Source organism: Astyanax mexicanus, chromosome 12 (assembly GCF_023375975.1).
Source record: "Astyanax mexicanus isolate ESR-SI-001 chromosome 12, AstMex3_surface, whole genome shotgun sequence".
Lineage (NCBI taxonomy): Eukaryota > Metazoa > Chordata > Actinopteri > Characiformes > Acestrorhamphidae > Astyanax > Astyanax mexicanus.
Window position 1 is genome coordinate 21,949,264 of NC_064419.1, and position 245,782 is coordinate 22,195,045.

Here is a 245,782-nt window from a genome sequence, read left to right on the forward strand (position 1 = left end):
GCAGTATTATAGTGTCACTGACCAATATTTTTATTATAGTGTGCAATCCAGAAGTAGAAGGACATGAAAAGAAAACAAATAACAGAAACATAAATAAAATAAAAATGCTTACATTGCATACAACTCTTAATTCCTCTTACAGCTCACACTGCAGAGTTTTAAATAACCATTCTAACCCTTATTCTTCCCTCCCCTCTCTGCTCTCTCACAAGTGTTGAGATGCCCGGCCAGCCTGCCTGGATCTGTTCATCTGTGGTTCCAGCAGAATTATTACACAACCTTTCTAACTCCCTCTTTTTTCTCTTTCTTTATTTTCTGTTTTCTCTAGCTATCTCTTTTACATGTATTGATGCTGTTCTCGATGTTGCTCAGCCTGGTATCAACCCGAGTAGGCTGGGTTCCTCTGACTGAGTCTTGGTTCCTTCCAAGGTTTCTTCTTCTTAAAGGGAGTTTTTCGGCGTGAACCTGTTTTTTCTCTGTAAAGCTGCTTTGTGACAACTTTTGGTATAAAAAGCGCTATATAAATTAAATTGAATTAAATTCAATTTAATCACATTGAATGTATTTAGTGAGTTCTTATCATTTAAACATACAGTATCACAGTTTATATTTTTCTGCCTTATCATTATACAGTATTTTTTTCATATTTTTTCATATTGTATGTTTTCAAATCAAGATTTTAACGGTCTAAAAACATTAGCTTAGGGCACACTCATAGCTCTATTACAAACTTAATTAAACCGGGAGTGCTTGTTTTATGGTATCACTTAAGAAACCATTTTAAGCACCCAGTGCAAAACTAGGGCAGGTTTTTAGAAGCATAGACAGCGGAGATGAAGAGAATCTTTATACAAGTCTGGGTGGGCATTTTTTAAAAAAACCCTTGCTGATAAGAAAACCTGTTTTCCCTGCAGATCACTGTCAGGACTTGTGTTTCACCTTACACCTCACCATAAATGTAGTCCATCAACATATTTATCTGGTGTTTGTTATCAAATGTTCCTTTTGTTTCTTTAGTTCTGTACCATAGCTGCAGCTTCTAGCCCTATGCTTTTGGTCTCTTTTATAGGTGTATATCATACATTATACACCTAGGCACATCACAACAACATTTACAAAGCAAACAAAAAGATAACAACGCAACTACATTAAGACTATGCAGCAAACAAAAATATGACAACACAACTACATTAAGAAAAGACAGCATTTTAGAAACGCTGCAATTAGGAAAGCAAATACAGGTGCTGGTCAACGAATTAGAATAATTTGAAATAGTGCAATCATGAAATTCTTTGAATGCATTTTTTGAGCAGAAAGCAAATCAGGTGTTCACCGCACCTGTCCTACTCGTTAGACTAATCACAGAACTCGTTACCTGGAAAACAATTTGCTCAGCTGAGCTTTCCAAAAGGCCCATTTAGGCCATTTAACTGTGACACTGTTGTTTTATTGAATTAGAATAATGGAGAAACCGTTTCGTTGAATTAGAATAATTTTTATTATAATTACAATCATCACTTTCTCAGTATTTTGTGGCTGCCCCCTTGGCTTGTATGACTGCCTGAAGTCTCCGCGGCATCGATTTGACCAGCTTGTCGCAAGTTTCCGCACTCACAGCTTCCCAGGCAGTGGCGATGTACTGCTTCAGTTGGTCCAGCGTAGTAGGCTTTCTGTCGCGAATTTTCCGCTTGACGATGGCCCAAAGGTTTTCAATGACATTGAGGTCAGGCGAGTTGGCCGGCCATGCCAAAACTTCAAGCTGTTTTTTAGTGAACCAATCTTTGGTCGACTTTGCCGCATGAGCCGGTGCAAGATCCTGTTGAAATATGAAGTCTTCTTCGCCGAACTGTTCCTCAACAGTCGGAATCAGGAACGTTTCCAGAACATCTTGATATACGGCAGCATTGACAGTCTTCTTGAGGAAGCAGAGTTTCCCTACACCTCGAGCGGACATGCATCCCCAGACCATAACGCTCTGGGGAAACTTGACGGATCTTTTCACGCACTCGTGGTTGTAGGTTTCGCCACCACGACGCCAGACACGAGGACCTTGGTCACCGAAGGAGATGCAGAAGTGTGATTCGTCACTGAAGACCACTTTCTGCCAGTCTTCAGCAGTCCACTCGCCGTGTTCTTTGGCCCACTTCCGCCGTTTCTCCATTTGTTTCTTGTTCAGCATCGGTTTTACTGCTGGAACGCGAGATTTGAAGCCGAGTTCGCGCAGACAACGGTAAGTGGTTGATCTGGAGACGTCAGCGCCGGTTTGCTTGTTCCACAAGTCGGTGAGCTCGGAAGTGGACTTGAACCGGTTGCTGACTGCGATCTTTCTCAGCTGCTTGTTGTCGCGAGCAGAAGTTTTTCGGACGCCGGAACAGTTGGTGCGCTTGCTGCAGTTTTTCTTGAGAGCTTTGCAGACGGAAGACTGGCTGATGCCGAGCTGCTCAGCAATTTTAGTTTGGGTCAAGCCTTGTTGGCGAAGGGCTTGAATTTGAGCCACTATTCCGGTTGAGAGGTCGCACTGCTTACCCATGATTGATTTTACAACTTAGAAATTCTACTCAACCCTGACTTTATACTACACAGTAAACACTCTTCACAGAAAACAAAAATTCGAGCATTTATTCTAATTCAATGAAACGGTTTCTCCATTATTCTAATTCAATAAAACAACAGTGTCACAGTTAAATGGCCTAAATGGGCCTTTTGGAAAGCTCAGCTGAGCAAATTTTTTTCCAGGTAACGAGTTCTGTGATTAGTCTAACGAGTAGGACAGGTGCGGTGAACACCTGATTTGCTTTCTGCACAAAAAATGCATTCAAAGAATTTCATGATAGCACTATTTCAAATTATTCTAATTCGTTGACCAGCACCTGTACATTTGTTACACTGGAAATGCTCCCGGCCGCTAGAGGGTGCTGTTAGCTGTTAACGTTGTACCAAAAGCCCGCGCCAAAAGCTTGCTTTGCTGGCTGAGCCTAGAGAGGTGAGCGGAGAACGGAAGTTTGTTCACAAGTGTACTGAAAAACCTCCACAGCCCACACCGAAACGCTTACCATTGACAGTTACCATGAACAAATGTCTATTCTCCATTCAGCCAGCACAGCAAAGCAAGCAACAGCTAAACAGCGCCCTCTAGTGGCCGGAAGCTTTTCCGGCGTGGCAAATGTATTTGCTTTCCCTTAATGCAGCGTGTCTGAAACGCTGAGTTTTCTTAATGTAGATCCATTGTCATCTTTTTGTTTGCTGTTTTTTTTATGTAGTTTCATTGTCATCTTTGTGTTTGCTGCGTTTTCTTAATGTAGTTGCGTTGTCATCTTTTAGTTTGCTTTGTAAATGTAGTTGTGATGTGCCTTTCTGGGCCACCGTATGTCAGAAGTTAACATCACAACATCTGTTTAAAAAGCTAATGATGAAAGAGAATGGCATATAGGCAGGATAATGATTCTATGATAATGAGGATAATGATGATGGAAATGAAACAGTATATTTGACAAAAATATTTAACGCGTGTCACCAGGGCCTGGGACATTTACACACCCACATACCATACTGCGAACAAAAGCCAGCACCTCTGAAGCTAATTATCCTGCATGTCTGAGTCACAGAACCTGTCCTAAAGCCAGCACATTACGTTACAGCACGTTATTCATTTGAAAAGTCCAGACCTGTGTTTATGTTTAAAATGAAACTGAACCATCCAAACACACAAAGACATGTCATCCTGTCTGAACATGAGATGTATGAAGTAATAGAGATCTAGACTTGTGTAAAAGTACAGGTGCTCTCTCAAAAAAGTGACTTGTTGAAGTTGAAGTGTTATTTGAGCACCACATTTAACTGGAAGTTAAAATATTCAGTACTTTTTGTACTTAAGTATTGCTTAAGTAGTTTATTCTACAATGTTTTACTCCAGTACTGAAAGTAAAAGTACAGTAGTGTGTTACGTATTTTTTTTACAGAAAGCAGTGGAAAGTTCTCAAATAAAGGCAGAATGAAAGCAGCATGGCCTTCTTAGACCTCAGTGTGATCTCTTGATTCACTCAAGAGCATCAAACCTGGTGACAGTGCAGAGCATCTACCGCTCTGGCTATAGTGATAATGTAGGTTTGGAATTATTCTTAACATTTTAATAACTGTAATGAGTAACGATTCAGCATATAAACAATGCATTAGAGTAAAAGTATTAAACTTATTTAAAATATGTAGTAAAGTAAAACTTGGCTGTCCAATGAAAAACAAGTATTTCCGTAACAGCAACTTTACAGGAGAGAAAAAATACCTTCTACAATTTCATTTAAAGTATCTTATAAAAAGAGTTTATTTCAGCATTATCAAAATGCTAATATTCCCAATATATCCACATTTTGTCTTCTTACAACCACAAACTTAAATGTATTTTTAAGTTTTAAGTGATAGACAAACACAAAGTATTGAATTAGTATGAAGTAGAACGAAAATGATACATGGTTTTCAATTTTTCTATCAAATAAAAATCTAAAAATGTGTGCCGTGCAAAAATATTCATCCCCCTTTACTCTAAAACCCCTAAACAAAATCCATTGCAATCAACTGTCTTCAGAAGTCACTTAATTAGTTAATAGAGTCCCGCAGCTGTGTAATTTAGTCTCAGTATAAATACAGCTGTTCTGTATCAACCTCAGTGGTTTGTTAGAGAACACTAGTGAACAAACAACGTCATTGTAAGGGCTGGTGGACGACTGAGGCGTCCTCCGGGGCATCGGAGGGCGTGCCAGGCCAGCGCCGAGGGTTAATTGGCTAATTACCAACACCTGCTATGAACACCTTAAAAGCAACGCCAACCAGCCACTCTGCGCTGGACCTTTGAAGCTCGTGAGAGCGAATCTATGCCCGATTTTTCTCTGAGCTCCGGCTCTCATTTCCCTTCTTTCCTATCCACGGCAAGTGCCGTTTTTCCCTCTCGAGTTTGGTGTGGCTGTGTCGAGCTGTGAGCTCCACCGCTCTCCTCTCGTTCTCTGAGTCTTTGTTTGTGTGTGTGTGTTTGTGTGTGTGTGGCAGCCCGCGAGCCACGCGGTGTGCTCAACTTTTCTCTTTCCCTCGCTTAGTTAATCCTCACCTCGCGCCATAAGAGGTAGCCGGCACTTACCGGCGGTCTTTGTTTTGATTCACTTCTCTTCTCTCTCGGCGTGACTTTTGTTTTCCACCCGTTTTCATTATCCGCCCGTTTTTCGTTGCTCCGCCCCTTTCGGCGGAGGCTCTAAGGGCGAATAAAGCGGCCGCGTCCCAATCCGCTCGCTGGTGGCGCTATAAACAAGGAAGTTCAGTTTTTCACAATTTTCTCAATAACTCAAAAACCATAAGACCTACATTCAAAATTCTTTTTTTGATGGATTCCTTGGGTCAATACCAACAACTTTCCAATTTGGACCATGCACTTCCGTCTATATAGATTTTTTGCTAATTTGCATAATATGCAAAACCTACTTTTGCAAACTAGTCCTAGGAATGTTGACCAATCCTGGCATGTTTGGTATCAAAACACTCGTGAGAGCATGCGCTTCAATATTCATTAAGAAAAAGTTGAAATATGTAAACAATATGGCCGCCATATGCAAATTAGTCCTTCCGGATATATGCCCCATTCACTTCAAGAGGTAAATTTGGAGCACTGTTTCTCAGCAACCGTGCAACCTAGCAAGTTGAAACTTTGCATGCAGAATCTATCATACAGCCTCTAAAGGATGTTCAAAGGGCAACTTAATCAATCAACACGGCTGAACACCATCAGCCAATCAGCATTCAGCAGACATTTTGGCAGGCTGAATGTTGCCCAATCTGGATGATATTTGGCAGTTATGTTCAGGTGGAGACACTGTAGTGACCTGCAAAGTGCTGAAACAATCCGCCCACTGGGGGGCGCTGTTCCAAAAAAACGAGTATATGTCAATCATGCTGTACTATTTTGACATCTAATTGTTTTTGCCATATTTAGTACAGTGGCTCTGACAAATTTCTCAATACAACTATGTTTAAAAAGTGCTTTGTTCATTCATAATTGCTAATTGTTTGACAATAGCTATATTGAAACTACTCTCTGGATATTTGGCCTATCACCTCCATTTCAGTCTTGCTGCACACTGTAGAGTCTCTAGGTAAATGTTCATTAAAAACATTTGTGAAAATTTCACATACAATACTCTCCAGGCATCAAGCAATCTGTGCGTCCTTGGAATTTCTAACCTAAATTGCTGTAACTCTGCAGTATTTGCTGTAATCTCACAATGTTAAAGACCTCTGTACAATATCACTCTGATGAAGCGCCATTTAATACAGAACTAGATTAAGAATAACTTGACATTACATGTCATATCAGAACATTCACTCCTTTGTGCCTCTGCTCAACATTAATAACAGGTGAAAGACTTTTGATCATTTCTAAATGTGACAGAATGTCTCCAATTGTGTTAGACCTTCTTACACATCACCATCCTATGCTCTAGTAGGCACCATTGTGCTAGTTGGTGCTTGATGAAGCGCCATTTAATTCAGAACTAGATTTATAATAACTTCGTAATTACATGTCACATCAGAACATTCACTCCTTTGTGTTAATTTAAACTTGTTTGGTCAAACATTTCAGCTTGTTCTGCAAAGGTTCAAAGGTCAATCTGAATACCACTTTGTGAACATTCTGGTTGAAGCCACCTGATCAATACCAATAACATGTAGACACCTTTTGACTAGTTCTAACTCACTTAATGAATATCCTACAAAGTTCACTAGATTTACATGTGAATTTAAGCACTGATCAGGTTGAAAGGCCTCTGCTCAACATTAATAACAGGTGAAAAACTTGATAATTTCTAAATGTGACAGGGCATCTCCAATCATATTAGACCTTCTTACACATCACCATTCAATGCTCCAGTAGGCACCATTGTGCAAGTTGGTGCTTGAACCCGATGATTGCCGCTTGCGGCTATATTTATTATTATTATTATTATTATTATTATTATTATTATTATTATTATTATTATTATTATTATTTTCCTTTTTTCTTGGGTTTACCTGCTTTGAGATCCACTGCTCTGCACTTGGGTTCTAAAACCTTCTGGACTGGAGAGCTACTGCCCCCACCCCATTACAATCATGAAGACCGAGTGGAGAAGTTTAAGGCAGGGTTAGGTCATAAAACATATCCCAACCTTTAAGCATCCCAAAGGGCACTGTACGATCCATCATCCAAAAATAGAAAAAGTATTTTACACCTGCAAACCTACCAAGTCATGACCCTCCACCCAAACTGACAGATCAAGCACTGGTCAGAGAAGCAGCCAAGAGGCCCATGGTCACTCTGGAGGAGCTGCAGAAATTCACAGCTCAGGTGAGAGAATCTGTCGACAACTATAAATCGTGCACTCCACAAATCTGGCCTTTATGGAAGAGTGGCACAAAGAAAGACACTGTTGAACGAAAGACGTAAGAAGTGCTGTTTGTAGAGCAAACATGTAGAAGAAAGTTCTATGGTCAGATTAGTCCGAAGTTGAACTTTTTGACCTAAATACAGCGTGCTTTGTGTCACAGAAATGTAACACTTCTCATCCTCCTGAACACATCATTCCCAGTGTGAAACATGGTGGTGGCAGCATCATACTGTAGAGATGCTTTTCTTCAGCAGGGACAGAGAAGCTGGTCAGAGTTGATGAAAGATGGATGGGGCTAATTACAGAGCAATTCTGGAAGAAAACCTGGTGGAGGCTGAAAAAGACTTGAGACTAGGAAGGTGATTCAAGACAATGACTAAACATACTGAGCTACAGTGGAATGGTTTTAAATAAAAGATCAAAGAATATTCATGTGTTAGAATGGCCCAGTCAAAGTCCACAAAAAGTTCACAGCATCTCTCAATCAAACCTGGCTGAGCCTGAGCTGTTTTATAAAGAAGAATGGACAAAGATCTCAGTCTCTAGATGCACAAAGCTGGTAGAGATATACCATAAAAACTTGCAGCTGTAACTGCAGTGAAAGGTGGCTCTATGAAGTATTGATGTAGGGGGGATGAATACTTTTGCACGTCATACTTTTCAGATTTTAATTTGATTACATTTATTTTAAATCTATGTATCATTTTCGCTCCACACAATTGTGTGCTATTTTGTGTTGGTCCATCACTTAAAATATCAATAAAATACATTTAAGTTTGTGGTTGTAAGGTGACAAAATGTAAAAAAAAAAAAAAAAAAAAAAAAAAAAAGATCAAGAGGTATGAATACTTTTGCAAGCCACTGTAAAGTAAAGCAGTAACACTAACCCAGTCTATGAGCTTTCTGTAGCTGGGGCACGTACACTAAACATTTACAGGAAACCAGACATTTCCTTGGAAGCAGTTGATATCTGGAGGTAAGGAAACAGGTATGGCTTTACTTGTCTATCTAGTAACTCTGTCTAGGCGGGATGTAGATGGATTCAGCACCAGCCCTTTACTGTTCAAAATTACTAATAACAGGAATTTGACACAGCAGGGATGGTTAAAGTTCGTGTCCAGGCATGTTTGAACCCTCAGCGTGAGAAAATAGAGAACACAGAGATATTTTGCTGTATTATCTCACCTTTATTCCTCAGTTTCCCTGTGGAGAAAATATTTCATAATCTTCTTAAATGTAAACTGAAACTTACTGGCTTATAATCGTCTGTGAACAAAGCAAAACACACAGAATGCCAAGCCTGTGACTTGGGAATTTCTGTCTTCCGTACTTTCCTAACTGCATTTAGCCCAACCCCTTTTCCTTTCTCATTGTCTGAAGTTTGTTCTTGTTTTCGGTTCAGACTCAGGGAAACACCAGGACTGGAGACTGGGGAGTTCTTTCCTTTCATAAACAGTTCACTAAAAAACAGCTGTACTGAGCTACAGTGTCCTATCTGTAGGGTGAAGAAAGAGGAACCATGAGTGAGTATAATAATACTTTATTTGCTGATCTGATCATAACACAGGCTGATGAACTTTCCACAGATGGTGTAAACCTAAAAAAAAAATGACCTGCTTCTAGTTGAAAGATGATGACGCTGAATAATCACTGCATATTTCAGTGTCTTTCTGTAATCTGACTCATATCCACTTTTACTGTTGGTGTTATTATTCAAACTGGAGATCACAAGTTTATTTTAAATGCTAAGATTCTGCAGGGTGTGCTAACATAGCTAAGCAAAGGCTTGTTATTGATGTCTTTATACTTTCAACCCTGATGAATCTTTTAGGAATCGATACTAGAGATGTGGTACATTATTTAATACACAATAATATCTTCTAAGTTATAAGGTATTTGAAACAAACAAACAAAAAATATTCTGTCTGTTTTTATTAGTTGTGCTATTTACTGTGACACTTTGAGAGTATTTTTTGTATTTTTTTTCTGCACAAAATCATACTCTTGGTAAGTTATTGTCATTTATAAGACGGACAAACTTTAAATTTGTTTTGTTTCTAGTGAATGTTTGAGATTATAATACTTCTTAAATTGATTGTTTTTTTTTTTTGTAGTGTATATTTTTCGAATTAATTATATATTTTCAGTGTTTTGTTATATCACCCAGATTATTATGACAAAATACCCTGCAATACCCTGACATATTGCAATATCATTTGCTTTATATAAAAAAAAATCATTATAAAAAAATCAGCAGTAAGTTTTTTTTATTTGACACAAATATCAAGTGCATTCAGAAATCTGGTTAGTGAAATTTACACGAGAAAGGAAATTAACATCTAATTTGATTAAACAGATTTTTTGATAAACATTTTAACAAGCAAAGCATCCCTCTATACTCTAATAATTTTGCATCAAATTATAGCACGGTTTTGCTTTAAAGGGTCAAACTGAAACCCAGGCTGAACTATTACACTATTAACCCCCTTCCTCTTTCATTTCTAGAGAAGCACGGTCGTGTTTGTGGCAGTCGCTGCCTGGGGCCGATGACTTTCCATCCAGAGGTCAAAGGGCAGCTTGTTTCCATTTGCCAGGGAGCACATCTTGCCATGAGAGATATCTCCTGCTTCAAGCACGGCCTGGTGTTCCTCAGTCGTCCAGTTAAGATCAAGGAGAGAATTTCAATATGCATCGAAAGCACAGTCCCATCATGGGATGGAGCGCTCCGTGTGGGTTTCACCAACCACTGTCCCAATGCCAACCTGATCCCACCAATGGCCATCCCAGACCTGAGAGAGACCCCCGGATACTGCGCAGTGCCTGTCCCTGAGGAGACGTGCCAAACCGGAGCACACGTGGAGTTCTGGATGAACCATGCGGGCTATGTGATGATTCAGGGAGCTGACGGGAAGACATTTTACATGAAGGTTAAAGGACAAGTGAAACTAAACGAGCCACTGTATGTTTTCCTAGATATGTATGGGAGCACCAGTGCAGTGCGGCTTCTGGGTAATTCATGCCTATTAATTCTTACCTTGTTTTTTCTGTATTCAGAACATTTTCTTTTTGTTTTTTGTAAATTCATTTATTTACTTACCTTTCAATACTGAAAGAAAATATAAATATACAAATTTATGTATTTCAGGTTCAAGGAAAGGGACTCGGACATCATGCCCTGATTCTCCAAAAGATCTAGAGCAGTTCTCTAGCAGTGAAACCAAAGGAAAAGAGCAAGGACAGATGAAGAGCTTCTTTAACTTCAACAAGAATGTACATTCAGGTGAGAATGATACTTCTGGTACTGATGGTACTTTGGTACTTATGACCACACTTATACTGTACTTGTGCCTGGCCTCCAATGGGGAACGAAACAAAGTGAATTTAATTCATAACTGTGACAAAGTAGATTGTTTTGTGTATCTGTAAGTGCTTGGCAATATAGCCCTAAACTAGCATCCTAACATTTCAGAAACATTTCAGTATTTTTGCTACAACTATATTCTAATGTTATGAAAAAAATGTTTTATTTCATATAAATATAATTGTTTAAAATGCACCAGGAACAAAAATAATCTATGAACTTTTTCCTATTTTCTAAACAACAGTAACTTACCAAGAGTCTGATTGTGTATGTATATGTATGTACAATGTTATAATAATAATATAACAAATTAAATAATGTAATATAAAAGCAGTATAATGTAGCAAATACTAAAGTGCAGAATATTTAGTGCATGCATATGGACTGTAAACATAAACTCTTAAATAATAATCAGTTCTTAGTAATCAGTGCTGTTCTGAAGTATTTATGTTTTGGGTGACGATATATTATGATTGTTTTAATCAAATAATATATTTACTATATTAATACTATTAACAACAGTGGGATCTAATGACAGATTTGCTATTTAGCATTCAAAGTTTAAACACAACACAAAGTGAATCACACTCTGATACATATAATTTGAACATGTAAATTATGAATTAAAAATTGATATTGTGTTTTGGAAAATTTAAAAACATTGCGAAAACCCAAAAAAATGTGATACAATACAATACTGATATTTCCTTACACCTCTAACATTGAGACAATATTGTAAAGGAAAACTCCTTAGAAAAGCTGTGCTTAAACCAAGTTTGTATTTAAATTAAACTTTAAATTAATTTTTAATTAAATTTTTAAATTCTTAAACCAAAACGTTGCTTGTTAGCAAAAAGTCATCATTTATAGCCACATGGTATCTCCTAAATAAAATTGTTGGCCTTTAGTGTTTTGTGTTTTACAATTTTAAGTAAATGAATCAGTGTCAGACTGATTAATGATAATCTATTAAATGACTAGTGCACTAAGAGTGATACTATTGAGTTGATTAAGCAATAAATATGTTTCAAAAACAATAATAGGAAATTAGAGTAATAATAAATCATAGTACTTCTACTTTCCAGACTTGAGTACATTTGAAGGCAAATACGTTACTTCTTTTACACAAGTTATGCTCTAAAGAAATACTTAGGAATAATAAAGTATAAATTCTTCTTTTACTGTAGTAATATCTTACCTTGGCTGTCTCTACTTTATTAACTCAAGTACATGTTTTTTGTACTTCGTCCACCACCGGACAAATATCTTCTTAAATGCAGAATTAACCAGTGAAGAGTGAAAGGTAACAATCTGTAACTGTACAGCTATTCAATAACCTATAAATGAGATGCATGATAAAGCTGAATAAGCTGAACAGCCAGTAAGTTGAAGATCAAGCTAACTGTAATACAAGCATAATTCATGGTTCTAGAGGTTCTCAATGCCATTAACTTCCACTTTTAAGTAGTTTGTCAGCTCTAACATGTCTGATTCAACGGATCATGTTATTTTTTGAGTGTAATCAGAGCGAGTTCAATTGAAAGCAGTTTCTTAAAAGCCTACCTGCAATACAAGTTTTACTGGAACCTCTGGCTTAGGCTATTAATGTGACCTCTGGCTTAGGCTATCAAAATGCTGATTAGCAACATTTTGACATGTTTGTTTAAATCCTCATCTAATACTAGTTATTATAGTGTTAAGTTATTTGTAGTCATTTTCAGCTGGTACATTTCTTATTTAAACCAATGGAAGGACCAATGACACTGCTCAATTGCTGATGTTCAATCAGATACCTGCATGGGTTTGCCAGTAACATATTGGCAGCTGTTCAAATACGTCCTGTGTTTTTGCCAATCTATCTCTGGTATTCTTGTCATTTGATATGTAGATAATAGAAGATCTTCCAGAGAAGCATCAACATGGGAAACGAGTCTTTCTCCATCCAGTCCAGGCACTCCAGTACCATTTATGCAAACACCAGACCAAACACAGAACAGACGGCCTTCATCCAGCAAAGATCTAAACAGAAACCATCAGCCCTCAATGGTAACAATTACTGCGCATGCTGTATTTTTAATAACAAATGAGCTGTTGTCTTGATATTCATAGAGTGTCGAACCCTAAAGGGCAATAGTTTGTGAAGTATTGCTATGTTCAGTTGAGTCTATTAGTTGAGTCATGTTTTCACCTACATGTTGTCACCTATAGGAGGAGATGGATGTCACATCTTTGCTGAGAGAGTTCCAACAGCAGTACCTCAGCCTCAGTCTGGTCCATGTGGTCATCTGTAGGAAAACACTACTCAAGAGTGCAATTGACACGCTATCCAACAGCAACTTTACCTGGACTAAAACCCCTCTGATCGAGTTTGTTGGCGAATCAGCTTTGGACCACGGTGGGCCAAGAAGAGAGTTCTTTAGGTATTATATATTTACTCTAGAAAGTGACAAAATTGTGCCTAGTGGGGTCCATGCACTTTTTGCAGAGTGATTACCCACTTATTTATTAATGAATGCAAAACCAAACACACAAATAAAAAAATGCAAAAAATGTATGACGTATATCTTACATTCAATTTTTGAGTTTTATAGTACAAATCAAACCTTCAGGTTAATTCTTAAAGGCATAATTTACAGTAGCACCACATCCCATGGACACTCAAGGCACAATATCAACTTTTTTTACCTAGAGACACAGCTTCATAATTTATTGGAAGAAGGGGCACCATACTGGGCACTCGATTACTTTTCCCACTTAATAAGGTCAGCCTATAGGACACCTTGGGCCCTATCGTACACCATGTGCAAGGCACATCACAATGCTCAATTCACCCTGTTAGAGGTTAAGAAAAAATCTACACTGATGGGTGTGGTGGTCTGGAAATGAGGTGTATTCAGGTAAATTTTTGTTGTGTTTCTATTTTGGTGGTGGAAAACACAGGAGCTCCACTGATTGAAATGAGCCTAGACAACAGTCGATTGACAGATCCAATTCCTATAAGTGCAGCCAGTGCGTTTACTCCCCTGCTAGTTGAACACACACACACACGTACACACTGCAGGGCACCCTCTGCTAAGCACACTGATTGGTTTATTTCATGTTACACCTAAAACACACCCATGATTAATTCAGATAATTAATATACGCCTTTTGAGTGTTTCGAGCCGTGTAAGGTGTATTTTTTTGCGCCCTCACAATAGCAAAGACACGCCCTAAAATTGGGGCCCTTGTCTCTTTTTTGACACTCTAGAAGGAACATTAGCAATGCTTTTTCAATCATGGGGGCCACAAGGAGGGTGACTATCCACCAGTGGTTTGTAATGTGTTCATATCAGTAAAGCGTGCTACAGCTAATTTAAGATGTTCCTCATCATGTTGATACAAAAAGTGTCCAAAAATCTAACCACAGCATACTTATCAAAAACAAATTGCAGATGATTTTCATGTTCAGAGGACTCATCTAAAACTTTTTTTCTCCCTACTAAATTCATTTCAGACTCCTGATGATCGAGGTACAGAGCAGCCTGGGAGTCTTTGAGGGCAAACCCGGAAATTTGTTCTTCACCTACGACCAGAGCGCCTTGCAGCAGCACAAATATGAGAAGGCTGGGAAACTTGTAGCTTGGTCTTTAGTTCATGGTGGACCAGGACTTAAAGCTCTAGACCCTTGTCTTTACCAGCTGATGTGTGGCCAAGAGATCCAACTGACAGACTTTGACTGGCGCCTCATTCCAGACGGGGATGTCCAAGAAAAAGTTAAAAAAGTAAGTATCTGCACTGATGATATATTTGTTGGCCTGCTTATTTTCCTGTTTATGTGCCCAACCATCTTCATGTGTTCTTATCTAACTTGAACTCCCAATTTTAAGATTTTGTCCTGTAGGAAAACTGCACACATTCATGAGCTTCAAAGGGAACTGGGAGACTGGATCTGTGAGTGTGGTTTTCCAGGAATTTATGGACCAAACCTTTCTGTTCAAGACATCCCAAACATTTACTCCTTTGTTGTGAGGCACTACATTTATCTCAGGTATGTGCAAGCCTCCCAAGTCAATTCTGACAAACAATTCTAATCTATCAGTAATATTGTATCTGTTTTATGAGCAATTTGTGGAGTTATCATTTCATAATTCTTCTCAGAGTGTCCAACATGATCAATCAGTTCATAAAGGGCCTGAACTCATATGGAAGACTGTGGGACAAAGTGAAGGAAAACTGGATTGAGTTCCTGCCTGTTTTTATCAACATGAAGGAACCAATGTCCAGACATGCATTCATGGCTCACTTCCAAATCAACTGGAGTAGGGACGGGACCAAAAAGAGGGAGGAAGAAGAGCAGACAGTGTACTACTGGGAGCAGGTCCTAAAGATGATTGAGGGTGAGTATTTGAATTTGGGGTGCAGAGAGAGTGTATGACAGAATATAAATGACCAATGTGAATGCCAGAGTATATTATTTATATTATAAAAAATAAAGTGCTAAAAAAACTAATACTAAACTAAACTCAGCAGACTTGCTTTAAACAAAAGACAAAATAATTTGACATGGTTTCAAAACTGTTACTGTTCATTCTTCAGTCCAGTCCATGCAGCAGAAAGAATAAAGCATAACGTAGAACTGTCAGTGAGGATATAGAATAGAATTACATATCGTCACAATCGATTTCTGCCAGACTCACAAATCTAGCCATAAGTCCCCGATCATGATAATTACCATTCACTGTACTGTACTGTCCACTGTGGAGGGTAATGCCTTCTATAATGATAGTGTGGATCCTGGTAAAATAGATGCCCACACAACTTCAGAAATGGAATGTCACATAAACCTAGAGTCCACCATCAGGCTTTGCTCCAGCTCACATAATTCACATCGCCTTTCTGTGAGCACGCTGGATAGTGTTTAACCTTATTCACAAGATAATAGCTCACAAGTTATACAGGCGTGGACTTTCCAAAGCCCTTCCATGAAGTAACACTTAACACTTGGATAATTTACATTGTACATGGATAATCCCATGACTTTTGGCATGGCAGTGTACATATAATGTCAGATTTTCATGCTCCAAATTGATTAAAAAAAGTTTAAATTGACTTACACTAAAAGTTAGGACAAGTTTTGTTCATTATCACATTAATCTACTTTTTTTTTTGAGATACAAGAATGGCATAAAGCTAAGAAATTGCAAATAAGCAATTTTAATAATGCATTACAACTTTTAATTAACTCACTTCCTGTTATCTGTATACTTCAACAAATACACTACAAATCACAAAGTATAATGGCCCTTTAATAATGTAAATGTTGTAAGTCTTGCATATAAAATAATCAATATTTTCTCAATTTCTCCACAGATAAAAAAACAGAACTACATTTCGAAGACCTCCTTGTTTTCATTACGGCAACAGATGAATTTCCAGCGTTGGGATTTTCCCCAAAACCAAGCATCAATTTCTACCAGCCTGAGGGACGTGGCTGTCGCCTCCCATACGCATCCACCTGCATGATGGGACTTTTTCTACCCAGAGGAGTCAAATGTCAGGCAGAACTCAACACGATACTGCTGAGAGCTGTCAGAGATTCTGCAGGGTTTGGGAAAACGTAGGACTGTGCTATGACCATTTTTGATGGCCTTGCTTTACTTAACTATTCTGTTATTACAGATGATGGTGAAAGAAGTGATCAAAAAGTGTACAATGTACATTTTATTAAGCACATTTACTGTAGTTTTAGGGTTTGCCTAAACTGTTTAATGAAGCTTGGATACTACAGTTTTTTAGAAGGATGCTGGGCAAGCATAATGAAGGCCAGGCAGAAAGGAAGAATTATTGAAGAAGAATCCCGAAGACAAAGAAGGATGCACAGTTTCACTGATATGAAGCACCAAAAACTATTGAGTACTAACAGCACCCTCTTGTGGATATTGGTAGAGCTGTTGTTTGATTATGTGCAATACTACATTACAATCCAAAATTGAAGAGTTTGCATAAAAGCAAATAAAAAGTGGAAGTAGATGAAATTCATAATTTATGAAAAGTGTCCTTTTCCTCTTGTGCAATTCCATCAATTGTGGGGGATTCCAGCAATTTTCCTTTTTTATTTGCTTAACTCAATTGAGGTAATGTAAACTAAGCCATTAGTTATAGTGGATTAATCTAAAAAAAACAACAACAACAGTAAACCCAACCCACATGTGTTTGTATATGTAAAGTGGTGTAACATTATGGTAACTATTGCATAAAATCCATGTGAAGTGTTTACCTTGATGATGTAAATGTTGTTAAGTTATAAAGTAAATGTAACAAAGTTTTTTTTTACAAATAATTTTTAAATAATGTAATATATATCTTTTTTTGTACTACATTTTTTATTTTTATACAGCACTAAAATGTTGATGTGGATATATGAAAGGCTGTAAGGTGGCCTCACTTTGTTTTAAAATAAAATACACAGATAAAATATAGAGATAAACCAGACTGACTGTGTTATTTCACATGACATAATTTGATTCACAGCAACTAATCAAAACGAATTCATTATATCTCATGTTAAGATAACCACATATACTTCTCCTAAGGAGCTGTAAATCCAGCTTTTATTTTTTTCAGGAATCTTAACATGTGACAAAGCAGTGTGAGATCAACTTCGGTAATAGAACGTCCACAAAATACCAGTAAACACTACAAACCTTTAGTGCGTCTTTCCTAATTTGCTTAGTTTGTTTAATCATATTATCTAAATGAATCACTTTCCTTATATTCTTCACAGGTGCGTTTGCACATTTCCCGACACAGTCCCACAGTTTTCCAGTAGGTACCTGAACTTAATGAAGTTCCTACACTGACCTGTTGTAAAATCCTTCACATGCTGTGTTTTTCCTATTTAAATGGAACTGACAGAGCAAGCAAATCAAAAACAGCAGCTGTAAAACATCAGTTTATTACGTACATGTGCGCTGTTCTTTTCCCTGTCAGTGTTAGTGAGTTTTAATGATAGTTTAACACATTGTTTGGTTACTTCACAATTCTTATTTCATAGCACTAATGTCGTCACTGTTACTGAAATATGGGAAATTGTCAAAATAAGGAAAATCCTTAGTTATTAGAGACTTCTGATTGGCAGCATGTCTAAAGTGTCTTTTTTTTATAAGATTGTTTTAAATCTATTAGATTGTTTAACTTACTTCTGAGTATAGCTGTCAAATTAAACTGTGACTGGAAGTGTAGCGCAGGGTCAAAGGACAAGCAAGCGAGGCGATTATTCAGTGTTAATTTTTTAGCACATTGTTTTTCCTGTGATTAATTAACCAAAATTAACACGTTAAAAACATTAACACTTATTAATCGCCTTCCTTGATGTCCTTTGACCTGGCAAGTGATACGGCTCATAACTAAAGACCAGAGTAACGTGCAGACATTATACAGAAATCATATCAAACAACTAATCAGTGATTAATTTATCTTGGAGAACAGTTAGCATTTGGCTTAACATGCGAGAAGCCTAATGCTGAGTTCAGCTGTTAGCCGCTAGCTGCATTCCAGTGTTCTGAGGTCAATTACTAAGGACTTAAGTAAACTAAAGCCATAATCCGCACATCATACCAAACAAAATTGTTAGGAATTATGGATAATCCGCAAATTTGGGCTTCATCATAAAAGTTCTCAAGAGCAGATTGTACTAATTAAAGAGATATAGTAAATTTGGACTTTACTAAGTAAACATTTGAGTAGTCTAGAATCTCCTAAAAATCACCTCTGGCATGTGTGATATCTTCTATAAATCATTTGTAATTTTTAAGTGAAAAAAGGTGCATCGATATATATAGATTTTTTTTGACTATGATTCTAAGAGATATACAGTATTTACATCTGTTTCTAACTTCTATTTATTATAAGATTTTTAGTCTGAAAGTGATGAATGGGATTATTTAGATGAATTAATCACAGACCATGTAATTCATTTTTTTCAGTCGCTTGACAGCACTACTTCAGAGTCATCTTATTGGCAATTCACAAAATAATGCACGGAAGAAAAATAACATAAATGTACTGCATGTGTAACAAGTGTAACAGAGTTTAAGTGCTTTTAATGGTGTTTAATTAAGATTTAAATTGATGTGATATTTGTGTGTAGTATGTGCTTTATACAGTAGGTTTTTGGCCTCATAAGAGATATTTTTTGTAAACCACCTTTACAGTGTAGCCAATAATATAAAACAATCCCAGAATGCCCTGTTGTTGCTTTTTAAAATAATCTCCCAATGAGACGTTAGACATAATAAGTGGACCTACCTGCTGTATGTTTGCTGTGCAAATATATGATTTGTGATAAGATTCTGTGTATCTGTGTATCCCTTTCACATGCTTATGAATCCCACCAGAACTCTGACTGGCCGACAGACAGGAGGGATTTTCCACAGCTCACTTGTACTTCAGCTACACACGTGGTGCTCAAATGGTGATAAATTATAAAACAAACTGGCCGTACTTGACAAACCGCTGCAGCAGGGGAGGAGGGTAAACACACATGTGACTAGTATTAGAGCTTACATTCAAACTCACGGGTGTTTTCCAGAAAGCAGGGCTAAAATCTAGTCCTCAGTTCACTCAGCTAACAGAAAAAAGACCAGGACTAGATTTGATCACCTTTTTTAGGAAGTCAGCTTGTGACATTTTTAAAAAATAAATTTCAGGGTTAAAACTTTATCAAAACACATTGTAACAAAATAAATTTCAAAATGTCCTCTGAATAAACACATTATTACAAATATGAAAAAGTAAAAAAAAAACTGGTTAAAAAAATAATCATTTTAAAAGTATACATTCTTTTTTCTTTTTTGTAGTTTTCTAGATTTTTTTCTTATATTGTTCAAGAATTCCCTGCCCATCCTGTCATCTTGGGATTAACACACCTTTGAGAAAGTAGCATTTGATATCAGTGACATTATAACCTTCACACTGTTTTATTCTCAAGGGACAAGACACTTGCTGTTTGTTCAGCAGTTAATAATATTAATTTCTTTAAATATTTCTCACATTGGCGCCATACCTAGGTGAGGTAAAAATTAGGCTGTCCACCTGTTGTGGTAAAATATCAAAATAAAATCTTTGAAACAGAAAAAAAGACACCATGAGCAACAACCAGGAATCAAATATACCAGAATATCAAATACCAACGTTCACTAAATTGTCCACCTAGCATGCCATGAGAGGGGACACATGTATGCAAATAAAAATAAAAAGGCTTACCCTGCTAAAAAGGGTCAACACCAGCTGGTCAACAGAGGTGTCAAGTAATAAAGAACAAATTTTTTATACTTCTCTACTAAAAATAGCCTAATTACTCCTATTTCATTTCAGCTTGTTGTTATTCTGGCTTGTCATTGTCTGACTGTGGCTGGATGAGAAGTATAAACATATACCATTCCCACACTTTATCGGTTTATACAATCCATCACACCTGCACATGACCTAAGAGAACTCAAGAGAAATGTCCCAACTAAGCTTTAACATATTAACATTGTACTAAAATGCATTATTGTTAAGCAGCATATATGCAACTAAAACAGCATCCCAATGTTTTTATTATTAACAATTTAATTTAACATTATAGTGATTATGGCTTGTAGAAAAACATGTTTTGGTTAGGGGGGTAGCACGCTACTTTTACAGAAGTATTTTTAACCCTAGTATATACACTTCTACCTGAATAAGAAATGTGAATACTTTTAACACCTTTGAAAGTCAACCTGAACAAATATTCTATGCTGGTAGCTCGTTAATTATTTGACCAGCATAGACTATGTTTTCTCTGGATTACCAGCTGGACTTTTTTAGCAAGGTAGGCAGCCTCATCTACACAACTATACTCAATGAAAGGAGAATATAGGCCAGGACTAGGTTTATTATATAATTTACTAGGAAATTTATAGTAAATATAGTATAGTAAATATAGTAAATTTTATTTTCCTATGTAAATTATACTGTTGTTTTTTTATTTATCTCACAGAAAGTTGTCAGAAGCCTAAAGGGAAGTCTGCCTTAATGTAAGAAGTTGGCACTGTGCTGTCCGTTGTGGAACAGGTCTTTAATAGCTTGCAGGGCTGATATTATATTTTACATACTTTCCTGGGAATTCGTTGGTAATGCTGTCTCCGTGTTTTCACTTTTCTCAGTGATTTTCCATTCTGTGTGTGTGGGCGTTATTTCCAACCCACCACCCGTATTCCGTCAGGTCCTGCCTCCCGAGTGCCAGGCGGGAAATAAAACACGTCCTGCTGACTGACGTAACACTGGAAGTATGAGTGTGAGTGTCACCTGACTTCTGTGTTCTTGCTTCTTAAAGATGTAACTTAAAAAAAAATACAAGATAAATGAATTTAGTAATTTATACAGCATACAGCTTATAACGTTTAGAGGCAGGAAGTGTAATGTACTGCATTTATCAGTCCGTTTTGGATGATTAAGTTTGAGGGGTTAAATCTATCTATCTATCTATCTATCTATCTATCTATCTATCTATCTATCTATCTATCTGTCTGTCTGTCTGTCTGTCTGTCTGTCTGTCTGTCTGTCTGACACTATCTAATTAACTCTCTGTATTTGTAGCAGTATATTATGGATGATTAACCCTGAGTGGTAAAGTCTAGTCTAATCAAATTATTTATGGTCTGTTTGTCTGTCTTCCTTGATGCGATTTGAATTGCCAGTAACACTAAACAATAATAAACCTTATGAACAACACATAGTACTTAGCAGAATAACTTACTGCATTTAAAATATAATAATTATCACAATAATTAACACAATCAGTCTTTCCAACAACATTGATTATCTACATTTCAGGAGTGGCATCTACATATTAAGAAATGAAAAATTGGGAAAAAGTAAGAATCTGGGTAGAAAGGCAGATCAGAGCATCCCGAAAACAGAAAAGTCTTGTTTTATTAGTTGAATCAGGTTTATTATGAGAAGAAAAAACAAGAGATAGCAAGGAACAACATGTTTGGAAATTACTGATTTAAGCCAAATTCCAATGCAGTAGAGTAATTATAATGTGGATAACAGGTCAAAGGAAGGATTTTTTACTGATTTTCTTGAGGAGTTATTTTTAGGTACATTTTCTTAGTGATTTTCCATCCTGTATATCTGATTTTAAAACCCACCCGTAGTAGGGCATGCCCCCACCACCTGCATGTTTACTTTTCAGGGGGGGAAACATGCAACAACCTGTTAAGTGATGTAATTCTGGAAGTTGGAAGTATGAGCGAGTCTCATGGATTTCCTTCCTTTGTAATATATTTGAAATATACCACAAGGCATTTGGGTACAATTGCCAAAAAATAAACAGATGAAAAAATTATGATTGATTTTATGATTTATGATTATGATTTTATTTTGATTATGATTTTTTTATATTAATTGATCTTTAAAAGACAATAAATCCTCTTACCCAAATTCTAACTGAAAAAAAAAACCAATCTAATATTTTTACTGAGATATATAACAAATTTAAATTAATGGCTGAATCTTTTCTTAGAAAGTCGAAAAATGTTTCAACATTAGAATTAATATCAGGTGAAGTAAATAACATTGGTTAACTTATTACAGAGGCAAAAGGTGGGAAATACATAGTAGGCAAGTGAACAGTTAGTTCTTGAAGTTGTGTTAGACACACACATACATGCAGTATAGCACAGTGGGCTGCTATAGGATGTGTATTAGTCATGTAATGTAATGTCACTAATGTAATGTGCTTTTTTGTAAGCAATGTTTCCTGAGGGTCAGGAAAGTTTGGGAATTCACAGGGATTCACCTTTCAAGAATCTGACAGCTTGCAATGAAATACAAGCTAGTTTCTTTTTCTTGATTTAAATAATCTTTTAAAGCACACATATTCTGAAAAGAAATTAAGAATCGAAGCTAATTTATTCAGTTTCTATTCATCATTAATCTTTATTTCAAATAATTATTTGAAACCATCAAAAATAATTGCAATATCCCAGCTAACAGAAAACGCTATAAGAATCTTTATGCTTTTTTTAAAAAAAAGGTTTCAGGATGGTTATGAAACTGTGTAAAATAATAACATTAGTAGAGCATTTTTCACATAATGTTCCCAGGCAGATGAATACTAACATTATGGACACATTACCAAAAGTAAAAATTAAAACATTTAGAGAAGTGAAGTTGCAGAAATGTTAGCAGAAAATAAAAAAGTTAAATAAAAACAATCTAATAACAAACAGCAAACTGAACAGATTGAACATTCTAAGAATGGTAAATATAACATTCAGAAAGCATTTTACTGACCAAAAACTGTTAGCTCATAACCTTGCGAGACCTGCAAATTCATTTTTAGAGACTTATAAATTAAGCATAGAAATTAAAAATGAATACAATACTTTTAGATAGATAGATATTATGTTAAAAATACAAACACATTTTAGATTTTTTAATGTACTGTTTCTTTTAATCACTATAATTGAATGATTTTAAACATATTAAAATATTAAAACCACTTTTTTGGGTTTCAGAAAGATATAGCACTCAATAATGAACATACATTAGCTGGTGGGTTGTACTGAGTGTCATTCATAAAGAGCTAAAATGAGACAACATTTTATAGTAACTGATAATAGAGCAGGTTAGAAAGTAGTCCTGACACTTTATGAATGACTCATAAAGGTCTTGTGTTTGACAAAGGTGTGGACGTCATGTTACTACAGAGAGGTATGGGTGACCTCATTGTGTGCAGTAGTGATTGCATCTCAGGGACTGGACGTAAAAAAAAGAGTAATAAACTTCAAAGCAGAGGCTTCACTCTGTATGTCAGTGTGTGTAGGTGTGTGAACTATATATCTGCACTTTTTACACAATTTAAAGCAGTAAAACCTGGAGTACATACAGTATATGTGTTGGGGGGTTAGATAATCACTCAACATCCGGACCTTACTAATGCTCTTGTTGCTGATTGCAATCCAATCCTAACTGCAATGCTTACAAATACTTTCCTGGAAAAAGGAAAGACAGTTACTTCAACATAAGCAGGGTAGAGGTGTTCTGTTCTTTTTGGAAGAAACAGTAAATTTATTTTTTTTCCATAGAGTGGATGACTGACGATATGTACAGTAGATCTATCAGTGAAATGCCTTGGTCTGGAAAATGTGTTGCACAATATGGAATGTGGAAAAAGTGATCAGGCATGAGTGTGCCAGTAGCAACAAACTTAACTTGGATTAAATATTATATGTTGAATCAACTCAAAGATTTAATCTAAAAGTGTAAATGACCAAAAATATTCACCTAATTCAGCTTCCTTAATTTTGCTTTGCTCAAAAACTCTTCTCACCTGCTAGCATGAGATTAGCATGACACATTAGGCATCAGACACTGTGTGTCTTTGTACTGTACTATTGGTATAGGAACCGGGGAGGTGGGCGTGTGATACCACAGGAAAAAATGAAATTGTTTAAAAAATAATAATAATAATAATAATAAAAAAATATATATATATATATTTTTTTTTATTTTTTTTTTTTATTGTATTAATAATGTCTGCTTTTATCAAGAAGACGGTGCGTATATGCTGCCGAGAGGGGGGTGCCGAATTCAGCACCCCCGCCAGGAGAAGCACCCCCTCTCGTGAGTCAACGTAGCTTAGAACAGTATCTTGGATATTTACATACCTTCATACATTAGGCACAGCATAAAGTTACCCTAAATCTTTATTCTATGAAAAAACCTGACATTCAAAATACACTATGCACACATAAACTTAGTGTGTGCTTTCTGATAAATCATGGGTGTTTTATCTCTGCCATAAAACAGCTCAACATTATCTCTCAAGATAAGTTTGTTTTGACTTAACCTTGCCTCATAATGAAAGTGAAACGTCTTTAAAACCTTGTCATTTTAGCCCAAGGTTAGCAGTGCACATGAAAACAACTCGAGGGGTTTAAAGAAACTTCTTTCTTAAACATGCCACAGCTGGTTTTGCACTGGGCATATTTATGTCATGTCAGTTTCTTGTCTTGGAGGGATGAAAGATTTGTTTGTACCTTTTTTTTATATTAAAAACATTTTAAAAATCATGTGACAGCATGCAAGTGTCGTTAATAATTGATTTAGTCAAAGTGAAACTCATGTTATCTACAGATCATAAGCTTTATAGTTTAATAACCGTTTGGCAAGAACATAATACAAAATAAATTCTGATAATCAAAGAATAAAATATGCCACACAATTCTAGCCCTTGATCGTAAGGTCCAAGGGTAAAACTACAAGTCAATAACAGTGTTAATAATCCAAAACTAAAAAAAATGATTATATAAAACATTGTCTACGGACATTAGCAGTTCATACACTGAAGGTTTCTGCACTGAAGTTTTCTAAAATACTAAAAAGCTGTATCTGTATCTACTTGAGTATATATAATTTTCCTACTTCCACGTTTATTTTACTACATATTTATATTAAGTTTAATACTTTTGCTTTGGTATATTGTTTATATGCTGCATTGTTACTCATTACAATTATAAAAAATGTTAGGAATCATTCCAAACCCACATTATCAATATAGCCAGAGTGGTAGATGCTCTACACTGTCAGCGGGTTTGATAAAGCTCCTCATCATTGTGTGAATCAAGCGATCGATGTGAACCTACAAGAAGTCCACGCTGCTCCCGATCTGTCTTTTACTCTGAGAATTTTCCACTGCTTTCTGTAATAATTACACTAAAACACAGTACTGAATAAACTGCTTGCAAAACATAAGTACTAAAAATGTTGAATATTTTAGTAATTCTACTCAAGTCACTTTTTATAGAGAACCAGGCGATGCAGAATATATAATACGATATGATGAAACCATAACAAAATATAATGTTAGAATATTTATTTGTTACACCATAAATAAAACACATTTTTATGGTATATTTGAATAGTAAATAGCAAATAGTGTATTTAAGTAAGTATTTCGCTGACTAAGTTAACTGTTCTGAATGATGTTGTATGAGAGCACAAAGGTAATCGAAGAAACCTTTTCCTGAAATTGACCACTGGGTTGCACTGGGTTCAGGTAATGTCAAGGTCTTGGCCAGAAAGGATGAAAACATTTAATTATAAAGTAGCAGTCAAAAGTTTAGACACACATTCTCATTCAATGTTTTTCTTAATTTCTTTATTTAATTTATTTTCTACATTTTAGGTAAAAAATAAAGATGTCAAAACAGTTAAGGGACACATATGGACTATGCAATAAACAAAAAAAAATGTTTGTTCTCCACAAATCCCCTGACCTAAACACAACTGAGATGATGATTTGCGATGAGCTGGAGCTTCACAGTGTGAACTATTGTTCAGCACCTTCAGGAAGCCCCTCTTTCAAGTCGCTGAAGAAATTGACTCTACCTCGTAAAGTCACTGGGAAAATACCAAGAATGTCCTCACAGCTAAATGTGGCAACTTAGAAGAATCTAATACATATAAAACTATATGTACAAAATATTCTGGTTTGTTTGTAATTTTTTTTTTTTTTTTTTTACAAAATTTTGTTTACAAAATACATCTGCATGTGTTCCTGTATAGCTTTAATGTCAATATTAAATTTACAAAGTAAAAAAAATAATAAAAAGAAGGAAAAGACATTGAATGAGAAGAGGCGTCACCAAACTGTTGACTTTATTGCTGTATATTTATTTTGTTACAAAAAAAACATCCCAATAATTTTTGCAAATTACAAGTGTAAAAAAACTATGACACAGTAATGCTGCCCACAGATCATAAGCTTTGAGATTTGATTTGTGGTTCCAGCAGACCAGACTGAGGTATGTCAGACCAATTTGGTGTGGTCCTCAAATGATCTAACGAATAGTCTTATTACTGTAAACCAGTAGCTGCACCTGTAATAGTTGGAGTTACAATAGCAGTAGTAAAGAGTTATTGTAAATTTAGTTTTGAGATTTTACTGCTATGTAATGGAGATATCGGCTACATCATTCATCCTTATATCATATCTATCTTATCTTCTTATCTGTCTTCTTATAACCAGGATCACAGGGAGTGGGGTGCCTTCCCGGAATGATTGGGTGAGTGAGCGCAAGGCAGGAACATCCCCTGTTCAGGTTCCCAGTCCATTACTGTATACCACTTACACCCATTCCCTCACATCCAGACAGGAATTTAGGCATGATTTTCTAAACATAGTAATTCTTTCGTTTCATACACAGGAGTGATAATGACCTACAAAAAAATTCATATATCATATGAAGAGTATATCGTTTATGCATTCAGTGTTAATGAGCTAGATGATGAATGTACGGCATCCAGATGTGTATAACTGTAATAACACATGGCCAGGCTGTGTATATCTAAACATGTGACAAATGTATGTTGGATATAAGAACATTGCACATATTGTAATGTATGTCATAGTATTATGTCATAATACTATCTACATATAGCCATGTACTGCATCAGATTTCTGTACTGCAAGTTACTGAATTTAAATGGAGACTCTGGAGAGAAGTGAAAGGAAATATTTGGTTTTGGAGTTTGTCTGAAAGTCCCTAACGGCTTAAAATAAAGAGGGAGGTCATAGAAAGGTTATGTGTGTAAGCATATTACAGAAAACAAATAGTGAGGATGGTATGGTCAGATATGAAAATGAAAGAGAAGAAAGAGGTAAACACAATTATCATGACTGGGATCTGAAATGGCTCCACAATAAGAGAAAATAAATGAAAAAATGTGTATGTGTTCTGCTTAATTTATAATTTAAGTGTAAATTCACTTGAACAATAAATATTGTAGCAATATAGGACATAATTTGTTTGCATACTGTTTGTGTCCCCCTACTATTAACTCACCATCAGTGTGTAGTCTTGCTCACTAGGGCTACTTTTTACCCCTTTGGGTATTCAGTTATGCTTTTTCTAATGGTTGACTGTCTGGCCACAATGTTGCAGGTCTTAAGAGCAAGTTACTATTTTCTTTACTGTGCTGTGTGACTTCATGCTGGCTGAAAACTGCAGCAAAGAAAGTCTGAACTGGATTGATTTTTTATTTAATGGGAAAAAATAATCTGTCAGAAAGGATGCAGGGCCATTTCATCCTCATTTAAAGAACAAAACATAATCTAATCTATTTTAAATGAATTCGCAAAAGTTTTAAGGTAATTTTAAAGGCTTAACCAAGTATATTGTCAGTCATCCCTTTTTGTTTGTTTTGTGTATTAAATAACTACCCAAAGTGAGGTTGTCTTTGTTGAAAATACTTCTAGTAAGTTCAAATTAGTAAAATGAACTCATTAATTTTTTTTTTTTAATTAACTCAAAATATTTACTGTGCAGTAGTAGTATTATTGAGTTTAATTAGTATAATTGGTAGTTCATATAGTAGTTGTAATGTAAATGAATGCAGTGGACATGTGTGACTACACATAAGGAAAGCTGTGTGATTTCTTGGAAATGCTTAAAGCTCTGGGCAGGGTCAGAGTCCTCTCATTAATGGCATTGCAGTTTAAGTGTGTATGTGTGTGTGTGTGTGTGTGTGTGTTTGGAGGGGGGTGGGTGAATGCTGTGGCTAAAGAGATATTTATGGGAGCGGTATAAACACACAGCCTTATGGGACAGTTTCACTTTCACTTTTTACAATTAAAACCCTGAAAGGTTTAGAAAACTTTATCCGTTGAATTTGTGAATTATTGTATTGTATGGGCCTGTCCTGATAATTACATAATTGACTTATTGTAAAATCTAGGAGCCTTAATTGTTTCTGTTTCGCTTTGTTTTATTTTAAGCAAGGACAGCTCGGACACACCTTAAATACAGTGGTCCTTCATTGGTTACATGTTTTTCTGTATTGTAGATTAATGCTAATATATCTTCCAAACTATAAAGAAAAACACATCATTTAGTAAACAAAATATTTTAATATTTATATTTCAGAATCTTCAGAATAGGCACTTATTACTTAGATGACAGATTTGCTTGTCTTGGCATTTTCCCAATCAGTTTTTGTGTGTCTTTGGAATCGTAAAGGCACAAAAAATACGCCTTGAGCTGCTCAAAATGCACGAAAGGCATGTACTAATTCTCCTAATTTATCATGGGTGTGTTTTGGGTGTAACATGGAATAAACCAATCAGTGTGCAAGTTGTCATGCCCTTTAAAATCCAGGTGAGCTGTGACTTTGGCACATTGATATCTTAACAGCGAGGCGCTTTGTGCGTCTCAGCATAGGCTTCTGACCCGCACGTTTATGCTGTGAAGGTACGACAGCAGCTCATTTAAGGCAACAGCAATGTTGTTTTATTATTCTGTATTCATCTGTAAAAGGTGGGTTTGTCCATGTGTGTATTTAATGAGCGGGGATGTGCACTTCAAAAGGGGGCAGTTTTGCATTGTTATGCTTTTATATTACAATTATATCATTGGCATAAAATGATCTTACAAATGGCAAAAATGTACTATATGTAAGACGTATATTTAATTTTCTTTATATTTATTTCTTATATCTGTTTGTGTTTATTGTGTTTCTGTTACTATGAGTGAATGTGCACCTTACTTTTTAACTCACATGTGATGTGACAATAAAATTATTTGATTTATGCGTTTTTTGAACACATGCTAGCTTTTCAAGCAATTTTAACAGACAAAGTAGAAGCCATCGTCTCTCAAACTACAGGGTTGTAAGTCTAAGGATTTTGAAGTAGTGCCTATTTTTTATTTGCTCCTTTATTTATATACGCAGTGATTGCACAACAGTGAGCAGCTCCCTCTTGGTTTTTATCTGCACAGAAGAAGATGGATAAAATGCTGATCATACCTAATGTTTGTACCTAGTGTTTATAGAGCCAAACCCAAAGTTAATGAGGGATCACAAGCCTGCAGCTTTATCAGTCTCACTGGACTAAATCTTTATCACAAGGTAAAAACAAGAAGATTGTACTTTTTATGATACAATACAGATACTTTTAGCTAGTTTATGTGTGTGTGTGTGTGTGTGTGTGCAGTTTATTTGTGGCTGTTCCACTGGTTGAGTGTGATTTACCTTCCTAATGTTGGGTTTAAGGGTGAATAAGGGTCTCCACCAGAGAGTGAGCTGCCAGTTAATGAGAGATCTACTTGTTTGTTGATCTTTCAATCCCCCTTTTTAAATAAGGTATTAAATATTACAGTTTACTACAGCATGATATGATTTTTTTTTACTGTAATTATAAATATTTTAAGACAGTATTTTTGAAAATAAAATTGTCTGCAAATGTCTCTTTAGTAGTAAAGCAGGAACATCTCAAAATAAATATACATTTACACTACTGTTTTGTTTTTACTGTGTTGTGTTCACATTGTAGTTAAGTGTTAAAATTTTGGTTAAAATGCAGCACAAAAGTGCTAAAATTGTTTATTGGAAGAACAAGAAAAATTTGAACCACATTAAATTACTTCAACATGCAAAGTTTAATATTTTATGAACATAAACAGGTTTAAAGCTGACAATGTAATGTGATCCTAAGCTCTTAAAGACTTTTAAAGGATATGTTATAATTAACTGTTTGACATATTTAGGAAAAATATATTTTTTTGTTTTTTGATGGTGAGTCAAAGAACATTACTTTAAAGTTTGAGGTTTAAAGTTTAAAGAGCATACACATAATATGTTCTAGAGCTGTCCAACCATCTGGGAGCCTTATATGACCATAGACAATAAAGATCATCCTGTATCCTGCAGTAATTTTTGTTTGGTGTTATAAACTGGAATTTCCCTCAATGGCTTTATAACCATGACTGTAAATTATACAGCTTGCAAAGCTAAAGGTGCCAGGTGTAATAATTCATCTTGGACAAAACGATTAATTTCCCCAAAACAGTTTCAGTGTAAAACTACAGTGTAACTACAGTGTCTGCACTAAATCTAAATCCAGAAACTCAGTAGAATTCTATAGAAAATGGAGCTTAAAAGTTATCTATAGAATAGTTTGACCAAGCTAACAAAGTTCAAATGCTCATATACTATGTTGGTCAAAAACTTACCCGAATGCTCCTTATTTACTCCGCACCCATGTTAAAATGAAATCGAGGCTGGGGGGTACACTCCTAAACCAAAAAATTCCAAGGTAGTGAGGGAGGCAACAGAAAATCTACCAGTTTTAATGGCAACACCTATGTGGAAAACTAACCTCACACACCTCCCTGAAGTAACGATGAAAGCAGTCAAAAAATGAGCTGAAAATAAGTGCACGATTCACTGGCCTGTTTTACTAAAAGGCTACTGGAATGAGAATTATGTGCACTACGTGGAAGGTAAGGTCATTTGTTTGCTGTGTTAAAAAATCGTGTGTTAGCTAGCTTGATAGCTAGCTAGTGACTATTTGTCTAACTACAGTCCTCCTTACAGGCTTCACTTAACTTAATCTGTCCAGGCAAATAATGGGCACAGCATCTTTCTTCTTCATTTACATTCCAGCCAGTCTCTTAAAGAAACACTCTTACCTTACTTTTGTGTCCACATTAATCTGTAATATTAAATCAGACATAAAATTAATGTTAACATGACTGTTAAATGCCAAATACAGTCCAGCTAAGCATGCAAGTGTCTTGTAAAACCAGATTGCCCTCTGTAGAGTAGCTAAGCACTTAGCTAAACAGGGTACTGCAAAGAGCTAATGTTATGGCTTGAGTAAAATTACCCCCCACACTTAACCAGTTTAGGGTTAATTAAGTCATAACCAGAAAGCAGGGTTTAGCTAGCTTGCTATCTCTCTGCTAACATTCATCTGGCTAGATTAGCTGGCTGGGTAATATTAATATGGCTAGACTTAGCTAGCTAGTCAAACGTCATATTGTCCTCATTCATGGCTCATTCCACAGCAGCTCTTCTGACTAATCCAAACATTTCCTCTTTTGCAACAGTGCCACATGCTTAGAAATGGAAATGTACAGAAAAAAATAAATGCTATACATTTTGATTATATTTGTATTAATAATGTTTTTGGTGAAGTTGAAATTTAGGCAGAAATACAGAAAACTGTTTAGAGAGTTTTTTCTATAATTTAAATCTGGTGTCTTTTTTCTAAATTGTATCAAACATCTTTTTACATTAACTCCCATTTGAAGAACTGTAAAAATTGCCTCTTTGGAGAAACAGAGTTTTCACATGACAATGAAGTAACAATAAGTCAGAATATATAATAATAATAATAATAATAATAATAATAATAATAATAATAATAAGAAGAAGAAGAAGAAGAAGAAGAAGAAGAATCATAATAATATCCTGTGATATTAGGTATTAATTGCATATAGTATTAGAAATACATGTTAATATTATTATGATATTCGGGTGCCTTTTATGTTCCTCACACTTATTTCAAAGATTTTCATTTAATGAAAATCACAAATTACATTTAAAAAACATAATGTAAAAGAACTAAGAAGAAATAAGAAATAACGTTGTTTTTTAATCACAGTTTTTATTTATCCTGGCATTTTCTTCTCCACCAGTCTTACACACTGCTTTTGGATAACTTTTTGCCACTTCTGGTGCAAACATTTAAGCAGTTCATCTTGGTGTTTGATAGCTTGTGATCATCGATCTTCCTCTTGAAAATATTACAAAATCCGGATATTTTTCCTGGAAATTCAAAAAAAAAAAAAAAAAGAAAAAGCAGTCACACTCAGCGCAGCAGCAGCAGCAGCAGCTGCACGCGGGTTTGGCTTCTTTTGAAAGTGGGTACTTTTCCAAGCTCAGCTCGAGGCCCCGCCCACTCTCGTTTCCGACCTATGATGAGTAATGTTTTGGGTTCAAACGAGAAGCACGTGTGCAGCGTCCTATAAAACACAGCAAACACTCCCCCTTACACACACACACATCACACACAGATTACACACAGTCACAGAGACACAGACAGTATAACTGCTGCTGGATCTGTTACTGCTCACATTACCTGACCTTAACCGCCTCTCTCTCTCACTGATCCAGAAGAGCATGGTGAAGATGGGACTGAACAGCGAGGGTAAGACTGTCTAAACTACTTCACAACTTCTTTACAACTGCTTTAGAAAAGCTTTAGACATACTAGATTAAGGTTATAGTGTAACTTATCATGCTGAAATACATAATAAAATACTTAAAATACTTTATACACTTACTCTTAGTAAGATTTATTTATAATAAGCAATCATATATTCTTAGAGTGAGTGAAGTAAGACTAATATCAACTAAAATCTCTGATTGTTTGGCTTAAATTTGGACACAATAATCAGAGTAACTTGCCTGGCAATCTTTTACTATTGTTTTAAGTTTGAATTAAAAAAAATAAGGCGAACATTCTAAGTGACATAAATTAAGATCATTATTCCTAAAATAAGAAAAATAATCTTACACTCGCATGCAATTAGTAACACAAAAAATTCTTATCAGAGAAAAAAATATTTGTATTAAATGAATAGTATATTATTATGATGCATTAAAATAACATTCTCTAAAATGCATAATAGTAGGGTCTAGTATACAGTAGAAAACTAGTATAATATTTTTTATGATATAATATTATTGTACAGTATAGCATAGCATAGTATAATGCAGTAGAATAGTACAAAAGTCCCATGCAATATTGTTAGAACATAAAAAAAACATTAAAGAATAGTTTATTATACTATTACTACTACACTTATGTCTCAATACAATATTACTCATTATTATTATTATTATTATTATTATTATTAATAATAATATTTTTTTCTTTAAAATTACTACAGTACAATATAGCATAATATTGCATAGTATACTATGGTGCAATGATATATATAGTAAAATATATTACTATATTACTAAAAACAATAGTGCTGTACAATTTTAGTATTATACACTGCAGTACACTAATATCTAATTATTATATTAGTATGGTATTACTATAAAATGTATGTTTAAAGCTATGTATTATAATACAATTATAGTATAATATCATACAACATTGCCATGATTATCTTATTATTATTAATACAGTTGTTTATAGTATTTATAATATAGTTATTACTATTGCTGTTAGGTATATTGTTATGGAAAATTACAACATTTTCTTTGTAGACTGTAAATACAGCTGTGAATGTGATTAATCTTAGACTGAAGAATGTGACGTAAGATAGTTATGACATTCCTCTGTAGGTTTCCAGATCCAGCTGGATGAATTACATTTACTGTGCATTACCAGACTGTACTGAGTCAGGAGATGACACATACTGTATTGTAACTCTTATTGCAAGTGCAAAGTAAAACTAAAGAGCAGAATTAAACCTCTGAAATACAACTTCTCATGTTTCAAAGACTTATTAACATTTATTAAACTGAAGCAGGTGGGTCAGTTGAAAATTAACACAGTGGAACTGCTCGAAATGGGATGCTCACAGTAGCACACGCTCTACTGGCAAATAAGCCACTCTCAGATAAAGAGAAGTAGATTTTCCTCAGAACTTACTAAGTTTTATAAACAGGATATCGATGTAGCTGTAAACAACTGTGCACTCAAACAGAGATGCAGTAGATCAAATAAATACAATAAAAAAGGAAAAAATATATGTTTATCTAAAATATAACAGTTTCTACTTGGTTATAGCTCTTATAGCCACGCACAAAACATAGAAGAGGACAGTTTTTTTTTGTTTATTTCCCTTTAAAATATATTACATTTCCAAATATTGCTACTGCAGATTTAGTATTCTCTAATATACTGTATTCTCTCAATTATCTCATAAAATCTCCATTCTACCAAAGAATAAACCATATTCTAAATTTAGTACAGTGGAAAATATTAAGGTAACATATAGTAGCCAGCTATTTTAGCCTAAAATGGCCAGATATAGGTTTACAGGCCTGTTTACCTCCCTGTTATTTAACCTCAGTGTGCTAATTATCCTTTAACTAAAATTTGAGAAGTTCTGCTCTGATATAGAATGTAGCACACAGCATGGCTTATCATTGTTTTTAGCATTGTTGCAGAAGCATTGTAATTTATTCAGACTACTGCGTAGTGCTGCTACTTTTGCCACTAGCTTGCTAGCTGCTGCTGGCAGGTGCTGCTGCAGGTGTATTATCCATGGAAGTCCTTATGAAATAAGCTGTATGCCACAAAAAAAATCTTAATTCAATTAACATAGTCAACATGTCTTTGGTTATTGGTTCTAATGTAATTCTAATGATAGCCAATGCAAATCTTGACTTAATTCTAATTCTACGTGTTGACACCAATGCTAGATGTTGACGCTAATGCTAGGTGTTAATGTGTTTTCCCCTCAGGCTCTCAGCTCAGCTGTGGCTGTGGAAGCAGCTGCCTGGGTCCAATGACTTTCCACTCAGAAGCCAAGGGCCAGCTAGTGACCCTCAGTGAAGATGGCCGACGTGCAACCAGAGACACCTCGTCCTTCCGTCACGGCCTGATCTTCAGCAGCAGACCGCTGAGGGTGCAGGAGAAAGTGTGCGTGCGTATTGAGCGCTGTGTGATGGGCTGGCACGGCGCTCTCAGGGTTGGCTTCACCAGCGTCGCACCAGGGTCCAGAGCCGTGCCCTCACTGGCCATTCCTGAGCTAACAGACTTTCCTGGGTACTGGGCCATTCCAGTGCCTGAGCAGCAGTGCCTGCCAGGATCAGAGGTCATTTTCTGGATCGGTCCCAGTGGATCCCTGCATGTCCAGACAGCCGATGGGCAGAGGCACAGGATGAAAACCAGAGTGGACAAACACAAGCCGATCTGGGCCATGATTGACGTTTATGGGCAGACCAACACAGTCCTGTTACTTGGTCAGTTTACAAGTGTTTTAAATTAAATTAAGGATTTAGGGATTTATCACATAATAATGTGTTACATTTTGGTCAATAAGTTAATGCAGTTTGTTAATGCCTATGTTATGATATGATAATTCATTTGAGCTAAACGATAAATGACAAATCTTCATAGCTACCAGTCTTTAAATGTGTCTTTAAAAAATAATTATTCTAAAGATTCCCATGCATTTTCAGTGTTCAGCAACTGACAGTTTTTCTTGGTCCTGTTTTTTTTAAGGTTCAATGAAGAAATGCTTTTTCAGCACCCGCCGGTCGTGCCCTGTGCCCACAGTCGAACCTACAGAGGAGACCTGTGGCTACAGCAATGTGCCCATTGAGATTCTGGAGAGGATGATGAACCAGAACAGCCTAGAAGAGCAAGAGAATCGAAAGAATGACAATCTTTCCTGCTGTCAGAGCAACAGAAAAAGCACAGGTAAGAGCCTAAACATTTGGATCGAAAATAGTGTTAAATTTTCATATTTCAGTTATCCTGTTGGTAAACCAGTTCATTACACTTTTGACCTTTTAAAGTTTAATGGCTGGTCATAACATAGTTTCATAGTATCATAGCATTCACTTAGAAAGACTTGAATGCCAAAGAACCACCTGAAATACTGAACAATGAACTTGGAGATTATCTATGCAGTAATGTTAGTCTGTTGGTTTTAAAGTTCTTCTGTCAGTTTTATTAGTTCTTCGTGTTTTTAATAATATTTCGTATGGGGTATCATAGCAGCGACCTAAGAATGGCTAGAGCAGTACCAGTTTTTCATTAGTTTTAATAAAGTAATTCTAGGTTAACAGTTTTTTTCTCTTTTTATCTTCAGGTTATGAAAGTATGGAGGAATGTGTCGTGTGTTACTCAGACATTGCGGATGTGATGCTGACCTGTGGACATCGGTGTGTGTGCTCTCACTGTGCCTGGAGGGTCCTCAGCGAGTTTGGAACATGTCCTCTGTGTCGGTATCGCTTGCGTCCAATCGACTCTGATGATTGCACATAGCTGAGAGTGAGGGAAATGGAGGACAGATTGAATGTATCATAAATGGTCTTTTATATTGACCAGAGCAAATAGTCCAGATTATGTTTCAATAAAACTTTTTTCTACATTGACTTTCAGTGTAAATTAGGAAAAGTTAATGTTTCTGCTGTAAAGTTGCTGTATTGGACATATGAGGGTTTGTTCATGATTGCACATAAAACTCTGTATTTCAGAACTATAGTTCTCTGCTTAATGCACTTTTAAACCTTTGCAGGAGAAACCACTACAAAAAAGGAAAAAAAGAATGTTAAAACGTACTAAGGCACTGCACTACTATATTTCAAATAAGCTTGTAAATGTTTTTTTCTGTCTGTTTTTTTGTACGTAATGTGTAATTATTATATATGTGTATTGTATATATTTATGTTTTAATGTACTAAAGCACTGAATGAACTTTAAGCTGTGTACTGTCATAATTTACAGTATTACCACACATTAACACTAGGTGTCAGTGGTTTGTCACCCGTCTGTAACAGCAGGTTTAATCCTGTTTGAGAGAAACTGTGACTAAAGCTCTGACGGGTTCAGAATCAGACATGCATACATCACAGATTCAGAGAAGAAATCAGAGAAGTTATGAAATGTTCTGACGTGCTGTATGAGATGTGCCCAGGATGGGTTTGTGAATAAGAATGATGTCACGGTCTTTCCCAACCTATAGTATATTACAGCCTACAGATTGATTTACTTTCTGTTTGTTTAGAGAACAAAACATCTTATTTTTTGACTAAATGTAGAACATTGGGACAAATTAGGTATTAAGAGAACACAATTCACATATACATACATATGTTTTAGAGGCATATTTTGTTTGGTTTTACTAAGCGTTACAGTTTTTTTCTAAGCACAATTATGAATGGGTTTTACTTGTCTCTAGAAAATTACATGTAAATGTGCACACAAAATAATTTAATTTCATTATTAAGAATAGCGTCTTGTACATTGACCTAATTGCAAAAGTAAGACGTAATTAAAAAAAATAATAATAACACTGAAAAATAGCATTTGTTACCTGTCCCCACTCTCTAACTATAAACTTTACTAAAAAATATAATGATTAAAATCCCATCCATGCTTTAGATTTTTTTTTCCATTTATTTATTATTTGTTCATTTTTAAAATACACATTTTGGGAAAATCACTAGAATGTCCTCATAGTCCTCATGCTATTAGCATAGCCACCATTTAGCTATTTCTCATGTTTTTGCTATGTCTATGCTAAAAACACATTCCTGTTACTTTCAGTCCTGTTACTCAAAACATAAAAAGTAACAGAAGTGAGTGCCAGTAACAGGACTGAGTGCTGTTACTGGAGACCTGTTACTGGAACTCACTTCAAATAATTGATATTTGAACATCAAATAATTGATGTTCAAATATCAATTATTTGAACATGCAGTCAACCATTTCTTTAAAATAAAGACTTTCTTGAGAGAAAATCAAAGTAATTAGTGGACTTCCTTTTTAAATGTCACATGATTTTTGGTAACAGGACTGAGAAAAATGTAACCATCTTCATCTTAAAAAAACTTGTAATAAATTAAGTAAAGCTGCCTGAGATTGACCAGTATCATGTACCAGTACCATGTTTTGAAAAGTTTGAAAGATTCAGTTGAGAAAAGAGAAAAATGAATGTGAATGAAGCTAAAAGGCTAAAAACACAAATGAAAAATAGTACCTAATTGCTTGGCCAAATTATTCCTTTAATTTATAAAGTAGAATATAAAAACTCAAAGAATAAATACCTATATATTTCAGTTTTATTTATTTATTTATTTATTTATTTTTGCAGTAAACAGATTTTAGGCAGTAAAGAAGTTACTGCTGCTCTGAGCTAACTGGTTGTGCTAATGCTGGAGTTACAGTCAGAACTCCTTTAAAATGTTTATAACTAAAGTTTAAAAGCTTAAAAAGTAGTTGTCCCATGCTGAAACATGTGGTATTGTTCTGTGTTGAGGAAATTGAAAAAAAATATCAAACATTTATAAACTCATTTATAAACTGATTTTGCGCAATTCCTCCATATGAAGCCATTCATTTTGGACTAATTCCGGAGCGCCCTCGCGCCCTCTGGTGGTCAAACAAACAAACCTGAAAGAGATTCTAAAGTAGGTTTTCTCTCTATTACAGATTCTCAGGATGGACAGGTATACTTGGACACATTTAGTAATAACGTATTATAATAATAATAGTAATAATAATAGAAACTGATATATAATAATAATTCAACTATTTTGTTTTATTTAAGCAATTAAACTAATGAATTAACTTAACCAGGCTGTACACGGTTAGGGCTCATCCTCAATTGGTAAGAGAAAGGTTTTTTATATAATTGAAAATTCGTGTTAATAAAAAAATGCATAGTTTTTATGCTTATTATTGAGTGTTATTGACTTTTTCACTTTAGTTATTTTTTGTTTTCAAATAAATGATGTGTTGCCATTTGAACTTGGCCCTGACGAATGAATGACCAGTTTCTGGCTCAGTGTTCATCTGAAAGTCATCTTACCTTTTTCACACAGTCATCATATATATCACCTGCCTTCCTGTGACACTAATATCCTCTCTCAAAACATATTTGTACATCCAGCATGAACAGAAAATTTATTTTTCTTACTATTGATTTTTATTGAAAGAGTCTGAAAGAGCTATAAAGCTATTATTATAAAGCTAATATATGTAGCCATGAGTCTAGAAATGCTCTACTGTTGTGGCTATTTTTTTTCCTTTTTACATTTTAAAATGTTATCTGTTTTGTGTCTTTTCAATAAATATTTTTTAAATAGCCATAACAACTGTCATAAAAACTATATGTTTTTATGTGTTTCCTGAAAGGCAAAATTTTAGGAAGGTGTTGATATGAAGACGCTGGAGAATGAAAACAGTGGAACAGAAGTTGAACAGCAGAGGGAAGCAGATCCAAGTTAATAAAGTAGTCTGACACCCGGAGACTGGAGTAAACTACTGGTAAACCCTTATAACGTTATTACTGTAAAATAAACGGACTTACTGATAACTACGAATGTTTTAAGATTAAATAAATCTGTATATTCACACTAAAGCTTCAGTTTTATATATGTGATTAGGAGGAGTGAGTTAGAGAAAGGGGGATGAGAGAAAGAGAGAGAGAGAGAGAGAGAGAGAGAGAGAGATGACCTTTAGTAGTTGATTACGCAGCTGAGCTGTTAAATATTTATTTTGGATGGCGAATGGAGAGAGACAGAGAAAGAGAGAGAGAGAGAGAGAGAGAGAGAGAGAGAGAGAGAGAGAGAGCATCAAGCCATCAAGATTCAAAATATAGCAAAGCAAAATATCAAAACAAGTATATGTGACAGAGAGAGAGAGAGAGAGAGAGAGAGAGAGAGAGAGAGAGAGAGAGAGAGAGAGAGAGAGAGAGAGAGAGAGAGAGACTAGTGTTGAGAGTTACATGACACAGTTTGGACTGCCCATTACCCAATGGAATAACCACCATAGACATTCAGCCAAACTTCAGTCATCTACACTGTGAGTATACAGAGTCTTTTTGGTGGCTGCTGTCATCCAATCATAAACCATTGTTTTCTATTAAATATAATTACATTTATATTCTGCCTACATTTTGGAAAACACTGACAAAATATGACATTATGGTCTGTTTTCCTCTAACCAGCCTTTGCCTCCAGCTTATAGTCGTTTTCTGTTTTTGAATAAATTATTTGTTGCCATTTGAACTTGGTCCTGATGGATGAATGGCCAGTTTCTGGCTCAGTGTTAATTTGAAAGTCATTTTACCTTTTCTCGCACATCATCATGCATCACTTGCCTTCCTGTGCCACTAAAATCTTCTAAAGTCTTTGTACATCCAGAATAAAAAACCCTTGTTCTTCACATAATAATAAGAAAAATTATGTGCTAGTTAAGACTTTCAGACTAATAAGGTCATTTGTTACGGCAACGTAGAGCTGCCAGCCATAGAAATATAATTTGACTCAGTAACATGTAATAACGTAAAAGGTTTCATATTATAACGTGATATTTATTACGTTATAACGTGATATCTATCACGTTATAACGTGATATCTATCACGTTATTTCGTGATACAAAACTATTATGTTATTTCATGATATGGTATTTTTACGTTATATTGTGAAATTATCATGTTATTTCGTGATAAGAAATTATCATGTTATTTCGAATTATGAAATGATCATGTTATTTTGTGATAAACATTTATCAAGTTGTTTCATGATATTTTAACGTTATAACGTGAAAACATCAATATGGTTTACTTTGATACACGGCCAAGCCAGCGCGCTTCCATTTCACTTCACGTCGCCTCCAGCTACAGTGCTCAACAACTGTAGAATTCCACCATGCCTTAAACCAAGCTTGAAATAGAACTGAATTAAGTCATGCAGACGAGCCATGTTCCTTCACTGAACCTGGTAAGTGTTGAAGTGCTGAATGGCCTAATATCATGATATAACATGATAAATGTTTAACATGAAATAACGTGATAGTTGCATATCTCAGAATAACGTGAAAGTTGCATATCATGAAATAACATGATAGTTCCTTATCTCGGAATAACGTGATAATTTCATATCACGAAATAACGTGATAATTTCTTGTTATAACGTGAAAATACCACATAATGAAATAACATGATAATTCCATATCATGAAATAACGTGATAAGTATCACATTATAACATGGTAAATTTCACGTTATAACATAAAACTTTTCACGTAATTACATGATACTGAGCCAAATATATATTAGGGCTTGGCAGCTCTGAGTTTCCGTAATTTGTAACAATATTCACAAAATATAGAATTTTTTAAACAAGTAATTTGTTTGCTTATTGCTTCTTCCAAATCTCAAAAACCCAAACTTTTTTTAGTGGTTCAAAACACATCATTACAGTTCTGCACTGATCTGTGGGATATGCTCATTGAATTTCTGCAAGAGTCTGTCTGTTTGTATGGACAGTTTAAGCCAGATGCTGCCATCACAATCATTACCAACCATTTCACTGTCAACGTATGCTGGTAATGTTCAGAAATGGAATGTCCCATCCATCTGGGACTCACTGTCAGTCCTCGCTTGAACTCTCTGAGCGTGCTGACCAGTGTTTAGCCTCATGATCAAGATAAAACCTCACAACTTTTACAGGTGTGGGCTTTCTCATGCCATCCCCTGAGGTAACGCTTAATGATCATTTTACTTACTTATTATCCCATGACTTGGATGGTCAGTGTGCTCAACATTTTTACAAGACAGCTTTACAAGATTTTAATCTAAGTCATTTTGGAATAGGTCTATTGGCCAATTATCATGATGAATTGTAGATTTAAATTATTTCAAGGAATAAAAAGGGAAAAATGGAGACACAAGGGTACAATACTGGTCAGTTTCTGTTGCATAAGTGAAAATTTTAATCTTTAAATGCTTAATGTAGCAATAAATTTGGCGGCATGGTGGCTTAGTGGTTAGCACGTTCGCCTCCCAGCACTGGGGTCTTGGGTTCAAGACCCTATCTGGGTGGAGTTTCCATGTTCTCCCCGTGTCTGCGTGGGTTTCTTCCGGGGACTCCGTTTTCCTCCAACAGGTAAATTAGATACTCTAAATTGCCCAGAAAAATGTTATACTCTAAATTGATTTGGTAAAATTGCATACTCTAAATTGCCCAGAAAATTGAATACTCTAAGTTGATCTGGTGTGTTAAGTGTGTGGTATGTATGTAAATGTATGTGTATGACAGTGACCAGATATGGATTGGCACTCTGTCCTGGGTAAAGGCTGTAGTGCCCAATGCTGTCCTCCAAGTGGATGGTCGTTTCTGGTTGAGAGTACGCTGTGCGCTATTGGCTGCCGCTCCTCACCGGTGTGTGGATGAGTATTAATGTGAAATGTGCTTGTGTGTAAAACGTGTTCATTGTAAAGCGTCCTTGGGTCTCTAGAAAGGTGTTATATAAGTTGAACATCATTCATAAATGTATCTATTTTGCTTTTAAGCTGCATTTAGATCAGATTCACTAGACTAGAATTATGTTAAACTATGATAGTCTTTAGATACACTGTTTTAAGTATTGTGGTAGATAATTGTGACTGAAGTTTAGTCAAATAAACCCTAACTACAAACTTTTTAGTTAGCTGGAGCGGAAACATCTTAACATGTATAAATATTTGAACATAGAATCCTTTTTTGAATCTTGTCATTGGTTTATTCTTCAGTTCATCTTTTATTACTGAAGCTCTAGTTCCCAGGCCCTCAGCAGTGCTGACTTGGCCTGTTTTGTTCAGCTGATGAGGTTCCTAGGCGAGGCCACGTTTACACAAGAACCCACGTTATGTAACCAACCTTTCCTGAGAAGGCTCTTCCTCCATCAGGTGCAAAGTACCTGTTAGCTGAGTGCTCTGTCCTGCTCTTATCTGCTGGAGTAGAGAAGGATGGGTCTCGTGTTGTTTACACAGAAGTGACTTCCATTCCTTCAAGCTTGCTCTCTCACATCACACTGTCAGAGTCTGTTATGCTGTTGAGTATTATGGCTGGATATTAACGTCTACCTCAATTACAAGTGCATTTAATCATTTATTTATTATCTTTTAGGTTCACATCTATTTTAAACTATTATGCTGTATTGTGGGATATTAGGTTCTGTTTTTCTTCCCTTGGTGTTTTGAAGCTGACACTGAAGTTGAGTTTAGTGGGAGAGCTTCATGCCTGGTTGAGTCACGTTAAGTACTCTTACAGGATTTCATTTTTAATGTCTGGGTTACCGCCAAACCCTCTCCCAGTTTTAGACACTAATTGCGAATGCAGTTTAAGATGAGGGCAGGTTGGCAGCTGATTAGCAGGGTTGTAGCTGTAATGGAAGCTCGTTGATGGAACATAAGGGGCCACTAAACCATGGTGCCAACCTGGAGCTGGACATGGCCATGGAAAATATGAGAGGTTGTGTGATCTTTTCCAGCTGCGTAAAATCACACAGACTTGAATAGTTTTCAAACACTATGCATGCATAGCAATATCACCACTCATTTTTAAAAGCCACAGCACATGTGATCAGGTCTAGTATAAGCCACTTTGCTCTTGGCAGCTCAGTTGAATGATTTAGCGTCAGACAAGTGAAGGTTTTGCAGTATTTGTAGAAGGTGCAAAGAAAAAATTATTATAACCTTGGAGAGCTGAATGTAGTTGAGAATTATGTTGTGAAGAAAAATGGGCCCCTTTACTTTGTCTTAAAAAATGTTTATTAGCATATAGTTGTAAAAATACTTTTACAAGTGTAGAAATAAGGGGTACAAAATAGCATATTATCATGGACATGAAATATAGAGAAGGAAATTAAGTTTAGGATTTCCTGTAGGAAATGCAGAATGGTTGTGCAGCCCGGTGATTAGAAGAAGTAATAAGAAAATGTTTTAAAAAATTACATTGAATGAAATTACAAAGGATGAGAAAAAAACAACAAATAAACGACTGCAGGTCAAAACAACAATGAATTTATTCTATGGCCAGGAGATATATCTGAGTGAGTATTGGTCGAGTGGTCAAGTACAGAAGAAGTATGCATGTTCTCCCTACCCATTCTTTTCAACAACATCAAAATCAGATTAATATAAAGATAAATATCATATAGAATAAAAATGTATAAACCAGATAATAACTCATGGTTATATGGTAATGCCAGACATCTGCACTATGCTAAATCCCTTGCTGACTGCTTTTATTAGCTTCATTCAGTGTGTGTTTGCATGCACGTGAGTAAATTCTCATAATTAGAAATACTTTTAAAAGAAAATTACAATTTTTGAGCAAGTAAAACAAAGCTATGCTATTACTATCATATACAAAATCAGAGAATGCTGCTTACATGACTACTTAAATAATCAGATAACTGCAGTAATCAGACTATCACCAGATTATTGAGTGCATGTAAACACACACAAATCTACAATGTTGATTTTACACTGGCAAATTTGCTGTGTAGGCATCTCAAGATTCAAGCCTACAGTTTAGCTCATAATTCACTGGGCACAGTGTCTCCATTCCTTGAATTTGAGATAGTTGGCCTATTTTGAAATGTTTATTTGAGGCAGATTTAACCATGAGAAAGTTTGAGGGTGTGTGCTTTTCAGAACGGCCTCTTCTTTATGGTGGATTAAACAATGTGGGTTTCAAACAGAGAGTGACTAAATCCCATTCCTTCGCTTTCTCTGAGATGAAAAATCTGGATGAGGTACTTTTTAGTGCCTAAACAAAAAATCTATTTCCCCCAGAGAAAAATAAATAAATCATTCAACTTTAACCTGGTATATGTCTGCTTGATTAGGGTTTACATTACTAATTGATGGGGTTTCAAAGCAACATTAAAAAAATAACAGCTTCAAAATTAATATGATGCTCCAGTGACTTGGAAACAGGAGAACAGCATTACTGCCATTGCTACTCTGCACTATGTATCTTTGGTGAAGCAGGCTGGATAATAATTGTGAAAACTTCACAATACTGCAATTTTCAGCTTTAATTAGTCTTTGAGAGTTGCAGAGCAAGCTGTGTCCACAGACAATGATTTCTGGAAGTGTTCCTGAGCCCATGCAGTGATTTTCCGTACAAATTTATGCACTGATGTCTGAGGACCCAACCATCACCAGCACCATGCATACAAAGTCTTTGCAATTTTTCTCAGAAGAACAATGTAGCTATTTTGAAATGTTTATTTGAGGCAGATTTATCCATGAGAAATTTTGAGGGTGTGTGATTTTCTGAGCAGCCTCTCCTGTACGGTGGCAAGGTCCACTCCCAGCATTGGATCAAACGCTGACTCTGGGTTTCAAACAGTGAGGGGAAATGGATTCATTTGTTCTCCTGATTCAGAAACACAGGAGGGCGTTGCCTCTGAGAACACTCGGGAGGTTCTATTATTTCCAGCTGTGTGTATGTGTCAATGTGTGTGACGGATGGAAACTATTACAGAGCCCCAACTCGTTAGGCACTGAGAGGTGTGTGTTTCTGGTGTGTGTGTGGAGCAGAATGCAACAGAGAGGACGAAATGGACTCACATACACACACATACACACATGCACACAGAAACACACGTTCAGGCTGAGTTACAGAATCAAAGCAGATTGGTAGACGCCCCCTACCCAAAACAGAACTCTCTCTCTCTCTCTCTCTTCTCTCACTCTCATTCTCCAGTTCTTTCTCCTCCCATTCAACAACAACTCCATCTTACAGTGAGTACCAGTTTCTTTCCTCTCAATTCACACTTACACAGATCTCACACTTAACACACTGTACATCTGACCTCACAGTCATTGTCTAATAGCTAACACAAGTCTCTACTAATGGCACAATCTCTGTATTCTGTGTTATAGTGGGTCTAGCAGTTTGTTTAGGCTGGTTTCTGGTGGTGTTTGCTGCTCTGTATTTACTGTTATGGTGGTTGAACGAGTTTATTTTGGTCAAACACACTTCTTGCTTCAAAGATCTATCCAACAACAATGATCTTTGAAAAGATCTAGCTTTAACACAGAGACTACAAAAGTTGTCGTTTTAAGAATATATTATGCCATATGTTGTTGTAAGGATAAAATAATAGCATAATAATACAATTACATTTTTTAAAGAGCAAAGAACATTTACATCGAGTTGAACTGATATTGAAAAAACAGACACTGAAATTAGAATTTGAACATATTTTTAAATAACTTAACTAAATACATTTTAATTTAATTTGAATAGCCAACACATCGGCTCAGTCACATTTTAGGCCTTGCTAAGTAATCACAACTGACATAATTTTAACACAATTGAAGTAATTTCCATATATTGTCTGATAACTAATTCATCTTTTAGTTATCATGACAGTCCTCAATTTCTGTCGATTATATAGCATTTTAAACCAAAAACTGGAAATTTTTATTCACTACTTAGTCTTATGTTAATCTGAGCTAAAGGAGTTGCCATGTGGGTCAGCCAAACCTCTTTCTGTACCAGTTTTCTCCAGTTTCCAAGAGTCTTTTGAAGGTGTAGGAAACAGTACTCTGGTGCTCTTTGACTTCATCTGTAATTCCTCTAAAGAAAACACTCTAAAGAAGAGTGCAGTAACACCATCTGTTCCAGCACTGCTTTACTACAGACAAAGGCTTTGTAAATTAATTTCCAAAGCTCAGTTTATTTCCATTGATACATGCTGCTAACCAATGAACAGTTTAATATGCTCACCTTGCCAAGTAAACACAACAGAAAGCTGAAAGAATGAGGTCAGCTGACTATCTGAATATACTGAATATAGACCAGGTTATTCCATCAAAGGATTTTTTCTTCCCTGATGGTACTGATATATTCCAATATGACAATGTCAGGATTTATGTGGCTGGGATTGTGAAAGAGTGATTCAGGGAGCATCAGATCATCATTTTCACACATGGAGTCCAGACCTTAACCTCATTGAGAATCTTTGGGATGTGCTGGAGAAGGCTTTGTGCAGTGGTCAGACTGAATGTTGCAAGATCTTGGTGAAAAATTAAAGCAACACCATATTGAAATAAATCTGTAACATTGCAGAAGCTTATTGAAACAATGCCACAGTGAATGCGTGCTGAAATCAAAGCTGAAGGCGGTCCAACGGAATATTAGAGTGTGTGACCTTTTTTTTGTGGTCAGGCAGTATATATATTGTTCAGAAACTTAGTTGTATTGTAATAATCATGGCAGGCCTAACTTTGCACCTATTGTATTGCATTTTAAACCAGGAACTGGAAGATTACACCCAGTACACTTGACTAAACTCTCTTTACCTTACTCTGAGCTTCTCCTCACTCTGTGACAGGAATGGTGACAGCTCCAGTTGTGGTGTTATGTTGTGAGAGGAGCTGGTTGCTAAGCCTGATTCTCTGGATTCCAAGCAAAACATATTTTAGTGTATTCGCTTGTTCACTGGAACACTAGTTCCATATGCTGAACAGAGCAGTGCTGTATGAATGCTATTGTTCTACTGACTGGTTGCATTGTGTGGAAGTCCAGAGTGAATGGAAGTGGTTTGTATGTGAAGCATCTCTGATATTTGCCTATATTACATATGACAGTAATTGCAGCTCCCAGTCTTGCTGCTTAGACACTCGAGCTTTGGTTTAAAAGATTAACTGTGGGTTTATTACTCAGTTATTAAACTTAATAAACTAAGTATGTAGTAATTTTTAATTTAATAACTTGGGACCATCTTGGGCAGGTTAAGTTCAAGAAAAGATTTAAGAGGTAATAAAAAATCTAAAGTTGAACATTTGAGCATGTGGTATTTTCTCAGCACAGAGTTTCATAAGACATTCTAGCAGCTCAGGCATTACACTGTTAAAAGTAAATATTTGTCAGGGTGGTTAACCAAATTCATTCTTACGTAACACAGGGCCGGGCCCATATTGTTTCTCCCACATGGGCAGAGCCTCACTGTCAATCACAGCAGAGTAGGACCCTGTTGTGGTGATCTCAGTGGGATTTCAGTGGTGATGTAATCCAATTGCATTTTTTTTAAATAACTTTTTGGTGTTTGGTGATAGGACTAAATTCCCTCCCTTAGCTTTCCCAAAGATGGGTATTCCGGATGAGGTACTTTTGATGCTAATTTTGATGGTACTTTTAGGTGCCTAAAAAATACATTTCTGCCACAATACAAATGATTCAACTTCAACCTGGTATTTGTCTGGTGTATTATTAATACTATGTAGCATTTTAATCTTACAATAACAGCTTCAAAATTAATTTGTTGCCCCACTGAGTGCTATTGCCACTCTGGGCTTGGCAGACTGCTAGCTGCACTATGTGTTCTCTGTGAACCATGCAAGATATTGCTTTCAAATATGTCCCTGATTCATTTCTGGAACATGTTGACATGTGGTTTCTTTTTTACATTGTAAAGCTTTATTCTTAATTAGTGGGCGGGATTTACAATGATTTCCAGTAAAGAAGCAATGCGTGTTTTTAATGCAGTGATGTCTGAGGGCCCAAAGATCACCAACACCAAACCAGCACCAAGTCTTCAAAGTTTTGCTTAGAGGAAAACGTTTCTGAAATTGTTCACAGATTCTAGACAGTTTTATTGCAGATTGGTTAACCCCCACACAGTTAGGCTTATGAGAGACTCCAACTCTCTGATTTTTTTTTTTAATACTTTAACATGTCAGTTAGTTGCTAATTGCACCTGTTTTTGTTTTGATAGTTCCACTTACTTTCCACTTCAGCCTTTTGTTGCATCTTTTCCAAATTATTATTTGCTAAAAATAAGGGTTAATAATTTTCATACAGTGGTAAAATGTCTCCCTTATAACATCTGTTATGTGTCCTATATTCTGTTGGGAATAAAATATGTATATATTAGATTTGCAAATCATTGCATTCTGTTTTTATTTACACTTACATATTTTATTCACAGCATCACAGCTTTTTTGGAATGAGGGTTGTATTTCAACAACAAAGATAAATCTTCCCAGGAGAAGAGTGAAGTGTGTGTGTGTGTGTGTGTGTGTGTGTGTGTTTATGATGACATCTCTCAGTCCAGTGCTGCTGGGACTGACAGGCAGGATGATGTGCTCCCAGCAGGAGACTGAGGCTGGATGATATCCAACTAACCCCTTTAGCATCGCTCTTCTCTCTTCTCTTTCACTCATCCCTCTCTCCTCTCCTTTACTTTAATCTGTTCCCCTGCTCTCCTTTCGTCATTATTTTCTCTCTCTTCTCCCACAGATTCAACTGACTGTCCTCTCTAAAATAACTCATTACTTTCTTCTCTTCTCTACTGAGCTCTTCTTTTTTCTTCACTGCTCTTCTCCTCACTCCTCCTTTGAGCTCTTCATTGTTTTACGTTGTTTCGTCTTTTACATGCACTTTTTTTCAAGCTTTTTTCTTCACTTCTCTTCTGAACTTTTGCTTTGAACCTATTTATTCTGTTTTCCTCTGAACTATTGTATACTCTAACTGTTCTGCTTCCCCTCTCTTTACTTCTATACTTGATTAGTTTTACTTTTCTTTTTAAATCTCAGAATCTCCTGAACTGTTCTTCATTCTATTTTTTTTTTCATATGAGCTCTTCTCCCATCCTTTTTTATTTCTCTTTTCTTTTTTCTATGGTCATTTTCTTTTTTGTACTTTTGTCTTTAAGTCTCTAAACTCTTTTCTTTAAATATTTTTTGTGCTGTTCTTTCTGAACTATTCACTATTTTTCCCCTCTTTTCTGTTGTTTTCTATTTTTTTTATAGTTTTTCTTATTTTTGCTCTGCGTCATTATTCTTTTCTCATCTGTGATCTTTTGTTCTATTCTCTTCTCTTCTGTTTTGAGGCCTTTACTGTCATTCTCTTCTCTTCTCTTCTCTTCTCTTCCATTATTCAATTCTCTTATTTCCTTCCCTCTGTTCAAGTAATGTCTGGGCAGTCTAACAAAAACAACCCACACGCACACACACACACACACACACACACACACACTGTGTCAGGGTACACCGCGCTAGCCTGGTTGCACTGTGTCCAGCCAAACCACTAAATTATTAAAAAGTTGCTGACTCCTACAGCCCTAGGCTGGAACCTAATGTAACACACACACACACACACAGATACACACAGAGATACACACACACAACTTAAATTCGTACACAGATGAATTGATAGGAGGGAGTCAATATGTAAACAAGAGGCTCTACACTGCATGTCAACACATCTGATTGCACACACAAAGTATGCATCTGCACAGACAGCAAACACTGCATGTACTGCGTGCGTGTGTGTGTGTGTGTGGGTGTGTGTGTGTGTCTGTGTGCACGTACATGAATGGAGAATAAAGCTGCAGGGCCACCTGAACTCTCAGTTGTGTAATGGTGTGTCTACATGCTGAATTGTGTGAGTTTTACCTGTGTGGGAAATCGGTGTGTTTCAGAGCCGTATCCTAGCAACCGCTGGCAGAAACTGTCCCGTCAGCTTCAAACCAAAGAATCCTGTTTACCTCATTACCCGGCCGGCTCTGTTTTCTTTTTTTCCTCATCAAATTCTTTGGGTAAACTGGAAAACCAGGTTTTAAATGAGCCATAGCTGTTTAAACCGTGCATAGATTGTTGGCATGCTTTTCTTCCTCAAAGCTGTTCATGCAAATTCCAAATTCCAACTTTGTAACAGGTCATTGCTCAGTATGCACGCTACATGACATTTATAATAATACAGTTTGTTCCGATTGCTAAAACATAATTTTGTAAACTAGGCTGGTTTTATCTAAATAATTAAATCACAAGTCACAAAACCACACACCCAAACTACAAAATATCCTCATATATCCTGCAAAATGAAGCACTGCAACCAAAAATAAATATAGTATTATAAAAATCCCTTCCATTTTTAGTAAGCTTCGCCAGTTCAAATTGTAGAAAATTCCTCAGATTGTTTGCATGCACAGAAATAGTTGCATATATACACTTATGCTGCTGTAATGTTTTTTTATTTTCACCAAACAAGTCAGTGCAACATATACATAGCTGATATATTTACATTAGAGGGAACAAAAATATGTTCACAAAAAAGAGTAAACTGAAAAAGAAAATTAAAGCGTGAATCATCTCAGGTTGGTTTCTTAAACACGACAATTCACGAGTTCACTGTACTCGAATGGCCTCCACAGTCTCCAGATCTCAATGCAATAGAGCAGCTTTGGGATGTGGTGGAACAGGAGATTCCCATCATGGATGTGCAGCTGATAAATCTGCAGCAACTGCGTGATGCTATCATGTCAATATGGACCAGAATCTCTGAGGAATGTTTCCAGTACCTTGTTGAATCTATGCCACAAAGGATTAAGGCAGTTCTAAAGGCAAAAGGAGGTCTAACCTAGTACTAGCAAGGTGTACCTAATAAAGTGGCCAGTAAGTGTATATTGTAATACATTTTTTTAAATCGGGACAATATTGCCTGACAACACCCTGCATATATATAGCTCCACCATTAACAGATTTTAAGATACAGTATGTTTTAGGCATACATAAATGTTTCAAAAAACCTTTTGTATGTCAATTACTGTAGCATCAGACAGTGTATTTGTGAGAATTTCCTGTGATAACTTTGATGTTATGTGAGATTTTAGATGGCATTCATCTCTTTAGACATTGTTTTCCCTTTAAAAGCATTGTGAACAGTTCTGTCTTGATAACTTGAGAACAGAACACCACTGACATCAAACCACTCGGAATGGCTTTGTTTACATTCTGAAACATCTGTGGATGCTTTAGATCAGATGGGAATATACATGCAGTGTCACGCAGCACGGCCAGAAGTATGTAGAAACCTAAACATGATTTTCTGCACTAACAACCTTTACTCCTCTGGTAAGGAATTCTATTAGATCACTACAGGCATTTGATGAATGCTGTGATTTATTTCTGATTCCATTAAGCCACAAATGAATCAGTGGGGTCAGGCACTTGGGCTGCATTAAATTGGAAAATGGCACTTGTAACTTATTTTCCCTGTAATATACATTGTAATATATAACAAAATAATTTTTACAAGATGTTTTTTTTGCAAATGTGAGAGGGGCCGTTGTGTTTTTTTGGTCAGCAGTGGTTTTTGCTTCGTAACTCTCCCATGGATACCATTTACAACCAGTATCTTTCTTATTATTAAATCATTAAACCTGACTTTGACTGAGGCAAGTGAGACCTGCAGTTCTTTAAATGTTGTTCAGGGTTCTTTTGTGATCTCCTGGATGAGTTGTCCATGCCCTTTTGGAATAATTGTGGTCAGCCCGCCACTGGGAGGATTCACCAGTGTTCCATGTTTTCTCCATTTGTGAATAATAGCTCTCACTGTGGATTGCTGCAGTCACCAAGCCTTAGAAGTGACTTTTTGTAACCTTTTCCAGACAGATAGATGATCAATGACTTTGTTTTGTCATCTGTTTTTGATTTTTTTCAGATTGTGGCATGATGTTGTGTTACTTTGTGAGATCTTTAAGCTGCTTCTTGTTGTCAGACAGGTTCTATTTAAGTGATTTCTTGATTCTACAGGTCTGGCAGTAATCAGGCCTGGTTGTGGACACTGGATTGTACTTCAGAACGCGTGTTCTGAATAAATTGACAAAATCAATTTATATACCTGTTTTACCTTGAGTGCATCTTAAAGGCTTGTCTAACAGTCGTCAATCTCTCACTAAGTGGTACATTACCCACAGATAGACTCTGAGAACCTTTTTATTGCGCACCCTCTAGAACAGAGGTCGGCAATAAAGTTTGGCTGTGGGCCAGATATTTTCCAAGCCATTACGTAGCGGGCCACAAAAAAAAATCCTTTTTAGGAAATGAAGTGTAGTTGGATGAAGTGCTACAGACTAGTGGCTCTCCAGCCCAGAGGGTTGTTGAACCCAATTACAGAACAGTTGATCTCAAAGCAGGTAAAAAATAAATAAATAAACCCTTGTCATCAGGGTGGTGGTCTAATACACTATCGCTGCCCTGGCTAGTGAATTGGGACACGGCCGTGAAAAAACACCCTTATAAGGAGCCCAAGAACGTGAGGAAACTAAAGTCACGCCGAGCGCAACAGAGAGGCAGGGGAGGATTGTAAACAAAAGCTCACCAGAGAAGCATTTTTTTTAATAGTTTATTATAGTTTAATCAACCTCACAGGCCAGATTCATTCTTGCCTATTCCCTACCCCTGCTCTAAAGGTTAGAACCAGGGTCTAATCAGACAACACCTGTAATCATTTACATATCAACCTGAGACATAAGTGCATGCCTGATTTTTATTTCAGTTAGAATACATGGTAGGTATTCTGCTTATAAATTAAAATATTGCTGCCTGCCTCCACACTCACTGTACTGTATGTTTATGGCACTCTTGTATCTGACACCAGTCTGAACCCTGTCCAGAAAATGAACCGCCAAGCCAAGTGAGAAGTTGCGCTGAAGTGAAATTCCAAAACGAACACAGGTCAATCTGGAGCTTGAGCTCACTTCCATGGCTCTCTTCCCACTTTCCTCTGGACTTGCTTGTTTGGATGGGAGTTAATTTCATGTATCTACGCCAGCAATGTTATCAAAGCTGCTTATCTACCGGCTGTGTACAGCCAACTTGGACGTGGTCCAGCTAGCCCTGTGGCTAAAGGCCAAGTGAAGCCTTTTCACAGTTTCGTTCTGAAATAAGGAGTGATCTCATTACAAGTTTACCTGAGCATTGATTTCCTCTTGCCTCTTTAACCATGTAAATACTTGGCCTTTACAGTAAATACTATGAATCATGCAGTAACTACTTTAAAACCTAACATGGAATGCAGTTATACTTTTATAGGGCTCAAAAACAACAAATAGAGTGTTGGAACAGAACGTGGGACCAAATACACTAACGGGACTAAAATGTTTCATTAAGCAGGATTTGTATTCCTTGCCTGTAAACACTTACATGAGGTTTCACGTCCAGCAAAAATCTTCAGCCCAAAGTTTCCTTTAAACCACAAGTTAAAACTAGCAAACAATCCAAAAGTGTCCAAAAGTAACAAAAGGTATGGAAGCCCATTCCCACCACCTGAAAAAAATTAAAATAATTGAGCACAACTGTTATCTCAATATTATTTTAAGATATTATCTCAATATTTTGAGATATTAAGTCATTATTAGTATTGCTATTATTAATACTGCTATTCCTTCAGTGAAGCCTACCATACATAACATACAGCATAGTCAGAGCCACTGCCACACTCTTCAATACACCAAAATAAAAGTCCAGTGCGTGTTATTAAATTAATATCTCTCTCCAAGATCGGGAGGCTTATTTTGATAATGTGTGATTCCTCTAAAGGCACCAATATTTCATGATTTGTGAATCCACATCTGAAGCAGTGCTCAATACTAGTATCTATTTTGCTTCTTTGCCTCACCTGCTTCTGTCTCTGTACAGTCTAATAGTATCTCAAAATAATGAGATAGTATCTCAAAATAATGACTTACTATCTCACAATATTAAGATATTATCTCAAAATAGTGACTTACGTTCCTAAAATAATGAGATAGCAATTTAATGCGCTGGATTATTATTTTTTATTTATTCATTTTTGTATGGGCTTCCATAGAAAAGTAACCATTTGGATATTTGAAAACTTAATTAGCTATTAAATGGTTACACAGTTTTCACATCTTTAGCTCTTCAGGAGCTATATATGTCAATAAGCTTAACAGGGGGTTGCCAGGTCCAGAGAAAACACATCTTCCTAAAGTTTGCCCAAATGTTGCCCAAAACTCACCCACTAGTAACAGGAACTAGTCCAAATCAATGCCAAAATAACCATTTGAAGAAGAAGGTTGTAAAGAATTTTTGGCTTGTGCTGGGTAAAATGGACTGTGTTGGTTTGAACTGAATATTTGCATAATGTCCACAAACTATATATTATATGAGAGAGAAAGAGCAATTAGAAAGGAACACACATGCATAGTGACAAGATTGGACTCCCAACATGCTTAGTTGACCAATGAGGTTTCTGTGTAAGTAAGGCTTTGCAGTTTGGTTAGATCCAGCGGGTAAAGAGCAAGACCCAGATAGAGTGCCAATAAATTTAAAAACACATTTCCAAACGACACTACAGTCTATCCCTGTTGTTTAGGGGTGAAATAATGAAAAGTGCTGCTCGCTGCTGTGTAACTATATTAACTGTGGTGGGTTAAATTCCTGCAAAAACATATTAGCTTTTAAAACTGGTTTATTCATTCATTAGTATTGGTTATGATAGATAAACTAGTTAGCTAGCTGTTAAGGAGCTACTGTACTCTGTATACTTCATTAAAATTATGTTATACAGTAAATACAGCTCTGGAAAAAATAAGAGACCACTTAAAATTCATGAGTTTCTTTGATTTTACCAAATTGAAAACCTCTGGAATATAATCAAGAGGAAGATGGATGATCACAAGCCATCAAACCAAACTGAACTGCTTGATTTTTTGCAGCAGAATGGCATAAAGTTATCCAAAAGCAGTGGGTAAGACTGGTGGAGGAGAGCATGTCAAGATGCATGAAATCTGTAATAAAAAAAACAGGGTTATTTCACTAAATATTGATTTCTGAACTCTTAAAACTTTATGAATATGAATGTGTTTTCTTTGCATTATTTGAGGTCTGAAAGCTTCAAATGACAGTTCCTTTGGAATTTGGGAGAAATGTTGTCTGTAGTTTATATAATAAAACAGCAATGTTAATTTCACTCAAACATATACCTATAAATAGCAAAATTAGACAAACTGATTCAGAAACTGAAGTGGTCTCTTAATTTTTTGCAGAGCTGTATATATTTACATTTTATATGCATTTTTTATTACTTACTTTAGCCAAACAAATACTCAATGGGCTTAATGCTACCTCCTTGAAATGAGTTTCTATTTAAGTGGTACTGTATGTCTGTATAGGTATAACAGTAATTCACATTTAACATCCATTAATCACCTTTAATGTCTATGTCTAAGTGCTGTGTATTGTACTGTATCTAAATTGTTGGGTGAGGTCGGACGTGTATAGTCACGCCATAGGCTGGATAAGACTAACGGACATGGAAGGGATTGGCGATTCATTGTACGAAGTTTTAACGAGCCGGTAACATGCAGTTCTTTCCGCCGGTGTGATGCCCTTACATGCAGAGAGTCCTAATCTCCAGCTCTATGCACGGCTTATGTAGGAGTACAGCGCTGACCGCAGTGTATAGTCCTACATGCAGCAGGGGATTTAGCAGAACAAGGCCGGTGTTTTGAGCCATAATAGAATCTTCAGAGATCTTCTGAATGAAGTCACTGTTTTGCTGAGTCACTTGGAGAAGCACTTGGGCCTGTTGTTTTCAGAGTCCCGGCTGAGAGAGAGGAAGAGAGGGAGAGAATGGAGGCAGAAGGTGGAGGTTAGGAGGGTGGAGGTAGGTTTGTGTTTGACTTCCCCTGCTTTTAACCTCTTGTTGTGAAATGTCACCTTATGAGCACAAAGGCCTCGCCGCCCTATTCAGAGTCTCTCCGGCGAAGTGGCGAGCTAGCCAGAGGTGTACGTAGTCGTTACCAGTGGCAACCCATGAACACGGGGAAGTCCTTCGCTGGGCAGTGAAGTGGGAGGGGTTAGAGTAGGAGCTACTCTATCAGTGGAGTGAATAGAGGATAATCAGACAGAGAGAGGGAGAGCTGGAGAGAGGGAGAGAGAGAGAGAGAGAGACTGTAAGTTGCCAGACAGTGAGATCAGAGAGAGAGAGAGAGAGAGAGAGAGACAGAAACAGAAAGCTTGAGCAAGTTAGACCTGCCGGCAGCTCTGAGACAGATAGCACCCTGGAGATTGTGTGTGTGTGTGAAAGAGAGAGAGAGAGAGAGAGAGAGAGAGAGAGAGAGAGAGAGATTGTCAGTGTGTTCTCCTAAGGATTTTGTGGCACTACCATCACTTACACAACACACGTTCTGGTGAGTCTAACTTTTAATTTTTACACACTTTTACACCAAGTTATACACTCCTGATTCACTAAATTCAGCAGTGATCTTCAGATCTTCACACAGGTTGAAATTTGTCTTGGCTTTTTATGGTGGTTTAATCAGCTAAAAAGTAAATGTTTATTGAGTTTTTTTATATAGCAAATGGCATGAGATTTGATTCAGTCTGAGGTTATTTGTATATTGCATACAGCACCAATTAAGTCAAGTTTTCCAGGTGACTCTCCCTCATGAAGATAGTGAGATTTAAATAGCAAGTGCAAACCTGTCCTCAAAGCTACATGTGGTGCTTATAGTATAAAACATATTCTAGTTTGTTTAACACTTAATAATTTAGCATGTGTTCCTGTATCCTGTTTAACTTTAAACTTTTCAATATTACATTTACAATGTAAAAAAATCATAAAAAGGAAGAAAACACATTGAATGAGAAGAGATGTGTCCAAACCTTTGACTGGTACTGTATATTATATTTTTGGTAATATTGCCCAGCCATTTACCAATGTAATAACTGTACACTCTTAAATATAACATGTTATATTTACACGTTATATACACTCCAATGTCTATGGCAGAGCAAGAGCAAAACATGATATTTTAAAATGTTTAAGAGCTTTTGTATTTTAGAACTATATATTTAACAGTATATTTTGATGTAAAAAGTCATTTATTGTATGTAAAAATAAGATTTAGGTTAATATGTGTTATAATAGAGTATAATATATGCTCTCCCATTGGGTAAGGAGGTTGGGTAAGGCAATTTTCCTAATGTGCCATATTCAGCATCCAAAAAGATAGATACGCCAAATGTCCCATGGCTTTTGCCCAATGTACCAAGAAGCTACATGCAGAATATGCAGGTGTGTATGTGAACATCAGTCTGCTTGTCTAATTGCATTGACGATTTCAGGTCAGAAGTCCCAGGTCATGACAATGACCCCATACTGTGCTATCCACTGTGGGTTGACAGCCTTCTATAATGTGGGACACAGTTGATCTGGCCCATATGTGTGGGCATTCCAAAGCCTTCCACTGAGATAACACTTTATGGTTCATTTATATACTTTTATCCTATGGGTTTTGTCCCCATATCAGCATATAAAAAACAGTTTTGGTTACCTGAAGATCTTACTAATGGATGTTTTTTTTTACATAAGATGTCTGAGTGTGAAGAACCTTATCATAATGTCAAGGTTCTGTTCAAACTAATGTTTTTACTAGAACTGTTTGACCAAGCGAAGAAACCTGTCTGTTACCTTTAGTTTAAACGTGATTTGAGAATTAAACAGTGCAATAAATGTGTCATAAAATATCATAAAGTTCCTCAGGTTGGAAACGTCATTAGATGATCCACTAAATCTGTTTAAAATGACTTTACCCACAATATTTAGTCCATTGTTATTTTGCAGCCTTACCGTGCTCTATTCTTGTTTTGTTTTTTTTAAGTAATCTTTGCACATGTCTTTCACATTGTGTTGGAAAGCCCTCAGCAGCCCTATTCTGAGTGTAAAATGTGTGACTGAGTGTTTTAGGGAAGTAAGTGTGGTCCCTCTCCACACTTGGTTGCTGAAGGAAGAACTGTCTGCTTGGAGAGGTCAGAGTTTAATCTCATTGCATATTTCCTGCCTTTTAAATGTCTGCCTTACCTCCGGTGGGTAGGTAAATGCAGCCAGTGGATGCCGGTGTCAAGACCATTAGAATGTACAAGGCAGACGAAGGAATGAGAGGGGCGTGTGTGTGTGTGTGTGTGTGTGTGTGTGTGTGTGTGTGTATGTGTGTGTATGAATGAGACCAGAGGGCCTCATCTCTCACCTCAAACTCAGCACCATTAGAAAGATTTCAGCAGCACATGCTGATCCCTCTGAGAATCTGTGGGACCTGGTGTTCTCACGAAGGATGTGTGTGTAAATGTGTATTTGTGTGTGTGTGTTTGTGTGTGTGTGTGTTACAAAAATATCAGTAATAATTGTTCTCGTAAAATCAACTCATAAAGTTGTGGCAGTATGTGCTAAGTATATTTGGATCTTTGTTTGGAAAGAGTGTGTGTGTGTGTGTGAAGATTCTTTTGCACTGATAAAGAGAGGTAGAGCTTCACAGTAAACATAATCAAGACTGGAGATGCAGCAGGGTAGAGCTTTACAGGGAAAATAACAGGGCTGGAGATACAGAGAGGTAGAGTGAGGTAGAGCTTCACAGTGAACAAAACAGGGATAGACATACAGCGAGCTAGAGTGAGGTAGAGCTTCACAGTGAACAAAACAGGGCTGGAGATACAGTGAGCTAGAGTGAGGTAGAGCTTCACAGTGAACAAAACAGGGCTGGAGATACAGCTAGCTAAAGTGAGGTAGTGCTTCTCAGTGAACATAACAAGGCTCTAAATACAGCAAGGCATAGGGTGGTAGAGGTTTACAGTGAACATAACCGGACTCAAGATAGAGCGAGGTAGAGCTTCATACTGAACAAAACAGGGCTGGAGATACAGCAAGCTAGAGTGATGTAGAGCTTCACAGTGAATACAACAAGACTGAAGATAAAGCGAGGTAGAGCTTCACAGTGAACAAAACAGGACTGGAGATACAGCAAGCTAGAGTGAGGTAGAGCTTCACAGTGAACATAACAAGACTGAAGATAAAGCGAGGTAGAGCTTTACAGTGAACAAAACAGGACTGGAGATATGGTGAAGTAGAGCTTCACAGTGAACAAAACAGGGCTGGAAATACAGTGAGGTAGAGTGAGGTAGAGCTTCACAGTGAACATAACAGTGCTGGAGATACAGCGAGCTAGAGTGAGGTAGAGCTTCACAGTGAATAAAACAGGACTGGAAATTCAGCGAGGTAGAGTGAGGTAGAGCTTCACAGTAAACAAAACAGGGCTGGAGATACAGCAAGCTAGAGTGAGGTAGAGCTTCACTATCAACATAACAGGGCTGGAAATAGATAGGTAGACAGACGTACAGATTGTACAGCTCTACTCTCAATTCTAAGACACTTTTAAGCGCCTCCTTTATCTTTAGCAGGTGTAGAATTATACACTATGTAATACAAGCAAACTGAACAATGGCAGGCAGGTGTTTCAAAAAGCCAGAAATGTAGGAGTAGCTCCTTTTTAGTCACCTTCACATGATCCCCGCCTGTTAAAGAAAGGCGCTTGGCTCCTAACTATCAAACGGTATGCGGCGTCTGTCTCTTCCTCCCAGAGCAGAACAGAGAACCATACAAGGAGCTGAGATGGGCCTGTCTCTGATTAATGTGTGTATCCTTTAATAACGTCTGATTGTAAGCAGGCGCAGGGCCTTGTATGGTCTCGGCCTGTGTTGCTGCTGCTTGTCTGGGCCGAAGTAAAAAGGGGAGGTGTGTGAATGCATGTGTGTAAAGTGAGGAAAAGAAAGCAAGAAGAGGATTATAGTGTTTTGAAAAGAAAGGGAGTGTCTGGAAGTGAGAGAAAGAGAAGAGTGAGAAGATGGAGCAGATGATTTGAGGAAATATGTGGGGAATCACAACCGTTTTTTCTTTTCTTGGTGCAGTTGTGGGTCAAGTGTTTTGGACCACACACTATGAAACAAGCCCTGTTAATTTTACATCATAAAATACCACTTTAATGGAACTTTAAATAGCTTTGTGAATGGATTTATTCCCTTTGAAGAAGCAAAACAACATCGTGATAATATTGTTTATTATATTTTATGTGGTAATTTAACTGGCAAATAAATACAAGTATGAAAAGGTTTCATTGAATTCTATAATACAATAAAGAATGAATACATATCGCTCCTAATTACAAGTGATAATTACATCATTTTAGTTGGTACACTCCCCAAAATTATGTATTTTAAAATGCAATTAACAGTTAACATTCCATGTTAGCAATAAACTGTTTAAGCACTAAATTAGCGCAGTCTACACAAACACACACCATTTTTGCTTTTCCCTCTTCATTCCTTTCCTTTCCCGCATGGCATCAGTTCTCCATCACTCCTCCCTTCTTCTGTCTTTCTCACTTCAGCTGACCTAATCTAACCAGCTAAAATACAAACAATCAGCATTTTCTAACTGTTAGCTTGCTAGCTAATATTTGAAGTAGTAGCTTACAGCCAGTGTTATCTGGAATAACCATAGCTAATAAGCCAGATAATCATAACTCTAACCCTTATATACTAATAACTCATAATTATGTTACTTATAATTAAATATTTTAAATAGTATTTTTAGGTCAGATATTTATTTAACAAGCTAATCTGCATCTAGCTCATATAGGCTAGTTTATCTGCTACACGTTTTTTGGTAAGAGACCTTAATAATAAACATACAGGCCACTGACCACTGTATGAGTGGGATTTCTCTAATGCAAATCGTGGAGCCCATTTCTATACAGATTAAGTCCCGCCCTTCAACAAAAAGCGACCAATCAGCTTGCTGCTTTTGTAAAAACGACATGGAGAGTCAGTGTGATGTTGGGTAAAAATCATGTTTTTTGTGCTTTTTTTGAGCTAAACATTACAAACTATTCACAAGGTTTTTATTAGATCTTTATCAGGGATATAAAACATGTTGTTCAAATGGCTTGAATATATCAAATAGTCCTGGATATATAGAGCTATTTGGAGTGCATTAGTATCATGTCCTTCTGGACCATTGACTTCTGTTACAAATCTGATAAAATTCTTCTATTTTATCTCAGTTATGATATGGGTGTGCCATTTCATATCGTATGCAATTATAAGATTTATTTTTTATTTTGTTGCAGTAGTGTATTCTTTAAATATATTTTTATTTCAGTGTTCTGTCATATCGCCAAGAGTTCTGTTGAAAAATCGTAAAAAAAAAAAACATAAAATATTGTGATATTGTTTTAGGGCCATATCACCCACCCCTAACATGCATGCAAAGTGAATTTAAAAGCAATTTCAACTAAATGTATAAAAGTTACTACAACACAATGAAATATCAAAAATGCACAAAATAAATAATGCCAAAAAAATTATATTTCACTTCTCTACAAATCTCTGCATTCAGAGTACATTAGTAAGAAACTCTACTAACTCACTTTGTCTCTTCCCAATATAAAAGACGAGTACAAAATCAGATGAGCATTAATTATTTTCTATTTTTTATTTATTATGTATTTTTCTGGACTGGAAAAACTCTGGATGGTCAGATTGTGACAAACTGATTTTCAAAGTCTACTTTGAACATTCTGAAATGCTGTTTCCAAAGCTTGTCGGAAAAATTGGGTATGGGTGTACACCAGGTGTTTGGAGGACATCATCAGGGTGGCACAGACAGTTCAGAACTTGTAAGGCAGGCCACCACTTGACCTGCCTGATGATAGCCATAAGAAAATACATGAATGGCTGTGAATCTTAAGTGTGTTCACATAACTGTAGTGATAAAAGTTTTAGAGAATGTCTTTCTGCTAAAATGTCATAATTAACATAATTAACTATTGTGGTCTCTGTCTATTTGTAGATTCTCTTTCTTTTCTTCTGTCTCTGTCAGTCTCTCCACACAGATACATGCATAGTCTGATTTGAATACACTGCAAAGAAATGCAGGAAATAGCCAAGGTTTCTCTTGTCCTTCATTTGCCAAGCAAATCGGACAAAATTTGAGAGTTCCTGATATTGTCTCACAGACAGATGGTGTGAATAAGTTAATTTACAGTAAAAAGTACCTTTCACTGCTTTAAGATTTATATATAATAGCTTTGTATACAAATATACAGTATATTTTCTCTCTGTATAACTCTGGTTTGCCCTTTTGTATTTCTGTACTGACTGTAAACTAAAGAAATGAGTAATCATGGGCGTTACACATTAATATGTGTTGCAAAAACATGCTTTCTTCCTTTTAAGGTGCAGTTTTAAAACTGAAGTTTATGTCTACTGATCTATTTGTACAAACCAGATGATTCACCCAGCTTGTGCTTTCCAGCGCAACAAACAAAACTGTTGATGTTTAGGACGTGTTCCAAATACCTCTGAAGACTCACTGGATTGGGACACAGGTTAGAGTTTGTGTAGAGTGTAGAGACTGCTGGAGGGCTCTCAAAATTTGAAGTCAGTTCAAAGTTTGAGTGGGATTTTTTTTGTGAATGGCAGGGGTGTTGTGTTGGCGAGGGTGTGATGTTGGCCAAACAGAAGCTTGTAAGGGACTTTTTTTTTTTGGAAAGTACCCCAAAAAAGAAGAGATACAAAAATCACATTGGGTTTTTATTCAACTGTGCAACATTAGAACTAAAAACAAATGTAAAAAAATAGCTTCTAAAATTAGCAGGAACTCAAGATTAAAGTGGCAATTCGTTGAATATGGTGCTCCATCATCTTCTTTGGAAACATACATTTTAAGCAGTACAGTGATGCAATTTTTTCGGTGGCTGTTGGGTAGCTACATGGTTCATATGGTATTCCAGAGGGGGAATTTAGGACCATAGGCGTTTTTTCCATACTGCCATACCACTAGAGGCGCTGCGGAGCGCTGTTTAGAAGTGTAGAAGAAGCACAATAACAGCAGCTCAGCTCAGTCTCACGCTGGTCTGCCTGCAGAAATATAAGAACAGAACTCCTGCAGCTTCTGCTGTTGTTTCTTACAATATGAGTAACTATAGCCCTTTAAAATATATTAATACTGTAGCTTAAAGGATAATATTAATGCGAACTGAACTAAATGTATTTGTTAACTGGAGAACTAGGGGAATCATGATAAAGTGATAAACAGCTGCTTAAATACTGTAACATCTCTAATGGCTTCAATAATAACATATTGTAAATTGATTATAAACTTGTGTTGTACTTGTGTAATACAGCTTTTGAAAATTATATCTTTTGAATACTTATATTTTGAGTATTTCAGGTTTATTTATAGTCTTAATGGAACTACTTTAGCCCGCTGAAAAATGTAGTCTTGTAAAGTAAGATGTGTTAAAGTTGTGGGCGTATTTTTTAAAAGCCTGTTGTTTGAATTCTTCAGCTGTTTTTCTGATAATAAAGTCTGATTTCTTCATATATTCAGAATTTTGGGGGACAAAGTAAACCCAATACTAATTTAAACCCTTTATGTTTTATATTATATGTACTCCTAACAGTGCAGTCACAACCCTATATTAAAGCCCAGTCATAAAAAAAAACTATGAATAAATAATAATAAAAATACCATGATAAACCGTAAAATGTCAGAATAAAAAAAAAAAAAAAAAAAAAAAAATATATATATATATATATATATATATATGCATTTTTGGTCATGCCGTCCATGTCCTTTAAAAATGAATGCAACATGTACACAAAGTGCAGTACACACAAAACTGCGAGGGGCAGTGCAGCACTCACAAATCCGTGGAAGGTTTTGAGGAGCAGGTGTATAATGTGTCGGCGGCTTGTCAAAACAGCTGGTGAGAAATCAGCATCACTGTAAAAGTTGATGTGGAAATGTATAAATTGAAATTGAAACAAATATGAGTCTGCTACTCCCTCACACAACAAAAAATGCTTAAGAAACGGAGGAAATGCACCATTAGCATGACCTCCAGAGAATAAAGTTCATTTCTTTTGGTTAGCCAAGTTTTAGGCCATTAATAAGAAGAGATTCAATTATTAACTAGACTATAAATAGACTAGTTGACCCAGAGGTCGCAAACTCATGATAAAACAATTTATTGACAACTTTTGACAAGCTGGCTGTAGCAAAACTTTTAAACAGGGCAAGTCTAGCAGACGGTTCAATGAGTAAGCACTGTATATCATTGGTGGTCCATGTTGGTGGTCTACAAACCAGACAAATAGAGGAGAGAAGTAGGAGTTGTGATGGATTTCCACAATGTTTGACTAACTTTAGCATTGAGATTCTGCTCATTCCTCCCCGAGTTTGGGGTCAAATAAGGACAGCGCTCACTCCTCCTTGGGTGCATTTACTATTGTTGCAAAGGTCACAGGGCTCCATTTAACATTTCTTTGCTTTATGATGGAGGGACAATGGCAGACGGTCATAAAGACTGTCCCTTTAGCTTGGTTATTGTTAGCGCTGTTCCTAACTCTGAGAGTAGGGGAGCCAGTTTGGAAGGCTGGGATTTTGTGTTTTTTTGTGTCTTTTGAGGTAAACACAATAGCACTGGGCTAAGAATGGATGTCAGGTAGACAAATTAAATGCCCCGTTCTCTGTGTGACTGACTTTTTTTTAGAGAAATGTCCAAAAAAACCTGACCTCACATTAGCCTAGCCCAGTGAATTATCCAGCCTGTAGTTCTTCAAGGCAAGGCAAGTTTATTTCATACACAACGTTCATTCAAAGTGCTTTACAAATGAGAATATACAAAGAGAAGTCAAATTAAAACACATGTAAAAGAATGACATTAAAAATGGAAATAAAAAATAAAATACGAATAAAGCATGAATGACTCAAACATGATTAAAACAAAGAAAAATCAGATTAAAAACATGTAAAAGAATGGAAATAAAAATAAAATAAGAATAAAGCATGATAAAAACATGATTCAAACATGATTAAAACATATATTTAAAAGAAGAAAAATTAACAATATTATCAAAATTTTAAAAATGTGATTGAAAACTTGTACTTTGGTACACACACCTCACAACAAACTCACCTTCTAAAACAAAGCCTAGATACTTTTGTAGCTCTTACGTTAGCGCTTTTGGGAGATAATGGAGATGAGTCTGAGGCAGCTGCCTTTTTTATAGTGTCTTTAAAGTTGTGGAATGGCCATAAAAGTGTCTATAAAAATCAGATTAAGCTCAGAACACGTCTGTTAGTGTTGAATAAATGATGTTGTTCACCTCTATATTTCAACAGTTTACTTCCGCTTAATGATTAGAACATTAGATAGAACATTAGGGTTTCTGCAGAATTAAATGGGCGTGATGTTTCCCATTCATCCACTGCTGGTCACGTTCCCAGACCGTTGACTCATGCTGCATATCCCATCAGAGCTGAGATGATGTTATACGTTACACTGGAAAAATGTGTGTCTGGGATGTTCCTCGCAGGAAGCTGTGAAGAGTTTGGTTGTGAAAGCGTAGGAACAAAGAGAGTTATCAGTTCTATTTAAAGGGATTATCGCAGAGTGTCGGGGTGACGTTATAACTGGACTCCTAAACCCGAAACCGGCTCCCTCTAACCCAAACCATCTGGGAGGAAGTGTGGAAACACTGATAGTAGAGTTCAAAACGAAGCAGAGTGTCTACAGGCATGCAGTCATTGAGCTTTGACTTATTTCCTGTTCCTTCCTAATGTTATTGAATATCTAATGTACTGTCTAATTTATTTAATGTAAATTTAATGCAATGAAATGTATATGTTTTAATTTACTGAACCATTCAACCATTATTTGGTTGAATTAACCAAATAATTGCATATTCAGTTACAATGGAGGACAGTAACAAAGTGCATGAACTTTAAGTAGATTTGATAACATTTTTTTCAGGCCTGCTCCCTCTCTCTGCTGATTCCAGAGACTCCATTTCCCATTATATTTCTCTTTCTATCATATGCTTACCTTCCATTAATCAGAGGCAGCTTCCTCGTACCCAATCATCTGACTACTGGACTCTGGAATCTGTTACATCCTTATAATCTGTGTATATATACACCCCTGTTTATCGGTTTACATTTTTACTTTGCGAGGTATTGCCAACACACCCGTGCCGTTCCATATTCTGTATGATAGACATTCTATGTATGGTTCCTGTATGTTCTTGGTTTCTGCTATTAGTCTTTGTCCTTTAGGTTTATTTGCATGGTTTTGATTCTATTACTTTTTTTGACCCTTTGTTTTCGTTTATTTGACTTATTCGCCTTTGCTCACCTATGTCTGGTTTGTTTGGTTTTGGTTTTCTCTTGATTTCTCAATTATTTTGAATCTGTTTCTTTCTCAATACTCCTAAAACAGTAACATCTAACTGATCATTCACCTATTGATTATTCACTCCATATAACTGGAATCCTGAGTGGATCTCCAAGTGAAGACTATACCAGAACTGTGGCAGTTCCTGGTACAGCCATTTTATGGCAACACCTCGTAAAACAACAGCCACACATTCATTAGCTTTCCTTCATTAAAGAAATAATAATGGAAAGGTCAAATGCAAAATGATATTTATATGAGTTAAATGGGAATGTAACAAGAGGAAATGGGTTAAAGGTATCAAATGATGTCATCTTGCCTCAGGCTTTAGTTAATCTAGAACCACAGATAAGTATGACATGACTTCATGAGTTGTGACTCATGAGTTGCTGTTTTATAACAGCAAGAGCATAAACACCGTTTATGTCTAACATGGCAACTTTACAGGTGAAAGACCCTTCTTGAATTTCAAAGAAATTAATTGGAAAGAGATTCAATTTAAAGTCAATTTAAAGCATACACAATAAGAGAACACTTAAAAATGATGGGTTTATTTGATTTTACCAAATTGAAAACCTCTGGAATATAATTAAGAGGAAGATGGATGATCACAAGCCATTAAACCAAGCTGAACTGCTTGAATTTTTGCACCAAAAGCAGTGTGTAAGACTGGTGAAGGAGAACATGCCAAGATGCATGAAAACTGTGATTAAAAACCAGGATAATTCCACCACATATTTGTTTCCGAACTCTTACAACTTTATGAATATGAACTTGTTTTCTTTGCATTATTTGAGGTCTGAAAGCTCTGCATCTTTTTTATTATTTCAGCTATTTCTCATTTTCTGACAATATTTTTATTTGTAATTTGGGATTTGGGTCTGTAGTTTATAGAATAAAAAAACTACCATTTTACTCGAACATATACCTATAAATAGCAAAATCAGAGAAACTGATTCAGGAACTGAAGTGCTCTCTTAATTTTTTCCAGAGCTTTATATTGATGTGTTCCTCTTGAAACTTTGACAAACAGAGTCCAATTCAAATCCCATTAAGAAGCTGAAATTGAAAGATCGTTGATGACATAAGAATGACTCACACATCTCCCAAAACAAAACCTGACAACAATCACAAATCTTCCACATTGATGATTGAGTCCACATGTAAGAGATTTAAGCAATGATGAAGAGCTGTGGACCCCTCATGCCTCTTCTTCATTAACCAAACTCCCCCAGTGTCCCAGTCTAACCTGTTACCTCTTGCAGCTGGTATTCATGACTGCAGCTCCCTAAACAGACCCATATTACTGTCTGATGTTAGGGGCGGAATCAGGAGTCCATAAAGCTGGCCTGAATGCTAATTAGTTTTCATTTAACGATCAACAGATTTCCGGCTTGCCCCTTTTGTTCTTGTAAAGATGAATCTTTAATTAGATCACAATTCAGAGGAGATGAGGCAATGTTTTACAGCTAAGTTGACATGTCTGGTGTCAATTACCCATTATGCACGTCTGACTGAATGATCCGTTAAAGCAACACTCAGCTGTTGCATTTTTGGCTTTAAATAACTGTTTCAGAAAACAGGAAGACATTAGAGTCTGAACTGTTGCTACTCCAGGCTCTGCAAATTGCTAACTGCACTGTTTGGGAGAATTGCGTAAAGTTGCCTGACCCATATAAATCATATGAGTCATATTTATGTTAAATCCTGTAATATTCTTTAATGACTTGGATGACCACGTCAGTCCCCATGCTTTTTTTTTCAGTGTCAGTGATATTTTGCATCTCTCAGCTTGTCCAGAAATGCATACCCTTCCAGTAATATATATTTTTTTACATATCTACAGTTTCTCCATGCTTCCACTGCATTGCTTTGAATGTGGGGGGTATAATATACAGTTCTTTAAAAAATAAAGCAACCACTTCAGTTTCTGAATCAGTTTCCCCGATTTTGCTATTTATAGGTATATGCTTGATTAAAATGAACAAACAAAAATAGTGTCATTTAGAGCATTTATTTGCACAAAATGAGAAATGGCTGAAATAACAAAAATACTGCAGAGCTTTCAGATCTCAAATAATTCAAAGAAAACAAGTTCAAGTTTATTAAGTTTTAAGAATTCAGAAATCAATATTTGTTGGAATAACCCTGTTTTTTAAATCACAGTTTTCATGCATCTTGGCATGTTCTCCTTCACCAGTCTAACACACTGCTTTTGGATAACTTTATGCCACTCCTGATGCAAAAAAAAATAAACAGTTCAGCTTGGTTTGATGGCTTGTGATCATCCATTTTCCTCTTGATTATATTCCAGAGCTGTATATAATGTTGTATTACTAGTGATCTGTCTTTAGTCCACAAATGAATGTTCCCAAATTGATGTTGTATCTTCCTTGGGTTAAAGAGGACTTGTAACTTTTTCTCCAGACCACTGAAGCAAACAGCCTCCTTAATTTTTACTTTTTTATTTTCTGTTTCTTTAATATTTATGGCAGTACAATCGTGTCGAATAAAGAACATTTGAATAATATAGTAATTAGCAGCTAGTTAATGACAGACTGCTGACTTGCTAAAGTTTAATAATGGCTCCTTTTAATGCCATTATAATGTCTTGCTTTACTTAAGTGTTATCATAAAATCACACACAGGCTGTTTCTGTCTTCCTCTGTATTCCACACACTGCGCAGAACAAAGAGAATCCGAGTGTTGTAGCGCTTCAAAGTCTCTGTCCCACAAGTCCCGGATAGCCAAGTGGCCGTGGCGGAGCTCGGAGAGACGTGTCTGATATCGCTGCCAAGTTTACAGCACGTGGCTCCACGACATTCCGGAGGCCACTGTTCCGCATCAGGCCAGGAAACATCTTAACCCCCCTGCAGTCCATATACGGCCTGCTGTATAAATAATAAAGGCCAGGAGGTTTAGACCATGCTGTACACAAGAACATCCAGAACTGATGCTGTACACAAAAATGGCCATAACTGCTAATATCAGTCCAGCTCTGCTTTTCCTCTGTGGGGATGAAAGCTGGAACAGAATAAATAAGCTGCAGCAGGAAATATGACTGTAGATCAGTGGTTCTCAAGCATGGAGGAAGCCCACCCTGCACATTATAGTAGATTCCCCACTTTAAAAAAACTGTTCTGTAGACTACAGTTAGTCTGTTATCTGCAGTGGAGATGCCAAGGTCAAAAACTTTGGCGACAAAGGATTTGTGATCTGCTGATCATGTAGTAAATAGCTTTGTCTTCACAGTCAACCTTGATTTGATGTATAAATATAATAAAATGTGTTTTTAGTGCTAATACTCACTGTACAGGCACTGAACAGGGGTATCCAGTTAGTAAAGGATTAAAAACGTTTTACAGTGCGCTAATACTCACTGTACAGGCACTGAACAGGGGTATCCAGTTAGTAAGGGTTTAAAAACGTTTTACAGTACTTACTCAACAAGGCACATTAGTTTTACACATTCTATAAATATGTAAGATTGTTTAAGACGCAACAAAAATGAATTAGGTGAGGAAATTATGAGATGAGCTGAGCCAAGGACTGAAACACCGACTGGTAATTACTGTCTGCCACTGTTCTCCAGCTTTGTGGTTCCAACTATAGGTTGAATGAGGGGTTAAATTACAGCATCCTGTGACCAGTCGCCCCTGCAATGAGTCTTCTACAGTGCTGCTGTGATCTTTGCTGTAATTGTTGATATGATCTGCCTGGCTTTTAGGATCTGCTCAATTAGAGTCATATCTGCCAATCACATATTTTGGTTGAAAATTGTTCAATACCGAGGCATAGCCGATTAATCTTTCCATCTCTAATACTAGTAGAAATATTAATATAGATAGATGCACTGAAAATCTGACTACAACTGTACAGTGAAATCATTATTTGTTGTCACTTGCTCATGGCTGTTGTAGTGATTCTCTTTTGTGGGACGTCAGGGTGTGCCATATTGTATCGTATGCATTAATAACTTTTAATAATTTTTAAATATCATGAACGATATTATACCCTGAAATATTGTACCATATCACCCACCCCTAATTATCACATCAGGGTACTACTTTTTTCTGTTTTTAGCAAAAGAAAAATTCACACTAATTTTCTAATTTTTCATTATACATCTAGTTGAAACAGATTATATCTGTCCAGTATCATTCATTTTACTTTAATCCTGGCTAATATAAAGATATATGCAGTGCATTTTTAGTGTTATGACATTCTGAATCATTGACATTTTCTGTTTCAAATCTGATAAAATTCTTTTATTTTTTTAAATTTCTGTTAGGGGTGTGCCATATCATATTGTATGCGATAATAACATTTAATTTTTATTTTGTTGCAGTAGTGTATTCCACCCCTATTCCACTCAAAAAAATTGTTAGAAAAGGAATTGTTAAAAATCTCACTAGAGGTCTCTAAAAAAAGTAGACAAATCCTGCAATAAAATTGAAGTTTCAAGATTAGTCTCGAGACCATAAATGAGTGGTCACTATATTGTCCCTATCTTCGCTATGTTTGGAATTGGTCTTGTCCCTGAACTATCAGATTGTTGTGTACTCCAGTCATGATGGGCTGAAGTAATTCTGAGTAAAGTGTTTTTCCCAGTTTAGCATTTTATTTAAAAGAAAATCACCATACTGTGTTGATCAGAAGCCCTGCAGGAGCACTGTTAGCCACCCCCTGCTAAAGCTAGCTCAGCCAGTCCTCTTTAGGACACACTGCCCTGTACATTTTAGACTACGTCCTGCAGTAAAACGTTCTTATTAAGTCAGTATGGTGAATGTAAGGTAAATAGGTAGATGTCAGTAGAGATAAATGATCTGTGCTGTGTTGTGTTTGAGAGGGAATGAGGGTACGGCTGATAGAGTATAATCTGATGAAGTGTTGGGGGGGTGTTGGGGGGTGTTAGGGCTGTAATGAGCTGCAGAGGGATTCGCGTGTTTCTGGCTCTGTTATCAGATGAAGCCATATTCAAATATTGACCATATTTAGACTCACTTTTTTCTCCTTTATTCGAACCACATCGCTGTGGTGTTTTTTTTCGCGAACATCATCCCCCCTTATCTCTTTATCTATCTCTTTATTCTCACTCTAATTCCCTTTCTCTTTCTGTCACTTTCTTTTTTATTTCCCTCCACCTCTCTCTCCCTTTTCCTTTCTCTGTGTTTTCTCTTAGCCTCTCTCACTCTCTCTCTTTGTACCTTTTTCCTTTTCTCTTTTTCTCTGTTTTTCCTTCTCATGTTTCTATTTCTTTTTTACTCTTTTGCCCTCTCCTTCACTCTCTTACCTTTTTGATTCTCCTTCTTTTCTTCTCTCTCACTCTCAGCTCCTGCCTCTTCCTTTCTTTCTCTCAATCTCCCTGTTCTCTTTCTCTATCTCCCTCTTTCCACTTTATCTTTCCTTTCTCTCACTTTTTTCACGCCTCTCTGTTTTCCTGTTTCCCTCTCTCACCCTTTTTCTTCCGTCTAATATCTCCAATATCTTTCCATCAACTTTCCACTAATTTTTCCCCACGTCGCATTTCTCTCTCTCTCACTCTCTTTCTCTCTCTTTTCTTTCAGTTTCTTTAGTCTATTATTTTTTCTCTCATCCTTTTTCTTGTTTTTTCACACTTTGCTTTTCCTTTCTCTCTTTCTCTAATCTTTTTTTCTTTTTTCTGAAACTTTGCTTTTCCTTTCTCTCTTTCTTGCTGTATATCCTTCAGTTCTCTCTCTCACCCTCTTTCTATTTTACCTTTTTCTTTTTTACCTTCTCTTCATCTTTTTCTCTCTCTCTTTCTCTCTCTCTCTCCTTTTTGTAGTTCTTCTACTTGTACTTTTTGTATTCCTTCCTCTCCCTCAGTCTCTTACTTTCTTCTTTATCATTCTTTAGTGTTTAATTTTTTTCTGTCTTTCTTATCTTTTTATATCTAGTGTTTGTTACTCCTCTCACTTGTCTGTACTGTATCTTTTTTAACATTTTTCTTCTAACTTTTGCTCTGCTCCCTCTCCCTCTCTTCTTCTCTCTCTTCTTTCCCTCTCTTCTTCTCTCTCTCTCTCTGTCTGTCTGTATTTCTCTGTACTGGTTTAGGTAATGGGTCTGAGGAGGCAGCCGTACTGCATTCCAGACCAAACAGCTTGGGCTGGCTTTTTAAGGCATGAAGTGAGACGAGCTGCTGTGATTTTGTTGTTTTATGGAGCCAAATTTTTGGTTTTCATCTCAAGCACTCTATTCTGACTGAAGGAGACAGATGAGGAGGAGGAGGAGGAGGAGGTAGAGGAGTTGCTTTTCTTGTTTCTTACATGTTAAGAACCCATATAAAGCAATATAATCATTCACCACTGGTTCATTCCTCATATATCTAAACTAAGAGCTATCCTGACAAATTCGTCTTATTTATTTATTTTTTTACATTTAATTTTTTTTCCCCATTTTCTCCCCAATTTACATGGCCAATTACCCGACCCACTAATTAGGATTCCCCCTATCACTAGTAATGCCCCAACACAGGAGGGTGAAGACTAACACATGCTTCCTCTGATACATGTGAAGTCAGTCAGAACCTCTTTTCAAACTGCTGCTGATGCAGCATTACCGAGTATCATCACAGCGCACTCTGAGGAAAGCGCAGCGACTCGGTTCTGATACATCAGCTCACAGACGCCTTGTGCTGATCGACATCACCCTTTGGAGTGATGTGGGGAGAGAGCGCCATCTCCATCTACCCACCCATAGAGAGAGCAAGACCAATTGTGCTCTCTCAGGGCTTTCCTGATCATAATGGCAGGGCTTAGCCCGCTGGACCACTCAGAGCCCCCATTTGTCTTATTTCTAATGAAAAACACCACCAGACGAGTCCTTCTGTGCTCAGCATCAACAGCCTGAATAGCTACAGTGTCTGAAGCCATGAGATCAGTCCACTTAACCTTCTGAGTGGTGAATAAAATTGACTGTTAAAGAAAGACGGACGAAAAGGACATGTTTGTGGTGTCATCTGAAATGTCAAAAGTCTGTGATGAGCTACAGTCTGAAAGGGATGGTTGTCTAAATGGAAGTTTATTGGATGCAGTTTAGTGTAAGTGTGTAAGTGTGAATGGCCCACAGTACAGCTACTGTTTTTAAAGCAGAGATCTTCTGTAAGTTTGAGAATGTCTTATCTAACCTCATTTAGACCTGTCGATTGGTTTGTTTAGAGAAACTGGATCATCATTGCCAGATCGAGAGAGATATCTGATGGCTTCAGGAAGAAGGTTGTAGATGCAGATGAGTTTGGGAAAGGATTTAAAAAGATCTAAAGCCAATTAGAAATCAGGTTTTTATCAGTCCACAGAAGAAGAATTGTTTGAAACAACTGTCAACATGAACAGGGGGTGTATTTCTTTGACAAGCTATGTTTTTTTAAAGAAGTAGGGCTGCAAGATATTGGAAAAATATGACATTGCAAATATTCTTTTTTCGACTATATATATCGCGATATTAAACTACGGAGGGCCCATGACGTCACCAGCTACGCCCCAACCCTGGCACAGTCTCGCATCCGGACTGATCAGCTGAGCTGTGTCATCGCCAAGCACTCAAAACCCAAGGAAAAAAGCAAAACAACAGTAATCAGCCCTTTAATCAGGCATTTAAATGGCTTTTTAAAAGGTAAATAAGATCAGTGTTCTGGGATTCAGCTGTAACGGGAAATATCTGTGCAAAACTGTGCTGGACTGAGGTGCACAGCTTTCGACAGATGCGTTTACGAGCACGTGCCCAACCATGAGGATGGAGGCCATGCAGTTTCCTCGTGTTTACTCCTGCTCTCCCCCCTTGTGATCCCTCTCCCCCTCACGCATCTCAGGCAGCAGCAGCAGCCTGTCACTCACACAGACACAGAGACAACGCTGTGTATCTACTTCTTGTGTCAAGAATCAAAAGAATGCAACATGACGTGTTTGATTAAACTGTCTAAAGTGACACTGCACGTCCTGCCATGTGAATATTGAGCATGCGCACATCGCGATGACGATGCTTAAATGAAACTTTAGACATCAAAATGCTTTTTGCTGATTGACTAGATATAAGCCTAGATTTAAAGCTAACTTAAGCCTTGGAAACTTAAAAAAAATAACAATGGAACTCTATCAAAATGCATTGTGGTTTTATGACTGGTTTTAATGGCAGCTACATTGGTAATAAAAATTAAGGCAGTTTGCATCTAAAGATTTCAATGGTTGACCCAAAGGCCTGGTTGTAGCGTCTGTATGAGGTCGTGTGGTAAAAAAAAGGAGTCTGGAATTTGGAGGGGGGGTCTTGCAAGTGGTCAATCACCCACCCACCCACACACACACATGCACACAAATGGGAATTCATCCAGTGGCGTCATTATGCACATACAGTATTGGTGGAGAGGCCCACATTCACTAACACAGGCATGAGGAATTACAATGTGGAGAGTATGAGTGTGTTCACACAGCTTCTCCACTGCTTATGTAATGAGGCTCATTCAGGCTGCTGCGTCATTCAGAGGAGGGGGGGGGGTAGAGAGAGAGAGATAGAGAGAGAAAGAGAGACTTTGGGAAAAGAGAATAGTAGAAAGAAGAAAGAGACATAAATGGGGAGACACAGAAGATACGAAAATAAACAACAAAAAAAACAAGTATGAGAAATGAGCCAGAGACCAAACAGGGAGAAGGAAAGAGGAAAAAAACTGAGAGTGAGAAAAAAGGAGGGAAATGTAGAGAGAGAAAGTGAGAGGAGTAGGAAAAGGAGAGATGCAGGAACAGGCTGAATGTGGTGAAGAAAATAATAAAAAGGAGAGAAAGAAAGATGTTGAGACAAGAAGAGATGAAAACAGAAAAAGAGAGATATGGGGAGAGATGTTAGGATAAGAAAAAAGAGAAATTAAGAGAGAGATACAGAGAGACAGAAACGAGGACAAATGAAGACAGAAGGAAGATAAATGTAGAAATGGAGGGACAGAGAGAAATGAAAAGAGCTCTTTGGATGAGCCAAAAAAGGAAATAAAGAGAGAAAAGGAGGGAGAAAGAAAATGAGAAATGGAGAAAGAAAAAAGAGAATTGGAGAGTAAGAGAGACAAAACGAAATGGGAAAATGAAGAAAAAAGGAAGTGGAGAGAAAGAAAGAAAGAAAGAAATAGAAATTGGTAAATAGGGAGACAATGAGAAATGTAGGGACATGGAGATATTGACAGAAGAAATATAGAAATGTGGAAGAAGAGAGAGAGACATGGGGAGAGAGAAAGTGTTAAGAATTGAAGAGATGAAGAAGGGAAAGAGAAAGAGAGAGGGAAATGGAGAAAGAGAGAGAAAGAGAGAGTGGGTGGATGAGTGAGCTGTGTCCCCTGTGCCCCAGTGTGTGTAGGAGTGTATAAAGGAAACTGAGCTCAGTGTGTAATGCAGATTTCTTAAACCCACATGGAAAACAAATCTCTGTACAGCTCCATTCGACTCCCCTGATCAGCTAAACAGTCTGCACACAGAGCTGAGCTCAGTGGAAAACCTGGAAAACCCCATTAGAAAACCAGCAACACTCACTGTGTTTTTTTTAGATACCTGATGGGTTTCCATAGCAGCCATGTTGGGAGCAAACCCATGACTTTGCCCAGCTAAAGATTTCTCTGATCAACCAAAAGGCCTGATTTTTAATTGTAAGTTTCGCTTATTTAGAGACCTCTGTGGCGAGAGTGTAATTGAGTTGGTAATATTAGCTATCTTTGTTATAATTCTGCGTTTCTTTGAAACAAATAAACAATTGAGGTGTGTTCTGGTGTATTGCTATCTTGGCAACAGTAAACATGGGTGCGCCACTGACTGAAAGCAACATAGGCAAGCATAGTAATAGTAAGGCAAGCAATAGTAAGATGTTTATTGCTATCTTTGCATGTGCTCAGTGTGCGTACACCCCCGCTTGTTATGCACACATGGACACGCAGCAGTGGACAAACCTATAGAATGTGGCATGTGCTATGCAAACTTTTACATCAACAATAAAGAGAATACAAATAAAATAATGTTATTAACATCAATAAAAGTATGAATAATTGTCCTTACTTGCTCATGCACTTTTACAGCGTGAATGAGCAGGTCTGATTCCTTTGCTAAGAAGCGTTGGGCATTTCTAGGTAGCTGCGCCCATGAAATAGCAATTCGTCTATCTAACTAGAAGTTTTAATTTGCCTACAGAACTTTATATAACTTTAAATTTAAGTATGTTTTATTATTTTTTTTATATTATAAATGAACTGTCATCTTCAGATCATCTTCACAGGTTTCTAGACATGCTGAGAGTTAACCAAGTGCAACCAATGACTGACTAATAGAACAAGCAACAGAAGCAGCAATAGAAGTAACCTCTGGAACATTTGTCCTAAACAGATCTTCTCATAGGTCTTCACATAGTTCTGAATCATGAGTCATGGAGTTTGACTCATGTGGGCATTGGTCATTGTTTGATTGGGCTCTGCTATGGTAACAGACCTGAGATGACCGTTGCAGTGGTTTCTGGAGCCTTCAAAATAAATGGCTGTCTATCTGTAAGAAATATAATGTAAACAAATTACAGAAATATTTTTTTGTACATTATTTTGATTATTTAAGAAAATGTTCTATTAAAGTACAGCACGTGTTTTGTGTAAATACAGCACAATTTTCTTATATTTAAATGTGGAAAATGAGCAGTGTAAATTAGGGGTGGGCAGTAATAAAATGAATATATAAAATAAATCTGTCTATTTTGTAATGGTTTTAAATAAAATAAAAATATGATATAATAATAAATAAATTTAACACAATCAATAAGTCTTATTATAAGTCTATAATGTAATATAACAAGTATACAAAAATACCCTTAAAGTTGTATAGTAAATAATAGACTCTTTTCAAGATAGAATGCTGCTATTATGACAGTACGATTTTTTAAAAAGCATGATATGTTGTGTACCATGTAATATAGCACAGCCCTAGTTTGCATTTTCTACACTAAGGTGTAATAATGAATTCATACTAAAATGTTCAGACACATTCTGATGTGATACAAATGGAATATTAACAAGCATTTAGTCTTTATTTATTTTATTTATTTATGTATTTTTCTTATTTTCTCCAAATTTAGCTAGGCCAAGTGTCCAACCCATTCTGGAACTAGTAATGCCACAACACAAGGAGGGTGTAGACTAGCACATGCCTCCTCCGATACATGTGAAGTCAGCCACCGCCTCTTTTTAAACTGCTGATGATGCAGCATTGACATGTAGCATCACAGCACATTTGGAGGAAAGCGCAGCGACTCAGCTCTGATACATCATCTCACAGATGCCTTGTGCTGATTAACATCACCCTTTGGAGTGATGAGGGGAAAGAGTGCCATCTACCCACCCATAGAGAGATAGGCCAGTTTATCTCTCTCAGGGCTCCAGTAGGCGATGGCAAGCTGCATGATTGGGATTCGAATCAGCGATCTCCCGATCATAGTGGCAGCGCTTTAGACCGCTGGACCTCTTGGAGCCAAGAATTTTGTCTTTTAAATTATACATGATATCATTTACATCATATACATGAGATAAAGTCGGGTTTTAAGTTGACAGCTTATTTGTTTTGTTATGTTTTCTTGTGTTTTAATCTTAGCTGAAGTGTGCAGCAGTGAATGAATAAAAAACTAAGGGAATTTTTCTGCTTTTTTCCAGGCATTTAATCTGAACTCATATTCATAGAAGGATCGGACTGGAACCACTGCAGATGACATGCAGCCTCAGGTATGAAATCACACTTTATATGACACCGGTGACATAGTCCACCCCTTATTGCCCTATGTGGAGGTTCTTCACGTGCATCTCATAAAAAGGGCACTGAAGGGATTTTAAAGCATTCATCTTTGGCACTGTTCCACATAGTCACATTTACTGTATCTTTAAAATGCAAGTAAAAATGTACATTTTCAACCATTTTCACACATTTACTTTGTATAGCATTGTGTTAAATAGAGTTATGTGTCGAACAAGACACATTTTATAAGGATAAATTAAACATTTGCTGAATCACCCAGTGGTTCAAAATTTAGTTCTGCTGTGTCTGTAGTATTTCCCCCTAAACTGATTGGCTGCTTTTTCCATACACTCCTTATTGACCCCTACATGTGATTGGGTGATTGGGTGGAAATCCCACAGATTTAAGCATTTGACATCCTTGCAGAAGACAATAATCATCAATAAAGACATTCATACAGCTCAGAGTTTCCTATTGCACATTGCAGTTACATTACTTTACTGTTTCCTACGTCTCATACTTAGAAAGGAGTTTTAAAGAATATTGTTCAAAATGACATACCTGTGAGTGGCAAAAGTATGTAAAGCCAATATTGTACCCCAGAAAATAATTTCCAGATTTTCCACCGCACATTTAAGGTTTGTAAAACCTTAAATGATATTTCTATTAAAGGTGCAGAACACTTCTCTGGTACTTCAAAGCCAAGTTAATGTCTAAGAAAACACTGCGGCCTCTTCCAAGCCTTTTTTGGCGCTGAACTCTTAAGCTCTATTAAGCTTGAACTACATTGCACTTCTGTGCTTTTGAAACTCGCCAATGCAACACTTCATGCTGACAGTTCCTCACGAAACTTATTTTTTAGAAAAAAAATTCTTAGAAAAGAAACACCTAAATAACATAAAACTGTAAAACTGTAAACAAAACAGTAAGAAAGAAAGAGAGAGAGAAAGATGGATAGAGACTAATTTATGGATTCGACTCTGCTGTAAGTGAAGAAAAGCTTTTAGTCTATGGTCCCTTGACTCACAAAAGCATCTTCGTGATTTAGCAAGATACGATTTCACCATCTGTGAGAACGCGGGAATCTTCCCATGACCTCTGGAGTTCAAACTGAGAAAGAAGGGAGTGTACAATTCAGGTCACAGAGAAAGAGAGAAAGCGAGAGAGAGAGAGAGAGAGAGAGAGAGAGGAAAACAGAGTGAGAGGGGTAAAGAGAAAAACAGGAGAGACAGAGGAAAACAGAGAGAAAAACAGAGAGAAAAATGGGAATGAGAATAAGCCATTAAAGCAGTTATAGTTTGCATACTTAAAAAGTTGTAGCTTAATAAATCCACTTTCTAATCGACATCCCAGATATTGTATCCATGTGTGGCTTGTAGGAGTTGAAAGCAGAATGCTTTGTCCACAGGTTACATATAGCCCCCACATATGGATGACAGTGATGGGCCCTATCAGTGTCAGGATCAGGGGTTAAACATGAGCCACATATGGGTTGAAAAGTTTACATGGAGCCAAGATGGGAGATTAAAGTGGGCTGTAATTTGGGGAATCACATGTACAACACATTTAGAAACCCACTCAGGGCCCATGGCCACTTGAATGCCCCTCTAGCCCACTCATTTTAGGTAGACTGTTCAGCTGCGTTGCTAACAGTCTGCCTCAGCTAACAGTCTGCCTCTGCCTCAAACACTGTGAACTGTTTTTCCTAGCTGGATTACTCCCTGATAGTTGTAGACAGAATTGATGGTCCCCATGTTTATTTTGGGCGAATCCAAAGCAATACATCTATGCTTATTTTTATTTATTTTTTTTAAGTAATAGAGGTGATTTTTTTTGTGTATTTAAATATGACTCCAGTCACTAAAGCCCTATCCGGATGGGATTAGTTTCTCAGGGACATCTTTAAAAAAAAAAATCACACTTCTTCTCAGTGATAAAACTCTTGCACCCGGACTGCAGTTGAAAAAACAGTAGGACCAGTCAGTTTTCAGGATTTCTTGGTCACATTAAATCGCGTTCAGTAGCTCCTCCATTTCCACTCGCTGTTGTGTTTACATGGATCTCTGTTGAAACATGCGCCCAAAGTGTAATTACAGTATGTTATAGTGGACAAATAGCTATTTTTTTTAAATGCGAAGTGGCAAAACTCAGAGATATGAGCTCGGAAGGGACTACAATTTCTCAGAACCCCCTGAGAAACTAATCTGAGAAACTAAACTAAGAACTCCGGTGTAAAATGGACTTTGGGTGTAGTAAAACATGCTAAAAAGTACTTACCTTTGATGAATAGCACACCTCCGTTTTCCCACAGCGTTCAGAGATCCAGAAATTTTAACAGTTTGTCCAAACACCCTTTAGACTGGGTGACACGGGGCATAATTTACCCTAATAAATCACTTTTTCCATCGTTATCCAGCTCAAAGTAGCTCCACACCTCCTTGCTAGAATCCAGAGAGCCCTGATATTTAAAATGAGGCATTAATAATTTAAAAAGTGCACAATAAGCTATAGAGGTGTGCTATTTATCTAAGGTAAGTACTTTTTGTCGTGTTTTACTACACCAAAATTCCATTTTACAGTTCTCCTTTAAGACTAAGGGGCTGCAAAGATGGAAAGAAGACATCATTTGCGGATGAGATCTGTATTGAATTTAGCCTTTCAAACATCCATGTTATGATAAGCATAGTACTTTGTAACTGGTTACTGCTGCAACCCTGCTATTCTCATGATGTAACCATGTATAAACAGGGTCAATAGCTCCCAAAAAACAACACAATAACACAATAACTTTTATGAGTGCAAGCTTGTAATTAGAGGAGAAAGTTGGTACACAACTGACAACCACCACTGACCTCCTTTTGACCCGGCTGGCCACATGCCACACCTCAAAGGGGGGCCTGGGCAAGATGGGCCTGTAAATGGACAGTAATGAGCTTCTCCTGTTCTGGCCCCCTAAAGAGCACGGCCACAATAGAGCCTTTCTCCCAACTCTGGAAGATAGATGGCACAAAGCAGGAGGGGGGCAGGCTCCTCCCAATAGAGTGGCTTTAAATAGATTAGAAGGACTTCCTCTTTCTCTTACACCTACGCAGCGAGGGTCAATTAAAGGAGAGAAGAAGCGAGAGAGAGGGGAAAACGAATACTGTTCTGAACCTGTAGGTCCTACAGGTCCTACACCAGGAGAGTCCCAGTAGGTTTTTAGTATGAAGCCACTAAGAACTGATTCATACTGGAGTATGCTGAACAATCAGGCACCTCAGTCTACTCTAAATCATTTCCGGAAGCTCTTTTGGGCTCACTAGCTCGTATGCCCTGTTGTGCCAGTTAAATGTGCCAGTTATCTGCCAGCCCAGAGCTGTGAGAAACTTGCTTGGAACCTGGAGTTTAACCTGAAACTGTCTAAAACTGGCTCAAATTATGAGGCTTTCTCAAGCCCTGCCACATCTCAAAAGAGCCTGGTGTGTAGAACTGGCACCTGCATGCTGTTAGTAATAAGCATTTGACTTGAAAAGAGCACTAAAATAAAACTGGGAAAGAGCCAGACAGAATGGGTATTTAAAACATTTTATTTATCTATATATTTTATTTAAGTTTATCCCATTTTCTTCCTAAGCTGGAAGGCAATGCCACCAACACTGGAAGGTTAAAGACTAGCATATGCTTCTTTCTTTCTTTCTGCCACCAATGCAACATTGTGATATTCTGTGAAACTGACACCAATAAATCCGTAATTCCTGGTATTTGTTTTATTAAGGAGTATTTCATCCTCATCCGTAACAGTAACAGATGCTGTGAAGTATCATAAAGAATTGTCTTGCAATAGAAAATAATAGGGGTGGTACAGTAAGAAGCACAATAAGACATGTGCCATATAAGACTATAGAAGATTCTATTATATAGAGATTTGAAATATTAACTTGAATGAACGATATATACAATAATATATAAATACAAAAACTATACAAAGTGTGGAAGTAACCAGCTGTAGATATGAGGTAGGGCAGTAATACAGAATAAATTAAGTATAAGGGACAGTAGGTATCAGCAGATACGACAAATACTAAACATAAACCTGTGCAAATAATGTATTTAAGTTAAGTGAGTAGTGTCCAGGAGTGTGAATGTACAGGATGTACCATAAGGAGTCAATAGTGTCCAGGAGTGCAAATGAACACGATGTACAGTAAAATGTCAGTAGAGTCACAGAGTACAGATGTACATGTTACAGAGAGGGAGTACAGTACAGATAAAAATATCAGAAAAATATCTAAAAATAGGCTCGTTACTTAACTGTCCTCCTCTCTCCTCCGGCTTCACTGGGAGGAGTTGAAGAGTCTGATGGCTCTCGGAACAAAGGATCTCCTGAGTCTGTCTTTAGAGCAGCTCTTTGACAGGAACCTGCCAATGAAATCTCCACAACAACCATGGACCCTGCATGCCTGACCAGCTTGTCCAGACGCAATGTAGAGTATTAAGGAAGAACAGCATTGTGATATTATTGTGGTCATGGGCAAAATATTGTGATAATAACATGTTTTGAGATACCCTCTAATTCCCACTCCTGTTCAGCAGTAGTTTAAATGGCTACACTCAGTGAGACAGTCAGTAGAAGAGCAGAAGCGTCTATGAGAAAAACTTTAAAACAGATGTCTGAAGGGTTGTTTTCTCAGTTGTGTGCTCCTCAAGTTCTGCTGTGATCAATAACATAGCATCCCACATGCCAGCTTCCAGAGCTCCAGCCAAAGCTGTGGTTTCTTCTGCAATTTAGACCTCAACTATTTCAAATACCATCACCAGTTACAATCAGGGTTCAACAGAATTTGAAGAAATAGAACATAAAACAAAACCCTGGTAGATCTTGTTTTAACAATGAAATTGTCTTCTTCCCTCAGAGGACGGTGGTGTGCGACCATCTGAACGGTTCGCGGATCGTTTTCTCAGATGAGAGTCGACCAGGGAACACTCTCTCTCCAGACATGACCCAGGAGGTAGTGGTGATCTCCCCAGGACTCCCTACACCTCCCCTCAGCCCCTACTACAAAACAGCTGCTTCTGCACCTCCTCAAGATAAGGTGAGACCACCCACACCACTCTGTTAACACTGGACTTCTGCAACTGTTCAGATCATATCCGACCAAGACCATCGGCGTCTTTCAAAAGTGAAGCCACCACAGGTCGGGCGCCCCCTGCTGTTCAGTTACAGAAAGCTGTGTAACCCCACCTATCCCCCATAGGTTTCAATGGCAAAACAGACAACTTTCAATCACATTTTTTTTCTAATATACTGTAATTCTACCTCCTTTATTTAAATGCAACAGCTAGTGTAACCTCTGCTTATATTGTCAAATTTTTATATTCCTACAGAACTCATTTTATAAAACGTTATTCAGCTCTATTCAAAAAAGGTGTGGTTATTGTAAAAGGGCTGGTTATGGGTGGGACCTATAACTGACCCTCGGCTCTGCTCCGCTCCGCTCTGCAGCCTGTGACCTCGAGGCAGCCCTCAGGAGTGGGGTTATTTAAATGAGTAGGCTGTCTCTCCACAGTCTTTCTCTCTCCTCTCGTCTCTACTGCGCAGACTCGGGTTTCAGGATCGCCAACATGGCCAAAGATTTTGTCTTCATTTTCATTGAATGAATGGGAACGGCGACACGGTTCAGACGTCTTATTATTCCAATAATTTCTGGAATTTTATTTAACCCAGACACACTCTGTAGACTGAATTATTAGAACATTTCAAACAGAATTTGTTTTAGCTGCTTTATGGAACATTTTAGATTGTTATATAAACAACAGCAGAATACTATTTGTAATTTAAATGTGAATATTATTTTCTTATAGCAATTACTAAACAGCTTCGATGTACTCAATTTTCTATTTATTGTTCTGGACACATCTTAGAAATATAATTGTTAATAACTAAAAAATTAGAAAATTAAAAGTTTTTTTATACAAAAAGAGGTACAAAAAGACCTCATGCCTAATGATAATATGATGTTAAGATCATTTTGATGATCTCAGGATTCGTAGGGAAAACACAGTAACACTTTCTATGAATGTCATGTCCATAAGACACAATGAACATAGTCATAACACATTATAATGCATTCATAAGACATTATAAACCTGACTGTACATGCGTTATGCATAATTGTTATCACAATGCATTATAACGTGTTTATAACATATTATACATTAATACATTAGAAACTCAGCTTGCAAAATGCGTTATGTCTAACAAAAATACCTACTTATAAAACACACACTGAATATTACTTATATACAGAATTTTACTTATATTAAATGTTACAATATCTTTTTATCATTTATAATGTATTATAACATGTATTTGTTTGCTCTTAGTAAAGTGATGGACATCATCATGGGAACAGATTACTAATGATAGTTACTGATCATATTTTACAACATTTTTAAGACTGTAAATACTTCTAATGGGAACTGTACGCTACGTACCTTTATACCTTTTTTGACTGAGGTCCTTATCTGGATCTTGTTTCCATGTTTTCCTCATGATTGGTCATTTGGCTTGAAACATGAATACACATCATGCAGTGAACCTGGGGACAGTGAACCTGGAGAGATCATAGTGAGCGAAATGCTGCTTAAATAGTGTATTGGTGCCACCTACAGGCCAGAGTGAGTAATGATCTTAACTGTGCTCTAAATCTCTTGAGATTATTATCTGCTAAAGCACAAGCTGAGGCCTGATCAACCTCGACTGGGTTACCTGGGCTAGGGTTGAGCTAAGGTGTCTGATGTTCGAAGGACCCGAAACACCCATTGACCTCAAATAACATCACTGATGATGTGCCCTAACTTTGCATCTAAAGATGTATCACAATGAGAATAATTATTTTGAGTTAATTATCATTAACTTAATGGCATGATTTTTTTTTCTTTACTCATTATTTATTTTACCCAAAATGTATGTCACTTCTAAGCTTGTCTTTTTAGACACCTTGTACATTTCTGCAAATTATCTCATGAAATAGTTAAAAGCCACCTAATACTGAAACTGTAACACAGTAATCCTGTGTATACATTTCTAAAAATATAAAAAAACACATTACAGAACTTGCTTACCTCCTGGAGACCTATCCACAAGATACTGTTCAGTGTGTAAACCAGGGACCACAACATCCATGATATCCAATTATTAAACTCTACTGGACCCTGTACTCCTAAGTGTCTAAGTTCTCAGGATAAAAATGCAAATCTTTCATTATAACCAGAGGTTAATAGAGATAGACTGCTTTAATTTCTCAGATACCTTTTGAGAGAACAACTTATATGAAATAAAGTTTATTTACATAGCTCTTTTTGAGCTGATGTTGTTGCAAAGGAGCTTAACATAAATGTGGTAGCAGGACAGAGAACCAGAAGAAACATTAAACAGACAATATATTCCACAATAGTAGTGGAAGCACTTAGAAAATTTCTATTTAGTGTCCATATCATCGCTGTCCAATGAAAAACAAGTATCTCGATTTTTGTCGATTTTTTGTTTAACACATAATTTGCACCAATTGAAATAGTTCAAAATGAAAACCTGAAATAAACTCTTTTTACATTGACTTCCATTTAGAAGTTTAGAAGTTTTTTTTCTCTACTGTAAGCCTGTAAAGTTGCAGTTTTGGAGATACTTGTTTTTATGGGACAGTGACGATTTAAGCTTGGATGTACTCGGTAGTGGAGAATGAGCAACTAGATCGAGGCAGGTGGCAAAAAACTGGACGGCGGGCAGCTGGTGAAGCATAAGAGGTGCAGTTGTGCCCCCCAGTGGATGTGTTCAGTACTGCAAGGCTTTTGTAGTACTCAGCTCTTTTCTTAACACGTGGGAAAATGTAAAGCATTTGATACATTTCTAGTTATTTAACAATGTATTAATGTTTAATTTCTTTAGTAATTCACGTCATGTGTTTCAGGTTGTGGAGGTGAATGGAGGAGGTGGAGGAGGAAGCGCTGGTGTCCCGACTAATTTTGGATCCTACTACGGGCCCAGTCAGTCACATGGTGCGTTTGTGACATGCAGAAACACTTAAACACTGCAATGCTAATGAATAGCTAATGGACCTTTGACATATTTGTATGTTTATATTTTTTTAATCTCATGTATATGTATATAAATACAAAATGGGTATAATGTGATAATGTAAGTCAGTTTATTCTGATTTTTTATCATTACTATATAAAAGTATAGCATTGCTCACATGCAAATATGTTACCTTTTTAATTATTTTTGATTATCCACACACATAGAAAGACGTTCAATCAAATTCTTTTAATATACTTTCAATTATTTTGGAAATACCTTATCTGTCACACTGAAGTAAAAATACTTTTTTTTTAAATCTGAATTTCCATATTACATGGTTTCACGCCATATGGCGAATCATATGGAGGACCAAAAATGACATAAGTATAAATAAATAAATGCACATGTAAATGAATAAATAAATAAATATATAAATAAATAAATGAATAAATAAATAAATGTTGAAATAATAAATGAATATACAAATAAATGCACATGTAAATGAATGAATAAATAAATATATATAAATAAATAAATAAATACATACAGGCTTAAATAATTGTATAGGTAAACAAATAAATTAATAAATACATTTCTTATGTATTTATATATTTATTTATTCATTTATATGTGCATTTATTTATTTATTCATTTATTTATTTATATATTTATTTATGTATTCATTTATATGTGCATTTATTTATATATTTATTTATATATTTATATATATATTTCTACATTCATATGTGCATTTATTAATTTATACTCATGTCATTTTTGTTAGTCCATAGAATCACACCACAGAACAATCTGTATGCAAAAATCTGTGTTAGCTGCATTTAGCAAACAAATAAACTTGGTTTGGAAAGTGACTGAAATCATTTTCAGTTACAGCAGAATCACAAAATAGCTGAAGAACAAGTGAATTCTACTCAGTGTAGTAAATAATGTTTAAAAGACATTAAATAATCCACTTACTGTATTCATTAGATGTTGCACTTTTTTAATTTAATCTGTTGATTGTCAGCTACAGGAATTCTAATAATCTTTAGTAAATCATTGAACTTTTTTATATTTAATATTTTTTTAATGATCGATCAGAAAGCTGCTGATGTATTGTTAATAACAGTGTGCCACTAATTCTAATGTTACCTTTACTCAGTGTTATTCAATGAATAACTGAATGATGTTTACAAGCACAAATGGATTCTGGTCCTATATGTCATAACTGTAATTTAAACAATGCTGTAAATGGTTATTGCAGAAGGATTATCTAATGGTGGGCCACGTTCTGCCACCCTGCCTCGAACTGCCACCACCAGAGAGGAGAGGCTCATCAAGTACTCTGGGATCGGCCCTGTGGACGAGACGGGCATGCCGATCGCCTCTCGATCAGTGAGTGTTTAGAGTGTGAAGAATGTATTCACCCTCCCTTATAACTCTACAGATTAAAGGTTTATGTGGTGTACTCTAGATCAGGGCTTCTGAACCGTTTCACATTATGTCCCAGAAAAGCATAAAAAAACTTTTTGTCTATTATTTTATATATACACAGCTCCGGGAAAAAATAAGAGACCATTTAAAAATTATACATCTTCGATTTTACCAAATTAAAACCCTCTGAAATATAATCAAGAGAAAGATAGAGGATCACAAGTCATCAAACCAAGCTGAACTGCTTAAATATTTGCAGGAGTGGCATAAAGTTATCCAAAAGCAATGTGTAAGACTGGTGGAGAAGAACATGCCAAGATGCATTTAAAAACTTTGATTAAAAACAAGGGTTATTTCACCAAATATTGATTTCTGAACTCTTAAAACTTTATAAATATATTAACTTGTTTTCTTTGCATTATTTGAGGTCTGAAAGCTCTGCATCTTTTTTGTTATTTCAGCCATTTTTTCATTTTCTGCAAATAAATGCTCTAAATGACAATATTTTTATTTGGAATTTGGGAGAAATGTTGTCTGTAGTTTATAGAATAAAACAACAATGTTCATTTTACTTAAACATAAACCTATTACTGGCAAAATACTTCACCAATTGTTACACTGTTATTACATGGTACTTGGATGGTTAATGTATTAGAGACACTTATTATAAAGTTAGACTCATTAATCCATTCATTATGAAATGTAGACATACCATTAATTACAATTCTGATAGATTTAAATTATGTCAAAAAGTGGAAATTTTAGACATTGAAATTATGTTTTCACTCTGAAAACTTGCCTTGTTTACTAACCTCTTTCTAAGAAGAACCACTTGTACAGTTTTCCTGAAGATTCTTATATTCAGCAGCAGTGTTTTCTTATTTTGGGTTTGACAATAGTTTATCATTGTTAGAGCTGATCTGTGAATACCTTTCTGCTTTATAAACATCATTAATCTGATGTAGACTTTTTCTGAGGAGTGAATCTTTTCTTAAGAATGAATTTAAAGTAAATTCTGAGGAAGAGACCAGAGATTATAGTAAAGTTTAACAGGGTCATTTTCAGTAGCTCTGTTTTCTGAAGCTCAGTTTGTTTTCTTCTTCTGTATTTCTATTCCAGAGTGTGAATAAACCCAAGGACTGGTACAGAAGCATGTTCAGACAGATCCACAAGAGACCAGAGGGTATGTGCGCATGCACATACACACACATGCACAAACATACACACACATACACACACCATGTACCTGCTACACAATAAGTTAATTATTTTGTGGATATTTAATTATTATATGTGGTCTGTTTTTTTTTTTTTGGTTAAGGTATTATTTAGGCCATATTTTCACATTTTCTCAGATATAATTGCACACATTGCAATACATTTCCATATACTTGTGCACTTATGACTTCATTTCCAGTATTTATCTGGAAAACAGTCAAACCAACATGTCAAAACAAAACTATACACACAGCAATAACTCCTCATTAAATTTAATCATAACAAAATCCCCAAACACTGCGGTGCTGAGTGAAAGGTTAGAATTCCTTTGCTTCAGTAAGCTATAAGATATTAAATTACTCAATGCTTTTGTTATTGCCGGAGATAAGTGCTTCTGTTACGAGTCCAAACCTCAAGGCTTTAAACTGGAGATCCCACGTCTCACACACTTCTCCAGTTTTGAATGGAAGTCAGTGAGTGTTTATTTGCCCAAAGAAAGTGGAACCTGATAGGCTTTTACTAACAATGACGCAAATTCTTGATCAAATACTCCATTGTTGCTCTTTTCTGCCAACTGTCTCCACTGGCTGTGCGCTTGCCCTGATCCACATCCACCCTTATTTACATCTTACACCACTGACCAACTGTCAGGCATGAACTGAGACTGATCTCAGACCAGCAAGCTGCAGTTGTACAGCAGTATAACAGTGTATCTATGATTATAGCTAAGATTAATGTCAACATCGTGTCAGCATCCATAGTGTCATCATGAATTGCTATGAGGTAGATAGATATTCAGTAAAGGGATCCAACTATGTTGTCACACATTTCTAAGCTTGATTAATGAAGCTGAACTGAGCTGCTGACAGATCTCTGCTTTCTGTCAACAAGCTAATTTTTGTAATTGAACTCAAAAAATACCTTATGGATGATTTATGTGATGTGATGTTTGAGATGCAGAACTAATCATTCAACACTAGAGATGCACCAAAGTTTTTTTTTTTTTACTTTCCGTATCAAAACAGAATGAAACGTTTGGGTAAATATGTGTTTCTGTTTTGTTTTTGATTTTTTTTTAACCACTGCATACATTAAATAGCTTTCCCTGGGGGCGCCGAGTGGTCCAGTGGTCTAAAGCGCTGCCACTATGAGCAGGTGGTCGCAGGTTGGCTGGCTTCACATATATCGAAGGAAGCATGTGTTAGTCTTCACCCTCCTGGTGTGTTGGGGCACTTACTAGTGATAAGGGGAGTCCTAATGAGTGGGTTGGGTAATTAGCCGTGTAAATAGGGGAGAAAATGGGAAAATTAGAAAACGAATTTTATATATATATAAAATGAAAAAACTATGAAAAACTACAATTTCTTTAACACAGAACATTTTTAACATCCCAGCTGGTTGCAGTTTGTTCACATAATCATCGTTTGGTATGAATGATTCCATCGTTTCACCTATTTTTTAAACGGTCTTCAGGTAAAAACACTCATATTGCTGAGATAAATGGATTAGTGTAATTTGCTTTGGTGCCTAAAACTTTTGCACAGTACTGTGGGTGCAAGAAAAGTAAATACAGGAAGAAGGTCCTTTGTTCTGGACTAGTGCGTATTCCTGTGTAATTTAGCATAGAGCATCAGCCAATATGCCATTTGTTTATATAGTATGTAGTAATTTTCTGGGTATTACACCAGGTTGAACCACACCAAAGGCTGTTCAGCTCTAACTATCTAAGCAGACTCCATCTGATAGTTGTTTTGCATCAAGGTCTGATCACTTTATCACCACAAATTAACCACTTCAGAGATTGTTTGGGACTGGATTAATTCCAGTAACTACGATATGGATGAGTCCAGTTTAACCAGACTGGAAAGTGCAAGTCTGAAAACGCCCATAGCCCAAAAACCCATAGCATTTAGCCTGCCTAGAAAGTGGGAGGCTGTTTCTGCAGCATATTCCCTCCAGACTTTTGGACATGTAGAATATTTAGCTTTTTTCTGTTTTGTTGTTACAATGTTGAATAAAGCCGAAAGCAACTGCTGTCTTATTCGACCAGTCGCCATACAGCAGCCTGTTCTCTGTTACTGGCTCTCCCCAGGAGCAAGCTAGCTATTTTTCTGCTGAACAGGTAATCATTGAGCTTCAGTCAGGTTGCTAACCATAGCTGAGTAATGCCGCACCTCCACTAGCATTGTAGAGACAGACATTTTGGACATTTAATTGTATATATTCACTGAGTATATTAGCTACAGAATAAGACTTGTTGCTTGCCACTGTGTGTCAATCTGGCAACCCAAAGTAGCTAGAAGTGATTAGGGCAGAACACTTAAAGGAGAACCCCGGTGTAAAATTTGCTTTAGGTGTAGTAAAACATAATAAAAAGTACTTACCTTTGTTGAATAGCCCACCTCTGCTCTCCTACAGCTTTCTGAGATCCAGTAATTTTGTGCTTTTTGCCCAGCACACTGTAAAGTTCTCTTTTAATTCAGTGTTTGGAAATTGGTCTCCTGTAGCCATTTCACACGCTTGCTCACATGTATTACTGATTGTTCCTTTAAATGAATTGATTTCGTTTGACTTTCATTCATGTTTTGTATTCTCCTTTCTTTTTCAGAGCCAGAAATTGACTGGAAAGAAAGTAAGTACACATTATTGTAAGGTACACTGCCTGGTCAAAAAATGCCACCTGAATTGAATTTAATTAGGCAAATGATGTGGGGTCGCTGCAGTTGGTCAGGTCTGGGTTCAGCAACAGTATGTGCTGAAAGAATGAGGTCAGCTGACTACCTGAATATACTCAATACAGACCAGGTTTTTCCATCAATGGATTTTTTCTTCCCTGACGTCATGGGCATATTCCAAGATAACAATGCCAGGATTCATGGGGATGGAATTGTGAAAGAGTGATTCAGGGAGCATGAGATCATCATTTTCACACATGGATTGTTCACCACAGAGTGCAGATCTTAACCTCATTGAGAATCTTTGGGATGTGCTGAAGCAGGCCTTGTGCAGCTTTTGGTCAGACTCTGCCATCATCAATGCTGCAAGATCTTGGTGAAAAATTAGTGCAACACTGGATTGAAATAAATCTTGTGACACTGCAGAAGCTTATTGCAACAATGCCACAGCGAATGCCTGCCATATTCAAACAAAATATTAGAGTCTACGATTTTCTTTTTTTTTTTTTGGCAACCTTTGTTTGGCCAGGCAGTTTATAACACTGAAGTTTCAGACAGTTTAGGCTGTGTGCAGTAGGGCTGCACAATATATTGTTTATGCATCGCCATCACGATGTGCACATGTGCAATAGTCACATCGCAGGACGTCCGATGTCAGCTTAAGGCAGTTAAATCGAACACGTCATGATGCAATGTTTTGATTCTTGGCACAAGAAGCAGATACACAGTGTTAGACTTCACCCACATGGTTGGGCACGTGCTTGTAAATGCACGTGTCCAAAGCTGTGCACCTCAGTCCAGCAAAGTTTTGCCCAGATATTTTCAGTTACAGATGAATCCCAGAAAATCGCTCTTATTGACCTTTTTAAAGAGTCATTTAAATGCCTGATTAAAGGGCCATTTGCTGTTGTTTTGCTGTTTTCCTCGGGTTTTGAGAGCTCGGCGAGACAGCATTTGCATTGTTTAATATTGTGATATATATTGTGGAAAAAAAGAACATTTGTAATGTAAAATTGTTCCAATATCGTGCAGCCCTAGTCTGCAGTACTTTGAAGCTGACTTTATCTTTTAATCCTCTACTGTATCTGCAAATTCTGTTGTTTACTTTCAGAGAACTATCCTTGATAGTTAAATAAATAAAAAAAAATCGAAATTGGTTTGGGATTAAAATTTTACTGGGAATTTTCATTTTAAAAAGGAAGAAGTGATAGGAAATTGGTATATAATGGTGTGGTATTTTATATGTTGTATGATGAAATATGTTTATCTCTATACAGGGAGACATTCCCCCAGTCCTCCTTTAGAGTCCAATCAGGAGCAAGGACACGGGCCAGGGAAAGACCCCTTCACCCTGACCCATCATGGAGCTCTGCCTGACTGGTGAGAGAGAGATTAGAGCGTCAGATATACAGCTCTGGAAAAAAACAAGACATAACTTCAGTTTCTGAATCAGTTTCTCTGATTTTACTATGTATAGGTTTATGTTTGAGTACAATGAACATTCTTGTTTTATTCTATAAACCACAGACAACATTTCTTCCAAATTCCAAATAACAATATTGTTATTGACAGCATTTATTTGCAGAAAATGAGAAATGGCTGAAATAACAAAAAAAGCAACCTCAAATAATGCAAAGAAAAAAACACAGATTTCTGTTCTTATCCCTCTTGAGAGATTGACTCATGACCTTAGCCACAAATCAGACAACTTTTGGAGGATTTGGAGAACCTTAACCATTCCTATTTACAGACACTATAACTTATAATTTGTTTCTGAAAGATAAGGCCTTATCTGCTCTTTTATTTTCCTTTACCTGTCTCATGTCAGATAAGCTGACTGTTTATTTATTTCATATGTATATATATATATATATATATATATATATATATATACACAGAAATGCCTATTGCAATAAAGAAAATGGTAAAAAAAAAATGCATTCAGCCTGTAGAAAGCTGGCACAGTTATTAACAAACACTCTTACTTGCATATTGGAGGTCTATATGCCCCACCTGTTAGAATCTGCGTGCTGTTGTGTTTTGTGTTTTTGCTGTGTAATGAGGTCTTTATGGTGAAATAACAGAAGCGTAAATACTGTCTTGCCCTCCTCCAGATGAGTTAAAGGGTTGCAAAACACAAGCATAAACTGCAATTGCAGTAAAAGGGCTTTTAGCCATGGCCTTGGGAACGTAGCGAGAGGTGGATGAAGAAAAAGAGAAAAAAAGAGAGAGACAGAAAGGCGACAGCAGGCAGGTTGGGATCTGTCGCTGCAGGCACTGACAATGAGAGTGTGATAAAGTATCTGTGTGTGTGTTTATGGGTTGTGTGTGTGTGGGTTGTGTTTCAGGGCTGATCTGGACGATGTCGTGAAGATTCCAGAGCCGAAGAGCATTTTTGACTTTGAGCCGGGACAGGGAAGCGCAGCGGAGGATCGCAGCCAGGTAAGAAACATCCAGAGAATAAACTCACTGTTTAAATTTACATTGTTTTTTAATTTTCATTTATGTAAAACCACTTTGGCTGACGATAAATCTATAAAATGATTCCAAAAGGCTCCTTCACTTGTCAGAAAATATAAAAACTACTAAAAGGAACTAGAGCAGTATAAAATTATAAAAAATGTTCTGCAGTAAAATGCTTCCCAAACTTGAACATAGACTGCCAGAGACAGACTGCTGTATGATAAATACACAGATGTATAGATGTTGGCATAAGCCAATTCATGCAATGAAGGCAATCGAAGAAACAGATCATATAATTGGCACAGATATAGGCAAAAATAGGCACTGTAAAATATTTCACTGTAAAATTACGCACAGTAAATTACAAGCCACTAGTTGCAGAACCACTAGTACCATTGCCAGTGCCAGTACATCCCCAGAGCCCATAAACAGTGACAAATGCGAGAGTTAATGCTGATTCTCCAAAACAGGGGGGAAAAACTGTGACCTGGTAGGACACTTGTAGTTACACTTTACTTACATATCGCTCGTAATTATACCCCCCATCTGCTTTTTGGTTGAAACCAGTCAGAAACTGTTCTCATGCTCATCTTCCCTGGAATACCAGGGTGTGAATTGCGGGGGTTATTGGGGGGGTCAGAACTTTTAAATATACTTCTTACATATAATATTAAATACTACAAAAACAATACAGTACCTTTCCCTCAAAGAATATTGTGATACGATTTCAAGCACCCCTAAATTGGATCATACCATTCCATGTTAATAAGCTTTCCTCTCGTTTACCTGCATGCTGGATCATTATTGGTCAGGTGGCTCGCATCTAAGTTAAGGTACACAAGCTGCTCAAGCTACAGCATTACATGTAAGTAGCTTTTTATTTTATGTATTATAATAACTCATATGAATTTGCTATCCCACCTTAAATGCTGCTAATTTACCATTCCGCCTTAATTGCTGATGTGGTGGCACATTGGCTTCAGGTTGTAGATACTATTTTTGAAATAAAAAAAAAAAATGACAAGAAAGCTGATGAAAGATAGCAGCCAATAGCACTGTATGTGTTTTTTGCAGGATTAACTGTGGATTTTGCGGTATAATATATTATTATCTATAAAGGTTATTGTGTGGTACATTAGCTGATGTAATGAATTTATCTTTTACGTGCTGTAGAAAGTATTACAGTATGGAAGCGAGACACTGTAAGGATTGTAGGACTTTAGTTTAGTGAAGCACGAGCCTGCGCTGTACTGGTTTCCATTTATACCCCTAAGAAATACTTGACCCCCCCCAATTATCAATGTATAATTTGCACCCTGTGAAATACTGTCTGTTTCACCAATGATTCATTATATTTTCTCTATTTAAACTTGTCTGTTTGCACTGTTTTACTTTGCGAAGTATTGCCAACCCTCTACACTTGCAGAAACAGTGTTTTGAAGTGTTTAAAAAAGACGTGTATGTACGGATATAAATAAGTGTGAAGGTCTTAAAATAAAAGTACTAAGAAAAAGAAAGAAATTCGTTGTAAGCAAAGACGATGTCAAGTTAAATCACTTAAATAAAATCAAAGTTTATTTGCTGCATAGTGCTTCACAGTGCATCTAGCAGTAAAATGCTAGCTTTGATAATGCTTTGATTATGAAACTCAAATTAACTTAAAGAGAGAAATAAAATTCTGCAAAATGTAGAAAATTTTTGAATTAATATGATTCACGTTTCTTTAAATAGCCAGGTTTATTGTTGTTGTATAACTGTTGGCTTTACTGTGTTACTACATATGGCAATTCAGTGAAGAGGTTAAGCCTCAGCTTTTCCACACACACAAGCTTCCTTTAAGGATTAGTTTCGGTGTATATCTGTAAATGCCTGAGTGCTGAGGCCACGCTACCTGCCCACGCTTTATTAGTGGAGGTTTGCAGATGTGGTCATTCGTCTTGAGGCACGCCTCTGCAGGTGCTTTCCAAGACATTCCATCATTGCAGAAATGAGAAGAATAGATGCTTTTGTGGTCTTCTCTTTAGATCACTGGAACTGTGTTCGGTTAGAACAGGGCTGCTGTTATAGACGTGTTTAGACTGCTCTCTTTGATGGACGGGACGTTATGAATCTTGGGTAATGCTGCAGTTGAAACACTGTCAATAACACACACAGATAACAGCACCATAGAGGGTGATTCAAGTGTGAGTATTAGTCAATACAGGTCATGGAGTGAATCATTCAGTACAGTAATGTAGGTTTCAGTCTGAGAAATAAGCTCATATTACATCATTAGATAATAAAATTAGGTCATTAAGGATATTGTGAGCCAGTGTAATGTATTAAATAACTTCAACTTTGTGGCAGATTTCAGTCCATATTATAGAAAATCAGTTCAGTTAAATTCAGTGTGAATCAATTCTGCTCAGTTCATTTCAGCTAAATTCAATTCAGTTCAGTTTAATTTGAATATTGTATAAATTGTACCTCATCAACAGATCATAATGAATTCAGTAATTTTTATTTAGATTACTTTTAACCACATTGGTCAGTTGCCTTTTATTTTTGTCTCTTTTTAACCCACACGTCTATATTATAATTATTGTTCAATGTTGGATACATATAGTGATTTTTTTTTTTTTTAAACAAAGTTTTCTGAGCTTTCTTGATGGCTCCCAAACATGCCTGGTCCTGAGGTGCAACATTTATATTAAATAGTGTGCCACCATTATGTATACATTCATGACCAAAACTATTGGCACCCCTGATCTTTTTTTCTCCCAGAAAGTTATTGCATTTAAACATATTTTGTTATACACATTTTAACTACACAAAAAAAGCAGAAATAAATCCATACAAAACTCAAAATACAAAATGGACAGAAGAGACAAATTGATGAAATGTTGCGACACAGGACAGTCCAGATGGTGGATAAGCATCCCCAATCAAGTTCCAAAGAAATCCAAGCTGTCCTGCAGGCTCACGGTGCGCGTCCACTGGCACTTAAGCCCAGACGCATCCCATTCATTTCAATAGAGAGAGCCGCTGCATACCGCGGTGCATGCTGGGTTGCGTTGCATTGAGCGCAGCTCCGCCCTCCGGCAGGAAAGTTGAGCAGATCTCAACTTTATTCAAATGAATCCGGCCGCCGCACTGCTTCCAGCCAATCAGGGAACAGCAAGCTGCCACGCCACACACAGACGAGCCTCACACACACAGAACAGGCGCCTTTCAAACACAGAAGAGAAGCTAAAAATGGCGGAATATGAATTTAACAACTATATATAACAGTGAGGTTTACTAAAAATGTAAAATCTTAAATTTATGATTGACTAAATCTGTTGCTTCATTTGAATTCAAAAACGTCACGGACACGCCCACACACGGCGAGCCAAGAGATCCGGCATGGCGACATGCGTTGAAGAAAAGTGCTAGTGGACGCACACCGTCAGGGTGCATCAGTGTCAGGGGACCCCAAATGGTGTGCAACTAAATATTAAGTTGAGGGTGCTAATAATTTTGTCTGGTTTGTTTTTGGATCATATTATATCCATCATATCAGTGTTGGCAATTTTTTAAATAAATGCGCGTATACAACAGCATGTGTAATTGAAATAATTTTCTTGGAAAAATATTTCATTTTCTGGAAACTTTCAATCACTTTCAGTATTGTAGGTGAAGTATGTAAGAATGAGGCTAATCTAAGGGCTCTGGTGGATTAGACATATGCAATATGTATGTTATGAGAACATAGGCTACAGGAGTAGGTCAGAAGTTCAATATCAGCATAAAGCAGGATTACAGTGTCCAGAAAGGAAGTTCATGCAGAGGTTCAGTCACAGTCATGAAGCTCATTAAAGTTCTAAAGATGCAGAAGCTTGAGAGGCTGTTTTTTGTGCATCGTCTTCAGTAACTTTACATTATAACAACAGTGTTACCAGTACTATATCTTATACTTTACAAGCTTCATCAATGAATAGTTGAGCAGGTTAAGTGTCAGTCTTTTGGATAACATAACGGTTAAAAGGTAACTTTAATAGTTCTTTAATTAAAACAAAGACTCTTCACTGACATGCCACTCTTGGAACAAGAACTGGTATTGAGTCCCATGACTTTTGCCATGCACCACAGAAGAATCCTGCACTGATCTGTGGGATATGAGTGTGAGTGGGGCCTTATTTATTGAATGTGGATGTGATTCCGCTCATCTGTTTAGACAGACAATTGTGCACTGTGGGGGGAAATAATATAGTAGTAGTGTATTTTCAGTACACATGTGACACTGTGGAGTCTGGAATGTCCACTCAATTATGAAAACGGAATGTACCATTTATCTATCACCCATGATCAGATCTCAGATAAACTGAAAATTCACATTGCCTTGACATTAGCACGCTGGCCAGGTGTGGGCATTTCCAAGCCGTCCTCTGAGGTAACACTTTGGGTCTCACCTTACACCCTGTGCAATGTGTGTTGTGACGCTCATTGCTATCTTACACCCATTCTGTTTTCACGTGTTGTGCTTGAAATAGCAAAGACGCTTGTGAATATATCTATACTGATAGGCGTGTTGGTCTGGAAGTGAGTTTAAGTACATCTCTGGCAGATTGCTATCTTAGCAACAGAAAACACAGGTGTGCCACTGACTGATTTAAACCCTGACTACAGTAAACCAGACGTTTATTGCTAGCTCAGCAACGCAGGCGCAGTGCACGTGTTCAATCCTTGCTCGTTACAACTTTTATATCAACAATCAAAAAAGAATACAGAATAAAATAATATTGCTGTTCCTGTAAATGGACTGTTCGTTCACCATTACAGTGTGAATGCACAGGTTAATTTACTCTGCTGAGAAGTGCAGATGTGCCTAGTTAAAACTGCAATCTGCCAAAATCAAGAGTGCATCTCACTCTTAAATCAGAACGTGGTTAACGGTCATCTGCTGATCAGAGGAATCCTGTTCTGTTCCACAGATTATAAGTATTCTGGACCTCCTCCTCCTGTGTCTTCATTAGTCCAGCTTTTCACATGAATTGTCTTCACATTATTCCCATTTCTTTTTCTTTTCTTTTTTTTTTGGTGTTTGCTCTGAATGCTGGCACATGGTCAGGAATGTAACAGTCCACTGAACTGTCCTCGCCTCTTCACGTTGCTCTAGTTCCGTGGTCCGCAACCAGCGGACCTTGGTCCGGATACGGACCCATATGCCATCCCATCCGGACCCGGAATAAATTGTTAAAATATTTTTTTAATTATTTTATTAAAATATTATTTTAATTTTGACAGGAGAATTAATTTTAAACCGGAGCGTTTATTTTTTCCCTATCTGACTCAAGTGCTTTTACCAGCACTGCACTGAGCAAAGATTGGAAGCTACAAACCAATCGCGTGCGAGTCATACTAACCACGTGGTTCAACTAGCGAATCAAATCGCCAGCTTGAACTCAGAGCGAGTTGTATGAGCAAACCGAAGCCGAGGTTGTCACGGAATGACCCAAGGCAGGGTGACGAGGAGGCGGACACAAGTGCAGGTAGGGTGAAAAATGAATAATTTAATAAATAAATATAAATAAACCAGGAAACGAGAAACAAGTAAACACTTAAACATAAAACAGGGAGATATATACAAAGGATCAAGGGAGTGAACTAAATAAATTAAACTAGATAAACAAATAACCAAAAACCAAAACAAACGAGAGAAACCAGAGAACATAAACTAAACCAACAAGAGATAATAAATAGCAAAATAAACTGGGAGTAAATAAACAAAGAAACAAACGAGGGACTGAATAAATACAATACTAAACAAGGCAGGGATATATACAAGGAAAACTAACAAGAACATGTAAACAAGGAACTAGGGCTAGGGCTAAGGCAGAAATCACAAAGAGACACGGAGAGACAAACAACAGGGGTTAGTGCAAAGACCGACGGAGACAAAGTGGCACAGGGGATCTATTTAAAGAAACAGGAAACACACTAGAATTGGAAACACCTGGGGAAGGGGCGGAGCTACAAATGAGAAACACATGGTGGAAATCTACTGACAAGAGACACAGAGGAGTACAGGTCACGTGGGGAAAACACACAGAGACATGAGACAGGGCTAAGACATGACAGAGGTTTGTAGCGAGGCACAGACATCCACGCAGTGTGATATAAGGAAGAGAAGGTGAAAGGCGAGCGAAAAGCGATTAAAGCGAGAAACGCAGGGAGATGATACAGATGACAGGACGTGAATTACAGTCAGAAGAGGTGCAAACACTATGGCGCTTTCAAAAAAGAGAAAAGTAGACGCCGAAAACCGAGCGTTCAACACGGAATGGACTGATGCATACATCTTCATTCTTCCACCCGCGAGCACGAAACCGAAGAACCGAATGTTGACAGGGCAAGCCAAAGTTCAATTCTCACACTGAGCAGGGGAAATTGGGGGAAGACAGATGTAAGAGAAATCTGTAAGAGAAATAGTTCAGGTGTTTTGAGAGTTGTTTTGTTGAGGAGAAATATTGAGATTGTTCAATCAAAAGGAAACTGAAGCTGCTATTTTTCCTTAAGCACTTTTTGTTTTTGAATACATAATTTAGTTTTTTTTTTTACTGCAGCCACACAATGTTATCCTGTGTTTCAGTGCTAATAAACTTCTTTCAAATGATTTTAACCTGTATTATTATTTTATAACACAATTTATTCAGATATCGTCATACTGCAAATAGACGATGTTGTGGACTTTTGCTTGAGGAAATTTATTTGAACTGGACCTCCTCACAGTTTTCTTGAATACCCCTGCTCTAGTTGCTTCTGACTAGTAAATGTGATTGAATTGTTCCCAGTTAAAAGACATGGCAGGTTTCCCTTGTCATTCAGAGCAATGCAAGCAGACATCATTTTTTCTTTCTTTCTATTTCTTTCTTTCTTTCTTTCTTTCTTTTTTGTGAACATTTTAAAAACTGAGAGGGTGCTAGGAAATATTTGGGTAAGCTGGGTGAGACTAAAACTGCGGTGACCCAGTTTAGTCAACCCGCTAAGTTGACTAAACTCAAGTTCATGTAATATAATTCTTACAATGTACAAAGTACAATGAACTTAACAAATATACATACATATATATTTAAAATTAATATTTTCCTGAACTTGTATTTAGTCTTCTTTTTGGTTTCATTCAACTATTTTTTTAAAGACTCATAGAAAAGTAGATGAAAGAAAACAGTAAAGAACTAAAAGTACTGAGAGCACAGTGAGAACACAGAGTTACTGCAGCTCAATAAATGATGCTTGTTCTACAGCTACAACACAGAGGCCAAGTATTTAATTATAATATGTGATCTACAAGTTTACCTAACCTAGCCTGGGAGGAATCACTAAACACTGATGGTGAGTGTTAGTCAGAAACTGTTGGACACACCCAGTATGCAAATAGATTGTGACAGAAGCCAATGGAAATGAAGCTGCCAATGGCAACAGACTAAACTCAGTTATTATAAGTTGATTCAACCCAAAGATCTCAGTTTAAGTGAATATGTGCCCACAAATGTTCAACTAACTCAAAATATTTGAGTATTGTTTAGAAATCTCCAATTTTATGTAAAAAAAACTTAATTTATTTGAGTTCAATAAAACGTCTGGGTTTACAGTGCAGAAAGGCACATCAGAAAAACATTTACAAAGCAAACAAAAGATGACAGCGCAACTACATTCAGAAAACGCAGCATTTCAGAAACGCTGCATTAAGAAAAAGCAATGACATTTGCCACACCAGAAATGCTCCTGGCCACTAGAGGGCGCTGGCTTTGTCATCTTTTTGTTTGCTGCGTTTTCTTAATGTAGTTGTGTTGTCATCTTTTCATTTGCTTTGTAAATGTTGTTGTGATGTGTTTTTCTGCACCACTGTATAGAACCCTGTTAAACACTTATTTTGCTTTGGAACCGTGTTTGATGTTTCACATCTGTAGCAAAAAGACTGAATTAAGAACCTAAATTTACAATTTAATTTTAGGGGGAATTGTCCAAATCCTTTTTTTGTAGGTGACCCAGTTCTTTAATTAATGTATTTTATGAAGCATATGACAGAAAATTGTGATTTTCAGTAAAGTCCAAGTATTTTAATCAGGATTTAGTTACATTATGAGTGACTCAGTTGTCACAGTTTGCTCAGTTTGTTAAGTTTTCTGGGCCAGTGCAGGTTGGGTTCCAGGAGAAAGAAGAAACAGATTCATTGTTCTTTCCCTCCCTCTGCGGGGCTGCGTCAGACAGAGCAGTCTTGTGATAGCGATTAGGCCTGTTATCCGAGTTATCCGCCTGTCTGATCCAAAAGCGTTTCACAGTTTCACAGCCCGGTCTTTAGACATCAGTCCGGAATCTTCCTCCGTGCGGCTTGGACTTATTTCGAGACGCCTTTTTCTCAGATGAAATCTTCACGAGATGATTTGATTGCAGAGATGAGTGCAGAGCGGCTGCGCTGGCACTGAAGAGCCTCCCACTTGCCAAGGTATTTTAGAGACGGCCAGGAGAGGGAAAGTGAAGTCTGAGAGCTGAGAGCTTCTCTGGCTTTTGAAAAGTGGTGTGTTACATGATCCTATCAGTCTGTGGCTTGTTGGAGTGTAATGATGCTGCCCTTTAAAGGCTGATTACCGAGTGCTCTTAGAGTTTCTACTGTGGAGGAGAAAAGAGCGAGCCAATCAGACAAACTCCACTTTCAGAGAATCTTCTGATCTCATCATTTTGGCGTGCGAGTGAGATCACTGGAAATTGTATGACATTTAGGAATAGGTCCATGATTTTTGTGCCTGTCTCTTGAGTGTTTATCAATCAGTCGGTGTTGAGTCCAACTGCTGGATGCTTTCTGAATATAGAGCATTTTTTTCCACAGGAACTAAAATATGTGTAACAGTACACATAAATGAACAGGGTCTGGTGGAATTATATTGAAATAAAAGGTCAAATACACGATTGTTGTTTGATGCACGTATGCTTTTGTAGTTCACTTTGTATTTAGGGGCATGTTTTAACTTTTAAATTTTATAACTCACTCTATAGCCATACTGTATGTCATCTTATATCTAGTCCATGCTTTCTGTAAGCAACAGTAATTATCAGACTAGCTGTAGTAACTGGATTGTTTTTAATGTTCGTTTCTAACTACTGTTAGGCAGCCTGTAACTGTTTAAGTTCATTTTAACATTTTCTTTCACCTATTTATTTTAGCCTATACATTTACCCTTTATATTTAACTTAGTAAGAATTCACTTTTTTCCTTATAATTACCTTAGAATACTTTAATTTGACTGCTTTCATTTTTTTTTATTTTTTATTTTTTTTTATCTTGGCCACCTCTCCTTTTATGTGGAAATCTGTTTTTTTATTGTTTTGCCATTTGCCTTGGCTGATTTATTTATGATTTATTATGTAGTAACTCAAATTTAATTTATAGTATTTATAGTATTTCTAACTTAAAAATTTAAGTTATAAATACTTGGCTGCGTCCTCAGTTCGATTTACTTACAGTTAAAGACATTCCTGTCAAGTTTTGGATTTAAAACTTCCACTTAGCCCCACTAGCCGCCGTCCACTTAGCCCACTAGCCCAACCGAGGTTCAGTGTCCCTTACATTTTAAGACAGTTTTACAAGAAATCTAAAGTAACCACCTGTAAACCACTTACACACTACAGTTAGATTATCCCCACCCTGATCCTCCTCTGCACGCCGCAAAACCAGCAAGCTGATTGGCTGTTTCTCCTGAAAGGCAGGACTTTATCCTTGAACTGGCACCACGATTGGTTAAGAGACACAGCGGTCGCCTCATTAATAAAGTTTTTTAAATTTTAATATAATACGGGAAATATACGGGAAAATACTAATACGGGAGGGCGGCGGGAAAGAGGAGTAAAATACGGTAGTTTCCCGGCCAAAACGGGAGACTTGACAGGTATGGTTAAAGAGGCTAAATTAGAAAATAAAAAAATGGTGTGAAAAACATCATTATTTATTTATTTCTATTTGGTATAGTAAAGAAGAAATGGCTGAAATACAGGAATGGGGAAAAAAAACTTCAATGTTCCGAATTTTTAAAAATTTTGACTTAACTTACAAAAGTAAAGTATTTGGGACAAGAATGAAAACATCCAAAGAACCTAATATACCATGTTAGCTTCATTAGCGTTTTAGTGTAAAAATAAGGAATGGAAACTATTAAAAACATAAGAAGCACCTGCATTCCTATTTTTTTGGTATACATTTTTTAGGTAGAAATATTTCATGAACAGAAACATAAGTCACTATTAGTTGTTACTCTGATGCCATCTTTCTTCCCCATCAATCAACATGATGCTAGCCAAAGTGATGCTGATGTTAGTTTTGGTAAAACAAACAGTAAGAACAGTTTAGCATTCTCTTCCACGCATATTGAGCTGTTTAATTCCGACAATACATTGGAAATTTGTCTGCAACAATAAAATCAAGCACTTGAAAAGTAATTTGGTTTTAGAATCAACATAACATGTCTCTTAAGAAGGACATACTCTCCTTAAGTCTCCCAGCTCTGTGGCATCATGGGATAGCATGGGATAGTGAATGAAATAAAATGTACAAATATGGCTTTTTTAAGCACAACCCCACAGTTTGCAGGTCAGCAGTTTGCCTGAAAGATGCTACATGTGCCTTATTTTAGCTTTTCTTGTCATTTTTATGGATCTTCTTTTTTTGTGACACTGATATGTGATATTTTACAGCTTAACTGTGTTTTTATTTTTGTTTTCAGTCACTAAGGCAACCGCCTGTGCACCGCCCTGCTGAGAAACCTCGCTCCCCTTCCATAGAGGTGAGTTTCCTCCCACATTGCCCTCAGCTTACTCAGCTTCTGTTCTCACAGGGTTCACTTGTACACACAGACTGTAAAAAGTAACAATGAGCTGATTACACAATCATGTTGCAATAATAGATTGGATAAGACTTTTTTACAGTTTTCCTGTCGGCCTGAAGCGTAGATTAAAAAACAATAGTCTGAAGTTTCCATTGTTTTTTTCTGGAGCTATAAGGCTAATGTTGCTAAGTAATAAAACCCAATGTAAACCAGTTAGCGTTGCTAGAACTGCATGAGAGTCTGAATCATCACAAAGTGTCCTTAAACCAGCCCAGATATCATGCTTATGTGCTGCCTGTTTTTACCCCTACTGTGAAATTTGGGAAGTTGTCCATGTAGATGAGCTCCATGTTGAACCCATATATGGTTGCCCACCAGGCCCAGTGCTGAAAACAGGGGGGGTTAAATAGGGTCAGATTTGGGCTGTACACTTCACACAATATCTAAAGGGGACCCATGTGAGATTAGGTGGGCTGTAAAAATGGGGCCAATTTGGGAGGACCAATTCTGTCCCAGTAACAACACATACAAACCCATTCATAGACCAAGCCCACCAAGTCACCTAGCCTATGCTCCACCCATGTGAGCTGCACACAATCTCATATTGTGGTTTCTGACACCGTAAAACATACTTTTGCCACTAAGTTGGTCCATACCTTTGCTTATTTTAATAGATACCCTAGGGGCCCTATTGTACACCCTGCCCATGGCGTCCAACAGTCTATTTTCACGCCTTGCCCCTGCATTGTTAAAAAGCATCAGAGTTTAGAATAAATTTACACTAATGGGTGTGGTGGTCTGGAAGTAATGTGTGTTTAAGTAAATATCTGGCGTATTGCTATTTTGGCGGCGAAAAACACAGGTGCGCCACTGACTGAAATTAACCTAGACAACAGTAAATTTATCAGAGTCTATTCCTATAGGTGTACACCCCCGCATAAGCCCTCGCTTATTGAAAAAACACACAAATACACGCAATTCAGAGCCCAAACCCGACTTTTAACCTTCTTTTAATAATAAACGGAATAAAGAATAAAATAACATTGCTGTTCCTTTAAATAAGCTGCTGGCGTACCTTCACATCATGAACACGCAGTTCAGTATCCACTGCTGAGATGAACAAAGTTCTGCGCTGTTAAGATACGTACGTGCCAAAGTCAGAGCTCACCTGCTTCTTAAAAGGAATGGCAACTGGCACCTCTAAAACTCCTTGAAGACAGTTAGAGAATCATTCCAATTTCTACCCTTAAGCCGACAGAGAGAATCAGCCAAGAGTGGGCAAAGTTGGTATCAAAGCAAAAGTTGCTACTTTGAAAAATTCTAAGTATAAAACATGTTGGTTTAACACTTTTTTTGTTTACTTTATAATTGCTTATGAATTCCTTTAAAGTTGTATGTCTTCAACAATAAGCTACAATATAGAAAATCATACAAAAATAAAGAAAATACATTTAATGAGAATGGGTCCAAACTTTTGACTGGTTCTGTATATTGATAGTGTCAAAAATAATTGCAACAATTGATATTATAGTGCTTTTAAACCACTGATATAATGATTCATATAATAGCATAACAATGTAATAAAATTATTTTAAAGAACTATTTTTTTCAGTTAATCATAGTTTGTCAGATTTTCTATAGTGTGTGTGTGGAACATAGTTTTAAATGCAGTGTTTAAAAAACACTTTTACTTGCTTGGACTGACATATGATAAGAACAGAACCAGCTAATATGCTGTAGATGTTTATTATGCTGTAAAAAAACATATATACATAGAGTACGAGCATACATAAATGTAAAATATTTCCTTTGCTAAGAACTGTTGGACACAGGTAGCTGCGCCGCATAAATACCAATGCGCCAACGTCAGAGCACATCAGGTTCTTAAAGGGAATGGCAATTTGCCGACAGGTTTATTTCATGTTATATCCAAAACACTTCTATGATCAATAATAAGAATTAGTACATGCCTTTTGCGTGTTTGGAGCCATGCAAGGCATACTTTTCCCGCCGTTACGATAGCAAAGACACACCGTCACGCCCTAAATCAAGCTGCGCAGTCCAAGGTTATCAGCTTGCCTAAAGATTATTACAATATGGCCCACTGTAATTATTGTGCCAGGCCTAAATAACACACATTTGATCACATAGTTTATATACTACATATATACTACATTTGAGTGTTCTTGCAGTGTTTCTAGCAGCAGTCTGATAGCAGTGCATTGAAGCAGCAGTGTGCTGTTCAGTTGCTCAATGACATTCTTTCTTTTTAGCATCAAAGAATAGTGGTCAGGTCTGTAACAGCATGCTCAGTTATTACGGTTCCACCAGTCACATGTTCCATTCTGATTTCTTTTCATGTGTTCTGACTCATGTCACGGCTCTGGTTGTGGTTCTGCTGTCCAGTCTGCTTTGGAGTCGGAGCTGAACCGTTTCGAGGCAGAGTTGGAGTCTGACATCCGCGGCATTGAGAGGAAGATCTCCCTGAAGCAGCAGCAGCGGCGAGGCAGGGGTGAGGTACTGACCCTTCCCCATTTCCCATTTTCCAGATTCTAAAACCTACTGGGCACAGTGCATTCTTTACTGTGGACTTTTACATTTAAAAATGCCCATTTTTTACATAATATTCAATATCTTATTTTCATAGTGGTACCAATAAAAGTCTTACCATAATATATATGTCCATATAATTTGATACAGATCAGAATAACATACTTATTGTTGTTAATATACTCCTTAAACACACTGACAATGTTGCCTGCTTAGGTAGCTGCACATTAGTGCTTCACGATTTAGGAAAAAAAAATAATTGCATATGTTTTTTTGTGTGAAAATATAATCAGATATTAAAGATGACAGGAATTCGATTGAACTCGATTGAATTAAAAGTCGATAATTCAACATTATTTAACATAAATTCAACAGAAGTCAATGTAAAAAGAGTTTTTCAGGTCATTCTGAAGAGTTTATATTGATCAGCCCAGTGTAAGGGACAGTTTGTGTGTTCAAATTATATAGTAAACTAAAAATCGTCAAAAATGTAGATACTTGTTTTTTATTGGACAGTAACGATATGCTAATAATACATGTGTATTGAGGACTAGAGTAAAATAAATAGGCATACTGGGCAGATATACTGTGTCTCTGGTAGATACTGTATGTCATGGAAATGAGAACAAGTAAAAATGTATACATCTTTATGGCGTCACATCAATGTCAAAAGTCGAGGGCACAAAAATACCAGGTGAAAAAATTAACCAGCATGTTTTAAAATTTTGCGTGTGTAAATTAACTTCTCGTGAGCACAATGTGAAATATAGATATTGCACATTGTAGAGCACTAAAGCTGTAATAAATTATATATATATATATATATATATATATATATATATATATATATATATATATATATATATATATATATATATATATAAAAAGTAAGAAATAGTGGAAATAGTAAACTAATATCTACTAAAGGGGAGCGTGTGTGATACAGTCTATTTACCACCTATCCTACCTTTAGGCCAGACTGCTTTTTGAACACCTAATAGCGAACAGCCAATCAGAACAAAGGTTTTTACTCACTTGAATTTTGGTCTAGGTAATAAATATACATTTAATTGTGTGTAACATAAACATAGCCTAAATATCTTTGGGCATATACCAATTTTATCAGAGTATACCTTTAGTTTTATATATATATAAAAGTGCAGACTCACTGTGAACTCAGGACTTACAAAGATGGCCCACTATGTTCAGATGACTGTGTGTGTGGGAGGAAAGGAGGTAGGGAAAAAGTAAAAAAAAGAGAGAGAGACAGAGAGGGACTGAGAAACAGAGAAAGAGAGAGAGAAAGAGAGAGAGAAAGAGAATTACCATAGACAACTGATAACTCACTTGAGACTGTAACTAATTTCTCGTTACGCTTCTATATTTGGACTGAAAGCCTAGTCTTTAATTCAGCTCTCGGAAATGCTTAATTGATTCCAGTTCTGAAATCCCAGCCAGTCTAGACTGTAAAGTCCTCCTGTTGCACTATGCAGTTCATCAATAAACTCCAAAGTGTCCTGTTTTGGCTATTTTCCTGCTTGGTCAGATCCTAAACTCATTGGATGTTTTCACCGGCGGCCAGAAGCTGCAAATTTCAACACTTTTGTTTCCCTTCCATGTATCCATGTATTAGCAGAAGGCCAAAACTCAGACCAGTGGACCACCAATCTCTCATATGATGTGGAACAGCCTGTTGACGCTTAGCCTGCATGCTCTTCAGACTCAGCCAGTGTTTATTCTGCTTGTTTCGTCATGTCTGCATTTCTGTGGATGAGTTTCTGTGGCTGTTGGTGTTGATTCAGGGACTGCTACACCCCTTAACTGTTTAGAGGAAAACTACACCCAAAAACAGTGTTGTGAGTGAGACAACTAAGTGTAATTCAGTTGTATAGTGACTCGATCATGTGATACTGACTACAATTTATGCATTATTAGTAACTTGGGATGCACCCAATATGTGGCAACTGAAAATATTTAAAAGAAACTGGGAAATAAAGTGCTTTTAGCATTTGTTAATGGGAGAAAAAAAACGACAAATTAATTTTAAGTTATATTACAGTGTTACCTCTTACGTTAGCAATTTTCCAGAAGTGGCATCAGGCTCACACTCCCTCCTCACTGGGTGTTTGAGTGCAGCTGTGCACAGAGCGGGCAGGGAGTGTGTGAAGGAGCTGGCAGGGAGAGCCTACAAATTACAGGTTTTTACATTTGTATGCTCTACTCAAATTAATAATAATAATAATAAACTTCAGCTTCTTGTATCACACTTAGTATACATTCACTATCTCTTCACAAACTGTCAGTTTTCTAGCTGAAAGATAAAACACGAGCTGTGCAGGACTAGGATAGTAATGTAAGCTCAACCTGTCAGCTAACTAGCTAACTTTGCTTTAGGTATAGTTTGTTTAACAAAAGAAATTAGCACTGCTTAAATACATTTACAATTAGAATGGCACAGCTGAGGTAAATTTTTGACAAAAACAGCACTGCTTAAATACATTTGCAACTAAAATGGCACAGCTAAGGGTAAATTTATGACACTAATAGCATTGCTATTAGTATCTAGTTAAACCTGTGAATAGAGTGGTTAAAGGTTAAAGAAATTTTCTGATAGGGATAGCACTAAGCTATAGTGTGACTAAAATTACACTGCTAATGTACATTTATGAATAAATTGGCACTGCTAATTTAAGTAATTTAAGTAAACTTTAGATAGCTTAAAGTTTCATATTCATGTGAGTGCATTCATAATAGTATTAATTTTGGACAGAAGGTTCTGTTAGCAGTATAGTAGCTTTCTTTCGTAGTCGTAGTTTGACAAAAAATTCAGTTTAGCCTCTTTCCTTATGTAAGAAACCAACCAGGGAGTTTGGATGCAAACGCAGACAGGTTTATTAATCAAAATCACTAGACAAAAATGAAGTCAAAAAACAGACAAATTTCAAAAAACCAGAAAGTAAACGCTAGGCAAAAATCGTCAAGAATAAGCAAAAGGGAAAAAAAACAGGAAAAGAGTAATAACAATAACGCTCGATAAGACACAATGTGCAGGGGCGGATCTAGCCATTTTGGGGCCCTAGGCAAAATATAAACAAGGGGCCCTCATTCTTGAAACACACACATAAACCAAATAACTAGAGATGGAATGATTGATCGACAGTGTATCTGTATCGGCCGATTTTCAGCCAAAATAGGGTATCGGCGATCGGCAAATATTCTTCTGATTTTAGACGATCGGATTCAGGTGTTTAGGGTTAAGCAGTTAATCAGAGCTGTGTGTGGATGAAACTGGTGAAACCAGTGAAACTGTTTGCTTACAGGAAGCTGCAGTTCCTCATCCAACCACGAGTCGGAGCTGCAGCAGCAGCAGCACAAGCCCCGCTGTCTTTACTCAGTCAGAGCTACAGCCCAGCCACGGGCTACAGGCTCAGCTTTTCTTAAATTAATCTGTGTAGAAAATAAAGGTTTTAACCCCACTAACCGGATAATACAGCTCTCTACAGTTCATATTTCAGCCTAAGCAGCTAACAGCAGCAGTTTAGAGCAGCCGTCACGGAGTCACTGCTGGGATTACATTGTAAACAGGTCAGTTAGCGCGCTGCTAACCTCAGGATGTTTATAACTACGGAGTTTAGTGGACACACCACGGCTGCAAGGTTAGACTGTTGAAGGCTACTGAAGACTATTAAAGGCTATTGGAGGTTATTGAAAGGGTTATTGGGGCAGAAATCAGTAAAGGCTGGTTAGATAAGTGATTCACGTCCTCATCCTTTGCTGCAGTGAAACTGGGACTAGGCTATGACTAGACTAGTGATGTTTATTAACGTCATTAAAACAGATTTTGTCAGGTATTGTCTTATAAATATTTACACATAACTTATATCTCTCCTAAAAAGTGTTTATTTTGGTCAGTAACACTCGTATTTATTTACTAGGAGCGTAAATTACCAGTGTTTGCTTTGGCGTGGATGTAATTAGGGGAATCTGTACCAGGTTTGCCTGGCACTTGTGTGGCATTAATGTGGCATTTGGCCCCGCCCAATATCGGTATCGGCGATCGGCTGATCATGGTGAAAGATGACCGGCGATCGGAATCTGCCCCAAAAACACTGATCGGTCCAGAAGGTGTAAAAAAGGAGTTCTTTTATTTTGGCAGTGCATCTGCGATTCTTTTGCTCTCTGTCCGTTTCTTTCGTTTAGCAGAACCACTTTCATAACTCCGCTTCATTTTCACTGTGACAGCTGTCACTCTAGTCGAGTACAGTTCCCACTGTTTTGGTTTGAAGTCACGTCGTGTGGCACATTGCTACTGCATCATATTATGGACTAGTTCAATGCAAGCAACGGAGGGGGGTATATATGTTTGGACAATTAGTATTTAGACCTTAATTCGGTATTCTACTGATATTTCTGTTTTTTTTTATAGAAATATGTTTTTTCTTTACTTTACATAAGTAACAAATTAACATTGTTTTTGGTGTATTTACTGTAGCTGAGATGGTCAGATTTGGGGGCCCCTATGGAGGACAGATTTGGTCGAGGCCCTAGGCAAATGGATTGGTTTGCCTAATTAAAGAACCGCCTCACACAATGTGGCAATATCTCGCGACTTGGTAGTGCATGAGTCCCAGTATATATATATCCCTGTAGATAGGTAATTTCCCACAGGTGTGTGGGAGGGGAGGAGTCAGCCTCAATACTCAGGAGAGGTGGACCTTAAAGGTGCAGTGCGGGCAGGTGTGACACCTTATTTGGTTTTACAGTAAATTGTGGGATATTAGCATCTATTGTAACCACAGTCAAAAAAGTTTAAGTCATATTTAAGTATACTCAACTTTTATCTTACACCAGTAATTATACCACATGTTACACAATTAAATATATTTTGAATACCAAACAATAAACCATTCAACCTCTCAGATTCACTCAGATTTATAATATGGTGAGTTATAAGGTGATTAAATATTATTTAATTACTTTAGACAAAAACAACAAAAAATAGCAAATTAAAAAGAAAAAGAAAATAATGCTAATAATAGCTATATATAGTAAAATCTAATTTGGATTTAATTAAGAAGGTAAAATATGAGTTAAATATGTTAAAACTATCAAATATTTTGAAAAAATGAAAACCTGTACATGTTGGCAGGAGCTTAGTCACTGTAATGTGTCAGAATTCGTCTACAATTAAAGTTTACTGGTTTATCCCCATATATCTGCTTTAATGTGTTTAATAAATAAAACAGACTGAACCTGTGTTTGTGTAGGACCCAGGGGACCAGTGGAGCTCTCTGGGCGGGAGTTAGCACCACCACCCCTCTCACTTTTCACTGTGCTGTTCCCAAACACTCTGTTTCTGTGTGTGTGAGTGTGTATAAGAGGTGGGCAGCTGCTGGAGCTGGACTTATTGCGGTTTTTGTGTTCACAGGGAGCGAAGAGCAACACTTTAGGAGCTGCAACTGATGGGAAAGGAGCAGACAACAGGTGTGTATTGGTGTGTGTGTCTGTTTACAGTGAAAATAAACATGAAGTGTCCTTTCTGTATACATGTGTATGCAAATGTACGACGATGTGGAAGTGTAGTTAGTATAAAGTCTTATTTATAAAACGTACATTTATAAAATATTGTATTGAAATTGAGTCAATGACAGTCAGAATCATTTTTGAGTCAAAATTCTAAAAAATAATATATAGTACCTATATATTATAGTGTGTACAAATAAATAAATATTAATATTTTAGATTAAGTGATCAAGACAAATGTGGCTGTGGTTTGCAAAGTGTCATGTGGTGCGACCATGATTTATCTCAAAATTAATTCATTTAAATTTTTCATATTTTATTCTATAATGTCACAATTTCTTTTTTAACTGTATTCAACAGACCTATAATCCAGTAGATCACATATAACAGATTTATTCATTTATTTTAAGATTTAGAAATACCTTAACTTAATATTTAGACACTGAAATTGCGTATTTTTTTGTTATTATTATATTATTATAGTTACTGCTATCATGAGTCGTGCCACATGATGCTGTGTCACTTTAAATAACAGAAAACTAAGTTAACTACCTGTTTTGTGAAAAGTAAATATATAGAAGAGGGATTACATATATAATATTTTATCAATCCATGCATTTAAACTTTTTATACACATTGTCACAATTACTGCTAAAGGATAATCACTATAATAAAAACAACTGAATGTATGTGGGAGATAAATTGTACTGGTGATGAAATGAGTCACATTAAAATCATCTACATTCAGCGCATCACTTCTTCAGCAGAGCAGAATACCTTGACCATCTTCATCATATGACCATATCTCCTGCTGTGATTGGTTAATTTTTGACTTTTACTGGCCGGCAGCCCAAATGCTTCAACCCCTGCTGAGATGTGTGTGTGTGTGTGTGAGAGGTCAAACTGGGGATGCTTTAAGACCAGTGCCTCTTTATCACATGCTCGGTCCGCTGGTCACTCCTAATTTAGTGCAACAGTTTTTCAAGAATTTTTTTAAGCAAATTTCTGTCACATTCCAGAGAGAAGTTAAAAGATGTCAAACACACTTTCTTCACATCTACTACTCAGAGCAGGTGACTTTCATGTTAGTGTGAGAGGCCTGAATCAGTGTGTTCTACTTCAACTTTATAACCTGTGCTCCAAAATGACAACTTTTACATTTAATATGAAATGTGCTAAATAAATTAATTAAAATATATTTTTTTACTTTACAGTAGAACATAAAAATTCTAAATTTCAATAGAAGTCAGTGTAAAAGGAATTCCAAAATTCCAAATAGTTTTTTATATTTGTCATGTCTGGTGCTGAAAGCACATCTGTGTCTCCCACATCCAGCTCTATCTGCGATTCTCACAGTAACAACTACAATACCCAGAACGCACCACTCCATGACACAACACACACTCCCGATCACATGACACGTCACATGACGCCACCAGGAAGTCCCGAGTACTGATTACTCAGTGTATTTAAGGACCATGCTCACGCTCACACCTGGCCGAGTATCTGTTTGGTAAATCCTACAATACAAAGCGTTTCTCTTGCCCTTGCTATTTTCCGTGTATGATCCTGTTTTTGTTTTCTACCGACTTCGATTTTTGCCTGCTCCCTTGTGTTGGATTACCGTGTATGACCTGGACTGTATATTGTACTTTGGATTTTTGCCTAACCTGTGTTACTGCCTTTCCGTGTATGAACTCTGGACTGTCCTCCGTTTATGGTATGGTTTCTCTACACTGTGCATTTTTGGTATTGACCCTGTTTCTGTTGACTACCCCTGTTTACTCTATAACTTTAATAAAAGTTATTTTGTTGTATCTGCACCAGTCTCCTTCCTGTCTGGCCCTGACAAGATACTCGGCCGTAATGACAGAGACTGCGGATACAGAGTCTATTAAGTCTGGTTTGGCTAACCAGGGTCGGCTTCTAGGTCAGCACCAGCAAACGCTCGCTGGTGTGACCCAAGCTGTTGATGAGCTAGCACGCCACCAGGTTAACCAACAGCAGCAGCTAGCCGATATTATGAGTCACCTCCGGGGTTTGTCCACCCAGAACCCTAGCCCAGTGGTTAGCCCTGTAGCCAGTCCTAACAAACCCACTACTCCCTTTTTCGCTGTGTGTAAACCAGAGGTCTATGACGGTAACACTGAGAAGTGTAATGGATTTCTGCTCCAGTGCTCCGTGTTTTTTAGCAACTCACCTCCTGCTTCTGATAAAGCTAAAATCGGGTTTATAATCTCTCGGTTGTCTGGCAAGGCTTTGGACTGGGCTACAGCTATTTGGGAAAGCATTTCTGAATCCAGCTACGACACTTTTTTGTCTATTTTTCGCAGTGTTTTTGATCATACACGCTATGGGCAATCTAGTGGAGAGCTTCTGATTTCCTTGAAGCAAGGTAAACTATCTGTGGCAGCCTTTGCTCTGGAGTTCCGTACGTTAGCTGCTAGCAGCGGTTGGAACGACCCTGCTCTCATCTCCATGTTTCGACACGGACTTAACCCCGAGATTCAAAGAGAACTTGCATGCAAGGACGACTCACTCACCCTGGATCAGCTGATCGCTCTGTCTATCCGTCTGGATCAGCTCCTTTCCCGTAAGCCCAAAGCTGTTAGCCACACTCCTGTGGTTCGCCCTGTGCAACTCCAGTCCAGGAATCCAGTTCCGGAATCTGTGCCTGCACCCAGCCCTGAGCCCATGGACATCACACGATCCAGACTATCCGTCGCTGAGAGGCAGCGTCGCATACGCCTTCACCTGTGCCTCTATTGTGGTGGTCCAGGTCATCTAAGGGCGAACTGTGAACTCCGGCCCAATTCTGCTCAAGCGTCTGCTCTGGGACAGCGCGTGGAGAGTACTCCACGCGCTAACGTGGTATGTACCCCTGTTTCTAAACTTAAAGAAAAATGTTTCGAGTTGCCTGTTATTATTACCACTCCAACGGATGTTTTTTGTGTCTCAGCGCTTGTAGATTCTGGGTCGGAGGGGAACTTTATCAGCCTGGATTTGGTGGAGGAGCACGCCATACCCACGAAAGTTCTCACCAAGTCGATCTCCATCCATGCCATCGATGGAGAGACTGTACGCTCCAAACCTGTGACCCTGCAGACTCTTCCTCTCACCCTTCAAGCCAGCGCTCTACATGTGGAACGGCTCTCTCTCTATGTGCTCCCACGCACAGAACATCCACTGGTTTTGGGAGCGCCATGGCTAAAGACACACGACCCCGTCATTTCATGGAGCCTGGGAGACATCACTGCCTGGTCTCCTTTTTGTCGTGAGAACTGTTTATCTTTAATTTCACTCTCTTTGCAATCTACCTCTGTCGAAAGCCCTAATTCTGTAGATACCCCTGATATTCCCTCCGAGTACTATGATTTTTCTGATGTGTTTAGTAAAGCTAAAGCTACTGAGTTACCTCCGCATCGCCCCTATGATTGCTCTATTGATTTAATAGAGGGTTCTGTACTGCCCAAAGCTCGTGTGTACCCATTGTCTCGTGATGAGGAGAAGGCTATGGAAGAGTATGTTAGTGAAGCTCTTGCGCAGGGTTTCATTCGCCCATCCAAATCCCCAGTTGGTTCAGGTTTCTTCTTCGTGAAGAAGAAGGATGGGGGTTTGAGACCCTGCATTGATTACAGAGGCTTAAACGACATTACGAAAAAGTTCGCTTACCCGCTCCCGTTAATCCCAGCAGCTCTCGAACAGTTACGTAATGCCGTGTACTTCACCAAACTCGATCTCCGTAGCGCTTATAATCTCATTCGTATCAGGGAGGGTGACGAATGGAAAACGGCGTTTTCCACCACCAACGGCCACTATGAATACCTGGTCATGAGCTACGGTCTCGCTAACGCCCCAGCTATATTCCAGTCGTTTATGAATGACATATTTCGCGATCTCATTAATCACTCTGTTGTCCTTTTTATAGATGATATCCTTATCTATTCACCAGATCTCCCCACACACATTCAGCATGTCCGCCAAGTTCTCCAACGCCTGAGAGAACATAGTCTGTTTGCCAAAGCCGAGAAATGTGAGTTCCACACTCAAAGGGTCACATTTCTCGGCTACGTTATCAGTTCCTCCGGTGTCCTTATGGACGATGAGAAAGTAACTGCCGTTACTAATTGGCCAGTGCCCCAGACCATTAAAGAACTCCAGCGATTCCTTGGCTTCGCTAATTTTTATAGGCGGTTCATCCGTAACTTTAGCTCCATTGCTGCGCCCCTGACTGCTCTCACTAAGGGGGCTGCTAAAATCCTGAAGTGGTCAACCGAAGCAGATCACGCTTTCAGTGAGCTGAAAGCTGCGTTCACTTCAGCCCCTGTACTTAAGCACCCTAATCCCGAGTTTCCCTTCGTAGTGGAAGTGGACGCTTCCGAATCGGGTGTTGGCGCGGTTCTCTCTCAGCGTAGTGGGTCGCCACCCAAATTGTTTCCTGTAGCCTTCTTCTCACGCAAGCTTTCCCCTGCGGAGCGTAACTATGGGATAGGGGATAGGGAACTTCTTGCTGTGAAATTAGCTCTAGTAGAATGGCGTCACTGGCTGGAGGGGTCCGTTCATCCGTTTACTGTGTATACTGATCACAAGAATTTGGAATACCTCCGCACGGCTAAGCGACTTAATCCGAGACAAGCACGTTGGTCTCTTTTTTTCTCTAGATTTAACTTCTCGATCTCGTTCCGTCCGGGAGACCGTAATACTAAAGCTGATGCGCTGTCCAGGGTTTACAGCACTGTGGACAGCGCATCCCAGCCCCAGGAGGCTGAACGCATTCTTCCTCCCTCTGTTCAGATCGCAACCATTCAATGGGAGTTAGACGATCAGATTCGCCAAAGTAACGCTAATCAGCCCAATTCTGAGGACTGTCCTCAGGGTAAAACGTTCGTACCCGTTCAGTTTCGAGACAGGCTCATCACCTGGGCTCATTCCGCTTTAACCTCTGGTCATCCTGGTGTCACACGCACTTTACAATTACTCTCTGCCCGTTACTGGTGGGATTCTATGCGTGCTGATGTTCACTCTTTCGTTACCTCCTGCTCTGTCTGTGCGCAATGTAAAACGCCTAAAACCCTTCCAGCCGGTAAGCTACTACCTCTCCCTGTACCTGAGAGACCTTGGTCGCATATAGCGGTTGATTTTGTTACTGATCTGCCTGTATCTGAGGGTTATACTACAGTTCTCACTATTGTTGATCGTTTCTCTAGAGGGGTTAAATTTATTCCATTCCCAGCTCTGCCTACTGCCTTCCAAACTGCTCAAGCTATTTATATGCATGTATTTAGACACTTTGGTATCCCCGAAGATATTTTGTCTGACCGTGGTCCTCAATTTACTTCTCGTGTGTGGAAGGCATTTTTTGAACATCTCGGTGTACATGTCAGTCTCACTTCTGGGTTCCACCCTACATGTAATGGTCAATGTGAGAGGGTTAATCAGGAACTCGGGAAATTCCTCCGCACATACTGCTTCAAACATCCCACTGATTGGTCACAATACCTCGTCTGGGCTGAAATAGCACAAAACTCCCTAGTTAACACTACCTCTGGCCTCACCCCCTTTCAGTGTGTTCTGGGTTTTCAGCCTCCTCTAGCTCCTTGGACAGCGGTGTCCACTGATGTGCCGGCTGTGGATGAATGGATGAAGCGCAGTGAGCAGGTGTGGGAAGACACGCATCGTAAAGTCTCTGAGGTACTGCGCGTGTACAAGGAGCGTGCTGACAAGCACCGTGGTGACAACCCAGACTACCAACCAGGAGATCGGGTGTGGCTCTCTACCCGGGACTTTAGGTTTGAGGGTAGTTGTAGAAAGCTCCTGCCTAAGTTTATTGGTCCTCTTAAGATTTTGTCACGTATTAATGAAGTTACTTACAAGGTGGAGTTACCCCCTCAGTATCGTGTTAATAATTCTTTCCATGTATCTCTCCTCAAGCCTATGGTCCCGGGTCCGCTCGCTGACGCTGCACCGGCTGATGTTCCACCCGCGGCTGTGGAGGGGGAGGGGTCGTCCACGTATGCTGTCCGGGAGGTGCTGGATTCTCGCAGACGTGGGGGTGTACTCCAATACCTTATCGATTGGGAGGGGTATGGTCCGGAGGAGCGTTGTTGGGTGGCTGCCAAAGACGTGCTGGATCCTGCCTTGCTCGTGGAGTTTCATGCTCGTTTTCCTGGTAAGCCTGCTCCTAGGCCCCGTGGACGTCCCAAGCGTCCTCCGACCTCCTCTGCTCCAACTCGTCGGGTTTCTCGCTCTGGTGAGCCCCGTCTGTCTGGCACCTCCGCTCCGACACCTGCACCTCCCGCCGGTACTCCCTGTCCGCCGGGTGGTCGTCGCCGGGGTCGGCCCCGTTCTGCCTCCGCTCCGGGCCCTCAGGGGGAGGGTACTGTCATGTCTGGTGCTGAAAGCACATCTGTGTCTCCCACATCCAGCTCTATCTGCGATTCTCACAGTAACAACTACAATACCCAGAACGCACCACTCCATGACACAACACACACTCCCGATCACATGACACGTCACATGACGCCACCAGGAAGTCCCGAGTACTGATTACTCAGTGTATTTAAGGACCATGCTCACGCTCACGCCTGGCCGAGTATCTGTTTGGTAAATCCTACAATACAAAGCGTTTCTCTTGCCCTTGCTATTTTCCGTGTATGATCCTGTTTTTGTTTTCTACCGACTTCGATTTTTGCCTGCTCCCTTGTGTTGGATTACCGTGTATGACCTGGACTGTATATTGTACTTTGGATTTTTGCCTAACCTGTGTTACTGCCTTTCCGTGTATGAACTCTGGACTGTCCTCCGTTTATGGTATGGTTTCTCTACACTGTGCATTTTTGGTATTGACCCTGTTTCTGTTGACTACCCCTGTTTACTCTATAACTTTAATAAAAGTTATTTTATTGTATCTGCACCAGTCTCCTTCCTGTCTGGCCCTGACAATATTAGTCTAAATATTATGAACATGTGAGCTTGTGTAAGAACGTACTGCCAGATTCGAATTATGTCACAAAAAATAAAAAATATATATTTATTAATAATAATAAATAAATATTTTTATCGCAATCATATGTAATTACATAGTAAATTATATACTGAAGATCTTACTAATTAAATAATATGCTTTTGTTCCTGCTATTGCATCCTTTACATTAACTTCTCCTGCTTTTTACAAAGTAATCAACATCATTATCATCATCTTTGAGAAATCATTGCCTGGCAGACCTGAGAAGCACTTCTAGCCTTGTCTGATTGATTCAGAAATATTAGAAATATTAATTTAGAAATTCATAGTGCCCAGTGAGTGCTGCAGTGATCAATTCTCAGGTTTAAACTGGATTATATTTATGCCTAGCTAATCCAAGACTGGAAAAGTACCCCTGGTCAGAGTGCGACCCCTTTTGACCCCTTTTCAAACATCTGAGAAAGTTCATCTTGATGGCCTTTAGCCTGATAGTTTAAACAGCTTGTAGACAGAAGGCCCACAAGACCTAATGTTCAGAAGTTCAGAATAACTGCATCTTAACATCTAAACATGTTAATGTTTTTTTTTTTTGTTGTTTTAAGAAAATATTAATAGATACAAGGTTAATGTAAATATACTATGATCTTAGCGCTAAAATCATAGATGTATTCAATATTTTATTTATTACTGGAAAATAATAAGTTTTTAATTGTATCAAATTCTTTATTGTCAGGTTTTCTGTTTTGAGACTTTATCACTCATGTTTAAAGCACTCTGAATATTCACTTTATTAAAATTGAATTCTGCACACTCTGCTACTCTATGTTCTGCAGCATTGCCAGTCATTTAAGAATTACCTAAAGCTCTGAATGTTACTGTGTAACAGTTTATTTATATAGTATAGTTTAGGTCCTGTTGACACACATCTAGGGTTTTTTTTTAAGAAACAAAGGTTCTTGGTGACTCTACAACAAACATGCAAATAGCATTAGGTTTCAGATTTAAGTGAACAAATGTAAAATGAAGAACTGTTCTGTTACAAATCCATAGTGCATTATTAAGGTTTAGAATCTTTCATTTTATGACATTTTGTGATTTGGGACCGAACCCCTTGCTTCTTGGTTTTCTTGGTCTCTCTTTGTAGTATAGTAATAGTGGTATTCTAATAGGTCTAGCAAGCTCTTTCAAACATGGATAGCAGAGGATAGAAGAGAGTTAAAGATTTGTGTGGATGTAGATTTAGATGTTTTTTTTTAGATACTAAACCGAAGAAACTCTCTGTTAAACCCAATGGTAACCCTAATTAACTGAGTTTCACCAGATTCTTTCTAAATGGTTTTGAATGCTGTGGATGATTTATAGATGGCTAAAGTGTTCTTTCAACTTAAAGAGAGGCTCAGCACTCAAATAGCATTAGCATAATTATAATTTGCAGCCAAACAGACTTTTTAGCAGTCATGTATCTTTCTCAGTCTCTGACATGTTCTTCAGACTCCTGTTTCTGTGCAGAGTTTATTGCGTAGACAAGCTTGTTTGTTTAGGCTCTCTTCTCTCCCCCTACGTTCTCTTTTTCAGTCACCAAAACACTATAAATGCTGCTGTTTCCACAGAAATGTGCAGCAGAATGAGCTCTGTGAGGTGAAGAGTGTGTGGAGAGTTTTACTGCTTCCTCCAGTCAGTCTAGAACATTCTCCCAGCCTCCAGGGGAAACCTGCAGGAACACATGCTCTCCCAGGATCCGGTCCACTTATCACATTCAGCTAGACAACTGCTAAGGGCTAATAAATCTTTGATCGTGTACATCATTTTCATTGTGCATGTAGAATGTTCGGTCTGGTTGCGCAATTCAGTGTGCTGTATCTGCATAGTACCTTTTTTGCACCCTTTTCAATGTTACTGTGATACAAATACACTAGTAACACCCAGGCAACCACATATGGTACCTCAGCCACTTTGAACACCTTTACAGCCAGTTGAAATAGCATTTCAAGTGAAAAACCGACTTTGCAACACTAAAGCAATCACTTTGCAACACCTAAGGCACCTTAGCAACCACCTGAAATACCAAAGATGCCATCATAGCATCACTTGGAACACCAGAACAACCATATGAAGTAGGGCCAAAACTCCAACCAACCTTCTAAAAACACTTTACAAACATTACAGCACCCACTTAGCAACACGTAAACATCCACCTAAAATATCATATCAAACAGTATAGCAACTAACTGGAAAACTTTAACCTGAAGTAGTTTAGCAGCATTGAAGTCAGTAACGCGTAACTTAGTAACGCATTACTCTACTTTGACTTTTTTTTGTAACAAGTAATCTACCTATTTCCAATTCAGTAATCAGATTAAAGTTACTTATCTAATCCCTGTGTGTTACTTTTTGTCAATTTTCTTAGTAAAAATATATTGTAGCATCAGTTTAGATGAGATGGAAGAGTGGATGAGAAAGACGTTTACAATAGTCACTTTATTGCTGGAACCTACAATGGTTGCTTTCACCAAAACAACAACAGGTTAGTGAGCTAACAAGCTAACAGGCTAAAACTAGCAATCAGATTGAACACACACTCACACACAGTGAGCCCCTCCTCTCTCTCCACCTCACGCACACACACACATACATACACACACAGAGATCCCCCCCTCTGTTGCCAGGCCCCCTATGCTCTCCCCCAATCACACTCTTGTCTTATACCTTAAACACAAAAGTGCATTTTTAACAGTGAATAAACACAGAACATTACAGCAGATTTGCTTTAGTTCAGTGACTTTAGTTTCTGCCCGTTCTTGTTTTTCTGCCCGTTCTTGGGCTCTCTATCTCCTTATAAAGGCGTTTTTTCCCAGTCGTGTCCCAATTCACTAGCCAGGGCAGCGGTAGTGTATTGGACCGCAACCCTGAAGACACGGGTTAGATCCTGCGTGATGAGCGTGTGTTTATTATGTATTTTTTCCTTTCTTCTTGGGTTTACCTGCTTTGAATTCAACTGTTCTGCAATTGGGTTCAACAATCTCTGGGCTGGAGAGCTACTAGTCTGAAGCACTCCATCCCATTACACTTTATTTTCCAAAATAGATTTTTTTTTGTTGCCCACTACGTAATGGCTTGGAAAATATCTGGCCTGCGGCCAAACTTAATTACCGACCCCTGCTCTACAGTATATTTTTACTTTATTCTTGTGTCTCGGGAAGTGACGTCTGGCTTATGCGACACACATGTACTGGTAACACGCATCGACAGAAACACTAGAGGGAGGAGAGAATTGTACCTTTTCTAACTGGAAATACAGGCACTTATATGAGTTTGTATCAGCTAAAAATGACAGTATCAAAGTTAGTTGTTCACTCTGTGCTGGCAACAAAGTGCTACCTAGCTTCAAAAACATAAAACGTCAAATTTTACAGAACAAGTTCCAAAGATGGAGTGAAGCTTCAAGCAAAATGAGTTTTGGCAAAACTGTTATTTTGAGGTGTTGTTGGCAGCTGCTGTATGTAATGAATAAAGAAACATGTACTCTAACTCAGTTACTTTTAAAATATGGTAATCCAAGAGGAGATTTTTTTTTTGTTTAAGTAACTGTGCCATCACTTCTTAGAAGCCACCTAGTATACCATAGCACTCATGTAGCACACGTTAGTCACTTAACAAATATCATACCTATTATAAAATGCCTTAGCAACCCCTCCGGAATACCACAGAAACCAATTACACCAGCTGCGGCATTTTTAGTTTTGTTTACAGTTCTTTATAAAAAATTATATCCTTACAGTGATGTTCCAATATCTAGTATAAAGCCTTCCTAGAAGCATAGATGCTGTTACAGTACAAAAATGGAGAAAAACTCTTGATCTAAGAAGAAATGTTGGATAAGCACGTGTCCACAAACTTCTGGACAATGCTGGAATGTTTACAGTTAAAGATGTTCTTGTTCAACCTTTAGTCATTAACTCATCATGTGGAAGAGCAGAAGAAGTGACCTCAGATAAGCAGCTTTTCTGCCATTAGCCAGACGGCCTGTGGAGACGACAGTGTTTAATAACACGACTTTCCGAGTCTGATTATGTAATGATAAGCCCATTGTCTGCAGAACATCGTTAAGGAGAGGTGTGTCCTGTAGGTTGTGTGAGTGACATCATCTGGGCTTGCTCTGAGTTTTACTCCCTGATGATCTTTCCTTCTGCTTTTAGAAAGCTGCTGTTTTTCAGCTTTGTTTTGGACTTTTGCATGTGGGTCAGCAGTTGGGTCAGAGGAAGCAGGTCTGCATGACAAATTTGGAGGGTGTGTCTGATTACGGATGTGAATCAGTGTGTATGGGTTTGTGTGTGTACTTACAGGCTAAAGAACAGTGTGTTATTAATATCATTATACAGGACACCAAACATGCATTTCAACTAAGCAGGATTGGGTCATTTTTTCATGTATTATTTCACCTGAATATTGTGTTGAATTGTTTGTAAGTTGAAAAAAAGTTCAGATGTACTTTATCAAGCTTGATTTCCACCTTGTTAATTTCCCCTGAAAAGTCTCATTCCATGGTTTTTACATTTATTTTAAAGTATCTAGTTGTGGTCTCTAGTATGAATGAATGCCATGTGAGCTTTTTTTTGGAAAAAAGCTATATTTCACTGAATTACTGGTCTCTGAAGAAAGACAGGTTTTGTGCTTTTGCTCATGAATATTCATACATGCAACCATATCACCTCTGATTGGCTACCTTCCACAGACAAGAGCTGAGGTGGGCGAGGCCATGAACTCACTGGTTGACTAGACACCTAACGTCTTTCTGATCAACTCGTATTTCTGAGGACTTTCTTTTACTAGCTACAGCAGATAGTGGAAGCTGAAGAACAGTTTCAAGTGCAGCATGCATATACAATTTAGAAAGACCTAAAGTATTTCACAAAGAACAAGAAAAAATGGATTTTAGCAAAAAAAGACCTTAAAAATGGAGGGCTCTGAAGTCTTCTACACAATATTAGCCTACACACTATTAGCCTAGCATGGATACCAGCTTATTTTCCTGGCTGTCGCTTCCTTATTTACAGAGTTTGAGGTACCCGTTACCTGTTTTTTTTATATTATCAAACAAACTTTAATAAATATTAAATATTAAAAAAACTTTTTTAAATGATGATTTCATTCATTAAGGGACAAAAACTAATCTAATCCCACCCTGTGTGAAAAAGTGTGGCACAGGGTGGCACAAGAATCTGCAATCAAACTTTACTGATAACTGGCAACGAGTCTTTCACATCTCTGTGGAGGAATTTTAGTCCACTCTTCTTTATAGAATTGTTTTAATTCAGACACATTGGAGGGTTTTCAAGCATGAACATCCTGTTTAAGGGCGTTTTCACACCTGTAGTTCATTTCTCTGGTCCAAATCAGTTGATGAGTTCGTTTACTTGGAGCATTTTCTCCCTCTGTTTAGTCTGGTTTCACACAGGCATAAATGTAAACGCACCAATAAACACGCAAGCAGGCTGTGTCCTCTGATTGGTCAGAGCGTGGTCTGGCGTGGAAGTAAATATACATATACAAAAAAAGTAAATATAGCGAGAAGATTCTGTGTTCCAGCGCATATATGTGTTTTTACACTGAACGCTGAAACGTTGCACTTTTAAACACAGCGTTTCTATGTGCATCGCAGATGTAAACATAGTAAACAGACTTACACAGCCGTGAGCTGTGAATGTAGCGCAGACGGCGCGTGCACGGACACAGCGTTTGTTCTTAGCTGTGGTAATTAGCGTTATCTGGCTAATATATCAGTTTAGACTGCGTCTTATCAGCCGTTTAGCTCAAATAAATGGACTATATTTAATAGCTGGGTCGGATCGAGACCGGATCACGTTCTCAACAAAGCGAACCGCTCAGGGGTTCGTTTGGTACCGGACCGAGACCACCTCCTCTAGCTGGTCTCGGTCCGGTTCTTTTGATCCGCACCCGAGTGCGATTACTGTTTTCACACCTGCTCAATCGAACCGCACTAAAGTTACAAACGGACCAGAGTTCGTTTTAACCGGACCAAACAGTGCTGGTGTGAAAACGCCCTAAGATCATGCCACAGCATCTCAATCAGACTTTGAATAGGTCTTAATTTTTGTATAAATAATAATATTTATTGTCTATTTAGATGTACAACTTTTGTTTTACTGGTGTCCCTGTTTCAACTTGATGCAAAAAAAAATCTGTATTGTCTGATACATATAGGAACTGTACCATACTGCCACAATTCAGGTCACATGCTATCATCAAACTCAACTTTGCTTGTATTTCCTTTCAGCTATTTGACTGGAGAAAAGCATCTTGTGGCGAAAGACGGAGGTGGTGCACTTCTCAGCCGTCCCGCTGTCCCTCCCCCCAGTGTTCAGCCGGAACTAGCGGCTAGTCTCACACATGCTAACGGTAAGAGGTGATGTTTTGTTTCTTTCTATAGTGTAGCACATTTAAATAATGAATTTGAGATTAAATTTTCAGCTTCAGAATGGAAGCACTTCAAGTATTAAAATATAGGCTCCCTCATCAATTATTTGTTTAGGTATTCAGACATTATTTACCTTGTGTTCAGTTTCTCGTTTCTGAAATACAATGTATTTCTGTGAGTTTTGACTGACTTTAAATATTGTTTTAACAAGAATTGACATGAAGTCATGTTCTATTTTCTGATATTGATATTTGAATCTGTTCACTTTAGACGAGAGTCTAAATGAAACCTCTCAACTACAGTTGCCCTGTTTTTTTACCTACCACAATGTTCTACATCCTGTGGCTTAAATCTTAAATGCACATGAATGGATGAGCCCGATTTCAGGTTTACTAGGTAGACACAGAGCAGAACATCAAATCAAACATTTAAATGAAAAAATACCATCTTAATTTGGTAATAATCATAATTATGAAATCTTGTGGTATATGGTAAAACCTATATATATTGCCCAACACTATTATACTGTATGTACAGGGGTTGAACCATAAAACTGAAACACCTGTCATTTTAGTGTGGGAGGTTTTATGGCTAAATTGGAGCAGCCTGGTGGCCATTCTTCATTAATTGCACATTGCACCAGTAGGAGCAGAGTGTGAAGGTTTAATTAGCAGAGTAAGATCACAGTTTTGCTCAAAATATTGCAATGCACACAACATTATGGGTGACATATCAGAGTTCAAAAGAGGACAAATTGTTGTTGCACGTCTTGCTGGCGTATCTGTGACCAAGACAGCAAGTCTTTGTGATTGAAGAATCCATCAGTGTCATATAATCATGACAAACAAATTGAAATTAAAACTTTTACACTTTTTACAGCATTTTAAATTTCTGATTATTTCATCTTTTTTGTATTATGTTTATTATAACTACTTCCTTTCATGCGGTCTAGTGTTTTTTTTTTGCTATTGTTGTTATTAGGAACTTTTGACTCTCATGTCTGATCTACTCTAGTGGATGTTTTTTTAAAGACCCATGCCAACACAGAAATATGTGGGGTTACAAAGTTTGAAAAGGCCGTATTTATTATTGTACATAAAGGGAATATAAATAGGCCTTAACCTTTCACACCATTACTCCATTCATTCCACATGTTTCCAGCAACTCACAATGAACTTTTTCCTCGTTATTGTTTAGGATTTCCTCACCTCAGGTGGTATTCCATGAAGCGGTTGATTAGGGCAGCAGAGGGAGGAGAGGAAAGAGTGAAGGTGGAAGTCTAGATTCTAGATTAGCTTTAGCCTGTTGTTTTTCTTGGAGATTAATGTGGAGAGTGAGGGGGAGAGAGAAACAGTGCCACTGTAAACACAGCATGATGTCTACTGAGCTGGAGTCTGATCAACTATTTAAGCCGCTCCTTTCCAAGTTCCTTAAAGCATGACTACCTCTCTTTAACAGACCTTATGTCTAGTTTTAAGCAAGAGGTTATTTTTCTTTTTTTTTTTTTTTTTTTGCTTTACCAATCAACTTCATACAGTTCATACAGTTATCCAATAATAGGACAAGAGATTAACAATATGACACATAAAATATTTTTACTGTATTTTTCATAGTCTTTGTGACTGTGAGTGTAAACAGGGTATATTGTATTTATGACAGTGGTCACTAACCTTATTCCTAATCCCCAGCTTATACACCCCAACTCTGTAGCTACTTGTTTATTCATTAATTAGTTGGGTCAGGTGTGCTGTGATCAAGGAACATGTCAACTAAAATATTTACTACTGTGGTCCTACAGGACGTGGATTGTGGACCCCTTGCCTTATAACACCATTACCATATAAGCTACAGTCTGATTGACTGAGGGGCATTCTGCAATAATAAATAAATCAAATCTTAAAAGACACTTGTATAGATTGACTATAAGCTTCCATTATGTTTAGGCTAGGAATTAGTGGTGTGCCATATCGTATCATACACAATAATATCGGCAACAATTTTTAATATCGCGAACAATATTATACCCCGAAATATTGTGCCATACCACCCATCCCTAATTATCACATCAGGATACTACTTTTTTGCTGTTTTTAGCAAAAGAAAAAATCACACATTCTTATTTTCCATTATATATCTACTAGAGACAGATTATATCTGTCCAGTATCATTTATTTTACTTTAATCCTGGATATATCGAGATATTTAGAGTACCGTTATCGTGACAATACCGCGAAATATCGTGATATTATTTTAGGGCCGTATCGCCCACCCCTAACAGGAATATAAAAAAAACCAAACAAATAAATCGTCCCAGAAATGATTGTGATAATTGATAATGTTGTCATTTAAATACAATTGTCAATGTCACTGACATAATTATAATAGAGTGGCATAACAAAGCACTCAAACCATTTAAAAGACAACAATTCTGAAATTAAAAGTAGTTTGGGAAACATATATATTTTTTGTATACCTACTGCAGTCCACACTGTGTGTATGGAGCCACAGTTTATTGAAGCATTTTTTTGTATTGCATGATTGCCTAAAATACTGTTCACTGTTATAAATGTGAATAAAAATACAAATAAACACAATAGACAATATATATCACAGTTATCAAATATCATTAAGGTAATATTAATTTATTGTACGATAAGGCAATAATTTAATTATCATGGCAGGCCTATAGAAGGCATTGTCACCCACAGTGAACAGCGCAGTGGGTGGTAATGATCGTGTAATGATCATTGTCTGGCTAGAATTGTCCATCCACATGCCACAATAAAGAATAATACAAATAGTATAAATAACAATACAGTAGTAATATATTAATTAATAGTAAACTATCAGACGTAGAATATATAAATAATCTTAACAGAATAGAGTATTATAGATAAATACATGCCCAATCTTACAGAGAGTAAACAAAGTGGCAGTGCACAAAAAAAAAATTGTTGTCCAATTGTTGGTGCTCAAGTTTTCATATTTAAATGTCCAATGCTAATGCCCGGAACAGTGAAGAGGAGTTGTACAATGTGATTGCCATTGGTACAAATGATCTCCTGTACCCTTCTTTGCTACAGCAGAGCTGAATGAGTTGTTCAAAACTTTTACATGTGTTTCCAAGCTCTCCTGAACTAACAATTTATGATCAATATTAATACTGCTTTCCTATGACTATTGGCCTTTCCCTCTGCATACAAATTTGTCTCATGAAATATTATGGAATTTTGTACTAATTTAAATGTATATATTTTCCCTCTTTCAGATAGAACAGTGTGTGTGCCTGCAGATATGGACTTCCCACCAAAAAGAGAAGAGAAGAAGGTATGGAGGATTTGGGTTCTGGGTCTGGTGATATTGCTCCTCCTCAGTAAACCTGTCTAACAGTGGGGTTTTCTTTATCGTCACAGATGAAAGCAGCCAGAGCCAAGTTCGGTTTCCAAGCACAGTCACCCAAGTGAGTATAAATCAGTAAGAACTTGTCAGGACCCCCATCTGTCAGTGCTGTCTGATGGGGGAACATTCTGAAATGCTTAATGTAAAAAAGCTCAATGTGGAACATTTTGTTCATTCATTATTATCTCAGTTTGGAAATGTCATCTCTGTGAAGTCTGTTCGTGGCTGCTTAACTCTTTTATTACTCATTCTTCTCAACTTTTTTCCATTCTAATATTCCTTTTAACAGAATAAAGGACAAATGCACAATATGGGTTTGATATTTAATATTTAATTGTATTCACTTGTCTTGCTCATTGTTGCATTCTTAGGGTTTTTTCCCTACTAATATAATATGGTTTAAGGATATTTACACTCATTGTCAAATAAATTGCAAAGAATTGTTGCAAAAATAGTTGCTGTGCAAAGGAAGATTAATTATGGGCAACTCTTGGTTATATTTATTGACCTACAGACACAGAAGTAGTGTGTAATGTATGTGTGTGTCGGCATGAAGTTGGTTGAGGTTCCTAATGGTGTCCTTTGATATTCCATCCCATTCAGCTTAAATATTCAGACAGTTCCTGCAGATATTGCGATAGAGTTGGAGTGTTGATAGTGCAACCAACAGCATCCGACACATTGTAGAGATGCATTGTAAAGATGGCAGCAGTTTGCGGATTTTCCCTCCATGGTTTCATGTGACGTATGAGTGGGTTGGGCAATTGGTCTTGTAAATTGGGCAGAAAATGGGATAAAACTTAGAAATAAATAATTTAAAAGATCACAATCCATACCTGGTTTAGCTTAATGGTTTGTAATACATGTACACTACCGTTCAAAAGTTTGGGGTCACTCAAACAATTTTGTGTTTTCCATGAAAAGTCACACTTATTCACCACCATACGTTGTGAAATGAATAGAAAATAGAGTCAAGACATTGACAAGGTTAGAAATAATGATTTGTATTTGAAATAACATTGTTTTTACATCAAACTTTGCTTTCATCAAAGAATCCTCCATTTGCAGCAATTACAGCATTGCACACCTTTGGCATTCTAGCTGTTAATTTGTTGAGGTAAGCTGGAGAAATTGCACCCCACGCTTCTAGAAGCAGCTCCCACAAGTTGGATTGGTTGGATGGGCACTTCTGGCGTACCATACGGTCAAGCTGCTCCCACAACAGCTCAATGAGGTTCAGATCTGGTGACTGCGCTGGCCACTCCATTACCAATAGAATACCAGCTGCCTGCTTCTGCTGTAAATAGTTCTTGCACAATTTGGAGGTGTGTTTAGGGTCATTGTCCTGTTGTAGGACGAAATTGGCTCCGATCAGGCGCTGTCCACTGGGTATGGCATGGCGTTGCAAAATGGAGTGATAGCCTTCCTTATTCAGAATCCCTTTTACCCTGTACAAATCTCCCACCTTACCAACACCAAAGCAACCCCAGACCATCACATTACCTCCACCATGCTTAACAGATGGCGTCATGCATTCTTCCAGCATCTTTTCATTTGTTCTGCGTCTCACAAACGTTCTTCTTTGTGATCCAAACACCTCAAACTTGGATTCATCCGTCCACAACACTTTTTTCCAGTCTTCCTCTGTCCAATGTCTGTGTTCTTTTGCCCATCTTAATCTTTTTCTTTTATTAGCCAGTCTCAGATATGGCTTTTTCTTTGCCACTCTGTCCTGAAGCCCAAAATCCCGCAGCCGCCTCTTCACTGTAGATGTTGACACTGGTGTTTTGCGGGTACTATTTAATGAAGATGCCAGTTGGGGACCTGTGAGGCGTCTGTTTCTCAAACTAGAGACTCTAATGTACTTATCTTCTTGCTTAGTTGTGCAACGCGGCCTCCCACTTCTTTTTCTACTCTGGTTAGAGCCTGTTTGTGCTGTCCTCTGAAGGGAGTAGTACACACCGTTGTAGGAAATCTTCAATTTCTTAGCAATTTCTCGCATGGAATAGCCTTCATTTCTAAGAACAAGAATAGACTGTCGAGTTTCAGATGAAAGTTCTCTTTTTCTGGCCATTTTGAGCGTTTAATTGACCCCACAAATGTGATGCTCCAGAAACTCAATCTGCTCAAAGGAAGGTCAGTTTTGTAGCTTCTGTAATGAGCTAGACTGTTTTCAGGTGTGTGAACATGATTGCACAAGGGTTTTCTAATCATCAATTAGCCTTCTGAGCCAATGAGCAAACACATTGTACCATTAGAACACTGGAGTGATAGTTGCTGGAAATGGGCCTCTATACACCTATGTAGATATTGCACCAAAACCAGACATTTGCAGCTAGAATAGTCATTTACCACATTAGCAATGTACAGAGTGTATTTGTTTAAAGTTAGGACTAGTTTAAAGTTATCTTCATTGAAAAGTACAGTGCTTTTCCTTCAAAAATAAGGACGTTTCAATGTGACCCCAAACTTTTGAACGGTAGTGTATACAAAAAAAAAAAAACGCTGTGAATGTTTGGAAGGGTTAAATCTGAACATTCAATATATCAGTTAAATTCTACCGCTATATTTTGCTTCTCCAGCTGATTTTGTCTAAAGCTCAGACTAGGAATGCTGTGAATGTCCTGCAATATTGACTTTTCCAATAGATGGCATTGTTTAGACATTTTTGATGAAATGTGAAAAAGCAGGGTCAAGCTTAACGTTGGGTGAAGTTAAATGAAATATCCACATGGATCCATTCCAGAGATGCCTGATTACAAAGATTTAGGAGGAACAATGTCAGTCAAGGATAATGAAAACTGAGAAGGCCCTGCTCAGCATACTGTGATCAACAAGGGCTATGTTTAATACCTTTAACAATGTGTATCTGTGTTCTACAACTTCTCCATGTATCCACCCACTAGTGTTCCATATGTGATACCTGCCACTTTGCTGTGTATGCAGCCTGTATCAGGTAGCACTGCTGAAGATAAGAAGCTGTTCAGTGGAGGAGTTTGGTTGTAATTATCGCATTCCTACACCTGTTTGTTGTGTGTTCTTTTCTAAGAACACCTGGATTATAGGAACTCATGAGGGTCTGATTTCACTCTCAGGATGCAAAAGCAGGCTTTAGTTTTACTTCTTCTGGGATCTGACAAAGAGACGTAAATCCCTGTTGTGATTGTCAGCTGAGATTATTATTAACTCGTATATTATATACTTATTGTTAAAGTAGTAAAAAATTTTCTGTTCTTATATTAATAATATGCCAGAATCGAGTATTGTAAGGCACACTTAAAATCCTTTTATTTTCTTAAATAAAAATCCGGTGCATATTATGTATGAATTCTACCAGTCAGGTTACAAGTAGCAGTAAAGTCACACCACTGAAGTACAGCGTTATACAGGAGTTTCAGTTTAGTTCTCCAGCACCGAGATTTGAGACTGGGACAGTATTATCATTAGCCGCTAAGCACTAGCTTTTTCCCACTTCAGAATTGCTGCTAACTGCAGCTAGCACTGCTGGATTAGCATTAGTATTAGCCACTAAGTGTGCTAAGGGCTAGCTCTTTCACACTTCAGAATTGAGTATTATCAGCCTGTAGCCTGCTGCTAACTGCGGCTAGCACTGCTAGATTAGCATTAGCTACTAACCGCGCTAAGCACTTTACTCACCCAAATAAACAGTTTTCAGGACAGAAATCTGTGTAGATTAACATTCAGAGCGTGTTTGTCTTTAAAATATATATTTTTTAAGAATTACAGTTTTGTTTGTAACTTAGCTTCAACACTGCTTATTATCTTTTGTCCATTTTAATTGTTACGTTTTTAATAATTGTCAATAATTAATAAATAATGATTTTAGTAACTGTTTTATTATTGATTGTTTTTTCTTTTGTCCTTTTTATTTTATTTATATTTTCTACTTTTATTGGGTCACTAGTGCAACTTTCTAACATGACATTGTCTTAGTTTATTATTATTATTATTAATAATAATAATAATAATAATATTATTATTTCTTAACGTATTATTTAACTTTTATTCTGTATATGTATAATTTTTTTTGTTTTTGTTTTATTTATTTACATTACCTTCTTCTGTACATACATTCCAAACAAGTTGTTCAAAATGAAATGTAATGTTCAATGCGATTAATGAAAATTATGGTACATTTATTAATGAATAGTTTGTTTATTGATTCATTTCATTTAAAGTAATATTTACATACTACTAATGAAACTTTTTATGTTACAGGGAGCTGACCCTGCAGAAAGGTGATGTTGTGTACATCCATCGGCAGGTTGATGCCAACTGGTACGAAGGAGAACACCACGGCAGAGCGGGAATCTTCCCCACCAGCTACGTGGAGGTTTGTTTGTGTGTGAGTGTGTGTGTGTTTGTGTGTTTGTGTGTGTGTGTGTGTGATTATGATTGAAGTTCAGAACTCTTGCTGTGGTTTAAGTACGCCTCGTGCTCAGCCTCACCCTTCCTTCCTTCTCTGTTTAGATTATTCCCCCGACAGAGAAACCCGTCCCGATAAAGTCCCCCACCGTGCAGGTGCTGGAGTACGGGGAGGCCGTGGCCCTGTTCAACTTCAACGCTGACCTGCCTGTGGAACTGTCCTTCAGGAAGGTGAAATACACAGTTCTTATTGCTACAGTATTATGTAGTATTATGTTATATAACTACCATGCAACCTAAACAAATAATAACTTACTGCAGCTATACCACGGTATTGTGCTCCTTTACATCCTTGTGCACCTTTACATTCAGTAGAATATGTTAATGAATAGCCTGTTTGTCTGAATTCTTATTACATCTGCTTATAACAGGACCTGATATTTCTTATTGTCAGGTTGTCTGAAGAACATAATCTACTAATTTCTAAATAAACTAAATATCTATCACTTGTTGCTGAAATATATATGATGTGAAAACCACAGCAGGCAGTGTAGAGGAGATAATGCCAAAAGTGTGCTAAATAAGACATTTATTAAACAGTACACAGGTAATGATGCCCTGTTAGCCTTGTAGCTTCCATTTAAAACCACAGAAGCACCAATCATGTCATGTCTTGTCAATTTTCCACTTGGTGTATTAAAAATTGTGCTAATGATCAAATAGTATAATTAGAGACGACAAATCAGATTTTCCTTTCGATTACATCTGATTGTGCTGGAGAAACTGTGGAGCTTGGGGGATTTTAAACATATCTTTTGGGATTGCCCAAAAATCTCTGAATTTTGAGAGAATTCTCTAGAAGTGATTGGAACGATCCTGGATATTAAACTTACTTTAGATCCAGCCCTTTTTATTTTAAGTATACTCCCAGACAATATAATTGAGGGTAATTTTACCTATTTATTGAGAATCCTGTTAATAGCAAACAAAATTATAACAGCAACCTGAGAGAGAGGGTAAAAAATGTCTTCGTTATGGAAAAAATGACAGCTAAATTATGATTACGATTAAATATTTTTTTTTATAAAAGATGGCCCCTATAATATAATACAATACAATCAAAGCCAAAACTTACTTTGCTGCCTTTTAAATGTGTGCATGGACCTATTTTTATTTTATTTTATTTTATTTACACTATATAAAAAGACACATATGCATGTTTTCTCACAGTCTGACATGAAATAATTAACCTTTCCCGCTTTAAGTCAATTAGGATTACCAAAATGATTTATATTTGCCAATTGCCAGAATAATGAGAGGTCATTTTTAGGCCTTTTTATTACTTTCTGAAAATTCAGACATTTCCATAAATTGTATTAGTAATACCATTGCCCTTAAACTGTATGACCTAATGATCAATTTTATATATATATTTTGTGAAATTCCTGCTTTAAAACTCTCTCTATGTTCAGGGTGAGGTGATCTCTATAACCAGGCGGGTGGACGATCAATGGCTGGAGGGTCGCATCGCCGGCACCAACCGCAGCGGAATTTTCCCCATCAACTATGTCCAGGTCAACAAAATGCCACGCACCAAACTGTCTGACGAAATTCTGGCCACCCCGCTGTCCCCTATCGCCTTGGAGCCACGCAGCCCCGGCAGGCCCCTACACTCCCCCCTCTCCCTCTCCCCCACCCCCTCCCCTCACAGCCCTCAGCCTCAGCTTTCACCCCACAAACACTCCGGCCAATCACGCTCACCCCTCTCACCCACGCAATCCGCCTCCACCAAACAGCCGTCCGAGCACTTTGCATACTCTCCTGGCCCCGCCTCACCCACCCCACCCAACAGCCACCGGAGTGGATCACTTTCAGCTCACAGATCACTGGACAGAGATGTGAGGTCACCTGTGTCGACGTCCAATCATGTGCTGCCGTCTCCCCAGGGTCCGGGACTGCCGGCGAATTCCAACCCACGTCCCTCGTATACCACTCAGGTATGACGAGAATCTTATTCAGTCTGTGTGATTTTGAGTTTGTTGTCCCATCCACAGCTAAAGTACAGATTCTGGCTGCAATGTAGGCTCTGTGTTCTCCCACCCCTTATTAAATTAGAGCTTCTCATTGGTTCTGCCTTGAGTTTGAATCTTTGTTATTCTTCCCTTAGCTAAAAAGGAGATTCTGATGGTTCTGCCTCTGAGTTTGGATCTATTTTGTTGCGCCCCCAGCTAAAATACAGATTATTATTGGTTCTGCCTTTGGCTATGTTCACAATACAAGCCACATTGTTCAAATCAGATTTTTTGCTCAGACTGGATTTGGATATCTTGACAGTTCACAATCACAAATGCAAGTGACCTGTATCTGTGTGTAATGTGAACGAATCTGTTCCTGAAACTGTCCCTGAAACATGCGCACATTGATGCATGTTTAAACGTCACCTTCTTCACCAACAATAAAAAAACGTCTTGTGAGACGACTTAAAAAGTAAAATAAATGCATTAGCAGCTTATATGTAGAGCATCTTTTGCTGGAGTGGAGAGAAAACAGCTGGTCTGAAGTTCATGCTTAGGATGAGGAGGAGTAAAAGGCCAAGTCGCTTGCTTTTGCTGGTTTTGCAGCTTTAGCTGCACAACTGCACCAAGAGATGTTTGAGTTTGAGAGAGAAGCACATAGCGCATGCGTAAAAGCAAAAAGACGTATGAATTCAGATTTAACTGTTTATATTCGTGTTTCATATCCATGTTGCATATAAAAGTGACTCAAATCTGATTTGAAAAAAAAATTCACACAGCCATGTAAAAATCAGATTTGAACCAAATTGAGCAAAAAATCTTTTTTGAGTCACTTCAGCCTGGTAAGGTGAATGTAGCCTTTGTGACATTCTCTGTTGTCCCACTGAAGTGGTTTAAACCTTAATGACAGCCAAAGCAAGTAGTATAAGCCCTTAGTAAACGGTCTAATGTTAGTTTTGTAATGTCTCTGTACAGGATGGGATCAGAAACCATTCTCCCCAGCAATATATACATGTAAAGACTCCACCCTCAGCGCAATCCCCTGTCAACAACAACTCCACTGTCATTCCACGGCAGCCGTGAGTTTTACTAAACTCTGTTTACTCTATTTGAATCTGTTAATAAATGTTGACTGTTATATGCAGATTTATTTTCTGAATGACCCTGGGATCTAACCTTCCTGCTCACTCTTCTGCTTCTCTGTTCTTTCAGGTATAAGGCCGTTTACAACTACAAACCCCAGAATCGAGACGAGCTGGAGCTGAAGGAGGGAGACATCGTCCAGGTGATGGAGAAGTGCGATGACGGCTGGTTTGTAGGTAATGTCCCGTTTACGTTACATATAACACACGAGGAGCTCTTATGTGGAATCTCTTCTTTTAATATTTATCTCATTGTACAAAACAGGACTGTACATGTAAAAGCACTTGGTAAATGGAAATGAATGGAGTATGTAATTATATTAATCACATGTGCTTTTAGTGGGAGCTGGTGTCATTTAAACATTAATTAATTATTATTTTTTTCCACTACAGTGTAGAAACACCCAAAACTGAACTTGTTAAATGTTTTAAATCAGCTGACAACTTGCTAAAAGACTGATTTAACCATTTTTATCAGCAATCAGCAGAAATTTCAGGTTTTCTGTTGATCTCCTGATGAGCCTTAATAACAATATAAAATAAACTCCTGAATTATTATAACTCAAGACATATTTTTATATTTATAACTTTTAGTTAGATATATTTATAAGCATAAGTTTATATAAGTTTTTTATTGAGATCTCAAAAGACATTTACCTGCATCTTACCAGCAGATGTCGCTAGAGCGCAGTGTTGTTTTTTTTTTAAACCATAGAAATAATTGTAATATTATTTTAAATATTTTTACATTTTAGATTATATAAAATCTTCTTAAACCCTGTTTTTACCCATGCACAGTTTCTAGTCACCCATACAAAACTTTGCATACTTTTGACTTAAAGAAAAAGAAAAAGGCTTAACAAGCAAAGTGGTAGGATGCTAATAATAGGATGTTAGTTCTACATGTTCAGAGGGCTTGTTGTCATCATACGTACCCAAAAGGCCCTTTATATGCTATTCTGTGATGAGAAAGTTTAACATTTGTCTGCAAATGAGGATTAAGCATTCAAAAATTATAATTTTGAACTAAAGCTCTGTAGACCCCCTGCAGAGTGAGACCTTTGGACGCACTCAGCTAAAATAGAAATTCTGATTTGTTCTGTCTCTGAATTTGGCTCTCTATTGTCCCGCCCCAAGTCAAATAGACATTCTGATTGGTGATGAGAAAGTTGAATATTTGCCTGTAAAAGAGGATTAATCATTTACAAATTATGTAGACCCCCTGTAGTGTGAGACCTTTGGATGCACACAAGCAAAGGTTGGTTTGAGCTCAAAAGAAGCGGAGCACAGAATATAGTATAGCATTATTGTTATTCTGAACACTACCTCATTATTGCTGAAGGAATAATGCAAAATCCTTAGGTGACCATAAACCTTCTTGTTCAGAATTATTAATTTTTTTATTAAACTGTTGTAACTTAAAAGTGTTAAACAAACCAAAATACTCTGTGAAGCATTTAGGTGCTCTTATCTGGGGTGTTTTTGAGGCTGGTAACTCTGATAAACTTATCCTGAGCAACAGAGGTAATTCTTGGTCATCCTTTTCTGGAACAGTCCTGATGAGAGCCAGTTTCGTCATAATGTTTGATGGTCTTTGCAAAGCAATTTAGTTGATTATTTCTTTCCCTAATATGAAATATAATATTACTCAAATAGGGCTATTTACGGTATACCAACTCTACCTTTTTTTAAACACATTAAGATGCAAGAAGTTCAAGTAAATAACTCTTGACAAGTTTAACACCGCTGTTAACTGAAAGCCATTACAGATGACTACCTCATAAAGCTGACTAAAATATGTAACATATTCTGGTTTGTTTAATAATTCCATATTCCATTTATTTCTTCATAGTTTGGATGACCTAAGTATTAATCTACAATGCAGACAATAATAAAATAATGAAAAACACAACATTTAGGATATGTCCAAATTTTGATTGGCACTGTACATCCTATGTTTAAAGGACATCTAAAAATGCGTCCAGAGTCAAAATTTTAAGGAGAATATAATTTATATCTTATTTATATCTTATAATTTATCATATTTTTGTATTTTTGTGTTTTAATATCTTGTTTTTATTGTCACCTATATCACTGTATTTTTTAAACATCAGTACAGTCTTCATTAATGTATTAATATAGGTGATTTTTGATGAAATACAGCATGAGTCTGTTTGACATTTCTGCCCTTTACAGGACATTTTGTCACAACAAAAACAGTAGATTTCTGCTGTGAATCGACTTTTTTTATCATAACTTAATTTTTCGCTCTAGTTTGGCATTATTTGCTTGCTGATATTGCTGATTTTGGATCTTGTCTCTCCCCACAGGTACGTCTGAGAGGACCCACGCTTTTGGAACATTCCCTGGCAACTATGTGGCACCTGTGTGAACGCTCCTTACAAATCTTTAACTGACTGTTTGGCAAGCACATCCACTGCAGCTCCAGCAGGCAGCCCTACTCACCAATTAACAAATCCAGTTCACTCATTTACACAAACCAAACATGCATACCCTCATACCCATGACTCTCCATCATCTCTCCATCATCACATCTCTGACTTTCAGCACCGGAACTTACGTTTTATTTGCATGTCAGTCACAGTAGGATCACCTGTGTGTGTGAGAGCTTTCACAAGCACTTCTTGGCCTATAAACACTGTGTGGGACTTAAAAATATCAGAATGTCACCATCATCATCATCATCACTGACTGAGCTTAGAAGACTCCATGGATACCTATTGGACTGGAGTGTTGCTATAGGAAACAATATGACTTGTTATGGCTTGATCACGTGAACATTTCCATAACCAAACTCACGCTTATTTTACACACAGCTCAGGCTGATCACTGTGAAGAGCTTCTGGCTTGGTTTACACTTGGTTAAATATGACCTTCATCCTGCCTTTCAGATTTGTAAAAGCAGCACAGACCTGGGAATACTCTACACCACAAGGAGGAACATCGGGACAGGAGATCTCCTCTAAACCTTCCAATTTTCTCAACTATCATTACAAATATTAGTGTTTTTTGATAGCTATGCTGAAATCCTTCTGATGTAATCACACGTGCACACACGATCAAAAGAAAACAGTGCTAAAGCTTCACCTACATGCAGTTGTCAAGTATGTTCTACCTTTATATGTTCAAGCTTATATGATGCAAAAAAGTGTTTTATGATGGGTAATGGAAGGACTAGGATGTGTAAGGTAGCATAAGGTAACAGAATTATGTTATGGAGAACAGAGTGTTTCAACTCCCAACAACAATTTATTCCTGCTATACACTGGCTGTAACACTATAATGTTGATATTAATGGTTAGCTAAAATGATAAAACCCAGCCAGACTCTTTGTATTGTACATTTTTTACACTATAAAGCCTGCTTAAAATCGTTAAATTTACCAAAAATTGACAGTGCTTCTTACAGATCGGTGCGCCTTATGTATGAATTTTACCAATCAGGTTGTTAGGAGCAGTGAAGCCACTCCTCTGCTAACTGCAGCGCTAGCTCTTTCACCATTTAGAGATGAGTATATTGGACTGTTGTCTGCGTGTTTACCATGGTAAAACAAGCTACTTGGAATAAATTGCTAGTTGATAGCACCCTGGGTTACTAGAACACTCAGGCCGCTATCCGTGGCTAGTGCTGCTGCTAACCATTTGACTTGACTTTGAAAGGATTATTTCTCTCTTAAGAATTTTTTTTTTCATATATAGGTGCCTCCAGCGGCAAGGCCTGCTAAATTAAAAGGGACACATGTCGATACCCTTACTAGTGTCTCGTAAAATGTGCTTTATAATCCGGTGTATGAAAATAGACCAGAAAATAGAAGTTCATTGATAGTGTGCCTTATAATACAGTGCGCCTTATAGTCCATAAGATACTGTACATCCTGGTTGCATGTATTCAAAAACTGATTTGTAATGCAAAAGTATCAGAAACGCAGGTGATTCTTGCTTATAATTAAAGGGATACTCATCTCTGAGATATGCTGATTCAATTCATTGGATTAGTGGACTCAATTCATGCATATTTTAATTGCAATCCAGTTCAGAGTCTTTGTTTAAATCACACTTAACAATAACAGACATTATTGCCCAAATGAGAGTTCTCAGATAGTAAATGAATTAGTTTATTTACAGCCTTTTTTTGTTTTTAAACCACCACTGAACCAAGTGGAGGCTATTGCTAATGCCAATACACACAATTAAACAGCACAATAAATTTACTATTAAATAGTTATTTCACATTAGTAGTCAACAAACAGTGCAGAATGTGTGATTATGCGAACTGTTACGAAAAATAAAGTGATTTTACTTCAGTATTAATCAGCAGCACATCTTATCTAAATGGTGTGGCTGATTTTATTTACACAAACAAAGATTATATTGGATCAGATTGTTATGAGATGATACTCAGCATCAAGACAAAATAACAATTAGCTGGGACACCTCTAGTTTTGGCTCAATGAAAAGTGTAGCCATTGCTGCTTCAGTTGGAAACATGCCGTATTCACACAGGGCAACAAGTCTCTAGAAAGTTCGTAGAAAGTTTACAGTGAAAAGGCTAATAAAATCCCCTTTGATTTGGGATTGCAAAGCTGGTTGTTTCAATCAGAAAGTAACGTTCATGCTAGGAAGCTGAATATGATGCCTGTATTTATGTGTTAGCCTCTTCATCAGTCTCTATCTTAGCACAGTGGTTTGTATGGTGTATGTGAGCAGTAATGCATACTGGGTATTGTAGAAAGAGAGTGGTGAAAAACTTAAAAAAAGGAAAAGTTGATGGAAGAGACTGTGGGATTTCAGTGCTATACTACAGAATATTACATAACATGATAAATAATTGTGAAAACCCATATACTCATAAATGCTAATTTTAGACCAGAATTAGGCCCCATTTAACACTCCAGCCTAGTATAAAATGTACACTGTGTCCCTAAAGAACTGAACTCATAACACTGTAATGTAAAATCGTAAACAGAGGCCAGCTAAACAGTTGGTGTTATTTTGGGTGCGGCCAAATTATGTCTCATTATGCCTGTCCGTCAAATGCACTGCCCTGTAAATCCAAAGCTAAATGTAAGCGTTGGAATGATAAGTATTCCTTACCTTCTTCTTTATAAGCATTCCATACGTTCTTTTTAACAAAACGTATGTGCACCTTGTAATGCAGGCATGAGATCTTTCATTGTGGAAAATGTTGCTAAATTAAGATGTTCAGAATGCTTCGCTGTGGGATTGTATTATTTAGGACTCTGATTTTTTTTCCTCACTTGAGTATTTTATTCAGTTTCCTTTTTTTAAAACGTTTTCTGACAAATGAACGTGATGTTGCCATATGTTGTACAGATATTAATACAGTTATTAGACTGCAAATATAATATATTTTTATTGACCACACAGTGTATTTCAGCATCTATGGTACTCACAGATTTTGATAACAGTTGAATAAATATATCCAATGCTGAACCACTACAGTGTGTAATTTCTTTCTGAGAAAAGTCAGCATAAAACCTGGTCACTGCTTTATTTAGATTTGTAATGCCACGTGCCTGAGTTCCGTAAAACCTCAATCTAAAAGTTAGCTCAGGAACCACAGGATGCAGTGGTGAGCTGTTTTTTTTTTCATGCTAACATGTTTGTACGAGGGAGGCATAAAAAGCACCAAAAGTAGAAAAGTGAATTCTTGGCAGCTTTTAACACACTAAACACCCGTGTTTTTGGGGATTTCAAGCTCTAAAACTGTACTAGAGTTTAAACCATGTTTTGCATTTTAAGCAATTATAACAATTCACAATAGCAGGCTAAATTGAGTCAAATCAGTTTTCTGTCATAACATTGGCCATGTTCAGACTGCAGGCAAATCTGATGTCTTAGCATCACAAACGTATCTGTGTCAGTTGCTCTGGCAACAGTGGAGGCATATAAAGTAACAATGCGTAGCTACACTGTTGGATCACACTTTATTCACTCTGGATTTGATAAGGTTGTTGTTTTTGTTGATTTGTGAGTAACTGAAACAACACTGAAATCTGATTTGAGCACCCAAAACATCCAGGCTGAAATGCACCTGTACAAATTCCATCATGAACACATTTTAAATCAAAATGATTATTTGGATTCATTTTTTTTTTTGCTGGATTTGAACATAGACTTTCATATGTGGTCCAAGATCTGATTTCTATCTTATCTGTGGACATGTAGCATAAATGTGAACAGTCAGATGGGATTTAATGCAGCTTCTTTCAGTCTCCAGACCAGGCTCTGACCTCTATATATACCAAAATACTCAAAACTGAACATCACATCACCATTTCAAAAACATGTTTTAAATTTAACAACTGATTAAATCTGATGACCTAATTAATAGTGTAGTTTGTAGCATTTAGTTCAAATAATGCACAAACCACTCTTGAGCAGGTCTCCTTTTCAAGTGGGTGTAACCAGCAAGCCTGTGAAAGTGTAAAGAGAAGATTCTATAATTTTACACATCAAAGTGCAGGAGCACATTTCTGACTTTCTCTTGATGATGTAATTGGTTCAGCTACAAGCAAGTCATGTTCATTGTCCTTCAGAATGAACTGCTGACTGCAAAGGTTCCCCTCATTTATAAATGTCCGTCTGGATATTCTGTGTAAATAATAAAACTGTGGTACATAACCGCCAACTCCTCACGCTAAAAAACAGTACACCCTTTTTTAGTGTCTATTTTAGAAATATGAAAATGGGAAAACAGATAAAGTAAAAGAGTTGAACTGCTTTTTTCATACATTTGTCTCAAGCTGCTGTAAGTTCTTCTCTAAAGTGGCTTAAGTGATTTGTGACTTCTTAAGTCTTAAGTGTCCATTCAGGACTGCTGTGCACAATTGTGACCTGTTTCTTTATTCTTGCAATATTATGAGTTTAATCTCGTAATATTACGAATATAATCTTGTAAAGCCATTCCGTATGAGTTTTTTTCTGAAAGTGAACTTTTTTTTTTAATAATGGACCTAAAATGATGTAAATTATATGGCAATGTAAAATCATTTGCGAATCAAAATTATGAAGTTTGGCAGACTTGAAATTTAATTATTTTGGTCTACATACTGCGCAACTAAATGTTTGGTAAACAATATTGATTGTTCAACATTACAGTTGTTTGCTGACTATTTTACATCAAATTAAGCTTGGAATTAGTTAGTTGGTAATTTGCTAGGAATCCACAAGTATGTCGTTTGGGACACAGCCATTGGTTTTACATGGTAAAGCTTTGGCTGTATCTCAAATATCCCCTTACTTCCTATTAGTGCACTGTGTGAGTAATGAATTTTAGCTTGTAAGCCTAATTAGTGCACTAGTAGATAGTAGATAGGTAATGTATTGTTTAGACTTTAATATTTGGTTCAATTCACATATTCATTGAGCATAAGCACTGGGTTCACATCAAAGACTTTATTCTCAAAACATTACGACTTCTCTAAATCTCTAAATATTACGACTTTACTCTTGTAATATTACAAATTAAATCAAATTAAGCCATTCTGTACGTCTTTTTTTCACTAAATATTGAGGTTTTTTGCAAGTGGCCCTAACCCTGTCGTAAATTATATTACATTGTAAAGTCACTTCTAAATTAAGATTATGACGTTTGGCAGATGTTGGAATTGAATAATTCTTATAAAGTGCACTGTGAGAGTAGTGCATTTTAGCTTGTTAACCAAATTAGTGCACTAGTAGGGAGTGTCTATGTAGTGGGGAATCCCAACTGAGCATTATAATAATTAATATCAGGGATGCATCATATCATGGATGCATCATTATTATTTTAATATGCACTGTGTCGTGCACTGCTTAGGGAATATATTGGAGTCTCATATGGTATTTGAGACCGAGCCTAACTGAACTCATGCACACCTCCAGAGAGCGCGCGCCTCCTCCAGCAGGGGGCGCAGGACGTGCACTAACAAGAAAAACACCCTTCATCATATGTTTGGTGAAAAATTTATATTTCAGCATCTTGCCCACTTACCACGCCCCCTCGGTGCCACCTCGCATGCCCTGCCTCTCCCCCGGGCTTTATTTTGATAGCTACACGTGGCAGTGGAGCAGCGAGTGTTTGGCAGATGATGCTGCTGCTGCTGCTCTGTGAACACAGTCTCTCTCGCTCTCAGAGCGCCGCCGGGTTTCTGAGGAGGTCTGAACTGAGCTCTGGGCTCTGAGCTCTGAGTAAAAGTGCGGAGAGGCGCTTCAGCAGGTCTGTCCTCAGCGGAGGGAAGAAGTTCAGCGTTCATTTCTCTCAGTTTCTCAGAGAAACCTCTAGTTTTTCCGCTTTGGCTGATTTTACCTCAGATTTCTGCTCTGGTTTTGGCGCGAACGGCGCGTGCGTGACACAGGTGCTTAGCTTGACGCCTGCTCACCGGTTTACCTCAGGTAAGAAATTAACGTTTTTTAAACTTTCCTCACATTTAAGTGCGATTTCTTCTCAAATATTTAATTATGTTCGACATTTGTACCCTAATTTGCTGTTTTTATGTAGTTTATAACATAAATATCCAGTTAAATCAAGGTTTACCCAACTAGTTAGCGTAAATGTAAGTTAGCTAGTTCCCATTTTGATAAATGTATTCAATTTTTCCCTTCCTAGCCATAAAAGTGCAGCTTAACAAGGTGAGTGAGTGACTATTGGCTAACCAAGTTGAGTTTTTTTTTATTTATTATTATTATTAACGCCTGCTGTCTATTAATTCAGATCTCTCAGTAAACTGTAGCTAACAGTCAGCTCAGCTGTCACTATTATGTGCCCTAGCCTTTCTGTTACAGCTGAAGTGGGGTGTGTTGTGCCTGAGGGAGGAATTAAATATTTTCTGCTTTACTGATGTGCAGCTGATTAGGATGGACGAAGACCTCATACAAAAAAAAACTTTTGAATTTTACCCTCTTCCTTTGTACCAGCTTGCCAAGCCAAACACCACTTGTTTGGGCCAGAGAAAGTCGGTCTTATAAAAACAAAATTTAGTGTTACAGTCTTCTAGGGAATCTTCTGAGAAGATACCAGAATAAAAGCACATTGAAAAACCCTTCCCTATGGCATTATCATTTGAGAAGGACCAAAGGTAACTTGGCTACATCAGTCCTGCATCTGAACACAGGGCTGAGCAATTATGGCAAATACGAACATTGTATCATTTGAAGAAATTTTCAGACTTTGCAGTATTTATTTTTTGGCATGTAGACAAAACATCAGTAACAGCAGACTTGTAAAATCAGATAATTTTGCACACTTACTACAGCGATATTTATTCAAATTCTTATGTACCCTATCCAGGTAAACAGAAACAGACAAACAGACAAAATTCCAGAATTTCCTTCTGGGATCAATAAAGTATCCATCCATCCATCCATCCATCCATCCATCCACCCACCCATTTCTAGTCAGACAGACAGATCCCTATCCCTAACTGAACACTTTTTTTATTGTAATTTTTTAAATGACAAACTTGGAATTCTAGCACTAAATTCACCTTCTAAAAAGAACTTCTACATAAACAGTTCTACATAAAATGTGAATCCAGAAAGCTAGCAGGCAAACTTCTATGATGCGATTTAGTTTAATTAAAGGGATTGTAATCTACACAATCCTTACAATCCAACACACCCCTTTTTGGCTATACGAAGAATGTGTAAATAGTGTACTCTCTTCAACCTTTTATCATATTTTAAATGTATAGCTTTACTGTGATTTTTGCTTAGTTTTAGTTTATTTACAGAGATCTTTTAACACTAGGTGTTTTCACAAAGCAGCTTCACAGAGATTCATAAGCAAGCCAGTGGTGACAGTGGCAACGGAAAACCTCTTTAGATTGTACATTTACGTTACAATTGCATTTAGGGTATTTAGCAGATCCAGAGAGACTTACAAAATACTTTGTTGTTTACTTCAAAACATTTATAGCTTTAAGAGATACACCAAGCTTTGATAATGTTTAGAACCCTAGGATAATTATTTTAGATACTATTGTGTTTTGCAAGATTTTGAGAATCAGTAAAGGTATGTTTTTTATTTTTAGTTTACATTTAAATATTGTGGTATAGTGGTGCATTTTATGTTGTTTAAACCCTGGCTGCTAGATAGTAGTGTCAGATAAGTAAAGAATTTCATTGATATTTCATCAAAACAAAGTGACCTTCATAAAATATTTTTAAACAACATTCAGACATGTCAGTGGAGAACCAGATGTTTTCTTTTTTATTGTATTGTTAAAGGCCAGAACATTTTGAACTTTTATTGCAAAAGAGGAGTGATACAAAAGCTTGGTTACTCAATGCAGCCACAGAGCTGCTCTGAGTTCAGCTGGGAGGCTGGCTGGGCTGTATAGCATCAAGTGATGACTGTGCAGTACTCTTTAAATGGGCTTTAGAAAACTGGGCATGTTTTTCACTGCCTGTGTGCATCAGTTAAGCCTGGACCTCACTGGACCTAAAGCCATAAATTAGACAAAGGTGGTATTGCCCTTTTTTGTCTGTCTCTTTTTCTCTTATTCCTCTCTTGCCCTTATATAGTGGTGGTGTGTTAGTGTGTGTTGCACTGGATTGTACACAGCAGTGCTGCTGGAGTTTTTAACGCTGTTGCCGCTCACTGACTACACACATTAGACACTCATCCCTAGTTGGTCCACCTTGTAGATGTGAATTCAGGGACAGTTGATACAGTTTATGATGGGCGTCCTCTAGTCCCTCATCAGTAGTCATATGATCATGTTCACTGGATGCCATTGGCAGGATATATTTTTGATTGGTGGGCCAGAATTGCTGTCTTTTTATGCACACAGTTGTTTAGTGCTTTAGAAGTGTTCACAATATTCACAGTAAATTGTGTGTGTTTGTGTGTCCAGATGGATCCAGAATGCTGAGTGGGCATGAGGTAGAGGATTCATAAACATTCCACTGGGTCATTTTACTGGCGTATAGCTTCATTATTAGAAATGGTTCCACAGAAAAAATGCAAAGAGGAATTGCCTGCTGCTGTGGTGGGGAAGTAAAATATATTGTTAGTAAAAATTACTTCCCTCAGCTCCATAATAATACATTTTTTTTATCACCTTTTTGGTTCCACTTTTAAAGAAATCAGTAAATCCCTGATTTGGTTATTGTTCTTATCTAGTTGTTTGCCTTAAGGACATTAATGTCCAGTTGATCAGGCTAACTCTGTGAAGTACAGGAGTTTTGAGTTGGTCAAGGCCTTTCGCTTGCATTTTGTGTTGGTTTTACAATTGAATTTGTAGCAAATATTGAGGTGTTTAGCAGGAAACTGCTGGTTGATAAGATTGTATGGGTGATGAAAGACACATTGTGTCACTTGTTTGTTATGCTGTGCTCATCCTCATGTCTTTGGCATGTAGCAGGGCTCCATTTTTGCTTTCGATTACCAACTTTGGCTCTCAGCACTGGGTTTCAGTCACACTGTGAAATAACTGGTTGGGTTTTTTTGGGTTTCCACCACAAGTCGCGAGTCACGCATTCTGTCAGTGTGCAGCTGAACTGTCGGGTGTTTTTCTCACCACAGTTCCTGTGTAAGATTTAACTTTGTTTGTCTATATTTGAAAGTGAAGGCAGCCACAGCATATCGCTCTTAGCACATGTGTGGGGGTAACTTGCACTGTAAGGTGTAATTGTACCATGATGATGATTATGCTGTGTGTGATAATTATGCACAGGCTCTACCACTATGATCCTTGAAAGTTCTGCTTCATGGTTGGTTGTGCTGTAATTGAGGCCTCTGTGTAGGAGAGAATGATGGCAAAACATGAAAATGCTGAAGAGACAACAATGAAAGTACTCCTCCTACAAACACTCCTTCTCCTACTGATCAAGCCAAAAGACTGCCATCCGGTTACTGAGGTTAAAGTCAGTTTTACATTCAGTTTTAGCCTTTGCGGTAGTTAGCTACACAAGTTACATGAGTCAGTGGATGTTCTCACAAACGCTGTTAGATCTGCACATATGTGTGTGTTTTTTCTACCCATTGCCAAATCCCTTGTCTAAAAAGATGGAAAAGACTTTAAGCAATGAGTCATTTCCACTGTTTTGCCAGGAGAACAGTAATGTAGTGTAAAATGGTGTATACCACACACCAGATCCATCCCTTCAGCTTCAAGAAAGGTCCAGAGATTACACTGTTCTGCGCAAAGACAAATGAAGCTTGCATAAGGAGGATGTGGCTACCGCTGGCCTAATTACTGAAGCTTCTCTCAGAGTTCACATCATAAACTCTCGCTGCGGCATCCACTGTTCACTCTAATTCCTCCTTCCACATCCCATCTATCCTTCTCCACAAACCACTGCTACAACTCTTGTCAGTCCATGGGTGTAACCGGTCCTTTACTTATATTTATGGGAAATAGTAGACAATACCTAGACTCTGGAAAGTAGCCTAAATATTTGATGTTAAATAAAGTCTTTTTTAAGCATTTGGTTAACATAGGCTAATGTATTGCCATAGTCCTATAAAAATGGAAAATGTTACACTCATAATTTAACAGCAAATAGAACACCTAAGAAAAAATGAACCAGAATTCCCAGAAGTAAATTAGTTCCTTCTGAGGATGTTCCGATCTGATCCAGGCATGTTTTCCAATCCAGGTCTGAGTCCATGTTTTAACCATGATGGTCACAGTGCCATATGGTGTCTGTAAGGCACAATGAACCGACATTATTGCTCTGCAGCACTGAGAAGAGTTCTCAGAAGGTCTATTTTATAGAGAAGCATGGAAACATGTACCTAAAAACTATTGTGGAAACACAGCACATCTAAACTGTGTGAATGTATTATTTATACAAACTCAAATATTGGACCAGATTGTTCTTGGCTAATTCAACATTAAGACACTGATTAAAATAGGGGGCAAAATAACATGTTCAGGTTGTCTCTAGTTCGTTCCCTTTTTAAAATCATTTTGAAGATTAAAAATCAACAACAAGGTTTTATGACTGGCATGTGTTGCAAATCAAATTTCAGTTTGTTAATTTTAGCTTCTTTTTCTGATGTTCCCAACAGTTTCATTCCGTGCTTTTGTCCCAATTGTCATAACCTTTGTTTTGTTTCTATGACCTCAGAACAAATACAGTTTTGATGATTGAAGAGTGAATCACATTTACGCAAGACAGAGCAAGTAATAAACTGTGAACATTGAACACTCCTCAGTTTCGATTGGTTGTGGAATCTGAAATATGATTCATTTAGTAAGACCTAACCTAACACATACCTTCCTTGTCTCCTGCTGAAGTCATTCTATTGATAACTGTCTGTTCTCTAGCCAACACCCCTTTTTCCATTTGTCTCTCTTGCTGTCTCATTCCTGCTTTGGTTCTGTTTCTGTTTGATGTGTTTTTGTTGCTGTAGGGCAGGTTTAATATTGGGTGAATCAGTGCTGGTGAATAGATGCAGAATGTAAGGAATGTTATTCAAGGCTATTAACAGAAATAGAGAGGGAGGCATTGCCATGGTGTTACCACAACAATACTAGGATGTGACCACAGTGTTCTCTGTTCGTGTAGGGTGTGTACTTAGCAGGTATGGTTGCCTGAAGCAATCATTTCAGGGAGTGGATCTTTGTGGATGTAGTTGGTTGAGTTATTGCGGGCGTTTATAATGTTAGATCATAATGTTTCTTCTGCAGTCATTAATGGTGGAAAACATTAATTATTGTTTTGGTATGTAGCTGCATGACAGGATGACGGGAAATTTTCGTATGCGTTATTTGCCGAGAACTAATCTTTTACAGAACACCTCAAAATAAACAATACACTCATTTCACTGTAAAGACAGTTTGTTTTATACAGCAGTTATTTTTTAAAATATCTCTTACAAGTTTCTGTATACACAGTTGGTGTAGAGATAATTGCCTTTTGCAGGTGTGAATGTGAATGTGGCTGGGCTTTTACTTTTTAAAACTTTTCCTATAGATTGGAATGTTGTTCACTGTAGCTTCATACTAGGTATTCCAGTAAAATAAATGCATCTTGTCATTATCTCACCACTAACCCTATAAACTGCTTATGTCACTGGGAGAATACTTACTGCATTAGTAAAGAAAGTTCTTTCTATTTGTGTGTGCAATTGTTCCCTTGGGCCACATGGTTAAAGAAATAAATTTTTGTCTAAATGAAAAAGTCTGTCATAATTGATAAATTAAGAATTTAAGCTTTAGAATTTTGTAAATTAAATTTGTGTGGTTTTACAGTTGGTGTAGTTCAAAGGCCAGTGTTTTAATAGTATATTATAATTAGAATAAAATGCTACACTGTCCAGATGATAATAAGATGAGAAATCGATAATCTGTCAGATTGTTATAGGTAAAACTAAAACGCTGAAAGGCCAGTAAAAGTTTAGAGGGATGGCACAGACTTGCATGCAAGACTTTGAACTTAAGCTCAGAACTACTGGAGCTCTCTCCCTTTGGAGTGTGTGTTTTCCAGGCATATTTTTAGTGGTCCATCTGCAGTTGTAATCAAGACTTTCCCTCCTGCATTGCTGTGTAGGAACTCTCATTACACACAGCCTCTGGGAAGTGGTTTATGTGAGCCTCAGTTTTATTTTTACAATGCAACATCTCCATTTACCCAGACTGAATGTCCTTTGACACCCCATAATAATGCTGTCATAATATCCTGACAAAACCGTAACACACCTCGGGGTATGTGTGTGCACGCACAGTATTTCAGCTGATTTTCTTTGACTTGTTTTAGCAAGTTGTGCAGCTGTTTGTTTTCCTTTCAAGGACTTTCAGTACTTGCTTTTGAACTGGGTGATGCTTTTGAGTGATGTTTCTTCTCGGCAGGTTTTTTTTCTAAATGTACAATTCTTAGACAGTCATTTTTCTCAAGCTGTGTAGCCTTACAGTGTTAACATGGATAAGCCTTTTTGACACACAGTTTTCTCAAGGACTTCTGTTAAGCTTGTTTCGATTTGATCGTTACTAGCGGTATAAAAGTATTGAGATCAAAGTATTACTATATTTTGCAATACTGTATCAATTTTCAAAAACACAGTATTGTTTATTATCATTGGTTTACATTAGTGGCAGACAGTGCCATTCATTCATTTAGTGTTTTAAATAACCCGACCACTAAGTGTGTTCCCTTGTGGTTGAAATAATCCTTGTGTAAAGGAGACTAGGAATATGCAGAATATCCATAGCTGCTGCACTGGGTATCCCCCGCCGTTCCTCAGACCGCTATCCCTACAGATCCATACCACAGTGTTACCACAGCTCCCTTTAGAACCTATGTGGCCAAACAGAGGTGTATTGTCTTTCTGGAGATCAATGACTGCACCTTGGTAGAACAGCCACCCCTGTTGCCATCATCAATCACTGCAAAGCATGATCAGATGATTGTATACTGCACTCAATCTTTCAAGCCAGCATCCAACTTTCTCTTAATTATTGTGGATATGGCTGTTAAAATAGTTTTTAAAAAAAGAGAGTAATTGGATCAAGTAAGCATTTGTCCTAAGGTCATTAAATATTTTTGGATGTTAGGTTTAAAACATTCTGCCATTGAATTTTATCAATACCTCAACCCCTGTCTACAAGACACCACGTTTTCTGTGAAAGACCATATTTAGATGCGTCTCTCCTGGAGCAAACAAAGAGGTAGAAATAACATTCTCTAAGAAAAAAAGTCTAAGACTTTCTGCTGTCTGTCTGTTAAACAAGGGTTCATTTCAGTACATGAAACATTCTAGACCTCCTTGGTGTGCATATACAGTACCACCGCTTCCTCTGTGACATTACATTCAATGTTTACTGTAAGAGCAGTGTTGAATCAGGTTCTCTAACCAAAGGCAGCAGATTTGGCCAAACTTGGCTAGTGATTCAAAATGTTTCAGTGGCCCTCTGTCACACACACACTCCTTTACTTCTAGCTAATGGACTAAACATGACCTGTAGATGAAACAGTAACTGTGCATACCCAAAATTGATGATGAAGCTAAAACATCACATACCAGGTTGTTTAACACAACAAGCTTTTTGGAGCGTCTTTGAACAAACAAAGTCTGAGTTTAGACACCAAATCTTTTTCATCACATGTGACACAGTTGTCATCTCACACAGCAGTGTGAATGACACTAAAACATTTTATCAAATATTTGGACAGCTTTTTTATTTTTTATATTTTAAATCAGAATGGTTTCTGGTACACAGCATGCTGGAAGGAATGAGAAGTAGTGCAACTCCTTCTCAAATTCTAGATTGGAATTATTGTGACCTTTATATCAACACAAAAACATTTGATATAAATTAATGCTGATGAGAAGAAAAAAAGGGATGACAGATTTTTTTTTTATGGAGGGATAGTAAAGTAACAGGCCTTGATATGACTAAATGTTCCCTTGTGGTTAAATGTGCCAAAAATATGTTTTGCTACTGCATTAGGGAAACATTCACAATTCTTTGAAACTGTTTGCAATCTCCCAGAACCCTACAACAATGTTACCACAGTTCTCTTTGGCACCTCTAGGACAAGCACAGGTTTATTGTCTTTTTGAACATCAATTGCTGACCTGTGCTATCATCAATTGCTTGTTACGGAGTGATGTCTGCTTAAACTAAATTAGAAGGCACACTGAAGATATGACAACTAATTCCATCTTTGATTAAATTGCCTTAACGATTGGTCCTTTTAAAGCAGTGGTAAAATCAGTGCATCAGTTTAGGAGTGTGAACTTTTTAGACAAATGTTGGATGTAGATCACATTTAAATAGATGCAGTCTAAAAAAAATCAGATTTGAGCCACTTTACCTGCTGTATAAGCATAGACAAAAGGAGTGTTACAGTAGTGACTGCTAAAGCATACCATTGTCAGTGTCTGATTTCACTCAGCCTGACTCTTTTACTGAATTCCTCTGACCTTCTCAAGTTTAGCAGCTTAGTGAGAATGCTAATGTACTCTAGAAACGGCACCCAAAATTCTCTGTGCTTTCTTCACTCTCATAATGGTTTGAATCTTTTAAGTGTCAAATACAAAAATAATTAATCTTCCAAAAACTGGCAATCACTAATCACTTGTTCATTCTGAACGGTGCTTCAAATACTAGTAGACTCATTCTGAGTGAACTCTTGTAGCTCTGTCTTAAATTATCGGCCTTTAGGCGTTGTCTGGAATCTTGATCTCTTTGATGGTTTTGACTCACATTTCTATGACTGGCACACACTATTCTCAACCACTGACTCACTCTGTTCTGTGCCACCCATTCACCAGATGGTCCCCTTTTAAATCTTTGAACTGGAAATGATTACTGCTAATGGTGCACACACTGTTGATTTGAGTGTGAAGTGTTTGGGTGGATGCAGTGCATTAGGCTAAACTGGAGCATTTATTTGTATTTATGCACATAAAAGTGGTTGCAGGTACTTGTAAACATTAGGATATTTACTCTTCTTGCCAGCATTCACTTGGGTGAGGTCAAGAGGGAGAGGTGAGAAATGTGAACATTGTGGGCATAATTTGACCAGTCTGAACCCGTATTTCCAGTTGCAGTGAAAACATTAAGGTGTGAGCTTTTGTTGGCTAATATGTAGTAGGGATTGTCAATTATAAAAACATTTCAGTAAGTGACTGCATTTAAAGTATAAATGTGTCATGATTATTACAGGAATTCCAAGTAAGCTTGCTCTAGAGTGTAAAAATTGAACTCTTAATTTGGATACATATTACGTATTATTATTATTGAAGGGATAATTGTTTCAGACCATTCATAACCAGGCCTGGTGTTATTGTTTTGGTGTGTCAGTACACACAGCCCTTAAACATATGTTATCTGATTACAGTTTGGCCTGTTTTCCATGCTCAGCTCTCCTCCAGTTTCCTTTCTCTCACCCTCGAGTCACTGAAGCGGATGAAACCCAAACAGCTGGCCTTTAGACAAAGGCAAAATTCTAAACATGGAAAAGGTCTAGACTCCACTAAACCTTTCATTTATTTGTGCGGCACAAATTCCTTCTCTCTCTCTCTCTCTCTCTCTCTCTCTCTCTCTCTCTCTCTCTCTCTCTCGCTCAGCATGGCAGTTTCTATTTTCACATCCTCTCCTTTTTTCCTTCATAGCTAATTAAACGTCTTCAGTTAAAGTACAATAGCAAAAATCAGAACTGTAGACAAACCTGTGGTAACTGTTCCCATGAGCTGCTTATTCCCATCAGGGTCATGTAAGGCATTGACAGCATCTTCCAAGCTGTAGCACTGTGTTGCACTTTCTCCAGACTGAAGTGCATTGTGGTTTGGCTAACTCTGTTTCATCCTTTTTGTTCTAAAAGTATAATATGGCATAATTTTTCTCCCTTGTGTCTGTGACATCTGTTCTCTACTTTTTTTTTAATGCTACATCTGTAATATGGTAGATAAATATGATTTTAATTTAAACTATTTGATGCATTTAAACATATAGGGGTTTATAAATACACATTTTAGTGTTTTTGTTAGATATACATACAAAATATTACTACTACTGCTTTAGAGTTTAAGGTAAAATAATCACTGTTGCAAACTTTTAATTAAAAATAATTGTGCTATGCTACAAGAGTTGAAATAAGGAAGACTGGGTGAGAAGAAAAGGAAGAAAGGAAGATAAATGTACCTAATGTTAGTTTACATTCACAGTGTAACGTTAGTCAAGTCAAGTCAAGTAGTTTTATTGTCAATACTGCATATGTACAGGACATACAGAGAATTGAAATTACGTTACTCTCCTTCCCAATTTTACAGCAAGTACAGATAATAGATATAATAAAGGAGAATGGGAGACACTATGTGTACAATACAGCAGGGACACAAATAGACATACATGAGACAAAAACAAGGTGTAGTGGTGTGGGGGAGGAATAGATATATAAATACAAGTAAATAAGTAAAAATGGATATATAATTATAATATAAAAGAGTGGGAGACACTATATGTTCAATACAGCAAGACACAATAAACATACGTAAGACAATAGTGCAATATTGATGGTGATTGAGATGGAATGACAGTAAAAATAGTAAATAACAGTAGTGCAAATACGGTATATGGTATATAGCTTAAGGCTGGTAAAGTGAATGGGTGCGTAAGTCCTTAAAGTTCACAGTTTAATTAAGTGGAATTAAAGTGCGTATTGACAGTGCAAGTATATCAGTAGTGCAGGTGTTGTGTAGTGCAAGTCCGTTTGGAAGGGACCAGTACTTTGTGCATTGTAGTGCAGAGTTTCAGTACTTTATTAGTGGGGGGGTCAGGATGCTGAGTGAGTGTGTGCTGGGGGCAGGATTGGGATGGGGGGTAGAGCAGGAAGAGAGTTCAGCATCCTCACAGCCTGATGGATGGGGCTGTCTCGCAGTCTGCTGGTCCTCGCCCCGAGACTCCGCAGTCTCCTCCCTGATGGCAGCAGGCTGAAGAAGCTGTGTAGTGGGTGAGAGGGATCTCCTGCCAGATGGAGGGCTTTCCGTGTGAGGCGGGAGCTGTACAAGTCCTGAAGGGAGGGGAGAGAGGTGCCAACAATCTTCTCAGCTGCTCTCACGATGCGCTGGAGGGTCCTGCGGCAGGATGCTGTGCAGGCCCCGTACCACACGGTGAAACAGCTGGTCAGTATGCTCTCGATGGCCCCTCTGTAGAAGGTGGTCATGATTGGGGTGGGGGCTCCAGCTCTTCTCAGCTTGCGGAGAAAGTAGAGACGCTGATTTGCCTTCCTGGCCAGTGACGCTGAGTTGGTGCTCCAGGAGAGGTCCTCTGTGACGTGCACACCCAGGAACTTGGTGCTGCTCACCCTCTCCACAGCAGTTCCGTTGATGAACAGAGGGGTGTGCAGTGTGTGAGTTCTCCTGAAGTCCGCAACAATCTCCTTGGTCTTCTCTGTGTTCGGAGAGAGATTGTTGTGTTTGCACCAGGAGGCCAGGCGGCTCACCTCGCTCCTGTAGTGTGACTCATCGTTGTTGCTGATGAGACCCACCACCGTCGTGTCATCCGCAAACTTGACGAAGAGGTTGGAGGTGTGTGCTGGTGTGCAATCGTGGGTCAGCAGAGTGAACAGAAGGGGGCTCAGCACACATCCTTGGGGAGCCCCTGTGTTCAGTGTGGTGATGCTGGATGTGCTGCTGCCAACCCGCACTGCCTGTGGTCTTCCAGTCAGGAAGTCTAACAGCCAGTTGCACAGTGAAGTGCTCAGCCCCAGACTGTCCAGTTTGTGTATGAGCTGTTGGGGGACGATTGTGTTGAATGCTGAGCTGAAGTCAACAAACAGCATTCTGACGTAGGTGTTCTTCTTGTCTAGGTGTGTGAGGGCTGAGTGGAGAACAGTGGAGATGGCATCATCGGTCGAGAGATTTGACCGATAAGCAAACTGGTAGGGGTCCAGGGAGGGGGGGAGCAAAGACTTGATGTGATGCATGACTAGTCGTTCGAAGCACTTCATGAGGATGGGGGTGAGTGCAACTGGACGATAGTCATTGAAACAGGATGGCGATGCCTTCTTTGGGACAGGGATGATGGTGGTGGCTTTGAAGCATGTGGGAACCACCGCCTGACTCAGAGAGGTGTTATAAATCCCATATACAGGTGCCTCAAAATTCCAAGCGCTGTTTGATTTCGCAGCGTGCCTCAATGCACCTTGCACAATTTTGACAGTACTACAAAAAAAGTTTTGACCACATAAAGCCACAATATGACTTGAAATTTACATAGAGAAAGGCAGCCAGTCAAACAAATGCTATGGATTAGTTACCTTAGCTAACATGTTGATATCCTACTATACAGCTTGTATATTTTAGTTCAAAACAGTTTGTAAAAAGGTAGTAAACTGAAAGTGTAAGTGTGATGGCTGATACTGAACCCTTTTTATTTATTTATTTCATTTAACCTAAGCAAGTAGAGCGTAAAATGAACGTAAACCTACTGCCTATTGGATTCTGTTATTTAAGTTATGTTTTCTTGTTTGTTTATTAGTTTTTTTTTGCCATATTTGAGTAAAGTAAAATAGTCTGTAGTTATCACTTATACAGTACAGATGGAGATAAAGATCAACATTAAAGGGTAGTAGCGTAAAATCAGTTTTCAGACTTGTTGATGAGTCCTCACCATGAAGTTGGGACTAATTGTGGTTGTGAGTGGAAATACGGTCGGCTCCTTCCCCTGTGATTATGTTGAGCTGAATAACAATGTGGATCAACCAGAGTCTCTTGAGACCACAGTGATTAAAAGGCCCTAACGAGGGAAAGGCTCGTTAAGGCCTGCTAATTGTCTAAGAGTGCTAATGATGGGGCGGGCATGCGTTTCCCAGCCCAAACGCTTATGGAATGTAACACCACCACCTCAACTGGGTCACAGTGGGTTGGAGAGCCAATGAGATTTGTGGGCATGTGTCTGTGGACTTGTTTATGCGTGTATTTTGATCCTTTTTAATTCAGATTGCCTTACGTTTTTGCACTTTCTCTCACACTATCTACATCCCTCTTTCTCTATTTTCCCCATGTTATGCTTTTCTTGGCCTGAAATGAAATCTAGGACAGCATGACGCAGACAGTGATCTGATGCTACTGTGTCTGTGTCCCCAGATTCCTTAAATTCTTCTCTTTATTAGTTGTCTAGTTATATAATGAGCCTTTTAACCATCTGGTCATTTTAGTGTCCAGTATTTAGATGTACAGTGAGCTGTTGTCCCAGATTACAATAGAAACAATAATTTTATCATTACAATCCTTTGTTGTCCAGATATTTTTTTTTGTTAAAATTATGAGGAAGCAGAGGAAAGCTTTAATGTTCTTAACCCATTTTAAATAAATTAATCTAGTTCTATGACTTCTAGAGAGCAAGTGATTTAAAACTTAATATCTCAATACTTTTACTGTGTGTATATATATATATATATATATATATATATATATATATATATATATATATATATATATATATATATATATATATATATATATAATATTACTACTGCACATGTGAGGCGAAACAAATTTGGAAGAGAAGCATTAGTGATTAGACCTCTTATTCTCTCTCTCCCTCTCTCTTAAAAATTGTCTAGGCCAGGACCTAAAGAGACACTTTAGATGAAAAAAATGTGCGTAAAATAGACACCCTCCAGCAGCTGACCTTTTTTTATTATTGCTGTTTGTATTTTTATTATTCGAGCTCTAAGTTTGTGCCTTACAGTTTTATGGATTAGTTGACATTGGCTGTGAAAACACTAACACTGATTACTGAGTTATCCACAGTGGCTTGACCCCTGCCTTCTTGTCTGCATTTCTGAAGCCTCGTGTCAGAGTCCAGGCCTGTTTTTGCTGTTGGCTAAATACTTCATCAGCAGCACCTTTGGTGTGCCTAGCTGTCAGACTGCATATTCTGTCTCCTGCACATTCTGCTTGGTTGAAATATGCCATATATCGCAGTCACACACATAGCATACAAAAACAACAGAACATAGTCTCTGAGGGGCTCTACACAAGATCTTCGAGATATGGTCTCCTCTCTGGACCTACCTGCCAAAAGCTGTTCGACCTGTGGCAGAGGTCATAAGTCTGTATCTCAAGGGAAAAGAGAGACATCAGCCAAGAGAGCCATATGGTCAACGATGGGATTATATGGAGGACCAAAGCAGCAAAATACACTTTGCTATAATAACCAACAAAGTAAAGACCTGCCTCAACTGGAAATTTTAAAATGTTGTCCAGATGAGCATTCACAGCAAACTTTGTGCTGAACATGAAATGTTACTTTTTAATGCGTTTATTAGTTACTCTTTGTACAGATGTAGTACTTCCCTTTAGTTGGAGTGCTGGCTTTGGTAGATTATCTGCTCCGCTTCCTGCTGAATTGTTTCTGTATTTATTTTGTTTTTACAAAGCATTATATAAAATATTTAAAGTGAATTGTGGTGGAAGTGTTGGACTTGCCAGTGGAAATGATGGTGAAAAACAAAAAAAAATGTGGCAACCACATTATTTTCATATTATTAATGTATGTTTTTTTTTTCTATCTAACCCCAAGTTCTTGTTAAAAGTTGCCTTTTGGATTCTGTTTAAAGACAAAATAACAAACAAAATCTGGCAAGAATTTTGGAAAGTGGGTGTAAGTTCAGGTAACTGACGTTGAACTGGTGTTTAAAATATGTTTAGCTTTCTTGTTTCCAGGCCGCTGCTTTAACTAGTTTGTTTAAAACTTCTTTTTTCAGTATCTAAGGTCTGTCAGAAAGTGTATGTATGTGCATGACAAAAAATGGTTAGTACTTATATAACCAGTAACTGACTTTGCACATCTTTGCATCTGTTATTTAAAAAAAGTGTATTGTATTTATTGTGACTTTGGCAAATTATTTTTATTTACCTGCTTGAATTTATGTACAGAGCATCAGCATTCATTTGTTCAGATATGGATCTCAGTTTTTTTTGACTGATAAAGCTGTTCCAGTTCAATCTTCATGCTAAATGCATGCTTGAGGTTGTCATGGCTGTCTGTCTACTGCCTCTTTCCACTGACCACAGCCATGCATCACCCAGGAGCCAATGCTGTCACTGCCTCCTCAGCACAACATGTGCTAGTGATAATCAGTTGTACTGAAGTCAGCCCTCATGTGAATTGGGTTCAGTAAGACTGGAACTTGTAGGGCTCTGTTGTGGGTCGAATCGGACCACCCTGGCGACAAGTGGTGAGAGACTAACCGCTTTCTGCTGGTTTGGTTTGGTGCGGCTTTTTCAAGTTGGGAGATTGTTTCAGTGATGAGCAGCATTATGACCCATAAGAAATCATCAGGGTTATGGGTAGCTGCTATTAAAGTTGCTCCAAGGGACCTATTGACACTCACTGTGACTTGTAATGTCTGAGAATCTGTTTTTAGTTAAATTGTTTAGGTAGTTTCAGAGTTACATGTTGAATGGACCAATAGAAATGACTTTTGGAATCATTTTTTTTAGAGGCGTCTGTTGGTTTATAGTTTACATCTGGGGATTCAGTGTGTTGGCTGCCTAGCGATGCTGCATCAACAGCAGTTCCCAACATGGACGGGTTTGACACCCCTAAAATATTTTGAATTCTAAAAATATGTAGCATGTCCGTATATAATTGACAAATAGCTATTTGTAACTATGTTATGTCCAAAAGTGTAGGTCTGCCTGAAAGTTGATGAAACAATAAATATTTAAGAAGCGATTATAGGTTTATTATTAAACACCTATAATTGTATGTAGTAAGTGATGCTGCACACTTTGTGTTGTCTTTGTGTCTGTGTCTGTCTTTTAAATTATGGGGGAGGGAATTATATTCGAATGGTAATACATGTAAGGTAATTTAATTCATTTAAATGTTAAACCAGTAGTTTATAATATTAGCCCTGAGAAACTGAGACCAGTTCAGTTGATTGCAACAATGAATGAATTCAAACTACTGCAAACTCAATATTGTGTAGTTAATCTAAACTAATCAGACAGCAATTTCTCTTTGGGTTAAATTTACTTTCCATAAAGCTTGTCCATTGTTTCAACAGCTGCTCTGAAAACACTTTTGTAGGTGGAATTAAGTTTAATAACATTTATTTGTTTAAATTATTTATTACGTTTCTTATTAATGGTGTTTTTTTTTACATTGTAAGAGAAATATTGACTTTAAAAAGTTTCTCAGTAATGTCAGCCATGTGACACTTGGCTGTGGAATTTATTTGAATCATTTAAGATGTGGTCACTCTGTGTCAGTGTATTTGAGCCACAGTCATGTGAAAATTAATGCAATCTGCTCAAAGAACAGGTAATGGGAGTTTTTACTTATTCAGCTGTGAATGATTCTGAGAAATGGAAACTCTGTGAAATAGACCTGAGACAACTAGAACTAGAACAAAAGTTTCTGTATTTCTGTCTCCCACCTTCTTCTGTAGGGCTCCTAAAGACATTGGACAGCAGCTGGTGGTCACATGATGGCTTTCACTGTGAACCTGATTGGCCCATCTCCCTGGGGCTTCAGAATATCTGGCGGGCGGGATTTCAAGAAGGCAATAACAGTCTCAAAGGTAATGTTTTCAAATTTTATTTCAAAGTTCCTAAGTTCTGGTACATCAGCTTGTGTCTTTCTTGGCAAATGAAATGGTGCCACTCTTACCTTTGTCACCTTTTGTCTTTTGTTTTATTGCTGTGTTTCCTATTTGCTTTTATGGGCACTGTGGCCAAGCTACCACTTGCTAGCTGGAGAGGAAGCCCCCTGATTAGCGAGGGAGGGAAATATCTTTCTAATGGTCAAACTATTGTTTTCTTTTTTACAATATATATTTTTCTAAGTCTACTGAGAAAAAAAAAAGACCAGGAAATGGACGTCTTTAGAAGAGGGGGACGTGACTACAGACCTAAAGAGTCCTCCATAAACAGGCGGTGTTGTGAGAATAGAGAAAAGGGGAGAGGGTTTTTTTTTTTTTTTTTTTTTTTTTTTTTTCACGTGGCTCTAAGTGAGGCTATCCTGGCTGAACCTGGAAAAGTACCAGTAGACTATGACCAGGCATACTGAACCCACTAATCATATTTTGGATCTAATCGTGCACCTTCAAATGTCAAGTGGGCTTTAAAAAAAACTCTCTCTTCTTATGTTTTTAGTTTTGATAGTCCCGTTGTTGTGCTGCATGTGGGATTATTATAATTTTAATCTGAAACCCATTAGATTTTATGCAAAAACACTCAGGAATTCATAGCATAAAAATAGCTTTTTACAGCTTGTACCACAACTTCCCTTATTGTTCACTATCCGCGTTAACTTCAAACACTTGTTTTTTGTTTTTTTTTGTGTTGGAGACCCAAAACCCCAGTGATACTTAAAATTGTTTTCTAAAACCACCAATAGCATTCTTTTGTCAAAAGCTGTTCCCTCCACCATGCCAAGGACATTCTGGAGAGTTAAGTACCGAAAAGCTGCATGGTCTTAGTGCAGTGATCAGTAAGATGGTTATAGATGGTACAGAAGAAAAGGAATTGTTTTGGAAGTAGTCTAGCGTGTGGTGTGGATGTTTTTATGGATGGGAGAGAGTCTTTGTTGATCCTCTCAGCTATCTGCTGTAGCGTCATGCGATCCAAAATGTTGCAGTTCCCAAACCAGACATTAATGCAGGTGCTCAAGAAGCTTTTTATAGTCCATCCATAGATTATGGTGAGGATGGGAGATGGAAGATGTACTTTCCTTTCTCTGAAATAAGTAGAGGTGCTGCTGGGCTTTCTTGGTTATGGTGCTGGTGTTGAAGGACCAGGTAAGGTTCTCTGCAATTTCTACAGCAGAGCCATTGATGTTCAGCAGGTGGTGGTTACCTGGTGCTTTCCTGAAGTCAACAACCATTTCTATGGTTTTATACATATTTAAAGATAAGGTTTTGATTCTGTACCAGTCAGTTAGCCACTGCACCTTCTCTCTGTACGCTAACTTATCATTTTTGCTTTTGAGGCCAACTACAGTTGTCATCATCAGCGAACCTGATCATGTGGTTTGAGCTGTACTTTGCAGTACAGTCATGAGTCAGAACAGCGGTGGACTGAGCGCACAGCCCTGGGGATTGTGGTCTCTCAGTCAAAAAATCCAGAACCCAGTAGCAGAGGGAGAAGTTCAGGCCTTGCAAGCTCAGTTTTCCAATCAGATACTGAGGGAAGATGGTGTTAAATGCTGAATGAAATTCGATGAAAAGCATTTGAATATAATGAGTCTTTGTTGTCCAGGTGGGTGAGAGCCAGGTGCAGTGTGGTTGAGATTGCATGGTCTGTTGTACAGTTTGGACGATGTGCAAAATGCAGTGGGTCCAGTGAGGAGGGGAGCTGGTTTTTGATATGCCTCATGACCAGCCTCTCAAAGCACTTCATGATGATGGGAGTAAGTGAAATAGGATGATACTGAGTAACACTGGGCACAGAAAGTAAAGAAATAATGGTGGTGGACTTGAAGCACGACAGCAGTCCTCAGAGAGATGTTGAAAATGTCTTTGAGAACATCTGCAAGCTGTTCTGCACATCCTTTGAGCACTATGCTGAGTATGCTGTCTTGTCCTTAGGCTTTCTGTGGGTTGACTCTGTGTAGAGTTCTCCGCACATCAGGACAGGCACAGTACTTGGTCATTTATACGTTGCATTGAAGTTGTTCAGTGCATCTTGAAGGGAGGCATCACGATCACAAGCATGTTGAGGTATGCTGTAGTTGGTGATGGCCTGGATTTGGATTTTTTTTGCCCAATATTACCTAATATTTAAATTTGTTTGATGATTTGAAACATTTAAGTATATCAAAAATGCAAAAAAAAAAAAAAACTTTTCACACCACCGTATACAGTCTACCAGTGGGCTGAAGTGGCAAGAGGTTGGGTACATTTCTTTCTTGCTTTTTTGCTCTGAAGGGCTGTCTTTCTCAGTTCCGTCTCTCCCGCAGTACGCCTCTTCGATGGTGTCTTTCTTCCGCTATATTTAACTTGTGTGTTATTACTTTTTTCTCTCCGTTTTGTTTTTTCTGTTGTCCTTATTCCTGCAGTGGCAATGTATACTGAATAAAAGAGAAGCCATCCTCAGTTTATGTGTAATGAGCCATGGTCTGATTGGACAAGGCAGACGCTATTGTGGGTCTCTGTGGCAACGGTTAATTGCCACTTGAGTGGACACACAGACATGGCACCTTTGCTCCCCTTGCTTGCAGTGAACACAGGGAAAAAAACGTTGATGTTTGAAGTACCCTACCTTTTTGTTTTGTGTGTGAGTCATTGACAGCAAGAGCATGAGTGGAGTGTAACTGGTACTCACGTCACAAAGAAGCAGATTTTTGTTCTTAAGAATTGAGTGTTGTCCTGTTTGGCTGGTGTGTGTCTTCGTGTGCATGCCTGCGTTTCATTACAATGCCGTTTTGTGGCTTCTCTGATCTTGAAGGACTTGAGCTTTTTACTCGTGTAAGGCCTTGTTGTTTTCTCAGTGGCACACAGTTTAGAGCCCTGGGCATTAAACCCAAAACCTCTTGTGTTCCACTTTCTTCAGCAGAGAAGAACAGTCGCAAAGTCAAAGTCAGAATCATTAAAATGGAGTCAAAAGTAACAGTTTAACGCTCATGCCAATGTTTAGTAAGAGCCAGAGACAAAGGGGTGAGGTCCAATTTACTCTTCACCTAGCTCACATTTATGGCAAATTTAAAATTCTGAATTGCCGTTCAGGGACACATTTACATGTTTTTGACAATGTATCAGACTTCAAGGCTCCGCTTACACAGCATTGGCCCAAATCTGATATTTTACGCCATGTGACAGATGTCACTTGTTTGGCAGTGTGAAAATTAATCTTTTCAGTTCTGATTTGGGCCACTTCAGTTTGTGGTACAGAAATCTAAAGCAAATGTGATTCGCTATAATGCAAAATTAATGTGACTTTTAAATCAAAGTTGATAATGTAGATAAAAGGATGACCAACTTCACTTGGTATTATTTTGGGATCCTTGTGTTTTGATTGGTCAACTGTTCTATTTTCAGGTAAACCCTGGCAGTAAAGCAGAGCTCGCTTGTCTCCAACCTGGGGACATCATTCTGGAAATAAATGGAGAAAACACTGGTGACATGCTGAATGTGGAGGCACAGAACAAAATCAAGAACTGCAAGACACAGCTGCAGCTGCAGGTGGACAGGTAAAAAACACACACACACATGCCACAAAACACAGTTGCCTGCAAGCACGGAATTGCTTGCAGGCAAGTAAAACCACCATACTAACACATACATTAAACATCAAAAGAATGTTTCTTGACACTGATGTTTTAATTAAAAAGATAATAATGCCATCAATAACATAATCACATCTAGTCAGTTCATGCCCAAACGTCAGTTTAAAATAGCACTCCATTTACCTCAGACTGTGACTCAGTGTTAGGCTTCAGACCTACGCTTGTAGATCTAATTGCTTCAGATAAGTAAGTGACTGGATTGTTTGAGTCAATTGGCATCTGCTTTTCTTTGTCTCGCCTGCTGTCTGGTTGGCCCCGGTTTGGCTTTGTGGCTTGACTTGTGCTCTCTCTCGCTGTCTGGTGTTCTCTTTCTCTTTGCCAGCCTCAAAATAACACCTCCTCTTCATCATTCATTTTCTGTTTTTGCTTTTGTCCAGTCTAGCTCAAATGGGCTCCATACCAATAGAATGTTTTCTTACAGCTTCTCTACAGCATATTTCCTCATCTGCTCCTGCATCTATTATCCACATCTTCCTCTACTTCTAGCTTTTTTTTTTAAATGCTAGATTTAGATATTGTTATTATCTTTTGAACCATGTAGCTTTCCTAATGTTTAGATAGATAAAATAGTTAACCAAATAATTTGAATTAACCTTATTAATCACTTAAAGGACCACTATGTAACTAATATTCAGTAGTAAATGATAAAATGATCAGGATGTATCATCAGATATTAAGGAAACATGTTGAATGAAAGCCCTGGCAGCTCTTGTCAGCACGGATTCAGCAGTACATTCCTATTTTAAGTATGCAGGCCATCCCGGAGTTTTGTGTTTGTTTTGTCCTCTGACTCCTCCTGCTGCTCGTTCCCCAACACTAACTTTGCCCACCGAGGTTGCCAGCACTACAGTAGCACAGCAAAGGAGCTAGCAGAGCTGGTTCAGGTAAACCTCAGCTGCTACACAGCTTAAAAAGGCTCAGCATGTCTCAAAAAAACTCAGTGACCAAAGCAGGAATATAACAAGAGTGAATATTGGCAGAGAGTTCGTACGGTGTAAGACTTAGAGCTCAAAAAGACTACAAGACTGACCCAGAGCTGCTACTTTTCTCCTGAACAGGTAAGCTAACTGGCTTGCTGATTCAGTCAGGTACTTTAGCGGAGCCGCGGTCAGACACACCGCGGAGCTCGCGCGGCCCGACAGGTCCGGCACAGCGTGGGGACACCGCATATATATATATATATATATATATATATATATATATATATATATATATATATATATATATATATATATATATATATATATATATATATATATATATATGCTGTATTTTAATAAATAACTTGTTAAGACTTTGCAGTAAGGGCCACAATTAACAGAACTTATGACAGTAAACCAAGGAAAGTTGTAGTGGATGAAGTGACTTGAAATTTGAACAGATTCAACCAGGCTAATGTTCTGTTAACTCACCTAACATTAGCAGACTTGTCTTTTTTCACCTTTAACACAGTGAGCATCAGAAAGTGTTATAGGGTCATTACCAATCGTAATAAAGGAAAGTCAGCTTAAATCAGGTGTTCATATGCACTCTAATCGCAATGCTTTCTGTGTAGTGTAGACCCACTTTGGTCTGTATCTATGATGTTCTGCAGTGGAATGCTAAACGGCTTCGTCCAGTGCATCTGCTACCCAGGTTCTGTGCCGTTAATGGAAAAGGTGTTGAGTGTTGAGCTGTTAAGCACGTTGATTTGTGCACCCATAAACGACTGTGCCCTGCTGTAAATACATGTCGGAACGTTTCTCGACCCATTCAAAATGCACACAGATCTTCATTTGTTTGTCGCAGGCAAAGTTATGTGGTTTAGATCACAGACAGTGTCTGTTCATTTGGGTTTGTTGAGTCTTCTGTAGCACATAGCTGAGTGTTGGGACAGCCCTTAAGTAACAGTTCTAGTTCCAGCCTAAACATTTAAAGTCTGTCCCTGTAGTGTTTTTTTTTTTATATACTTGTTGGGGGTATGAAAAGATCTCGCAAGATTAAAATGTGACAATAGCTGCGGTCCAATCTGAAGGGAGCTGCCTAGGTAGTCGTTGCCTTCAAAGGCAGCCCTCGTTCGGCAGCATTTTCACCCATAAGGGATCTTATAAGGCAGCGCATTCGGGACACGCTCTGGAGTCAGCATACGTCATCACGTCTAGCGCGCTGTGCCCGTGAGCTGTTTATAAATAACTAAAGTTAATGATCACTTACCTCGGGATAAATCTCAATGCAGCAGCAGCTATTTCTCTTTTACTTCTCTTTTTAAATATTCATGATTTACTTTAATTATACACTTTTCCTCACTTCATTCTCAGAGTATGGTCAGTTTTATTTATGTATTTAATTTATTTTTGATTAGATGCTTCGTAGAAATGCATGAGTAATGAAACCATAATATAATAAATATTTTGTATGAGCCAGAGCTAAATTATCAAACTAAGCTACGTTTCACACAATAGTACATTCATACACAGTCAGCTAATTATTCTTTACCTTTTAGTTGCATAAAACACAAACATAACATGATTCATAAACTTTTTTTTATTTTTATTTACCCATACCCACTAGTTGAGATGTGATACTACAATAAGCATAGTGACAATAAAAACACAGCAAGCAAAAATAATAATGTTAAGAGAGAAAACTTTATTACATTCAAAGAAAAAAAAACTATTCATAAAGGGAGCTAACGCTACCTCCAGCCGGTCTGACCAGAGTTCACCTTCCCCGGCCCACGGTCATCCCTGTGGAAAAAATAAATCTGAATTAGTAACAGCGGTTTATGGAGAACACGCTCATAATTCCACTATTTACACAGCAAATCACTCAGTTACAGGTAAATCTAGTTATTCCCTCTAACAATTAAACTATTTACGCATTAAATCACTGAATCACAGGTTATTCTACAGTTATTCCCTCTAACAATTAAACTATTTACACAGTAAATCACTTAGTTATACGTAACAGTGATTTAAAACAGTTAAAACTTTTTATACTGGACGGCCAGGGTATCTTTGTTTCCTAGCCGGGGTTTCCTCAGCGCTGCAGCCGCATTTGGTACTCTGTAAGTCGGCTAGATGCGTGTTAGCTTACCCGGTAAATTAGCGCGATAAGCTAACGGTAGCTTCACCCGGTCAGGTCTTACATTAAATAAAGTACAGGCGAAAACAACAATGGAAAACAACTTAAAACAGTCTAAAATATGCTAGTTTGATAAACCCACGCAGCGGTGAGTGGAAATACAGGAGGAAATTACTTACATTTGTACAGAAACTCCCTCACAGTGCCGGCTCCAACCGCCATGTTTTTAAATCTGAGCGCTGGAACTCTGAGCTGGTGAAATGCATCATGGGATTGCATTCGCCGTGAAGGATACATCTCACGCTGCCTTCAGAATCGGGGTAAAATAAGGCAGCTGCCCAGGTAGGCAGCACATGCTACCTTCCGAATGGGACAGTCCTTTTCTCGGGAGCGCGCCTATGCTGCCTGAAAATGCTGCCTAGTTGGGCAGCTCCCTTCAGATTGGACCGCAGCTTATATTTCTTGTCAAGCTTGGTCCTGTCTTGTGGGAAGAAAAAAAAAATAGTATGGAATTTTTAAAAGGGATCTGGCAACATAGTAGCAATGGTGGCATGTAGTCAGAGCAGCTCTTATCAGAAGAGGAAAATTCAGGCATTCACATAGAAGAAGATGCTCCCGCTACTTTTAATTTGTATGTCTGGCTGCATTTTGGCTTCCCAGTGGAAACAATAAACGGCAACAGAGTGACCGACAAGACACGAACCTTACGTAAATACTGTGAGAAAATCATGCCGTACACCACGGCTTATGCAAGCACAATGCAAAATCACTCCGTCCCAAGTGAGCGTGACTTTTCAACTGCAGGAGACATAGTGCCCAAAAGTTTCAACTGCTTCCAGAAAATGTGGACATGCTGATATTCTTGAAAAAGGACATGACTGTATCATAGGCAGTTGTTCTAATCCCTTAGCTCTGTACTGTATTTGAAAAAAAAAATTCTGTTTGCACTTCAAGCATAGTCTTAATATGGCTGGTTATGGTTAAATACAGTTAAGCTACTTGAGACTTGAGAAAATAAAAAACAGAAACCATAGGCTTAATATGACTGTTTGTGGTTTGCAATTATTGTTTGCACTATATAGGTTTTATTTTTTATAGACTCAATTTGAGAAACCAGTCTGTTTGCATTACATTTTTTAAGTTTTCTTTAAAATATTTTAAAATCTTATCTTGTCTCGTCTCGTCTTGCCTCGTGAGATGAGTGTCTCATCACACCCCTAATACTTAATGTTTAGAGATTAGATTGTTGACTTTTAGGAGATCTCACAAGATTAAAATGTGACTATATTTCTTGTCGAGCTTGGTCCTGTCTTGCAGGAAGAAAAAAAAAGGTTTAGTTTGGACTTTTTAAAAGGGATCTGGCAACACAGTAGCAATGGCAGCGTGTGGGGTGGCTGAGCAGTGAGAGCAGCTCCTCCTCTTCCCACAAATAGGAACAATTGTACTTTACCTACCGTTTCTGGAGTCTATTGTTGACACTTTTTTAGGGCCTTCCTTTGCATATTTATTTTTTCATAATAAGCTTGTGTATATACATTTTTGCAGTTTTTTTTTTTTTAAACATATGCACCTGTGTGGAAATACAGACTGTTATGTCTGTGTGTGTGTATGTGTCTGTGTATGGATGCTTACACAAATGAAGATACTTGTATGAACTGTTCTGAGACAGTGTAAATGTGTGTGCCACACTACACCTTATACACCCTTGCCCGCATACTTCCCGTCTCTGTGAATTTTTCCCTGCTGACCTCATGTCTCAGCCTGGTCCAGAATCAACACTGTGCGGACAATTGGGCCCTGGTGCAATATGTATGTATGTGTGTTTGTGTGTCTCCCTGGATGACTATGTTGCACTGCCAAGGCAACTCTCTCTCTAAAGTGTTTGTTCACAGTAGCCCCATCTGCGTTTGCCTACGTTATTTAGAGGAAGAGGGTGTGTGTGATTGTTTGAGGGCCTTCTTTTTATATACAAAAGATTATGTAATCATGAATGTCTTCCTTCAGCTACTAGAACTAGTCTGCCCTTCAGTTATATGGGTCTCTAAAGAACTAACAGTGCAGAGTTAGTTTGCCCAGGAATCCAAGTGTAATGTTTTTCAAGGTATTTACAGGTCCATCTCATTTTACCATGAGAGCATTTAAATTGCAGGTGCAGCCCTATATGAATGTTCTTTTTTAAACCAGTGAGTTAACATCACCCAAGTGTGTTTTTAACTTCACTGACATAAAACATTCTGCCGTTTCTGTTTATTTTTGTGCGCTTTATTATTAAAACCATTGTCCTAAGCTACACAAGAGCTTCCTGCCCCCTTAAAGGCACCTTAACTTCTGGCACCATAGCAGACATTTAACTGGTCTGTTTGATGAATTTCAGCCGTCAGGACTATAATTCTGTAGAATGTCACAAAATATTTGACCATTCTGCTTGCCTTTGCATGCTAAGTTTTTTTGTGTGTGTGTTTGGGGGTGAAGGTGAAGTATTGTTCCATTCTGACCGCATCTCCTCATGGATAATTGAAGTAGCTGACTTGTGTGTTTACCAAAGGCAATCTTTAGTGAAATCTGCTTAATGTAAGTTGGTTTTGGTGGCTTGGTTTTAAACGTGGCTCAGACTGAGTTTATTACCAAAGTCCGTACCCATGACGGGTACTTAGATGTGCTGACATACCAAATGTAAAAAGACCCTGAACAGAGGCATTAATCATATGAGTACAGGCTTAGATAATGTACCCATTTGCATAGATTCAGAGACTGTAAAAAAGATGGACGCCGTGTTGCTGTTCCCATTCATTCAATGAAAATTAAGCCAAAATCTTCCGCCATGTTGGCGATCCTAAAACCCGAATCTGCGCAGTAGAGACCAGAGGAGGGAGAAAGACTGTGAAGAGACAGCCTACTCATTTAATTACCCCGCCCCTGAGGGCTGCCTCCAAAGAGCTATACACAGTCTATGGTCCCACCCATACAGTCATTGGTCCCACCCAGGCTAGGTGTACCCCAGCCCTTTTACAATAGCTACATCTTTTTGAATAGAGCTGAATAACGTTTTAAAAAAAACGAATTTTGTGTGGATATAAAATTTCACAATATAAGCAGAGGTTACGCTAGCTGCTGCATTTAAATAATGGAGGTGGAATTTCAGTATATTGGAGAAACGTGATTGAAAGTTGGCTGTCTTGCCATTGAAACCAATAGGGATGGGTCCCTGATGCCCTCTCAATTGGCTGAGTCCTATAGAATAAACCCTTGTACCCGCATTGATTTTGTATGCCCAATCATCTCAAGGTGTGATGAGACATAGATCAGCAAATGTGATTCCAACCCAGCCATCACTCATGATTTAAAAATTTATAGCCATTTAGCTGACCCAGGAGCAGGCTGCAATGTCGGCACTCCGCCCATGTGGATCATGCACTGTGCGTAGGGCACCAAATATCGGCGGGCACCAAAAAAAGTAAATGAGTAATCGTAATAATGACTTATTTAAAATTAAAATATGTAGAACATGTTATTGTATATAAGCATGTTTGCCCAAAAAAAGATAAACCCGCAAGAAACAGATTTATCTGTGCAAAAGTTTTAATTCACATCCAAAGCATTTTTTGTTGTATGTGCTTGCATAGTGTGACTGGGGGCAAAGCTACTTGCGCATCTCATGCAGAGATTGAAAATGGAAAAGAAACGAGTTTTTCAGCTGAATAAACATAATTTAACACCAGAAAAACAATTTCCCGCCTGTAGAACTATGTAACATTTTGGAAAGACCTCTCCCTTATTAAAAATAAAATACAACGGTTTTCTTTTAATTCCACTATATTTGTAAACTTTATGCTATGCATAGATGATGATTTCAAGTATTCAACTTAACAAAGAAGAAAATCAAGGTGTTATCAAATACAACCATTGATGTCTGTCTGAAACAGTAGATGTCTGTAGCAATAGAAAAATGTATTTAGATTTGCATAGACCAGATTTTGGATTTCTATATAACCAGCAAGTCAAAATGTTATCAGATGACACCATTATGTTGCTTAATAAGCATTTCTATACTATCAATGATGTAAGTATCAAGTGATTACTGTAGCATTGGAGTAATGGGAGGTTAAAGGAAAAAATGCCCATTTGGTTTTGCATAAAGCATAATTTGATCAGATTTTACATTCTTAAGATGTACATGGCTGGGGCAATCATTGGATTTGTTCTATATGCTGTGTTATCTGATTATTAATGTAAACAGACTCACTGTGTGCAGGATTTTTAGGATGATGAGAAGCAGAAAAAAGGCAAAAACTGTCAATTACTTAGACCTAAATAACATATCCTATAGTTAGAACCACTAGGGGGGAAATGGTGCCAAGTACATCTGCGTTTTAAATATTTCAGCTATGGACTTTTTAACATTCAGTGCCATTTTGGATATTAATGATCAAAGTAGTCTTATTCCACCTGTGCCACCAGCTGGCTTATGTCTACAGCACTGTCTGTAGTGGCCCAGATGAGCATGCAGTGTGACTGATAAGTCAGTGCTATGGATAAAGTGTTAATAGACCTTGTCCATAAAGGCATCTGTTTCTGAGCTTGTTGCTTTGATGTTACACTGCCTTGCATATGCTGTTTTTCTCTTTCCCTCTCTCAGAGGCCCTCGGTGGATCCATACCATTCATGCAAGAGAAGCTGGTATGATGAGAATGCTGAACTGCATTTACATGCCATGATGCAATATCTCAGTTACACAGTGCACTTTCTAACAAAGACAATGTGTTTCTTTTTGTTATGGTTACCAAACCTGCTCTCTCTGAAACTCTGTTTGAAGAGTTTGAGGAGAAGGGAGAAAGGGTCTGCTTGTCATGATGTAAGAGGCTGATTTTTCTCTCTGACATTACATTAGATAATTAATAGCTTAAGGCTGAGTTTTGGACTGAATTTTGTTGAATGATTCTGCATTTTAAGGAAAAAATGGTTCCAGTTATTCACAATATTTCCTGTGTTCGAAACAAATCAGGATGTCTTTTATGAGCAGGTTCAGAGTAGTATATGGACATGTTTTAACAATCCGAGCGATTTAATGTCTTTTAGCATTATGTTTGTAAGGAACTATAAAATGTGAAAACACTAAGGGTAGTCAGATTCCAACACAATTATTATTATGATTGTGAATTTATGTAAAAACAGTTTTTGTATTCAGATTTCTGACCAATTACATGAAACAACAACAGACAAAGTGTTTAGACCAAGGGTCAGTTGATCCAGACTGAGACCCCCTCTTTTCTGTTAAGACCAAATTATGTTTATGGTTTGCAAACACTTTCATTGGGCTCAGTTTTTGACGTAGATGATTTTTATGCTGTTTTTGATGTTCTATAAAGCTATGGCATGATAGTCTCAGATAACAAATCACACTGTTGTACAAATTAGAATGTTACCACTCAGCACTGGCCTGCGCAGTGTGCACAAATAAAAAAAAGCTTCACACATCATAAACTATGCAGGGGCAGCCGGCACAATTACCTTAGGGTAAATGAAGTATGACATTTAAATAGAACCCTTGAAATAGATCAGTCTGTGTGTAATACATCTGTTTAATGAGTTTCACATTTTAAACTTTGAATTACTGATATAAAGATGCACTAGTGTATAAAGTAGTAATGGAAATACAGCAGCCAAAAGCTTTTGCTTTAGTCCAGATCAAACTTTCCAGTGCCTGTCAGGATGCATCTTTGTTTTGTGTGGATATATTCAGGCCTAGCTGTGATCCATGTCTGCATTTGCATCATTTTGGCAAAGCTGTTCATCTTCAATCAGTTGCCTGGTGCGGCACTGGACTAATTATTCTTTCATGTGTGATTTCCCCAACACATGAGCTTGAGTGTTACCTTACTGGACTGTTCTAAATCAGTGCAAGGTCCGTTCTGGAAACGTGCTTTTAACCAGAACCGTTCAAGAGCTGGTGAGAAATGTTAGAATTTATAGCTGCTCTTAATGCTGTGGCTATCAAGCTGTGTAGGAACAGCACAATCCCTCACCTTTTCCCTCTGTCAACTCCCATGCGCAGGGAATAGGATAAAGTGTAGAGGGTGAAAGTCAAAGGTTAATGGGGTAATAAGGTTGTTGTTTGACAAAACTAAGTTTATGGACTGATTGTTCAATGCCATGCATTTTTGTTGGTCATTTGGTCAATGCTGAACCAGTTTTGTTTATATTCTTGCTGATCTCTTAAATTTAAATTGTAACCATATTAGGGCTTTTTATGCTTTAAATATATTAAAAACAAGATGTAATCCATCAAATGCAGATTTTGCCCGTCATGGCATGCGCTCTTCAAATGTTTACGAGTGGAAGGTCAACACACACTTTGAACATGCTGTTCTTGTAGGGATAATGCTGAACAGCGTCTCCTGCCAGCAAGGACTTCGTCTCTGTCACGGATGTTGTTTTATGGTGTGTTTTTGAGGAACTGAGGTAGTCTCACACTTAGTTTTGTTAGCTGGAGATACTGTTTCCACACAATTTCACTCTGGCGTCCAAATCCCTGCTTCAAGCCTCATCAACAGTAGCCCCAGGGTTGATTGTGGAAAAGTGAGAAACAGATGGAGAAGAAACTTTGTTGAAGTTGTGTAGGAAGGTAGTTGGTGTATTGGTGTTACGATACATGTGATACAGAGGTTATGTTAAAACACATATTGCGATACTATAAGCAAAGGGATTTTATATTGCAATTGTTACAATCAGAATTATAGGAAAACAGTCTACCTCTGCTACAGTCTAAGCTTTGTAACACAGCGTATGTATCATGGAGAGGTCTTCAAGTATCACATTGTGTTTTAGCTTTAAACAACCCCTGAATTTAATTACTGCAGCTTTAAACAAGGGAACTTGCAGAAAGGAAATAGGAATGAAGCACAGCCAAAGCTCATTGTGTTAGTCCTGCAGGAAGCCAATGTATGAAAACTTGAGTCAAAGTTTAGGAGCCAAAGCTTGAGTCTCCCTTTCTAAAGCCCTGCATTTTAAAATTCCTCATTAAAAGTGGCAAAAAATAGTTTTTTTTTTATCCCAAAGCCCCAAACACACACCCTGGCAGCCTGAAGTGGTTTTAATGAAGCATACATTTCAGAAGCACTTAAAGTTGAGGGCCATGTTGTTGTGCACAAAAAATAAGGGTTTAGGCCTGGCATGTGTGTTTCACCATCATTTGGCATAATTGTTCTAACTACTGTATGTCTTGCCTCTACCTCAGGCCTGTTACTACTTTTCTTGTTCCTACTGTAACCCCCTCCTACACCCCCCTCCCCCTCCTACCCCCCCCTCAACGGTAAATGGAGACCTGTGGTTCACATATCCCTCCAAGTCCTCTGGATGCTGGCTCTGAATCTGGTCCTTGTGCAGCATTCCTTCCCCATGAAACCCAAAAAGGCCTTTTTGTGCCCTATAAGCCCAGTGATTAATTTAAAGACAAATAAACATTTGTAGACATGCTGCGCTCCCTGGTTTAGACTTAGAATGGTGCTGACAGATTAGACAAGCTCATGTTGTTGTCTTTCCTGTGTCTGATTTAATCGATGTATTTTCAGTTCATTGACCTTTTCCATAAGTCATCAAATGTGCCACTGTTTCTGGGTCATTTGTAGCTGTGAGGTCAGAAGGGAAAGTTGCCAGTCTCACTTTCTTAAATAACTGTATTATTAAAAGTCTCTGAAGCGTATTGTTTGCTTCTTCCAATCTCCAGGGACTGGTCAGGGATAACATCTCGTCAGGCGCACAGGTTTACACACACAAATATTTTATAAGGATCACTTGGAAACTAATTTGATTTGGCACAAAGCAGGTGATCATCCTGTATAGAAACTGACAGATTAATTGTCTCTATCTTTTTATTTTTCTCTACAGACCAGCCCTTCCCAGTCCTGGACAGACCAACGGGATCAATACCACAGAGCAGCTGGTGGGCCGTTTTCAAGTAAGTGTTTAAGAATCTTGTTTTTTTTTGTAAATTCTGTGTTAAATGCTGTTTTACTGTCAAAACAAACTAAAATAAACTTAAAAAGCAAGCGGAATGATATTTTATGAGATATTTTTAAGTCTCCTGTATACTAAGCACAGTGTTGGTGAAATATTTTGGTTAGACTGCATCCGTCTGCACAAATGATGTGAAAATTGCTGGTTGGTGATGAAGTGTGTGACTTAAATGTGTCCTGTTGCCTGAATTTAAAGTGCAGTATGGTCTCATCTGGTTTCGAATGCATGTCATATTTGTGGAAGTAGCTATTCATTGGGTCCCACTGACGTCTGCCCAGCTCACTCTGTGGTTGATTTAAAACAGCTATAGTGCATATAAAGTACTCTAGTCTGCTTCTGCCGTCTTAGAATAGATGAGTGCTTCCATTTGTTTTACCCAAAGTGTAAAACATTGATACTTATCCTTATTTATTGTTTTTTTTAGCTTTTAGTTAAACCAGGAACGCAAGGAGGCTCACAGTAATGGTCTGACCACCCTGCGTTTATGCTGTACACATTGATGATTATTTACTTCTATTAACTGCATTAACTAATTTATTGTGTGCAGCTTTATTGAACTGTTGCTCTGACTGTTCTATTCAGCCTACTCCTCAGAGGTGCGTTCCAGGCACTATCATTGTCGGTTTCTTGCCAGCACTCCTCTACAAGACAGTTCCTGTCCCAAGACCAATTTCTCGCTTCTCTCTTGAGATCCTCACAGCTTAAGGCTCTGTCTGGTTCCCATTAAGAAAAAGGAAGAGAAGACAAACCATTATCTGCTTAGCTGTGATTCATAGATTGTCAGTATGAGCTGAAATGAGATGTAGTATTTTTTTTTCAGTCCAGGACAGTGAGATATGTGAAAGGAAGCAGAGAATGTCATAAATAAGACAAGTTCCTGAGTTTTATCTTCTAGAGGGGCTGCCAGTGGCTTTCTGTGGTAATAGGAGGAGGGATGTGGTCCGCAAGGGTGAAAACTGAGTGTGAGATAGAATGTAGTCAGTGATCAGTGAGATATTGCTGAGATAGCACACTTGTGCATACAAGTTAAGCAACAGTGTGAGGTTGAAGAGGCTTCCTCTCTTGCTGTTTGTAGGAATTTGACATGAGTTTGAGTTAAAAATGTTGCATTTGGGATCATCTTTACTCAAGAATTATATTAAACCATTTGTCATGAGAACTTTACCACCACCTTTAGGCTAACATATAAAATGTGGTATTTTCTCTCGGGTCCTGTAGGAGGCTGTGCAAGTTAGTCGGGATGAGAACCAGAACTACAGAGAATATTCAATCTCCAGTCCAGCATCACTCTCTCCAGGCCCATATTCACCAGAGCCTCCCTCCAGCCCTGACCGTAAAGGAGAAAGGATCACACCCACCAGCAACAAGAGGTAGAACACAACTAATATTATTAATAAATGTACTATTACAGGAGCTCAGCTCAGTTAAAATGTAAACACTTCTCATCATTTGGACATAAGGGTCAGTTTCATTCCCTGTCCAGGAAATCAACCCCTGGAGTTTTCAGCTGTGCATGTTAAAGAGAGACAGCTTTAAAGCTTTCAATACTTTATATGTGGCAGTGGTAGAAGTAAAGAGTTCGTAAGTAGGCTTGTAAATTGATGAAGAAATGAATGAAAAGGTAAAGAGAAAAGGAAAGAATACGTAAAAATGCTGGACAATGGCAAATGTTTTACATTAAACACACAGAACAGTTGTGTGAATGTAAGTTTTTCCAATAGTTCATGCTTTACAGTGCATGTACAGTGTCTGCAGAAATCTGAGGGGTGTACTCACTTTTGTGATGATACACTGTATTTTCTGATTACTGCATATAATATTTGCCAAAACCAGCCATATCATCCGCTTTGAAATGACACACTTTCCATTACTATTTTCCAAATATTTTGAATTAATGATTGATTTCTTGCTACTTATTTTCTTTTCTCTTCCATCTTTTTTGATTGAGCTACTTTTCTCCAATGATTTAATATTTTATCTTTCTGGAAAGCAGCCAAACACTTCTTGATGATATTATGCTACAGATAGGTCTGTGATGGATGCTGTGCAGATTTAATTACCTCAATAAATGCTCAGCTGTGTAAACAGAAAGTTCTGCGTATTTCAGTAACATAAAAAGATAAGCAAAGAAAATAAACTCCTAAACTGGGGTCATTTATTTAGATTAGAGGCAGATTACAGATCAGTTTCCCCAAATGCACCTTAGCCACTGTCAAAGTTGAAAAGCAGCCTGTGATAGGCTTCAACTATCATTTGCAGAAGATGTTGGAAGGTGAATCTACACGCTGTTTGAAACCAGAATAAAATAAAAAATTCATCTCAAGCAGATACTGCATAGTTTCAGCCAGTTTAGAGATTTGAGGCTTGTAGATGTATTATTCTTTCTTCTGCGTCAAGAACAGAAGAAGCATTACTGGAGATGGAAGAGGCTCAGTCTATAGTCCGCCATGATGGTGTGATTTTAGATGTAGTGGGTTGGAATTTGTTCCACACATGCAATCGTTGCTGCCCGACAAATCTCTCTTTTTGAATTTTTGACCCTTTGAAATAATGTGATCCTGGCAATTGTTTTTGTTTACCTAATAAATGGACCAACTGAAAAATACTTGCTAAAAATAGTTTAAAATTAAACTTTTGTTTGATTTAATCCAGACTGCAGTTCCTCTTAGAACAATGTTTCAAACTCTTAGTTGTGTTAAACAAAAGGACCAATAAATCAGTATTGTCAGCTTTGTACAAATATCCAGTGCCAAATGTATGAATGTAGGGTTTTTTTCCACCTAAATTCTAATTTCTCTGGTCATACGCTTTTATATTTGCATCTCTTTGTTCCATTTCTGCTTGCCTGAAGCAGTGAAATATTTAAAGAATGTATTTGTGGTTTATGCAGTGCAGTGCTGGCTTATTTCATGTCCACTTGAATTTCTTCAGAGCTAACTACAGACATGATACTGGAATGGTTTTTGACGTCGGAACAGCAGCTTGGAAGAGCATAGGAGATTTGTTTTAACAGTAATTATTTTCACTTTCAGCCTGCAGCTCCGTTCCTGGTCCCCAGAAGAAAAGAACACCAGTTACAGACTGTCTAGGCCACTTTCTCAGGTAAGACCTTTAGTATTGTATGAGGAGTGGGCAATATAGTAACATAAAATAGTGATTGGACTCACAGAATGCATTCATATGGACTTTCAGTTTAGACTTTTAAAGTTTAGAGACATAAAAGTTGCCTAGAGATTCCTAGAGATGTTTTGATTTAATTACAATTCAGAGATCTGTGATTATCGATGCATCAGAATTTCTTTTTCCTCATTGCACAACTGCTTGGTACTTTTAAAGTAAAGTATCTATAACAATCCATAATTCAAAATAAACAGAATCCTGCTATTTTAATAGGCTCTTTAACACCATTTTACTTAAAAAAAAAAAAAAAGCATAGTTATTTTAAATAGTCACATGAATAATACAAACCTCTGATGTTGTTAGGCTAATATTAAACCCAGCTAGAGGAAACGCAGAAATATAATAAACCAATGTAATGTATATATTGAGCTGGCTTTATTGTTGTGGCTGATCTGCATATGAATAAGTATTTTGCAACATATGTAATAGAGCTTATTTTTTACTGTATTATAATACAGTAAATGTAATGTGCTGAGTTACTGAGTTTAAAATTTTAAAGTTTTTCCCATTTTCTCCCGAATTTACACGGCCAATTACCCAACACATTTATTAGGACTCCCCATATCACTAGTAATGCCCCAACACATCAGGAGGGTGAAGACTAACACATGTTTCCTCCGATACATGTGAAGTCAGCCACCGTTTCTTTTCAAGCTGCTGCTGATGCAGCATTACCGAGCAGCATCACAGCGCGCTCAGAAGAAAAGCGCAGCGACTCTGTTCCGGTACATCATCTCACAGACGCCCTGTGCTGCAGACATCATCCTAGGAGTGATGTGGGGAGAGAGCGCCATCTACTGTACCCACCCGGAGGGAGCAGGGCCAAATTTGCTCCCTCTGAGTGTCGGCAGCTTGATGGCAAAGCTGCATGAGGGGGGGTTCAAACCTGCGACCTCCTGCTCATAGTGGCAGCGATTCAGACCGATGGACCACTCGGCACCTGAGTTTAAATCCAATCGATTTGAAACAGAAGAAATAAACCAAATAAAGTGTAGCTGCTTATTCGTGCCATCAGCATCTGCATGTGAGACAGAGGGAGAGGGAGGTGCAATTGAGCCAAAGAAACAGAGTGTACGCCTTCAGCATAGTGATGCTGATTCGACAATTTGGAGGAAAATGAAGTGTGGATAAAAGTAGCTGGAAAGGATGGCACTACAGGTAGCTTGCTGAATGAATGGACATGAATCAATGTTGATGAACAGTGCAAGCGGCTGCAAACGCACTTGTACAGTCAAACTTTGGATGACATGAGGGAAATGTGAGCTCAAGCGAAATGCGTACTTTAAAACATGAAGCCATAGAAGCGTATTAGGAACTGGCATTTGGGAATCGATTTAGAATCATCCATGTCTGAATAGAGAGATGCATTTAAAAAGGGAAAGTTTCCCTTACTATTATAAAACGTCTTGGGTCACCCATAAACAGTACATCTGTCTTGGAACGTTTGAGGAATTACTCTTTTGCTTGTCATTTTTTTTTGTGCTTGCCAATGCAAACTGTGTTTAAGATTTATTTAAGGTTTGACTGAGAATGGCGATTTGGTATGTTAATGTGTTTGAATATGTCTACCATAATCTTGGTCTGCCGATGACTTCATGGGAAACAGTCAGTTTTAGTAGTGTCAGGCCTCGAAACTCATAACCTCTGAGGAAATAAGATTACAAACTGCATCCGCTAATTATGTCCTCTCCTCGACAAGAAAGAACCAAGCAATTTTGATATTTTTGTTGTGGGCGGCAAGTCTATAAAGTTGGAAAAGGTCGCTTAGTCAGGCTGGCATTTAACTCTCAACACAAGCTGGAAACAGTTAATTGAAAAGATTACTGTAAGGAAGAACACATTTAAGGGCTGAAGAGAAACAATGTGTCTGACCTTTTTAGTAGCTGCTGTTAGGCCAAAGCTGGGATCATTAGTAACGTCAAATATATACCCCACATCCAGTGTATAAGTTGAGTATCGTTAACTGGCCAGCTGCTCTTTAAATAAACAAATAGAGATGTAATTAAATTACTTGGAAAGCTCCTGTTACTTTACAAACAGAAAAAAGATGTAGTGTAAGAGAGAAAATGGAGACAGAGGACCACATGCTTAAATAGAAAGAAATCTGTTGTGGGAAAGTTCATTTTAAGATATGTAAGCTATGTAACATCAGCATAACTCCCACACAAGTCTCTTGAAGACAGCTGACAGAACAGGAAAAAACAGCCAGGGACCTTTGATGGCTGATGGCATTCCAGTCATATTCGAAGTGCTCTGGACGTTGGATAAACACGCACTCCGTGACACGGCTTATTAACCTCAGTAACGTCCCAATTCCCCTGGCAGAAGCACACAGGCTGTTGCAGTGGTGACCATATTGAATGGTCATGGGAGGGCTGTGGGATCAGCTGAAGCTGTAGGTCACCTCAGGTGACCGTTTCAATGAGAGAGTCCTTGTTATTTAGATTTCTTAGTTTTTCAGGTTTGTAAAATAAACAGTGGCATGGTTTGATTGGGCATGTGGTGGTGGTTTGTTTTTTAGCAGGCTGAAAATTCCTAGGGGAAAAAGGGCAAAAATGAAAATCTAGTCCTTCATTTCTGGTTATTTATTCTTGTTCATGTCTTCATTTGAATGTGTATTTGAGGTGAAAATTTTTAACATCTGCAATCTGCTTGCTGTTTGTATTAAGGATGTCCCGATATGATTTTAATGGATTGAGTTCCACATCCTAGTTTTAACCACAATGTTCAGAGCTCCATCTGGTATCCTTAAGGTGCTATTAAAGGAGATTATGTCCCAAACGGCAGCACTGAGGAGCGTTCTCAGGAGGATAAGAGTTTATTTGAGTTTTCAGTGTAGAACTATTGTAAAGTAGAGCACAAACAGTTAACATCAAATCCGAAACTTTTTGTAACTGTTGCAGAAACACTGTGTATTACCAGCAGGAAAACTGCACATCTTTCTGAGTGAAGATGAAAGCTAATGCTAATACACACACATGCTGACTTAAAGAACTGAAATCATAGCCCATTTACTCCACTACAAAGTATTTATTGCACATCAGTAGTTAACCAATGCAATAACAAATATCAGTCCAGAGTGTGCATCACTGTATGCACAGTGTATATATTCATTATTTATCTGCAGTGTTTAAAAAAAAAACTGGAAACGTGAGGTAGGTCAGTTAAACTGGATTATTGGATATTAAACACACTATAAAACAGTAATAAAAAACACTATTAACTAAGTAGATCTGCCCAGAATGTCTCATTATATAAACTGTTACTAAAAAATATATATTTTACTTCAGTACTAAGCAGCAGTGACAGCACTATGTGACTGTGTAGTGTATAGAAGCACAAAGATCAAATTGTTATTGGCTGATACTCTGCATTAACAGACACTAAGTAAATTAGTGGGGGCGAAAATGACCTAATCAGGACATCCCTTGTATGTAACCAATAGCAACAATCTTTACAAAGCTGCGGTGGCCTAAAGGTTACAAAAGAAGGCTTGACATGAAAGATCTCCTGGTTATTCCCTGGTTATAAGCATTTATAGCTTAGGTGCTCTCAAGCATGGCGTCCAACCATTCCCTCTGGGTGCAAGTTTGTCTGCCTAAGGCCCCAGGTGTGAGTTCACTGCCACAGATTGGTTTAAATACAGGTTAGACTCTGTTGCACTGGTGTGCAGTGGTAGTTTGTGGTCTTTAATCAGAAACTGGGATTTGGTGGTTTTATTAAAGGGAAAATCTTGTAGTTCATAAAGTTATTTAGGTAGCACACCTGCCTGCCTATATGAATCTTGTCTTGTTTTTCAGTTCAAACATCACAGGAATAATGTCTAGTAGTGTCATCTTGAATCGAATAATACTAAATGGAAGTCCTAAATTGCCATGATGCTGCTGTCATTTTATTAGATGAAAAATTTAACTTTCTCCCAAGTGTCTTGCCTGGGTTACATCTTCAGTTTTGGAAAATTTAAACTGCCGCAGTCTCTAATGATTCTTGCCGCCCAGCTGTGAGCCTCACACTAAACCGTCATTCACCCTTCTCTTAAGCCTGGACCATAATTATGACACAATTTACTGCCGACCCCAACCCTGGCCAAACGGGGCTCTCTCAGTATTTTTCTGTTATCATGAGACCAGATCAACATTGCCATCATTCTTCTCAGGCTCTGTCTGATCCCACCATCCACAGTTATAACTGGGGAATAACTGAGATCTTGGGAATAGAGATTTAAGTGTTTGGAGCTAAAAATCTGGATAGTTTAGCAACACTAGTTCTCAGTCTTTAAGTCTGTCCTATAGGGCTATAGGAAAATATTGTTGCACATGAATATTGGGATTTTCAACAGCACATTATTGATTTGTATTTTACACATTTGTAAGCTTTAAACCTAGAATAATGACATGTATACCAGAACCAGTCAGGTTCAGAGTAACCAGCAGGCAAGCTACACATCATAGCAATCAAGACTTATCCTATCTTACACTAGGGGTGCAGGAAAAAATCGTTTCGAGCTTGAATTGCGTTTCTAACATTGAACGATTCAGAATCGATTCTCATTTTCAAAAAATAGTTTTTTTTTGTGGGTGCAGCTACTGTCGCACGGAGCTCTTTAACTGTTGCGCTACTTGCATATTTGCATATTTGGACTACTGTTACATTATGATAATTACCGCCGTCAAGCTATCCAATACAAATAACTCAGAACTTTAGCTCAAATGCGCTCTAGATCATCCATTTCCATCAAGAAGACCTGAGATGTGAACTGTTTTTGAATTTTTTACAAACATAATTTAAAAAAAAACTGCTGGCTTGAAGTAAATTTGTGATCAAAACTTGGTCAAACTCAAGATCCTAATTTCAAGGTCAAGATAAAAATATCTAAATTCTTTTCATATTTTCATCTTAAACTTAGGCATACTGGAGTAGCCTAGAATGAAAATAACATCTAAAGTTTGTGATTATTACTTAGTCTGATGTACAATTATTAAAATATAAATCTGTCAAAACATCCTGAAAATGTATCCAAGTTTTCATGCAAATTTGGCAAAAAGTGCTGGATAACAGTGTTGTACTTAGTCTTCAGATCCCACTATTCTGATTGCACAAAAAGGAAACTTTTCTCCTACTCTAGGTTTTATGCATTTAATGGTGTGATTTTATGTATGTTTACATTTTTCTACAGAAAATAAATGAAGCTACAAATATTGTCTTGCTTACATCATTGCTATATATATTAAATCATTACTCAGCATTATTGTGCTGGTGGGCACAGATTCTTGCAGATTTTGGTCAGTCTATTGGACTATTGGAAGGGGAATTTGAGTAGAGGGGCACAGGCTTCAGATCACATAGAAAATACAATGCTTGGACACACATTACTTAAACAGATGGTGCTAAATAGCAAAAGGAGTTAGGGGTCAATGAGGTGTGTCGTCAGCCTTGATTAGCAGAGGGGCTTTTTCTCTCTGGCACTTGATCTCACTCTCATCCTCACACTCTCTCACAGAGTCACCCAAGGGTCTTCATTATCAGCAGAAAGAATGTGCACTGCTACATGCTCGTCTGCTGCGGTTTACTCTTGTGTGTATTTGCGCAGATTGAAGGTCCAGGGAACAGCCCAAAAAGGGAAGAGGCTCTCTGTGTGGAGCCTGAGAGGGTCAGGACGTTTCCCTGAAGATTCTGAAGATCTGTTTGCCCTTTCTTCTTGTTTTTATCCCCACATGGATTCATGTTAAAGCATCTCTATTTTACTGTCCATCTTCTCATCAGTTCAGGAAGCGTTTTATATACTTTGTGTTGATTAGCTTCACTGTGCACTATCATCACTATCATTAACTTTATGTGTGCGGTTCTGTTTGTAATGGCCGCATGTTGTATGTTTTGTTCCTGGTATCGCAATTAATCCAGCAATAATGAAAGCAATAAGCAGATGCCCTCTAATTAAGCACAGTGTCTGACGAGTCCATTATTTTGATCAAGGTAACTACACTTTTTTTTTTTAACTGGTTCGTTATTGGTTCACCAATATGTTTTTAATTTAATGCACGCAATGCAATGATTAATCTTAATCATGTGGCAATATTTTATTTTTCCTGTGTTTGTGCACTGTGGTAGGCCCCTGGGGTTAGGGGCGTGACCACTGTGACCCGGAAGGAGGAAGCACACAGAGATACACAGACACGGGGAGTAAATGAACTCAAATCATACCTTTTATTGGTTTCCAACGCCCTCCACCACACCCAAAACAAACTCAAAACATAATGCTTGCCCAGTGGGGCTCTAGAGTTCAGTAGTTTCTTTAGTTTTTTTTTGTTCTTAGCGTCCGCGCAGCCTCAGCCCTCAGCTCCCCAGTGAAAGTCTCCTTGAGTGAGGACTGAGGCGGAGTTTATATATGCCTGTCCCAGCTGGCGACTCAATCAGCCCTCATGCGGACCAGCTGAGACAGGCATGGCTTTGCGCTCCAGCGTGGGGCGGGCCCACAACTCCCCCGCCTCCTCACGCCACAGCACATATGTGCTAAATGCAAAGGTGTTAAAAGTATTGACTTTCATTACTCAGATAGTAGTAGTTTAAAGTGCTTCTGTAGAAGTTGAAGTATCAACTCAAGCGTTACTAATTGTGTAAACGTACTGCTTTCTAAACGTAAAGTGTAAAAGTAATGATAATGGGGGCCAATGCTATTAAGGACAAAATCTTAGGTTGCTCCACAGGGGCATATGGTGAACTATATATGCCCATTGAAAATGAATGCATTTTAGTACAATGTAAATATATTAAAGAAGCTTAGTTGGGACATTTTGCTCAAGTTCTTTTGAGTCTCACGGAAACCAATAGGGTGTCGGAATGGTATGTGTTTATACTTGTCATTCATTTTTAGCCAGAATGAAAACAAGCTGAAATGAAAGAGTTATGAAGATATTTCTTTTATTTAAGGCGTGGAATGTGCAGATAATTGTGTGAAAATGTAAGGAGTAGATGTAAAAAGTCGTATGAAAAATAATTAAATTTGAATAACCAAAATTTTGACCCAAGTACCGTAACAAAGTGTTTGTACTCGACATCTCTGAGCAGGTTTCCCAATACTAAATCTTTAGCTGTGTGCCTTGAGATGTGCATGCCCCCTCCTCTCGTGAAGTTATATTTATATTTTGGTTCAGATCTAATATTTTTTCTTAATTTCTTATTAAATCTAATTTGCTCTTTTGCTCCATGTAATTGTCTGTAGACTCTTTCATCTTCTACTTTCCTAACTGTTCAGATAGCAGATTTTCGTCAGGGATGCCCAACGTTTGCATACCACTGTATGTAACTTTACCCAGAGCCTTACTGTAGTGTTTATATGACATCAGATGTTCTTCATTGCATTTTAACTGGAATGGAATTGACTCACTGTATATAAAACCTGAATCGTTCTGCTTCATCCGATCTCTCCATTGTGGTTTGGCTTTAGCATGCAGCTCGGGGCTACAGCATTGTGTCTTCTTGGAGTGTAACATACAGACTGTTCCCAGAACTCTTTAGGTATTGTGTGGTTTTTGCTTAATGGAAGTGACGTGATCTTTGGCTAGGTGTTTTGCTAGTGGAGGCCCGCTCTTTTTGTACATACACATATGTTCCATGTTCATCAAGGCTCTGTTACTACTGTTGTATGTGTAATCTCTATAGCTTGCTACTGAAGGATCGGGTGATGGAGCACATTCAGGACTGGCTAAAAAGCTTTTCCATTCATTTGCTCTTTAACCAGAAAGGGGCTCGGCAAAACAGGTGAGATCTCCATTTAAGACCACCTTAGCTCGGCTTTTCTGGCTGAGAGAGTGAGAAGGAGAGAGTGGGATACAGAGGGTGTATCCATTAGTGCTGCCTGGCAGGGTGTAGGGTGTCCTGAGAAAAGTGGCACGTACAATGGGGGCTCTGATGCACAGCATTCTGGGAGTGTGGTGTTGGCTTTCCCGTCCATCTGAGGCACAGGCCAGTCCTTGTGTACCAGAGTCTGGTAGAGATGGGTAGGGGGTGTCTCTCTCGCTCTCTCACTCATGCTCTCTTGTGAGCTCTCTCTCTCTCTCTCCCTCCCTCTTTCTCTCCCTCATTTTCTCCCAGTTTTAACCCTCTGTAGACCCCCCTCCTCTTTCTCCCTCCAGTGACCCAAAAAACAGAAGAAACACAGAGGTGTCCTTTGTACCAGTGTGCCCTATCGCGACCCATACTGTTGCATCTCTCTCTCTTTGTCTCTCTGATTCTCTCTTTGTCTGGTTTCAAAAGTGCCATCATCTTTCTTGTTCTCGTCTTTAAACCACTTTGATTTAATTTTATAAGGCCTATCAACTTGTTTTCTCTTTTTTTCTGCAATTTTCTCTGTCAATCAGAATTTAAAAGTTTTTTTTTTTTCTCCGCCACTATTTGACGTACCTTTGACTAGCTACTCTTTATATTGAAAGTCTTAAATGTTTCTATTCCTCTATTTGTCATGCAGTCACATTTTTCATTACACTAAAATAAAGTCCTAACTTTAGGCAATATCCAACTTTGCTTGAATTATTCTTTACCCCTTAGCTAGCCAGCTGCAGCATAGTAATTCAGCTAATGTTAGCAGTGTTTGCATAATGTTTTGCTATATTGCTACATACAGATTCTCATCAATTCTGAGCCACAAAATTGCTGTAGTAGATGTTTGCTATTTGTTATATAGAATCCAAATCAGGAATAAGCTGGGTCTATGTGAAAAAAACGTTTGAACAGGATTAATGTTTCTTGTTTGTTTGTTGTTTGCAATGCAGACCATATGAAGAATTATTTTTTGAAAGAATTGATGCAGTGAGCTCTGGACCAAAGGAAAATCCAGACTGTTATCAGCTGGTCCAAAAGCCAGGGTCTGTGTTGTTGTCCGTGCTGTTGGCAAATGTGACTTACACTTCTGTGATGGCAACATTTAATAAAGAAAGGTACATTAAGCATGTATTTAGAGCAACATATATGGCCTTCAAGATTACCTCACTTAACTTACTTTTTAGGGACACCCCATGCTTTTTCAACAACACATTATAAAGGCATGGTTCTGCAAGAAGAGCTTACAGGTACTGAACTTGATTGTCTGCAGTCCTGACCGGTTCCCAGAATGTGTGAAAAATTTTGAATTGATAAATTTGACAATTACCCTATACTACTACATACCTTACGGTGCGGGAGGGGACAAAATAAAACCCATAACTCTTCACTTGGTATCCTCTGTGTCCAAACCTTGTTTTAAATGTTGTAAGAAGGCATGTAAATATTACAAAGTCTGAATGCTTAACTGTTCCAACATTTTTTGGAATGTGGTGCAGACCCGAAGTGCAGAAATGCTCTTGTATTTAAAAAAATGTACACACACACACACACAGTATATAAGGGAAGCTTTTTTGTATTTTCCATACTGTCCAAATGTTCTCTGATTTGAGGTTGTACTGTGCTTTACAATGTTGTGGGTTTGAATATGTTCCCAATCACAGTGTGATCCTGAGCAGTCCTCATCAGACAGAGCAGATGAGTTTTTCATATGTTTCTGCTTCATTTAAACTTAACAATGCATAATGTTTTATGCAACTTTGGTTAACAGTTCAGTCACTTAGTCATCTTCAGGTTTTTTTTTAGATACATATTTGTCAATTTCTTAAAGTAGAGAACTGATTTTACAATTGAGGTCCTTTTCTTGTTTTTTAAAAGTTTAAACTTGGTATTTCTTAGTTAGTCTTCTAAATCTCACAATACTTTTTCAAATCCAGGTCAACAAAAGATATAGAAGGCAACTGACTTGCATACTGCCGTATTTCTTAGAGTCTGCTGTTTTCCATAAGCCTGATCAAGAGCACTGACAAGAAATGAAGAATAATGTACATCAACACATAAAACACACACCCTGCTGTTCTTCTCCATGTCATGGGAGGAAGTTGTTTCTTGTGGTTTTCCTTTATGTCAATGTCTTCTCCATCATGATGGTCCACTGGGTATACCACAGTAGTGCACTTGGAATGCACAGGAAAAAGGGAATTTTCCCCTCTTTTTCCTCTAGTTTCTCCACTCCTTTCTTCTCTTTTTATCTCTTTTGTGGTATTGCACAGCGTTCTCTAAAACCTTTTAGACTCTTCTAAATCTGCTTCACGCTTTAGGAAACGACTGTGTTTTGTCCTCACTGGGGAAAATCTTGCCAAACCTAGCGTGGCTTTGGCGCCATCAGCAACCCAAAGCCCAGCTGGGTTGCCTGCGGTGACCGCTGTGCCTGGTTACCAAGGGCTGCCATGGTGGCAGACCGCATCCTGCGTAAGGGGTTGAATATTCGGACAGAAATAAGCAGCGAGGAAGCATTCATCCTGTACTTACCATGGCCAGTGACCTTGTACACCCCCAAACATATGCACAGTTCCAGATTTCTTCCAAACAACTAGAATCAATACTATTCCTTGTACATTCACCCACACAGACTGCACCCATGTCATTCTACGCTCTTACTTAATTATTTTGTTTCTTCTTCTCGCTCTCTTTCATACACTCTTTGTCTACAATAGTTGCACCCAGAAGGAAATGTCGGATTGCAATTCAGATAATCAGAAGAAATGTAAAAGTTACCAGGAACAATAAATGCTTAAAATTTTAGGCAGATGTGAGGAAATCCTGCTTATACAGAGATACTGTGTCATGCTTGTGTGACACAACATGCATGATGTCTCCTCGGGATTTGGTTTCCTGCGATAATTCATCCAGTCTTTAATATTCTCATTCTGTTTTGCTGATATTGATAACACTTAGTTCCAACCTTATAATCTGATTATTTAAGAAGTGTTCTAACCGCGCTGATATTTGTGATAAAAGCACACGGCCTTCTCACACTAAATCTGTATCACTCCGCAGACGCGTTGCAGAGTAATGCTGAGCTAAAGCAAGCTACACTAACCTAACCACAGTCCTGCAGGCACAGCTAGCCTGCCAGCTAGCAAACCAACACCAAGGTCCTAACGTTTACCAACCCCCTTAACCCCCAAATTTTCTTAAGCTAATGTTCATGTTGGCCTGTATAGTCCATACACCATTTTGTAGTTACAGTTATAGTTCACTTGTTGTGGATCAACTTATTGGCAGAAGGCACAGTCTGTATTAAAGCATATTCATTATGAATGTATTTTTCTTTATTAATTGTAAAAAAAAAAACATTGAACACTCGTGGTCATATGTTATCACCAATGATAACACATGCCCACGACCAACGATGTTATTCGCAATAACACACTCCCCCTTGTGTTCTATTGGTTGCTTAAGCATACCACATATTGCAGGAAATGGCATATCATATGTGTATTTAAGGAAGGTCTTGTGATGGCAGCAGTATGTGAAAGAGCATTGTCCTTTTGAAATCGTGTTCTGGAGTGTGCATTCAATTGCTTGTTTTATAGGTTTAATATAAGCTAGTGTGCTCTGTCCATCCTCCATCCCTCTCTCTTAGTCTTTCTCCCTCCTTTCATTTCTTCCCTGACTGAGTGAAGTGTGTGTGTGGGAGTGTTTTTGGTGGGTGTGGTGCATTGGAAGACTTTTCTGCGGCCTCTGAGCCTGGATTTCTGGCACTTCTGACAGTTTAAGGTCATTGACTTTATTTATTTATTTGTTTTTTTATCCTCGTTTCTGTCTCTTTTCGCTTGCTTTCTGTCTTAAATGTGATTCTCTTTTTAGAACAGGACATTTGCAAGATTTGGGATAGCAGAGAAGTACTCTTCCAGAGCACAGTCTAAAACCACTTTGGCTCGGTCCCCTCTTCTTTTCTTTTCTTTTTTCTCTTTCTCTCGCCCTTCTCTGCTCTACACACCGAGACACCGAGGGATGTCTTGCTGTTCCAGATTGGTCTTAAAAGCTTGGGGCCCCCTCCGTGTTTCACTTGGCACTATATGTGTGTTTGAGAGTGTATGTGCCAGCATGCCTATGTTTCAGCACAGCCAGACCCTGTTGGGTCCCTGCTGATCAATTCAGGGCTGTGTCTACTCTCAGTCATCTTCGTTCTTATCCGCTCATCCTTAGTCCATGCAACCTTTTTGATTTGTTATTCTTTTCCTCGGAGGCGGAAAATCAAACAAGCACTGGTTGGACACCATCACCCTCAGGCCCCCTCAAAGGCAGCTGAGCCGAGGACCTGAGGCTGCCAGTGTTTATGGGGGAGTTTTTGGCCGTCCGTAGTCTGGGTTTTATGATTTTTGGTGCGGTTTAATGGAATGGGCCGGAGTGGTGTGACAACATTCCAAAGGTTGTCAAGGTAATGAAGATGTATTTTTTTCACTTCAGTCGTAATAACTTGATTTGTAGACCTTTTACCTGAATTTTTTGGTTTTCATGGTGGTTTTCTATAGCAAATTTCTCATGCCAGAAAAATAAATGGAAATGACGCATCCCGCAACCACCCACAGTGACATTAGATGGTGCCCTATTGTTCTGACATGAGTCTAGATGACTGATTCTGTACCATTGGCTAGAGTTCTGCTCTTGATTGCTAAAAACTGACTTCAGTCTGGCTGTAGCGCACCGCCCACCTTGTTGCTGTGTCAAAGGGCAGCCTTTTATTGCTCACTGCTTCAGACTGCTCTTTACTTGAGAAGTATCCTAGTGCAGTGCAGCTCTTAATGCAGCAAGCAGGTCTTTTTTTAAATGAGCCATTGTGAGCTGGGCTTACCTGTTAAGGCTTTGCATGACTCATACACCATTTGGTCTCGCATAGTGCTGTCAGTTGTTGGGCTTTGTTGGGTTGTGTACAAAATGCTGCATTTGTCTGTTAGTTAGTATGAACTAGTATCGTGTCCCATGACTTTTGCCATGTCTCATGGAAGCTAAAGAGTGCTGCACTGACCTGTGGGATATGTGTGGGGGGCCGCCTGCATTAAAGTTGATTTCTGCCATAGTCTCTAGCCAATTCTGCACAGACACAACCAGTTACAATCATTACCACCCCCTGTGCTGTCCACTATGAGTTGTAATTCCTTCTGTGACACATTCATGGTACACATGTGACAATGCTTATTGAGCAATGTTAAATGCACACAATTTCTGAAATAAAATGAAATTATTATTATGTCCCATCCATCTGGCACCCACTCTATAGGAATGCTGGCACCCTGCCATAGGAATGCTAACCAGTACCCCAGACTATTTAGTGTAAAATGATTTCCTTTATCTGTCCTAACTTTTTAATGATGGGCAAAACTGTGTAATTATTGAGAATATAGTGTTGTTGCTCTTTACCCAAAGCAGGACAAAATTAGTGACACCTGTTCGTAATTCAGAAGCTCAGCTGTGTGGCACATAACAGATGTAGGATGTAGACGGAAGTGAAAACTTGATAAAAGGTTGCAACGCAGGATAATCCAGATTGTGGCTAATCAGCCCCAATTAAATTCCAAAGAAATTCTAGCTTTCCTGCAGGCTCAGGGTGCATTAGCGTAATCGCAAGCTTTCCATCCACATTTAAATGAAATTAAACGCTATTGCAGGTGACCAAGGGAGACCCAATTACTGGCAGAGAGACCAAAAAAGCTAAACTGCAGTTTGGTTAAATGTATGTGACTTACCAAAAAGATTTGATATCAGAAAGATTTTGGCTATCAAATATCATTCTTCTGTTTACCGAAAACTGAGTGACGCGAAGAAGGAGAATACCTACAGAGAGTACTCACAGTCAAATATGGTGCAGGTTCAAAGATGTTTTAGGCTTGTGTTGCTGCCTCTGACACGTAGTGCCTTGACTCAGTGCAAAGCTTCATGAAATCTGAAGATTACCTAGGGATTTTGGGTCCATGTCGAGCTCAGTGTCAGGGCTGAGGGTTTGTGTCCTATGTCACATAGGTCTTCCAGCAGTACAATGACCCCAAACATACTTCAAAAATCACTCTGTAATGGATGGAACGTTGTAAAGTGGCTGGCAATGAGTCCTAAATCCTATTTAACACCTAAGAAGAGATCTTAAAACTGCTGTTGGGTGAAGGTATCCTTTTAAATATGACCTGGAAAGACCTGGAGCAGTTTTAAAAGAAGAGTGGGCCAAAATTCTATTTGAGAGGTGTAAGAAGCATGTTGATTGTTATAGAAAGTGATTAATTTCAGTTATTTGGTTTTATTCATCTTGTACATCTTAAAGGTGATCAACAAAATATTTAGTTTTTAAGTTTGTGTAAAATTATATAATTTTTGGTGTTGTTCCAATATACACAAAGGAAATAAACCTGTGTATAACAAAACATGTACAATTATAATACTTTTTTAGGAAAAAGTCAACTTGACTTTATGCCTGGATCAGACCACACGATTTTAGCCCGATTTTGACGGAGCCGACAAATTGCCTGGATTGGATCCGAATTTTAGTGTCGTGAGTGACAAAGTTCCGTGTAATATGACCCAGCCAAAAAGCAGTAATTTGACATGAGCGACAAAAAGACTAGCATGTTAGAATTGTTTGTAATTTATTGCCTAGTTTGACATGATCCGCGGCGTGCTCCCTGACTCTGACCAATAGGAGGATAGAACATTCTGTGGGGCACAGAAGTAAACATGAGAAAAGAAAGCGGGACGGTTCTCCTGCAGTTCTCTGGACCAGAGAAACAGAAGAATAATCTAATAATCATCTAATAATCTACTTCATCCATAAGATATTGTGTTTACAGGCACTGAAACCTGAGTAGCTACAGCTTTTTCATACCTTAAGTTCTTTCTGGAGTACACAAAGTCCGTGATGTCCTGTTTGGGTCAGCCAGGAATGAGCCCACAGTCGCTTCTTCCTCTTCTGAACACAAAAGCGCTTCCATCACGCAAAAGGGCTTCTGTAACCATGATTGTCAGATTCTATGCTTCTCCTCCATGATGACCTACGAACTACGAAGGACGTGGACGATGATCGGTCGGTGACTAATGTGTAGTGTTTACAGTCCCCACAGCACGACACAAATGAAGATAACTGCCTAATCTGACATAGTGAACATCGTGAGGAACAAAAATGTTGTGTAGTCTGAGCTTGGCATTAGAGAAGGTTAAGTTGCTGTTAGACATCCATGGAGGTAGTCTGACTGTCTAACAAACATAAGAGGGTCGAGGACTAAAGACAAGCCTATAGAAAAGAATTGGACTAAAGCAGTGAAAGCTTTGTGTAAAGAAGGAGAATACTAATTTAAGAGGAGCCAAAAAATAAAAACAACAAGCAGCTTAAATGAGAGATGGGGGTAAAAAAAAAAAAAAAAAAACGACGGTCCAGGTGGCTTTAATCATGCAGTGATTTATGAAGCTCCTTAATTACTCTGTAAACTCTTTATCCACTCACACACAGCTTGGCCCAGGACAGTGAGGGAGATGGCTGTAAAATATATCTCCCCTTAGAGTGAGTAATGTAATGCTTTACTCATTAAAGCACAGCAGCGGTGTGTCTCTCAGCAGCCGGCCCACACATCTCCCCATCCTCTACCTTCCTATACCTCCATTCATCTAAACACACTCTCAGCATTGTTTAGTTTATTTTAACAGGGAAAAGTCCTACTGAGGCAAGACCCACTTCGGCAAGGCTCGGTTTACAAGTGACGAAACACTTATAATACATAGATGCACTGCAGGCCCTGTATATCTACTGTATACATGAAACAGCCTTGGTACAGTGATGGATTTTAAATAAAAGAAGTGTAAAGTTAAATGTATTTAAATAAAAAGATCTGCCCACTTAACATAGTTCAGATTTTTGTCCCTGTTTAATAGCAAAAATGCACTGCAAATCATTTTAACCCTCTATGGCATAGCTTTAATATGTTAAAGGCATTTCAACGTGGCTGTTTATATTCTCACTATATTCATATATTCTTGCTGTAATCTTACTAAAAGTGTTTTTTTTTTTCTACAGTTAGACCACCCTTTGTTTTTAATATATTGATCATGGTGAATTAGTGGTTCTCTCTCATCTCTGATTCTGGAAATGAACAGCTAAAACTAAATTTAAGTTTGCTACCTTTATCCACCTGATTTTGTTAGGTCAAGTGTGGGCTCATCAAATCTCTTAAACATCACCTGATGTGTGACAGATGTTACAGCCACACAACCCCACCCTGTACAATTCAAGTATTCTGCTCTGTGCAGTCAAAATAAAATAAAAAAAAAACGATAGAAATACAGCCAGAAGTTCCTTTGCTGACTAGTAATTTTAAGTAGCCAGCTAAAATCCAAAAAGCATGTGGCTTTTCCCTCTGTGAGTGAATAACATGTTCGAGTGTAGGAGTAGTGGCGTTGTTTTAACTTTGCCCTGCCCGTTTTCTAGGGTTTATATGTCATATTAAAGAGTTGGCAGAGAGAAATACGGCATACAAAATTAACTGCATGTGATTGAGTCCAAGGCTGTAACAAGTCTTTAAGCAGGACCATATGCCTAATGAGCTTGATATTCAGCTACAGTTGGACAGGCCATTATTGGAAAATGAGAGATGTGTTACTCATAGATCCCAGTTCCTCTCCCCAACTTCTCTGCCATTTCTCCCTCAAAATAAAACACAGGCCAAGTAAATGGTTTCATAGTTAAAATGTAACAACAGCTGCTTGTCAACCCCGACAGGAGACCACTTCTTCTACTGCTGTCTCTGTACCACTTAAGATTTATCATCCATTAAAGCATGTAAAGTAGGTTATATATGAATAGGATTGAGCGATTAATCTAGTGATTATCCAGAAACAGAGTCCTTATCTGAGCTTGAAGGCATCTGGAGTGGACCATCATACAATGGAAAGTGTATTGTGGTCAGAAGAATCTGTAATGGAGCTACACTAGTGTTTTTCTCTATTAAAAACCTGTAATACTCATCATCTCATTACATTACAATATTCTAGTTAATTTAAAAAAATTGTCTCCCAGGTGTATATTGCACTACCCCTTTTTAGAAGGAGAAAAAATAATGGTGTAAAGTGCCAGCATTTAAAAAAAAGCATGATTTTATCAATGATTTAGGCTCAGAATATTGTTGTAATTTAATACAATTATTTTTAAGGGATTGGCACAATAATCCAAATCTAAGTTTTTCTAAACACTTATTATATTCACTTTAAAAACCCCATTATAAAAGCTTAGTCTTAAAGTAGAAAAAGTGTGATTTAATTGTGATTAATCACAGAAATAATTTTTTTACTCCAATTTGATTGCCACCACTAATTTAAAGTAAACAATGTGCATTGCAAAACACAATACACAACATTTTAATTTATAACACAATCATCATATCTGTATATTACCAAATAGTGCAGGTCATCTTTTTAGAGTCACTAGTTTGCTGCTTAATTTTGCAGTATATTGGAAAATAAATTGCAACTGAAATATGTTAAAGTTACCATGCATATTTAAAAGACCAAATTTGTCTTTTTTAACGCTGTGCAAAACCTTTGATAATATGTCTTATTCAGATGCACATCTTACTGCTCACAGCCTTTCTCCCAAACTAGAATGTGAAGCTTTCTTTTCTCACATTTTTCCACACAAGACGACACACACACTCACAGAGACATGCAGTGAATCTCCCATAATAGCGTCTCTGATCGTTTCTTCGTTTACTGTCATATGGTTTGTATCAGTCCTGTCTGGTCCCCTGTGCCTCAGAGAGGGGTAATTAGGGAGAGTTATCATCCGTGTATTAGAGACGGAGCCGTGCAGTAGACAGTGCAGCCCACCCCGGCTGAGCTGCTGTCAGCCTCTGCACACACACTGAGAGCCATAAAGCGCTGGAGAGTCAAAACATAGCCAAATACATGCACTTCTGCTGCGCACTATATCATCTGAATAGTTATAATGACAGGATGCAGGGCTTAAGAGGACAGACATCATTATCATGCCCCCCTCACCACTAACGCCACCACCGCACGCTGACACACGCGCACATACATGCAGAGAGTGTGGTCTTGTGGCTAATGACAGGGAGAGGAAATAATGGTAGAGGGTTAAAGGCTGCTAGACCTCCAGCAATGGCCGCACACAAGCCTGGCATCATCCTGTTCCAACCCAGAGCCCTCTTATCATACGCCCTAACCTGCCATTTAGAGAAGTGTGTGGGTGTGTGTGCATGTGTGAGTGAGTGTAAGAGAGAGTCCTAAAGAGCAGAAAACTCTGTAGTAACTAGAGACCGACAGATATGGGTTTTTCTAAGGCCGATGCCGATACCGATCATTAGTGGTCAGAGTCAGCCGATGGCCGATGTGACCTGCCGATTTTTAAGGCCGATATGCTATCGTATTATATTTATTTGGCATGCTTAAAATCATACTAGTAAGAGGAGGCACAACAGTTGTAAACTTCACACAATTTATTGAAAATAAGGTTAGCATTTTATAGTGACTTTAATGTTACTATATCACTATATGTTAATAAAAAAAATATTAATTTTATTTAGATTGTATTATCCATAACATTTTATTTTATTCATTATATAACATATGTTCTATATACACTATATATTCATGTTTATAGTAGAAATATTATGTTGGCTATTATATAAAATTTACTGTAGGGGCCTACTAATTAACAAATGTATGACTTGTTGCAGTCTGTTAGTCTATTAATTATTCATTTTAATATGTTTAACAGAGTGCAAGAAGACTTCCATAATGTGACAACTTTAGATAGTTACTCCAAAACGGCAAAGCTCATTTCTTCTTCAACTCCATGCAGTTGAAAACGAATGGACATGGGAGGACAATGTTATAAAATGTTCACATTAGGGCTGCAGCTATTATTTTACAAAAATGGGTGACGTTTAAATTAAGAATAAAATTATAAATAATGCAAAAACAGACAGGTGCTGTAATTTAAATATAGCTTTATCTGTTTTTTTTTCTTCTTCAAATGAGCTCCTTAGCCAGAGAAACGCGTCTCATCAGCTGTACTGGAGGTTCGGTGCGTGAGCGGAAAATGAGTTGAGAAAGCTGAAGAGCGCGGACTTTATAGGTTCAGGATAAAATGAGCTTTTATCAGAAAAGTCTGGAGGGGGTTCTAAAGTAGAACCCGACAAAACAGAAAATTCTGCTCATCGTTTCATTTAATATCTAACAGCGCAAACCGCTTTAAACGGGTGAGTTTTACAGCAGAACAGCAGGAGGCGGCATGATTTAATGTCTGTTTGTAGTGAAGGAAAAAGAGATGTTTTATTTTAACTCCATTATTTTAGAAACTATTTGTTTTATTAATTCGTTTACAATAAAGCTTATTTATATATAAGGAGAAGTACAGTCCTCTAATAATCCTGACTAACCAGTAATTATTATTTCAGCGCAGCTGATGCTGCGAATATCCTTAAACAGTTTTAGTCCTGCCCTTTTTCATTTCGTCTAAAAATAATTTAAATACTGAAAATATCAAGTGTTAATTTGATTTTATTTACTTAGATTTTCGTTTCTGAAGAAGAGACGTCAGTTATTTTATACTAGAGCTTATAGATAGGGCTTGCCTTGCATAGTCAGGGCGCATTCCAAATGCACTCCTGCCATCAACGCTAAGCATAGTTTCGTTTGGAGAGAAATGCTACAACACCGATGCAGTTGAAATTCTATTCTTTTTCAGTAAATGAAGCAACATCACAGATTACTAATCATGAGAGAAAATATAGACTTTGGGACACTGGATTGTAAAAATGGATGCCTTACCTGTTGAAAGTCTTGCTCACTCTTGAAACCTTGCGCTGCGTTCCAAGTAGCTGCCCGCAGATGTGCCGGATTAAAATCGGCGCGGCCAAATAAGAAAATCGGCCGATGCCGATTGATAAAAAAATAACAAAAATCGGCCGATTAAATCGGCTGGCCGATTAAATCGGCTGGCCGATCGATCGGTCGGCCTCTAGTAGTAACCAAGTAAAGTCAAGAGTAACACTCATATTTCACCCTTGTTTTGACAAAACTGTGTATTTGCTTTGATCACAGGATAAACATTTCTTTTAGTGTATTTGTGAACGTTTGCTAACTTTTTTATTTTTTTCTATCATGAGCTTTATACACATTTCGAGTGAAATATTAGAAATGCTTAAACTCTCTGATCTTTCCTATCTTTTTTTTTGTTGGTGATAATGAAGATAATGTTCTACTCTTGGAGTGATGATAGTGATAACAATCTGAAGCCCTCTGCTGGAGACGAGCCATTTTCACTGTTGAATGCCAACATTAGTGTGGCACCCGAGGGCACAGAAAGAATCGGAAACAGATGGGCTTTGACGCACCTGGACTTCATTTCCTGTTTGTTTATGTTTTCTTTCTTAGCTCTTTCATTTTCCATTGCTTTGATAGCTTTGCTCTGGGTGTAACCATCAAAGCTTCTAAATGGGATAAAGTAAGTACTGCACTTGGTGTTCTCCACTGTTAAATGAGTTGATTTGATTTCAGCACTGTCCACTCTACATCAATTCTATGGATTCAGTCAAATCCTATCTAGATAAGCTTGAACCTTGAATATCTCATATTTCAGAGAGTACGTCCTAATTCTATTTCACCTCTTGCCTTTACCACTTAGCCTTACCGCTCTGTTTTGTGAAGGCATGCCTAAGGGTAGGGTGTCCTGATTCTTGTTAGGCTGGAGGGGTAGGTGGAGTGTTAGGACTACATGATTCTTCAAACAGAGATTTTTCAGAGGCACACTCAAAAAAGAGGGTTATGAGAATCACTAGCAAGATGGCGGCACAAGTTTGAGTATTTTCCTTGTTAAAAATAAATGATAACCACTATGTTACTATAGTGTAATGTGTAGTTTTAAAGTTTTATGCCTGTTGTATTCATAACGAGCATAAAAATGGCTAGTAGTTCATCTGTATAGCTATCTTTCCTGTTCCGTAAGTAGTGCAACAGATGGCTGCAGCATTAAAAGTGGAATGAAACAATAAAAAAATAATAATTTCAGCTCCCCATCACAGATGAATTAAGGAATGGACAGTAATGGTAAATTGCTGCACCACCTGCTCCCTGTTTGAAGACATACAATGACCTAAAGTTAACTAGTTAACCAGCAGCTAGGTTGTTTATGCGTCTTGGCCTGTTCTCCTCCACCATTATTACACACTGCTTTTAGATAACTTTATGCCACTTCTGGTGCAAAATGTAAGCAGTTCAGCTTGGTTTGATGGCTTGTGATCATCCATCTGCCTCTTGATTACATCAGAGGTTTTTAATTTGGTAAAATCAAAGAAACTTATAATTTTAATTGGTGTCTTATGTTTTTTCCAGAGCTGTATGTTCCGGGTTCATAAAGGGTTGTTTTTAAGGCCAGTATATTACCCCCTGGCCTTGTAGTTAACTCTGTTCCTATGGGAAGAGTTACCCTCAAAAATGAGGGGTAGGGGTACAAATTAGAAATGGGATTGGGCCTAATTTACCCTGGAATGATGCCTGGTGACTTCATGAGATCAGTTCTGCACTGCTTATTGTTGTGTGCTCTCTTGGCTGTTTGGTCTGATTTGTTTGAATCTCCTTAATATTCAGCTGTGTTTTCTCGTCAGTGTCTAATCCACTGTAGTCTCAGAGCAAGTCATCACTCACAGGAACCTGTCATCCAAATTTATCCGTAACAATGGTCTCTCTGTGCAGAGAGGGTCATGGTAAAAATGCAAGTTAAGCTACTAATACAGTTGGATGTCTCTCTCTCTCTCTCTCTCTCGTTTGGTTCCAGTTAAAAGTTTGGGGACGTCTGGCTCCCCCCTAAATAGTTTATTGTGGTTTTCTATTTTGTCTTTGAGCCCAATTAATGCACACACCGTAGCACACTTGATCAGTGAAGAGTCCCAGATTCTGCTCTCACCTGCAATCTAATACCTTCCTTGCCTTTTCTAATGCATGTGCCCCCAATTTATATTCATGGCATAAACATTGTGGCCAGTAAATCATGCAGTCTGGGGCCCTAGTCAGACAGAAGGTTGTGTGTGCCAATGTGTGTGCGGGGGTGCTGTACCTGCACTTATTTCTGTTAAAGCCGAAGCACACGTGGTGAGGTGCTTTGTCAATCTGTGGGCTGGGTGTGTGCGTGTGTATCCTCCATTATTGTGCGGAACGAACCTGTGGCAAAGAATGAATACAGGCACACGCTCACACACACTTCATATGCGCAAGCATATGAAAACAGGCTAAAGTGGCAGCGGGTGACGAGCAGCCGCAGGCAATTGCCTGCACATTCTTTTCCAGTGCAGTAATTGCAAGCAGCCAATCAGCCACTTGCATTTCGCCAGTGTCGCATGACTTCTGCAAGTCGGTAAAAGACCACTTCCTTGATGCGACTCGTTGATGTAATCACCTCAGTCCGTCTGCCTTTCATCATCTCTTCGTTCAGCAGGGGGCTTGCACACTCTCCCTTTCTCTTTATTTTCAGCTTTCCCTTTGGGTTTCCCCTTTCTTTTCTCACTTTCTTGGGTCCACACGCCATCAGCAGATCTGTCGTTTGTCTGCTGCCATCAGCAAATTTTGCGGGAGAAGCATTCCTCTTCTGCAAACACAGTACAATAGCAGATGATGTGATTTGCCCAATGAAAATCCTGGGGCCCCAGCTAGGGCTGAGTATTGAAATTTATTACCAAGATGTCACAAACTGAAGTCATTTTATTATCATTCTCAGCAAAATTATTGTGAATGATTGTGATTTAATTTTTTTTTTTTTTTTGGTTGGGGGGTATGATTTAGTGAAAAAAGTAAAATCTCTACTGCAAACTAAAAGCCATAACATTTTGTTTCTCTATTTTCCTGACTTTTTGATACACTGTGACCGATATCAGCCTTCTCATCATTCTTCTGTCACTTAATAATATAATACCATGTCATTTGTTAGTTACTTTATATTCTAAGTAGGGCTGTCAATGTTAAAGCGTTAGCGCATGCTGTTAATTTGAAATCAGTAACACGTTCCTATTTTTTTAACGCAAGTTAATTAAGACACCAAGTTTGATCCCTACTTCTGTTGTAATCTGCCCCGCCCAACACACTGATCTGTTCTCTCAACGATTGAACGAGGAGCTCTGAATTTCCAGGTCAGAGAGCTTTGTTTTTCTCTCATTCTATATATTTCTCTCTCTCTCTCTCTCTATCTATATATATATATATATATATATATATATATATATATATATATATATATATCTATATATATATATATATATATATATATATTACTCGCACGTACTGTCACAACCAAGCTGAAACATTTACAATCCAATTTATCATGCATCTTTCATTCAAGGCACCCTACGTTGATTTTTATCTCCCCTCAAACATATATACTATAATTTTAGTTGACACCACTAATATGCAGTAATTGCATTGTACATTTCTTACATTCATTCTTTTATTCACATTTAAATATCTGCTATAAAAAAATTGCGTCTGAAGAAAAACAAATGCGATTAATCGCAGTTAATCACAGAATTTTGATGTGATTATTTGGATTAATTTTTGGGGATTTGGATATTTAGACAGATCTGGTGAGGAGGAACACGTGGAAGGGTACCTTTTTAAAAATGTGTGGTGTGATGCAGTGTTCTTTCTGAGTAGAGGGTATCACAGCTGTACTGTACCTACTACAGTATACCACGGGTGAATTATGTTACGTTACATTGCAGGCAACAAAATTGACCATTGACTCACCACCTTACAAAAGCCAGGCCAGTGTTTTTTAATCGAGGGCTCTTTTTAGTTCTGAAGCCCTATTTGGACAACAATTTTACCTTGACAGGTGGGTTTATGTAATTGTTACTTTTGTAAATATTCTGCCATCTGAATAGATCTCTGAGAAGCTTCCACATCCCCTACACATGTGACAATGTACAAAGAGATGTAACTTGGTCAGAAATCTACAAAACCTACCAGACGACTTTTTAGAATATTTAGAATTTTTAGAATATGGTTGTGCCACTACACTGATAGCAATTATTAAAATACTTTGCCCCTCTCTGTTCAGAAATACTGCTGCTGTGAATTAAATAAAAAAATACTTCTTCAGATACACATTACAATCATGAAATTCTATGGGTTTAAATCTTATGATTTTAACATTTGCATCATTATATTAATAAAAAAAACACTTCATCCCTGTATTTTGTATTGTTTTTCTTGTGTGCAGCAAAGCAGTATTGGATTGCTGAAATCACCATCTGTATGATGATATTTCACTTCTGCAGCTCTGGTTTTGACAAGTTGTGGGCAGTGACCGACGTTTAGCCTGTTATCTTTCGTTTTCTCACTTTATGAGGAGCCTAATACAATGTCGCCACAGTGTTGAAACTATGTGTGCTGTTGCATTCAGGCCTACTGACTGGTTTCTGTACCAGGACTTCCTGTATGACATAACAGTCCTTTCCCTCATGACCCATGTGACACGGCCCTAACAACAAAGAGCAAAGAGCATTCTTTACAGTATTAGATCTCCGTTGGATCGAGGGAAAAAAAATATATAAAAAAATTACTTGAAAAGCATTTTATACAAAAATCATCCTTTTTAGTAGCTGTTGTGTGGATGTGCACACATGCACAAGCCTTTGTGTGTGTGTTTATTCTGGAGCTGTTTAAAAGCTCTGATTACTGTAAGGTTGGAGGCTAATCAGGCATGAAAGAGAGAGCAAGATACAGAGGGGAAAGGCTTGTGATTGCACGTTTGATTTATTTTACTCATAATCGAAGACCTCTTCCTCTCTCTCACACACACGCACACACACACAGACTGGAATGTACCACTATTAAGTGTTAACATCCTCAGCTCTATAAATGACCAAGAACCGAGACAACACACTTTAGTAATTCAAAAGACTCCTAATGGTCACCTTATGGTCACTTGCTTTAATTTAATGTAGCTGATGGGAAATGGCACAATGTTTTGGTTAGTGCCCGCTCTTTACTTGTGTTTGGGAGCTGGTTTGTTTTGCTCATTTTCCTTTGTTTGGGTTTGGGTACATTCCGCTCGAGCTTGTTCAGATCTTTAACTGATTTGCACGTGTTTTGCTCTTGAACTGCCTGGTAGCGTACGCCCAATCTGGTGGCTGGATTTGTTTGCAGGAGTTTTAGACTGGATTTTCTTGACTGGAAGCTTCTTGGATCTGTTTATTATCTCTGTTAGGGCAGAGAAGTGCTGTATATATTTGCCTAAATCAGATTTTATTAGTATGTATTTATTTGTTTTAGTTGTAATGACATTTGATGGACAATACCTTAATTGTCCTTGGATTCAGATTAAATCTTCAAAATACACATAGAAAACACAACACAACTTTCTTGAGTTTTGAGTTCTCTAGTGCCATGGATCTATTGACATTATGTACCTAATTATGGAAAACAACGAAATAAAAAAAACTGTGATTTACATCAATTCTTGAGTTAAATTGCACAACATTTCTAACCACACCAATTTAGGTAGCTGCTGTTTTGCTAATTCATGACATTGAGCTTAAGATATACATATTCCTGGCCAGTGTAGCCTAGCATAGCCTATAGATTGACACTGAGGTCAATGAGGTCATGTCAAGCAGTGGCAAACGTGTGTTCATCATACGCATATGCACATTTACACTGCCTGTCCAAAACAAAGTTGCCACCTGGATTTAACTAATCAGATAATCTGGGGTTGCTGCAGCTGTTCAGTTCTAGGTACAGCAACAGTAAGTGCTCAAAGAATAAAGTCAGCTGACTACCTGAATATACTGAATATGACACTGTCAGGATTCATGGGGCTGGAATTGTGAAAGAGTGGTTCAGGGAGCATGAGATCATCATTTTTACTCATGGATTGTTCACCACAGAATCCAGAATGATTTTATCCAGGCAGTGTGCATTTAGTTCAAGGGCCTAAAATTGAAAGATTCTTATAGTGAGTACACAGAAGGTATTTGGTGCGTTCAAGTCTCAGAAGAGGACACTGACCTGTGTGTTCACATGTGAAGGTGCGCAAGCGGGTCATTTATGGAAACAGAAATATTATTTTATTTTCTATTCTGTTTATTGTTGATGTTGAAGTTGGGTTTTTGCTCTTCTGCATGTCTATATGTGTATGTAAAGAGCAAAGGTCTGCACGTGTTGCCAGGCTAAGAATGGAAATCTTGACGGTTGACTGTTGTCAGGGTTAAATCAGTCTGTGGAGCACCTGTGCTTTCCTCCGTCAAAACGCATCTCGTTTTCAGAACACCACACCCATCTATGTAAATATATTTGTAAACTCCATTGCTATTTTAATGGTGCAGGTGCAAGACCAGAAAATAGACTGTAGATTGGGTGTAAGATAGCAATATGCATAGCGGTGTGCCTTGTGTAGTGTGTAAGAGAGGGCCCTAAGTGTGTGTGAGGAAAAAATCAATAGCTAGACCCAAAAAAATGTTTTTGAGAACTAATTTATTCTCCTGTCCATCAAAGCCTAAAGTGAAAATCTTACCAGAGAAAATATCCTCTAATGCTGCTGTAGATGTTAATTTCCAATAAAAATAAAGTACTATGTGTGTTCACTGTTGTTTGTATAGTTTAACAGCAGTTTGTCCAAGACAAATTTTATCTAATCTGAAACATGCAATGTCTGTCTATTTAAAACAACGTTCAGAGCCTCCTAAAAGCAATAACACACAAGTGGCTCTGTGTTCCCTCAAATCATATCCTGGCATTGATGATGATTTGCTCCTAAACCTCGGAGTTGAGATCATAATACTGTATTTTTAGTCTTAATCGTCCAGACCTACAATCACTCTATAACTAGAACTCTTGTTCTGAAATTTGTTTCTCCATAAAGCCTCAGGGTCCTGCTCTCCCTTTTTGTAGCAGATGTGTGAATCTGGCAGGCAGATAGCTGCTCCCACCCTGTGATCCAGACACCCCTCCTGGCATGGGGCTGATTGTGTAGCCATCCAGGGTAATCCCCCCAACAAGGGCCCGCCTTGCCAAGTGATGGCAGTGCCCGAGCACGACTCAGGCCAGGAAACACCGGCGCTACTGCAGTGCTCACAGCGCTAGAGGCAGCAGCTAATTACTGACTAAAGGCAAATGTGTGTGTTTAGACAGAAACTGAGAGAGCGCAGTCAGCATGTGCGCTTGCTGTTGCTCAGTATGAGGCGTGTGAAGTAGATCTCTAACAGATTTAGAGTGTGCTATGTTCCTGGCTGACAGAAGGGAGCCAGACACACTTCCTCTGAGTGAGTGTGTGCCAATAAACATTTCAACAGTTTAGATCCTCACAAGTGTGCAGTGTTAAGTATTGATTATATTAGTAACTGACAAATTATCCCATTATTTTATTGTACTTATCAATAGACAAGTTATACACAATGTGTGTATATATACAGTGAATATACTAGTGAAATTATTGAAAAGTTTTTCTTTTTTTTTTTCAGTAATTCTCTTCAAGATGTGAAATTCATAGATATATTCAAGCATTTACACAAAGTGCTCTTAAGATTTTCCGGGAAAACACTGCACTGATTTTAGACTTGATATAACAGTGGCCCAACACCTGCAGATGACATGACTCTCCAAATTATCACTGATTATGGAAACTCAAGCTGCTTGGACTCTGCCCCCTTGATTTCCAAATGAAATGTAAAATTTACTGATGGTCAATGATGGTTTGTAGACCATGTCATCTGCTGGTGTTGATCCACTATGTTATATCAAGTCTAAAGTCAGTACAGTGTTTTCCCATAAAAATCCCAATTAAAATCTTACAGCACTTCATGTTTTCCTCTGCTGACAACTTTTATGGAGATGTGGATTTCATTTTCCAGCAGGACTTGGCACACTGCCCGTGGCACACTGGTCTTTTATCATATTCAAATTTTCTGAGACACTGACTTTTGGGTTTTCATTGGCTGAAAGGAAATGAAAGGAAATAAAAGTGCAGTTTTGGCTGACTAATTGTTGTTCATGCATAAAAGGAAAAAAAAACGTAAAAATATATAATATATAAATAAACACAAAGCTTAGTGAAGAAAATCAGAAAAGAAATCAGGAAATGCAATTTAATTTTATGGGGCTCTATACTGTATGGCTAATATAACGAAGGGCATGATCTTTTATCTCTTATACCATATTAGTATCTTGTCATTTGCATGTAAAAAACCCTTACACACTCCAGCCTGTAGATGACATATATGCTCAAAGTCATCAGGATAGACATAACTACATGGTACAATCAAACACACGAACTTTAAACACCTGCAAAGTCAGTTCTGATTGGCTGCATTTAACGCAAAAAACTGCAAACTAGTATTTAGCAGCTGAATGCAATTGTGTTACATGCAAAACTTGGAATGCATACAGTTTTTGAATGTATTGTTGTGTTGTAGACCCTGGCTCTTTAGCCTGTGAGGTCAGAAGCACAGATGAAGGAGAACTTAAATGAAACCTCCCTTGCTTTAACCATGAGAAAGGGGTTTGGTAATTTAAGTTTCATAGGTAGTTTGTTGTTACCTGCAACTTCATTGTTATAAGAGTTGCAGGTTTAGATTGATGCTAACAACGCATCACTTTACCTTGTTCTTCTAATAAATCAGTTTATATTTATTTTAATATTTGTTATTACCTCTGCCCACTAAGTATCTGGTTTATAAGCATGGTATTAACTTCCTCTGTTTATTTGTTAGAAGTGGAGGAACACTTACACTCCGTCAGTATTAAGAAAATGGGTAACCTAAACATTGTTCAAAGTCAAAAACCCTCAAAATACAAAAAATGTGTTTTCCATGTCTGTCCTTGTTTTGCTGAAGAGACTGCCCTCTAGTGGTCAAAGTGGATACTTACTCTCTCATATAGCATTCCTTTTCTTGCACATTCAGTCCCTTTACCACTGTGTTTCCTACTCAGTCTCAAACGCTCATAGAGAACATGAGTAGGCTCTAGAGTCGGTTGGCTACACGGGTGAAGCAATTTTGCGGCTTTCAGCCAGTGTTTTCTCCAGAATTGTTCATAACTGCCGGCAGTAATTGCTTCAGCTCTAAAGAAATGCGTGTTGGCAGCTGAAGTTTCCGTTGAGCGAATGGTGCACGTTGGCTGTGCTGCTGGGTCTGCATCTGTTCTGCCAGAACCTCAAAGCCTCTGGGTGGATGGTTCCCTTTTTAACCTGATCTAGGAACAGTTTAGAAAGTCTAAACTGTTGTTAAGCCTGCAGATTGTGCTTCAGCTTTAGTAGAAGCCAGATCAGCTGCCACAAACACCACCGGGGGCCAGACATCTGGTAGTGAGTGAGCGACGTTTCTGTAGTTTTTTTTTCCCCTCGCCAGAATTTGCTTTCAGAACTGATATATAAATAGCAATCAACAGTTAACAAGGCTCCTACGATAAGAGTGTGTGTGTGTGAGTTCCAGTGTGATATTGATTAGAATAGGAGTGTCTGCTGCCAAGAATGCAGCCGAGCTTTCGGAGAGAAGAAGGCAGAACAATGAGACCCGGCGAGCCGATGACAGAGCGAGCATACTTAAAGCTTTAGTCAGGATTATAAGCAGATTCCTCATCCTTTGAGGGAAGATTAATGTTTAATGCCTTAGTGCTTACAGAGAGCACGTCCCCTCAGGTGGGACAGGTGCACAGGTGTTGACAATCTTTTTTTTCCTCCTCCTCCCTCCCCCGTTTTTGCCGTTTTTCTGCATTTTACTCTCTGCAGTTTTTGTCTCACTCTCTCTTTTTCTTGATTGTGATTTATTTTGCACATGCACTTTTTCTTTTTTTTCCCTCAATTGCTATTCCTTTCTTGATTACCTTGATTGTTCCTTTAAGATTTTTTTTTTCACTCTTGCTTGCTTTTTTGATTTTCCTATCCTTTTTCTTGCTGATGTTCACTCTTTCTCTCTCTCTCTCTGTCCACATATATTTAATTAAGTACTCTCATCTCAAGTACTCTCTTTAAGGCTTTTAGAGTTCATCACCTCTGGCTGCCTGAGGCAACCTAAAAGAATCTGCTGCTATAAAAGTTTTGGAAGAACTGAACTGTTCTCCCTCACCAGCCCACCTACCCCTCTCATTGTACTGCTGTGTCTCTGCATACACACACACAGACACACACAGACACACACAGACATGCGTTCACTCTTGCTCAACCCCTCAGATGTGCTCTGGCATCTCTAAACAACTGCAGGTGTCTCAGTATGGGGTTTGAGGCAGTGGGAAGATCTTGAGATTTTTTGGACATGTGCTGAACACACACACACGCACGCACACACACATGCGCACATGCATTCATACACATGTGTATACATGGTGGTTCTATATTATTAATTGTAATGCATGCTGAGGTCAGTGTTTAAGCCTGTAATGCATTCCTTTCACAGGCCAGATGGAGGAAGAGTCACTTCTTCCAGCTAGTTTGATGAAACAGAAATTGATGACGTCTTACCAAAAACAAAAGGAATTGCTTCAGGATGGCCAATATGGAAAGTCTGAATTGAATATGGCGCAGCAGTGTGACTAATAAAAATCAACCAAAAGCTATTAACGCTTTCAGTTTTTGCACGGCCAATAGAAATGATTAAATTATGATGATGTGTTTTAAGAAAAGATGTTGGCAATCAGCTAGTTGTCACTGATTATCCTTGATAAAAATGAAGCCCTGTGTAACTGTTTTTGTCCTGTAAAGTATATAATTATTTTTTTTAATAATTTTTTAATAATTTTATAATTATATATTTTCCCCAAATAAATAAATGTGTTCAGATATTACATTCTGATGATACATCATGATAATATCTTACATTGTAATTGTAGGTTGTCCTGTGGATGCTGTAATTACACTGTGTGCTCTGTGTTTGTGTCTTGGTTAGGAGTTTTCCTCGATGGATTTTCGCAGCAACTCTGTGTCCAGTCGGACCCCAACCCCTCCTGGACGATACTCTCCACACAGTCCAATCGAACGGGAGCTTTCTGTGTCCCCCCGCCGCAGGTAAACACTCATTTAGGTGTAGGGGTTACGTGTGTGTGTGTGTCTTGTACTTGTAAATGGAGATATGTTCAAAAACGTTCAAAATAGGTTTCAGTCAATAAATATGTGAATGAAGTATAGTATTGTGAGTGGAGGGAGTTTAATTAGCTCAATAAAGTAGTGAGTGCTAATAAAACATTGGAACCTATACTGACAAAAGCAGATGATGCACCCCGATTTTAATTTAGTACTTTATAGATCTGTGGGACTTTTGGATTGTCTTGGGCTATGATGTTTAGATCAGAGGTACCAAACAGCACACAAGAAAAATTGCACATTTCATATTTGTGCGTACAGTAACATGTTCCCTGTGCCACTGGCTGCAGCACAAGCCCAAAGTATTGACTGTGGCCAAAAAATCACAATTTTTTCTGATGCGTTTTGATTGTTGTTACAAATACTAATGCACAGTACAATAATATACCACTACTCTATAGTTCCTAAATATTCTAAAGCTGCATGCAGTTTTCATGGCCTCTCAGACTTCAGCTTGACCACAGTTCTACCAACTACCAACTTTTCAAGATAATTAAAGTCTTAAGCTCTATTTGAACATGATTCATTTTATTTGTCGAGGTGAAGTAAAGTCAATTTTACTGCAGTGTGTCAGGAAAATTTATGACCTATTCACACGAGAATAAAGAGATGGGAGTGTATGTGTAGATGAAAGTAGATGGGAGTGTAATATGTAGTTGGTTTATGTGGGCTGCACAGAGAGTATCAGACACATTGCTGCTAGACAACATTAGAGTATAATCAGTCTTAAAATGTATTAATAATTAAATTGATGTTTAAAATTAGAAGCTACATTTTCATAACGCACATGTAGGCAATAGGCCACATTACACAGTGACATGTTTAAACCTGCCAGAAAGAAGCATCACGCACGCCTCTGAGGAGTCTACTGCACGTCGTTTAACACCTGAGGTTTGCCACAGGCATGAGTGACCCGAGGGATCTGTGCTGTGCAAAAGGAAACACAATGCAGCCCTATCAAGCTTCTCTGTACTTGAGAAAAGGCACAAAACCTCCTTATGACTGAATATTTACCCACATGTTCGTTCACACAATTAATACAAATTATATTATACAGGATTAATGTAACCTACCTTTTTTTTTTTTTTTTCTCGACTTATTATATAAGAGCTCAGACCTCTCTTCAACATGGTGCACATTGAAAAGAATGGATTTCATTCATTTTATGCTTTTTGTAGATCTTTTGGGCTTACACTAGCGCTTCATGACTGAAAACTGTTTGATTCCTTCGACAATTCCTTACTTAATTCCTTAATTTATTTTACAATAAATTAAAGCCTTGTTGAGGCAAGGAAAGGCAAATTTATTTATATAGCACATTTTATACCATGGCAAAAGTGTTTTACATAAAAAATAAAAACATTAAGACAATTACAATTAACAGAACAATTGTTAAAACAAAATTAAGTAGCATTAAAAGGAAAACAAACATTCTAAAACAACAATAATAAAAATACAAATAAAATAAGATAAGATAAAAAATAAAAGTGCAGTGAAGTAAAGTTCTTTAGTTAAAAGCACAAGAAAAAAAGTAGAGTTTTTAACCTAGATTTGAACACTTCTACATATGGGGCATTTCTAATATTTTCTGGCAGTCTGTTCCAGTTATATGCAGCATAATAACTAAAAGCTGCTTCTCCATGTTTAGACTGGACTCTTTTTTTTTTTTTTTTTTTTTTATAAACTAACTGACCTGAGTCCATGGATTTAAGAGATCTATTGGGTCTATATTCTCTAAACAGACCTGCAATGTATTCCGGGCAACAATTGTTTAGTGATTTATAGACTATCAGCAGCACTTTAAAGTCCATCCTGTAACTAACTGGAAGCCAGTGTAGAGATTTTAGGACTGGAGTGATGTGCTCCATTCTCTTAGTCCTGGTTAAAACTCTGGCAGCAGTATTTTGAATGTGCTTTAACTGTTTAATGGTCTTTTTTGGGAAGTCCAGTTAAAAGGCCATTACAATAATCCACATTTACACTTGAAATAAAAGCATGGATGAGCTTCTCTAGATCTTGCTGCGACATCAAACCCCTGATTCTGGCTATATTTTTAAGATGATAAAAAGCTGTTTTCGTGATAGTTTTGATATGACTTGTGAAAGAGAGATGTAAGTTAATACTGATTTCGTACCTGGTTTTGGACCCCGAGTGTGGAGATGTTCAATGACACAAGTTCTCTTTTCTTTACAACCAAACACTATGAACTCTGTCTTATCCTTATATAATTGCAAGAAATGTTGGGTCATCCAATTTTTATGTGGTCTAGACCAGTGTTTCTCAACCAGGGTGCCGCGGCACCCTGGGGTGCCGTCTGGCTTCATCGGGGGTGCCGTCAAAATATTGCGCATCACCTGCATATTTCCTTTCCAGAGTCAGCGCGTGTCGGGGTGTGTCCCAATTCACAGGCAGCATACTCTGGAGGATGCGACCCACAGAGATAGGCGGTGTATTACTGCGCAGCTGTGACGCAATCTGTCTTCGAATACAGCCTCCGAAGGATGCAGCCCCTAAATTGGGACACACTGTAAAGTTTTTCCCCCACGCGATGCACTGCGAGAGTAGTGTGAAGCGCTCAAGCTCGCATGGAACGTTTTTTTAAAAGAAGACTGCAGGTTCAGATAACTCTGAATCGGAGCCATTAACTTCTTCATCCAGTGGTAGTTCAGCAGTGAGTGTAGCAGAGTATTTCACTCGTTTGAAAAGTCAGCAGGTTTCGCGCTAATTGTAAATAACCCCCCCACCCCCCCTTCTCACCTGAAATAAAATATTCCGCCAGCAACTCTCCTCGTTCTCACCTGAAGTATTGCGCCAGCAATCCCCCCGCCCCCCATTTGTAAACTGGGGTGCCTTGAGATTTTGCATACTTTTAAAGGGTGTCGTGATAGAAAAAAGGTTGAGAAACGCTGGTCTAGACACTGGCATAATGAGTCAATGGGGCTAAAAACATCTGGAGAAACAGCCAGATATATATGTGTATCATCTGCATAACTATGATAGTTAATGTTTTTGAGATCACGGAATGCCACAGATCATGTGACACAAAGAGAACATTTACACAGAGAAAAGAAACCTGTCTTTTGTTAAACAAACTTAAATGTTAAGGCTAAGATATTTCAGCCAACAAGACTATCCTAGCCCTGTAGACAGACAGTTTGTTTCTTTATTTCATTTCATTTATTCAACATGGCTGAAAAAATGCTTAACTTAACCCAGCTGGCCTCCAATATCAATATATGTTCATTTCAGGTTAAATGTTGGTCATGACGTCCAATACTGTTACGTGCCTGCAGGGAAACCTTGAACCTGGAATAAAGAAAGTGTGGGCCTATCCCCACTACTGAAAAAATCTTAGCGAGAGCACTGTGACTCATCAGATTGATCAAAGTTATGTAATCTGTTGCAATGAACTCCAATTCCAATCGCTCAAAATGACCAGCCATCTTAATGACTGTTGGTTTTAACTAGGCTAGGATCAGACATGTATTTATCTTCCACAACTGGCTACAGTTCATGTTCTACTAACTTAACCATGATATACAGTACTGTTCAAAAGTTTTAGGCACCAAAGCAAATTACACTTATCCGTTTATCTCAGCTGAAAAAAATGACATGATTTGAACAGATGCAAATAAACATACATACAGTAAATCGTAACAAGGATTACTAAGGATATAACTAAGTATGTTATTTCCTGTAAACCAAGTTGAAGAACATAGTGTAGAGACTCCAGATTTCTCCTCGATGCTCCTCAGCCTGCATGTGTATATCTGTTCAGTTCCGTCAGCAGCTCACCTGCTTTACCAAACTTACCAATTTACCAAACCAGCTGTTAATATGATGGGAACAAGAAATAACTCTATTAATCTCAGATGAGGAGAGATTAGGAGATGTTTTAAGAAAAACAGTTCTGTAAAAGCTCTGCTTTTTGTAAAATTGCTGTTTGTATTTATTGTAATGCTGGTGTTTTACTGAGCTCATAAACACTTACTTCACAGATAAGAAGCTTTTTCTTTACCCACAGGTGCCTAAAACATTTGCACAATACTGTATATGTACTGGGATTTCCTATAATGTGTTTTTATGTTACAAGAATTTCTATTGACTCTGATCATCTGTTTGAAATTGAGAATATTTACACAGACACTAAATTGCATGTTTTGGTTCAGCAGTGTTTCTGTGGGATTCTGGCCTGCTTGACTGTTTTTATCTTTTTTGTCTCTCTCTCTCTCTCTCTCTCTCTCTCTCTCTCTCTCTCTCTCTCTCTCTCTCTCTCTCTCTCTCTCTCTCTCTCTCTCTCTCTCTCACACACACACACAGGCACGCACGCTCACACACACACATGCATGCACGCACACACACACACACACGTTTCAGGGTTTGTTTTGGCTCCTCCATCTTGGGGTTCTGTCAGCCCCCTAGACAAGTTAGAACATGGTTTGTGTTCTTGTCTGGGTCTTTGTGTCTCTATTTCTCTTGCTTTCTCTGCTTCTCTCTCTCTCACTCTCTCTTTCTTTCTCTCTCTCTCTCTTTCCCTCCCTTATGCTCTCTCTCTCTCTCTCTCTCTCTCTCTCTCTCTGTCGCTCTCTCTCTCACACTTTTCTCTATTGTCCATTCTTGCGCACTTCTAATCTTGCTGTCTCTAACTTTCAGTTTTTTGTTTTAATTTCTCCAAAAGTCACACTATAGAGGAGCTTCATTCTGCCCCTAATTGGCCCCCCACTTTCCACAGACTCTCACACATACACACACTTCCATGCCACACACACTCGTCTGACTCCACCCCCCTCTGTGTTCAGCGTATGGAATTCTCTGGGATTCCCTTTTCATCCGCCTCTTCTTTTCACTCATCCAATAGCAGGCAGCCTTTAGTCACACCTTTCAGCCTGAACCTTTTTTTTCTCCTGTCTCCAGCAGATAAAGGCAGGGGTGTGTGTGTATGAAGTTTTTTATGTGTGCATATGCATGTTGGTGCGTCTGTGCAGTAAGTTTTAAGTTTTGAGCGTGTGTGAACTTTTCTGGTCTGCTGGACCAAAGGGAGTTGATCTAACTACACAGGAATTTGCCTGTTTTTCTTTATTGCGATTTTGTGGTAAGTCGATCTTTAACATTTTCTGCTGTGTTCAGCACAGGTTCTTTAGGGGTTCTTAAGAGTTTTGAGGATGTATGCGGGTTCTGTATGGGTTAGAGGAAACATCCTCTACCACTCTGAGGCTCTCAGGATCAGTTCCTCATCTCTCTAGCTAGGATGCTGTTGCTTGTTTTGTCTGTTGTCTGTTTGAAGCCTATTGAACGACCTGCGTTTTCACAAGATCACTATCGTGCCTCTGCAGGCTAATAGAGCTACAAAGTACAGTATGCAAAACATAACTACAACAAAACTACAGCTTATAATGTATGAGTGACTTATAAGGGGTGTCGAGGATAAAAACTGGTTCAGATTCATTCGTTAGAATTTATATTAAAATGCTTTAATATTGGGCAAATACAAACAAAAATCCCAAAACAAGCGAAAAATGTTGTATTGTTATTTCTGTGTAAACAGCACCTCCAGTCACTTTTGTGTACATGTTGTATTTTAGTAAATAATTTGTTATTTTTGGGAACGTTTATTTTAGGATTGACTCAGATTTCCTAAATGACTCATACCTTATGTTAGCCTACAGGGAAGTGTAGCATATAGGCATTATAGTTGTACCTGTGTATTTCAATTGGTGTGTCTGGTCATAGAAAGCAGCAATATGATAAGAAGCGGTAGCACCTAGAGAAAGGGGTTTCTTGAGTTTTTCAAAGCTTGTAGAGGAAAAGGGGGAAAAACCGAGTCTAGTTTTAGAAGAGTGGATGAATCTGGTTTTAATTTGGAGCGTGTTCCCCAGAACAGGGCTGGGTCCGGTCTGTGAATCTGAACATGCAGTGGATCTGAAGATTTACAGCCTCATCATCTCTCTCTCACTCTGTAGTGTGTGTATCTCTCTCTCCCCCTCTCTCTCTCTCTCTCTCTCTCTCTCTCACTCTCTCATTTTCTCAGTCTTTCCATTCTGTTGTTTCACTCAGTACAGTTGAGTGACTGAGTTCATGTCATACTTTCTCATTCCACATTTGCACACACATGCTTGCTTTTCAACATGTCAGGCATTGGCCACTTGTCATACAGGTTTAGAAAGATGTCAACCACACCCACAGAGGCAGTTTCTGTCTTTCACACAATATGAATCTGGCAGTTCTCTAGTTGTTCTTCATACTATCGGACCAATAGAAATGCTCCATAATGACTGACAAGTTTTTTTTTTGTTTGTTTTGTCCTATTTGTCCTGTAAAGTTGAGTTAGAGACAATATCAACAATATGCCATCTCCAGTATGTAAACATGGGGATGGATTGGAAATGCAAACACACATTTAAAAGTTGTGAGGTGCTTTCATAAGTAAGGCTGATCACTGGCAAATATGCAGTTAATTAAATTCAGTGTTACAGTTTGAATAAAAAAGTAAAATGGAATATAAGAGCTCATTTAAATACCTAATAATACACATAACTATCTGCATGCTGTTGTCCAGCTCATTATTTTATAAATCCTAGTTCTACATTTGAAGTCCTTAATTAAATGAGGCTGTAATTCTGGTCGTTCATCATATTCAGGGTCTCTCTAGCTCATTTTTAAATGCTCAAAAATATTTCAGTCATTTTCCATGATTCTGTTGAATTTGACTTTTTATAATCTGGTGGACATTACTCAAACACTGTATGCGATAAGGTTAGCATAAATACTGCAGGGCAAATTGTTTATAGTATGTCTTTCTTACTAATTTTTTTAAAAGCTCAAAATATGTTTCTGTGACTTCTGACTTGTTTAATGAGCAGGGCATCCAAGCAACATATGTAAACAAATTTACTGATTGATATATAAGGAAACTACTCAAACGAGTAGTAAAATTGTCGGACTGGACAGACATATGTGATTTGAGTCAGGTTCAGGACCCCTAAAGCTTTAGCCAGTGTGCTTTGATAACTGTACTCCCGATAGTCCCCTAGCCCTTCTCCTCCTCCTTTCACTCGTTTCTCTCTCCCTCTTGCTGCTGCATATGGAGAGAGTGACTCATACACTTGTTCTTATTTCTCCTTTATTCCTCCTTTAGTATCATAAACTACTGTAAAAAAACATATATTTTATGTTGAACATGCTGCTCAGCCAACACACTATATAGTGCCCCCTCTATACATGTCCTTTTATATGTTCACAAAAGCATAAACCATTTATTCATAGCCTTAAATGTTCATGTAATGACAAGTTTATAATTGGAGCTCTATTTTTCTTTTGAAATCCCGAAAAATTACCATTCCTTATCATTGTCTGTGCTGCTGAAACGTCTTGTGTAAAACCATTAATCAAAATAGAAGCTATAACAAATTATGCTATATGTGTAATTGCTTACAGTTTGAGCTCTCTTGACACAGACTAGAAGAGTATGTTGTACTTTTCTTAGTTTCGGTAAACACTGGCAACTCGAGGCCCGTGCCAGCAGTGGCCTTCTAACCAGGATCAGTTAGTTTGTACAGTACACAGTGTGGGGGTGTTTGTGTGTGTTTGTATATGGATCACTGATGAGAACTGTGTGTTCACCTCAGGCTGTTGGTGTTGGCTGGGAAGGCTGAAGGTAGACCATGCTAATTGGACCCCCATATGTGTCAGGAATTTACCATAAAACAAAAGCTGTATTTTATTTGGTTTCCATCAGCACGGTGCTTAAAAGTGCACTCATAAAGTTCCTGCTGACCAGCTACTGTAACTGCCTGCTAATTAACTCAAACACACACTTTTACTTTCCCACTCCACAACCCAGTGTTCCCATACTTTCAAATGACCCAATCAGCCTTACTTCCATGTTCTGCCAACAGTTAATTTCACATAGGCATGAAAATGTGTTTTTGACCTTGATTAAATGAGTGGTGAAGCTTTCCCTGAAAAAAAATTTAGGATGAAAAAATAGCAAAAGAAAGAAGGGAAGAGAAACGACGAAAAAGAGAAGCTAGTCATATATGGTTGAAATATCGCATGTCTGTGTTTCTTCCACTCAAGAATGCCTAACAGGCAAAAGGATGGGAGGGGGGGGGATTGGTTTGGAGTAGTATAGTGTCTGCTGCTAATGCTACTCCCTGAGGGTGGGATATGGATGTAGTTAGCCACAGTGGGATAAAATCACTGTGTCTGCTGAGACTTAAATCCCTGTAGTCTCATTTTTCCTGTGCAGTGTAAAATAAAGCATGCCTTGTCCTCCGGCATTGTGTCCAGTATATAGTTACGCAGAGAAATATTGAGCATGATAGATTTTTTTAACTGAAGGAATAATTTGCAGTTTTACCATTACAAGCCATATAAGGTCCCCTTCTCCTAAAAGAGTTTTCTTACTTTATATTCGATTTTTTTTTCTTGGCGATAAGAATCACAGCAATGTGGCAAAAGAAAGCCTATGAATACAGAAAACAATAATACGCCGTTTAACATAAACAATAAATATGTGTTTCTGACTTGTGTGGCGGGTCACTCACCACAGTTCAGGACTCAAAGAATTATCGTTCACATTTATCCATTCCTGTGTAATCCAGGTTTTATATTGCTGTTACTTTTATAATCAGTTATTTTATACAGTTATAATCCCCTAAACCTGAAAATAAAGCAGTGAAAACATACAGACTGAGCAGGAGTCTGTCACATGACCGAAAAAAACTTAGTACAGTTTATAGACAAACAGACTGTGTCAAAATAATTGTCACTAATAGATATAAAGTTGTAACACAAGATACTTTCAACCTAACAGCTAAAACTAATGTCCCCATTTTTCCTACGTTGCTATTCAATTTTGTTTTCTGATCTGTGATCTGGGCCCAGTTTTCCAAAAGCATTTTAGCATTAACAATAACATGGGCGGCACAGTGGCGCAGTGGGTAGCACTTCCGCCTCACAGCAAGACGGCCTGGGTTCAATTCCCGGCTGGGGCAACCCGGGTCTTTCTGTGTGGAGTTTGCACGTTCTCCCCGTGTCTGCGTGGGTTTCCTTCGGGTTCTCCGGTTTCCTCCCACAGGCCAAAGACGGCACGTTCAGGCTAATTGGAACTTGATTGAAATTGCCCCTTAGGTGTGAGTGTGTGAGTGAATGTGTCTGTTTGTCTGTCTGTGTCCGTCTGCCCTGCGATGGATTGGCGGCCTGTCCAGGGTGTATCCTGCCTTCCGCCCGATGCCTGGGATAGGCTCCAGCACCCCCCCGCGACCCTTAACGGATTAAGCGGTTGACAATGAGATGAGATGAGAACATCATAACATGGAGAGTGAGAGAGAGATTGCTCAGTGAAGCTCACTGATCTGAACTGGTACACATGGAAGTAGTTCTACTATTCTGTTAGAAATTTTTGTTATATTTTAGTAAGCAAAATAAATTTCAATAAAAACAGTGCTGTTTTACTAATGTGTAATGTAGTTAATGAGGTAGAAAGTAAAAAAAAAAGTTAAATAGGTTTCATAGAGCCCTATTAATGTCTGCTTGTGGTCCATACAGATCTGATTACATCTCAGATCGTTTGTGAATCAGCACCAGCATGTCTGCCCTTTAAGCAGGTGCGTTCCAAACTGACATGTTATAGGTGATGAGTGGCTGAAACATTTACAGACACTACGTAGACAGTATAGTATCAGAAACATCCACACCAGGTGCCAGGTCTCACTGTCCTTCCCCACTCAGCATTTGTAAGGAATAAAAAAAAAAACAACAGTGTTTTTCACCAGGTGTACAAAACCTTTTTAACTCCCATTGGACGTGTCAAAAATAAATAAAAGAATTCACTCTTTGTACTGCAGGTACAAGGTTTCTGTAACCTTGAGGCTAAAAGAAGCATCCTATTCAAGCATATTAACTAGCCTTAACTAGAACATAAATCTGAAAATAAATAAACAGACTTTATTGTTGACAAAAACGCTGATTCAATGAGATTCTGTAAACTGAACATTAGCCATCTTTGTTCAAGAGAAAATGATCAAACACTGACTAAACATTTTGCTGGGAAATCTGAATATTTTCCTTTTTCTGACTCTTACATCATCAAAAGCTCCACTGTTAACTGACTATGTCATTATCTTGGCAATAACAGAACTATTAAAGAATGTTGTTGGCTTTACATGTATTGGAATTGGTATGATGTCAAGATGAATGAGCCTAATGCTTAATGATGATGGATTGCTCCCATAAACAGATTAATGTGTTCTGTGTAATACGCTATATTATTTCCCTAAAATAGAGCAAATCTGCTGCTCACCAGTGGAAACAGTTTTCTCTACATCAGTACAGACTTAAGGAACTGTGCAAAACTGTTCTTGTTCCGTTGAACGATGGTAACCTCTTTCAGCAAACAAAGTCTGGGATTGCAAACTTCAAATCCACAGTTGGTTTTGAGTGGGGATATTTACTGTATTTGGGGATAAAACTGGAGATTGTAGTAAACAGCTATGGCTCATCTGCTTCTCCATTGTGACTGATAGCAGTTTACATGATCATGCTGTTACATGATGACATTAGCAATCACTAACTACCCTTATCTATGAATGAGGAAATTGGTCAACTCTGTATTTGTCTTGTAGTCCTTTTGGGTTCTAAGCTGTTTCTATCTAGTAAACGCATTGCCAATTGTTAATTTTATTTTACTCTATGACCAAGATGCAGCTTGCTGTGTTTGCCTGCTATTGTGTTTCATACTTGGCAGCCCAGGGTGAGGAAATGGGTACAGGAGAGGTCTGACTATGTAATAGAGAGTTTAAACATTAATTTGTCATATTACATTTCTAAATTTTGGTCCTTTAAATAAAGAAAGTATGCCTTCTCTGAAGGCCTAGAAAATTCTGAGGGCCCCCTCCTGTTATTGTAAGTTAAAAACCCTCAAATAGGAACACATTGGTTATCCAAATGCACTTAATAAGGAAGGTTTTTTCTCAAGCACCCTGTGGCTGAAGAAGTCTCTTATAATGTACGGTTTGAGCTGTGGCTTAAAGATGGTTGGGGTTATCTGCCTCTATCCATCTGTAATATGTTATACTGCTGTGTGTGCCATACTTCACCTATGAGAAGTACAGCTACAGTTGATGTGGAGGGGTTACACGGTCAAAGTCACTATGTTTTAGGTCCTTTTCTCCCAGAGTACTCATTTCCTTTTGGCTTATATACAGCAAGGCCACATAATCACACAGACCTCAGATATATTGCTGTTAAATTTAGCAACAGTGAGGTAATCCTTTCTTATCTAAAGCAGATTGTTTCGTCCTTTAATGAAGCTTACATTCATGCTCTGTTTCATGAAGAGTTAATGATTGATTTGGAGTTTGGATGTTGAGTCTTAAATCTTCTCTTCCATTTGTGTGTGTCTGTGTGTGTGTTTCATTCAGCTCGGACTTCGCAATGCAGAGGTTTGACCGAGACTCGGAGGTGTACAAGATGATTCAGGAGAATAAGGAGTCACGCACTGCCCCTCGACAGTCGAACACCTTTAAAATGCTGCAGGAGGTGCTGGAGGCTGACGAGAAAGGTGAGTTACATGCCCCCAGCCACACACACACACTAGAGTTTAGATTGTTTAACCGAGAATTCCAAATCCTTTGCTCATGCTCTTTCGGGACTGGTTCAAAAAGATGACATGTGATGTAGGCCTACGATTTTTCATTATATTTTTTTTATTTATATAAAGTTATGGCATGATAATCACAATATACTAAAGTAACAGATCATACTGTGATATTTGTGATGTTGTAATAATGTTAAAATCACACAGAACTGGGTTGCTCAGTGCACACACACAAGCTCCTCCACTTGGTCGCTGCTATAGCTTTCTTTAATCAGTGTGCTGCACACCTCACGGGGGTGTAGATGCAGCCACTAGGCAAGATAGTGAAAAGGTTTTGGGATAAAATCAGGATTTATAGTTACCTGCAGAACAGAATTGTAGTTAAAAAGCTCAATTTTCAGGCTCTACTTAATAAAAAAGTGTGTGGTTTAAATCTGGCTCAGGTTTATAATGACAGGGTCAGGTTTATAATGACCGGGTCAGGTTTGGACAGAATGTGCAAAAGCTCTGCTAGGCTTAGACTGGATTTTTTGGGCCCACTCTAAGCTCTAATACACACACGCGTGCACACATTTGTTCACCTTGTCAGGTCTTGGGGAAGTGAGAGGGGGCATACACATGTAGCATGTATATGACAGTCATTCAGTATACATTATGTCTTTAAGTTAGAATGTTTTAACAAAAAAAATAAATAAATACTGAAAGCGTGATCTTGTGTGTGTGAAATTATCTGTGAATAAACATGAAGCCATTCTCCACACTCTGGAGTCTGATTATCCAGCATGTTGACTCCAGTAGTCAGAAAACAAGGCAAGGCAGCGCTAACAGTTTTACGACTTGCAAATGAGCTGCTGGCAAACGTTCCAGCTGTAACAGGCCTGACTGTAGATAGTTAGATTGAAAACAATCTGCTCCCACAGAAACTTAAGGAAGAGTGATGAAGCTTTGATTTAATATCAACACTCATACTAGCCTTTAGCTTAAAACTTAAAAATAGAAAATAATATGCATGTTTAGATTGAAATATTCCTTTAGTTCAGAACTTTGCAAGAAAAAGTGTACTGCGTGTCTAGATTTCCCCCCCTCCATATGTTACTTTTATTTTTTAAAAAACAAACATTTTGTAGTAGCTTTTGAATTCTCAACAATATCAAGTGTACAGTGAATTGTAACTCAAACACAAAGCTAGAATGTTTATATGCTTCTTTAGTTCTTCCAGTCAGTTTCATCTTAAGAGCTGATGGATTAATAATTACGTAATGCCTGAAACGCCCAAAACCCCAACTGTAATGCTGCCTAGATGATAATTAATGGACATAATCCTCTTGACAATTAAGTTTCAGGCATTACGTAATTATAAGGAGCATCCCTCGCTGATCAGGAGCATTCCTCCCCATCTTTAAGAAACTCCTGAAGACAGAGCTCTTCAAAGAGCACTTACTCTCCTAACACCTCTAACAATCTAACTACTTCTAACATCATTTCCTTCTTCCCCTCCTTCATTCCCCTCCCATTATCTCCCTTTGACCTAAAAATAGTTTTTTTACCTTAAATTTTTCTTAATTACTCTTTGTACATCTTTATTGTAAGCCGCTTTGGACAAAAGCGTCTGCCAAATGTAATGTAATGTAATGTAATGTTTGTTTTGTGACAGAGGCTGCCCTCAGGTTTCCAGGGAAACTGTCACCAAGCCCCCCCAAGCCAGTGGTGTCGTCTTCTGTTGCCGGGGTGCAGAAATACCACACCTGTGAAAAATGTGGCACTAACATTGTGTAAGTAACCAACGCTTAACATGACAAAGCGTACAATCCAACACACACAGAGCAGAAACACCCAGACGCACGCTTCTCCTCCCTGTGCTGGCTTGCTGTGTGAAATGGCATTGCAAAAGAGATTAATAAGTAGCTGGTGGAGCTGACGGAGATGATTAACCCTCGGGGAAGTGCTGTCCTCCTACCTTATTTACCTTAATGTGCCAGAGCTGTATTCTGGGTGTGAGAATGGGATCTGCATGCGAGTAGACGCGTGTTAGTATTAGGTTGCCTCAATACACTCACTGTTGAAAGTTTCCCTCGGCAGCATCACCTGGAGCAGTTAGACAAAACGTGTGTTTTGTGTTCTTGGGTGTGTCTGTATACAGTTTACAGTTTGAGACGTAAACCCATGGGTGTTGGTGTGTGTGTGCAGTAAGTACTAGGTGTGGAAAGATGTTAGTATTTGTGTATGTTTAGTGAATGTGTGGCGTGTGCCGAGTGTGTGTCGAGTGATTTAACATTAATTATTTATATATTTTATTCTGTTAATGAGCCTTGTTTCCTTTAAGAAAATATAGTGCCTGTTGAGATGGTTAGAAAAGAAACAAGGCAAAAAACTTCTGATTGGTTGGTCTACCCTGCACGCTCCTTATCAAACCCCACCTTCACTTGATTGTAACTTGTAAATGTGCCTTTCAACATGCTTAAAATTAAAAGGGTGGGAGACCAGATGATATTCTTAAAGACAAAACTTGGTGATTTGGTAAAATGAATATTGAGAGTTTATGGTCTGTTGTTAACTGTCTTTTTATTACAGAAAATTGCTTTATTCTGGCTAATTTAGGTTAATTTAGGCCAAGTGTGTCCAGGGATTCTTAAAAATTACATTACATTAGATGAAATTTTGCCAGGGCCTGAAAGAGGCCAAAAAAGTAATAATAGGATGGATTGAGAAAGGGGAGGGGTCAGCAGGGAATGAGATTAGAAATAGTTAGTTCATTAGAGGTGTTAAGAGGGTAGGTGCTCTTTGAAGAGCTCTGTCTTCAGGAGTTTTTTGAAGGTAGTGAGGGATGCTCATGATCTGGAAGCGTTAAATAGCTTGTTTCACTATTAGGGAACAGTCTGGATTGCTTTGTGTGAATGTTTGGCAAAACTAGGCAACGTTTACTGGAGGAGCGCAGAGGGCGGGACACATGCATGTTTCTGGGAAAATTTCAAATACCTCCTTACTTACTCTAGTGAAATAAATAATCAAAAATTCAACGTCTACATGCTGGCAAGACTAGATTTTAGAGTTCAGTGTACTAATAAATGTAAATACAGTTCTGATACAAATGCATTTTATTACACTATACTTTATCCTTTTAAGAATCTGTAATTTAAGAATTAGTGCACTAAATATAGTGTGTACTGAACCTGTTGTCTTTTCACTTCATGGTGTTTAAATGTATCTTTTTATGAGGCGTTATCGCCCCATACAGGACTAACATGCTAATGCAAGCATTTTTGTCTCTGTATTAACGGATATACATTACAAGTCAAAAGATGTTTTTTTTTTTTTACATTTAATATTGAAGACACTAAAACTATACATGAACACATGGATGATTATTTTTTAACAAAATATGTTTTATTTAAAGTAGCCACATTTAGCTTTAAGGACAGATCTGCACACTCTTGGTATTTTAATCTCAGTGTCGTAATGAGGGAGAGTCACCTGGAATGGTTTTGTCAGCATCTTAAAGGAGTTCCTGAAGGTGCTGAACAATAGTGGAACAATAGCTCCAGCTCATCCAAAATCACCTCAAATCATCATCTCAGTTTTATCAGGTTTAGATCAGGAGATTCTGGAGTCCAAACACTTCCTACGTAATTCCATATGCGTCCCTTAATATGTGTTTTCATGTCTTTAATATTAATCTACAATGTAGAAAATAAGTAAAATAAAGAAACATTATATGAGAAGGTATTTAACATTTTTGACTGGTACTGTATTTGTAAAAGCTGAGACAGGGAAGATTTTTAGAAACATCTGGATGTTTTTTATTATTTGCTATGGCGTGATTTTGGAATTTAACTTAATAGCAGATAATCATTATTGAGTAATATGGAAGACTGTGTAATAATAAGATTTTATTTATTGATTGATGGATTGTATTTCTTGTGTTGCAGCACCCAGGCGGTGAAGATCATCGACGATCGTTACCGTCACCCAGAATGCTACACGTGCACAGACTGCGGCCTAAACCTGAAAATGCGTGGTCACTTCTGGGTGGGAAATGAGATGTTCTGTGAGAAACACGCCCGCGAGCGCTACCAGGGGCCGGGGGCCGGCTATCGCCACCCCATCTCCCCTCACCACTGAACTCACGGCACTTTTGCACCCCCTCCGCACCGCCCAGTCCTCCATCCCCTCCCTTTTCTTTCTCTTCCTCCTTCCACAGCGGAAGGCAGGACAGTGTTGGTTGAGAGGAAGCAACCGAAAACAAACGGAACCCTCAGCTTCCTCGTATTGGTTCCAGTATGACTGTTCCTTCCTCGAGCCGCAGTGTGTGTTACAGCTTGCCAACTCTGGACCCTGGGACTGGATGAGGGAGGGCTGGAAATGTGGAGCTAATATAAATATATATTTAGGCCAAGTGCAAAAAACAGTTATAATATTCCTATAGCATCAAATATTCTACTCTTTAACTTCTGCCTCGCCTGCCAGTTCTTCACGTTGCATTAGGCTTTGTTGTTTACATAATTCAGTAATTCACCTTGAGTTTATCTCATGTTTTTATTGTCAGTTTGACTGAAATACATGTATACAGCCGCTGCCTTAAGGCCAACCCTGGATCTGCTTCACGCAGTGAAGATAAACATGCAGTTATATATCACAAGAATTGCAGAGGTGCACAGGGGACTGGACTCCTTTCTGTGTGTGTGAGATTGTGAGTGTGTGAGTTAAAAACAGCTGAGAACCTGAAAAATATATATATTAATTTAGCCACAAAAAACCTTTTCCACTCACTTAAGGTGTGCATGTGTGAGATTTCTGAATGATACCTGAAGTTTTTAGTCTATATCTCACTTTGTAAATGCATTGATCAATTACATTTATATTTGCTATTGAAAGTATTTTGCTGTTACTTATTATACAAATGCATAAAAACACACATGTGTACACACATTCATGTTGAGCACACTTTATATCAGTTCAGGGCTGCCAAAATAGTGACCCAAGGGACAAATCTGATAAATCTACAGATATCGGCAGCAGCTGATCAAGCTGCAGTTGTTCAAGTCTTTTTATAAGGTAGCCCATCTTATAATATGATCTATAAATCTGTCTCATATCTAAAGTGGCCAAAAATCCCATTCTGTCCCCGAGGGCTAACATGTTTTGGGCAACCCTGATTTAGCTGAGTATTTATCTTTTCATTTACTTTTTTACTTATTAAACAAGGGAAATATAAATATATTAAAGCAGCAATAATAATAATAATGATGAGTAATAGAATTTGTTTGTGTAAATAATGTGTGTTTTTTTTTTCTCTTTAAAGTGCTACAAATATATATATTGGTAGAGTGCTCTTTCATGCTGGAGTGGACAGGGTTACGTGTTTGGGTGTGTTGTATGTTTTTCTGTGTGAAGAGGACTTGATGCTAATTATGTCCCTCTCTAGCAAGAGAGAGGCAGAGAGAAATATTAGCCGCAGTTTATTTGTATTATAGACCTGCACAAAGGTGCTATATTTTCATAGACGCAGAATTCTGCCGATGGTGAATTGTAGAGTCTGGTGAATCCTGAATGTTAAATTGCTCCTGTGCTTTCTTTATCTTTTTGTTTTTCTTTTTCAAATATAAAATTTGCTGATCACTGAGTCGTGGGTGGTTAATTCAGTGTGCTCGCTATTCTTGGGTTTTGTGTTTTTGTTCTTATAGTCTTTTCAGCTGTAAAATTGTGGTGTAGTCTTCTTAAAAACTTGGGCTATGTTCACACTGTGGGTAAATGTGGTAAACAAATACAGTCTTTTCGTCATATGTGACACAAATTAGTGTGTGGCAGTTTTGATTTGGGCCACTTCCATATGTAAGATTGAATGGCAAAGCGACTCTTACTAAACAGCCAGATTGTTTAAAAAAAACTATTTAAAGTGCTCTTTCCGTTGCCATTTCTGTCCCCAGGAAATAAATGCGCACACAAAATAACTTTAAAATAAATTGCTTATAATAAGCATAGTTCTTTTTACATTGACCTAATAGTAAAAGTACAATATGTAATAATAAAAAATATATAATAAAATGACCATGAAATATAATTATTAAAATCCTTCAGAGATGTAATTTTTCTTTGCATTGTTGTGTGACTCCAAATCCCATCTATGCTCTAAAAATATATTTTTCATAATAAATCAATAATATTTAAGTTAAAATACACATATAAGTTGTGTCCCTGGGTTTCACTCATTCCTGTTACCGTAACACATTAAACCATTTAAAACATCTAGAACTTTCTACAAGTCACATCAACAACAGGAAGTTACATCAGTTGGTTCTTCTGAAGATCATGGGAAGATCAATTAAGTTCCCTCATTTGTTTTTCTGGATATTTGATCTTATTGTAACTATAACTGAGGAGGTCAATCTCAACACTCACTCCTGTTAACTAAATTAATTCTTATATTTTATTTGTTTATTTTCACATTTTGGGAAAATCACTAGAATGTGCTCAGTGTCCTCGTGCTATTAGCATAACTGATATTTAGCTATTTATCAATTTTTTCTAATTCTATGCTAAAACGTATTCCTGTTACTCATAACGTAAATAGTAACAGGAGTGAGTTCCAGTAACAGGAGTAAGTGCCATTAACAGGAGTAATTTTGTCATAAATTTTGTTATAAATATCAATTATTTGAACATGCAGTTTTTTCAGGAATGAATAAAATAAAGACTTCTTCAAAGAAAATCCAAGGAATTAGTGGACTTGCTTTTAAACATGCTTTTTAAATGTCACAAGTTTTGTAACCGTCTTCGGCTTAGAAACCTTGTAAAAAAAATAGGTAAAGCTGCCTGAGTTTGACAAGTACATGTTTTACTAGATTCAGAGTTGAAAAAAGATTTAAAAATTTAAAATTTACAATAAGCGAATGGCACCCATTCGGTGGAATGGCTCTTATATTACTGGGAAATAAATTTTAAAAATCTAAAAAGGGTGAGAACACCTTGCTAGTTTTACTAAAACTAACATTGTCTGAAATATCTTTGTACCACAGTTGTTCCAAATGGTTTATTTGCTGTATCAGTATCAGTTTCTGAACTCCTTATTGTAGAAGAAGAATAAAAAACATTGTTTAATGTTTATTCTGTGAGGAAACTGTGTTATGGTACTCAAGAGGCAATAAGAGCATAGTAGACTGAGCCAAGGAAGCTGGTTATGCCTCCAAAAAAGGACATATCATTTTAAGTCATCATTAAAATTAATGTAAAAAAAACTTTGAGACCTTGAAAAAATGAGAATGTGAAATGGTTATTAATGATATTAGCAAGGTGTGACCACTAGAGGGCCACAAAGTCAATGTACTGAACTGTGCAGCTCATTTTATTACCATGTTTGACACGTGAGAGTTATATGCTGCTACTGCTAGTACTACTGCTACTATACACACTAATATTAATAACAAAGACTTCATGTTCATTTAATTTATTTGGAAACATCAAGGGTAGTACAAAGACAAACAAAACAAAAGCCAATAAGAGCCAATACAAAAAAAAATCAAAAAAGAAATTCCAATTGTATTCAAAACCACTCTTCTGACCGCTGTATCTATATTGCGGCAAATATAAATTGAGTGTCTCATATGCAGTTATGACCATGTATGTGTTGGAAAAAATGTTAAAAAACAAAAGGATTCAGATTGAGAGTATGCATGTGCAAAAAACTGCACATCAGAAAACTGACAATTCTAGGCTTTAATCTGATCTAAGAAAAACACCATTTTGCTGTTTACACCCCCACTTAATGAATTGGATAACTGCTAAGCAAAACCCAATAACGACTGGATTATAGAGTGTATGTAAACACATTCACTGTTGCTAATTAGAGTGATAATTACGCAGTTACTGTGATATCCCAGATGGTTGATATGGAGTCTCAGACATACCTGTCCAATCTCCTGTTTTGACAGGTATGGTCTCAGGTGGCTGTCAAGTTGGTACTGAGGTTAAAACAAATTATGCTGTGAAAAAGACTAAAATGAGTAATATAAATCATATAACAATAAAGTATATTATAAAGGTGCTGTGGGGGAAATTACACTGTCTAACCACCCAGTCATTGTAATAAGAAATATGTTTATTGGAAAAGACAAAAAAATATATACAGTGTTAGAACATACAATTTACATACAGAGGATAGAAATATGAGAGTGCGCATTCTGGCTCTCATCTCCCCTACATATATCTTTATACCCCTTTCTGGGTGGAGCAGAACATTCTAGAATAATAAACACATGGTGTTTTTTATCCGACTAATTCTGCCTGGTCATACAAAACGTGACCAAAGATGAGCTGATCTCATATTCTAGGGTTTTTAGAATATGTTTTGAAAAAAGAAAGTGAAACTTATAAGCAAGCATAAGGAATATACTATCTGGAACATAGAAGTGAATATTATTATCACATGGGATGCTGCAAACTAGAAAGAAAACATTGAAAATCCTTAAGTTGTGAAACTTACATTGGTTTGAATACAGTTAAATGTATTAAAGCTGATGTCTGTAAGTTTTGGGATTTTGGGTATTGAGTGCCCTCTCTGGTGAGAATGGGTAATTGCACCGTGCATTCATTATTTTAAACTGTGCAGGTGTGATGTGGTCTCCTTTCAGCGTGGATTAATCTGATTCCAGGTTATGTTCAGAGAGAGAGAGAAAGAGAGAGAGCACATTCAGTCAGAAACATCAATCTTTTGTTTCTTTGTTTTTACTATGAGTGAATGAGCTACTGAGGTCTGAGTTTCCCCTTCTGAAGTCTCCATTGCTCCACCAGCCACTCACGTTCAGTAAAACTGAGCCGATTCCTTTTTTTAAAGGCTGTACCTGTGACGTAAGTACATAAAGACACGTGACGTGGCCAGAAGGCTTAGCAGGGATGGGCATTCCAGCACACTGGTACCATTTAACACAATATTTTACCCCTTCTTCACTCAGAAATGCTTCTGCTCTTAGTTTAGAAACATAATAATACGGATTGCTGCTTTATTCATACAAAACTGTTATTAATTGTTCAATTGCCCTGTTCAATTGTTTTCTGAAATGTGCAACCACATAAAGGCCTTACTCAAAAAATAACTGAATAAATGCACTGTATGGCTTTTTTTTATTTCAACCAAAGAAAACCTAATTTATTACATATGTTTCTCTTTCACTTATCTAGATGTTGAACAGGTTCTTACCTTTGCTCACAAAAATGACTCAAAGCTTTGATTTAGGTTCAACTGCAGCAGCAGCAGCAGCATGGTTTTTCCTCTCCCTCACGTCAGTTTCATGTTACAATTATGATTTAACCTCAGTGCTTCCATTCATGCAGACACGTCTATAAAACCATGCCGAACCTGCTGCTCCCGCTTCACCGTAACGCTTTACCTGGTTCAGTCAGAGATGGATGGCCTGTCTCTGCTCTCCACTCCTCCTGAGCTCTGGACTCGGGGCAGTCAGGCTTGATTGGGTAAGGTTTGCTTTCTTTGCCATGTGTCTAAGTCCATATGTGTGCACAGACATCACGGCAATCAATCTTTCCCCCCTAGAAGGCCCGGCAGAGCCTGAGCAGGCTGACTCCAGCTAAAGACAGGAACTGTGCTCCAGTGAGTGGGGAAATGGGTGTGTAATCAGACGTTTGCTACTCCCTCATGTTGAGTAACAGACTCCCCGTGGGACGGCCTGACGTCCCCTGAAGAATTCCACACTTAAAGTGAAGGCAAGGCCAAAAGCAGATTTGCACCATTTTTTTCTCTCACTTTATATATTTATATATATACTCAATCTGCCAAACAATGTTCTCTGTGTTCTGTAGTTTTTATTACATTTTCTTTTTTTAAGATTTATTTTTAATTAATTAAACTATTTTTTACCCAATTTAGCGAGTCAGCTGTATATCCCATATTACTAGTAATGCCGCAACAACAGGAGGGTGAAGAATAGCACATGCCTCCTCCGATACATGTGATTTACACCTATCCACCACCTCTTTTTGAACTGCTGATCATGCAGTATTACTGAGTAGCATCACAGCGCAATCAAAGGGCCAACGCAGCAACTCGGTTCCGATACATCAGCTCACAGACGTCACACTAGGAGTGACCATATCATCTACACACCCGAAAGAGAGCCAGGCCAAATGTGCTCTCTCAGGGCTCCGGCAGCTGATGGCAAGCTGCATGATCGGGATTCGAACCAGCAATCTCCCGATCATAGTGGCAGCGCTTTAGACCGCTGGACCACTTGGCACCTGAAACTACAATTTCACTGTGCCCAAGTGGATATTTGGACATGCGTACTTCTAACTGAATTCTAATGAATGACAATTCCCTCTCAATTTAACCATTTTTGCAACTATTTACTACAGAGTTCCCCAATGGTGGAACAAACTACCTTCCACTACCAGATCAGGAGAATCTCTCGCTATCTTTAAGAGCACTTACTCTCCTAACACCTCTAACACACTAACTACTTCTAATCCCATTTCCTTCTTCCCCTCTTTCACTTCTCTATCCCTTTATTTCCCTTTGACCTCCTTTAAGCCCTATCTAAAAATGGGTTATCTTAATTCCTATTACTTTTGTACTTCATTATTGTAAGTCGCTTTGGACAAAAGTGTCTGCCAAATGTAATGTAATGTAATGTAATGTAATTTCTTCGCCAATGCGAGCATATCATCGCTATCCAACACATTTATTTATTTTTTTCCATTTTTGTAAATTTTTTGTTTACTATATAATGTAAACACACAAGCTGTCCATTTTTTTGATAAACGGACCAATAGAAATTCTCCAAAATGAAGTAAAATAAAAACGTTTTACATTTAGTTCTGTTGAAGGTTTAGAAAGTTAAAATGCTGTTTTAGAGATGCATGTTTTTCATTGGACAGCAATGGTATTCAGGTTGTTTGAAACGGCACATATACTTTAAAATTCTCCTGTTAACGTATAAAATATTTGCGAGACCTCATTTCCTATTATGAACCAAAGCGATTACTTAGATCTCAGATTGCTGGTTTCTTAGTGGTTCCTAAAATTCAGAGGAGCTCTGCAGGAGGAAGAGCTTTCTCTTATAAAGCTCCCTAACTCTGGAATAACCTTCCCGAATAAGTTTTAAGTCTAGACTAAAAACTTACTTGTTTAGTTTAGCTTTTGGTAATTAATGTTTTTCCCTTTAGATAAGGCTGCAGATTCTGGGGTTCATGGACATATGGAACTGAGCATGTGATTACTCAGGTTTGTGGACGGTGGAGTGGGTGGATGCCGAAGTTTCAGGGGGCCTCCATGTCTATGTTACCTTCTGGCTCTCTCCCAGAGCTGCCGGAGTCATTAGCCACACTCTGATAATGTTTTATATTCTCTGTTTTACAAAAATCCAGTCAAAACTAATTCCATGTTTCTGCCTTTTTTGTTTTCTCTTTCTTTCTCTTTTACATGTATCAAGATGCCCTGTTCCTGATGTTGCACAGTATGTTACATTAGCTATAGCTCCACATTATCTCTCTGTACTGTTTTTTTTTTTTTTGTTCTGTTATTTGTTTGAATTGAGCAGGTCGACCCGAAGGGGGGATGGGTTCCTTTAACTGAGACGTTTCTTCCTCTTAATGTAAGAGAGTTTTTCCTTGCCACTGTGTCACCACAATAATTTGCATCTCTGTGGTGCTGCTCATAAGAGGCGTGGACCTGTTTTTTCTCTTTATAGAGAAAACTTCTTTTGTAAAAAGTGCTATAAAGTGAAATAAAATATAATTGAATTTAATTGCATTTACACTATATGTGTCACGTCTGGTGCTGTAGGCGCTTCTGTTCTTCTCTCACTCGGCCCTAAAGGAGGTTTGCAGCCTAACAACTACACTACCCAGAACGCACCACACGCTGACATCACGCACACACCTACTCACGTGACACCTCACCTGCTTCCGCTAGAAAGCCGGGGTGCACTGATTACCCCAGGGTATTTAAGGATACTTCACAAACTCATTGGTGCCGCGTATTGTTGGTTCTACATCTGCACGTGTCTGTATTCTGTACCCCATCATGACAATATGTGATTGTTTTATAATGAATGAATATCTCAACAGAACAGTCCAGAAGGACTGATATAAGTTTTGTTAAAACAAAAATCATAAAGGGAAAATGATTAATCATCCTTAAGTACAGATTTAAACAGAAGACGGGAATGTGTATCAAAGGAAACCAAGCAGCGGATTTCACAACTTTGAGATGATTGCATTCAATTACTCCCAGTGCAATCTTGTGCAATTTTTGGAATACTATAAGGAGACGACTCCCAGTGGACCTCAAGGACACTCAGGCTAACACTTTACTTTAGAGCTATTTCTAGAACCATTATTTGTCTTGTAGCAGATGTAGCTGCTTAACCCCTACATGAACCCTCAGCTTTGATCATGTAATAATACAAACCTAATTGTCACTATCAAATGTCCAAAATACACAGACATACACACAGTGCAAACAAAAGGCTGGCACCAGCAGGTGGCAGTGCTCTTTTAGGCATTACTGAGGAGGCCTGCTCCATCTCCAACTACATCTCTGAGTTCAGATCAAGCAGATAGGCTTTTATCAGTCGCCAGCGCAGCTTTCAAACACACTCACAAAGAGCTCTTTATGTATTTGTTGGCTGTCTGTTTGTTTTTTCATGCCTTTCACAAATTTCATGGCCTTTTTTTTCCTCCCCTCAACTAATATTCCTCTCTCATGGAGCTGGAGAGCTGGAGACAGTGACCTCAGCACTCTCAGCACTAATGGGGGATGATGTCACTCCACGCAGGCCGTCACTCCAAAACCACAAGGGTTTATCAGCCCAAGAGTTTTTATAAACAGACCCTGTATCAGACTTGTTTATCCAAACAACGTCAGTTCAATTGTAGGGGATTAAATAGATACCAGATAGCCATAACATTAAAACCAGTGAAAGGTTAAGTGTATAATGTCAACTCCTTGGTTACTTTGGAACATAGTGAGAAATGAAACAGTGAGTATCAAAAAATTACTACATAATTGGAACACACAAACTGTACTTTGTAAAACTTTCTTGATGAATGAACCAATAGAAATTTCCAAAATTACCTGAAATAAACTATTATTACATTGACTTCCATTGTAAAGTTGCTCTCTAAACTACTAGTACATCTCAACAAAATAGAATATTATTGAAAAGTTACATTATTTCAGTAATTCAGTTCAAAATGTAAAACTCATATATTATATAGATGTATTACATACAGAGTGATATATTTTGCGCATTTATATATTTTATTCTTGATGATTATGGCTTACATGATCTGAATATATTATAGGAGCAACTGGTACTTTTGGCAGTGTGGGCAGTGTGCTAAGTCCTGCTGGAAAATAAAATCTGCATCTCCAGAAAAGTTGTCAGCAGAGGGAAACATGAAGTGCTGTAAGATTTTCTGGAAAAACAAAACTGCACTGACTTTAGACTTAATATAACACAGTGGATCAACACCAGCAGATGACATGACTCTCCAAAGTTACCATCACTGATCATCAGTAAATTTTTTATATTTTATTTAGAAATCAAGGGACCAGAGTCTGGAGGAAGAGTAGAGAGGCACACAGTCCAAGCTGCTTAAAGTCTAGTGTGAAATTTCCACAATCAGTGATGGTTTGGGGAGATGTCATCTGCTGGTGTTGATCCACTGTGTTCTATCAAGTCCAAAGTCTGTTCAGTGTTTTCCCACAAAATCTTAGCTCTGATTACCTGTACTGTATTGAACAGTCAAAGCTTAAATACGTCTCATTTTAGTGCATTTTTTTTTTAGACTTGACTTGATTATGCATTATGCCCAATCAAGTTGTGTTCCTAGAGACTACTATCTGCAGGTGGCTTTCTCAACATTCTGAATTCATTTTGTAATCACCTACATCGCAGGCTAAGACAGTTGTGCTTAGCTTTAAGAAAATTTCATTTACACTTTTTTACACTCCTAAAGTTTGTCATTAGCTGCGTTCCGATGCTTAGGCTTAGCTTATTTAATAAGGCTTCAGAAAGGTCCTGCCTCTTTTAGCTGTGACAAAACTCTTCTTCTTGTTCTTTATTCCTTCACAGATATTCTTTGGAGGTTTTTTTTTTCAAAATTTCCGAGGTGCTGTTTTTCCACTCTTCTCTTTGTTCTTGCACAGAGAATTGTGGGTAACCAAACAGTACATAAGTTTCGTTGTCAAAATAATAATAATAATAAAAAAAAATTGGAACAGACTTCTGTGATGCAGTGGCAGAAAATTGCAGCTGAAACCTAGGCTTTGTGATAAAGGTAAGATTTTACAGCACCTGACTGGGGAGATCCCAGCATGCTCGATGATTGGCCTGTTTTGTTGGTTTTGAGTTATTTAGGGGGTTTTATATGTACCTTTTTTAATGGGTTTAGAATATGTTTTGAACCTGGCAGAGCATTATTCACCCTCTCAAATTTTGGGGTGGGTGGTGGATAAGGGTCTCCACCAGTGAAGCTGCTATTTTAGAGCAGAGTAACAGTGCAGTAACAGTACAGTGGCTTGGGTGGTGCCATAAAAAAAAAAAACACATAAAAATCAGTCATCCAATTCTAATCATCATTATAATTATTAACAATGTCTAAAATCTCTTAATCCTCCTTAATTTTTGAAAGCTGTTACTGTTATGTAAGGATGTAGGCTTACACAGATGTGGTCGGTAGCGCACTTTATCACTTCTTGTTACACAAACTGTCCATGTGTCCTCATCTTCACATGTACCGTGTACAGTACAGTAAAGGTCATGTGAACCACACTAGCCACTGTTTTTTTTTTTTTTTTTTTTGGAATGAATGATTGTAGACTTTATTTGTAGAATCTTATTGCAAAGTGAACATCTGCTCTGTTCCTGATCAGAAACTTTTTTTTGTCTTTCTTGGCTCACAATGAAGCTTAGTTCATTCTTTTCCTGTCTTATTCTGTCCATCTTTCTCTCTCTCTCTTTCTCTGCCTTCTCCTTCTTTCCTTTTTCTCTCTCTCTCTCTCCTCTTTTCCTCCGTGTTCCCTCCCTCTCTAGTCCACCTGGAATGGACTCCAGATGTGGAACTGGAGTGAGGGAGAGATTGCTTGCACAGCGATACGAGAGAGAGGGAGAGAGAGAGAGAGAGAGAGAGGGAGAGAATGTTGGAACGACATAAAAGTTTGTCTGGATGCCATTAAGTACAATTTGATGTAATGTGCAGCTTGGGACGTGACATTTTAAAAGGAAACTGTTCGCCAGATGAGGAAGGTCTGGGGGTCTTTATTTGAACACGCGCGGGATAAAGCCCCCTCTGTCCCGGCCGTGAAGCTGCCCCTCAGCCGCCTTTTTCCTCCAGCAATCTCCGCTGTTTTTCCTCCGGAGCTCCGCACGAACAGTATCGGCTGCAGCCACAATAACAAACCGCCAGAGCAGCGCACAAACCCGCCCTTTGTACCCAACACACCGGCGCCCCCGCCGAGCCTCTCCATCCGTTTTCTCCCTCTTTTTTTAATATTTGTAAAAAGTGGTTTCAGGGTTTCAGTCTTTTTTTCCATCTTCCTCCATCTTTCTCCACTTCTCGTGTATCAAAAGGGGGTCGTTTTCAAGCCCTTTCAAATAAAAACTGCGGGTTTGAAATAAAACAGTTCTGGCATTCGCTCTCCAGAGACCAGTGTGGACAGGAGAAGGTGGACTTCTGAGTAGCTTAGCAAGAAAAAAGTAAGAATATCATTCCATTGTGAGTGTGTAAGTGTGTATAAGTGTGTGTGTGTTGGGAGTTTGACAGTATATCGTAGGGTATCAGCCCATAAACACCCCTGACTCGCTCTTGTGAACGTTTGTGCTGAGTTAACGTTTCTGTCCGTCACCGAAGCCGGATTTTTTAGCTGAAGCCAAACAGAAAGTCATTGTTCTCGCGCCTGAGAGGAAATCTTTGTTAGCTTTCAGTGCCGTTTTTAGAATTACACTCTTTCAAAGCTTCACAGTCACTCAGAATGATTCGTTTTCTGAGTCTGTGCCATTTTCTGTTTTTTTATTTTATTTTTTTTACCTCAGTCTGTGTGAAAGCTAGCGTAGCCTGCGTTTAGCTGGTCCCCGCTGCAAATGACTGTTCCGCTCAAAGTAGTCCCTTTTAATTGGGGCCTAAAGGTTGAAATACCAGTGTAATTGCCGGCTTGAGAGCTTATTTGTGGAGCAATTTACATTGGCTTGTTGGTTTTCTGTGAAACAAAGCAACACTTCATCAACTTTTACCTCAGTGTTTCCACCATGCTAACATTACAGGCTAGCTGTGACTTAAGCTGGTTGTCCTGTTTGTTTGGAGCAAAACAAATCTGAAATGGTTACCTTTTCATAGTCTCAAATAAAGGACACTACATACACTGCAAAAAAAACAAAACAAAATCCTAACAAGCAACATTATCTCATTTCAACACAATAATCTTATATTTTCTTCTTTTAATAAGATTTTTGATCTTACTACATCAATGGTTTGTAAGTGTAACATTATTGTGCTTATTTTTGGAATAATGATCTTAATTAGTCTTACTTAGAATGTTCACCTTATGTCAAGTGGGACATATTATAGCTACTTTTACGCAAGTTAGAATAGGTGTATACAAAACATGTTTTTGTAGTTCTTCGCACAAAATTCCTGCTAAAAAACAGCTAAAGACCAGCTAATCCACCAGAAAACACTATGTTGGTAGACTAGCTTGTTAACTAGCGCTTGGCCAGCATAGGGTATGTTTTTTTTCTAGATGAACAGCTGTATTTGTTTAGCAGGGATCAGTTTTACAAAAGAAGATCTCATTAGCTCTATTTTTGCCCGTTTTAGTTCCTTTTAGAATGAGCCATTTATGGGCTCTTGCCTAGTTCACATTACCATTCTGAAGTGACTCAAATCAGTTTTTTTTTTTTTTTGCCCATTGTAGCTAAGATATAATTTATTTATGGAAAACGTGCCAAGTCTGATTTTTTCAAATCAGATTTGAGTCACTTTCATATGTGGTCCTAAATCGGATATGTATCCAATCCATGGACATGAATGTGAACGGTCAAATTGGAATTTATGCGTCGCTACATGTTTCTCTCACATACCCACACATTTCTTGATGCAGATGTGAAGCTATAGCTGCAAAAACAGCAAAAGCAAGTCTCCTGGCCTTTTTTCACCTCTACCTGATCATGTACTTCAGACCAGCTGTTTTCTCTCCACTCCAGGAAAAAAGATGCTCCAGATATGAGCTGCTAACGCATCCATTTTTCTTTATAAAGCTACAAGCTGTCTTTCAAATACGACATTTTTTGTTGTGGGTAAAGAAAGCGACGTTTATACACGCATCAGTTACACACAGATACAGGTCACTCACATTTGTGAATGTGAACCGTCAAGATAGCCTAAATCCAATCTGAGCAAAAATTTTTTTGATTTTTACAGATTTGAGCAATGTGGCTTGTAATGTGAACGTAGCCTCTGTCACTTTTATGCAAATAAGCTGTTGCTGGCCAAGGTATATATATGGTTTGGATTACCATATGTTAGTGTTAGCTTGTATTGAATGGCAAAGCACAAACAAGCTAGTTCATGCTTAACTGCCATAGAAGCACAAAACTTATTATTTGCAAGGACTTACTTCTCTCTTATCTGTTGACTTGTGACAAACCCACCTTGACTGGCTACAGATTCTTCCCTCAGACGAAGTGCGCTTTCAGTCCTGCCAACGCCACAATAAGGGAGCCACCCAAGTGGCTCATAGAAGCATAGGAATCCTGACACCAAAGTCTTATCTGATTCACAGAAAACTGATGGATGGACTGGTACATCAGCAAATGTTATAGCTAGTTCAGCAAATCTGTCCATCAGTGCCTGTTCAGTGAAATCTGTGTGTGTGCAAATCGTCCACAGCTGATTCTTAATTACATTCTTCATGCTTGATGCAGAGGACATGAGAAACAGGCAGATGAGAGGCCTATATCTGCCTATATCTATCCTCCTTATCTGTTCGCTACGTGTATTAGATTTCTCCTTATTGGTTCTCAGCCTTCATGCACAAATGATACATGTTGGAGCCAAGGCTTAATTTAGTCCTGGATGGACTGGTCGCACGCGAGGATCCGAGGAAGCACTGAGAGCAGCCATGGGATGACCAGCTGGGTCATAGTGCCTGGACTTTATGTTTAACCAGAAGATTATGACCTGCATTGGACAGAACTCACATTTTTTGAAGTTTCAGTAAAATTAGATCAGCAGTTTAAAAATGTGTATGGTATATTACCATACATGCCTTCAGAAATGACTGTCACACATATGTAGAGTGCAGTACACACAAGAACAGTAGGGGCAGTGCAGGCAGTTAGCTGCATCAAAATGATGCACTGTTTTGAAGTATGGCTACCAGCGTCTGCATGATGTGTCCTTGCAACTGTGGCTTGTAGAAGCCCATAGTTTGTGTATTAAAAGTGGAATATTTTTTTATTTCCCCTAAAAATTAGTTTGCAAAACATTATTCTGTCATTTTCTAATATTCCTGTTACTTATGAAGGTTTTTAGCATATAATTAGCAAAAACATGAAATATAGCTAAATGGTGACTATCCTAATAGCACGAGGACACTGAGCACATTGTAGTGATTTTCTCAGTATTTAAAAAATAAACAAATAAGATACAGAAATAAATTTGGGGAACAGAAATTAGTGTTGCGATTGACCTCCACAGTTATAGTTAGAATGAGGGAACTTAGTTTGGGTCTTCCCATGTTCTTCAGAAGAACCAGCTGATGTAACTTCCTGTTGTCGATGTGACTTGTAGAAAGTTCTAGATGTTTTAAATGGGGTAATATTTTCCAATAACAGGAATGAGTGAATCCCAGGAACACAACTAAAATGTGTATTCTAACTTAAATATTATGGATTTATTATGAAAAAAATATTTTAAAAGCATCAATGGGATTAGGAGTCACACAACAATGCAAAAAAGATTGCATCTCTAAAGGATTTTCAGTGTTGTAAATAGTTTTTATTTATGTTTTTAATTACATATTTTACTTTTGCCATTAGGTCAATGTACAAGACACTATGCTAACAATAAAATGCATTTTAAAGTTATTATGTGTGCATATTTCTACATAGAATTTCCAGAGGACAGAAATGGCACCAATTTAATGGAATGGATATTTTTGTCATTTTCCTTAAAAAGGTATATTTTTGCTTTCTTCTTGAATCTGGCATCTTACATCAAAATGTTTTAGGCTATTAATCTGTTTAGATAAAATGTCTAAATAATCATATAACTGATTTGGAATCACATTGCCCATCACTTATTGGTATTTACTGCCTGATCAGTCTTTGTAATAAACTCGCACAAGTTTATCAGTCACTACCTGTGTTAGTTAGATAGCATAATTAGCTGCAGTTGACCTGCAATAGGTTTTCTCTTTCTGTTGCACAAATACACAAAAACTCAGTTCTCTTCCAAGCGCAGATATGCTGAGAAAGTTAATTTGAGCTGCCTGTCCAAACAAAGCCTCAGAAACTGCTGGCAAGCTTCTTACCAAAAAATATAAACCATTAAAATGTCATTCACTGTTGGTCAATAGTTTACACACAGAGAAAAGAGCCACCATGCTGCACATTCAGTCAGGATGAGGAGGTGACAGTGCATGAAAGTATCTGTTATCATACCAAAAGCGAGTCTTCCAAGCGATTTGCTGAGGTGCACAACTAGGCATCGCTTCATGTCAGCAGTCTGTTAGCTAGGTGCTTACGCTGTTTGATAAATGTGGTGGTTTAGCTCCACACACATTTTGCACATGTTCATTTGACTCATGACTGAATAGTTGCTGAAAGATCTGGGCAAGCTTTGCAAAATAAGAACCGTTATGAATGAAAAGGCACCAAAATGTGCACAGTTGGGTTACGCTTATTCAGTATCACACACTTTCCTGCCATTAATCAAGAAGTGTTCAGAAATGTCCCAAGTGTTAAATTAACACCTTTGCTGTTTATTTAAATCCAGCTGGACACAGACAAACACTGTAGGTGTTAAAGCAACAGTGGGGATTTTGCTGAATCAAATGTTTTATATAAAGAAAGTGTTTTTTAAGCACTCTAAAGAGTTCTGAAGGTTATTTTAAACTGTGCAGAATACTCACTAATGTTTAGTGCTTAAGAGGCTATACTGTAGTCTTGGGGAGGTGCAAGCTGATTGCATTAAGATAAACACATAGATGTGGTGATTCAGGTAATTATGTTTAGTTTTCTGCTTAAAATACTGTAGGCCCACTGTATGAAGGGGCAGTACGTAAGGGCTGAAGAAGAAAACCACAGACTTAAGACTATGGTTGAATTAACATTTACAGTGTTGAACACATTATACCTACACAGCTGTGTCTAGTTTTGTACAGTGGTGCGGGGGTATGGGGGGGGGGGGGGGGGGGTCACTGTACCTTATTAACCTGTATAATTATATTGTATAATTTCTGTTTTGAACTATTTTACATTAAATAAAGTAGGTAGCACCAAGCCAAATTTTAGACACTCTTAAAGAATCTGAATAAACTTCATAATAAGAATCTGAATAAAATCTGAATAAAGTCTTCTTTAGACATAACGTGTATTAAGGTATCAGACCTATCATAATCATTCACTCCTTATAAGCTCCTCTTAGAACCGAACTGATCTTGTCAAGATGTACATTTGAAAATGGCTGATGCTAAATTTTGGGGTGAAGACATAGACATGGTTTTGTCAGATTCATTTTCTGTACTTTCTAATTACTTCTCTTTTTGCAATGAAACAGGAGTCTTGATTTGTCTTTCTGAAAGTTTTTTGTTCTTCCAAACCTTAACTTTAGTCTTTTAGTGTGTCTGAAAATTGACATGGTTCTACTTTTCCTGACTGTAGAAACTATTAGAAACTATAACTGGAGACTTCTTCACACTGCAGTTTAGTGAGCAGACTAAAGAACTAAAGCAAACACAGTTCTATCGTCATCAGCTACGTGGGCGGAGTCTCTCTATAGTTCTCTATAGAGCTGCTTTGCCGGGAGTTTTGACAAATTCTAGCTCTGCCAGAATTAGACTTCCCTCCCACCAGCAGAATGAGTATAAAAGGTTTATAAGTAAGTGTTAATCTACTGTTACAGTAAATAAATGAATTCCCAGTCTAAGCTTTTGTGTCCATACTGCTGTCTGACACGCTTGCATGCCAAGGGGAGTCGGACTGCAGTACAACACCAATTCTCCTTTATGCTAGTTTGTTTAAAGTTTGCTTCAACTTCATGTAATTAGTCAGAAAGTCTGAACCATCTGGAAAAGTGTTTTTACACTGTAGACCAACTGGACCATGGTTCAGTAGATCCGGACCGAGACCATCTCCTATGATTGGACAAATTCTGGTTCTTTTTTCTGGACGGTGGTTCACGACCCCTTTTTAGAATCTCTCTCTATGATTAATAGAGTATCCATCCATCCATTCTGTTCCTTTGGTTCATACCCAGATTGATAAGTTTGGAAGCCCGTACCAAACAAGGTAGGTGTAAACAAACGTGTCAAATCCAACTACATCCAACTACAATCAGGTTCACTCTATCTGGATGGAGTGATTCAGATAATTGAGTGGAAATTTGAAGTAAGTAGAAGTAAAAAGTTGACCGAAAAAGAATTACCCCAGTAAAGTATATATATATATATATATATATATATATATATATATATATATATATATATATATATATATATACTTTACTGGGGTAATTCTTTTTAGTATATATATATATATATATATATATATATATATAGCCAACATTTTTACTTAAGCAAGGTAAGTATTTGTACTTCAGTACTTGTGGGAATGTACCTTGTCCCTCGATGGCATAGTAATGCACTAATTTTGGGTTATTACACCTTTGCAATACCTTATTTTCATGTATTAATGTATTTATTTAATATTTTAATATTTAATATAATATTACATGGCATATTTAGGTCCAATACAATAAGCTGTACAAGGGAGTCTTAACTAAAAATATGTACACTTTAATATTGTGTTGGACCGCCTTTAGCTTTAATTGCAGTACACATTCACTGTGGCATTGTTTCAATAAGCACCTGCAATGTCACAAGATTTATTTTAATCCAGTGTTGCATTAGTTTTTCACCACGATCTTGCAGCATTGATGATGGTAGAGTCTGACCGCTGCACAAAGCCCTCTCCAGCACATCCCAAATATTCTCATAAATAGATGATGAATACTTTCTTCAGTAAAGTACAGATAGCCAACATTTCTACTTAAGTAAGGAAACAAAGTATTTGTACTTTATTACTTGACACCTCTTAATGTAAAGGCACAGTAACCCTCTATGGTGCAATTAGACCACTTTTGTTAGACTGATCATGATAAAACTGTGGTTTTCATCTCTGGCCCTGGTGCACAAAAAAATTCTTTAATTTTCACAAAAATCGACAGTGCACCTTATGTATGAATTTTACCAGTCAGGT

The 245,782-nt window shown here is 37.9% G+C and overlaps 4 protein-coding genes across 8 annotated transcripts; all 4 read left to right on the forward strand.

Annotated features, from left to right (window-relative positions):
* Positions 1-8,659: 8,659 nt before the first annotated feature.
* On the forward strand, positions 8,660-16,933 carry LOC103023773 (G2/M phase-specific E3 ubiquitin-protein ligase). The gene is made up of 9 exons (XM_007260146.4): positions 8,660-8,926; positions 9,909-10,412; positions 10,549-10,683; positions 12,653-12,810; positions 12,973-13,184; positions 14,261-14,528; positions 14,634-14,794; positions 14,905-15,143; positions 16,117-16,933. The coding sequence occupies exons 1-9, from the start codon at positions 8,923-8,925 to the stop codon at positions 16,365-16,367; spliced, it is 1,932 nt and encodes a 643-aa protein (XP_007260208.3). The 5' UTR covers positions 8,660-8,922; the 3' UTR covers positions 16,368-16,933.
* Positions 16,934-32,616: 15,683 nt separating this feature from the next.
* LOC103023442 (protein neuralized) lies at positions 32,617-37,024 on the forward strand. The gene is made up of 4 exons (XM_007260145.4): positions 32,617-32,776; positions 35,056-35,556; positions 35,819-36,016; positions 36,411-37,024. The coding sequence occupies exons 1-4, from the start codon at positions 32,749-32,751 to the stop codon at positions 36,584-36,586; spliced, it is 903 nt and encodes a 300-aa protein (XP_007260207.1). The 5' UTR covers positions 32,617-32,748; the 3' UTR covers positions 36,587-37,024.
* Positions 37,025-40,012: 2,988 nt separating this feature from the next.
* sorbs3 (sorbin and SH3 domain containing 3) lies at positions 40,013-143,263 on the forward strand. Of its 5 annotated transcripts, XM_049485646.1 has the most exons (22): positions 56,748-57,055; positions 78,609-78,677; positions 83,580-83,759; positions 86,634-86,721; positions 88,008-88,138; positions 89,297-89,360; positions 92,004-92,027; positions 93,348-93,450; positions 94,419-94,512; positions 105,270-105,329; positions 107,778-107,888; positions 113,350-113,405; positions 126,704-126,825; positions 130,113-130,171; positions 130,258-130,304; positions 134,483-134,597; positions 134,735-134,860; positions 136,102-136,203; positions 136,576-136,626; positions 137,620-137,723; positions 137,857-137,963; positions 140,117-143,263. In XM_049485646.1, exons 2-22 carry the CDS (start codon positions 78,666-78,668, stop codon positions 140,176-140,178), a joined length of 1,818 nt encoding a protein of 605 aa, XP_049341603.1. In that variant the 5' UTR covers positions 56,748-57,055; positions 78,609-78,665; the 3' UTR covers positions 140,179-143,263. The 5 variants fall into 5 exon arrangements, with proteins under 5 accessions (XP_049341600.1, XP_049341601.1, XP_049341602.1 ...); XM_049485643.1 differs by lacking the exon at positions 56,748-57,055 and adding an exon at positions 40,013-40,129 and having other exon boundaries at positions 136,102-136,626; XM_049485644.1 differs by lacking the exon at positions 56,748-57,055 and adding an exon at positions 45,760-45,848 and having other exon boundaries at positions 136,102-136,626.
* A 2,578-nt stretch (positions 143,264-145,841) lies between these two features.
* On the forward strand, positions 145,842-228,915 carry pdlim2 (PDZ and LIM domain 2 (mystique)). The gene is made up of 10 exons (XM_007260144.4): positions 145,842-146,203; positions 162,671-162,802; positions 166,259-166,410; positions 177,454-177,523; positions 178,801-178,952; positions 180,615-180,684; positions 211,503-211,621; positions 223,120-223,259; positions 224,950-225,067; positions 227,222-228,915. Exons 2-10 carry the CDS (start codon positions 162,707-162,709, stop codon positions 227,412-227,414), a joined length of 1,110 nt encoding a protein of 369 aa, XP_007260206.1. The 5' UTR covers positions 145,842-146,203; positions 162,671-162,706; the 3' UTR covers positions 227,415-228,915.
* The last annotated feature ends 16,867 nt before the right edge of the window (positions 228,916-245,782 follow it).

Coding starts and splice junctions, on each gene's coding strand:
- LOC103023442 (XM_007260145.4), top strand. CDS start 32,749: ATGGTGAAGATGGGACTGAACAGCGAGG. Junction 32,777..35,055: donor GATGGGACTGAACAGCGAGG/GTAAGACTGTCT, acceptor TTTTCCCCTCAG/GCTCTCAGCTCAGCTGTGGC. Junction 36,017..36,410: donor GAGCAACAGAAAAAGCACAG/GTAAGAGCCTAA, acceptor TTTTATCTTCAG/GTTATGAAAGTATGGAGGAA.
- sorbs3 (XM_049485643.1), top strand. Junction 88,139..89,296: donor TGCCGATCGCCTCTCGATCA/GTGAGTGTTTAG, acceptor TTTCTATTCCAG/AGTGTGAATAAACCCAAGGA. Junction 93,451..94,418: donor CATGGAGCTCTGCCTGACTG/GTGAGAGAGAGA, acceptor GTTGTGTTTCAG/GGCTGATCTGGACGATGTCG.
- LOC103023773 (XM_007260146.4), top strand. Junction 10,684..12,652: donor CAACAAGAATGTACATTCAG/GTGAGAATGATA, acceptor TTTGATATGTAG/ATAATAGAAGATCTTCCAGA. Junction 15,144..16,116: donor GGTCCTAAAGATGATTGAGG/GTGAGTATTTGA, acceptor ATTTCTCCACAG/ATAAAAAAACAGAACTACAT.
- pdlim2 (XM_007260144.4), top strand. CDS start 162,707: ATGATGGCTTTCACTGTGAACCTGATTGGCCCATCTCCCTGGGGCTTC. Junction 162,803..166,258: donor AGGCAATAACAGTCTCAAAG/GTAATGTTTTCA, acceptor TTCTATTTTCAG/GTAAACCCTGGCAGTAAAGC. Junction 225,068..227,221: donor AAATGTGGCACTAACATTGT/GTAAGTAACCAA, acceptor CTTGTGTTGCAG/CACCCAGGCGGTGAAGATCA.